Source organism: Mustela nigripes, chromosome 5 (genome assembly GCF_022355385.1).
Source record: "Mustela nigripes isolate SB6536 chromosome 5, MUSNIG.SB6536, whole genome shotgun sequence".
Taxonomy (NCBI): Eukaryota; Metazoa; Chordata; class Mammalia; order Carnivora; family Mustelidae; genus Mustela; species Mustela nigripes.
Window position 1 is genome coordinate 86550680 of NC_081561.1, and position 288358 is coordinate 86839037.

General features: G+C 40.6%; 3 protein-coding genes, 1 long non-coding RNA gene and 2 pseudogenes across 7 annotated transcripts; 5 read left to right on the forward strand and 1 right to left on the reverse strand.

Annotated features, from left to right (window-relative positions):
* The first annotated feature begins 19860 nt into the window (after nt 1-19860).
* LOC132017391 (uncharacterized) lies at nt 19861-33710 on the forward strand. Of its 2 annotated transcripts, XR_009404256.1 has the most exons (4): nt 19861-19968; nt 21244-21402; nt 28954-29036; nt 33640-33710. It is a non-coding gene; the product is annotated as an uncharacterized LOC132017391 (long non-coding RNA). The 2 variants fall into 2 exon arrangements; XR_009404255.1 differs by lacking the exons at nt 28954-29036; nt 33640-33710 and adding an exon at nt 21481-21563 and having other exon boundaries at nt 21244-21389.
* Nucleotides 33711-46281: 12571 nt separating this feature from the next.
* Nucleotides 46282-226640, forward strand: ARFGEF3 (ARFGEF family member 3). 3 transcript variants are annotated; one of them, XM_059400808.1, is made up of 34 exons: nt 46282-46502; nt 54198-54249; nt 90508-90589; nt 94036-94167; nt 111882-111950; nt 127206-127337; nt 133821-133863; nt 136119-136197; nt 145726-145830; nt 146701-147034; nt 156453-156565; nt 157318-158228; nt 171382-171548; nt 172558-172723; nt 176183-176290; nt 176652-176867; nt 177028-177138; nt 178535-178685; nt 179978-180298; nt 182433-182566; nt 184408-184553; nt 186348-186527; nt 193180-193324; nt 194861-194983; nt 199771-199874; nt 201570-201714; nt 204123-204251; nt 206753-206929; nt 208277-208391; nt 209211-209313; nt 209544-209675; nt 211965-212086; nt 216819-218040; nt 222421-226640. In XM_059400808.1, the coding sequence occupies exons 1-34, from the start codon at nt 46418-46420 to the stop codon at nt 222610-222612; spliced, it is 6546 nt and encodes a 2181-aa protein (XP_059256791.1). In that variant the 5' UTR covers nt 46282-46417; the 3' UTR covers nt 222613-226640. The 3 variants fall into 3 exon arrangements, with proteins under 3 accessions (XP_059256791.1, XP_059256793.1, XP_059256794.1); XM_059400810.1 differs by lacking the exon at nt 127206-127337 and adding an exon at nt 130301-130423; XM_059400811.1 differs by lacking the exon at nt 127206-127337.
* On the reverse strand, nt 153953-155956 carry LOC132018499 (ubiquitin-ribosomal protein eS31 fusion protein-like; annotated as a pseudogene).
* Nucleotides 226641-253154: 26514 nt separating the features above from the next.
* Nucleotides 253155-253268, forward strand: LOC132018910 (U2 spliceosomal RNA; annotated as a pseudogene).
* A 20782-nt stretch (nt 253269-274050) lies between these two features.
* SMIM28 (small integral membrane protein 28) lies at nt 274051-278462 on the forward strand. Its single transcript, XM_059401574.1, has 2 exons — nt 274051-274161; nt 278073-278462. Exons 1-2 carry the CDS (start codon nt 274051-274053, stop codon nt 278460-278462), a joined length of 501 nt encoding a protein of 166 aa, XP_059257557.1.
* A 3165-nt stretch (nt 278463-281627) lies between these two features.
* On the forward strand, nt 281628-282105 carry LOC132017393 (large ribosomal subunit protein eL31-like). Its single transcript, XM_059399188.1, has one exon. It carries the CDS (start codon nt 281678-281680, stop codon nt 282053-282055), a length of 378 nt encoding a protein of 125 aa, XP_059255171.1. The 5' UTR covers nt 281628-281677; the 3' UTR covers nt 282056-282105.
* Nucleotides 282106-288358: the final 6253 nt, after the last annotated feature.

Sequence of the window (288358 nt, forward strand, 5' to 3'; positions counted from 1 at the left end):
GGGTCTTAAGATCTCTAAAGGATTTTGGACGAAATATAACTTCTTTTTCTTGTTCCAGTAGATATGAGGAAAAGAGCTCATTCATGTTGAGGTGAAAACAAGGAAAGTAGCTCTTCAGAATTTCTGGAAGCGAGTAAACCCAGCCTGGTTGGGTTCTAACTGGAAAGTACCTAATATAGGTCCCAAAGACTGTGGAACCAGATGAGTGGAGTTCAGATCCTTTCTCATATCAGCTGTGTGACACTGGGACACTTAGCTTCTTTGTGCCTCAGTTCCCTTATCACCGGTAGTGTTGTAATGGGTATTAAAATGCTAATATATGTAAAGCATGAAGAATTGTGCCAGCACACAGTTAGCTACAATAAAAGGGGTGATAATGATGATTTTCACGTAAGTTTCCCACTTTACTAAGATTGGGCCTTTACATGTTTATAAGGAACAGATTCTTTACAAGAATATCAACTGTATAGATCTAAGTTTTCTCAGACAATCATTCCTCTTAGCCATACTAGCAAAATGACGGTGTATAGTGGAGAATAGGCAGCTCAGTAGTTCCGCCTTCTGGATAACCTAGGAATCGCAGAGCGTCTGATGATGTAAAGTATATCTAAAAAAGGTTTTTATTTTTATGATTTTGGATTTTCATGGTTATAAAAGCAATAAACATCACAAATGAGGTATATACTATTATCATCCTCATATAGATGATACAACTGGGGCACAAAGTTCAGTAACTTGCTCAAAGTCACAGTCCCTGAGTGGCAAACCCATACACTACCCTGGGCCATTTGTCACCAGAGCCGGTGCTATTTACCACAATAACCATTTGTAAGAATCTGGAAAATATTCCTCCATAAGTTTCCTTCTTTCTTCCCTTTTCTCTGCCTTTTTCATCCAACCCACTACCAAGTCTCTCCTGAGCTTAATGAAATGGTCCCATTTAAGCTGCCATCTTCTCACTCGTAAACCAAAGTAATCACATGCAGGTAGAATGAGCACAGCGGGACAGGAAATCAGGTAGTCGGAAGTCTTCTTCTCACTGCTGACCCTGTGCTTCACCTCTAATTCCTGTCCCATCACTCTTCTCCTCTGTTCCTGCAAACTTCTGTCTTGACTCTCTCCCCTCCTATCCCTTCCTGTCTAGTCTACCCAGTGGTGTGATGGTAAATGTTTACCAACTTTCTGACCCCCCAAATCCTTGATTTGTAGCATTTGTCAATTTCTATCATGTAAAACTCTCCCAAGGCTGATTTCCAGTTACCACCTGATGTCACTGAACACAGAATTGGAAAGAAATATACATAATTATCTCTCTCAAGCTAATAAAAGCACACCCTTGCGTCTACCCCTAGTATCCTACCAAAGATATTCTCATAGCGGTCACCAGTAAGGTCCTATTTGCCAAATTCAGTAGATATCATTGACCTTTTCATTCCACTAGATACTGTGATGTCTTCCTCCATAAAACTTTCTACTCTCTTGGCTTCTATAAAGGTGTTAAAGCCTGGTGCTCAAAGATCATCAGAAACACACCTATACTGGGATGCTTGGGTGGCTCAGTCAGTTAAGCATCTGCCTTCAGCTCAGGTCATGGTCCCAGGGTCCTGGGATTAAGCTGCCCATCAGGCTCCTTGCTCTGGGGTGTGGGTGGGGGGCTGCTTCTCCCTCTGCCTGTTACTCTCCCTGCTTGTGCTCTGTCTCTGTCAAATAAATTCATTAAGTGGTTCTTTTAAAAAAAAGAAAACACCTATAGTCAAATAAAGTTAGTTTTGTTCACTCTGCAGCAAAGCACACAGCACACCACGGGGTACTCCGGGGATGTCCCAATGGGAGGATGTTAGGAGATCTTAGCCACAAAGATTAGGCTTATGTCAGGTGATTTAGAAGGGGGTTCAGAGATGTGCGTGTTTTGTTCTGAGTTATGTCAGGAAGAGCGATATCTTATTTTGTAGTTGCATGGTGTTTTTTTTTTTCTTCCTGCGTTCAGATATGATTATGGAATGGTCTTGTTTTTATTTTGTTCTATCACAATGACACAGTGACCTCATCTGATGTTTATATTCTGTGAAGTTACTCATGCTCAGCATTGAGTTATCCTGGCCTAGCTATTGGCTGCCAGAACAATTACCACCTGCCAGGGACTGGTTTTTTCTTTCTCTTTCACTGGGTCTCCATGAGCCTCTCCACCCAACCCTTCCGGCCTTCCATAATGTGCTCGTCCTCTTCTGACCTCTGTCCTCACCCAGTGGTGGATTCTCTGGGATCCTTTCCCATATCACCCTTCTGTTCATTTTCTTTGTGTTGCATCATCCACTTTGATGATTTCAACCCCTACCTGTATATTCATGATGTGCAAATACACACTTTTTTTTTGGCGGTTCAGAATTTTGTATCCAACTGCCAGAAGGTGGCGCCACCTGGATCCCGCCCCCACCCTCTACACACCACCACCACTTCAGCATCAACTTGTACAGAGTTCCAATTGCTCTCTCCTCTACACCATTGTTGTCTTCCTGTAGCCTCCATACCGCCTCCATCACCTTGGTCACCAAAATTAAAACTTCAAGACCATCCTTGACTCCTTCTATATCCAATTTAAATCCAGCAATGTAAGGTTTTGCCAGCAGCCTTAGCTCCCGAGTACTTCTGCAGTGCACTCTGTGCTCTGCCCCTCCTCTGCCTGCCCCGGGGCCATTGACCTTCACCGCCACAGCTGCCCCTCACTGCTCTCCCGCTTCCAGTTCTGGACACTCCCCTCTCCCTAAAATCCGTCTTCCGTAAGACCACTAAAGCGGATCTGAACCTCACACTCTCTTTGACGCACCCCTCACTGATTCTTCATTGCCTCTGCCATCAAGAATGAGATTCCTAAAAGTGACACACAAATTCTCCTGTGGTCTAGCCCCTTTGCCTCTCCAGCCTCATCTGTCCCCTCTGCTTGCCTTCTCGTCTTTTAGGTTCTCCCCAGCCTATCACAATCTGATTCTGCTCATGCTACTATGTTAGAACAGCTCTTTGTAATATTATCAGAGTATTCAACAGTGCTGATGACTTCCTCCTGGAAACCCACACCTGCCCTCTGCCATGGCGCTCTCACTATTGACCTTTCTGACTGTCCTTCTCATTCTCTTCTACTTCTCCTAAATGACTTAGCCCAGTCTCTTTCTTCCTCACATTCATGATATCATATTTGCTTTTATTCTGATGTTATTTTTCGAATAACTTTCTTCCTAGCCCCCTCCCCAACCACCTATTAATTCCTACTGATCTTTAAAGATCTACTTCAGACACCATGGCCTCCAGAAAACTTCCCTGAATCTTAGCATATTCCTTCTATCCCTGCCTCCAATCTAAGGTAACTATGTGCTCTTTCTCTGTGCTCCCAGTACACGTGAACCATATGGAGTATTCACTTCATTTTATAGTAATATTTTTTTTCATTTTATAGTAATCTTTATGTGTGTTTCCATTAGACTGTGAGATCCTTGAAGAAAGTGACCATGTCTTATTTGTCTTTGTATTCCCAGCACCTTTTCTAATGCAGGTGTTAAGTAATTGACAAATAAATGAGTGGATGGATGGATGGTTTGGTCAGTAGCTAGGAGACTTGGTTTCTCTGAACTTTAGTATGTTCATTTATTTGTTGAAGTGGCTAAAAAATAAACTGCAAGGAAACCTGTAGCTCTAAAATGCTATGAAAGTACACATAAATGAAAAGACTCGAAATTGAAAATATATATATATTTGGAACAGTAGGTGGCAGTAGAATACTGTTTTTCAGCATCACATTTGCAAGACTTAAAATTGATTGACTATCCATAGAAAAACTAATAGCTATATTGCATAATATTTTAAATGTCTCTATACTTTAGTTAATAACAGTGTGTCCAGATTGGTTTCCTAACTACAGAAATGTATTATACTAGTGTAAAATATCAATAATAGGGAACAGTAAGTACAGGGGGCTAGGAGAATTTTGTACTATCTCAAGTTCTTTATAAATCTGAAACTATTCTAAAATATAATTTTTAAATGCCTCTACACTGCTTAGTATATCATTTTTCTCATACAAAAATATGAAACCCCAATATCAGTCATTTCCTCATATAAAATTAAATACAAAACCCTATAATCCATCATTCACCTTCAAGTTTTTTAAAAATAAGTTTTTGATATTCAGAAATAAAAGCTATTTATTTATTTAAAATTTTATTCTTCTGTTGTGATTATAAATGTATTATTTTAGAAAATCTGAAGACAGACAATATAAAGGATACATTATCCATAGGCAATTGCTTCTTTCTTTTCAACCAGAGTCCATTGCTGCTAATATTTTGACCTTTTGTTTTAGACTTTTCCCCTTTGTGCTCTAAGAGCTGAGATCCTCCCTTGGCTCCTACCAGCACACATTCTTGTTGTTTCTTCCCACCCTATCACAGGTTTCTTCCCTAGAACCTGTGGCCAGACCAGGGGGGTTCATCAGGATTTGGTCCCAGCAGCTTCTTCTTCCCCTGCATTCTCTCTTTAGATGACCCTAACTACTTCTGGCTTAGACAGTATGCTGGAAACTTCCAAGTTTATTTCTGGCCAGACTTCCCTTCTGAGCTTCAAGTTGAATGTCTCACAGATAATATCAAACATAAAACAGCCCAGACTGAGCTCTTTCATCTTCATACCTCCTTCTTTGTCTTACTCTTATTAGTAAATGGTATCAGCATCTTCTACCTTCTTAGAAGCCATCCTCTACCCATTTGCTCCACATCCAACCCATCAGAAAATCTCCAGCTGCCACCTGCAAAAGTGTATCTCAAATCCATGTAGTTTTTGCAAGTTCATTATCACTGCCCTACTCCAAGCCACCATCCTTTCTCACCTGGGCTAGTGTAATAGCTTCCCCGTTGATCTTCTAATTTCCATTCTTATCCTCTTAGAGCAGCCAGAGAGAGGGGAGGTGAACCTTGAGAAACTATGGACTCTGAAAAACAATCTGAGGGTTTTGAAGGGGTGGGGGGTGGGAGGTCGGGGTACCAGGTGGTGGGTATTATAGAGGGCACGGATTGCATGGAGCACTGGGTGTGGTGCAAAAATAATGAATACTGTTATGCTGAAAATAAATAAAAAATAAATTTTAAAAAAATAAATGGAAAAAAAAAAAGATACAGTTCACGTTCCTACATAAGGTTTTAACAAAACAGCAATGCCCATGGCACTTGGAATGAAACTTGCCCCACTTGCTGAGGTCTTCAGCAGCTGGCTGGTCCCTGCCCGCACCTGTTAAAAGAATTGGAGTGCCTTCATCTCCTGATAGAACTCTGATACAATTTTTAGTTATTGAGAACATAAAAAAGAAAATGTTAAATCCTCATAATGCTGTCACCAATACAGAAACACAGTTAATATTTTCATACATTTCTTTCTACTTCTACTCTTTTTTTCTACATGGACATACTCCTACATATACATGTGTATACAGTATATTATAAACACATTTGTCTTTAGGACTCCACTCTATAATCTTCTATCCTGGTTTTTTATTGTCACTTGATAGGTAAAATGTGATTATTTTGCTAACACATGTTGCCATTTACAATGGCCACTAACAAGCACTTAAGACCTGTTCTCCCTTTTCTATGTTTGATTATTTCCCCTGTTTGGTATTTGATACTTCTGTAAAATGCTGCTTATAACATTCATTTCTCTGGGAAGCATTTATTGAGTTCCTCTCATGCACATAGCACCGTGTCAGGAAATAGTGTAGAAATACAGAGGTCAGGCCCCATAGCCACCCACACAATGCTCAGGGGCGGGGGAAGATGTCACCAGCAAGTCATGCGGGTGCCCATGCAGGCGGCCCTGCTAATGGAGGGCTGTGCCCAGGGCTGTGGGAGCAGAGGAGGGGAGGCCGCACTCTTGGCCTTGGAGCAGTTGGCTCATTTATTAAGAGTGGGAGACAGGGCTGTTTTCAGGCCCAGGTGCTCTCCACGAACTAATTCCACCTAAATTCAATACCATACTCCTCCCTAGGACCATTAGGATAACTTTCCAAAAGGGACTCATTAATAGCCTTCCAGGGGTTAGGAGCAACTAACATTTGTTTAGAATTACTGTGGTCAAAGGACTCCCTAAAGTGACATGTGATATCTCTTAGAATTCTCCCGACTGTCTTCAAGTTAAATACTGTTATGCCCATTGCAGAGGTGAAAAAAAAACCTGAAACTGAGCTAGTGAGTAAATCACTAGCCACTCTTCTCATGTCTTTCAATATTATGCTGGAAACTTCCAAATTTGTTTCTGGTCCAGATATCTTTAGTAAATCAGGGGGCCTGAGGCCGAGTCTACTTGCACCACGTCTGTGCTCTGTCCCTTCCAGCAGCAGCGGTTTCTTACATAAGCACAGCATTTGGAACCAACAAGGAAACAGAGTTAATGAAGGGTTAGCCTAGATTTACATTCTGTTTAGAAAGTAGTTACATCTCAACATCATTTCCAAGCTTGGAACGTCACTGAATACAGAATGAGATACTGAGCTCAAACCATATCATCTGGAACCCAAGCTTTAATTAGAGATAATAAACGCTAATATTTATTGAGTGCTTCAAAGTGTGTGGCACTATTCTTTGTACATGAAAGGCATGAAATACTTTATTCTCAGCATAATCCTTTGAGGTAGATACAATGAAGACCTCTACCTTGCAAATACAGATATTGAAACAGGGTTTGAATTACTTGTTTAACATCACCCAACAAGTCTGGGTTAATCGGGGTTAAAGCCCAGGCCAACTCTCTTGACCTAAGGTCTTGGCACCTAACCACAGTGCAAATAATAATAATAGCAACCAACCCTTAGCATGTACGAGTGCCTGCTTCAAGCTCTCATGCATTTCTCTTCTCTTCCCAGTCCCGTGAGCAATGGACGACTATTGCTACAATATCACAGATGAAGAAACTGAGGCACAGAGAAGTTAACGACTTTTCCTGGATAACTCAGCTAGTAAGCGGCAGAGCTTGGTCTCAAATGACTTTTTTTTATCCATTATTGCATTGTTGCCACTGTTTCGGTGGCAGATTTAGATTTCAGTGGCAGTGATAGCTTTCTTCATTCTTTCTCTCATCCTGATGCCCTCTACACATGATTATGCATCACACACAATGTATGACATAGGAATGCTTTGTTTTAATAAACCAATGATAGATTTCTGGTTTGAGAAATTTAACAGAGTCTGCCCAATTAACACCTAAAACTCACTTTTAGTGTGCACAGTCTTTAATCTATTGGGGTACATTTTAAACTTATAACACATATCCCGTCGCCGGTCTATATCTGAAGACTAGTCATGTTTCCAAACCAAGGCCAACTGTGCTCTCTCTCCCTCTGCCGCTCCCCACCTGCCCACTAGTGGAAGGATGATTATTGTGCCCCTTGGACGATCACTAAAATGCATGTTGTATATTCTAGGGTTATTTCAGCCTGGAAAACTCCCAACAAATATTCAGCGAAGACCTCAATGTGTCAGCTGTGCTTTTAAAACACACTTTTTAAAAAATATACTCAAGATAGGGAAAGGGATGAAAACCTTGGGTCCAGGCTGCACACGGTGGTATCGAAAATCACGGACTTGTTTCTTTAACGATTTGAAGGAACCATCAGTGTTTGGAGATTTGTTGTTGTCGTAGTAGTAGTTAAAATTCACACATTGCAATCTGTGACTGATGCAGACATTTTATTTTATTTGGCACTCTCTGCGAGTTCTTTCCTGTTTACGACTGAGCCGCTGTGTGAGCCCACCTCAGCCCAGCCCCTGCCGGCCTTGTCTCCTGCCTCCACACAGGTCTCCGCGTTCTCTCTCCAGCGGACCTGCAAACCTCCAGGGGGTGGTTTGTACCTCTCTGTATTCCTACGGCATCTCCTTAACTAGCCAGGCTCCACAGCTCTTGATTTCTGAAAATATAACTGCCAGATAATAAATTGGATTGCCCTAAGGGTAGAGATTAGAAAGAAAAATATATTCTTAAGAATATAAATGTTAGGTAATATTTAGTACCTCTATTGAGGACAAAACTGCCATTCCTCAGCTCAGGGAATCAGCCTGCTCTGACTCAGCTGTCCCCGTGAAGCAGATGGAGAGATCGTGTGGAGCAGCAGTCCAAGGTCATTCATTTATTCATTGATTATTTAATTATTAATTATTATTTATCAATCATTTATTAGTGTTCAGTTAATGTTGAAAGAAGTGTGTTGGCTCTTGAGAACTCACATGGAATATTAAATAGAATACAGGAGTAACTTCAGGCGCCTGGGTGGCTCAGTGGGTTAAAGCCTCTGCCTTCGGCTCAGATCATGATCCCAGGTCCTGGGTCTGAGTCCCACATCGGGCTCTCTGCTCAGTGGGGAGCCTGCTTCCTCCTCTCTCCCTGCCTGCCTCTCTGCTAGTTGTGATCTCTGTCTGTCAAATGAATAAACAAAATCTCTAAAAAAAAAAAAAAAGGGTAACTTCAAGTCGTTCTGTCAAATTTACAGATTGATTTTTCAGGGGATGAACTCAGCAGAATGACTTTTTTTGTCCATTATTGCATTGTTGCCACTGTTTTGGTTCACTGAACTCACATGAGGAGGTCTCTTCATTCTTTCTCTCATCCTCATGCCCTCTACACATGCTTATGCATCACACACAATGTATGACATAGGAATGCTTTGTTTTAATAAACCAGTGATAGATTTCTGGTTTGAGAAATTTAATAAATTTGAGATTATGTCATTTGCAAAACTTAGAGAAATATTTACTTATCCCATATAATCTTGGCATATAGCTGGAGAATCCTAGAGGGCGTTAAAAAAGATCATTGAGATCTCTGGGATGCCTGGGTCACTCAGTTGGTTAAGCATCTATCTTCCTTCGGCTCAGGTTATGATCCCCAAGTCCTGGGATCGAGTCTCACATCAGGCTTCTTGCTCAACAGGGAGCCTGGTTCTCCCTCTGCCTGTCACTCCCCCTGCTTGTACGCTTGCTCTCTCGTAGTCTCTCTCTATCTCTGAGAAGTAAATAAATAAAATCTTTTTTAAAAAAATCATTGATATCCCAAATGGTAAAAATTAATTATGGGGTCTTCTGGATTTGTTTGGTGTTTCCAAACCACTTGATGAGTTATGAAATAGTTTACGAATGATATACAATTTGCAGTTTCATTATAGTTATTTTCTTTTAAGAGGGTCACTTTTTTACTTTTCCAAAGATGTAAAGTAGTGTTTCTTTTAAAATAGTTATGAGTTAATCAGGCACTTTGTCAGTTGGTTATGTGGCAGTTAGAAAGAAATATAGACCTCCACCCCTGTTTCCTTTGAGTTTGCAATTTAATTTGGAGGACAGCGCCTACTGGAATATACATGAGAACAAGTAGCATTAAAAAGTATTTATGACTAAGTGCTTAGTGGAGATCTATTGAGGGAGAATTCAGAGGAGAGCTGGAAAGAGAATTATGGGTAGGCAGGTATGTGAGTTTTCTGTTGCTGTATAAACAATTACCACAAACTTGGTCACTTAAATAACACCGAGTGGTTAGTTCCCAGACCCGAAGCTCTGAAGTCCCGGAGGGCTCACACTACTATTCAGAGTTTTCTCTACTTAGGGTCTCCCAAGGGGAAATCAGGGAGTCAGTTAGGTCTGACTAGGCTCAAGGGAAGAGCGGGCTGCCAACCTCATTCACCTTGTTGGGAGAATTCGATTCTTTGTGACTGTTCCTCCACAGTTCCCATTTTCTTGCTGGCTGTCGGTCAGGTCCTCGCTCTTCCTGGGGCTCCTCTATCTTCAAAGCCATCTTCAGAGCCACAGTGCATGGAGAACTTCTCACACCTGAAATCTCTGTCTTCTTCTTCTGCCACCAGCTATAGAAAACTCCACTTTTAACGGGCTTGTCTAATTAGATTGCACGCATCCAGATCATCTCTCCTTGGCCATATGAGGTGACACGATCACAGATCTCACGTTCCACCCAACTCAAAGGGGGGGATTACCCAAAGGGGAGGGTTCCTGGGAGCCACTCCTAGAATTTACGGAACAGTTCACACAGAAGGCAAAACCAGAATTCACCTTAAAAGAAAGCTAGGTTCTAGGTAAGTAAGTGTACTAAAAGGTTTATTCAAGAAGGAGGAACTGTTTAGTCATTTAATAGATATTTATGTAATACACTGATATCTGATGATTGGGATATAAATGATGAGCAAAGGAGACAAGCTTCCTGGCCTGACAAAGTGGACGAAAGAGAGTGACCACAGATAGATTTGCATGAGTCATGCTCAGGGACAGTGAACAGTCCACAGTTTGGGGGACAGGAATAATTCCTCTTAAGAGATAGAGTACGGGGGCACCTGGATGGCTCAGTGGGTTAAGCCTCTGCCTTTGACTCAGGTCATGATCTCAGGGTCCTGGGATTGAGCCCCACATCGGGCTCTGCTCAGCAGGGAGCCTGCTCCCCTCTCTTTCTCTGCCTGCCTCTGCCTACTTGTGATCTCTCTCTCTCTCTCTGTCAAATAAATAAGTAAAATCTTAAAAAAGAGAGAGAGAGAGAGTATGGAGTCACATGGGTATGTTTGTACTAGGTGTCGATGTGGACACTTGAAGGCTTTTAGGACAAGGCAGGGGTTTTGTATAAGCAGCTCAGTGGTTTTTGAAAGGAAGAAATAGAGACATCTAACCTTTCTTCTGGAGACCTAAGCTGTTAAAAGCTGCCCGGGTGAGCAGCTAGATGCCCCTAGCCCAGTCCACTGGCAGGGATGATCAACAAAACCCTGAGTCTGAAAACACCATGAGGACAAAACAGGAGGGCCCAGCAGACTGGTCGTCACCCTGAGTTGCATGGTCATAGGGAGAACCGTGGCTCTGGGCACAAGCCATGATGGCATCCCACTCACCTTGCACCGCAGCCTCCCGGTTGGCAAACAGACACCCAGGGGCGAGGTGATGCGAGCTGGGAGGGCGTGAGCCTGGCTCAGTATGGTGAGGAGCTTATGTGACTGAGCTGGGTACTGAGCGGGAAAGTGATCCTTGATGGACCTCCGAGGTGAGGATGAAGGTTGGAAGAGGATGGTGGAGAGGGTCTCAACAGGCGCTTCGGCCCAGCTGTGGCTGCTGGCTGCAGAGAAGGTCCATAGGCTGTTAAGGTCCAGCAACTTGTTCTAGCAGATAATGACACTTCTCTAGCCTCAGAGGAGTACAGGTTTAGGTAACTACACTTAGCATCTGTTTCAAAATTTCCCTGGGGCACCACAAAGTACAAGGAAGGAGGTGATGACCTTGTAAGAAGCATCACTTAAGGAGTGCCCACGGTGAGTCAGGACTTGCAACAAGCAATCCCCATGCGTGCTCTGCACTCCTTCCTTCTCCAAACCCTAACACAGAGATACCGGACCTCTCACACTGCAGATAAGGACACTGAGGCTCAGAGAGGTTAAGCAATGTGCCCAAGGTCTCACAGAGAAGAATCGGTACCTAGGACTCTGCTCAGTCTGTTTAGTAAAGCCTGTGGTCTCTTAACTTATACATCACTGCCTCTTGAGATCATGTTCTAAAAAGGATGAAATGTGCTTTTAATGATTCCTAATTTTTCAGCTATCTAAAAACTCATGAAACAGCATATGACTATATTCCTAGTTGTCATAGAGGCAATGTCAGAGATGCATTTACTGATCAGAGCATGATATAAGTAATCTGGGGTGAAAAGAACAATTCCAACTGTCAAGAATGTCATGGAGCCCTCACTAAAGAAATGCTGGGGCTTTGCCTGTATTGTATCTTGCAAACACAAGGACAAAAGCATTGGACTACTTAGGAAATCTAGGATATAGCCCAGTTGGGGTTCTAGAATGCTGGCCATTGGCTCTCCCGACCAGAATATTTGGGAAGTTCTGGGACCTGAAGGACAGCTACCCCATGGTGGGATGAGGATTAGAATGTGTCCAGGATAGCAGAGTTCTGAGAAACTTGCCCTGTACTTCCAAAGGAAAGAGAGATGAGAGAGTGAAGATAAGCTAAGAATAGAAAATGGGGAGATGCTTTCTCAGTGTGCCTAGTAAGTAATGGTGGAATGGATTTAAAGTCCCCTTCTCGGGCATGTGAATGGTGTAGTCAACTAAGCATCTACTCTTGGTTTTGGCTCAGGATCATGAGATTGAGCCCTGCATTGGGCTCTGCACTCAGCACAGGGTCTGCTTGGGCTTCTCTCTCCCTCTCCTTCTGCCCCTCCCCTTGACCCCTTCTCTCCCACCACCCCCCTACTCCCCACCACTTGCAAGCTTGTGTGCAGTCGCTCTCTCTCAAATAAATAAATAAATCTTTTTAAAAAAAAGTCTCCTTCCAAGAGACCAGATGGTGCCATCCCCTAAAATGCAGATTCTGCAACATATTTAGCTCTGTCCCAAAATCTCAGAGCACTAGCCCAGATTTCACTCTTCTCGATTGATCTCTGAGGCAACATTATGGAGAGAGAATTGGACCAGGAAGTAATTGAAGTTTCAGTTGAGTTTGCAACTAATTCTATGTCTTTGGAAAACACACGAAGTCTCTCTGCAATTCATTTTCATCATCCGTAAAAGACGCTGCTAACATAGTTATAAAAATGGAATGTAAGGTGAAATCAATTATCCAGATAATCTTACGCTGAAATAGTTTTCTCCTGAGATAGCAAGATAATTAGGGCAAAGATACTGGAGATGATTTCTGAGACTCTTCTAGACAATTCCATAAATTTACCTCCTTATCTTACACCTTTACATACAGTCAACATACAGTAAAATTGTTGATGGAAAAAATAAAAATGATACCCAACAGACCTCTACATAAATATTTGGGGAGCCTGGGATGAGACTAGGAATGGAGTCCAAAGAACACATTTTAAATATGTAAAAGTTATAAATCAAGGCAACAAACTGAATATTGCAACAAATATAACTTCCTAACAATCTGGAAGGACAGGTTTGAATTTAGAAACCATGGAATGTTGATTCCCAGCCCACCCCCATTTTTTTCCCATCTCTGGCTCCTTCCTGTATTGCCAACACATTGTGCAACCCCGTGTATGCACCCCATCCCACATGACAAGCTCTGGCCAGAGTCCCTGCAAACAGCTGCCCCTCACTACCACATAGGCCTAAGGGTACCCATTGGGACCTTGGCAAGTATGTACCCAAGCTCAGGCAATCAGGATAGGGAATTTATGGGACACAGATACCCAAAACCTGGTCCAGAGAGGACCAATGAAGGCAATGGGTGGCTGTGTCCCCTTGGCTTTGTGGATCTTTATCCCAGGTGGAAGGCACAGTCAGGGGGTGGCCAGTGTACGGCCCTTCAAAGCCAAGCCAGGGCAGGGACCTCAGGTGCCCTTTGTCTACAAGGATTTGCAACAGAACTGACACATCTGCCTTAAAGATTGACGTCTAAGTGGGGCGCCTGGGTGGCTCAGTGGATTAAAGCCTCTGCCTTCAGCTCAGGTCATGATCCCAGGGTCCTGGGATCGAGCCCTGCATCGGGCTCTCTGCTCGGTGGCGAGCCTGCTTCTCTCCTCTCACTCTGCCTGCCTCTCTGCCTACTTGTGATCTCTGTCTGTCAAATAAATAAATAAATAAATAATCTTAAAAAAAAAAAAATTTACATCTAAGCATGTCTTTCTCCTGTGGACTTGGAGGGAGCTTCCAGCCACACTCTCTAAAACCCCTTTGCAATCAAAAGGAGCATCGCCTGATCCAATGACCCGTGAAGCTTGCATGCATCTCTCCATCTTCTCTGCTCAAGCATGGGGTGGGGGGCAGTGTTACCCACCTGTCCCTTCCTTGTTTCAAGAAGTCTGTTCTGCCACCATTACCTAATTGTAGCTTTTTAAAAAATGATTTATTTATTTATTTGAGAGAGAGACAGAGTGCAAGCAATGGGGAGGGGGGCAGAAGAAGAGGGAGAGAGAATCTCAAGTAGACTCCTGCTGACCACAGAGCTCAACATGGGGCTCGATCTCATGACCCTGAGATCATGACCTGAGCCAAAATCAAGAGTCAAATGCTCAATCAACTAAGCCTCCTAGGCGCACCTTGCTTTAAAATTTAAAACAGTATCTTTGTATGCCTGAGGAAGGACTGGGGGTGGGGGGTACAGGATATATGTTAACCACTGCTAACATTTGGGTGATAAATTATAGGTATCAAGAAATTTCTTAATTTTTTAAATGGTTTTTATTTTTCACTTGTAAATTTATCTACATTTTCTGTAGTGAATGTATTAATTTTAAGAGAAAGAAGCACAAGTTATATGATTCCTTCTGTAGGTTATTTAGGCACATAGAAGTACGTGACACACAAATGTTATGATACGGTTCATAAGGCTCTGCTTTTGTGACTTAAGTCACAAAAAAAACTTAAGTTTTTTTTTTATACTTATAGACACAGTTCTTCTCATTCTCTTTTCATTGTGCAACAGAATCCCATTATATAAAATACCCATAATTAAGGCAACCCTTCTTCTATTGATGGATATTGAGGTTGTTAGCAGCTTCTTGTTTATTATAGGCAATGCCACAACAAACATCCTCTTGTGTATTCATCCCTCGGGATAAATCTGTAGCAGTGGAAATAATGGATTAAAGATGAAATGTCAACTGATTGATATTAACAAATTGCCCTTCAAAAAGGTGTCACCTGTTTCCATTTCCACTAAGAGCGTATGGAAGTTCTGACAAGGGCTTGCCAACATTGCATTTTATAAATGTTAATCATTTTTGCAAGTCTGATAAGTAAAAAAAAAAAAAAAATGGTGGCATCCCTTTGATTTGATTTTCAGCTCATTTTGAGTAGGGTGGGATGTAGGTATTGGGCATTTGTATTTCTTAATAACTTAAAATTGAAATTCTGCCCAGAACTGAGCTTAAGGTGACTGCTACTCAGAGCAAAAACATATGGGGAAAGAATAATGTCTTCCTTCTCTGAGCTGCATATTCGGTGCCCAAGGACTCACTTTATTCGGTGATTATTTCTTATAAGTTTTACATGCTTCTGCAATAGATCTGTGAGCCCCTTGGTAAAAATGACTTCAGGTGCCTGTGGTTTATGTGTAGCAAAATGTAACAGAAACAGAACTGGGTGTAACCTCACTAGGCAAGACTCATTTGCTTGTAATGAAACCTAAACTCTTTCCTGAGACCTAAGGGCCTCTCCTGACCTGGCCCTTACTAACCCTGCCAACCCTACCCAGCCCCACATTGCTTCCGCTCATCTGGCTCAGTCCTGGCCTCCTAATTTCCCTCCAACCCACCTACTACTTTGCTGTCCCCAAGCCTTCGCAGTTACTATTGCCTCTGCCTGGAACACGCCTCCCTATGCTCTTCACATGCCCAGCACACTCTCATCCTTCAGACTCCAATCCATTTCCTGTCTTAACCAGGCACCTTGACCCAGTGAGTCTAACACATCACCCTGTTTATTTCATTGAACGTGGTCATGGTCAGACTCAACAACTTGCTGGAAGGAATCATGAAGATCAAAGAGTTGTTTTATTTATGGTCATGGTTTACTACAGTGAAAGGATACTATTTTGTTTATCAAAATCAAGAAAGGGAGAAGGTGGATGGGCAAGTCAAGGGGAAATCAGGGCATACTTGCAGGTGCGCCTCCCAGTTGGGACACATGGAAATACCCTTAGTTGTCCCAACAAGAGTGTCCCAGTACCTGTGAGTATGGCCAACCAGAAAAGTGCACTGAGACTCAATGTCCAGGGTATTTACTACAGATCAGTGATTCAGGCTTGTAGTACCCATGTGACTGACCTTATTACTCCGTCTTCCAGCCCAACAAAGATCAAGCTGACATAGGATGGCCCAACTAAAAACACTGTTACCAGGCAGGATATTCCAAGGGCTCAGTGGTTATCTCCCAGGAGCCAGTCAAGGGTCAGTTTTCCTGAAGACAGGGCTTTTTTCTTTGAAAGGTGGAGGGTTTGAACAACTTGGGCCTTTACTGCCCACCCTGAAATGTCTTGTTTGTTCATTTATTGCTTGTGGATTGTGTATTTCCCTTCCTAAAAGACGGTTCCCTGAAAGCAGAAAGACCCTGTCTGTATATTCCAATGCGCACACCTGGAAATGAGCCCAGTGCCAGACACTCATAGCTATTTGGTGAATGAATCAATGAATGAGTAAATGAAATACTTGAGTAAGTATTTACAATAAGTTCCTCTCCCCTCCGCTTCCTAGAAGAATTTTGTTGTGCTTGTACACCTTGAGAGCTTAGAAGCTTATTTATAAAACATAACATTTTCACAGAAAAACAATCCTCTAAAGCAATGCCTTTATTAGCATAAGATTCCAAGCATTTCTTCAAGCAATTTTTAATTTCATAATTATTTGACTTGGCATGAGATTCTATCTAAATATGTCAGAGGCTTGAAAAATAATTTTGGCTTTGTAATGAATCTCACTTTATTATAGTCCCTGCCTTCTCTCAAATGATAGTAATAATTCTACTATAATGTTTTCTGAAACATTTATGAATTCCTTTAACTTATACTTCAGTGCCATCTTAATCTTTTGAACTTCCTGATGTGGAAATATCTCTATCTAATGTCATAACTTCTTGTAATGCATTCCAATGGAATAAAAGAAACTTCAATAAATGAAATGTTTTCAATATAGAACATTTCTGCTTTTTTTGAGGGGTGGGGAGAGTGTTTAATGATTACATTACCTGATGCTTAGCTCTTGCCATCTGCTCTGCCCACAAATTATAAATGACGGGAGAATAACTCACAAACATATAAGAGATGAAAATGATTTAAAACCTCTGTATCTGTTTCGTTCATTAAAAAATGCTGCTAAGAAGACATTATTATTCATGATTATTCATGATTCAGGCACAAATTACAAAGCAAACTGGTCATACATGACAGACCAATTTATTTTCTGGACTAAAGATTTCTCCATGCTCACAGGATGCTGGAGAATGACTTCACTGAACCTTCATGGCATCTTCTGTATTAAGGCACAACAGAAAGTGAATTATTTAAGGGCTGTTGCTTATGGCAGGGTTGATGACACAGAGATAAATAGTTTCAACTGCATTCACTTTGTGGGAATCTGTGTTTTGAGATGAAAAAGCATTTAGGGGGAAAAAAGGAGAATGGGAAGTGAAGATATATATAAGCAGATCTGCATAATCAGAATAATAATAAATCCTGCTGTAGTAAAATAAATCCTACGCTGGCGATGAATTTAAACCCTAACTAATAAAGCCAAGTCTCATAATATCCACACTGCTCTTGTTCAGGCAAGTGTAGGTCCGTTGCTTTTGGAAAAATCATTGATCTGCCCTGATAGGTCAAATACGGATAGAACAGGCTCTGTGCTGAAGCTATATTTTGGTAATTACAAGAATCACCAGGGTGCTTATTAAAATCATGACTTCCTAGACTCCATGCCTATAGAATATATTTCTGTAGTAAGGGAGGGGTGCATAAAATTTATCTTCCAAATGTGACTCTGGGCCAACAGGAAATGTCCTGGGCAAACAGAACCGTATGGTCGTTAACAGTACATCTGGGTGTATATTCACCAAGAACTCCACGTGATTCATGTGAAGACGGAATGGGACTCCTCCTGAGGGAATCAATCTCCCTCGATCCCTCAGGACCTATAGCACTTCTAGGAAGCATTTCTGCCTGGAGGGAACCATCTGCTATGTAACAAGGAAGGGCCTTTCAGACAGAGTCACCAAATGTCCCAGTCTGTTTGGGACTGAAAGGATCTCTGGGACACAGGATTTTTAGTGCTAAAACCACATCCTGGGCAAATGGGGATGCCTATCACGGGCAGCCAGGCAAAGTAGCTTTTCCAGAGCCTAGGAAGAAACATCAATAAGAGAAAAAGTCAGAAAGAGAACTGAGAACTCTCCCAGGAGTGGCATATCATGTCTATCCAAAGAGAGGGAGGTATGCAAGAATCCCTTACCTTCTGAGTGTTTACATGAATTTCCTGGGGCTATCATAACAAAATACCACAAAACTGAGTGGCTTAAAATAACAGAAATCCCCTCGCAGTTCTGGAAGCTGAAAATCTGAAATCAAGGTGTTGGCAGGGTTATCTAAAGGTTTCCAAAAAAATTTTTTTTTTCTTTGCCTCTTCCCAGCTTCTGATGGCCAAGAAAAGTCTAGGATTGCAAATAGCCATGAGAAGCTAGGAACCCTGCACCCATTGTCACATGACGATCTCCCGTGTGGAGTGTCTGCATGTGTGTCTCCAAATCTCCCTCTCTTTTCTCTTATAAAGCCACCAAACCTTAGATTTAGGACCCTCTGGAATCCAGCATGACTTCACCTTAAGTGCAAAAACCCTATTTTCAAATAAGGGCTCATTCTGGTTTCTAGTGAATGTGAATGGTGGGGTAGGGAGTGGGGAAACAATTTAACTCCGTCTAGCATATACGCTACACTAATGGAAAAAAAAAAACTGAAATGATTTTCTTTTTTTTTTTTTTTTTTAGAAATTTTTTTTTTTTTAAAGGCTTTATTTATTTATTTGACAGAGAGAGATCACAAGTAGGCAGAGAGGCAGGCAGAGAGAGAGAGAGGAGGAAACAGGCTCCCTGCTGAGCAGAGAGCCCGATGCGGGACTCGATCCCAGGACCCTGAGATCATGATCTGAGCCAAAGGCAGAGGCTTAACCCACTGAGCCACCCAGGCGCCCTGAAATGATTTTCAAAGATGGTTCCTGCAGGCCCTTTTGTTTGGAGACCTCACTATATAGTGTTCTTCCCTGAAAAGATTTCCATACCCAGAGGTCCATGCTTAACATCCCCATTGCACAAGCTCAAAACCCTGAAATGACAATCCTCACTCCCAACACACAAAGAATGGAGGCAACTTGGTAGCAGTGTCACCATAAGAAATGTTGAATTCTGTTTCTCAGCAACACTGTGCCCTTACAGAGGTTTGCCACGAGGTCCTCAAACATGAACAAAGAAGTGTATACTGGGAGTGCCTGGGTGGCTCAGTGGGTTAAGCCTCTGCGTTTGGCTCAGGTCATGATCTCAGGGTCCTGGGATTGAGCCCCACATCGGGCTCTCTGCTCAGCAGGGAGCCTGCTTCCCCCTCGCTCTGCCTGCCTCTCTGCCTACTTGTGATTTCTCTTTCTCTGTCCAGTAAATAAATAAAATCTTCAAAAAAAAAAAAAGTGTATACTGGACAAGAAGGCAACTGGGTTTTTTCACACATACTCTTGGAATTTGAGAGGAAAATATAGAATGGAACTAGCATTTTTAAGCATTCAACTCTACTAAGTACTTTTCATCTCTTATTTCATTTACATTCATAACTCTATGATTGGCATTATTAACTCTCTCTTCTTTCCTCGAAGTTGTTTAACAGTTCTTATGAACTCATGTATTCCCAAGACCTCTCAGAGGTCAGCAGGGATTGGTCACTCTCTGCTTGAAAGTTAGAGGAGCCAAGCTGAGCCAAACACAGAAGTTCCCGTATTTGTTAGACTTGTTTTCCCAAGTAGTAACAAAGCTGTCTTCCCTTCATTATTCAAAACACTATACTCTTGCTGCAAGCCCTCAGTGAGTCTGTTAGCTCTCCTCTCGCGTCCGGCCATCAATAGTCTCTGAACGAGTCTGTCCCCAGTGAGGTGTGAAAATGGGGAGTAGAGGCTAAGGAAGACAGAGGTCAGTGGAGAAAGAATTGGGAGGGAAGGCAAGAGTACGCCTGTGCAAGCTTGAAGAGTCCTGCTGGGCGGGCAGCAGGCCCGTGCTCATGCGCGTGAGCAAAGTGCTGTAGACTGTAGGACTCCAGAGCTAGGAACCGCCCCACTCTGGTTAGAGCCCCTTTGCCCCGGGCCCCAGGTGCGGTGGCCTCCCTCAGCCGCTGCAGAAGCCGGGATTCCCACTCCCGCCTGGCTCCGGAGTGGCAAAGGGAGTACCTGTCAGCATCTGCAAGAGATAGTTATGTGAGTAATCGCAGCCGCGCTGGGTCTTTACAGAATGAGGCGCTTTGCAAGGCCAAGTAGTGCATACTTTCTTTTAAACGTTCAGTTTTTCTGTTTTTTTATCCAAGATTTCAAAAGATATTTTCTTTAATGTATGGAATGAGAAGGTTCCCTAAATCACAGCCAATTTAACTTCTTACAAGGACATCGCAATAGCTCATTCTGATGTATCTTTATGTGTCTGACAGGAAACATAGATCAAGTGTGAGGAAATTATAACCTTTTTTTTTTTTTTTTTTAGATATATGAACCAAGTCCTGATTTTTTCAGGATTGAATTTAAGATAATTTAAGTTGAAGTTGAGAGAGTTTCAGATATACCTAAGAAATGTGTATAATGACATAAAGATTTTTGTTTTCTTATATGTGGCAATAATTTTGCTCCTAAAATATTTTTTTAGGAGTGCACACTGGTGAATTTTTATAAACATTGGGTCCTAGTGTACAGTGTATTAACTATTTGAAAAATGACTACGTAAAAGCACTGGTTCCAAAAGTCAAGATTTCTGTGTTCTCACTCAGTCTCGTGTAACGAACCATGTAAACTCAAACTTCTCCCATATCTTTGTGCCTTAAAAATCTTTTCTGTAAAATAAATATATTCAGTGAAGCTAGTTATTGTCCAAGTGTGCCTCCCTTGCCCCCCACACCTCAGCTAAGCTTTCATTCTGACTTCTTACTCATTCTCACTGGGAATTGCAAGAGGTTAATAAACAACCCTACCTTCTTCCCTTTCTGTGTTTGTAAATGATTGAATGATCAATGCAGGAACTAGACAGATGGAGAGCAAAATCAGGTTTTGATTACTGATAGGAGCTGGACCAGTAGGAGGGATAGAGGGCCACCTTGTGCACTTATCAACACTGGCCACTGAGCCACCTCAGGCCTTATCAGATGGAGGGACAGAGAATGTATGTGTTCTGCAGAAGGGCTGGTTCCAAAAGGAAAAGATGCCCAGAAGAGGCTCAGCCAAAATACTCAGTCCCTTTTTCTAAAAGTACCAAACAGTTAGGTCATCATCTTGCCATTGGATGGGGAAATAAGTAAACAGAAGCTAGTAGGGAGTTTGTAGTAATGATGACAGAGTAGTAGGGAGTTTGTAGTAATGATGACAGAACTCTAAAAAGCTGAAAATTCAGTAAATGTTATAGGTTAAGTGGGTAAATTGTGTGATATATGAGAGTTGAATCTCATAAAGCTATTATTTTTTTTTAAGACTTATTTATTTATTTTGCAGAGTGAGAGCACAAGCAGGAGGGTCAGATGGAGAGGAAAAGAGAATCAAGCTGACTCTGCATTGAGTGCAGGGCCTGACACGGGGCTCAGTCCCAGGACCCTGAGATCACGACCTGAGCTGAAAGCAAGAGTCTGATGCTTAATCCAGTGAGCCACCCAGGTGCCCCAGTTCTTACCATTTTTTGCTTTCAGTTTTGAACATGCAGCTTAAATACCTTTTCTTCTTCCTGCTGAGCAGAGAGCCTGATGCGGTAGATCCCAGGACACTGAGATCATGACCTGAGCCGAAGGCAGAGGCTGTAACCCACTGAGCCACCCAGGCGCCCCATTTGTATTTCTTCTTATGTGATTCCTTTTTCTCCTTTCCCATTCTTTTCTTTGATATTGCTCTTTTTCTTATCTACATAACACTATATTATTAGAGATATTAAACCTTTGTTGTATATACTATAAATGTTTTTTCTCATTTTGTCATACTTTTTTGGTCATTTTGTATTTATCTTTATTATTTTCTATAGGAGGAAACATTTTTATGAAGTCTATATGTTATAAATTCTTGCCTAAAACTGAAAATTTAGAAATGAATCCATCAAAATCACAGGATTTCATTGTAGTTACCAGTCAGTCAGAATCTTTATCCCAGGAATTCATGTTTTTAAAATCTTCTCTGTATAGGTAGAAAAAAAAGAACTCACCTACATGAAGGTGTGGATAACCTTGTATACAAGACAGTGAAGAAGTTGAATTTTCATGGGAAATGTCAACTTTGTCATTATTTCACATGGTATTTAATATATTAATATATTATATATTAAATAACATATAAATGTATATTAAATATATATTTCCAATAAACAAGTCAGAACTTTCCCATTCTTCCAGATCTTACCAAAGTCCTCAGAGTCAAATTACCTGCTCTCCAACACCTATCAAGTGCTGATATTCGAGAGAAGTGGTATATTTCCCTCAGTAGAGGAGGTGGGGTGGAGGGTGAAAAATTAAAGAAGATTAAGAGGTACAATGTCTAGGTATGAAGTCAGTAAGTCACAGAAATGAAAAGTACAGCTTGTGGACTATAGTGAATAATATTGTAGTAACGTTATGGTGACAGACATTTTAAAAAGAATGAAATGATATATGTTTATAAAAAATAAAAAAAAAAATAAAAACTACTATATATAGAAACATCTTCTGACTTGCAATAATACTTACAAAAATACTTACAAATGAATAACTACTTCCACATGCCCACAAGTCCTCTCCTGTCTCTGATTTCCTCCTGCAGGAATCTTCCCCCATCCCTGACACCTTCATCCAGGATTCCTTCCCCACCATTGCTGGGGAGACCGCCAGGAACGCCTATCTGGGTGGGGCCTCTCCAGCCCATGGCACCTCCACGCGTTCTTCCTTATGAACAAATTCATCAGGGCTCCGGAGTCTCAGGACTCTCAGGACTTAGGGCTTAGGATTCAGAGTATGAGATGCTAGGTGTCTCTTTCTGGGAATACTAAGAGCTACACTTAGAAATATTTCATCCTCATGACGGATTAAATAAGATTTTGTGAGTTTGATAATGTAGCCATACTTATAATGTTTGCAAGCATAGACCTAACAAAGTATTTTGGGGTTTATAAATCTTTCATAAGTTGGGAGTTACCTGTATAGTGAAGATGAATAGTTAAAATAAAATTTTTATTTTTATCTGATGAAGTATTAAATCAAATGTATGTTTTATCTTTAATGTTAAAGCCCAGTCCAATTGTAAAGATAAAAAGGAAAGTGTTCTTTTCTGGGCATGCCTGCAGCTAACTCAAGGGACCTTCCAGCCATAAAGGCAAACAGAATTTCTTTCCCCTTCAAACACATTGCTTGTTAATTCCCTTCTACATTTGTTTTTGTACTAAAACCATAAGCTTCTGAGGGACATGACCTGGGCTTATAAAACAATGTACATAATGTTTCCCCTAAATTAAAAAAAAAAACCTAAGTCACAGAGGAGAAATATTCATCCTTGCTCATCTCTGGATTTCTTTAAAAATCTCCTCAAGTTTTGTGAAAATCGAACATTTCTGTAGCAATAAATATCTAAGTGTCACAACGGCAGATCAGAGGATTGCTCTAGAGGACATTGCTGCATAGTTTCTGTGCCTAACAAACAACTTTCATTTCCTCCTAATCCTGGGACAAAAATGTGTCTTCTTTAAAAAAGCAGGCCGGTGGGGTGCCTCGGTGCCTAACTTGGCTGACCTTCGGACTTTCAATGTGCTTCAGGTGGTGATCTCAGGTCACGATCTCAGGGTCATGGGATAGAGCCCTGCATCAGGCTCTGCACTCAATGTGGAGTCTACTTGAGATTCTCTCTCTCCTCTCCCCCAGCTCCTCCCCTGCTGGTACTCAATCTCTCTCTCTAAAGCACATAAATTTAAAAAAAGGAGGGACTCAGAAAGAAAAAAGGCAGGCCCATGCTTAGAACTCTTCATTCTCCGAACCTATCCTCTCCCCTAGCCAGTCAGCTCAGCCAGCCGTTTTCACCATCAGTCAGGGACTCCCAGAGCCTCCACTGCACCAGTAGAGCCGTCATCAGGAGTAGCACATTGCTGCCCTAGTTCCTACAGGTCAGGTGTGCTTGGTTTATTATAGTTCTCTTTCTTAGCCCCTCTGAGTCCCTCCCCCAATAAGGTTAGAATCACTGGAGTTGAGAGAAATGAAGTCCATTTTGCTTGGTTCTTTCTTTCTTACTATTTTTAGTTTTAATTCCAGAGTAGTTAACATGTAGTAGTAAATTAGTTTCAAGTGTCCAACATAGCGATTCAGCAATTCTCTGCATTGCTCCGTGCTCATCACGATAAAGGTACTCTCAGTCCCCATCACCTATTTCACCACATCCCTCCCACCAACCTCCCCTCTGGAAACCATCAGTTTGTTCTCTATAATTAGGAGTCCATGTCTACTTCTTGGTTTGTTGCTCTCTCTTTTTTTCTTTGCTTATTTGCTTTGTGTCTTAAATTCCACATAGGAGTCAAATTTTATGGTGTTTGTCTTTCTCTGACTGATTTATTTCACCAACATTATATTCTCTAGCTTTATCCATGTTGCTGCAAATGGCAAGATTGTATTCTTGTTTATGGCTGAATAATATTTCATTGTATTTATGTACCACGCCTTCTTTATTCATTCATCTGTCCATGGACACTTGGGCTGCATCCATAGTTTGGCTATTGTAAATAATGTTGAAATAAACATAGAGGTTCTTGTATTCCTTTAAATTAGTGTTTTCATTTTCTTTGGGTAAATCCCAGTAGCTGTGAAGTTACTGGGTGCTATGGTAGTTCTGTTTTTAATTTTGTGAGGAACCCCCACCCTATTTTCCACAGTGGCTGCACCAGTTTGCCTTCCCACCAAGAGTGCACAAGCTCTCCTTCTTCTCCACATCCTCGCCAAAACTTGTTGTTTCTTCTGTTTTTGATTTTAGTCATCCTGATTGGTGTGAGGCAACATCTTATTGTAGTTATGATTTGCATTTCCCCGACATCAAACGATGCTGAGCATCTTTTCATATGTCTGTTGGCCATCTATATGTCTTCTTTCAAGAAATGATTGTTCATGTCTTCTGCCCATTTTTTTAATTGGATTATTTGGTTTTTAGGTGTTGAGTTGTATCAGTTCTTTATATATCTTAGATACTAACCCTTTATTAGATATGCCTTTGCAAATAATCTTCTCCCATTCAATAGGTTGCCCTTTAGTTTTATTGATTGATTCCTTCACTATGCAGAAGTTTTTGTTTTGTTGTAATCCTAGTAGTTCTTTTTTGCTTTTATTTCCCTTGCCTCAGGAGACTTAATTTAGAAATATGTTGCTACAGCTGATGTCAGGTGAACTACTGCTTGTGCTCTCTTCTAAGATTTTTATGGTCTCAGGTGTTACATTTATGTCTTTAATTCATTTAGAGTTTATTTTTGTGTATGATGTAAGAAAGTGGTCCAGTTTCATTCTTTTGTATATTGCAATCCAGTTAAATCCATTTGATCCAATGTGTCATTGGGAGCCACTCTTGCCTTATTCATTTTCTGTTTGGATGATCTGTCCATTGATGTAGTTGGGGTGTTAAAGCCCCCTACTACTATTATCCTACTATGAATTATTTCCTTTATGTTTGTTATTAACTGTTACATGTATTTGGGTGTGCCCATGTTGGGTACATAAATATTTACAATTTTTGTATTGTCTCCTATCTTATTATAGAGTGTCCTTCTTTGTCTCTTATTATAACCTTTGCTTTAAAGTCTATTTTGTCTGAAGTAAGTATTGCTACCCCATCTTTCTTTTGAGAACCACTTGCTTGATGTTTCTCTGTTCCCTCACTTTCAAGTTGTTGGTGACTTTAGGTCTAAAATGAGTCTCCTTTAGGCAGCATATAGGTGGGTCTTATTTTTTATCCACTCTGTCACCCTATGTCTTTTGATGGAGCATTATTCTATTTACATTCGAAGTAATTACTGATATGTATTTGTTGCCAATTTGTTACTCACTTTGTGGTTGTTTCTGTAGTATTTCTCTGATTCTTTCCCTTCTTCTTCTCTTTCATAGTTCATTTTCTTTACTGATATACTTGGATTCCTTTTTCTTTATTCTTTGCATATCTATTACTGGTTTTTAATCTGTGGCTACCTTAGGTTGTTATACAAACTCTTCTGCATATAGCAATCTATATGAAGTGATGGTTGCTCAAGTTTGAATTCGTTTTAGGTATATGGTGTCATATTTTACAACCTTTTATTCTGTGAATCCTTGGCTGGTTTTTCAGATAAGTTTTTTTTTCTTCTTACCACTTTTTTGTTTCCTACTTTTCATACTCTCATTTATGGCCATTCCTTTTCTTTCTACTGAAAGAGACCCCTTTAATATTTCTTGTAGGGCTGGTTTAGTGGTCAGGAACTTCTTTTGTTTTTGTTTGTCTGAGAAACTCTTTATCTCTCCTTCTATTCTGAATGATAGCCTTGCTGGATTGAGTATTCTTGACTGCAGATTTTTCCCTTTCAGCACTTTGAATATATGGCTGATAGCACTTTGGATATATGGCTCCTTTCTGGCCTGCAAAGTTTTTGTTGAAAAATCTGATAGCTTTTAGTATTTCCCTTGTATGTAACTGTCTTCTTTTTTCTGCTACTTCTAATTTTTTTTTCCTTGATTGAATGACTTTTTGCCATTTTAATTAATAGATATCTTGGTGTGGACATCCTTTTGTTGATTTTGTTGAGGAATCTCTGTGCCTCCTGAATCTGGATATCTGTTTCCTTACCCAGATTAGGGAAGTTCTCAGCTATTATTTCTTCAAATAAATTTTCTGTCTCCTTTTCTCTCTCTTCTTCTGGGATCCTTATAACATAAATGTTATTATACTTGACGAAGTCACTGAGTTCCCTGCTTCTATTCTCACTTTGCATAATTTTTTTCTCTCATTTGTTCAGCTTCATTACTTTCCATTAGTCTGATTCATGGTTGCTAATTCATTCCTGTGTCTTTTCTAGCCTATTTATTCCACCAAGTTTATTTTTAATTTTAATTATTGTGTACTTCATCTCTGATTGGTTCTTTTTTATCTATGAGTTAATGATCTCACTGAGATCCTCCACTCTTGTCCCAAGTCCAGTGAGTATCTTTATAATCATTACTTTCAATTTTTTTTATCAGGTGTATTATTTAAATCCATTTTGTATGGGTCTCTTACTATAATTTTGTCCTGTTCCTTCATTTGGGACATATTCTTCTGTCTCTTCATTTTGCAGAACTCTCTATGTCTATTTCTGTGTTCTGGTAAGTCAGCTATGTCTCTTGCTCTTGAAAGTAGTGGGCAGGGCATGCACTTAACAAGATATCACTGGTCCCCTTCTACAGGGGACTCACAGCCACTGTAGAGGCTGGGGCAGCCAGATCCACTCTGTTAAGTGCACACATATTGGTGGAGGTTGTGTGTGTGTGTGTGTGTGTGTGTTTAAGATTTACTTATTTATTTATTTACCTTAGAGAGAGTAAGCAGGATGAGGGCCAGAGGGAGTAGGAGAGAATCCTCAAGCAGACTCCCCACCGAGCATGGAGCCTAACACGGGGCTGATTCCAGGACCCTGAGATCATGACCTGAGCTGACATCAAGAGTCACCATTTAGCTAGCAGCCACCCAGGTGCCTCATCAGAGGGTGTAGTTTTAACAAGGTGCTCATGTCCTCTGTGGGAAGTTGAGAGACACAGTGTTGGCAAGGTTTGCACCAGTCTTCCTGGGCAGGGGACCAGAGGCATGAGGACTAAAGCAGGCCCAGCCGGAGAGGGCAGGGCATAGTCAGCATAAGCAAGTTAGGTAGTGAATACCTGTGCAGAGCTCGTTCCTGCAGAAGGCTCTAAGATTATGCTGGGGAAAGTGGGAGGGTCATGGTGCCTGCCCGTTCCTTTGTTCCCCGAGAGGTCCCTCAGTGAACTCCGAGATTAGTAACTAACTCTGCCTCCCATATGCCCCAGGAGTTTTGAAACTGTTGTTTCTAAGCTTTATCTTTGAGGGATGTTTGTTGCACTGAATCTTTAAGGGCAGAGACTCAGCTTTCTATCACCTTCTGGGCTCTTCCAGAGCCAAGCTTATTGATTTTTAAAGTTCTAAGCTTTAAGTTCCTTTGGTTATAAGACCTCATGAAATTTGGCCCCTCTGATATTCAAAGTCAAGTGTTACGGGGATTTGTATTCCCTGGGCAACCTCCTGATGTGATAGTCTGATTCTCATCACTCTCCATACCCACTGTTCCCTCCCTCTAGTGGCCAGAGGCATGGGGTTTAGCTCCCTACCACATCTCTGCCCTTCCTGCCCTCTTGAGTGTGGTCTCTTCTCTACATTCATTTGCAGAGTTTGTTCTGACTGTCTCTTCCATTCTTCATTTTTCTGGGTTATTTGAACAGATGTGAGTGTTATGGAGTTGTATCTGTGGGACGAGATGAGCTTAGGGTCCTCCTACCGTGCCATCTTCCCGGAAACTCATTTTGTTTGCTTCTTGTATTCACTCCTTAGTGCCAAGATAAAATCACTTTTCTTCCAACCACTAAATTATTGTTTCAGTGAGTCTCTCAGAGTTTGCTAACCAAATGCAATCCTTTATCTAAATGATGTCCTTGGACAGAATAATGGATGAAGAAGATATGGTATGTATATACAATGGACTATTACTCAGCCATCAGAAAGGATGAACTCTTACCATTTACATAGATGTGGATGGAACTGGAGGGAATTATGCTAAGTGAAATAAGTCAATCAGAGAAAGACAATTATCATATAGTTTCACTCATATGTGGAATATAAGAAATAGTGCAGAGGATCACAAGGGAAGGGAGAGAAAACTGAATGAGAAGTCATCATAGAGGAAGACAAACCATGAGAGACTCTTCACTATAGGAAACTGAGGGTTGCTTAAGCGCAGGTGGGTGGGGGGATGGGGTAATTGGGTGATGGGTATTAAGGAGGGTACATGATGTGATGAGCATTGGGTGTTATATGAAACTATGAATTATTGAACACTACATCAAAAACTAATGATGTAATATATGTTGGCTTATTGAATTTAAAGTTTAAAAAAAGAAAGAAGAAAGAAATACTGTTCAGCCATTCAAAAAAAAGAAAATGAAAGTATCCCTACCTCCAAAAAGATTTGATATTGTTTATTTTTTCCCATAGTAAATGGAGAGTTAAAGTTTCAATATAAGACAGAACATCTAATAGAAACATAAAGATAGATGTTTCCAGACACCTGGAGTAATGTAAGTATAATGATTCACTCAAACATTCATATATATTTGAATTGAATAACCGTCATGGGCCAGGCACCATATTAGGCATTGGACATTTAACAGTGAGCGAAACAAACATGGTTACCTCCTCCTTGACTCTTAAACTTCTTGCATCCAGAAGAGATACCTGAGCTGGAAAGTGATCAACACAGTGATAGGTTTAAAAGCTCTGAGAAGAGGCGCACCTGGGTGGCTCAGTTGGTTAAGCGAGCAACTTTTGATTTCAGATTGGGACATGATCTCAGGGTCCTGGGATTGAGCCCTGTGTTGGGCTCTGAGCCATCACGGGGACTGCTTGTCCCTCTCACTCTGCAGCTCCTCTCTCTCTCTCTCTCGAATAAATACTTTTTTTTTTTTTTTAAAGAGAAGAGATGTGATAGTCTATGGGAAAGGTGGGAAGGGGAGGTAGAAAAGAGAACGGGCAGAAAAAAAGTGAGAGAGAAGCAGAGAAAACCATGAGAAAAAGAAAGCTAGGATTGAGGTGTAAGGTTGTTCTCATGAGAGTCAGTAGAGAAGGTAATTAGAAGCACAGTTAGAAAATGTTAGAAAACTTAAAAGAAAACAAGGGAAATGTGGTTTCACAGAATCCAACAGAGGAGTGTATTTTAAGAAAAGAGGGGTCATGATATCAAATGCTACTGGGAGAAACCATAAAATTGAGGGCTTTTCTAAGGTATCTAAAGAAAAGGGACCTACCAGGAGGGGAGAGGGAGGGCAGGGCAGTCAAACAAGAGAGGCATATTGCAAGAGAGGAATCTGAAAAGGCTTAATGTGAGGAGCCTGGAACCCTTGTCTTCCCCTTTGGTCACCTGGTTCTCTTCCACCAGTCTTTCAGGTCAGAGTTTAGATGGCACCACACGTGGGAAGGCTTCCAACGCCATTTTGGTGAAGTGCCCCTCTTAGATGCTCAGAAAAGCACTGTTCATTTTCTTTCATTTTATTTCTTTACTGATTTTAAACAATAGCAACCAACTCTGATAAAGGAGTTTCTCTGGTTAAGGAGAAAGACAATTTTGGGGGGAAGGATATTTGGTAGTTCACAGAATTTAAATGGAAAAGCAGAAGAACTTGGGCTTAGAAAACAGGTGAAATCCAAAGGAGACCAAGTGAAGAGGTTTCCAGGTCAAGTCTTCAGGCAGGGGGTGGATTAACCAGCCACCCCACACCTGGCTCCACCTGGCTATTGCCACCAGATGCTGTAGGAATCATTGTGTATCGGTGCAGGGATGATTCCAAACTGTCCCTTGTCTCTTCATTTTGTTAAGTTGTAGGGGGAAATCATACCCAAAAAGGGGGGAGGGATGTAACATTCATGTACAGTTTAAAGAATAATAAATTGAATAATTTTATAGCTACTGCTAAATCATGATTTTGAAGTTTTTGAGTATGTTTCTAGTAACTTTCTTTATCTTGGAGGAAACTGAAATCCTGGATTTTTTATACATTTTTATTACATATTTGTGTCCCCAAACTCTATACAGCTACCACGTTTTTTTTTTTTAACCTTATATAAGTGAAATCACACTTATATGTTCCTCTGTGACATGTGAGATTGTAATTTATATATATACCTGGTCCTCCTCCCATATCTGGCATAGAGCTCTTAAAACTCTTAGAATTTAAATTTAAATCTTAAATGGTGAGAACCTGAAGGTGTTTTTTTGTTACATCAATGCATTAGTGCATGACTTCTGGTCCCCATGTAAGGATGAGGGCTGGCTGCCGGGAGACACAACCATGTGACTAGAGGCTGGGAATTTGCAGTCCTCCCACCCTTACCTAAGCAGAGGGGTCAGGAAATACTCCCTCTCCCCTCTGGTCCTCTGGGGAGAGGTGTGGTGAGGGGTTAGGGGCTGGAATTAGAGCCAATTGCCAATGATCAATGATTTAGTCAACTGTGCCTATATAATGAAACCTTCATAAAAACCCAAGAGGACAGGGTTCAGAGGACATGCAGGCTGGTGAACATGTGGAGATTTGGGAAAACAGGCTTGCCTAGAGAGGGCATGGGAGCTCAGCACTCCTTCCCACCTACCTTGTCCTATGTAGATCTATATCTGGATGCTCCACAGCTGTATCTTTTTCTAATAAGCTGGTGATCTATAGTAAGATGTTTCTCTGAGTTCTGTGAGCCACTTAATTGTGGCAAGTTAATTGAACCTGAGGAGGGACTCAAGAGAACCTCTAATTTGTAATCAGTCACTCAGAAGTACAAGTAACAACGTAGACTGTGATTGGCATCCTGAGTTGGAAGAGTCATTGGAACTTCAGGTCGGTAGCTGGTCGGAAACACAGATAAGGACGACCTGAGCTTGAAACTGGTGTCGGAAGTGGGATGGGTCAGGGAGGGCAGTCTTGCGGGACTGAACCTTTGATCTGTGGAATCTGATGTTGTCTCCAGGTAGATAGTGTCAGAATTGAGTTGCATTCTCAGACACCATCCAGGTAGTGTCTGAGAATTGCTTGTTGTCTGTGTAAAAATCATCAAAAATGTTGTGGGTTTTAAGACCTTTGTTTTTTATAGCTAATTAAATTTGAGAAAAGATTTTCCTCTAATTTAATTACACGATCTCACAAATTGTCTTTACTTCTAAATTTTTAAAAAATTTTTAAGATTTTTATCCATTTCTCCCACCTCCAGCCAATCAGCCATCTGTTCTCCATATCTCTGAGCTTGGGTTTGTTTGTTTGAGATTCACTTGTAAGAGAGATAATATGGTATTCATCTTTCTCTGATTTATGTCTCTTAACATAATGCATTCATGATCATACATGTTGTTTCAAGAAGCAAGATTTCATTCTTTTTTTTGACTGAATAATATTCCACTGCATGTATATACCACAATTCTTTATTTATTCAGCCACCGGTGGGCACTTGGGTTATTTTCATATCTTGACTATTGTCAAGTTGTAATGAACATGGGGTGTATATTATCTCTTTTTGAGTTAGTGTTTTCCTTTTCTTTGGATAAATGCCCAAAAGTAGAATTGCTAAATCATACGGTGGTTGTGGTTTTAATTTCTTATAGAAACTCCAAACTATTTTCTGTGGTGGCCACACCAATTTACATTACCACCAACAGTGTACAAGGGTTCCCTTTTTTCCACATCCTCATCAACATTTGTTATTTGTCTTTTTTATAGTAACCCTTAAAGCAGGTTTAAAGTGATTTCTCATTGGGGTTTTGACTTCCATTTCCCAGATGATGAATAATGCCCAGCATATTTTTATGAATTTGCCAGCCATCTCTTTGTCTTCTTTGGAAAAATGTCTATTCAGGTCTTCTGTCCGCTTTTTTTTTTTTTTTAAGTAGGCTCTATACCCGGCGTGGAGCCTTGAACTCATGACTTGAACTTGAAGAGCTTGAACTCAAGCCCCAGCATGGGGCTTGAACTCATGACCCTGAGATCAAGACCTGAGCTGAGATCAAGAGTCACATGCTCAACTGACTGAGCCACCCAAATGCCCCATCTTCTGCCAATTTTTAAATCAGATTCCTTGTTGTTGCTATTAAGTTGTAGGAGTTATGTATACATTTTGGATATTAGCCCTTTATCAAATATATTATTTGCAAATATTTTCTTCCATTTAGTAGGCTGCCTTTTCACTTTGTTGATGGCTTTCTTTGCTGTGCAGAAGCTTTTTAGTTTGATGTGGTTCCATATGTTTATTTTTGCTTTTGTTGCTGCACTGTCAGTGTTAGACTAAAAAAATTATTCTTTAAGACCTATGTCAAGGAGCTTACCACCTATGTTTTCTTCTAGGAGTTTATGGTTTCTGGCCTTACATTCAAGTCTTGAATGCATTTTGAGTTAATTTTTGTGTATGGTGTAATATAGTGGTCAAGTTGCATTCTTTTGCATGTGTCTTTCTCCCGTTGTATAGTCTTGGCTATCTTACATGGCTGCATAACAAAACTAAGGTAGTTAAAACAGTGTGATATCAGCATGAAAACAGACACATGGATCAATGGAACAAAATAGCCCAGAAACAAACCCATGTATATTTGGCCAATTAATTTACACAAAGGAGCAAATGAATTTTAAATTAAGCCTTTTGTGCTCCATGAAAAAACCCACTGGGAATTTCACTAGAATTGCTCGTTGTCAAATATTTTGTCTTTATAGAAGCAAGATATGTCTCTCTCTCTACTTGAATCTTCTTAAAATGCTTCAGTAGAGACATAATATTCTGTACAAAGGCTCTGTACATATTTTTTTATACTTATTCCTAGATGCTTTATATTACTTTATGCTACTAAATTTCTGTTTGTTTTTGCTAATAAGTAAAAATGCAACTGTCTTTTTATATTGATACAACATCTAGAAATCTTGCTAAACTCATTAATTCTGACCATTTTTCTATACATTCTTTTGAATATTCCATGTAGATAATTATAACATCCACAAATAATTACTGTTTTATTTGTTCTTTTCTTAACTCATGTACTTACTTTCTTGTTTCGTTGTATTGCCTATAATCTTTAGTCAGTCCACTGTTGAAGAGAAGCGGTGACAGGAACATTCTTGTCATGGACCTATGTCATTTCCTTCTTTTTGGTGCTTGCTTCAGAGTCAGAATCTCCAATGGATGCACTGACGAGGAAGAAACAGATGCCGTACATTGGCATCCACAGAATGACAGGGTTTTTCTCTAAACTGAGGAATCGCTCCCCAAATGGAAGAATATTCAGATGCCAAACAGTGCAAAGTAACCTGTAAGTGTCTGGATGCTTGCCTTTATTACAATGTTTCCACCTGTCAGTTTAGTCAGCACTCAGAATAATGTGTCTGTAGGCGAATGTATTCTTTATTTCAAACTGAGACTCTGAGAGCACAACTCCCTTTGTTGCAAACATAATATCAGAATTGGGGATCCTCCCCTTTCTAAATCATTAATAGGAGCTGCTATGGCCTATTGCAGGGTCTATTTAAGAAGCTAAGACTTGGAATGGATGTCGGTGAAGTATGGAGCATTCTAAAGAACTGGAATGTTCTATTAATATAAAACCTTAGAGGAGACATTACAAAGTTACATCTACAGTAATTCCCTTTCTCTTCTCCCAAGGGTTTATCTATTTCTGTCATCACCATATTGCCTATAGTAGCACTCCTGTTTTCTTCTGCCTAAGTTACTGATGAATACAACACAGTCTCCTTTGCTTTCACACCTGTGAAGAAGTTTATGTTCCTTCATGGTTTTCTAGAAGATTGCTGCTGGCAACAATGAGAAAGAGACTTAATAAAGAGGAATCTGCTACCAAAGTCTCTCTCTTTCACACACACATACACTTTAAAATGTCTATGTAGTGAATCATAAACAAAATGAAAAAACAAATTACAAATTTAAGAAATATATTTGCAATAAAAAATTACTATCCCTGATATAAAATCAGGTCTTACAAATTAATAAAAAGAGGTAATATCCCAACTTTTTAAATGGGTGAAATACATGAACGGGCAGAGATGAGGTGATAAAAATAAGATGTTCAACCTCATCTTTTAGGTTTAGTTATAAACTAAAACAAGAATTAGAGAACAACTTTTTCACCACTTCAGCTGGCGAAAGGGGAAAAGATTTTGAATATGTTGTAATGCTGAAGAGTAGAAATACAGGTTCTTCTGTGCACTGTTGGTGGAAGCAAACATCCGTGTTCCTTGAATCTCGTTTGCCAATATGTCATCAAACACTTTAACTGTGTGTGCCTTTTGACTCAGTATTTTTACTTCTAGAGATTTACTCTAGGAAGATATTGTAATAGGGAAGTTATGTAAAAACCACAGAAATGTTCACTGAAGACTTCTCTAAACGGTAAAAGTTGGAACCAACAATATGGATTGATTAAGTTTTGCTAGGGTCGTATAATAGAAAAATAAACAACCATTTAAAAGGAAACTTCCTATCACATACCATTGAGTGAAAAGAAGCAGAATGTATAATAAGAGCATATATAATATTACCTCACTTACATAAAAGCATATGAACATGTGCATATACATATACACATCCACACACATAGACATACCACAACTATGAGAAAGGCTATTTATTAAAATTTTATTAATGAGCAGGTGTCAAGTCTTTGAGTCATGCATTTTATTGTTTATAATGTTATCTATAACTTTATGTAGCCTTCACACTGTGTGCTTCCCTTTTCCCTGGCACCTTGGTTCCTCAAGTTCTAATTGTTTTAATAATTCAGAACTCCTAGTTTTATTTTCCCAGACTTTGGGAATTCTGACATCTCTAGGCCACCATTTTTTTTTTTTAAGATTTTATTTATTTATTTGTCATAGAGAGAGAAGCGAGAGCAAGCACAGGCAGATAGAGTGGCAGGCAGAGGCAGAGGGAGAAACAGGCTCCCTGCCAAGCAAGGAGCCCAATGTGGGACTCGATCCCAGGACGCTGGGATCATGACCTGAGCTGAAGGCAGCCGCCCAACCAACTGAGCCACCCAGGCGTCCCTAGGCCACCATTTTTGACTTGACTTCTATGTATGTACTGTGACACACTGGCAGTGCTCCAAGGGAAAAAAGAGAACATCTGACCCACTTCTATGCATTCCCCTTCTCTCCAGGATCTTGGCCCTTAAAGCCTGGATTCCCTGGTTGTTTCTGATGCCTTCAAAAAAGCAATCTTAATTTTTTAAATCCAGTTTTATAATGTCTTTCAACAGTAAGTTTGTTCTGATAAAGGGTCCTGAATCATAGCCAGAAGCAAAAGTTCAATTGTATCATATTTAAGTACCCAGATAACATCAATTTTTACTAAAGTAGAAACTTCTTTGCAAATAAAGGAATCATTTTAAATGTTAATAATTGTTAATGTTACCTGTTTGGGGGGGATATTTTAAATGTTTCCCTAAATAAAGATACACTATATTTTATACAAACTTAAAATGTATTGGAAGTAACCATTTGCTTTTTTAAATGTTCAAGATCACTAATGATTTTGTAAGCCGTCTTCAAATTAAATACTATTTTCCTAGACTGAATTTAATACAACACTGAATTTAATCTAAAATCATGCTTATTTTACTTCCAGATTATACTGGTGCTTGTTTAGGTTAAACAATATTGTGAACAAGTTTCTTCAGTATACTGTGAATTAGGTACCAGAATAAGTGAAAAGATCAATGATTTGCCTATTAGCCAAAATAAACTTGAAAGGGAAATTCGAGCTGGAAATTTGGATTTAGCATCATCAACATGGATGTTCAGTGTCTGAAGCAGTAATAGCACAGTCATGAGATATCACCAGACTTGGAAATTTTGCTGAGTTGGTACTGTTCCATAAACATTCATATACAGGGAATTTCCAGGGCCCTTGTCACTTGAAGGAAGCTTCCTATGCATCCTCAGACACCTCTCTTTCCCATTTTCTCTATTTACATCTCCTAGATTCACCAAATATCTTCCTGTTCCACAAGGGAAACAAGGTATCACAAATCCCTAAACACACCAAAACCCAGTCTTCCATCCTCCCCTCCTTACTCAGAGGTTGGTCTTCAGACCTTCCCTGGACTGATAACTTTCTGTACACTAAATGTGATCTTTCCCTCCTCTAACAATGCCTATTTCACCTGTTGGGTTGGCTGCCTCCTACCTATTCAACTTCTACCTTTAAGTCTCTTTTCTTTCACTGTATGAATATATTTCTCACCAATAGACTTTTTAAATCTCCCATTGGTCTAGTGTTTTCCAAATTGCAGGTCTACCCATTAATGGGTTGTGGAATCAGTTAGTCTCTTTCACCAGAATGTGTTCTTTTTAGAAAAGAAGTATTATGGAATCTTCAATATTGGAATGTGACACTTACATTCTAAGTCATGCTGTTCACACTGTAGCAAATACTGGGGTCAACCGAGTTGAGTGACAGCTGATGGAGGGGATGTAATGACTGTGTGCATTGGCTGGGAGCCAGCTGGCCATTGGCTATTCTGTGCACTGGTGTTTCATTTGGTTTTCTGGATTTGATCATAATTGTATCAGGAGAGTTAATGGTTTATAGTTTAATTTGTGTCAGTGTAATTTGCAGTTAATTATGAAGTGAGGTTTAGAAGAATTTATCCACTGTTGGCAAGGACAGCAAGAGTTCCTATTAACTTTTGGTTGTGAGTTAATAATTTTCAGTGTGAATTTTTGGATTAGGCATAAGCATTAGGCATTTTTTGACTTTGCAAATAATCATACATCTTAATCAAACATGCATAAATTCTTCTTAAGATAATTTATTTTTATTTCATTATTAGAAAAAATAAGAATGATGATGTTAAAAAACACAGAAGCATGTTTTGGTTGAACTGCCAAATTTGGACTTGTGAATAGTGACAACATTAGGACAAATGTCTCTTCTACTCAATACATTTTTTAAAAATTTGAGCTGAGTAAAAAAAAAAAAGTTTAAGTATAGCTTTCTAAATGCTCAAAACACTAAAATACTGAAAATGTATTACTTACAGTGACATTCTTTTTTTAAGAGATCATTAGTTTATCTAACATTTTCCAGATAGTTGAATATATTAAAAGTATTAATAAACAGATATTAGCTGATAAAAATATGTATTAATATATTAAGTAGTATTTTTAGAATTTATTTTTAATTGAAGTGTAGTTGACAAGACCGTATTAGTTTCAGATGCAACATAGTGATTTGATATTTGTGCACATTGCAACATGATCACCACAATAAGTCTAGTTAGCATCCATCACCACATAAAGTGGCAAAGTATTTTTTTCTTGTGATGGGAACATTCAAGATATATACTTTCTTAGCTTCTTAACATCTTTCACATTTGTAATACAATATAATTATTTTATTTTATTTATTTATTTGACAGAGAGAGAGATCACAAGTAGGCAGAGAGGCAGGCAGAGAGAGAGAGAGAGGAGGAAGCAGTCTCCCTGCTGAGCAGAGAGCCCAATGCGGTACTCGACCCCAGGCTCCTGAGATCATGACCTGAGCTGAAGGCAGAGACTTAACCCACTGAGCCACCCAGGCGCCCCTCATGACAATTATTTTGTAATTGGAAGTTTGTACTTCTTTTTTTTTTTTTTTTAAGTAAAGCCTTTTTTTTTTTAAGGTTTTTTTAAAAAATAATTTTATTTTATTTTCTTATAAACATATAATGTATTATTAGTCCCAGGGGTACAGGTCTGTGAATCACCAGGTTTACACACTTCACAGCACTCACCATAGCACATACCCTCCCCAATGTCCATAACCCCAGGAAGTTTGTACTTCTTGATCCCCTTCACCCATTTTGTCCACCTCTTACCTCCCCTCTCCTCTGTCAATCACTAAGCCGTTTCCTGTATCCATGAGTACTGTTTTGTCTTGTTTTTTAATTTGCTTTGTTTTTTTAGATTCCACTTTATAAGTGAAATCATATAGTACTTGTCTTTTTCTGTCAGACTTATTTCCCTTAGCATAATACTCTCAATGTCCTTCCATATTGTCATAAATGGCAAGATTTCATTCTGCTGTATGGCTGAGTAGTATTCCATTGTGTAAATGTAAATACCACATCTTCTTTATCCATTCATCAGCTGACGGACACTTATGTTGCTTCCATACCTTGGCTATTGTAAACAATGCTGCAATGAACGTGGGATGCCTATATCTTTTCCAATTAGTGTTTCCATATTCTTCAGGTAAATACCCAGAAGTGGAATTGTTGGATCATATGGTAGTTCTATTTTTAATTTTTTGAGGAAACTCCATACTATTTTCCACAGTGGTTGCACCAATTTATATTTTCACCAATAATTCATTTCCTTTTCTCCATATCTTCACCAACGCTATTATTTCTTGTTCTTTTGATAATAGTTATCCTGACAGGTATAAGGTGACATTTCATTATGGTTTTGATTTTCACTTCCTTGATGATTAATGTTAAGCATGTTTTTATGTGTCTGTGGGCCATCTCTATGTGTTTAGAAAAATGTTTATTCTTCTATCCAGAAGATCACAGATCTTCTGTCCATTTTTAATTGGATTGTTTAGGATTTTATTTATTATTGAGTTGTATGAATTCCTTATATATTTTGAATATTAACCCATAAGTGGATATATGATTTGCAAATATGTGTGTCTTTTCCCATTCAATAGTGGCCTTTTAAAAATTTTTTATTAACATATAATGTATTATTTGCCCCAGAGGTACAGATCTGTGAGTCATCAGGCTTACACACTTCACAGCACTCACCATAGTACATACCTTCCCCAATGTCCATAACCCAACCACCATCTTCCTGCCCCCCACCACCCAGCAACTCTGTTTGTTTTATGAGATAAAAAGTCTCTTATGGTTTGTCTCCCTCTCAATCCCTTCTTGTTCAATAGTGGCCTTTTTATTTTATTGATGGTTTCTTTTGCTGTGCCGAAGACTTTTAGTATTTTGTAGTCTCATTTGTTTTATTTTTGCTCTTGTTGCCATTGCCTTGGGAGTCAAGTCCAAAAAAAATATTCCCAAGACCAGTGTCAAGGAGCTTATTACTGCCTATGTTTTCTTCTAGGAGTTTTATAATTTCTGGCCTTACATTCAAATCTTTAATCTATTTTGAGTTTATTTTTGTGTATGGCAAAGCTAGTGATCCAGTTTCATTCTTCTGCTTGTGCCTGTCCAGTTTTCCCAGCACCATCGATTGAAGAAACCATCCTCTCCTTATTACATATTCTTGCCTCCTTTGCTGTAAATGAATTGACTGTATATACAGGGCTTTCTTTCTGGACTCTCTATTCTGTTCCATTGATCTATGTGTCTGTTTTCATGCCAATACCATCCTGCTTTAATTGCTATAGCTTTGTGATATAATTTGAAATCAGGGAGTGTGATGCATTCGGTTTTGTTTTTCTTTCCCAAGATGCAGTGATATTATTGCAAATGAAAATTTAAAGTCTTACAAAAAGGAAACTACAAACTTGGAAATAGAGCAGTCAAAAACTTGTTGTTAAGGCCCTCACATATTTTCAAAGAAAGAATAAAAGACAAATTTGTCAACACTATTTCACCCTTTACATTAGTTAATCAAGAAGTGCTACTATCGGGCGCCTGGGTGGCTCAGTGGGTTAAGCCGCTGCCTTCGGCTCAGGTCATGATCTTAGGGTCCTGGGATCGAGGCCCGCATCGGGCTCTCTGCTCAGCAGGGAGCCTGCTTCCCTCTCTCTCTCTCTCTGCCTGCCTCTCCATCTACTTGTGATTTCTCTCTGTCAAATAAATAAATAAAATCTTTAAAAAAAAAAAAAGTGCTACTATCATATTTAGCTGTATAGGTGTGGCCAAAGAGAAAGTTACTCACATAATTGCTGAAAAACAAATTATTCTTGGCATATGTGGTCATGGTGAGTATGATTCTTGATGATGAATTGGCTGAGAAATTTAAAACCATACTGCTAATACTTCAAGTTATTATACGTTCAGTTTATGTCAAATATATGTGACAAGTTTTATGAAGGATTTATTGTGTTGTTTCAATTTAAGCTAACACATAACTAGTTTGGGTAATTCAATAGAATTGGAAAAATACTGTTTGAAAAATATACACTAAACCAGTAAATTGTAATGGAATTGAAAGTGATTCAGAAGTAAATATAACCAGGAAACAGCAGAATAATTTAAAATATTATTAGGAATTTCGTTCTACTTTGCTACTTGAAATCACTGTTCACACATGTTCATACATTTGGCATCCTAAGAATTCTGCTGAATCTCTGCTGACTCTTTGGAAAACAATTGTAGCAATAATTGTTAAATTTCATTAAAAGAACTGTTACTTTTTGATATGTTTTGTTCAAAATGGAGCTGTGACTGATATTGGTGGCCATCCACCAAATCCTCCTCCCTCTGCCACAGAAAGAGATCTCTGGTGGGGGCCCTGAGGTCCCAGATAAACTATATGGTATCCAAGTGCGTCTCTGCAACTGTCCTCACCAGTGGAATACAGGGGAAGGAATTTGCATGGCTTCTACATCGGAAGCCTGGGCTCATATACTCTCTGTTCTTCTCCCTATCAGTTAGAATGCAACCTGCCTACGACCTATCTTGGGAAAAAAATGCCTTCCAGGATGGTGGAGCAGTGAGATGTGAGGTATATGGTCCTCGAATGATCTCCTGCAGCTGGTATTCTAACCCCCATCACTGACTCACGACTTAGTTTAAACTATAAATAAAAGTCTATGTTCTGCCAACCACTGTACCACTGTGTCATTGTTAAAGCAGCTTAGCCTTTCCATTAGCTAATATTTGCATGTGTTATGTTATACTGGAGTTATTGGCTGGTATGAGAAAAATATTACGCGATATGAACACAAGAATGGGATTCACTTTTTTCTGTTTAAAAGCAATCTCATTTGGCTATCATTTTTGGAGATGGGATTTTAGCAACAAAATTGGCACATATAAGTCATATTTTTAACATTTTTTAATAGCTGGATTTGGAACCATAGGGGAAAAGTTACACTCCATTTCAAGATGCTTAATATATACAACAGTTACAAAATACATTTTAGGTAGTCACCATGGTTACTATATGTCCTCAACCTTTTGCAACACAGAAAGAGAATATTATTAGTGAAGACACTCTGAATGGAATAAAATTAAAGACATTAGAGATATTGCAAGTCTCTGTTTCAAACCTTAAACATTTCCAATAAAGAAATTTGAAATACCAAGAAAAAACACTTGGGTAAAAGATTCATTTGCTTTTCAAAATCCTGAATCCATATTTACATTACAGTTGATGCTCAAAAAGGAAAACTACTTATTAATGCTTTGTTATTCAAATACATTGAAAAATGATTATAAATTTATCACCATTTTGGATTAAGATTAAAGAAGAATCTGCTGACATTTGTAACTTCAGTTGCTAAGTAATGTGTATTGTTATAAGTAGCATACACAGCAACGTGTTTCTGTGAACCAGAATTTTTAACCAAAATAACTGAGAAGAATGGGAAGGAATAGACATCAAAACACAAAACACCAGGGCGTCTGGGTAGCTCAGTGTGTTAAGCTTCTGCCTTCAGTTCAGGTCATGATCTCAGGGTCCTGGGATTGAGCCCCACATGGGCTCTCTGCTCAGCAGGGGGCCTGCTTCCCCCTTTCTCTCTGCCTGCCTCCCTGTCTGCTTGTGATCTCTCTCTCTCTCTCTCTCTCTGTGAAATAAATAAATAATTATACACACACACACACACACACACACACACACACACACACACACCACCTGGGTTGCGCATGCTGCATTATCCTCCTGTCTCCAGCCTGGAACAAATTTAAGAACAGACAAGCATGACTGCAACAATGAATCAAAGCCTATTTAATAGTAACTCTATTCTATTTAGCAGCAAGGATTGTTTTATAAATAAAAACTTTGTTTGAAGGACCCCTGCTGGCTCAATCAGCGAAGCATGGGACTCTTGATATCCGGGTTGTGAGTTCCAGCTCCGTGCTGGACATGGAGATTACTCCAAAAAACTCTTTTGTTTCAGTGTTTAAATCTACCTATATATTTATTTCTGGGTATACTGGGGGTGGTGATGCAAAGCGTATTTTCTACTGAGTTGATGTTTTTAAAAAAAGTGTTTTGACTTTTTACTCTTAATTTCCTTCATAGTCAACAGTTTGAGTGAGTTGTTTATACATGTATTTCTACCTGCTTTTTTTTAAAATTTTTTATTTTTTATAAACATATATTTTTATCCCCAGGGGTACAGGTCTGTGAATCGCCAGGTTTACACACTTCACAGCATTCACCAAAGCACATACCCTCCCCAATGTCCATAACCCCACCCCCCCTTCTCCCAAACCCCTCCTCCCAGCAACCCTCAGTGTGTTTTGTGAGATTAAGAGTCACTTATGGTTTGTCTCCCTCCCAATCCCATCTTGTTTCATTTATTCTTCTCCTACCCCCTTAAGCCCCCATGTTGCATCACCAATTCCTCATATCAGGGAGATCATATGATAGTTGTCTTTCTCTGTTTGACTTATTTCGCTAAGCATGATACGCTCTAGTTCCATCCATGTTGTCGCAAATGGCAAAACCACAATGAGATATCACCTCACACCAGTCAGAATCGCTAAAATCAAAAAGTCAGGAAATGACAGATGCTGGTGAGGATGCAGAAAAAGGGGAACCCTCCTACACTGTTGGTGGGAATGCAAGCTGGTGCAACCACTCTGGAAAACAGCATGGAGGTTCCTCAAAATGTTGAAAATAGAACTGCCCTATGACCCAGCAATTGCACTACTGGGTATTTACCCTAAAGATACAAACGTAGTGATCCAAAGGGGCACGTGCACCCGAATGTTTATAGCAGCAATGTCTACAATAGCCAAACTATGGAAAGAACCTAGATGTCCATCAACAGATGAATGGATAAAGAAGAAGTGGTATATATACACAATGGAATACTATGCAGCCATCAAAAGAAATGAAATCTTGCCCTCTACCTGCTCTTAATTAATCTACTGCAACCAGTCTCTGCCTTCATTATTCTTCTTGAGCAGACTTCCTATCTAAACTCTTATGCCCATTTGATCCATTTGTATTAATCTTTGTCCTTCCATTGCCTGTATACTACTTTTATTTTTTATCACTAAAAACAAAAACAAAAAACAGACAAACAAAAAAACCTTGCAATTATAAAAAGAAAAATGTTTATTTTCCTGTGTGTGCATGTGTATTTTTCTTTAAAACTCCTATGCACAAAACAAACTGAGGGTTGCTGGGTGGAGGGGGTTTGGGAGAAGGGGGTGGTATTATGGACATTGGGGAGGGTATGTGCTTTGGTGAGTGCTGTGAAGTGTGTAAACCTGGTGATTCACAGACCTGTACCCCTGGGGATAAAAATATATGTTTATAAAAAATAAAAAATTATATATAAAAAAAAACTCCTGTGTACTTCCACTTCAAATATTTAAATAATAAAATTGGGATCAGTCAGTGCATGGGTGTATGTAATAGCATATAACAACTTCCTTACTTCATTTAACTATGTAGTTCCAACCACTTTTCATGTCATTGAACATTCCTCTCCTACATTATTCTTAAAGGCTATAAAATATGCTGTTTTATGGATACATACATCATGGATTTTTTTTTGCCCATTTCTTTACTGTTGGACTTGTAGATAGTTTTCAATTTTTAAAAAATGATTGAACAGCATATTGAAATTCTTGTAGAAAAATCTTTATCCACTTCTATAATCACTTGCTTAGGATGAATTCCTAAAAGTAGGACTGCTGAATCGCAGCCATATCTGTGCTCTATACACATCTAGAATCCCTCCAGGATTACCCTCCCACTAGCATCTGTGACACAATAGGGTCCAACTTGATTGATTTTTTTTTTAAAAATCACACCTTACTTGAATGTTTGTGCTCTTTTGATAAGTAGGTGTTTGAATATTTCTCAAAGGTTATGTAAATTATTTGTATTTGTGGACTGACTTCACAATCATTGCCCATTTTTTTAAGAGTGTGCAAATGCATTTGTTTTTTAATATTCTGCAAGAGCTTTATTACAAAGCTATTAGAACTTTATATCTCTGAAATTACTACTTTTTCTAGTAAATTTCTAGTAAATTTGTTTTTAATCATAAAGTGATAATACTCTTAAAAAGAATAAGGAGACCCCAGCTTTCTTTCTGGCATCCTGCTCTATCCATTCCATCCACTGCCTCCTGCAACCTTTGTCAAACCCCAGGAATCAATAACTCAATACCTGAAGGCTTTCAAATCCTCATTTCTATCACGCAGCACTGTACTACATTTCTGCCCATAAGTGAAATACCCTGTGGGTTTCTCATTATCATTTTCCACCTGAGTATGTTCAAAACTGAACTCGTATACTCCCCAGATTCCAAACCCTTTCCTTCTCTTTTTTAACTTGGAAGATGGGGCTACAATCCTCCCCTCTTTCCAGAAAAGAAACCTGGAAGTCATCCCAGATGCTAACCACCCCAATCAGTCATTAAATCCTCTGCTTCCACTCCTTAAATATCCCTGGCGATATTTTCCTCTATTCCTTTCCACCTACTATTGGCCTAACTTATTTCTAGATTACTGTAGAATTTTCTTACTGTTCTCCCAGGTTCCAGTTACTCCTTTGCAAAAAAGAATTCTTCCCTACCACTACAGTGACATTTTTAAAGAAAAACAAATCCGCTTAAAATCCGTTCTTAGCTCCGAGTCACGGTTTTCACAAGAGGGAAACAATGAGATGCCAAATGAGATTCCTGTTTTCCTCTCTCTCTTTCCTTCAAAGCCATCCCGGCAGCAAGGCGCGCGCTCTCTCAGGACCTGAGGCCCTGGCTATTGCTCCCTTCCTCCAGTATCTGGACACCCACAGTCTGTTTCCCAACTTCAGCCAAAGTGTTCTTTACTGGGGAAGCTCCTCCTGCCCATCCTTTCCCACCCCCACCAAAGTTAGACACCTGCTTGGGCCCCTATGCGTCCCCCCCCCCCCTTTTTTTTTCCCTCTAGAGGATAACAATTTAGCGCAAGAGAATAAGGAAAAGGGGGTTTGGATTTAGGAATGTGTTTTGAGGCTAACTCTGGTAGGTGTGGGAAGTAACTTAGCCTCTCTGGCCTGGTTTCCTCCTGTGTATAATGGGGCTACGAACCCTCATCCCCCCACCTCCTCCGCGAGATCGTGTACTGGTACCCGGTAGGGGAGAGGCAGTCTATTCACAGGTAGCGCCCGAGCCGGGCACAGAGCCCAGAAGGGCTGTGCACTGAGCAGTGAGCACCGGACACCGGGATGCTAGCGCGCGCCGCCACACTGCGCCCGGGGCTGGGCAAACCCGGCGGGGCCGACCCCACCCCGCCTGGCGCCGCGCAGGGGGGTCGCGGGTAGGGATCCGGGTTGGCCGGGAGTGTGGGGGTGGGGGGGGCAGTGGCTAGGCCCCTCCCCGCCGGCTGCCCGGGCCGACCAGACGCTCCCTGGGGCCGCGCCGGGCCAACGCCCGGCAGGCGAGCCAGCTCCGGACATCCGCTTCCACCTTCCCGCGAAGCCTTGTGGCCCCGGGGCCTGCCTCGGCGTTGGGTCGGGGACCGCGGCCTCCGGCCTCCAGGCTCCAGCTTGCCGCCGCGCGCGCCGAGCGCACCTGACCCTGGCGGGCGGGGCGGCGGGCGGGGCGGGGCGGCGAGGCTGACGTGGCCCGCGGCATGGAGCGGGCGTGATTCATCAGTGGCCGCGCGGGACCGGCGGGGGGCGAGCGCCGCGGCAGCCTAGGCGCCGGGAGCCTAGCAGTGGCGGCGGCGGCGGAGGCGGAGGCGGCGGCGTCCCCGGCCGGGCCTCCCAAGAGCGCTCCTCTCCCTGTCGGTGGCCGAGACCCTGCGAAGGTCAAGATGGAAGAGATCCTGAGGAAGCTGCAGAAGGAAGCGTCCGGGAGCAAGTACAAAGCCATCAAGGAGAGCTGCACCTGGGCCCTGGGTAAGCGCGGGACACGGGGCGCCGGGCACCTGCCGGCGGGTCGGGCTCCCGCGACCCTGCTCGCGGCCGCCGGAGGGCCGCGCGGGCTGGGGCTGAGCGGGCCCTGATGCTTGGGGCTTCCGATGAGCTGCTGTTATGCATGCGTTTTGCGCGATTGAAAGAGTTGCCTCGGCGAATTGATGCGGGATATGAGAATTTTGGATCGGGCGTTGACATCCATCTGCCTCTTCTCTGGTCTCTGTCTTCTACCAGACTTTAGCGGGGAACCGTGGTCCTCCCCGCCAGGAGGCCCCCTTTTCCCTATCCCCAGCAAGGTAGAGACGATGGTCACCCATCTCCGAGTTAGACAGGACCACCAGCCGGTGCGAATCCAGGGGCCGGATTCCAAGCGCCTGTGGGAAAAAGGGAAGTTGAACCATCAACCTCGATCTCGAAACACTGGCGAATGTGACCAGGAAGGAATGGCTTCTTTGATTTTCCAGATAGAGGCCAGCTTGTTAAGTATTAGCTTCCATGGTTATTGTACATGAAACATTACATGCGTATGGGATTGCGTTACCTCTGTAATTCTGCTGTGGTGTGCCCTTCAGACAGGTGGGATTTTAAATTTGTGAGCCGTGCAAGTATTGAAGTAAGTTCCTGGTAGCACATCTGTGATTCCCATCAGACTCGGGTTTGCCCAACTCCACCTCAAAGAAGACTGCAAGACATTCATTCCAATTCGGCACGAATTTGGGCAATCAGAATTGTCTGGATGGGAATGCAGAGGGATCAGGAGCATACTTTGGGTGACACTGATCGAACCATGGTAAGGCGGAGGAGAAACCAAGGCAGACTTGGGGGCCCCTGGCCTGGCCCAAGCCTGTGTGCCTTTCCTCAGCTGCCATTCAATTACAAAATAAGATTGAATCTCTTTCTCTCTTAATCAGAAAGCAATCAGTGCGTGATATGACACCACTATCAGGTTGCATTCCCAACCTGAAAAGAGAGAAGTGCCATTAGCAGGTTTTCCACTAAATGTAGAATCTGGTGGTGTTTTAGGTGACTCTGTTAATATTCAGAGGATTGAAATTCACATATATTGGGTGTATGTGTACAGACAATTCTAGCAACGTCATTTTTCTTTGACATCTGCATATGTCATGGAAGTTTATCTTGTAGGCTGAACTTGACCATTGTTTACGTTTTGGGAATAGGGACCAGATATACTTGAGCAGCTAGGCTCTTAAAGCCACAGTACTAATTTTCCATTGCCATGGTCATTCAGCAGAGCCATTGAGCGCTAGATTCCCAAATGCCTCTAATGAAGGGTCACAGATGGCTGAGTAACATAATAAAGCCGGGCCTGACTGCGCTTTAAACATGCCATTCCTATGTTCATTATTATTTTGCTGTAAATTAAGCAGATTGAGATAACAGGGAGGAGAAGAGTGATTGAGTATTTTTAATGTTTAAATTTTGATTTTCAACATCTTGTTAAATTAAACTGCAGTGTTGCTGAGTCTAGATCCTTGAAGCCATCTGGGAAGCCCACACGTGAGGCAGGTATCCGAGCCAAGCCTGGAGTCCGTCCTGACCACAGGAGTGGCTCTGATTCCTTTCCCAGTGACTGTTCTTCTGTAGTTACCGAGAGAAGGCAGAGTGCATGAAATAGTTAAGTAACAGTGCCTGACATTCACTGTGAGGGTTGGGATGAGTAAATCAGGAAAACAGATCAAAGAAGAGGGCATAGAATATGGGGTCAGGGGTGGGGTGGGGAGGAAATGGCTGTGAGCTGGTAGGGCTTTTAAAGTAGATTTGCCTTGAAATCATAGGTAAGCTGTGGATTCCATCTTCTCTTCAGTTATTTATTTAGCAAACATTTATGAAGGCCTCCCCTGTGCTGAGCATGGGGCTAGAAGGATGAGTACAATGCTTCTTCCCTGTAAGGAGGGCATGTGAAGGGAGAAGGGAGCATGAACAAAGACTGTATGGCTTCCTGCTCTTTTCTGCTCCAGTCCATTTTCTACCATTCCATCAGTTGTTGGCTTTGTTTTCGTTTTTTACTATAAAACGCATCCCCTTCAACCCCATAATTTCTTTCTAGATTAAAGTGTAAATTCCTTAGAACACTCTTTAGAATCTAACCCCAGCTCTTGTTTCTTCTTGCTCTGTGACCCCCAAGGGTTTCATAAACTAGAGTGAGCTGCAGCTCTTCTGTGAACACACCAGGCACTGTCTGCTTCTCTGTCTTTACTCCTGCTGGGAATTCCCCTTCCAGACTCCTAAGGCCTAACTCACATAGGAAGCAATCCCTGGGCTCTTCAGGCAAATCCGTTCCTCCCCTGGGTTCAGAGCCCTGCCTTCATGACTGCCTTAGAGCACCTAATACTTTGGATTATTTGGCCATGACAGTTCTTCTAGGGGCAGGATAATTGAGAAATATTGTATTCAGGAGACCAAACCCTCCTGCCCCCAAAACAACAGCAACAATAACAACAACAATAACAATAACAACAACAACAAACCCCTAATTCAAGCTGACTTGAGCAAAATGGAATTTATTCACTCTCGTCACTAAATACTCCCTGTAAAGCTAGCTGTGGGTTGAATATGGCTCAGGAATTACAGTTCAAGGACCTTGCTCTGCTCTTTTTGGGGAGATTGAAACACTCTTCATGAGTCTCCTGGGCTTGTGAATCATCACATTGAGACCATCTCATGAGAAAGAAGCATCAGCCCACATAGACCATCTGAGGGGAGAGGGATCAACCCCCATTAAAACCACCATGGGAGGGAAGAGTCATTTTCACACTTAGTCCATCTGAAGAAAAAGGGGTTATCTCCCACTTGGACCATTATAGGGGAAAGGGGTTACCTTGATATCACAGGAAAGAGGCGTCATTTCCCACTAAAACCATCATAGGAGAGAGGAGTTGTCTCCCACCGAAAGGACATGGGGATGTCATTGCCATATGTTGGCCATCACAGGAGAAAGGGGTCCTCTCCCACTTGCCTGTCATCAGATCATCTCAAGAGAGTGGAGCTCTTCTAGTCACTCCTGCCCAGTCTTTGGTTTCACTTTTTCTCTCTTGGTCCTAATGGGTCATGTGTATACCAAAACCAGTCCTCCAGCTAAGGAATAGAATGGGCTATCTGGCTTTGATCTAGGCTACAAGGCTCACCCAAATCCCTGACTCAGAAAGGGATAGTTTCTTCAAAACAAATTTAGGATTCTGTTTCCGACAGCTGGTCAGCCCAAACAACAAATGTCAACAGTGTAGACGTGTGCTTCTTGAATGGAGGGACTGTCCCTTATGCTTCTGTGTGGCTTTCACACCTACAATAAGAGAAGCAGTTGTTTATAAACAGATCAGCCCATTAATGACTTGTTTGGGTCTTAAGTGAAATTTATCTTTTTTTTCTGTTTGCAAAAGTTACATATGCTCATTTTAGAATATTGAAAAATATTTGGACAGTATAAAGAAAAAAACTAACATCACCTGTAATCTCAAAACCTAGAAAGATCGCTAATCACATTTTGGAGTAGTTCCCTTCTGCAGAGGGTTATACTATCTATGGCAGACTGTCATTTGTTTTTTCTTAGCTTTAGCATCTTCTATGTTTTCATTGATACTTCTCTGAAAATCGGTTTTCTTAATGGCTGCATAATAACCAACAAGCAATATATATATATATATATATATATATATATATATATATATATGGCCGGGGACCATGTCTTCATTTTAGAAACCTGTGATGTTTACACATATCAGGAGACTTGTTTCAAAATGGATTTGGAAATGGAGGAGAGGAGAAAGAAAACTAGGGGCTGGAACACCAGGTAGGGAAAGAAGAATAGTCTATCCCTCCTGCTTTCCCTCTACCTTTCCACCTACTTTTCCTTCCGCCAGTTTCTGTTACGTTTACAGCTCGACTTCTCAAAAAGTCTGTAGTGCATGTGGCCACAGCCTGGCTTTCCACTCCCTCTTCCACTACCTCTGTCTATCTCCATCTCCCATCCTGCCACCACCTGGTGGTGAAGAATCCCCATCCAGCTAAGGGATTCTCAGCTGCATGGAACACACTGGCACCCGACTTCCCCTGGCCCCCAGGACCACGCCTTGCCCACTGTTACCATGCCTCCCAAGCGGCCCTGCTCCCTTTGCCAGCTCCCGCACTTCTCCCTCACCTGAATGTTTGAGTCTCTCAGAAGTCAGCCCAGAGGCCTCTTCCCTTCCTCCTAGCCCCACTGGAGTTCAGCCACCCATCTCCACAGCTTCAGGTCGGCAGCTGAGAATGTGATGCACCCATTTCCCTCACTTGTCCGCCCCAGGTTCCCCAGGTGACCCGGTACGGGTACCTACTCAGCGTCTCCAATTGGCGAGGATATGCTCAGTATGGCTGCTCTGCGATTTTCCTTTGTCTTTTTTCTTTCTTCAGGTTCTTGGTTAGCCTTTGTAGGGTTGGGTGCTATTGAACATCTTAAGTTGAATATAACCCCGCCCTGTCTAATGAGGAAAACTGCCAGGATTTGGTTGCTGAGTGTCAGCACCTCCCCTTGGAGAGCAGCAACGTATTGTCCGGGGCCCTGGCCTGCTAACCACTAGGCCACACTGACCTGACCGGCCTTTGATCTGCTCCCTGCACCTGCATCTCAGGGCTTTGCTTTAGGGTTATCCTGTCTCATCTTAATGACTAACCTCAGTTCTTCCACTTCCTCCTTTGGCCTTGTTGGCTACAGCATCCCTGACCCTACTGATCCCATCTTTCACTTTTGCGGATTGTCTTGCCTACACCCATTCTTTGCTCCATTGGCCACAACAGGCTGAGATCCTATCATGTTTTAGACTGCTCTCACTGCTGAGTCTTGGAGATACATCTGGTATCCATTTTTCCTTCTGATCTTTCAGCAGACCAGCAGAAATAGTTCTCCTTCTCCAATGAAATTGGTTCATACCGGTAGGGCTTGTGGACTCTAAGCCATGAAGAAAGGAATCCACACAGTTTGAGCTGACAAAACTGGGAGCAAATCAGAACTTGGAATATTGAGATTTCTAATAATAAATAAATATTTGGTCTTTGTTCTTATTTCTGGCACAGAGCCCCTAAAATTCTTGAATTTCTAGGTGAAGAGGACCATAAAGTGTTTTTGTCATGTTAACGAAGAAGCAACCTAAGGGTGGAGGCTGTTGCTAAGAGGACCAACCCTGTGTTTAGAGAGTTGGAATTTTCAGTCCCTCCCCAGACCTCCAGGGAAGGTAGAGGGGCTGGAGATTGCGTTCAGACTCCCATGGCTGATGATGTAATTAGTCATTCCTATGTAATGAAGCCTCCATAAAAAACCCAAAAGGATGGGGTTCGGAGAGCTTCTGGGTTGGTAAACCCATGGAAACATGGGGAGAATGGCACCCTCAGAGACATGAAGCTCGCCTTTTCTCCATACCTTGGCGCATGCTTCTCTTCCATTGGGCCCTTCCTGAGTTTTGTCCTTTTATAATAAACCAGTAATATAGTAAGTGAAATGTTTCTCTGAGTTCTGTGAGCTGTTCTAACAAATTAACTGAACCCAAAGAGGGGGCTCATTCATACCTTCAGCCTATAGCTGGCCAGTCAGAAGCCAAGATGACAACCTGGATTTGGGATTGGGGTCTGAAAAGGGGGTGCAGTCCTGTAGGACTGAGCCCTTAACTGTGGGATCTGATGCTGTCTCCTAGTCAACGGTGTCAGAATTGAATTAAATGGTAGGACCGCCAGCTGGTGTGAGGGAATTACTTGTTCGTGTGGGGAAGCCTCCCCCAACCACACATGTTGGAACTGGATACAGAATTGTTAGCCCTATTGAAATAGAACAGCTTTGGCTGGGGGGCCGTGGGGGAGGGGGAAGAGAATAGTGTTTCATTATCTCTGCTGTTGGAGGCAGGAGTAGTGTGAATAATCCACAGCAATGGTAAAGTAGTGAACATCCAGGCTGGGTTAATGAGATTTGAGGGTGAGCCTCCTTTCAATATCCCTAACTGTAGGATGATTAAAAAAAAAAAAAAAGTTTTATCTACCATGTCATAAATGTATGTGAGCATCATGAGATGTTGCATAAAATGCTTTGTGAACATCGAGGCTCTCACAATTATGAATTATTATTTGAGGGTGTTAAAGCAGTATTTCAAAGAAAGAGCTTTCCCTTCCATATTTATTATTTTTTTAATTGAAGTTTAATTGACATACAAAACTATATTAATTTCAGGTGTACAACTTAGTGTTTTGACCATTCTGTACGTTACAAAATGTTCACAGTAAAAGTGTAGTTACTGTCTGTCACGAGGCAAAGTTCTTAAAATGTTATTGACGATATCCCCTGTGCTGTACTCTTCATCCCTGTGACTTATTTATTTTGTTACTACAAGTTTGTACCTCTTAATCCCCTTCTCCAGTTTAACCCATCCTCCACACCTCTCCCCTCTGGTAATCTTCAGTTTGTTCTCTGTACATATTCATGAGTCTATTTTGGGTTTTTGTTTATCTGTTTGTTTTGTTTTTTAGATTCCATATATAAGTGAAAGCATATGGTATTTGTCTTTCTCTGACTTATTTCACTTCGAATAATGTACTCGAGGTCCATCTACCCTCTCACAAATGATGAAATGTCATTCTTTTTCTTATGACTGAGTAATATTCTATTATATATATTGCACCTCATTTTCTTTATCCACTCATTTATTGAGGGATGCTTAGGTTGCTTTCATTTCTTGGCTATTGTAAATAATGCTGCAATAAACATAAGGGTCCTATATCTTTTTGAATTACTGTTTTTTTTTTTCTTCAGGTAAATACCCAGTAGTAGGGGAATTATTGGATGCTATAGTAGTTCTATTTTTAATTTTTTGAGGGACACCCATACTGTTTTCCACAGTGGCTGTACCAATTTATATTTCCACCAATAGCGCATGAGAGTTCTTTTTTCTCACATCCTCACCAACACTTATTTCTTACCTTTTTGATTTTAGTCATTCTGACAGTTGTCAGGTAATATCTGCTAGTGGTTTGGATTTGCATTTTCCTGATGATGAGTGATGTCGAGCATCTTTTCATGTGTCTGTTGGCCATCAGCATGTCTTCTCTGGAAAAATACCTATTCAGGTCCTCTGTCCCTTTTTTAATTGGATTATTTGGAGTGGATTTTTATTTTATTTTATTTATCTATTTATTTATTTATTTTGGTGTTGCGTTGTATAAGCTCTTCATATATTTTAGATATTAACCCCTTGTTAGATTTGTAAATATTTTCTCCCATTCAGTAGGTTACCTTTTGTTTTTGCTGATTGTTTCCTTTGCTCTACAAGAGCTTTTTAGTTTGATGTAGTCCCAGTAGTTTATTTTTACTTTTGTTTCCCTTGTCCTTTGTCTATTTTTATTGCAAGAATATAACATTTTAGCCAATTGTAGATTAAATTGAAATTCTTGTTCAGGTTGAAATTTAGTTATTCATTCTGTGTTTCTGTAGGGAAATGTATCCTAATTTTTTAACTGCTCTGAGGAAGTCTTTTGAGCTATCAAGAGAGGGTTTTTAGGTATGAGTGACTTGCATGCAGATAATTGAGAACTGACTAATGTATAATTATAGGAATTTCCAGGGAAAAAAGAAACTAAGAAATTTATCTGCAAATTCTCAGTCTATATGTATTTATTTTTAACTTTGTAATTTTCCTTCTGCAGAAACCCTGGGTGGTGTGGATACCATTGTCAAGATCCCTCCACACTTGCTGAGGTAAGGAGACTGGAGTTGTAAAATATGGTGGAAGTAAAAATCGCCAACTGTGTCTTCCTGAAGCCCCAGATAACCTGACTGGCATATAGCATTTTACTTGTTGACTGAATGCTGTTTTTTTTTTTTTTAATATTTTATTTATTTATTTGAGACAGAGACAGTGAGAGAGAGTATGAGCAAGGAGAAGGTCAGAGAGAGAAGCAGACTCCCCGTGGAGCTGGGAGCCTGATGTGGGACTCTATCCCGGGACTCCAGGATCATGACCTGAGTTGAAAGCAGTCGCTCAACCGACTGAGCCATCCAGGCACCCCTGAACGCTCTTTTTTAAACCCATGAGCTGGGATAGTTCATGAGGTTAACATGATGGGAACCTGACTGCAGTGATTTCTAGGCATCTGTGGAGTGAGTGAAATCAGTAATCCAGAGAAAGCAGCTGAGGAATGAAGTGGAAGTGTAAAATTGGTCAGGGAGTAAAATGTCCAGAATCTAAGAGAGAATGTAGACATTGGGCAAGATCTTCCACTGCAGACTAGGAAATGCCCCCACCCCTTGCTAGGGAGAAGCAGTCCTACATCCTGTGGGATGGATTTAAACTCCCACTGGTCCCTTGGCTGGACACCATCTCTCATAAACTCTGTAGCCATATTCAACAAGCCAGAAGTAGTGAGCCTGTTTTCCCGCCTTCCTTACGGTTCCCCATTCCCCTTTATCATGGAAGAAATGCCCTGCGTTGGACATTTGAAAAGAACAAGTAAGAAAGTTGCCTATGATTACATCACCTAAAGATAACCACTGAAAATTGTTTAACAGATTTTCTTAACAGACTTTTCCTTACAGATACACATTTTTACAAATTAGTATGAATTTTATTTATGTTTGTTTCTTCCTTATTTTTTCAGGCCACATAATATGAAGAACATTTTCTAATGTCAATATATGTTCTTGAAATTAAAATATTGTATATTCTTCCATTATATGTCTGCTGTAACATTTATTCAGTAATTTTCTTGTTATTAAACATTTGGATGATTTCTAGATTTTTTTGACATTATTAAAAATATTGACTTAAACAGTCTTTTGTTGAGTAAAGTTCTATACTGTAGGACATTATGATTTATTAGGTGTTTTCCATCTCTACAATTAGAAAGAACAAGAATTATGATTCTGTGTTTTTAAAAAATTTATTGCTTCTCCTATAGTATCTGCTACAAGCTGATATATTGTAGGGGAATTCATGTATTAATGAAACCAAATGTACTTTTATGTGTACAAAGCTAAATGGATAGAATGCCTGGCAATAACACTCTTGCCTGGGGTTGGGGGGCTGTGTTCCAGGCGGGGTATACATGAAGACTTTCTAAGACATATGAAGGTATTGATGGTTTAGGGAGATGGTTTCCTGGTCTTCATCATCTATAGATACTCTTTCTGAAAACTGCTTTTGCTACATCTCCTTTTCTATCTTACCTATTAGAGTCCCTTTTCTCCTTGACCAAGGAAGGCACAGCTATTACCCAACCCATTCCAAACCTTACTGTGGTGTGTTGTCCTGGGGTGCAAAAGTCTCGTCCCACCAACAAAGCACTATGAAAATACTAGTGTTTGTGTTGGTAAAAAGGCCAGATTTAATGGCCAGACCATACATCTTTTTGTAAGTTAGTTTTTTCATCTTGGCTTTCAACAAAATTGAAGGAAGACCTAATCTAATTATAAGATAATAGACAAAAAGATGTTTCGATGGTAAGTATCCTTCATTCTCTTCTTTGTGTAAATAAGATTTCTTACTGCTTACATCCATAAAAATGAAAAGGTATGGAAATGATGTTAAATCCCCACCTTATTATAGCAATAAGGAATACTCCATCCATAGGTATATGAAGTAATTGGAGAAAAATAAACTTGGCTTATCTGTTTCTTTAGAAATGCATTCTAATGAAACAGAAAAAAAATAAAATAAAAAAGACAAAATAAAAGTATGCTTTCCATGTTAACTACATTAACATTCTTATAAATATTCATTAGTGTTGTTTGGATCAGTCGGGTCCATTAGTAATCACACCTTGAACCAGAAGAAAAGTAAACACTTTTAAATAGTATGGACATAGGAAATTTTTTAAAAATCACTTTATACACATTTTGTTATACAGAAATGTAACAGGGAGATTAATAAAAGCCTCTCAAGAGTTAAGACATATTATATTGAGAGAAAATTAAGTTGGGGAAATAGAATAGAAATATAAGTTCAAGGAGAAAATAGACCAATGTAGCATTCTTTTACTGTTAAAGAAGAGTTTGCTCATAAACTTTTTTGTTGGATGAAGGTGGTTTTCAAACTGTTGTGGTATTTAGATTTCACTAGATACATTTAAAGACCTGACATGTTTTAATTAAAAATTGTAGTACTTTTAATATGGCAGAATCGTAACCTTTTCCATTAATTAAAATTATAAAGAAATGTAAATGTGAATTTAAAATACATGAAAAACAGAACTTTAACTTTTTCTTAGTGGCTGTTTGAGCAAAAAAGTTTAGTTAACAATGCCTTAAAGGTGAGTTCCTCATCCAGAGGGTTGTTGAACCTGGCGGCTGGGCTTCTTGTGGTTCTGGGTCTGTGATGAAAGTTCTGCCTATAGTGTTAGGGGTGAGAAGGCGGCGATGACACTGGAGAAGCCTCCTAGCCTGCTGGTTAAGAACATTCATCAAAAGACAACTGGTATTTTCCAACTCTTGGTATGTGTGTTGGGGCGTGGAAAGATGAGCTACAGAATATGCCGTGTTAATGGGACCTAAACATGGTTGGTCAGCATTTAGCCATGCCATTTAGCTTTCCTGTCACCCATGGCCTTGAGATTTCCCCAGAGCTAGCTTGCCATCTTGTACAACCCCGAGAAGGGCGGGGGTGGGGGGGTGTCACCAAATTGTTGGGAAGGATGCCAGATCAGGAGCTGTGGACAAATATATATCGGTGTCTTTCCATATCTTCACCACTGTTAGCAGATCAATCGGAGTGTTTATCCTAACGAGAAAGAGCTGCCGAGGTCATCCTGTGTATGTGTATTGTGTTCTCGGTGTGCAGTGAGGTCTATCAAACATCTTTGTGTGAGAACTAAACCCTATATATGAGACAAAGCAGATGTGAGCATTGCTCTTAAAGGTTTTATATTCAGAAGGAGGAGGATAAAGACGCACAGAACTGGAAAACCATGTTTTGTGCTGGCCACTGTGTATTTATGGTAGAATTGTATACATATAAGGGGGTTTCAGTTTGACCATGAGTCATAATCGTTTTCAAGCCTCTTTTAGGGTATGGGAAGAAGCCATAATTAGAACAAAAAAAGAGCTCTTGAATCAATATTTGTCTGATTTACTATTTCCCTTTATCGTAAGAGAAGTGATATAATGAGTTATGCTGTAATGGGCTTTTGTTTCTTTGTTGTCAAGTCAGTTTTGCTTTAATCCTTTGATTCCGCTGCCAGGCACTTTGAAACCCAGAGAGTACTTAACTCTGTCCAGTCACTGCATTTAACAGAGCATCTTTCTATTGTTTGAGTACCTGCTCAAAAAAAAAAAAAAATTAAAAATAAAAATAAAAATAAAAAAGATCTAGTCACTGTAAATATGTATACCCAGGAAAGAATTTGGATATATTAATTATTTTTCTTCAATTATATTTTAATTATTTTTCTTCAGTTATACTTCTATTTAGCACATGAGAAAGAAACCAGATTAACTATGTCTTGTGTTCTCATGATTTTGTATTCAGTTTCCATTTCCATTTCTGATAATCGCTTAGAAGTGATTAGTTACAGATATTTTGTTGTTTCAGAAAGGGCAATAGGGACTAATTCAAATCTCAGATACTTTTGCTATGCTCTTTTTCTTCAGTTTTCTTTTGCCACCGACTAATTGCCTTTTACGTTAACTATATTAATGTTATGATAAATAATTACTCATACTGTTTTGCTCAGTTGTGTGCATTAGTAATGATAGCTCAGATCAGAAGAAAACTGAAACCTTGAGAGACTTGTGGTTGCATTATCTTCTGTTTTTCTTTTACCGTTGATTGCTCTGTGGACTTCATCTCCACACTAAAATTGTCCTGATGTCACATGAATAATTTTCGTCACTCCAGTGACTGGACTCAGTCATACGTAGAGCATTGCAGGGAAGAACCCCGTGGTAAAACAATTTTAGGTGAAGATAAGGAGTGGTTGGAGGCATTGCCTCTTCCGCCCCAGACTCTCAGTGAGCAGATGTCCACTCTCATGGCTGGTAAGTGAGCCTCTGTAGCAAAAGGGGTAGGGATTCATGCAGAGTGCCGGTGGGAGCCTGTGTCAGTGATGGAGGAAGGCCCAGGGATCCTTTCCTGTGGAATATTTCTGAATTTGTTAGTAGGTAGTAATGTGAAAGTCATTCTGTCTTTCGTACCCTAAGTCTTGCTTTTGAGCTTGGCAGTGAGTTTAAGGTCCTTACCTTCCTCCACGAAAAGCCTGTCCCCTCATGACCTTTGCTTCTCTTTTCCTTCTTCTTAAACTTCAGTCCTTCCATGTCTTCACAGGGTTGAAAACCCATGAACAAGTGAGCTGTTGAAGTGTCCTTAGACGCAAAAAGGAGGTCATCGATAGCTCAGGCTTTTCCTTTGATTGGGGTCACCATTTCTGTATTCTACTTGGTTTACAAGCAGAAGGCAACTAAGGGTGCTCCCTTAGACTTGGTGAACTATCTCTGACTGAGTCAAGTGAGCACAAAGCATTGTTGACTTCTTTGTTGTTAGCCACTGGGTTTTCAACCAAGTGATGATAAGACTGGGAAGCTACTGGTCGAGAAATTTCAGTAGTTAATGGGAAATGTTTTCTGTTTCAGACATTTTTTCTACTTTATCCTGTCACCCTCTCTACCTCCTTGCTTTTCCCGTGTGGTCTGGAGAATCAAATGATAGAACCAAAATAACCTGGTCATTTTTGGAATCTTCAGGGCTGTGGTGGTTTTTGTTATGAATATTCAGGGATGATGTCTGTGTTTTGTGAACTGTCGCCAGCCTTGCTTGGCAGGAAACACCTGGCTTAAGCCCACCTGGGCTTAACCACAACTTCTGGAATGTTTGGCTTCCTGCAAGTTGGTTCATCAGCCGTCCTCTTCCCTCCCCCCCTGTCCTTGTGATGGCTTGGTTAAGATGATACCTGGTTCTGTCTGATCATCTTTCCCTCAGAAATCTTGAAGAGTTTATATTATATCCAACCCTAATTGTGAAAAAGAAAAGGGCTCTTCTGTGGGCCTTTCAGTACTCTTGTTGTGTGTAGTCACCACCTTTTCTAGATCATTCTTGACTTGCTGGCACATTCCCCCAAAATGGTCTTCCCTGTCTAATGGAGTTTTGCAATGTTCTTCTGCTTCTGAGTCTTGGTGGGGTGTGGTCAGTCTCTCTGCTGGCGTCTGGGCAAGAATGGTTTGCCTGCTGCCTTCTCCAGTGGCTTTGAAACTCCAAATTCTGGTGACTGTGGATCTCGATATCCTCACATAGCTCTACTTAAATCTTCAAGAAGGATGCTTTTCACCCCATGTGAAGGCCCAGAGACCTTAAGCCACCACCAGTTTGCTGCCATAGTTGAGCTGCCTGGCTCTCTGAATTTTCTACTCTGTCTTTCCTGTCAGATTTCCAGGAGGTTCACTCCCCTTCAACTGGGACCAGGTGGGGTGAGTGAGGCGGGGTCATGTAAGTGCAGGGTTCGGTATTTTGTTCATCATGGAATTTGCCATTCATTTTGAGTTTTTAAAATGTGGCATTAAAACATCTCACACCGGTCAGAATGGCTGAAATCAAAAACACAGGAGGCAAGTGTTGGTGAGGATGTGGAGAAAAAGGAACCCTTGTGCACTATTGACAGGAATGCAAACGGGAGCGGCCACTGTAGAAAATAGAATGGAGGCTCCTCAAAAAATTAAGTAGAATTAACATATGATCCAGTAATTCCACTGCTGGGTATTTACACAAACAATATGAAAACACTAATTCAAGTTTATCACAGCAATTAAATTATTTAATTTATCACAGCATTATTGACAATAGTCAAATTATGGAAGCAACCCAAGTGTCCATCAGTAGACGAATGGATAAAGAAGATGAGAGATATATGTATACAATGGGATATTACTCAGCCATAAAAATAATGAACACTTGGCATTTGTAACAACATGGGTGGATCTAGATGGTATAATGCTAAGCAACATAAGTCAGAGAAAGACAAATACTATATGATTGTACACATGTGGAATTTAAGAAATTAAACAAATGAACAAAAAGAAAAGAGACAAACAAAAAAAACCAGACCCTTAACAACAGAGAACAAACTGATGGTTACCCGAGGGGAGGTGGGGGAATGGGTGAAATAGGTGAGGCGATTAAGAGCACACTTACCATGATGAGCACTGAGTCACGTACGGAATTGTTGAATCACTGTATTGTACACTTGAAATTAATATAACCCTGTTAATTATACTGAATTAAAAAAATGTGGCATTAAAATATTGTTTATCTAGCTGACTGAGTTTTTTAATGCTCCCTAAAATTTTGTACTCAAGGCCAGTGCCTCAGTCATCTCACCAGAGTTCTAGCCCTGCACTCCCGGTGCTCTCAGAAAGTTCTCATGACTGCTGGGGCCACCACGTTTAAGTCAAGCTTTATTCTGTCCCCTTCAGATTCCACAGACTATTTCTCATGAAGGATCTTGGTTTCTGCCCTGCTTTGAGTGGAACCTCAGTCACAGGCACCATCAGGGAAACAAGCTCTTAACCACGATGAAGGCCGTGATTAATAAGACCCTCACTTCTGGCATATGCTGTCCCACGTGTACTAGTGTTTTACTTAAGGCATTACCCAGGCCCCATTCCACCTTCCTCCTGGGCCCAACTCAGAAGTTGAAATAAAGCATGCTGTTACAAATCCTCTTCCTTCCTCATGCCAAAGCTTAGACCTAAATGGCTGGTCTGTGGTGTTTGGTTACCAATCCCAAATTCCCTTGAACAGGAAGTATTTTTCTGAGTTGCTCTTTTCATCAAGATTGCCCACCGGGTGTCTCATATACATGCAGCCTTTCCCACTTCGTTATCCCACTTATCCTTGAAGAATGAGCTGTGTTTGCTAGACGAGATCCTTCCCTCCCCTGTGCCCTCACTACACTCTGCACAAATTTCTCATGGTGCTTATCCATCAGGTTCGCATTTAAATCTAGGGGTTCTGTTCTGAAACCCTATCCTCAAGAAGTTCATATGTATAAATTAGTCATCTTTTTAAAGATTTTATTTATTCGAGAGAGGAGAGTGAGAGAGAGATCACAAGTGGGGAGAAGGGGAGAGGGAGAAGCAGACTGCCCACTGAGCAGGGAGCCCAATGCAGCACTTGATCCCAGGACCCTGGGATCATGACCTGAGCCAAAGGCGCCCAAATCATTCATCTTTTCATCCCCTACTTTGGTGCTCTGTATGAGTTTGCAGGATGAAACTCTTCTCGAAACTGCACTGCATATCCCAGGGAACCTGTGCCTCATCTCTTAGATTCTTAGGAAACATAGTATTTGGAAGAATCCATGCCAGAATGGAATCTCAGCTTTAGCAATAGGACTTGTCACATCTCGTTGACTGAAAGGGGAGGTCCCAGAGACTAGGACCAGAAGCCCAACACCCAATCCATTGATCTCATCTAGTATAGTCTTAAATTCCTCACTCTCTCCTCAACCAAAGCCCTGACTAACTTAATGTGTATTGGACCAGGGGTTAGGAGTTGGTGGTACTTATTGGGACCCTGATTAATGTTCTGTGCCAAAGGACATTGTGCAAGGATTCGAGCTCTCATTGGCCCACCTGGAAGAGGCAAGCTGACTTCCCTCCAACACTCCCAATATGAATTCCACTTGGGAGTATTTCTGTTTTAAAGAACGTTCACCCCCCAGATTTGCCCCTTTTCTTAGCCCAGGTTATTTACCACGAGAGTGGTATAGATGAGATGAAAATGTCAAGGGAATCCCCGAGCTGTCTTGTTAAAAGGCAGCCATTGGCAGTGAACCTCTTGTTGGCATTTCTCAGTGCCCCTCTGGGAACAATCCCAGACATGACTCCGGCCACAGCCCCGCCGCCTTTCACTCACCTTCTCTGTGATTATTCAGAGCCAACCTCAGCCTAATTGCCTTTCTCCTACCAGTTGCTCTTCCCAGAAAGTCTCTAACAGCACTTTTCCCCATTTGTCCTTGTCTGTGTCCCCCACACCACTCCCGTACCCACCCTGGATGAGCCTCTGCCCAGCCTTCTGCTTCATTTTGCCTGCCTGGTCCACATCCTTTTTCCAGCTCAGATGCTGGCACATACGTCCCTATCTTGATTGGGGGAAACTACTGATCTTTCCACATTCATTAGCATTTATGTTTTGAGAGAACCTTCCACAGTATCTTCTCACTCTTTGTAGGGTTTTATTTTTTTTTTTTAAGATTTTATTTATTTATTTGACAGAAAGAGACACAGCGAGAGAGGGAACACAGCAGGAGGAGTGGGAGAGGGAGAAGCAGACTCCCTGCTGAGCAGAGAGCCTGATGAGAGGGCTTGATCCCAGGCCTGACCTGAGCCGAAGGTAAATGCTTAACAACTGAGCCGCCTAGGCACCCCAGTATGGTTTTATTTTAATGGCTTTTTCTGCTGCTTTTATCTGTTTTAGTGTTTCCATTCTATGCAGAATCCTGGAGCCACTTCAACAGGATGTGCAAAATGTTTATTTTTTAATTGAAATAAACATGGTCACATCAACTGGGAAAGACTGATTTAAAATGGATGAGAACAGCAAATGCCTTCGTCGTGGTTTTTGGCAGACAGTTTCAATCTCGGCGTTGTTTTTGTCTTTCTTGTATCATGGAGGAGTTTTGGGTTCTCCTTGCTAGCTCCTGTCATCCAGAGGCGAAAGCAAGGGATGCTCGTGTAGATTTCCCAGGTCCTGTCTTCAGCTGTGCTAACTGAATGGCGGCTCTTAGCAGAAGTGCCAGACAGATGCTTCTAACGAGGCCTCCACTTTCTTCCAGGTGAATTTCAAGCATCTGTGCTTCTTGTGGATTTAAGCTCATCCTGAGGTCTTACCTCTTTCTGGCTTCTGCTTTTCTTCCCTAGTACAGCTGACCTCCCTTTGCAGAAATAGGCAAATATAAGTCAGTTTTGGCTCTGTTGATCTTTTGCTGGTTCAACATAGGAAGATGATGATGATGATAATAATAAAAATAATGGGTTTAAGACCCTTTGGTTAGTCTAAGACTGGATCATTTTCAGTTATAGAGAATTCTTTATCTCAGCGAGTCATGAAAGGAAGGAGGGAGACTCTGTCAACCTTGCTGGACATAGATGGGGACCATTTACGTGAACAAGGACTTGCCCTGGAGTTGAGATGATGTTCATCTTCCTGAGATCAGGCTTGCCCTAAACAGGTGAGCAGAATGATATTTCTGTGTTGGCCACAAAACCCCATTGGCTAGAAGAATGTGACATGTGGAGGAGCCTTTAGCAGTAGGGATGCTGAAATCCATGTTTGAAATCAAGGTGCCCCAAATATCTAATTTCTCTTTTTCCTTCTCCTGTTGCTAGGGAAGACAAAGAATATTTCTGTCACCTTGCAACATAGCATAGGTACAATACTATACGATGTCCCAACTTACAAACAGCTTCTTCTGTGTGTTATCTGCCAGCCTGTAGGCCAATCCTAATGGTTTTCTTGTTCTATTCCCTTTGATAAGGAACACCTACAATTAGCTCTCAATTATAAAGCTTCTCCTTGTTAATAGCCCCTGACCTAAAAGCACTTTTAAATGATCAGTCCATTAAATAAGTGTATAACCCACCCAACTAGGTTGTAGGGGACATTGGGCTTGATTGACATTTTGGGATGTGAGCGAGATATTAATGTTCAAGAATAGCCAGCCACACATCATTCCTTTATGATAAGTGGTTGATATCTTTATTTTATAGCCCTTGGTTCTAAAGGGAAGTATTGGAAGGAAACATAAAACCCCATTTTGAAAAAAATATAACAACCCTATCATGAATCTTCTTTCTTGAGCCTCTTTATTATTTTTGAATGGAAGGAAGGTAGGCTTTTTATTCTATGTTTGGTTTCTATAATTAAACTGTGCCTTACAGGCAATTTAGGTCCAAATTTCCTACTTTATTTCAGAGTATACCTCTGAGAAATTGTTTCTATTGATGGATTGTAACAGTGGATTCCAGAAGACGGGTAGGGACTGGAGCTTATTGATTTGTGATGTGAATGGTTCAGTGAATTGTTTGTATCTCTCTTGTTCACCCTGTAAGACTTTTTTGTTTCCCTACTGGGGAAGGCATGGTGCAAAGACTAAAATCATTTAGTTTTTTTGGACATCTTCATTTATTAAATATTTTATATTTTTTTCTGTTTTCATTCTACTGCATATTTCTGTGTCATTGAACTGTTTATAAAGCAGTACGATTGTGTAATTATAAAATAATACCCTGGTGTGTCTTTTCAAGTGAAGTTCAGTAAACTTGACACAGGAGATCTCCTTTACCTCCTCAACAGTCCGGTACTCTGTTAATGTGGTGCCTTGTAGCATGCTTAATAGCCTTCTGATTCATATTTTCTCAACTAATTTTGGGACAATTAAGAACACAAGTTGACATTTTGAAAACCTTTTTTATGTGACGGGGCCTCTCCTAGGCACCATGCACGCCGGTCTTCACCGTGACAGCCCTTCCTTGAGGGGTGGAACGACTCAGGTATGGAGAGACCTTGTAGGCAGCCACACTGCTCAAGCCAGCCTGGGGCAGTGTCAGAACTGCTCACCTCCAGAGTTTACTGTCTTACTATGGGGTATTCCCCCCACCAGTACTGATTCATCACAGAGGTCTATTATTTCTTCTTCGTAGCTTCTGTGAAAAGCTGAGATACAGAAAACTACATTTCATGCAGCAGATTATTTGATGAAGTACCAGCGTTGAGAAGAGCACTTGGAAAATCTGTATTTAGCCACTGCCCTTTCAGAGAGCAGCTAATGAACGCAGGAGTAGGGTTAAGATCACCTGTCACTGAAACAACTTTAAATGCGACTTCCCAGGAGCCAGAGCTCTTAAAAGAGGAGGTGTCGTATATTCAGACTGACGGAAGAGCTGTGAATTATCGAAGCTGTTGAGATCTGTGCATATACAGAACGTTGCCAGGAAAGGACCTAAACTGACTTTTCCACTTTGTGAGACAGAAGGAGACCTTAAGTCAAAGGACTCTGGTCTGAAACTGGTGTTGAGCACCCGCTAGGGAGACCGGAGTCATTATGGAATTAACTAACCCTTACCTCTCTGAGTTTCTGCTCACTTGAGTAAGGAAGAGGGTAAGCAGCAGCCGACGTGGGAGGGTCACGACGAGTGAGCCTGCAGGACTCCTGCGAGGCGGGTTAGCACAGGCCTGGTTTTTACCGGGTCAGACTACGCTGAAGAAACACATCCAGTCTAGGGGCACCTGAATGGCTCAGTGGGTTAAAGCCTCTGCCTTCGGCTCAGGTCATGATCCCAGGGTCCTGAGATTGAGCCCCACATCGGGCTCTCTACTCAGCAGGGAGCCTGCTTCCTCCTCTCTCTCTCTGCCTGCTTCTCTGCCTACTTGTGATCTCTGTCTGTCAAATAAATAAATAAAATCTTAAAAAAAAAAAAAAAGAAAGAAAGAAAGAAAAGAAAAAAAAACCACATCCAGTCTAGATCACATTCTGGGGGGGAGCTGACCTGAGCTAATTTTTAATTTAATGAGGTCCAGAGAGTACTGTTGTATTTTAAAGATTTTTTTTTTCTCTCTCTCTCTGAAATTGTAACTTCCCCATTGCTTGTTTTATTTTGTGAGCCTCATTTTGTTTTTCTGTATTTATCAGCTGGGAGAAAAGTCTTTCAAAGACAAAAGGGGTTTTGTATGTTTATTTCAGAGTCTGTTGGTAGAGAAGAAGTCCAGCTGTGGTTGGCAGAGATGGGCTGAACACAACGTGCGTTGTGCTCCCCTGGGTTGACCTGGGGGTGACGGTATTTGCCCCATGGGATTTTAACCCCCATTCTGAAATATAGCTGGACATGGAAGACAGGGCCAAGAACATGACATTGCTCATGTGTCTCAGGCATAGTAACAATATAACTGTCATTTTATAGTCAAGAGGATATTTGATTAAGAAAGAAAGTGATTGTTAGTTTAAGGTATGTACACCCAAGAACCCAGTACAGTGGACACCTTCATAAATATTTGCTTGTGATGGTGCCTTGCAGCTCTGTCTTGAATGCCTGGAGCGTCTAGAGCTGTGATCAGTAGTAGGAAGACAGTGTGAGGGGGTCTGGGCTGTGGTGGGAGAGGCAGTGGCAGATGGGGACTTGGCAGATGGCTCAGAGTCAGCCAAACAGGCCATGTCCTGTGTGCTGGGAGTAAAACACAGACCATCTCCCCTCTGAGAGCACGCCACGCTGTAATAAAGTAAGTCCTGCATCCAAGTCCTTGTTCTTCCGTGTATGACTGTTGGGACCCTGAGCTGGTCATTTTGTCTGTCAGCTTCTGTAACTGAAGATGGACAGTGAAAGGTAGTATGGTGCCTCTGTTACCCCTGTGCGATCATTGATCAACCAGTAGATGCAGAGAAGAACAGATCTAGAGAGACCTTGTTCCAGACCACAGAGACAGACTCTGTCTCCCCAAAGAAGGGCTCAGGGTGCTTGTATGCTTCCCCCCACCTGCAGGTGAAGAGACACAGACGTACCTCCTCCTTTCTTCTCTCTTCTCAGCATTTGAGCAGGGGAGCAGCCTCTAGCCTATAGGCCTTGTCTCGGGTCCCTCCACGTTACAGGCATATATCGTTTCCAGCTTTACTGAGATGGAAATGACATAACATTGTGGGAGTTCGGGGTGTACAATGGGATGGTTTGATATATGTTTATGTTTTCAAGTGATTACCACATAAGGGCACTTAATCCCCATCCCCTGCCATGTTGCGTGCATGTGTAATGAGAACTTTTAAGGAAGATCCTACAGTATTTGTCTTTCTCTGACTTATTTTACTTAGCACAGTGTTCTCAAGGCTCACCCATGTTGCTGTCAACGACAGGATCTCTTTCTTTTTCACAGCCGAGTAATATCCCATTATGTGCTCATGTACCACTTTTTGGGAAAGTTCATCTGTCACGTCAGTGCCTTCATCTGTCACATCTGCATTCATCTGTCCCATCAGCGCATTCATTTGTCCCATCAGTGCAGCTGTTCTTAGACTTTTTGGTCTTAAAACCCATTACGCTTTTGAAAGTTATTGAGGACCCCAGAGGGCTTTTTAGGAAAAATATTGGATTATATCTCTCAGTATTTACCACACTAGAAGTTAAAACAGAAAGTTTAAAAAATATTTATTAATTCTTAAAAGTAACAAGAAACCTATGACATGTTAATATAAATTAATTTTTTTTAAAGATTTTATTTATTTATTTATTTGACAGAGAGAAATCACAAGTAGATGGAGAGGTAGGCAGAGAGAGACAGAGGAAAGCAGGCTCCCCGCTGAGCAGAGAGCCTGATGCGGGACTCGATCCCAGCACCCTGAGATCATGACCTGAGCCGAAGGCAGCGGCTTAACCCACTGAGCCACCCAGGCATCCCTATAAATTAATTTTTTTATGAGAAGGAACTACTTGAAGAAAATTTTGCATGAAGAATTTTACATTTTTTGCAAATCCTTCCTGTGCAGCGGTGTAGAAGAAAACAGCTGGAATCTCAGCTTGGCTTCTGCATTCAGTCTCTTCCAATATCTTGCTCTGGTTGAAGGAGATAAAGAAAATCCTGCCTCATACAGATAAGCAGTTGAAAATGGGAAAGGAATCTTAATTGCCTGTTCAGATAATGGAGGATGTTCTTTCTTCATAGAGTCCACCATATACTCCTGAGAGACTGAGACCAAAAATACTTTTGAGTTCATGAACCCTCTAAAAGGGTCTTGGGCATCTCGGTTCCCCTTTGAGAACCATGTCTCCCCCATTTTATTTATTTATATTTTTTAAAGATTTATTTATTTATTGGAGAGAGTGAGGAAGTGGATGAGAGAGTGCATATGGTGGGGGGGAGGGTGCAGAGGAAGCCAGAATCTTCAAGCGGACCCCTGTTGAGCACACAGCCTGACAGGGGTCTTGGTCTCTGGATTCTGAGATCGTGGCCTGAGCCAAAACCAAGAGGCAGACGCTTAACAGACTGAGCTACTCAGGCATCCCTCTTCCCCATTTTAAATGTCAAAATCTTGAATCCTTGAGTCCTTCCTTCTTAAGATTCACCAACTGGGTGTACCTAGGTGGCTCAGTTGGTTGAGCATCAGAGTCTTGGTTTCGGCTCAGGTGTCATGGGGTCAAGCCCGGCATTAGACTCTATGCTGGGTAGGGAGTCTGCCTGAGACTCTCTGCCTCTGCCTTTCCCTTTCCTTCTGCCCCTCCCCCTGCTTGCATGCTCTCTCTCTCTCTCCTCTCAAATAATTAATTTTTTTTTTTTTTTAAAGCCACCAACACTTCCTCTTACCTGAGAATTAGAGCTTCTCCCAACCCTGTCCTTTCCAGGCCTGCCCTTTCCAGCCCCTGTCCTTGGGCTCCAAGCTTTAGGCCTGCACAGCAATCATGCTCTATAGGGAGGTGGGCCTGTCTTGTGCCGCCCAGGACTGTGGAACTGTCACCTGGGTCACGTTGTTACACTGGCATTATCCCCTGCAGCTATGGAAATTGGCCCTGGAACCACACTGCAAATAATACTTACTGGGTTCTAATGAAGATTGCTGAAGATTTTAATTAAGGTGGTGCTTTACAGAAGGTACATGAAATCATAAGTGAAACACCACCTGATAAAACAGGCTCATGGTGTTTTGGCAGTTTGCAGCAAGATTCAAGTTCTTTAGTTCGGTTTCTCCCCCTACCTTCTGTGCTGACTTTCAAAGTGTGATTTCAGATAGAAGAGATTTCAGGTACAAAGGAGCAGATAAGAGTCGGAATTAAAGCAGTGTTATTTCTGATCCCTCACTCAGAACCCAGAGAGGCCTAACTGGTGCTTGGGAACCAGAGACAAATGAGCCCGAGCAGGTGCCATCAGTGAAACTTTGCTGTGGCAGTTTCAAGTGTTGTTCTGTAAATTCTAGCATCTGAAATAAGGAAGGTGAAATCTAATGGCATTCTGTCTTCCTCTTCCACTTTTGCTTCTAGACTCAAGCAATGTCTTTGAGCTGGCCTCTGTGGCAGTCCATGATGAGGCTGGCTGTTGATGGAATTATGGGGACAGGGGGAGGACCCAAATTTCCAGTAGAACTGCACCCTGTACATACCTAAAGGCAATGGTTTGGTATGGTTTTGAACCAGAAGACATGCAGGGGTTTTCCTAGTTAGGAGGTGATTGTCAGCACGTGTAAATTCTCTGCACCTTTCATCCCTCTCCCCCAGAACAGAGACCTCTGATCGCTTACCTAGCATCCAATCACCCCCTATCCTAACCAGCAGGACATGACTGAGTGTCCACGATCTGCTTTTATTGTCCATCCTGTGCTTCAGAGGAGCCTGCGCCAACACAGGTGTGGGTGTACCATCTGGCCATGGCTGTGCCCTGTGTCAGGGGTATCAGAACGGAGTGCGAGAGGGATACTCTCTCCGACTCCTAAAGGGGAAGTTCTCTCTTCCCGGAGACGTCTCATCTTCCAGTGATGCTTGCGATGGCCACAGCTTGCTTTGCAGCTGTGAGGGGAACCCATGGAGGGTGGACAGGGGTAAGGGGGGTGTATGTGGGGCAGGGGGAATGGGTAAAGCTGACACTTAAAGGACGGATCACCCGCACGATGGAAAGAACCTAGGCTCTTGGCTGTGTCATCGGAGCACTGGATCACCTAGAATTGGGGCCAAACTGCCTCCGTGCTTAAGCTGCTTAGGGAGTTGATTTCCTGTCACTCGCAGTTGAAAGTGCTCTCCCTGATACACCCGTTTTAAAGGAATCCATGTGACCCTAGGGTCCAGGGGAGGGAATTCAAGTGAATGCGGCAAACCGGGAGATCTCTAGGTGGAGTCCCTTTCCTGTTGCCTGGCTGCATTTTGACCATTTTTCTGACCTTTTAATTTCTTCTACGGGATAAGGGCAAGGAGACTCTAAATTAAGTATTTGGTAACTCTGGGGCAATAGTACTGGATATTTAAATCTGTGGCATTTACAAGGTCTAGGGCCTGAAGCCGGAGCTTTGGCACCCTCTCCCACACCCTGGGCACACTGGGGCATATTGTAGCCTTCCTCTTCTGCCACGAATAACTGATTTGCTCATATGCTTCCCGCAGCTGGACTCTAAACTCTGTCATCCTTATTCCCAGCCCCGTAGTGTAACGTGCCTCCCCGCAGTATTGAAGGAGACCAAGTGTGAGGCATCAGACTACACCAGGAATTGTGCTAATGACTTTATACATTATCTTATTAAGTCTTGCAGTAAGTACGATAGGTACAAAAATAATTTATATTTGAATAAGAAAACTGAGGCTAGAGTGATAAAATCATTGCCATGAACTCTCACAGCTAATACAAGATAGACAGAGGTTCAAGTACAGGTTTGACTTGAAAGTTGTTCGTTTAGCTAATATAACCTATGTCTTCAATGGATATTTGCTGAATATCGTCACCTAGATATGTTAAAATAGGAATTATTGTTGTCTCTGTCTATCCCTTCATTTCCCCCTTCACCTTTGGGAAATGTATTGGGGCAGAAGGCTCACGTGTGATTCCTTGAATATTGGCTTTTCTCTAGAAATTGGCTTTAGGGTGTGTCCGGCTGGTCAGCGGGTTAAGTCTCTGCCGTCTACTCCGGTTGTGATCCGGGTTCCTGGGATCAAGCTCTGCTTTGGGCTCCCTGCTCAATGGGGAGCCTCCTTCTCTCTCCCCCCACCCTCCCTTGTTCTCTCTCTACCTTTCTCTCAAATAAATAAATAAAATCTTAAAAGAAAAAAGAAAGAAATTGGCTTTGGTAGTATGTAAGTGACAAATGCATTCAGCTATAAGTAACGGAAAGCCTAACTATAGTGTGAACAAGATGGGGCTTATCTTCCTCCTGTAATGGGCGGTCTGGGATGTCTAGGGTACTGCTGAACTTCCATTATATTTGCCACAAAATGGTTCTTGCAGCCATAGTCAGCATGCCCTCATCCCAGACAGAAGGCAGAAGGACAAAGGACAGAAGGGCAGAGACAACTAAACAGGTCTTGCCCTTTTCATCAGGAAATCCAAAGTACTTCAAGAGCCACGAGGGAGGCAGTGACAGTAGGAACCAGGATTGTCGGGAGCAACTTAGACCAGTCTTGATTTACCACTTGAGGCTGGGCATGCCGTCAGCCAAAAACAAAGTTGTAATCAAGTTACAGGGAGAAGGTTGACAACTGCAAACCACATAGCTCAAAGAAGCAGAGGCTATGAGACTTAGAAGAGGTGACGGAGCTCCCCCGTCTCGCTGCTAGGACAGCTGAGACGTAAAGACTAAGAGCCGGTTTCCTTAGACTCTCTTCTTCTTACAGCGCTTCCCAACTATTTCCCATAAAATATGTGTTTTCAAAGCTCTTTCATATCCCTACTGTTTATCCTTCCCAACCTTTCAAAGGAGTCTAGAAAGCTTCTGCACCTGCCTCGTGAACAGAAATTGCATACCAGAAGACCAAAGTAATATGCTTAGGATTATCCCTGACATTTCTTGGCCAAAACAAAATCACCGATTTCCAAGTTAGGCCAATGTTCTTTTAACAGACTCCATGGCCTTCCCTGACACTGTGATCTTCCCCAATAGCCTTATACTGAAGCCAGAGCCGGGGTTGGGGGGGGGGGGGGGGGGGGGGCTTGGACTTTCTGTTGGGAAGGCCCGGCTACTCCAGTTCCCCAGCATGGATGGTTTTGGCTTTTCAGGGACAACTGGGTGGAGCCCAGCCTGCAGAGAGATATCGGGTCCCTCGGAGTCCCCAGGAAGGAAGGACAGCCAGCTCGTGCCCATAAACTGGAGTACAAACATTTTTTCCAAGATATTTGACCCTGTCTTTTAGCAGCAGGGTACTTGGTCATTTTGAGCCTGGTTGGCGTGTTGTTGCCTCCCTCGGCTGGAACTGAGGTTGCCCCGGTGCCTCCTGACACATGGGGAAGAACACAGTGATGCGAACACCGTGTTGAGTCACACTAGTGACAAGGCATCTGAGCAGCTGGAAAAGTGTTTCAGTGATAGAGTTTGTTAATCTCAGCTTTCCATAGTGGGGACGTCTCCCATCAGTATTAGGATAGAAAATGAATGGGGTCCCTTTTTTTTTTAGCCTTATAAAAGAAGAGACCCCCTTTCCTTAGCCAGAGGTTTTTATCTAATTAGATTTTGCCACTACAGAGAATTATAGCAGAATTTTAGTTATAGTGTTTAAAACACTTGAATACACATTTGCCTACAAATTTCCCTTTCTTCCATACTAACATCCTTATGAGCCTGCAGGATCTCAGCTTGTTTTCCTGGATTTTGTAAGGACCCATATACATACTTTGGCAAACTCACCAAGTCCCTATTTGGATGTAGGCCATTGAGAGCCAAGCCTGTAGCAGCTGGCTGTGTGGCATTCACTCCCCGTGATCTCTGGAGGCTGTGGCTGGCGACAGTAACACCAGGCCGACTCATGGTAACACCATCAGGCAAAGGAGCACCACCATGGCCCTCCTGGTCTGGTGGTCTGAAGTCCCGTGTTCACGTGCCAGCCTGTGATGGTTGTCAGGCAGGGTTTGTTGTCCTGATCTATAATCATTTTACTAAGAGAGCCATCTGTTGCTGCTTTTTTTCTTCAGTACATTAAAAAGAAAAAAAAAAAAATACGGGGCATGTTTGTTTTTCTTCCAGTATGTGTTTCATTTAGGAAGGTCATGTGGGTGTGTAAGAGTCGATAACCACCTTGAGTGGAATAAAGCAGCCCCTTGGTGATGTGTTGCTGCAAACACAGCTGCTTTTAGGATGCCTGGGCTCCAAGGCAGGTTAGCAGGCTGAAGGGTAACTAGCGCCCAGACACAATCCCAACCTTTAAAATTAAATTTATCCCAAGAAGCAGTCTTGTCTTCTTATCAGATTTTGCCAGACCTGAGGCTGCTGAGTGGCAGATTAACATGGATCTTATTCATCAGTCTACAGGAGGGACGAGGGGAGGCATCAAATCTACATTATGTTTAAAGCAGACGGCTAATAAGGAAGCAGCCCGTTCTTTTTGGCTCTCACCCAAGGCTTATTTTTCGAGAGCGCTTACAGAGTGGGATCTTTTGGGATAGTCAGTGGTTGAAACACTACACACACATGACTGTTGGGAGAAGTTGCTATTTATGGGAATAAATTTTACATCATGGTTCTCTGATGCTCATTGCCAAAATGTATTGCTTTAAGGGACGTGATCTTTGTACATGAGTGGCCGAACGTGATTTTTGATGATGACGGGGAAAGAACTGTGGGGCGTTTAATGGGACAGAGGCTTTAATTTCAAAATATAAAAAGGTATTCAGTGGCTTTTCCCAGCTTTATTGACAAAGAAATTTGCATATACTTAAGACATACAGAGTGATGATTTGAGATACGTATACATTGTGAAATGATGACCACAATCACGTTAATAACATATCCATCACCTCACTTAGTTACAATTTTTTGTGTTAGGAAGACACTTAAGATCTACTGTCTTAGCAAATTTCAAGTATATAATAAAGTATTACTAACTGTCGTCACCATGTCGTACATTACATCCCCAGAATTTATTCATCTTCTAATGGAAACTTTGTACCCTTTGACCAACATCTCCTTATTCCTCCACCTTTCAGCCCCCGGTGACCACCATTCTACTCTCTTTGAGTTAGACTTCTTTAGATTCCACCTATAAGTGAGACCGTTTGTTGTCCTGATCTATAATCATTTTCTATAATCATTGTCTTTCTGACTCTGGCTTATTTCACTTACCATAACGTCCTCAGCTTCATCCATGTTGCACACTTGGCAGGATTTCTTTCTTTCCATGGCTGAGTAATATTCCATTGTGTGTTTGTGTATTTATGCTTGATATCTAAAGTATAGGTACCTAGGTATATCTGGTACATATGTAGATATCTGTATTTTTATATATTTATGTATAGATCTATATTTATATATCAATATCTAGGTAGATAGATACCACATTTGCTTTATCCATTCATCTGTTGATGGACACTGAGGTCATTTCCATACCTTGACTATTGTGACTAATGCTGCAACACACATAGGCATACAGATATTTCTTTGAGATACTGGTTTCATTTCCTTTGGGTATATGCCCAGGGATTGTTGGGCCATATGGTAATTCCATATTTAACTTTTTGTGGAAGCTCCATACTGTTTTTCATAATGGCTGTGCCAATTTACATTCTTACCAGTAGAGCACAGCGCTCCCTTTCTCTACATCCTCACCAGCACTTGTTATCTCTTTTTGAAAATAGCCATCCTAACAGGGGTGAGGTGATGTCTCATTGTTATTTTGAATTTGCATTTTCCTGATGATTAATGATTTTGAGCAACCTTTTAATGTACCTGCTGAAAATTCATACGTCTTCTTTGGAAAAATGTCTTTTCCATTTCTTTGCCCATTTTAATAGGATTGTTTATTATTATTATGATTGCTAGTGAGTTGTATACATTTCCTGCTTGTTTTAGATATTAACCTCAACCACATAAAAGGTTTGCAAATATTTTCTCCCATTCTGTAAGTTGCATTTTCATTTTGTTGATTGTTTCCTTCGCTGTGAAAACCTTTTTAGTTTGATCCCCCAGTTGTCTGTTTTTGCTTTTGTTGTCTGTGCCTTTGGTTGTTATCCAATAAATTGTTGATAAGGCCAATGTCAAGGACTTTTTTTCTATATTCTGAGAGGTTAGCAGATCAGGTCTTACATTTAAGTCTTTAATCCATTTTGAGTTAATTTTTGTGAGTGGCAGAAGAGATAGGTCTAAATGGAATCATTGTGTCCTACCGTATGAAATATACATGTTTTAAATTATCTAGAAAGTAAGAGAATACACAAATGACACACTCATGGCGGGGGGAAGGAAGGTTTTTACATTGTAAAGTATGCTCATACTGTAGAAAATTCAAAAGCCTACATTCAAAATGTAATTCTTGAGGTACAATGCAGTGTTATTTGAACTATTCATAGGTTTCATTACATCTATATGTTATAGATGAGGACACTGAGGTATGAAACAGCTAGGACCCAGTAATAAATGGTTAAGCCTGAACTCCCATCCTTGACAGCTGGATGCAAAATCTAGATCATCTAGAGATAATAAATCTTAACACTGGTTTATTTCCTTTTGAATGTACGTCATGAAAATTAAAAATTAGGTCACAAGGTGTGTAATGTTTTGTAACTTGCTAGTTTCATTTAGTATTGAAAACAATTTTCAAGTGCCACTAGGAGTTCTTTAAAAACATTTTGAAGGCTATTAAAATTCCATCCAATTGGTATACCATAGGAAAAGTCGTTTTTAGTATTTCCCTCATTGTTCTAGTAATTGATTAAAAATTGGCATAAACTGCTAGGGAGCTTCTCTTCTTTGAAGGTATAGTCTCAGTTTGGGGCACCTCAATGGCTCAGTCATTTAGCATCTGCCTTAGGCTCAGGTCATGATCCCAGTGTCCTGGGATCAAGTCCTGCATTAAGCTCCCTGCTCTGTGAGCCTGCTTCTCCCTTTCCCTCTGTCTCCAGCTCCCCCTGCTTGTACACACTCTCTCTCTCTCTCTCTCTCTCTCTCTGTCAAATAAATAAATAAAATCTTAAAAAAAAAAAAAGAAAGGTATAGTCTCAATTTTAAGGTGTAGTATGCCATTGTAATATTAGTAAGGCACTTCACTTGCTTAGTAGATTTCACAAGGACCTTCCTTACCAGTTGACTTTGAGCCAAGGAAGGTGAATATATTTCCCTCCGCAGTTATTTAACAATATCCCTGACCACCTGTGTAGCCAGCTACTTTATCCTGTAGGGTAGGGGAGGCCCTGACCCAGCCAGGAGGGATTCTAGAAATGCTTGTAGGGTCAGGCGGAAGTATGGAGGAGGGTAGAATTTGTAAAGATGGATAGATGTGTAAATAAAGAGGACATGACGTTTAAAAGCACTGAGCATGAGTGCTGTGAAGTGTGTAAACCTGGTGATTCACAGACCTGTATCCCTGGGGATAAAAATATATGTTTATAAAAAATAAAAAATTAGGGCGCCTGGGTGGCTCAGTGGGTTAAGCCGCTGCCTTCGGCTCAGGTCATGATCTCAGGGTCCTGGGATCGAGTCCCGCATCGGGCTCTCTGCTCGGCAGGGAGCCTGCTTCCTCCTCTCTCTCTCTCTCTGCCTGGCTCTCTGCCTACTTGTGATTTCTCTCTGTCAAATAAATAAATAAAATCTTTAAAAAAAAATAAATAAATAAAAAATTAATAAAGACTAAAAAAAAAAAATTAAAAGCACTGAGCATGCCTGTGATGAAGGATTGTTAGCTTTGAATGGTACAGTCTATCTTGACACTGGAGATTAAGCTTTAATGTATTGTTCTTGGCCTTTCCCTATATTCAAACTAGCCAGATGCTTAGGTTTTACATCATGGACTAAATTTGACAATTTAATGCTGAAAATTTTATTGCTGTAGATAAAAAGTCAGTAACAGTAAAGGATACAGATTTTTCTATTTTCTGTGGCCTAAAGACCTATACATTTTACATCTGAGTGTGCTAATCGGATGGAAAAAGTTTTCAGATGTACCTCTCCTGAGAAAAGTGGGGACTATTGCACTGGCTTTCATGTGCTGGGTTGTTTTGGGGGGAGAACATAGGTCACCTGGAAAATAAAAAAATTTTATTACTTTGGCTAATTTGCAGGGATGCCTGTGCTTGTCTCCATATTGTAGATGCCTTTCTCCTCTGGTTTTATCTTTTGCTTCTTCATGATGGAGAGGTAGTAACATGCTTCTAGGAAAGAGAGAAGGCTTTCGTGTTGCATAGTCCTTACATTTGAATCTGGACTCATCCATTTACCACTTTTGTTCATGTGTATGTGACTTTGGGAGCCTCCTTGACTTGCACTGTAAAATGAACTTGATAATGGGCACCGTCCAAGTTCTCATGAGGATTAAATGAGTTCTAACATTATGGGAAAGTTCCCAGCTCATAGCTTCCTCTGATGGATGGGCTTACTACTTCTTTCCACATCTCCTCTAGAGCAATGACCAAAGTGTTCCTTGTTTTTCTAATGGGACCTAATACTGTACAGCAGCTAAGTGACATGGGACAAAATACTTACCATCTCTGAGTCTGTTAGCTCATTGATCATGAGGAAGTAATCACAGTTTTGTAAGTACTCAATGAAATGAGATCATGGATGTATGGCCAGTCCTTATGCCTGGCAAGAGCAGGCACTCAGTGATTAGTAGGTACTAGTACTGAATGGCCATATCTTTGAAGGACAGCTTCCCTTCTGCCATCTTTCTATGCATCACAGCTTCCTCTGTCTTCTTTGCTAGCATCCTTAATTCTCTTCATTCACTGGACAGATTTTTCTGAGCTCTGTCCTTCTGCTGTCCTTCTTCCTGTACTTTGCCTTGGAAGCTTTAATCACTTCCAAGGCTTCAGTTACCTTAAGATGGAGATTTTCTAATTCCTGAGCTCGAAACCAATACATCCAGCTTTGTACTTACCAATACTTAGATGCCCAAAGGAATCTGAAATTCCATAATATATATACAGTTATCATCCATCCCATTTCCATCCTCAAAACTGTTCTTCCAGTAGGTCCTCTATACTCCAATTCTATACTATCTCTAGGTTCCATTTCTTCCTTTCCATTCCTGAATATGGCCTAACTGCATTGTACTTTCAGCACTGGGCCCTTATAACAGTGTAGTCCCTTTCTCCAGGCTTTGCTGCCTCCAGTAAATAGTGATGACAACAACAAAACTATAGTAACAAGAAAGTGGTGACAGTGAGAAAAAGTACCAAAGACAATAATAATTTGTTGAGTATGTGCAACATGCTAAGCACTGTCATATCACCATAAGTCTTGGGAGAAGTGTGACCCTTCTCTAGGCTCATGTTGTAGAGGCCCCGTTCTTGTCCTCATCAAGGTGGAGGGAACATTTCCACCTAGAAGCCACCCTGTTCCCTCAGTTCTTGCTCTGGGCACTTAAGACCTCAGAATTCCCTCTTAAACTCCCTGCCTCTTAGACTATGCCGAGCCTCCTTCCCAAAACTGCATGTGGACATGGCTTTATCTTTGAGAAGGCAGATGATGCCATAGAAGTCTGCATGTCTGGGCCCAAGGGCAGGCTAAACAGCAGCTGTTTGCATAGCTTGTAGTCTTGAGACCCATGCTATGAGACCCTTGTGGGGCAGGACAGAGCCAGAGGTGGCAAAAGAAGGGGTTTGGGCCAGGAAACTTCAGGAGTACTGTAAATGTTAGGGTAAGGAATCAGGAATTTTTCTAATGTAGTTTTTTTATCTAATCATTGTAATACTTCTCTAGTAGGTAATATTAGGTCCATATATAAAATGTTTCAGAGTTTCAGAGGTTACTAAGTATACAGATTATAATTGGCAGAGCCTGAATTTGATGCAGATTCACTGGACTCTAGAATTTTATTCCATGATAGTCTACTTTTTATCATTCCCTACATTGTAGCCAGAGTTCCATTTGGTAGAAAATGTCTGAGGTCGCAATCTTCCCTGGATTAAAAATCTTCCATTAGCTCCTCATTTTCAACTGGCTAAAGGCCAGTTTCTCTGGAATAGCATGCAAAGACCCTTCAAAAGCTGTTTAGAATCTACCCTACCAAAGGTAAGGCTCCTTTCTCATGAGTCTTCCCACTATGACTTATCCAGTCATAATGAACACATTCTGTGCCTTTGCACGTACAACCTCAGCATAGTATGTCTTTCCCTGGCTTACCAAGTCCCATACAACACCCCCAATTTCAAGGCCAAATAAATATCACCTTGTCCATGAAAACACTTGAATTTTTCTACACAGGATCTCTCCTACTCCTGTTATACATTCCTTGTTGACTGTTTATACCTTAATAAAGTGTGCATTGCTTTCTTATCTGTTTTTTTAATATTATCCCATGTTTGTTCCTTCTTTGAGGCTGTGGTTTCCATGTGCACACGAACAAGGTATCTTTTCATTATAAGCCTAAGTTTTCATACAGAGTCTGGACATACATGGTAGGCTAGATAATTTTTTTTTTGAAAGACCATTTTAATACTAAGAATCTTATGTACTTTTCACAAGGGAGTTACTGACAATTGAGGAATACAAATTTTAGTTCTGCCCATTGTGCTGACCTGCCAATGTACTGGTTTTTTAAAGGCATTTGACATCACAACCAGCAATTTCTATTTCACAGAAAAATGTCACTTTACTTTTAGTCCTGTAATTGCACTATCATGGCATTTAAGTGACGAGAAGTCGCTGTTAAAAAATGTGTAGATCTATATTATTTGTGAACTTTAACACGCCACTGAGTTCTGAATAAAACATAAATCACAGTTTTGTCTCAATGTGACTGGTTTGGTTTGCCTTTTCAAGTACTACTTACATAGACTTTTCTGAAAGATATTTATACCATTAATTGTTATTTTTCATGAGGTAGCTACCTATGTGCATAAAATTGTCAGCACATAAAAAAGATTATGTTGTATTGTCCAGCTACTTTTTCTTCTTCCCTAAGATTTGAATATTTGAGTTAGCGATCTTTTCTGTTTTGATGGTTTATTGCTTTTTGCCTCTTCATGGCAGAAATTCTGGGCAGAGTCCTACCTCTTGATTGCCAGTTGGAACACTTCCATCATAAAAAAAAAAAAAAAAAATCATTAAGTATCAAAACGCATGTGGTTCTGTGTTATGGTGTAGGGCAAAACCGGTCCTAGAGGCAGGCTTCATGCTGTTGGTGTATTTACATGATAAGCCCAAAAGTTTGATTTTGGGAAAATCTGTCCTAGAAAGAAGCAAAATGAAATTAAGCATACTTATTTTAGATTACATGACTAAGGTAATTATATTTTAGGGTGACAAGCAAGCCTATTTTCAGTCAAAAAGACTTGAGGGAGAAGAAAGAATTCAGGAAGTGTTCGAAAGATGGCAAAAGAATGTCTTAGAGGAAAGGAGAAGGGAAACTGTTCCAGGAATTGTGGCCCAGTTTTTGATAAAGAGGGAAGGGTGGTGACTTGACAGAGTATGAGAAGTTGGCACAGAAGCATCTCAGGAAGGATTAGATGAAAGCTGTTACGGGAAACACGGCCATTCAAGGACCCAGGCCAAAAGCTTTGAAGGAAAGTGAGACGGTGTTTTTGCTCGTGTAGTACAAAGCTAGCTTCACATTTTATTTCTAAAGGTAATATAGTCTTGAAAAATGTTTAAATGTAGAAACACATGATAATAAAACCAAGATCATCCATGTTCCCAAAAGGCAGAGAGAGATTTTGGATGTGTTCTGAGGAATTTCTTACTAGCTTCTCTCTCTCCTCCACCTATTCTATAATTATAGTAATGGTTTATTTCTGAGTGGGGCCATGTATATACACAGTATATATTCTCCATCGCATTTTTTTTTTAGATTTTATTTATTTATTTGACAGACAGAGGTCACAAGTAGGCAGAGAGGCAGGCAGAGAGAGAGAGAGAGAGAGAGAGAGAGAGAGAGAAGCAGGCTCCCCGCTGAATTAACATAGGGGGAAATTTCTAGGTGACACCACTGATGGTGATCCATTGCATTTTCATTTTTAAATTTTTGGCATAAGATTTCAAAGCGCTTTCCTGTGTCAATGAAAACTTTCCAGAATACCTTTAATTATTATCTATTTTTCCCTTCTATGAATGTGCCATGATTTCTTTAACCTTATTTACATTATAAATAAAATGACAATAAAAAGCCTTTGCATCTAAACCTTCGCTTCATGTATAATGATTTTTTTAGAATGGTTTCATGGAATAGAAAATCCTCGATGAAACCACACTCACGTTCGTAAGCTCTGGATAGCTACTGACAAATTATTTTTTTTGAAAGTGTTAAAGAATAAACCTTTCATGGGGCCCCAGGGAAAGGTTCTGTGAGGAATCGCTAAGTGTGTTGATGGAGGTGAGAAAGAGTTTACAGTGCTTCGCAGTGGAAAAATGTACAAGTCTGTGTGTAAATGGTTGACGTGGGGGATGATGTGAGGAAATATTGGATTGACCATGGACAGGAAGAAAGGAGCTGGGCTTTTCATTCGTCTTTCATGAAAGGTCCTCCACAGGCTTACTGGGTGTAAAAGCTTAACTCTGTCTTGGAACAGGGTTTGAGAGCGACAAATGGTAACCACTAAGGTCCTCTGTGGCCGAGGAGCTTGAGGTCACGGCTTATGTTGTGCCCCACCTCATTTCCAGGAGTGAGATTTTCTCTCTTATGCTCCTGTCCCTCATCAATAAATGCCAGTATTTTTTGTCCCTTCTCATTGGCTTGGCATGAAGCTTAAAGCAGATTATATTATAACTTAAGCTCTTAAATCGGTGCCCAGCATACTGAAGCCTTTATTAATAAATGGCGTTCTACACTAGTGGGGCTCCTCCCTCATGTATCAATTAGATCATCTGGCTGGCTGTGACAGAACACTCGAGCCAAAGAAAAACCAATTATGTTGTGTCTAATACAACGTTTGTGTCTGGTGGAAAGAGAAGGCCACTTGCTTTGATCCTTTTATTGGACTTGCTTGTCTTTATAGGCTCAGCTCACCTTAATAGCCTTGATGCTAACATTGTCAGTCGTTTTTCTTCTTTTTGAAGATCAGAAGATTGAACTGACACTTGCCCCTATCTTGGGCAGGAATGATGTCTGCTTTTCCCTCTGTTCTGTATTCTGTGCACAGTGCAATGCCCTGAACGTAATAAACACTCAATAGTTATAGAAAAAGATGAATTCTAGAGCAGCCTCCCTTGTGATGAGTGTGAGATTCATGTCTCTTTTCCTCTAGAAATTAAAAAAAAAAAAACTTAGTGTTTTTCTACTTAATTATACAGAATGTATATCTTATTATCTTATGGCAGAAGTATTACCAGATTGTGGGGGAAAATATCAAGCCATGATGTGTTTTTCATTTTTTTCCAAAGATAATTAAGTTCTGAGATGTCATGTACAGCATGGGGACTATAATTAACAACACTGTTGTGTATTTGAAAGTTTCTAAGAGAGGCCTCAAAGTTCTCATCTAAGAGGCTTCAAAGTTCTCATCACAAGAAAAAAATATAACTATGTGAGGTATTAGCTGTTAACTACTTACTGTGGCTATCATTTTGCAGTATACATATATCTCAAGTCATTATGCCATACACCTAAAATTAATGTTATAGGTCAGTAAGTCTAAATAAAACTGGAAAAGGGTATTTTCAAAATAAATAAAAATGCATTCTCCTTTATGAATTGTTTTCTTGACCCATCGTGTTCTGTATTTTTAAAAAGGTAAATGGGTTTACCATTGTCCCATCACAAAAATGTAACAAGATAATGTTTTGTGTTTGTTACTTTCTATTCTTTTGCAGCTTTTTTCTTCTGAATTGACTTCTTTTATTTTAAAAAATGTGAAGAAAATAAGTTTGGCTCTTATATGTTAGAAAAATATGATTTTCAAGGTAAATTCTAGAGTTTGAACAAATTTAACCTACCTCCATTCATCCATTCATATACCCATCTACTAGAGAGGAGGATCCATCAGATCTATCAGATGGCAAAGGTAAAATCTAGGTAATAACATAGCTTGAAGTCAGGGGTCATGATATCCCCAGCTTTGGTTTTCTTTTTCAGCGTTCCCCTGGCAATTCAGGGTCTTTTCTGGTTTCATACAAATTTTAGGATTCTTTGTTCCAGCTCCATGAAAAATGTCAGTGGCATTTGGTAGGGATGGCATTGAAAGTATAGATTGCTCTGGGCAGCTTAAACATTTTGACAATGTTTATTCTTCCAGTCCATGAGCATGGAATGTTTTCCATTTCTTTTAGTCTTCCTCAATTTCTTTCATAAGTGTTCTGTAGTTTCTAAAGGATAGATCCTTTAACTCTTTGGTTGAGTTTGTTCCTAGGTATCTTCTGGGTTTTGGTGCTACTGTAAGTGCAATATGATCCAGGAATTACACTACTAGGTATTTACCCCAAAGATACAGACGTAGTGAAAAGAAGAGACACATGCACCCCAATGTTCATAGCAGCAATGTCCACAATAGCCAAACTGTGGGAAGAGCCAAGATGTCCTTCAACAGATGAATGGGTAAAGAAGACATGGTTCATATATGTAATAGAATATTTCTCAGATATCAGGAAGGATGAATACGTATCATTTACATAGGCATGGTTGGAACTGGAGGGGATTATGCTCAGTGAAATAAGTCAAGCAGAGAAAGACAGTTATATATGGTTTCACTCATGTGGAGCACAAGGAATGGCATGGAGGACCACAGGGGAAGGAAGGAAAACTGAATGGGAAGAAATCAAAGAGGAAGGCAAACCATGAGAGACTCTGGATTCCAAAACGGATGGTTTCTGAGGGGAGGGGCTTGGGGAATAGGGTAGCTGGGTGATGGGTATCAAGGAGGGCATGCGTTATGATGAGCACTGGGTGTTATAGGGAACTAATGAATCATTGAACACTACATCAAAAACTAATGATATACTATATGTTTGCTAACTGAACATAATAAAAAAAAATTTTTAATTAAATTTTTAAAAAATCCAGATAGTATTTACAACTTTTCAGACAACTGTTGGACAACTACAAGCAATTAAGTATGCTTTTCATTACAAAAGCAAATCAATTTTCATAGTGTGGCCTATGGTATAAATGAAGGCTTTCTTTATGGGTGACAACAACAACAACAGCAGCAGGTATAATTGCTATAAAGAATATATGGACTGGGCGCCTGGGTGGCTCAGTGGGTTAAAGCCTCTGCCTTCGGCTCAGGTCATGATCCCAGGGTCCTGGGATCGAGCCCCACATTGGGCTCTCTGCTCGGCAGGGAGCCTGCTTCCTCCTCTCTCTCTCTCTGCCTGCCTCTCTGCCTACTTGTAATCTCTGTCAAATAAAATAAATAAAATCTTTAAAAAAAAAAAAGAATATATGGACTATAATGGGGCACGTGGGTGGCTTAGTCAGTTACAAGTCCAGCTGTTTAATTTGGCTTAGGTCATGATCTCAGGGTCATGAGATCGAGCCCCACATCATTGGGCTCCATGCTGGATGTGGAGTCTGCTTAAGATTCTCTCTCTCCCTCTCCTATCACACCCCTCCTCCCCAGCCAGTCATGTGTGTGCATGCATGCATGCTCTCTCTCTGTCTCTAAAAATAATAATAATAATAATCAAACAAGAATACATGGATTGTCAGTGTGAGTACCAGTAAGAAATGGGAGAAAATTTAGTTCCATATTTAATATTTTGCCTAAGTACAAGCAAAGGCACTCACCTTTTTGAGCTGAACAGAAGGAAATGCAATGATGATTATTTTTGTAAGGAGCCAATGGCTTTATGGCTTTAAAAAGTATTTTGTTCAAATTATGCAAGTATATTCTAGAGTTATATAAAAATTGATACAAATAGAAAGTATATATATAAAAAAAAAAAAAAAACGATTCCCCCATGCCACTCTCTAAAAACACCCACCGCCAACATTCAGCTCACTCTGTCTTGGAGGGTACCTTAACTGACTTTCATTCCTATCTGTCCCTCTGTACTGTTTGAATGTTTTTAGGTACATGTAAACCTTTTATCACAAAATGATAGTGAAAATATTTCTTTTGAGAGAAAATATGAGCATAACCATATTATATTATTTGGGATTTTTAGAATAGATTAAATCATATAAAATGTCTGATATTCAACCCTTTCCAACCTGCAAAAATGGTAATTTCATGTGCTCAACTTAATAATTGCAGGAGGCTTGCTAAGAAATCTTGAAGGGCTGCAGGAGAGAAGGAATTTTAAGTTGCTTATAGTCGCATTCATAGGGCCTAAAGAAGTTCCTAGAGGGTGAATCTAATCTTTGGTATGAAATATAAAAGATTGATACTGATAAAAATAATTTTATTAAAATAGAAATGAAAATCATGATACAATGGAAACCTATTTAACAGCACAGCAGAGGAAGTGAATTAAGGAACCAATTAAATTCCAATTGGTTCCATAAAATTGGCCCTGGCGAACCTTAGTCAATGAGAATTCATCGGTGTTGATACAAACTCTTTACAGCCTCGGTATTCATAAACACGAATAATAAAGTCCCAAGTGTCACACAAGGGTGGAGGGGAAGCAGTGAAAAAAACCTCCTGAACTCAAATTAGGAATGTCTGTGGCCACTAGGAAAAGTGGATGGCTATAGCTTGAACTCAGCAGTTGGTTTTAAAGCCACACTTTCCCATTCATCTAAACTGTCTATACCTTCTCATAAATACATACCAGCTGTCAAATATAATGCATTGCTTCATCAATGGTCACTCAAAATAAGGTAATTTACATTACTTGTTTGATGCCTGCCCCAGTCTTTTTACTTGGGAATCATTTGAACTGCTATTTTTAAAGCCATGTGTCTTAATGCTGCAGTTGGTGGGGAGCTGTGTACTGGTGAAGGCACTGGGGAGGCCTAGGCTGTGGGTCTTGAAGACACATATGGTCCAAGTTTAAATCACAGCTGTTTCATTTACTAACATGGGACCTTGAACAGGTTATCTCCTATCTCTGCACCTTGTTGGCAATTAAATCTCTACTTTCAAAAGTTGTAATTAAATAAAATAGGAAAGATGAACATGTGATCATGGGCATTTGCACATATAAGCCTCTGATTTTCCATCAGAGCCATGATTATTATATGAAGCATTTCAGGCAATTATTGAATAAATGGCTCGGATCCTAGAATCCTAGAATTGGAGAGTCAGCAGACCTTACAAGTCTAAAGTGTCCCTGTGTTCATCCAAGAAGAATCAGCCCAACATTGAGGAACTGATTTGGTTTTACTTCAAGTTCATATTGAAGTTGGTATTGAAAATTGATTTTTGGCAAATCCTAACCTTCCTGCTGTTGACCTATTTCAACTGCCCCATGTTCATTGCTCTCTTCCAGCCCAATAAGGATGGTCTTGACAACACAGTAAAAGAAATAGGTTTAGTCTCCTTGATACAACCAGACACAGTGTCGTGGGATGATGAGTTCTATATGCATATGCAACACTGCTAATTCTTCTTCTTTGAGGAATAATTGCATGTCAGGACATGGAACCTGAGGCCACGGCCCTTATTTAATTAGGCTAGAGGGAACTTGCACATGCCTGTGCATAAAAATAATCACTTAGTGTAACTGAATATTAATATTTGGTATGCCCGTTTCCCAATGAGGCAGCATCTAGAAAGATCAAAAGATGATTTATTCTAATACAGAACGGGCAAAGGGGACCAGGTGTGTGCCACCTTGCAACTTCATTATAAATTTCATCCTGAGACCCAATTAACAGGCCTGTTATTCTCTTTTGTTAAAAATCACTTAAAAAAACTAAGACAGTGGAGTTTTCATGGAACCATAGAGCAAACAATGAAATCAGCCGTGCCTGTGAGCTGCTTTCATTTCCCATGTGTTCATTTCCTGTTGAAGTCAGGAGCTGAGGCTTGTGATGCTAATCTAGGGCATTGCTGGGTCTGAGGGGAGAAGAAACCTGGGATCTTGAAGAGAGTGTCACACACAGACACACCCTCCTTCTCTGCCCCAGGGCTCAGCATAACATCACCTCTTAAGCCCAGTCAAGGAGCCTGTCCCTCTTCCCTGACCCGTCAAAATTTCTGCCATTTTGGGCAGGGTCCTTTCCCTTGAAGTTGGGGGCTTTTAACTTAGGATCCATGTGAAGTTGGCGTTTCGGGGGGTGGTCATGAGTCCTCAACATGATTTCTGTACTTTTCCTAGGAAGAGGGTCATGTGCCAGATACGTTCATGATCCAGAAAAGGTTAGGAAACAGATCGATTCTAATTGTGCTTTGATCTTTTGAGATTAAAAGGTGTTGGAAGGAACTTGGTCTTGGGGGATCAAATCCCATTTGGATTGTATCCAGTAGATTTTAGCTATACAGCCTTGGGCAGGCTAGAGAACCTCTCTGAACCTCCAGTTTCTCAAATGTAAAACCAGATAAGAATGCTTATTTAAGGTTGAAGTGACAGATACACTAAACAGAGAAATAAGGGCTAATTTTATTCATTTTTTTCTGTCTTTCCTTGAATGAAATGAAAGCAAGTATCTGATCAGTTGTGGTTTTGGCCAGATTTTTCTGAGCACCCTGATGGAGTCTTGCTGGTGATTAAATGTTGGTTGAATAGATGGGTGGATGGACGGAGTGCCTTGGCTTCACACCTAGATGAACTCCGTCTCCTTTCTCAAAACACAGTATTTACTAAGAGAGATCTTGGTCCTAAAAGATTTCTCTGTAGGAGAGAACTTGGTTTTGTCAAAGTCCTCCCAGGACAGTTAGCTCCATATCCTGGACAAAATCTTGCTACATACTCTGACAAGATTAGATCTTATTATCCTATGGAAAATCATGATCTGTGCTGCCTTTATATGTATCAGGACTGGTCAAACTAGAGTCTGTAGGCCAAATCTGGTCATTGCCTGTTTTTGTAAATTTTTATTAGGGCATAGCCATGTTTATTGATTTCTGTATTGTCTACAACTGCTCTTGAACTATGGGAGAGTTGAGTACTTAGGACAGAGACAACGTGAACAGAAAACCTAAAATATTTATTACCTGCCTCTCTATGGAAAAAGTTTGCCTACCCCTGATACATCATTTGTACTCCTTAGTGCTACGCTGTAGGATTGGTCATCAGATGCCCTTTTTCTGGATTGGGAAGTAAGAGCCAACAGAATTAAGTATCTTGAGATCATACAATTTAAAGTAATCCGGGTCTATGTGATTCTTTCCCCTAAACACTGATACCTTTCAATTCAGCCCAAATCTAGTGAACCACTACATCTTTCAGTCCTGTCTGGTGACCATGACTAGCAATGGTAGCAGGCCACACAGTGATGTCCCCTAGAATCATGGTACAACCCTGGGGGGCAGGGGCTGACATTTGTCCACAGCTTGGCTCAGGTCTGTGGTACAAATGGTGTGAATGTGGAAGTAGATGAGAAAGTGGAAGGAGGATTTCACAGACTAGTTCTGAAGACAGCAGAGCCATAGGAGTCTATAGCTGCTTATATGCCAACACAGGGCTGCTTACCAAAGGTTATGAGGTTCAGCATTTCCAGAGTGTCCTTGTGGCTGCCGAGTGTGGCCTCTGCTCTTGTTTGGTGCCCTTGGTGGGTGATGTGTGCGATTTGCGCATTTGCAGCACAGGGCCACTCAGCAGAGACTTTCCTTCCTCTGGGCTGTGAGACCATGGGGGTTTTAGACCTACATACTTGCTCATGGGTACTGAGCCTTCATTGGCAGATATGACTCCAAATATGAGTAGAAAGTTCTTTCCCAGTGAATGAATACTGAAGGAAATTTGTTTCAAGGGTTTGCAGATGAGACTCTGTGGTTCTTCTGTTAATACTCCATCTGCCTGTTATTTCTACTTAGCAGCATTCACCTTTCCAGTTAATTTGTCCAGCTTATAAACTGGTTATGATTAAACCAAAGGTTGGGGGGAAACTTCGGAACAATTCAGCCACTCCTGCTTTACTTGACTGCATAGCCAAGTTTGCCTTATAATGGTAGTTAAGCTGGTGGTAATGGGTACAGTGACAAAATTCCAGCCCCCCTGCCCCCCCCCCCCCCCCGCTGGAAGGAACATAGTTGAGTAATTTACCCATCTGTCGCAGGATGTGTCTAATGAAAAACGGCTGCAGTGTTAATTGACTGTCACATAAAAATGGCTATTGTAGCTCTGGGTTGGTGAGGGGAGAGGTGAGAAGGACTGGGAAGGCTCATGTTCTCTCTAATGGAGTCTGTCTTTGTTCTGTCTTTGTGGCCAGCATCAGGGATGATCTGGGACTCTTGCTTCATCTGTTGTGGAGCTGCTGTTGGAGGATCCACAGAAAAGCAGCAGGGCTGCAGGGCCTGACATCCTTCTGATAGGAAGGAATCAGAGCTATAATTAACTTTTTGTTTCATTGTGCTCTACAACAGTGACCCTTAGTTCTCCAAAGACGAAATCCCATAGCCTCACCCTGTAGCTTTCATACTCCATGAATCTTTCAGTTTATGCTGAAAATAGAAAACAGATAAAAATGAGGTTGCTGTGGTTTAAGTGGGGGCGGGGGATCCTGGTAAAATTAAGTAACATTCCATTTGTTGTGCCAGTGTAGCTCCATGGGGAAATAATAGGTTGATTAAAATTCTTGGATATTGTTTAATTATTTAGAGTGAATGTTCTAACAGAACGATGGGTTTTTTAAACAGCTCTTTTGGTTTGTTCTTAACATATTTTAGTGCCCACTTATTTTTTTAAGCTTTAAAACATCTGAGTACCTCTCCACCTACATCTTTTTCATCATTCCCATGATACCAGGGACCTCTCATTGGTCAAACATGCTGATATTTATATTTCTGTCCTGGAAACACGTTTATGGAGAAGCCATCACACAACTCAGCTCTACCTGATGGAGACTAAAAAGTGAATTTAAAAATGATAAATGGTTGCTGAACATTTTGAGTTGGAGAGAAACTGACACGTTAATAAAATTTCAATTTATATTGATGAAGCAAAGTAGTGGTGGTAATGCATTCACTTTGTAGACGAGAGAGAGGTATGAGCAAAACATTGTAATATATATCAATGGTGCTTTCTAGAGTTGTTCACCCCAGGTGTACTGGGTATAGCAATTACATTTACGAGAGTAAGGCACGAGCACAGACTGGTGAGACTGCTGCCACAAAATAATTTGTACACCAAAACAATTGCTCGAAGGTCCTTGTGATGGCTCTTCCTGTGGCCAAGGAAAGTGCCGATATGCTCTCATTTCTGCACAGGTGTTTTTTTGTTTTTCTTTTTCTTTCATTTTTTTTTTCTGTGTGTTTAAGTCCATGTGCATTTTTATTCTCAGTTATGGTTTTTATGTATGTGTGTCGCAGTATTTGGGAGTGGGTATGCATAAGGATTGTATCACTTGACTGCCAGCTTTGCTGAGCTCATATGTTGTCCTTATTTATGTGTTTGCCAGGGAGAAATGCTTGCTTCCTCTCCAGTTGGCTTTGGAATCCAAGAATGTGAAACTGGCCCAACATGCTCTGGCGGGAATACAGGTATGGCTCTCACTGGGTGCAACCAGGTGACAGAAATGAACAGGCTACTTTGGCATTGAAAGAGCAAATAAGTAACATTTTAAATAATAGCTGTTTAAAGACCTGGACTACAATTTGATTGAACTAGGTAATAACCACAGAGGATAACCGAATTTTCATATATTTACCAGCATTTCTTGGGACACAGCATTAGACTGTTGAGCGTTTGTTGTCTGCCACTGATTCCCAGCTAAGCTCACACAGAAATGAAATACTTCAGGGGACGTCCACCTTTAGGAGGACAAAGGATCCCAAGAGAGACACCTTAAGTTCTATACCAATCCAAATCTTATGTACATTCAGCATCTTTGGTTCCGTGGAAGGAGAATTAATAGTAAACTGGAAAGATTTTGTCTTGTTTTCTATTTTACAGTTAGGTTGGTGAACAAATTCATGCGTTTTGTTTCCAGAGCAAGAATGGGAGGGGGAAAAAATTTAGCCTAATCAGAAAAGTCAGATTGGTTGAGGACTTTCCTTCTCTGAGCGTTTGTTCATTCGTAGTTTACACCGTCTAGAATAGGTCTGATTCCAACAGTGTGAAGGTGATGACTATATAATATATTGGCTTTTAAGTGACTTAGTTCTTAAGTGACAGGCCTGTGGGGTTTGTTCAGGGTGGCCGTGGATTGGTGGTATTTGTCAGATGTCTTTTCACATTAGCGTGTGCTATTTCATCCTCTAAGTGTCTTTCTCATACATATGAAAGAATGAAAAGACTATGGCTCTTCTTTCTCTAGTGGATTGAAATTAGATAATGTGTTTTAATATGCATTAGTATTAGACCTTTTTAAACATTGTAAGTGATATTAAAAACTCTTTGCTTTCTCTGACATGATTGGGCCAACCATGGGTGTGAATGGGAGTTTATTTCGACCTGCTATGTATGTTCCCTTTTCTCTAGGAAAATGTACAGATTTCCCTTTTTTTTTTTTAAAGATTTATTTATTTATTTATTTATTTGAGAGAGAGAGAGAGCAGAGTTGGGGCAGGGGGCAGGGAGAAGGAGAAAGAGAATCTTGAGCAGACTCCCTGCTCAGCCTGGAGCCTGTTATCGGACTTGATCCTACGACCCTGTGATCATGACCTGCACCAAAATCAACAGTCAGCCACTTCACCAACAGAGGCACCCTGGTGCACACCCTCCCCCCCCCGTTTACTTTTTTAACTCCCAAACACTCCAACCTTACAGAACCATGTTTGCACGGGCTTGCTCTATCACTTTAACTCCAGGGACTTGCTGGGCGGTCCCAGCAAGAGGAAGAGCCTTCCTCTTGCCACCCTGTATGTACTTCCTCTGAACTTTCGCAATCTTGCAGGACTTTCCAGTCCTTATCACGTCAAGTAAAAACACGTGCGTATATAAATTTAACTCCGGGGTGCCTGGCATGCACTGTGTGACAGTGTGGTGGGGGGGGGGGGGATCTCTTTTGAGAGGATGTGAACAAGTGTCAGGGAGTCCTGAGAAGGTTTGAAGAACTTATTTTCTGGATCTACAGTGACATTCCACTGAAAGAGGGAGTCCTTACACAGGATGAGTCAGAATTTCAAAGGTTCTTGGCTGCAAGCATACGCGGAATGGGATGAGGACAGATTTAACAGGAATAAATATAAAATCCTACACTAGGGTCTCAAATAGAATAGCTTAATTGCAGCCCTTGCGAATGAGAATTAGGGATTTCAGGGTGAGTCAGCCTCGAATGCACTGTGACTTACAACTAAGCTCATTTGATCTGAGAATATAATTAAAGTTAGGCATTGCTGTTTTTCAGATTTTGGTTGTAAGCAATAAACACATTTAATTATCTCACTTAACTAGAATTCTAGAGGCAGGCATTTCTGGTTTGGGTGTGACCGCTCAATGGTGCCACCAAAGACCCCATTTATTTTTGTCTTTCCCTTCTGCCATCTTAAACATTTTTAAGATTTTTTTTTTAAAGAGCAGTTTTAGATTTACAATAAAATTGAGAAAAAGGTATGGAAATTTCCCATATGCTCCCTATGCCCACCCATGCCTAGCCTCCCCCATTATCACTCACCAGAATGGTGTATGTGTATGTGTGTGTGTGTTTTTTTTAAAGATTTTATTTTATTTATTTATTTATTTATTTATTTATTTATTTATTTGAGTAGTCGGAGAGGCAGGCAGAGAGAGAGAGGGAAGCAGGCTCCCTGCTGAGCAGAGAGCCCGATGCGGAACTCGAGCCCAGGACCCTGAGATCATGACCTGAGCCGAAGGCAGTGGCTTAACCCACTGAGCCACCCAGGCGCCCCGTGTGTGTATTTTTTTAACCAGGGATCAACCAACAGTGACAGATCTTAATCACCCGAAGTTCAGAGTGTACCTTAGGGACCAGTCTTGGTTGCATAATTCTTTAATGTCAGACCACCCCTTCAAGTGTGACAGTCACTCCAGAGGCCTCATTTTTAAGCAGGAGAGCATCTGTGAAGCTATCTTACACCAGGACCATTTGAAGATACCCCAGGAGGTTTAATATGGAGAAGAAAAGACTTAGGGGGACTTCACAGTTGACTTCTGAAATTTTAGCTTAGTCTTATGGCTCCAGGAAAAAGATGAAGGAGTAGGAGTTCTAGGGAGGGTTTTTGTACAATCTAAGAATTTTATGAAAAATGAGAGTTGTCCCCTCACCAAAAAGAGCTGTGACATATAGTATCTCCTGAGAGACCTCATGAAAGTGAACATCTCATTTTAGTTTTTGTGGGATTCACTTTCTGATGGAAACACATTAAGATTTGTGAGTTCATGAATGCTTCTTGGGTAAATGATTGTTCACATTAGGAAATATCTGAAAAATGAACTTGTTGTTTACAAGACCTTCTCCTTTCCTATGACAAATCTATTTTCAGAAAGGGTTATGTGTGAATGTGACTTTGATTAGGTGCTAGATGGCAATGGGCACATTCATCCTCTGTCCCCACCAACCACACAACTTGTATGGTCGCCATGTTATTTAGAATGAATTCTCTAACAGCAGCAAAAAGTCTTTGCTCAGGGCGCCTGGGTGGCTCCATGGGTCAAAGCCTCTGCCTTCAGCTCAGGTCATGATCTCAGGGTCCTAGGATCGAGCCCCATGTCCGGCTCCTTGCTCAGCGGGGAATCTGCTTTCCCCTCTCTCTCTCCCCACTGCTCTGCCTACTTGTGATCTCTCTCTCTGTCAAATGGATAAATAAAATCTTTAAAAAAAAAAAAAAAGTCTTTGCGCAGACTGTGCAAAAGGTTTGATGCATTTGTCCTTGTTTGTTGGCATGTAGCATGAGTTCTTTCCAAATGGCCTCCACCGACAGGGCTCCTGAGTACAAAAAATTATCCTCAGGACATACTAAGATACAACAGACTATGGCAGCAGGGGAAAGCCTGTCTGTGATCATTGCCTTGTGCCTCTTTACAGAAGCTTCTGTCAGAAGAGAGGTTTGTATCCATGGAAACAGACTCTGATGAGAAGCAGCTGCTCAATCAGATCCTGAACGCTGTGAAAGTGACACCTTCCCTCAATGAAGACCTGCAGGTGGAAGTGATGAAGGTTGGTTTGACGTGGCTGCTGGTTTGCGTCACTGGGATGGGAACAGACTGACCCCCCCCCCCAACCTCTCACTGTTAGCCTAGAAATGCCTCCATATTGTGGTGATGCCAGCTCCCTTTTCATTTGGAATATATGGTTATTCTTGCTTATGGTCCCCCAGAATTACCTGGATTGTTGAACAGAAATGATAACTAGGTAAAAAAATAGAATTTCAGTAAATCTATATGATTTTTGGCTTGATCCTGCACATCCAATGTTATTAGGTAACGTCTTTGTCACTTTTTAAGAGAATGCACGGGAGTAGGTCCAGTTTTTAGATCTGGTCATTCTGGGTATTCTGCTGCCTATTTATGTTAAAACAAAGCAGTGATCAAATGATGTTTTCACATATTCTAAGGCTTTAGAAATAGGCAGTTTAAGGTCAGGAAGACCAACTTGGGGAACTACATTAGAATCCCATCTTTCTTGTCTATTATCAAATTATGGGAACATTATCTCCCCCATTTCAGTTACCACTTTGGGGGATGGCACCTCTCCCTCCCCTTTCCCTTTGCCCTCCCTTTTGGGAGTCCCTTATGCCGACTCTGGAATGTGTCTTATCCTGTGAATGAACAATGAATTGAGCTGCAGAGGATGGAAATCTCTGCCCCAGAACAGCACCTCAGTCAGAGCAACACAGCTGGAACCAGTGCGCTGGCTTTTAATAACGCCATCTATTCATTTTCTCCTGGAGGAATAAGTGTAGAGGAATATTTAAGAATAGTTGGTGTCCTAGAATGGTTGATTTCTTCCTGGAAATGCATTGAAGGATTTTTGTCTCGGGTAAGAGAATTCACTCCTCTGGGTTTCAGTTTCTCCATTCAGAGAAGATGATTTCAGTCATGATATTTTCTCAGTGCCCTGGGCCTCAGCATAGCCCATAGCTGACAGGTAATTTCAGTGCAGTGATGACGAGCTGAGACTCTGAAGCAGCTGATTCACTTTTCAGATGGATGTCCTCAGGTAGATTCCTTAACCTCTCTGTGCCTTGGTCTCCTCATCTATAAAATGGGGGAAATAATAGCACGTACCCAACAGGATTGTTGCAAGGATTAAATGAGTGATATTTGTAAAGAACTTAGCACAATATCTGGCATAAAACCAGTGCTTTACAAGTGTTGGCATATGCCTACTACTTCCCACCTGCGGGTGCTGAGTCATAGTCTCAGTGGGTGCGTCTAGGAACATTATTTTTTTTAAACACTCTTTATTTGAGAGAAAGGGAAAGAGAGCACAAATGAAGTGGGGAAGAGGGAGAAGCAGACTCCCCACTGAGCAGGGAGCCTGATTCAGGGCTCGATCCCAGGACCCCGGGATCATGACGTAAGCCAAAACCACATGCTTAACCTTCTGAGCCACCCAGGTGCCCCTAGGACTATTCTTAAAGTAAACATTGAGAATCCCCCGAAGATCTCATTCGTCTTTAACTCTCTCTGATTCACTTTTGCCTTGTCCTCTGACATCCATTTGGCAGCTGAGCATTCATAGGAACTGAAGAGCAACCTTTTCTAGAACTTATTTGACTTCTCTACTTCCTCCATGCCGCTGTTGATAGACAGACAAGGCTCGCTGCCATGTTAACTTTTGTGGCTTCCAAGATCAGTCTGTTGAGTTGTTCTTGTAGTATTAGGTCTCCGTGTACTGGAGGGTGAGCTGTGGTGTCACAAGGAGACACACACTCCACAGACTCGCATTCTTCTGGAAATAGAAGGAGAAAGTGCCCGTTCTTCTACAAGTCTTAGAGAAGCAGGATGCTTAATGGTTATGTCAAGAGTAACACCTGTTTTGAAAATTTAGGCCTGCTTCCTCATTCCAGCCCAGCAGTGCCTTCTGCTAGCCTTGCTGAGGACAGAAGTTGACACATGTTAACTCTACTGGAAATCCTGGAAAGCATATCTTAATGGACTTTCTAATGACACCATGATAGAATTTGACATTAATGTTCAGGAAGAAATCAGGCATTGTCAGACAAGAAGAAAACAGTAATTTGGCCTGCCATTCTTTAAAATTAGATTTCCAAAATGCTTAAAAAGAGAAGGGCCTTTGCCTTATGCTATTAATCATTTTAACCATTTAAACATTGGGAGTGGGGAAAAAAATACTTCAGTTTACAACAAACTTGGCCTTCAGTTACTTTCTTTTGAGACAAACCTTTTTAGACAAGATAACTAACGATACGCTCAAGTGCTATTATTAGCCTCAAGTGCATCTCCAGAGCTGGGGGTCCAAGCGTGAGAGTCCACGAGGGAAGGTTCCATGATCATTACTTATTTCTGACATTTAAATTATTTGGGTATAAAGACATACCCAAATTATAGCATTTCTGGCTTAGAAATAATAATAGTGTTTATACCCTTTCTCTATGCAGGATAAATTTCTGCAGTAACTTCAGTCACCTTTAGAAGTGTGTGCCCTTTTCTCTTGGGTGCTATCCTACTTGTAATGGCCCAACTAAAAACTCACCAATACATCCTGGTTTTGCTAATATCATTACCATATTAAAATGGTTTTGCCACTTGTTCTCGCCAAAAGAAAGAATTGGATGAGCCCTCAAGGAAAAGCTCGATCCCCATTACACAGGAAGGGTATATTTATTCTTGATGCTTTATATAACTCATCCTCATGATAAATGATCTAAACTAGGAATCTCCTATAAAAATCCATTTTATATAAATATTTTGCAGGTACTATAAAATCTTTTAAAGTGAGATATGGTAGGCATTTTCAGATACCGGGATGTTATTCAGGAGCGATAAAGCCACACCATTCATTTTTTATTTATGTCTGTCTCACCACAGCAGAGCCCATTTTTATGACAAACCCCAGGTGCCATTTTTTTAAGAAGCTATGCCATGCATTTTACTCACACGTTGCTCTCTGGTAGTGTTTGTAAACATGAGAAATTGAACCCTGTCACACTCTTAAGAGTGTGGAGCGCTTGTATTAAATTCCTGGAGAGAAAATAATATGGCTTCCTCTTTGAAGTCTCCCAGAGATTAAACAAACTGTCTAATAATGAGACTCAAGATTCCAAAGGTAGTGTTCTCGTTTGGAAAGAAGGCCCTAGACTTTCAACCGGAGGGTTAAAGAAAAGAAATCAGTGATGCTTGCTCCTGACAAATTAAATCAGAGTGAGGTTAGATCACTTAGTCTAAGATCTGTTCTGCATGGTTTGACTGTCTAACAAAAGGGGGAGAAAAGGCAATTTGGATTTATGGAAACAGCCATGTTTCCAAATAAAAATTTTATTTTTATTATGATTTATGGAAACAGCCATGGAATCCAAATAAAAATTTTACAGCTTGAGCAAATCAAGGATCAGGACTGTAGAATCAGAAAGAAGGTTTCTCTGAAGATAGATTATCTTAGTAAGGGATTAACAGAAAGCAGGGAACTACTTAATATTTAGGTTAAACACTTGCCTGCTTTGGTAACATTTTCCCATGGTGGGTGCCATTTGGGTAAATGCCACGCAGACTCCCCAGGAGCCGGGTACATAACTAATGACATCTCTGACTAGAACAATTAGGACTTTTTTTTCCCCTTCTTCCTGATAGATAACCTTTAGAGAGGTTATTAGCTGATACAGCTGGCTGAGTCTTTAAAACTGAAGGGAACTGTGGCTGGCCTTCTGCCTCTAGAAATGTGTCAGAGATGTGTGCAGCCTATCTGAGGGAGGCAGCCGGCTTTGTGGATAAGGAAGGATGTGATAATGGATACTGAGAAAGCATCTGATGGATGTGTTGTTATTAGATGTTTTTCTTTGGGTGTGTCTTTTGGTGATAGAAATGATACTGGTGGGATCCTTCACAATTTTTCAAGGAGAAATGACAGGGGTTGATAATTTGATATTTACTGTGCATCAGATGCACTGGTCAATACCGTACGTTCACACTCAGGTCATACATCTAGTCAAATGGCGGGGCCAGTGTTTGCCCTGTAATGCCGCTGGAGGTCAAACTTACGCTCTTAAACAGTGGGTCAGGTCACTTGCCTTCTGAGTCTATTCTAAAAGGCGCATGGGTGTTAGCACTATCCCTATTCGAAAGAGAATCGAATAGAAAAGTTCAGTCACAGGCTGGTAAGGGGCAAAGCTAATAGTGGCTCAGAACCCTGTGGGTTTCGGCATCCTCCGTGACCATACATTCTCTTACTAGTTTCAAGACCTAGATTCAAGTTTGAAGAAGAATCAATGTCTTTCCACCAAATTAGCTAATGGCTGTGTGTGTGTGTGTGTGTGTGTGTGTGTGTGTGTGTGATAGAGAAGGATCGAGATTGAGATCAGGTTGGGGGGAGGGAAAGAGCATGTCATTTAATGTTGAGGTATTTTTCTATTTTACAAAAAAGCCAACCAAACACCTACAGAAAATACAGATGGAGAAAGAGCTGATGGCCGTAGAGATAGACCTAAGGTGTCCATTTAGAACTCTGGTCTTACAGTGAGAAGGAGAGCGTGCTTTTAAATTATGTACCAACAAGGCAGTCAGTGCCTTGGTCTGGGAGAAAGAAGCAGACCAAATAAAGGGACTGTTTCTAAATTCCTTTCCGTCATGTCCTAATGGAGGAGTCTCATACTGGCTCTTTATCCAATGGTTAGCTTTGATGCCCATGACTCTGGGCAGTGGGTCTTCCGGAGTGCCTCATGTGAGAAACGATCATTAGTGCAGCTTCAGGATGAAATGGTTAAATTGTCTTCCCCTCTCGTAACAAGGAGAAATCCCTTCTTAGTCTAAAGCTACTGAGACAATTTAGAAGATCTGCAGCAATCTCTGGTATTAAGGAAAAATCCAGGATTTGATAAAAACCATTTAATTTTAATGTACCATTGCTAGAGATTGTTCTGACTTATTTACAAACATATTATTTCTGTAATTAATGCAGAGGAGTTTGTAAAATATGTGGATCTGCTAAGTAAATGGTTCTTAAACCACCCATTTTCCTGCTGCTAAGACTGAATGATGATCCTCTTTTCCCACTTTGTAGACACACTGATAAAATTCTTACTAAGTTTTTCTCCCAGGTTTCTTTACTCTCCACTATGACTGCCTCAGAGAGACAATAAAAATATATGAAGAAGTAAGAAGCAAACACTGAAACCTTAGAAATACAATTTTCCTTTCAATAGTATGCATTATTTTTGAGATGAAGATATTTTCACATTATCTATTTTTTTAAGTGCCACAATTTCCAATGCCATGCCATTTGAATACATCTGAGAACAGTTCTGCTAAGTGTTTTTACAGATTTTCCTCATAATTTTTATTAAGCAAGTACAGATAGAGAGGCCTTCACTGTTCACTGTGGATGGTCCACAGTTTCTAGTAAAGTAGGGAGATCCTTCGATTGTTTCAGTCATTTATTCCTCAAATATTTTATTGTTTCTTGTGCGCCAAGCACTATGCAAGCCACAAAAGATCTTTGGTGAAGAAAATGAAACCAAAACCAAACAGAAACAGGGTCTGTTTGGAGGTTAGCAATGGAGATAGAAATCAATTAACACGTAAGTACACATATATTGTGATGAACACGAGGATAGAAAAATCTAGGGACCTAAAAGTATATTTCTAATAGTGCCTGATGGAGGACAGATGAAGAGGATGACAGAGAAGGCTATTCTTAAGTGACATTTAAAATAAATAACATTTAACATGAGGAGATGAGCCTGGGTGTTATACCCAACTGATGAATTATTGAACACTACATCTGAAACTAATGCTGGTGGCTAATTGAATTTAAATAAGCAAATAAAATGACATCTAAAGCATAAAGAATCAGACAAGAGGATAAGCCTGGAGAAAGGGAAGAAAAGATTGTTGTATTAATTAGAGTTCAGTTCACAGGGCAGAGGCTTATTTTCATTTTTTCACAGACTTAGGTCATTATTGGCTGGACCTCATGCTCTAAAATCCTTGTTTCTGGAATTTTGTGGTCCATGATGGTGTCCCATCCTCAGTCAGTGGTTCACACTCCAGCCACCTGGCAAGAGGATACTTCTGCTTACAACCTATTGGCCATGGATGTATGGCAACTTTCCATCATAAGGATGCCTGGGAAGTGTAGTCTTTATTGGGGCAGCGATGTGTCCAGAGTTCTGTTCTTGAAAACAAAGGGGACACATGCACCCGAATGTTTATAGCAGCAATGTCCACAATAGCCAAACTATGAAAAGAACCTAGATGTCCATCAACAGATGAATGGATCAAGAAGATGTGGTATATATACACAATGGAATACTATGCAGCCATCAAAAGAAATGAAATACTGCCATTTGCAACAACGTGGATGGAACTAGAGCGTATCATGCTTAGCGAAATAAGTCAAGCAGAGAAAGACAACTATCATATGATCTCCCTGATATGAAGAAGTGGTGATACAACATGGAGGCTTAAGTGGATAGAAGAAGAATAAATGAAACAAGATGGGATTGGGAGGGAGACAAACCATAAGTGACTCTTAATCTCACAAAACAAACTGAGGGTTGCCGGGGGCAGGGGGTTTGGGAGAAGGGGGTGGGATTATGGACATTGGGGAGGGTATGTGATTTGGTGAGTGCTGTGAAGTGTGTAAACCTGGTGATTCACAGACCTGTACCCCTGGGGATAAAAATATATGTTTATCAAAAATAAAAAATTTAAAAAAAAAAAAAAAAAAAAGAAAACAAAGGGGACAATGTTGAACAATAACTGGCAGTCTTCCACAATCACATGTCACATGGGGATTACAGTCTGGCATATTTTCCCAAGAGGCAGCTGGCCCATCATCCCCTCTGTTACCTTTCTTCTGTCAGGGGCAGAAGAGGGTGGCCTTGTGTTCAGGGAGGTAGGAGTTTAGCCAAGGCCCAGGGGACTACCTACAGTGGGCCCTTTGGGGAAAATGCACATTATAATCTCTCCAAATGGTTACTCCTTAACTATTGGTCCAGGCATAACTGGAAAAGTTCACTAGTTAGTGAAAACTAATTACATGTTTTAGTATTGTTTTTATCCTTTTAGTGCCAACCAGAGCATCTGGCATATGGCTAACTAATTGCTTGTTAACTTAGTTATTGACAGATGGAGAGGTGAAAGTTTGACCATGAGGGTAAGCAACAAGCAAAAGGAATGAAATTTATGGTGATAGATAATTAACCTGTGTGAGTTCACAAATGAGAAGGATTAACACAGATTCACACTTTAGAATGGAAGTAAGTTCACATATCATCATATCCTTCTTTTTGTAGGTAAATTGAAGCTGTAATCGTCCAGTTACTTATCTGGGCTTACACAGTGGTCAGTAGCAGGGTTACTTTTTCAGCTATTTATATTTTTCTGCAAAGACTTTGTAGCAAGGCTGGGACTTGATCTGGTCTCCAGATGTGTGCTATTGGATGGGTACAGAAGAAAACTTCTCAGACTTGTATTTGAGTAAACTGCAAGGTCAGTGTGAGTCCTACAGCTTCTGAAAAATAATGGAACCTAATGAAAGAAGAACACTCTCTTGCAGTGGATAGAATCCCCTGAGGAACACTTAAGTGGCCAAGTGTGTCTGTGGGAGTAAGAGATGGCAGAGGGTAACTGTCCTATGAAACCATCATTAGGCTCTATTGTTTTTAAACTTCTTGTTACTTTTTCTTTGTTTCAAAATACCTGGTAGGAGAGTGGTAAGGGCACAGTTCTGGAGCTAGAACACCTGATGACCTTGGGAAAGGTGCTTCTCTGTTCCTCAATTTTCTGATCTGTAAAATGTGAAAAATGATGATGCATACCTCCTGGAGTTGTGCCTTCCGTGAGTTAATATGAAATAAGTACTTGTAACAATGCAGTATTGGGGTTGGTGTTAGCTTTCATTGTTGTTACAATTATTAGAAAAGAAGATGTGTAGCATAATAATAAAATGAATCCCTCTAAACTCATTAGAATTATGAACCAGAACATTAGAAATATCTTTGCTTTAGGAGTTTCTTCTTCCTATCTCTTTTCTTCCTCTATAGTCCTGCCCTCTATACAGCCTATAATGTAATTTTCTTTTGTCATAATGGAAGAATGTGTATTTCATCATATATTTCTGATTTCTAAATAAGGACTTCATCATATTTACTATTGTTGAATTGTAGCTTCAAAGAAGAATTCTGTAAATTCTGATTTATCAGTTGTACACCTACATATTATTTCGGGTCCTAACCATTTGCCATGATTCCACAGTCTACAGAAAACACCCCACCATTTACACCAATAAATTTCAGTTCCATCCTACTAGGCACAATTCATATGATTTGGATATTCTAGAAGAGCTTTATAATTATTAATTGTTAAATGTTTCACATATAGAGAATCAAGTTGGCTTTAGCCCTTTAAATACTATCTTGTGGAACTTCGTTGGTCATGTCTACAAGCATTGTTTATGATATTATCAAAAGCCTTGAGTATATATGAGCAGAAACTATCTGAGATGAGGTGCCCATCTAGGGAGAGTCTGAGAAGAAAAGAGAAGGAAGGAGTAAAGGTGTTATCTGGGATGTGCTCATGAAATTTACTTCTTAAACCATCAGCTGTGAGATTAGGTCAAAATAAGTTTGTTACAGACTAACCTAGAAAAAGATAATTCATTGAGCCTTTTGATTTGTTTTCTTTTAGATTTATTTGCATTGGTTTGTTCCGTGAATGTATTTTCATTACCAGCAATATATAAAACTTTGTAGGGTCAAAAGCCATGCATTCAAAGGCAAGTGCTCATAAACTAATTGGAAAGAGATCATGATATTTACCATAATTCAAAGTATTTGTGTATGTTGTCATAGAAGTGGAGTTGGAAAAATTCAGGAGAAACTACATTGAGCTGGGTAGATCAGCATTTCAAGGCGGGGATACTATTTGAGTGGAAGTTTGAAAGGTGGGTGTACAGAATTAAGACAATTTTTGGGGGAAGGCGGGCATTCTTGGTGGAGGAGAAAAGCCCCGTGGATTAGAAAGTGTAGGCTTACACTGGGATTCCTGAAGGTGGGTAAGCCATGAGGCTGGAATGTTAGGTTGAGGGAGATTCTCTAGGACCTGGTCAGAGGAAGCGGGAAAGGGACACTTCCAGAGCTGAGTGTTAGATGTTGAAGGTGCACAGGAAGAAGGAAGGGCTTTGCAGGATGGTCTGAAGTCAAAAGGCCTGAGTCAGAGGCACTGGTAAACTAGCTTAATTGTAAGAGCCTAAGCGAGAAGTCCTGAGGATGTGAATCAGATTGCAGCAATAGGGAAGGGTCCTTAGCAACGCTGTGCAGACAGGTGCACCCACGTGCCCCGAGCCGATAGGGAGAGAAGCAGGAGCCGCAGTGACTGGCACTGGAGTAGGTGGTAAGTAGGCGGGAAAGGAAAAATCCAAGGTGATGATGGGACGAAGAACCAGAATTTCTGACTGAATGATGGATTTTAAGGATCCAATTTAAGAGAGACATAGTGAGTTCACATTGTCAGATATGAAAGAATCGTAATATTTTTAAAGGGTCATGTAAAGAAATACAAGGAGTTTAGCACTAGAGGCTTTCCAAAATGGAGAAAAGTTCACTGTAAATCCCACAAGGACGACTGGCTTTTGAATATTTGTTTCTAATCATATGTATATGTTCACAGTTATATTCATTGTGTATATAGACTTTTATTTCTTTTCACTTTAGATTATAAACATTTCCCAGATGGCTATATTTATTCTTTCAAGTGTAATTTTTTCTTCTTCAAGTGTAATTTTTTTTTAATTTTTATTTTTTATAAACATATAATGTATTATTAGCCCCAGGGGTACAGGTCTGTGAATTGCCAGGTTTACACACTTCACAGTGCTCACCATAGCACATACCCTCCCCAATGTCCATAACCCCACCCCCCCTCCCAACCCCCCTTCCCCCAGCAACCCTCAGTTTGTTTTGTGAGATTACGAGTCACTTACGGTTTGTCTCCCTCCCAATCCCATCTTGTTTCATTGATTCTTCTCCTACCCCCTTAACCCCCCCATGTTGCATCTCCACTTCCTCATATCAGGGAGATCATATGATAGTTGTCTTTCTCTGCTTGACTTATTTCGCTAAGCATGATGCCCTCTAGTTCCATCCATGTCATCGCAAATGGCAAGATTTCATTTCTTTTGATGGCTGCATAGTATTCCATTGTGTATATATACCACATCTTCTTTATCCATTCATCTGTTGATGGACATCTAGATTTTTTCCATAGTTTGGCTATTGTGGACATTGCTGCTATAAACATTTGGGTGCATGTTCTTCAAGTGTAATTTTAATGGTTATATAATTAGGAATTTGAGAGGTGGGGAAAGTATTATCTGTTTACCATATTGGATATTTAATGACTTCCATGGAATTGCATATGCTCATTGATGATGTTGAGAAGTTGAAATTAGGGATGGAAACTTGGAGTAAATGTTGGCTCCAATGATAGATTTTTGAGTCTCCAGTTAGAGCAAGAAATTATAGGAACTTGCCAAGGGAGAGAATTTGGAGGAAAGAATAAGAATGGTTTATTTATTTGTTCAAGTGAATCAGCCAAATTCATTATGATTTAATATGTACAAAGAAATTTTTTACAGTTATCACTTTTATAGTATTTCCTAGAATTAGGTGGTAAGGGCATATTAAAAAATATGAATGAATATCAGAATTAACTACTAGAGGCACCAAATCAAGGCCAGAAAAGACACAACCATATGCCATAATAATTAGAAATATTTTCCAAACTGGGTACTCAGGAACACTAGCAAAATATTTTCTAGGACTAAAAAAAATCTCAGAATAGCCATTTGCCAGAATGTGGGCAAGTTGAACCAGAAAGTGATTTCTCAAATTATCTGTCACTCAGCCTAAGAGAAGTCAGTTCAAGTCCTAAGGGGTAGAGGGTTCATGCAATACAATAATTTCATTTATTTTCTTTGAACCAAAATAAAGACTGGGGTCATAGCTCAACTACTTCTGTTACTTTCAGTCCAAAGTCTCTGAAACCTAATGAAGGGTCAGTGGATCTTTCCCAGATGCCATCTGAAAGTTCTGCATTCTAGCTTGGAGTCTTCTGGAAGAAGAGTAATAATATTGTAGGATTTCTCCCCTATATTCACAGGGTGTGTGGGGTATAAGTGATCTAAAACAGTGGTTCTCCACTGGGAAGTATTTTGTACCCCAGAGAACATTTGGCAATGTCTGGAGATATTTTAGTTGTCACAGTTGGGATTGCCACTGTCATTGGAGGGGAGAGGCGGGGTACTGCTAACACCCTACAACGCACAGGACAGTCCCCCAGAAAAAGAAGTAGTTGACCCAAAATGTCCATAGTATTGAGGTTGAAAAACTTCAATCAAAAAATAAGGGGGAAAATGCTTATTTTAGGCAGCCACATTTTACATTTAGATAATAAAGTGTACCGTGGTATTTGGTATGTACTTTGTGACTACCCACAACCCCACTCTGATGGCACACGTTCTGCCATCTCTGGAAAAGAGTCTGCTTTGTTGCTTGTATTTCAAGTCCATTTTTACTTCATGGCCAAGGCATACTGTCAGTGGTACACACCCATAAGGCTGCAGGGGCAGAATTGGGACATGCCCTGCACTGAATGGAAAGGCATTTGGTGGCTCAGAATCCCCATGCTCAACACTGAAGTTCCCATCCTTGTTTTTGCCATATTTGACAGAGTAAAAAAAGAACTGGAAGGTTTCTAAAGAGAAGGAATTATGCAATCATTTTTAATTTTCTGAAGTTTCATGCCAAGACATAGCAAAGGCCAGAAGGAAATGTGCATTAAGGAACAAAGTTAGATTTTTAGCCAGAACCTGAGCTGGGGTTTGAAATGCACTTGGCATTAAGAATTTGAAGAGAGTCTCCTCCTCTCCATGCACCAGGAAAGACAAGGCCTTCTGTGGGCTGTACTCAAGGTTTTAGCTACTTTTTTGAGCTCTGGTGGATTTTGTTTGGTTTGATTTATAAATAACATGTGGTATTTGGAAAAATGAAACTACAGTCACCTCAAGATGCACTCATATGTAAAGTAAGATAATTTTAATAGTTTAAGAAAGAGGAAAAGAAGAATTCCTTAGTATACCCCTGTGCCCTCAGTGGGCCTTGACTCCCCGAAATCAGCACATTTCTTGATGGAACCCATGTCTTCTTTCCTAGGATTAATTTATTAATAGTGTGTGTTGTAGTGTATTAAATTTAAAGGTCCATGAAAAGGTGAAAGTGGAATTACAGCTAGTATGCTCTGAGTTAGACCTTGAGAGGCTTGTCCAGAGGACAGTGATTTTCCCAGTCATAGTACCCATCACAATTTACTGTAACCCCTTATTTTATGATGGTCTTCAACACCAGGTGTTAGCTCTGCAAGATCAGGGGTCAGGGTGTCTTTTTGGTTCAGTACTATATGCCCAACACCAGCATTAGATCAGACCCCTAATAACATACCCATAAATAATTGTTGGATTCATGAATGGAAGCCTAAATAATGCAGCACATGGTTAGATGTAAAGTAAACACACAGTTGCTACCCATTAAGGTCAAGAACCACTTTCCACTCCAGTATTTGCAGGAATGGTCCTGGAGAGGACTCATTTGGAACCTTGGCAGAAATGAGATCTTCAAATCCTAAATCTTAGGGAAGTTACCATTTACTATGTTGACTGCAAAAGGTAGGTTCTCAGCAGAGCATAGCAGGAGGTCTCAGAAAGGAAAAAATGTTCCATGAGTCTCATGGGAAGTGGCCTCTGGTTAGGAGAGATGATTTTTTCCCTGTCCAGAGTGAGGTCCTGCTAGGTGGCTGGACATCCCTAAAGGAGGCTTACAAAATTCTGATCATCCTAACCAAGTCATCAGAAACTCTAGGATTCTTACCTTATGTGGTCATAAAACTGGCCATTTTGTGATGGCGCACAATACCAACCTGATTCTGCCATTCAGATTCCCAGGATAATTGCCTTCTATATGACTGGGCTATCATAATACGTTGTCTACACATTTTACAATAATGACCAGGCACAAAGGTGCAGAGTCTCACTGAAATTCTGAGGGTCATCATTCATGTGGACTGTGCATCAGAAGGGGCGAGCTTGGGCCAGGACACCACACCTCCTGGGGCCTGGCAAGTTGCCAGAAACATGGTGGGCATCAAAAAGTCACACTTTACTCCTCTAAGAAGCTTATAAATCTAATGAGGCATAGAAAGGGTGCACAGGTTTAACTGATATGTCTAAGCTGCTCCAAAGAAATGTATAGAATATATGGACCATATCTTCTTTATCTTTTTGTCTGTTGAAGGGCATCTCAGCTCTTTCCACATTTTGGCTATTGTGGACATTGGGGTACAGATGGCCCTTCTTTTCACTACATTTGTATCTTTGGAGTAGATACCTTTTAGTGCAATGGCTGGGTCATAAGATAACTCTATTTTTTAATTTTTTTGAGGAATCTATGCACTGTTTTGCCAAAGTGTTTACACCAAATTACATTCCCACCAACAATGTAAGAAGGTTCCCCTTTCTCCACATCCTCTCCAACATTTGTTGTTTCCTGCCTTGTTGATCTTTGCAATTCTAACTAGTGTAAGGTGGTATCTCACCATTGATTTGAATTTGAATTTCACTGATAGCTAGTGATGAACATTTTTTCGTGTGTCATTTGTCTGTCTTCATTGAAGAAGTGTCTGTTTGTGTCTTCTGCCCATTTTTTGACATGATTATCTGGTTTTTCGGTGTTGAGTTTGAAAAGTTCTTTATAGATCTTGGATATCAGCCCTTGGTCTATAGTGTCATTTGCAAATATCTTCTCCCATTCCCGCCTTTTTGTTTTGTTGACTGTTTCCTTTGTTGTGCAGAAGGTTTTTATTTTGATGAAGTCCCAAAAGTTCATTTTTGCTTTGGTTTCCTTTGCCTTTGGAGACATGTTTAAATTTATGATCATAAACCTCTTTTTTTTTTTTTTTAAAGAGAGATTTTATTTATTCATTTGAGAGAGAGCAGAGGGAGAAGCAGACTCCTGGCTGAGCAGGGAGCCTGATAAGGGTCTCAATCTCAGGACCCTGAGACTGTGACTTGAGCTGAAGGCATATGCTTAACTGACTGAGCTACCCAGGTGCCCTAAAGTTTCGATACATCTTTTAAATTGAAGGGTTGCTTCTTGTACACCATAGCTATTTGATTATTGTTTTTTTTTTTAATGATTGGGATTTCTCTCAGTCTTTGCAATGATTTTTCCCATTTCCTGGAAAACCTTGTGCCTGTTTTCCTTATCCTCATAGCTCCTCTATGGAGGCCATGCCAGCAAGATGAATTGTGAGACACTGCCAGTCACCCAAGTTCCCGCTGTTCAGCAACGACAACAACTTAGTCAGTAAGCTTTACTGACCCTGTGAGGGATGTATTTTTAATGCACTTGCCCTCAGGGTTTTGTCATTCCTGTTTTCCTTAAGGCCAGTGTGTGGAGAATGTGAATCTGAACTTTCTGCCTACTCATGATGCAACAGAAATCAGATTCTTTGAATTCATTAGCTGTCCCCCAAATGTCCTAACCAGTCTTTGTTTTAATCCAGTGAATGAATGCTTACTAGGCATTGGGCACATCAGCCATTTCTCCACTGATTGTTTTTGATAAGTCATTTCTGTCTACTGAGTCATCCTTGCCAGACACTGTGCTCTTTATATAGACCATGTGAGTCATAGGGAGCATTGTCCTCCCTGTATTTAAAACCTTCTATGCTTCTGACACCAGAAACTCTACCTGAGCTTAAGGAGCTTTCATTCTCTTGGTTGTTCTTAGTTTTTGCAAATAACTCCACGGATCTTTGGATATTGGTGGCTAGACATGAAGTGTGGAAAGCCTTTTTTCAAAGATCTTTTGAACTCTTATCAGCATTAGCTTGGTCCAGGGATCCTCAGCTTCCTTCATACTGTTGCTAGGAGGCCTCATTCTATATTGACTGGCTTCCCTGTGGCAAAGGAAGTTGACCCTTCTCTGTTCCCCAGAGAACCTTGATTACCAAATACCACCGACTCAGTGTCCTTCATGAAGACGTCCCCATTGGTATTGCTCCCACTTCCCCCAACCCCTTCTGCCTGAAAGCATCTCTTGTCACAGAAAACTGCTTTGTTTTTTGAAAACTTCTTTCCAAATCCACTCCTGTGCACCTTGTATGGATGTACAGAGTAATGGATGGCAGAAAGCTGATCACCAGTCTTCTAAGTAACAGTAACCAGTTTAGACAAATATTTGCCATTATTTTCACCTTGTAAAGTATTGCCAGTTGCCTGTCTTTATTGTAAATACTTAAAAAGCCAAGAGCCCAGATGGAAAAGCCATCTCCCAACTCCATGGACCACCATCTCTATCAGTCCCTCATAACCTCCCACTCACCTGCCAGGAATCACAGCAGGGGTAGCAATTCAAGAAAAGGAAGCTGTGTGACATAGCAAAAACTCCAAGTAAGACAGCACCATATAAGAAAGCCTTAAGGGTCTTTCAGGTGCCCAGTGGATGTTATAGTCTAATGGAAAGATTATCAATAAGTAAACCAGTTGTTTATGAGACTGGCACATGCTCTTAAGTCATGAAGCAAAGGGATGTGACAAACCAGTTAGAGGGTTTCGTTGTCAGAGGAGGACACCTCTCTGAGGGGGTTACATTTATGCTGAGACCTAGAAGAAGCCAACCAAATGAGTCACATGAGAAACAAATGCAGGAAGAGCCAAGGACAGGAGGGTTTCGGGCAAAGGTACCACCAAATACAGAGGCATTAGATGACATGGCCTCCTTCCAAGCCAAGTTAGGTCCTGGTGACACTGCTGTCTCTCCTCAGTTTTCATCACTTCTTATCTACCAAGCCCCAACCCGCCAAAATATTCATTAAACAGAAGAAAGCCTTTTCCCAGAAGGACTTAGGACAGCTGTTCCCACAATCTCTGTCAGCCTGCTTGACATGGGACGATTTTTATCTGGACTTGACTCTTGGGTGTCTGGCACCTTAAGGATCAAAAGACTGAGGGACAGACCTACAATGAACTTATCTAAGCTCATGACTATAAAGTTGGCAAAAATCCCCTTTTCCTTATTTAATCATGTACATATTTGTTTTCCCTGGAGGAGCAGCTGTTCCTAGGGTGGCCTGGCCAGTAACTAAGACTGAGGGATTAGGAGAGATTCCTTGTCCCATCTGGCAATTGCACTTTTTGCTATGCTGATTAGGTGTATATCCTGAATTAGGTAGATTTGCAAAGCTTCAGCATTCTTTCATGAATTGGACAGAACCAGATAAGAAGCCTCCTCAGGCAACCCCCACTGACAGCCCAAGCTGCTGGCAGGACCCAGGTGTTGGGTTTGAGATCAAGGAGCAGACACCAGCAGTTTTATCTCAGACTAGCAGGGAGAAAATTCACAGTGCCGCAAGTCAAAGGACAGAAAGCAAGAGTCTTGCCTCTTATCTACAAAGTTAGAAGCAATTTTTAAAATGCTGCAGGCTTTTGTCCATCTGTTCTGTGATAGCTCTACAGATACAAAGTGAAAATTTTTAATGGTCGTTAAAGATCTTGCAAATGTCTCTAACTCGTTGTCTATCTTGTAGAGTAAGGGTCACCTGAGATGAACGATAAACGCTGGGCAGCATCTTGGGGGACGTTATAGGAAGGAAGAGGAAGTGTCTGCTAAAGGATTTCTAATCCCTTGGGGATTTGGGAGGGGAACAGGAACAGAAAGTACGATGATGTCTGGGTCTAGGAAGAGGACAGGACAGATTGCATGGTGGTTCAGGGCATGGAGTTCAATTCCCTGGGTTCAAATCTCAGCTGTAGTGCTTGTTACTTGTATGGTCTTAGGTGACTTAATCTTTCTAAGCATCAATTTCCCTGTCAGGGAAATAAGGACAATAAAATCATCACATTTACTGAAAGTATCAACCTAGGTAATTCACACACTGTGCATAGCACTGAGCCTGTTATTATCAGACGGACCTCCTAAAGTTACTGAGGAATGCTTTTTCTGGCCATTCTTGCAGTGGCCATTCCCTGCGGGGAGAGGGTAGCTCCCTTTACTTATAGTATTAGTCTCTGTTTTACTGAGCAATGTGCAGCCACTCATTAGAGAGCAGTGAGTAGCATGGGAAGAAACGTTAGATAAAGCAAAGAGCAGGGGTGCCCGGGTGGCTCAATAGGTTAAGCATCTGCCTTGACTCAGTTCATGATCCCAGAGTCCTGGGATCAGATCCTGCATCGGGCTCCCTGCTCAGCAAGGAGCCTGCTTCTTCCTCTCCTTCTGCCTGCCACTTCTCCTGCTTGTGCTCACTCTCTGTCAAATAAAAAAAACTTTAAATAAATAACTGAGTAAATTAAAATAAAGCAAAAAGCAAAGGAGGCATGAAAACAGGGCTACACAAATGATATGTGAAATCATATTTCTGTTTATTTTTTAAATTTTTTTAAGATTTTATTTATTTATGTGACAGAGAGACACAGCGAGAGACAGAACACAAGCAGAGAGAGTGGGAGAGGGAGAAACAGGCTTCCTGCCGAGCAGGGAGCCAGGAGCCAGATGCGGGGTTCATCCCAGAACCCTGGGATCATGACCTGAGCTGAAGGCAGACACTTAACAACTGAGCCACCCACGTGCCCCACGTTTCTCTTTATTTCTTAAATTTTAACCCCTTCTCTCTTCCTTGCTCATCTCCCCGTTGCTAAAGGTGTTACTCTGCATCACCTACACCCCGACATTCGACCTGAACGGGAGCGCGGTGCTGAAGATTGCAGAGGTGAGTAGTGCCCCCTCCTCCCAGTGAGCATGTGCTGTGTTCCCTGGCTGCCTGCTCACAGCTGCCTCCCCCAGGCTGGGAGAAGTCCAGGGAGGAGGGGAACTGAGGCCCAGCAGTAGGGTGAGACCTTCTCTGATCATTACCTTGGGGAGTTTCCACTAAAGAATTGATCTGTAGGAAACAGGCTGTGGGCTCTGTCACCCTTGGTCATAATGCTCTTCTGCATGCTTTGGTTTGCTTCATTTGAGGTTTTAAAATGGAAATAACAGTACTGGTTGTCCCAAAGCTTCTGTACCTAGGCGCTGCGCCTCCTTTTGCTTTCTGAGTCTATTTTTCTTAAGAATAATTGAAAAGCATTTGATTTTTAAAAAAATGGTTTTCAAGAAACCAGGTACGAGAGTGAAAGAGACGTTTATTGATGAAATTCCAGGCCCGTCTCCTAAAGCCCAATGAACACATTTTGTAACTATCATTGGAAAGCCTTCTCTTTCCCATCTGTGTTGCAGGCTAGGGAACTGTGCGCCTTCCAGCACTCCCAAAAGTATGTCCAACAGAATTCTTGGCTTCTCCAGTGCCTGGCAGATGCCTCTGGCTTTTGGAAATGTCAACATTCCAAAGCTATACTTTAATACACTTAGAATAATTTTCCTTCCATTTCTTGAAAAGAGTATCTTCAGGATTCATGTGTTTTGACAGGAATACATGTGCAGACCTCAAAGAGGCAATGATAATCTGAATTCTGAAATTAGGAAGAAAAAGCTCAACTGTCAGCACTCAGGGGTATACATGTTTTTTTTATAGAAATGATCATCATTTCTTGAGTATACCAGGTAGAAATGTAGCATTTTGGACATGTTTTCTTTTTTTCTTTCTCTCATTGTTGATATATAATAGACAAAAATTCTATGTATTTTAAGTCTACAATTTAGTGTTTTGATATACATACATATTGTGAAATAATTACCACAGTGAAGCTAATTAAAATATCCATCATCTCACATAGTTAACCCTATCACGAGTAGTATTTCTATTGTCCTCTACTTGTGCCTTTTATGGTATCGTGTGCCTTAAAAGAGTGAAGAGTAAGAGAAAGTTATTTTTGAGCACATTGAACATTTTTATGTATCTATCAAAAGAACAAGAAATGATTAGCTGACTTCTAACTACAATGTAAATTCCCAAATGTGTATTTGTATAGGTAGAAAGAACACCTTTCTTTAACCTATTTATGTTTTACTCCGTATAGGTAAAGAAACAGAACTATCTATCAGTAATATTTTTCAGGCGATTTTTAAGGGACTCCTGTGAGTATTCCTATTATTTGCAGGTTCCCTTTTTTGTTGTGTGTGTGGTAAGAACACTTAACACAAAATCTACCTTAACACATTTCTAAGTGTACAGTGCAGTAATGTTAACTACAGGCACCATGTCGCTCGGCAGATGTTTAGAACTTACTCATCTTGTGTAACTAAAACTTTAGACCCATTGAAGAGTAACTCTCTACCCTCCCCTCCCGTCAGCCCCTGGCAATTACCAGCCTCCGCTCTGGATAATTTGGACTATTTTCAGTACGTGTCAGTTCGCTTTTTAAATGACAAATGTAGTTTCTAATTAGAGCAAGAAAACAAATTGGCATCTAAGTAGCCTGTTAGCCCTTTGCCATATGAAGGGTGAGAAGGGAAAGCAGCTGTTCCTGCCTAGCCAGTCCCCACCCCCCACACCCCAGCTGATGGAAGTTTGGGAGGAGGGGGATGGGGCACAGGTTGTTTCAGGACCTTCAAGAGGGGAGAGAGAGCTACCAGGGTTTCCCAAGCTGCCTTCCAGAGAAGGAGAAGGTTGCCTTTACCATCCTCCCAGGAACCAGTGTTTGAATGCAATTATCCATCTTTGACAGACGTCATTCCTGAGCAGTGGACACACACTGCCATGTGGTGCCCAAGCTCAGGCTGTTTACGGCAGGTAGTTAGAACGCAGAATAGAGACTCCGCAGGCCTTTCTAGATAGAATAAAGCATCAAAACACAGTGGTCTCTACCAAAATCTACAAAGGAAAAACAAAGCTTTTTTTGTTTTGTTTTTTGGAAAAGAAAAAAAAAACTCTCCGCCCCAAAGCAATATAGAGACAGAGGTCTTCCAGGTTAGCGGTGGCCATGGCAGGAAGGGAGAAGTGGTGCTCTGGGCTCTGGAGGAGCACTGTTTGGATGTAAACCCCAGCGCTCCCACCTCCTGCCCACCTGCTGTGTTGCCTTGGCTACCTCCCCAGCCCTGTGTTTGTTTTCTGTGAAGTCAGTGTTAGCTGTGTGCTTGTGCCATTTGGACAAGGGGGAGAGAATCCACGTGCGAAGCTGTTGGGGCAGACCCAGCCTCGCAGTAAGTTCACGCCACTGCTGTCAGGAGCTGCACTTGATGATGACGTCCACGGTCCACTGGACAGTGCTGATCTGGCCAGGACCCTGAAAGGATGGGGCATCGATCAGGCGGCTTCCTGTGGGAGCGGTAACTAGCTAACTAGCTCTCCATGTCCCGTTCCGGCCCTCTGTGATCCTTTAGTTGGGGAAGAGTCCCTAGCAGGACAACTGTATGAAGGTTGTGAAGCCGGGGTCACACTATCACAGAAAAACGTGTTGTTCCCCATGCTCATGTGAACTTCAGGGTTTATGACAAAGGCTCGAGACCATATTCTCTGGAATTCGGAAGGACTCGGTGAAGATCTTGAAAATGAACAGTCCGTCATGTATTGGGTGGTGGGGGTCTCCCATTAGGGTGCAGGCCCCCACATGATGTTTTAAGCTCTGCCTCTCCTGCAGGCCCACAGGCAGGCCCTTCCACCTCCCTGTTCACAGTGGGACCCAGTTTAGTCAGCCAGGTCTCCCATGCCTCCCTCCATCTGCCACCTTGCTCTGGTCCGTGGACAGAGCAGGGCTGTGGAGACTGCACTGTCATGGCCGGGGGAGTCACCATTTCTTTTTAAAGATTTTATTTACTTATTTGACTTTGGCTCTGGGAGAGAGAGAAGTAGACTCCCCACTGAGTAAGCAGCCTGATGCGGGGCCTGATCCCATGACCCCAGGATCATGACCTGAATGGATGGCAGATGCTTAATGACTGAGCCACCCAGGCACCTCAGGAGTCACCATTTCGAAGTGCCTTAATAAATGGCAACATGCAGAATTGCTACTCTGTGCTAGTACAGACCTGGCATAGATCTCGTGTTTAGGAGAGTAAGAATCCTGCTCCTCTGTCAGGCCAGTCCACGGGAAGGACATTTCCAAACCAGTCTGCTGAGAGAGGAAGAGTGACCCCAAGCATGACGAGCCCCACAGATGCTAGACCTGGGGCTTCCGTCCCAGAGCAGACAAGAGACACACCCTGGAGCATTTGCCTCCCTTGGAGAAGAATAGTGACCATTTATCCATCAGGCCTGCCCACCGCCCCACCTATTTCTACGAGGCATCAGTTCTAGTTCTGAGCCCTCAGTGGCCACTCTCTCTCAGAGCTGGTAATTCTGGGGAGGCACGAGAACATATCATGTCCCTGGTTATGGCGAGAGACAAGTACATCAGCTCAAAGACAATGTTCTATAGCTGTCCTTCATGTTCATTTAGCACTTACTCTGGGCCAGTCGCTGTTTTAAAAGCTCTGCCTACAGGAAATCATATAATCCACACAGCAGTTCTGTGAAGCAGGAAATCCTCTTATCCATCTTTGACAGACTGAGAGGGGGCCACCAACATCCCAAAAGTCAGATAGCTCAGCAGTGGTGGAACTACGAGGCGAGACCAGCAGGTCTGACTGGGCTTCTGCCCTTCACACCGTGCAGCACACAGCACACAGCTTGGCTGTGGAAGCCCCCTCATCCTGGGGGGCCCTGATGACCTCCTCTGTAAATGGTGGAACGCTTCTAGAGGCTACCCACCTCCCTTTATCCCAAACCGTGCTCAGGGATGAATACTGTGCAGACACAGTGTTGGAGTTAAACTAGCCTTACCTTTTATCTTGAAAATATGTCTTTTGATGAAGTGAATAGTACACAGCATTGACTAACAATGATCAAAGATCAGAACAAGGGATAGGCTTCTAAAAGGTTACTTATGATCCTCTATAAGGTTGGCTGTTTGCAGTAGTTCCTTGACTAAGTTTTGGCTTTTGCTCTTTGCACTCCTGAAACCCCCTGTTCTGTGTGGGACACTTACAGCCACCAACCTTTGGAGCCTTCCTCCCGCATTGGTGGTTCTCATCAAATGGCTTCATGTTAGAATCACCTGGGAAGTGTTAGTAAAAATAAGATGTGTAGGGTTGCCCCAGAAAATCTGAGTTGTTCCCTCCTGGGGGGACCTGTGCTTACACATTTTGCAAGAGGTCCCCGGTAATTGTGCTGGGGACGTCAGGTTGAGAATAGCCATCCTGATGGTGACTCTTCTCTCCCACCAGCCTTCGCCATAAAACCTCCGAGTATGGTCCACTGACCAGAGGCATCAGCAGCTGCTGGGACCTTGTTAGAAACACAGAAACGCAGGCCCCATCCCAGACTCATGAGTAAGAATCTGCTTTCTAGTTAGAGCCCTCTTGTGATTCATGGGCCTACTCAAGTTTGGGAAACAGTACCACGTTTGAATATCAGTATAACCTCCTTTTAAATGATCTAAAACCCAGGTGAGCACCGTCTTCCCCAACCAGGTATGGAATCCTACCAGCAGCAGCATCCCCTCGACCATGATCCCTTGATAAGTACAAGGTTTTAATTTTCCTATCCCTCCCACCCTTCATCTCCTGCCAGACCACCTCCACACTTTCCCCTTCCCATTTGTCAGTGCTTGATATATATCAAGTGTATTTCTTATGCTTTAAGGGTCTAATCTGCTGCAGGGTGTCCCACTGTTCCTCAGTGGGACATATCTTATTTTTAGTAACACTTCCCAGGTGATTCTGAAGGCATGGATTTTCACCATAAGGCCCACTGTCAGCCTTTAAAAAGGGGAGAGGGGAATGCCCCCACCTTACTCTGTAATTCTGTAATCTGGCACAGGCTGAGCAGATCTATTTATATGAAAAGCACAGCAACAATTTATAAGCATATGGATCCGTAGTTACAAATACTAAATTATTAGATGACTCATATATAGATAATTTAAGAAAGAAAAATAGTAGGACCATCTGAAATCATGGTTTACATTAGCTCCAAAAGAGAGGAAAAAACACTTTTCTCACTGGCCTGTATCATTCCTCAAATTTGCAAAATAGCTCAGAACCTTTCAATTCCCACCGTAGTAGTCACTTAAGAAATGATTTTGCAGAGGAGGAGTCAAGATGCCTGAGAAGTGGCAGACTGAGACTACTTCAGCTAGCACAAGATCAGCTAGATCGCTTATCTAAAGATTGCAAACACCTAAAAATCCATCGGCAGATCAAAGAGAAGAAGAACAGCAATTCTGTAAACAGAAAAACAACCACTTTCTGAAAGGTAGGACCGGCGGAGAAGTGAATCCAAAGCGACGGGAAGATGGAGGGGGGGGGGGGGGAGCGGCCGGCTCCCAGCAAGCGGCGGAGCAACGACGCACAAAATCGGGACTTTTAAAAGTCTGTTCCGCTGAGGGACATCGCTCCAGAGGCTAAACCGGGGTGAAGCCCACGCGGGGTCAGCGTGGCCTCAGGTCCCGCAGGGTGACAGAAGGACCAGAGGTGTCTGAGTGTCACAGAGCTTACATGTATTAGAAAGGGGAAGCCAGCTACAGAGACAGAGCCGACAGTAAGCTCACAGCTCGGTGTTACCTTGAACCGGTCACAGGCTCGGTGAGCTCGGAGCGCGGCCGGAGGTCAGGCAGACGGGAGTAACTGGGCGCTGTTCTCTGAGGGCGCACTGAAGACTGGGGCCCCGGGCTCTCGGCTCCTCCAGGCGGGAGACCAGGAGGCCGCCATTTGTGTTCCCGTCCTCTGTAACTCTACGGAAAGCACTCAGGGAACAAAAGCTCCTGAAAGCAAACCCAAGCGGATTACTCAGCCCGGCCCCTGCTAAGGGTGGTGCAATTCCTCCTGGGGCAAAGACACTTGAGAATCACTACAACAGGCCCCTCCCCCAGAAGATCAACAAGAAATCCTGCCAAGACCAAGTTCACTTACCAAGGAGTACGGTTTCAATACCAAGGAGAGCAGCAGAATTCCAGAGGAGGAGAAAGCAAAGCATGGAACTCATGGCTTTCTCCCTATGATTCTTTAGTCTTGCAGTTAATTTAATTTTTTTTCTTTTTCATTTTTTTTCTCTTCTTCGGCTACAATTATTTTTAACTTTTACCCTTTTCTTTTTTAACGTCTTTTTAACTAGATCATCAAATATATTTTTTCTCTTTTTTATACTTTTCTTTATTTGTTTTCTTTTTTTAATTCATTTTTTTTCTTTTTTTTTGCCTTTCTTTTTTTCTGAACCTCTTTTTATCCCTTTTCGCCCCCGGATCTCTTCTGATTTGGTTAAAGCTTATTTTCCTGGGGTTGTTGCCACCCTTTTAGTATTTTACTTGCTCCTTCATAACTCTTATCTAGACAAAATGACCAGGCAGAAAAACTAACCACAAAAAAAAAGAACAAGAGGCAGTACCAAAGGCTAGGGACCTAATCAATACAGACATTGGTAATATGTCAGATCTAGAGTTCAGAATGACAATTCTCAAGGTTCTAGCCGGGCTCGAAAAAGGCATGGAAGACATTAGAGAAACCCTCTCGGGAGATATAAAAGCCCTTTCTGGAGAAATAAAAGAATTAAAATCTAACCAAGTTGAAATCAAAAAAGCAATTAATGAGGTGCAATCAAAAATGGAGGCTCTCACTGCTAGGATAAATGAGGCAGAAGAAAGAATTAGCGATATAGAAGACCAACTGACAGAGAATAGAGAAGCTGAGCAAAAGAGGGAAAAACAGCTATTGGACCACGAGGGGAGAATTCGAGAGATAAGTGACACCATAAGATGAAACAACATTAGAATAATTGGGATTCCAGAAGAAGAACAAAGAGAGAGGGGAGCAGAAGGTATACTGGAGAGAATTATTGGGGAGAATTTCCTCAATATGGCAAAGGGAACAAGCATAAAATTCAGGAGGTTCAGAGAACGCCCCTCAAAATCAATAAGAATAGGCCACACCACATCACCTAATAGTAAAATTTACAAGTCTTAGTGACAAAGAGAAAATCCTGAAAGCAGCCCAGGACAAGAAGTCTGTAACATACAATGGTAAAAATATTAGATTGGCAGCAGACTTATCCACAGAGACCTGGCAGGCCAGAAAGAGCTGGCATGATGTATTCAGAGCACTAAACGAGAAAAACATGCAGCCAAGAATACTATATCCAGCTAGGCTATCATTGAAAATAGAAGGAGAGATTAAAAGCTTCCTGGACAAACAAAAACTGAAAGAATTTGCAAACACCAAACCAGCTCTACAGGAAATATTGAAAGGGGTCCTCTAAGCAAAGAGAGAGCCTACAAGTGGTAGATCAGAAAGGAACAGAGACAATATGCAGTAACAGTCACCTTACAGGCAATACAATGGCACTAAATTCATATCTCTCAATAGTTACCCTGAATGTTAATGGGCTAAATGCCCCAATCAAAAGACACAGGGTATCAGAATGGATAAAAAAAAACAAAACCCATCTATATGTTGCCTCCAAGAAACTCATTTTAAGCCTGAAGACACCTCCAGATTTAAAGTGAGGGGGTGGAAAAGAATTTACCATGCTAATGGACATCAGAAGAAAGCAGGAGTGGCAATCCTTATATCAGATCAATTAGATTTTAAGCCAAAGACTATAATAAGAGATGAGGAAGGACACTATATCATACTCAAAGAGTCTGTCCAACAAGAAGATCTAACAATTTTAAATATCTATGCCCCCAACGTGGGAGCAGCCAACTATATGAACCGATTAATAACAAAATCAAAGAAACACATCGACAATAATAAAATAATAGTATGGGACTTTAACACTCCCCTCACTGAAATGGACAGATCATCCAAGCAAAAGATCAACAAGGAAATAAAGGCCTTAAATGACAAACTGGACCAGATGGACATCACAGATATATTCAGAACATTTCATCCCAAAGCAACAGAATACACATTCTTCTCTAGTGCACATGGAACATTCTCCAGAATAGATCACATCCTTGGTCCTAAATCAGGACTCAACTGGTATCAAAAGATTGGGATCATACCCTGCATATTTTCAGACCACAATGCCCTGAAGCTAGAACTCAACCACAAGAGGAAGTTTGGAAAGAACCCAAATACATGGAGACTAAACAGCATCCTTCTAAAGAATGAATGGGTCAACCAGGAAATTAAAGAAGAATTGAAAAAAATCATGGAAACAAATGATAATGAAAACACAACGGTTCAAAATCTGTGGGATACAGCAAAGGCAGTCCTGAGAGGAAAATATATAGGGGTACAAGCCTTTCTCAGTAAACAAGAAAGGTCTCAGGTACACAACCTAACCCTACACCTAAAGGAGCTGGAGAAAGAACAAGAAAGAAACCCTAAACCCAGCAGGAGAAGAGAAATCATAAAGATGAGAGCAGAAATCAATGAAATAGAAACCAAAAAAAACAATAGAACAAATCAACGAAACTAGGAGCTGGTTCTTTGAAAGAATTAGTAAAATTGATAAACCCCTGGCCAGACTTAACAAAAAGAAAAGAGAAAGGACCCAAATAAATAAAATCATGAATGAAAGAGGAGAGATCAGAACTAACACCAAAGAAATACAAACAATTAAAAGAACATACTATGAGCAACTCTACGCCAACAAATTTGACAATCTGGAAGAAATGGATGCATTCCTAGAGACATATAAACTACCACAACTGAACCAGGAAGAAATAGAAAGCCTGAACAGACCCATAACCAGTAAGGAGATTGAAACAGTCATTAAAAATCTCCAAACAAACAAAAGCCCAGGGCCAGATGGCTTCCTGGGGGAATTCTACCAAACATTTAAAGAAGAACTAATTCCTATTCTCCTGAAACTGTTCCAAAAAATAGAAATGGAAGGAAAACTTCCAAGCTCATTTTATGAGGCCAGCATCACCTTGATCCCAAAACCAGACAAGGATCCCATCAAAAAAGAGAGCTATAGACCAATATCCTTGATGAACACAGATGCAAAAATTCTCACCAAAATACTAGCCAATAGGATTCAACAGTACATTAAAAGGATTATTCACCACGACCAAGTGGGATTTATTCCAGGGCTGCAAGATTGGTTCAACATCCACAAATCAATCAATGTGATACAACACATCAATAAAAGAAAGAACAAGAACCATATGATACTCTCAATAGATGCTGAAAAAGCATTTGACAAAGTACAGCATCCCTTCCTGATCAAAACTCTTCAAAGTGTAGGGATCAAGGGCACATACTTCAATATTATCAAAGCCATTTATGAAAAACCCACCGCAAATATCATTCTCAATGGAGAAAAACTGAAAGCTTTTCCGCTAAGGTCAGGAACACGGCAGGGATGTCCATTATCACCACTGTTATTCAACATAGTACTAGAAGTCTTAGCCTCAGCAATCAGTCAACAAAAGGAAATTAAAGGCATCCAAATCGGCAAAGAAGAAGTCAAACTATCACTCTTCGCAGATGATATGATACTATAGGTGGAAAACCCAAAAGACTCCACTCCAAAACTGCTAGAACTTGTACAGGAATTCAGTAAAGTGTCAGGATATAAAATCAATGCACAGAAATCAGTTGCATTTCTCTACACCAACAACAAGACAGAAGAAAGAGAAATTAAGGAGTCAGTCCCATTTACAGTTGCACCCCAAACCATAAGATACCTAGGAATAAACCTAACCAAAGAGGCACAGAATCTATACTCAGAAAACTATAAACTATTCCTGAAAGAAATTGAGGAAGACACAAAGAAATGGAAAAATGTTCCATGCTCCTGGATTGGAAGAATAAATATTGTGAAAACGTCTATGCTACCTAAAGCAATCTACACATTTAATGCAATTCCTATCAAAGTACCATCCATCTTTTCAAAGAAATGGAACAAATAATCCTGAAATTTATTTGGAACCAGAAAAGACCTCAAATAGCCAAAGGAATGTTGAAAAAGAAAGCCAATGTTGGTGGCATCACAATTCCGGACTTCAAGCTCTATTACAAAGCTGTCATCATCAAGACAGCATGGTACTGGCACAAAAACAGACACATAGATCAATGGAACAGAATAGAGATCCCAGAAATAGACCCTTAACTCTATGGTAAACTAATCTTCGACAAAGCAGGAAAGAATGTCCAATGGAAAAAAGACAGCCTCTTCAATAAATGGTGTTGGCAAAATTGGACAGCCGCATGCAGAAAAATGAAATTGGACCATTTCCTTACACCACACACGAAAATAGACTCAAAATGGATGAAGGACCTCAATGTGCGAAAGGAATCCATCAAAATCCTTGAGAAGAACACAGGCAGCAACCTCTTTGACCTCAGCCTCAGCAACATCTTCCTAGGAACATCGCCAAAGGCAAGGGAAGCAAGGGCAAAAATGAACTATTGGGATTTTATCAAGAGCAAAAGCTTCTGCACAGCAAAGGAAACAGTTAAAACCAAAAGACAACTGACAGAATGGGAGAAGATATTTGCAAATGACATATCAGATAAAGGACTAGTGTCCAAAATCTATAAAGAACTTAGCTAACTCAACACCCAAAGAACAAATAATCCAATCAAGAAATGGGCAGAGGACATGAACAGACATTTCTGCAAAGAAGACATCCAGATGGCCAACAGACACATGAAAAAGTGCTCCCTATCACTCGGCATCAGGGAAATACAAATCAAAACCACAATGAGATATCATGTCACACCAGTAAGAATGGCTAAAATTAACAAGTCAGGAAATGACAGATGCTGGCGAGGATGAGGAGAAAGGGGAACCCTCCTACACTGTTGGTGGGAATGCAAGCTGGTGCAACCACTCTGGAAAACAGCATGGAGGTTCCTCAAAATGTTGAAAATAGAACTGCCCTATGACCCAGCAATTGCACTACTGGGTATTTACCCTAAAGATACAAACGTAGTGATCCAAAGGGGCACGTGCACCCGAATGTTTATAGCAGCAATGTCCACAATAGCCAAACTATGGAAAGAACCTAGATGTCCATCAACAGAAGTGGTATATATACACAATGGAATACTATGCAGCCATCAAAAGAAATGAAATCTTTCCATTTGCGACAACGTGGATGGAACTAGAGCGTATCATGCTTAGCGAAATAAGTCAAGCAGAGAAAGACAACTATCATATGATCTCCCTGATATGGGGAATTGGTGATGCAACATGGGGGCTTAAGGGGGTAGGAGAAGAATAAATGGAACAAGATGGGACTGGGAGGGAGACAAACCATAAGTGACTCTTAATCTCACAAAACAAACTGAGGGTTGCTGGGGGGAGGGGGGTTAGGAGAAGGGGGGTGGGGTTATGGACATTGGGGAGGGTATGTGCTTTGGTGAGTGCTGTGAAGTGTGTAAATCTGGCGATTCACAGACCTGTACCCCTGGGGATAAAAATATATTATAAGTTTATAAAAAAATTTAAAAATTTAAAAAAAAAAAAACATGAAAATGCTGCTGAGTTCACAAAGCCCTCTTTAAAAAAGAACAAAAAAGGGAATAAAAAATCTGTATCCATCCCTCCCCCCAAAAAAAGAAATGATTTTGCATCAACAGAAAGAATTAACTATGTAAGAAAATTATACAGGAATTCAGTAAAGTGTCAGGATATAAAAAAAAAAAAAAGAAATGATTTTGCATCAACAGAAAGAATTAACTATGTAAGAAAATTATACTGCCACAAAAAAAAAAAAATTGCATTCTTTAGAGTTCGGTGCAGTGATTTTGTAGATTCTCACCTGCTCATTTAGCCTTTGAAAATCTGCATCTTGGTTTCGAAAGCAGGACATCTCAGCCTAAAACCACCAGTTAGCTCCTGGAAGCTTTCTTAGTTGTATCTGAACTTTTCATAAAAATAAGCCTTTAACTTAATGAAAAATAAGTCTTTAACTTAATGAAAAAAGAATGTTGTATTGTCACTTTTGCTATTAGCTTGGGAAACAATTTTATAAAAAAAAGCATTTAAACCATTTAAAACTCCTGTGGAAATGTTGAGAAAAAATCCAGACATCCTCTTCTTTCTTACCCTGCTGGAAGGGTGACTTTTACTCAAGAACAGTGTTTACCCTGAAACCTGTTGATCAGGAAATAGGCATGTGTACTTAACTATGAAGAATTAGGCCATTTCCCCCAAGGCACTGTTGAAACAGTAAAAGGATCATTAAGCACTCGAAATGTAAATAAACTTTCATTTGTATGTCTCACGTTAACTTGTTTAATTAAACTGTTAATAATGAACGTTTTTCAGATCACAGTTTTTCATGATACAGGAAGAATAAGACATATTGTCAAATTTAGAAATGGGTAATTATGAAATATGTGTTTTCTGTTCAATTTCATGAATAATCAGAAATAAAAACTCCCTATGGATACATAATCCTTCTTGCCATTGGTTGAAATCTAGACCAAGATTTCTCCTAGCATGATGCCCAAATGAGCAGATTTGCTGTTGAGTTTTCCAGAGGTAGTAACTTAATATTGGAAGAAGCTGTGGGAGTAAAAATTGACAAAGTCTTTGGGTAAAGGAAGAAGAGAAGTCATAGCCAGAAGTTCTGTGGAATGAATTTGAAAACGGTTAATGTTGTTTCTTTGGAAAGTTTCAGGGTGTATTCTCAAGCCTGCTCAAGGTTTCTCTGAGGAATTTTTCAAAGTGAGAAAGCCTTGTTTATAAATGTGTATTTGCTGGTTCAATCTTACTGACTTGTGGGAAACTTCCAGTCTTTTATCCTATCAAGCCCAAGCAAAGTGTCTCAAAGAACATTCTTGTTTAAGGTTCTTAGTTTCAGGGTCCTCCCTCTTTCACTCCATCTGTCCATCCATCCCTCAACTGCCAAACACTGGTTAATAATAATAACCAGCTAATAATGGTAGCTACTAGCTACGGAGTCGCTAGTGTGTGTCAATAAGTTGTTTTCTGTACATTCTCCTCTCATTTTTACCCCAACCAAGGCAGATGAAGAATCCCATGAAAAGTGAGAATAATTTGCTATCCAAGTTTCTACAGCTAGACATTCAAATTCAGACTTTTTATATTTCAAATATGGGCTGTTAACCACTGTATTATGTTGCTTCTTCGCTACTATTAGTCTTAGAAAATGTTGGTAGAATCTTGCCGTAATAATATTGGCAACCACCTGACATTCGTAGGCCGTCTCATCCACCTTGGATCTTCACCACAGTGCTTAGTTAGAAAGCAGCGGTGTGGTGTTCTCACGTGTGAAGCATAGTACTGAAGAATTTTACTCTTTTTGTGACCACAGATCCAAGAGACTGGCAGGCATGCGCCACCTTCTTGGGTATCTTTATGCATCGATATTCAGCTTATCTTCTCTGAGCTTTATGCTAGCATCACATGACCTGATGTTTATATGTTTATAGTTTCATTTAGTGTTCCTTGTTACTCCATGGGAGTTCAAAACCATTAAGGCTGAAGACCTGCTACCAGAGATACCGATTTAATGATTTTAGTTGTCACTAAAGTATTTTTTTTTTAATTGGGCTGACTTCTAACTCCTGAATGTTCAGTGATACGTTTTGGTTCTTTTAGTTTGATGTAGTAGCATTATTCTTGAGACATACAGCAAATTAAATATTCTACAGTTAAGGAGCAGATTAGTCTGCAGATAAAATCCAGAGGAAAAGTACACAGGAACCCAGTCAGTTTTTCTTGGAAGCATCTTTTTTGTTATGTTCCACCTAAAACTGGGAGGAGTAACCCCACCTCCTCGCAAGAAAACTGGACAAGGGAGCCCAGACTGTTGTATCAAACTGGCTGAGGCCACTGAAGTAAGGAAATCCTGTTCTAAGGAGGAGCATCTCCACTCTCCCTTCTGGAAACCTTTCTTTTCTTCCTTCCGGGCCTGTCTTTACTGACTCTGATTTGACTCCTTGGAAGTGTCTGTTCTCTGCTTATTTGCTGCTGGATGGGCTTTGAGCAAACGAGTCCTTTTGCAAAGATTTTCCCCACTTCCCTGTAACGTCTGACTTACACAGTTCTTAAAGAACTTGCATGGAGTTAGAAGACACATAGAGTGGTTCAGAGATCCTCTCTACTTCATTTGGGCTAGTTCATAGGGCAGGGCTAGAGTTCAGTAGAACTTCTGGGGACCCCGGTGCAGGAATTAAAGGTTGAGGTGCCTTAAGCCATTTTAATATGCCAGCTTAAGCCAAGAGGAATATGGAGGAGGAAAAGGGAAATCATAGTCAGAGGTGTCCACGTATGCTTGGACACTTGAAAAATTTCCAAAAGGAAAATGAACACAGATCCCAACCCTGCATGGGGGTTCGGCTTACTTATACACATATTCCTTAGGAATAATAACTTCAGTTATTGTGTGTGTTGGGGTGTGTGTCTGTGTGTGCGTGTGTGCGTCTCAGCAGGAACCATTTCCTGAGGTGCCTTCTGTCACATTCCCGCCTGTTACAGCTGTTCACCTGGAAGCGCCTTGGCCATCAGGTTGTCATCATGATTCAGTGTAGAGTTGAGACTTGTAGTAATGGTCAAAATCGTCTATGGTTCCAATGTGATCAACAAGCTTTCATAACTTCCCTATATAAAAAGACATTTCTTTTGCTTTCTTGTAGCTCAGCCTTTGATCTTTCTATTTTTTATCACCATACATTATTTTTCATCTCCATAAAATTTTCCCATTGAAAACACACTATCCGATCTGTTTATGGAACTTGTTACTCAGTATCATACACAGATTTAACAAAGCTGTGCCAGGAACCCCATTCAGATAGGAAAGAGAAGGCAAATGCTCAGTTCAACAAAGTGAAGGTCATATGTATTTTGCCAAGCTAAACTGATTTCTCTTGCGGCGGCTACTTTAAAATTTGTCATCACTTTGGCCAACGCTGAGTATCAATTACATTCTATTATTTTGCTTTGTATTAAGTGATAATAATTCTGCCCTGGGTTTAACCGTGTACTGTTATTTATCCATCTTCTTACTTGAGGATACTTCTTACTCTGGTTGCTTATGTATGGCTTGCAGACTTATGTTTTCTTGTTCTTTTTCCTTCTGCTTTCGGCATTTGTTTTGCTTTATTAACTCTGTGGTTTTGCCCTCAGTTGTGTTTCGCATGCCATAAAGCTGGACGTCCGCAAATGCATGAAATGGCTAAAAAGTCCGTTACGAAACTCCTCACTGCCCTGTGTCTTCGTGCATTCCCTGGCCATCAGGGGCCTGTGGCTTTTCACAAGGTATTTAACTTGGCCCTTTAAGCGTCTGGTAGAGATACAGGATTAGGGTCCTTAAGGGTCAAACTCTGCACTACGAAAGCAAAGGGCATGGGGAGGTAGAAGTGCCACTGGAAATACTATAAGAGGAAATTGATGAGCGGTAGAAGTGCCACTGGAAATACTATAAGAGGAAATTGATGAGCCTTTTCCCAGAAACTCAGCCTGCCTTTGGACTCGCTATTCTCTCGACTTCTCCGATTCAGTGCGCTCATTTTAGCGCTACCCTAAGGTAGAGGCAGAAAAACATTTACAAAGGGAAAAAGCATTGGCTTGGAATATAGTGGTCAGGTGTGTCATGAAAACCTTCCTTCTAGGACCCTTCCTGGTTTACCCATTTATTATGATTGTAAAAAGTATGAGAACCTTTTTTTTTCTTTTTCTTTTTCTTTTCTTTTTTTTTTTTTTAAAGAAAATGTCAAGATAGCTGATAGAGCATTTCTTTGTGTGGAATTAAAGATAGTAATATTATTAGGTACATGGTCATTTTTATATTTAAAAGGATACCCTTTTATCATAGTAAGTACTTACACATCCATTGTAAGCAGAGTGAGCTTCTTAGGTTAACCCTTTTTAAAATTTATTTAAGTAGGCTACACACCCAGAATAGAGCTCAATGTGGGGTTTGAACTCACAACCCCGAGATCAAGACCTGAGCAGAGATCAACAGCCAGATGCTTAACAGACTGAGCCACCCAGGTGCCCCAGATTAATACTTTTTTTTTTTTTTTTAAGCCATATAAGCATGCAAGGAGTCCTTCCTAGTGTTGTACCCCTGGGATTAGCAACTAGAAGTGGTGGTGATGTTAAAACTCAAAGAAATGCATTTGGCATTTAGGAAGTTCTTGCCCAGATACAGTACCATGTGCGTTACATAAACTCTGGTTCCTCCATGCTTTCATTCATGGCTCTAAAGTGACTAATGAAATTTTTGAAGGGAGGTTGTAGAGCCGCTATGGCTATCCGAATTTAAAAGAAGCATGCTTAGACTGAGTATGAGTTTAGCTCTCAAAATAGCTACTTTCTCATCTTTAATGCTTCTGCAGCTTCAAAATCCCCCTTCAATTAATGTCAGAGCTCAGAGATCTTAAAGATCAATAGCTATGAAGATTTCTGGGGAGAACATGGGATTTAAAGAAAACTGTTAAATTTTGAGTCATGAGTAGTCCTTCTCTGCTGAAGGACACTCCAGAGCATTTGTTGCCTCAAAGTGATGCCCCGCACTCATTTAGATGTATTTCCCACATTTGCACATCATTTCATGACATGCCAAGTATACGCATTCCACATACTATACCGATGTATAGTTTGTGCCTTTGCATACATTCTAATCCATGATCATTGGAGAAAATGAATTTAAAACTGACATGCCCTTCGATGGCAATTTGAAAAATAAATTATTTTGGAATTTGCTTTTCTTTTTTAGCTAAAAACAAATTAATCTAAGCCAATTTCCAATTAAATTTATGAGTTGTAAATCCTCAATCGGACTACTAAGGATTCAATAGATAAATTTAGCTGTTGGAGACTATTTACTTTTACATTATTAATTTTCCTGAAAAGTTATGACTGTGAGGCCCAAAAGAATGTTCCGGCATAAGCGATAGCGGCCATGAAGGTTAACACTTAATATCTCTTCCATCTCCCTTCTTATCCATCAAATTAAGTTTGTCATGGAGGTGAGAACTCTTTATTTTGATTATAGATAATCTCAGAGTTATCCCTCAAAAAATAATTAAGGTACATTAAATCTCTTTCTTTTTGTGGGTCTAAATATACTTAGTAAACAGGAAAGGATGACCCACCTGATAGACAGAAAGCAGCAGGTAAATTTAAAGCATGCTTTTGTTGTTATGACCATCCCTATAGCTTCCAGAAGAATTAGAGGAAATAAAATCTGCAAAGTCATGACATTAAACATCATCATCATCAAATCCCCAAATTGAGATTTCTCCATGCTTGCAGCCATCAGGGAGTCTATTCAGGTCCCAGTAGACATTCAGACTCACAAGACCCACATAGGCCACAACTCGTATGACATCTGCTTAATAGATCCACGACAGGGAAGAGAAATAGGGCCCTGGCAGGCATTTCTCTCTCCCAGGAAGGAGGAGCCTTTGCAGTCGTCCAGCAGCTACTCTGCAGGTCTCAAATGTCAGCCTTGAAACAAGAGATGAGAGCCCCCTCGGTGGGTGCAGTCACCTTAGCTTAGGAGCCCCCATGTTTCCACCACGGAGGAACCAGAATTTCCATAACAACTCCATGAGCAGAGCTGGCGGAAGTCTCTCAGAGGACATGAGCAATGACAAGATTCACTCAGGAAACCCAAACCTGTGACTTCTCGCCAGGTTTCTAAAGTCCATCCATAGTTTTTCCAATTCAGATGCAACGTAGTCATGGAGAGACACTTTTACCCTAAGCCACGCTGTTCAGTTTCCCAGCCGATTGTCCATTTGTATCAGGTTTCCAGAACACAGCTAGAGCGTAAATCCAAGATCACTGTTTACAGTACAAAAGAAAGGGATTAACAGCCCTTTCCCCATACTTCATAACATAGGAGTGAGTAAATTCTGTTCCTGTTTGACCATGGAAGGAGTTTTTCCAGATTAATTTCCAGACACCTGAGTTTGCTCTCAGTAGAATTACTTGGCATATCTAAAAATCACTCCTTTGCATTCTCCTATGCTGCTCAGAACAGTAAGTTTTGAGAGTGATAATCTTTAGGAAAATGTTACTTGCCTATTGGCTTCAAAACAAATTTTCAGGGATTTTTAAAGATTTATAGTACTCATCAATAATTAGTCCTAAATCAGGCTGACTTTCTGTACAAGAGGGATTTACTGTCCTCTCTGGTTAATTCCAAAGCATGTTGGTAATGAACTGGTTATCTACAGAGCGTGTATGTTGCTATCTTATCTCTTTACCAGGTATGCATTGAGACATACATATGTAGCTGTCACCAACGTAGTATAAACACGGCTGTGCGGGCAACTCTCAGTCAAATGCTGAGTGACTTGACTTTACAGTTACGACAAAGGCAGGAGAACACGGTGAGCGGGCTTGCCGGCGTCTCTGTGTAACTGCATGCTGTGTGTCCCACACCCTCGATGCTCCCTCCTCTCCCACCTGCTGCCAGGGTGGCCTCCTGAAGCAGTGGGGGAGGCTTACTTGGTTTAGAAGAATATTCATTTATATAAATTCAGCTCTTTATATTTTTGTCTGTTTAAAGTTTTGAGAGTTGTTTTTCCTTATGGTTCCTATCATTTTTTAGTCATTATTGAAAATTTTATATAAAAATATTATGTTAATATCCTAACAAATACCAGAAGTTCAAAATTAGGCAAAATTAATAGCAATTAATTACATGCTTTGAGGCTAGGTGTGTGTTGCTCTTTGTTAACTAAAAGATTGTTCCAGATCTTTCTTCATCTTCTGGGACCATCAAGGTAAAGCTTGATTTGCCTTCTCTCTGTCACCAAAGTCCATTGGCACTTATTGATCTAAACTTGAACAGACTGTCTAAAATGAGTGTTCCCAAGAAAAATGTAAATGTTGTTGGCTTCTCATATATTTTATCTTTGGGGAATGTTAATGAAGGAGATGATAATTCTTTAAAATAGGGATGTGGGTTTTTTTTATCTGCTTCTGAATAATTCAGATTAAAATTCTTTAAAAATCTACAAGGAGTATTCTTAAATGAACACTTTATTATTCTCTAAAATAGAAAATCTCAGGGGTGGTCTGAAATATCTCAGAAGTTAACTTTATAGAAGTGAAGTTCTCATGAAAGTGAAGTTCTCATTTTAACTTAAATTATCTAATTTTTAACCTCAATTATTTTCTAATTTTTACAGTTGAGTGGAACCTTAGGATTTTTCTAGTCAAATTCTTTTAGCCCTCATTTTACAAATGAGGAAGATGAAGCCCAGAAAGGTGAAATTGAAATCTAAAATGAATGAGCTTATCAGTAAAAGAGCCAGAACTAAGTCGCTGGTCTCTTGCCTCTGCAGCAGATAGGGTTTGAAAAAGCCACACTAATCTGAAAATGCAAACACTTTTTTTTAAATGGTTGTTGGTTTTTGTTTGTTTGTTTGTTTGTTTAGATTTTTACATTTGCTATGTCCATAGCCCAAGTTTATATTAAAAAATTGTTTTATCTTGAGAGTATTACCTTAGGTTACCCTTTGTTAAAAACTACTTCACTTAAATTAGGATTTTGAGTATTATAGCGTGGAAATAGTAGTTAAAAGGAAATTCAAATTATAAATAGCAAACATGCTAAGAAAAGAAACCCAAAAAACATTAAAAACACATTTTAAAATAAGTAAACCTAAGACGTTGAAAATCTTGTATTAATCATACATTCGTAATTCATCCTTGCTAAATGGCAATGTGATGAAATAATGTAATACTAATGGTGTCTCCATGTTTTGAGATGAAACATTTAAACGAAACTTTGTAGTTTCAAAGTGATTTCCATTGTATCCCTTTACTTAATCTTATTTTTAAAATGTTAAGAAGGAGAATATGAGGCTTTAAGTGAAATGACTCAGCCTTTTAGCTCACCTTGCTCTTCTGTAGGAAGGATAACAGGCACATTATAAAGTTCACGGTAAAACCCAGAGTGTGTGACTCTTGATCATGGGGTTATGAGTTTGAGCCCCACATTGGGTGTAGAGATTGCTTAAAAATAAAATCTTAAAAAAAAAAAAAGAAAAACCTCAAAAACTCAGAGGGTTATCTTCCTTTGCTTGTGGTATTATGTGTCTAACAAGCCTTCTGGTCCTGCTCATCACGGACCATCTGGACTTACCCAACCTGAGGCAAGATCCCAAATTAGGTGGAAAATTAGTGTTTCCTGTCATTTCTTTTCCATTACTCATGCAGTCCCCGGAGATGTTTCCATGTCCCAGAAAAATAATTCTCAGGATGCTAATATTTGAAGCATATGCAATGTCTACTAGCAGGAGACCTAAGTTTTGTCAGCTAAGAACAGTGATTTTTTAAAAAGCTAGTAAAGGCAAGTGGTCTACAGGAGTGGAGAGGTTCATTCAAAAGAGACTGTGTGTTCGCCCACAGCCCACCTAGCCTTACCTGGGGAAGATATGTAGTGTGTACCATGACCCCTCACAGGAACGCATCATGGGCCACCTCAGAATTAGGAAGGCTTAAATACAACAGAAAGAAAATGAATCTAGAATGCCAAAAACCTTAGAAGGAAATGTACAATTGATCCTTGAACAACATGGGTTTGGACCACGTGAGTCCACTAATAGATTTTCTTTGTAAATATAGTACTATATTTTTTCTTATGATTTTCTTAATACTTTCTTTTTTCTATCTTGCGTTATTAAAAAACAGAATATTTTACACATGGCATACAAAATATGTGTTTCTGGACTTGTTTATGTTTATTGGTAAGGTTTCTAGTGAACACTATGCTCTTAGTAGTCATGTTTTAGGGGAGTCAGAAGGGACACACAGATTTTTTTTTTTACTCTAGGGCTAATTGATTCCCCCAACCCCCACATTGTTCATGAGTCACTTGTAATTTCAATTTAATGGCTATCCTTACTCCCAGAACAGATCACACAATTTGATTTTGTGCTGTCAGGATCTTGGAGTTACTATCAAGCTTTATTGTCGAATTATTTAGGTGATGAAAGGCATTATTAAATTTTAAGTTATTGATTTCAAAAAGCAAAAATGTCACATATGTAAATACTAGGATGTAGGTGGTAGTGCTTCTCCTGTCCTTTAAAGATGATTCAGATGTATTTTCTCCAGAAAATGTTATTCTACACTCTCTATCTATTTAGCCACTGCTGAGCTGTAGATATTGACATAGCCTTTCACCATGAATGCTATGGAAGCCACTGAGCTTGCAAATTGATGAACAAGGAAAAGTAAAAATATGTGCTTATAACAAGTTTAAAAGACAAAACAGTGCCCTGGGAGGATTTCTATGTCTGGCAGTTGATCAGCCAGAAAATACCCTTTTCTCTCCCAGTGCTCAGAGGTAGGAAGACTGAAGAACCTTTCTACAGACCACTATTTTAATCCTTCTCATTACTAAGAGTCCGTATTCAGTAGGTGCCAACCAAAGTATAGGCTGTGACCTTGGAACAAGCCATCTGTGCAAAGGTAACTCACCTGTTTCCATAGGGATAGCTCCAGGCCCTAGCTCAGCGCCCTGGAATCATACAATGAGCAAAGGGCTTAAACCTTTATGAAGATTGTGGAGTCTGGAATGAATTATTTTAGGAACTGATGAGCTCAGTTCCAGACATCAGAGGCTTCTCCCAAATACCATGGGTAATGAAATGCTATCAAGACCTGGAGGGGCCACTCAGAATGACATTTGTTCCCTAGAATTTTCATGGTGTAGGAGTCAGGAATTTTGGTGCCTGAATCTCCTAATTGTCCTGTGTGTGTTTCCCTTGCTAGATAATTGAAAACCCGGATGTCCCACAGGAATTCAGGAATCAAGGTATTGCATTTGATTTTTGCTAGTTCAGTTTAAAAAGCGAGTCTAAGAATGCCTACTATGTGCTTGGTGCTGGGGATATAGAGGTGAGTGGGGCTCTCAGGAAGCTCTCCGGAGGTTCTGCTTAGCTTTGCTTTACCAGCTAGTACTTCATCAGCTGTTCCCTAACCTTCCTTCTGGCCCTGTACCCTGCCCCTACACCTATTTCTGTTCCAACTCTGTGAAGGAGAGTAACTTTTCATATACCTCCCTGTTGGAGGCTAGGGTTTTTTTTATGTGGCTTTGTTTTTGTTGTTGTTGTTGTCATTGTTTTGTTTTTACTTTGTTTTGTTCTCCATGAAGTAAGGTTTATTAATTGTTAAAATGAGAATTGGATAGAGGGTTGTAGAAACCTGATTGGCATAGAGCTGTTGTACCACAGTAAGTTGGTGAAATGCCATTTTTTTAATATGAAAAAAAATTAATCTCACAGGGAATCTGACAGTAGGACAAACAGCTCAATATAAGTGGCAGATGAAATCTAGGTAAGGAATTTCATTCTGACCCAGAGGAAAAGGAAAAACAGAGGTCTACCGATAACTGACAAGTAGTTTGTGTTTTGTTTTTTGGGGTCTTTTATTTTGTTTCTTAGTTTGGTAGTATTTTCTGAAAAGATATGAAAAATTCAAACCATTGAATTTAGAAAATGGAAACATGTTTTATCTCATATTTTATTCAGTAATTTAAAAAATACTAGAAAATCTGCTTTTCTTTGATATCTTTGCATGTTAACAATAAGACAAGGTGGAGGTGAGAGGAAAGTTGGTTACAGAGAGGATGAAAAGGGGAATAAAAGGTGGAAAGAAATGCAGCCAAGCAGCCACAATTAGGAGACACAGAATGAAGGAAAGAAATGAGAAAGGCATTAAGTCGTCTCTGAAAGATTGCTTGAGCTTGTGTTTTTCATTCCCCCTCGCTCCCTTCTTGGGCTGCCTACCAGAACATGCTTCAGCATCTCACCACCTGTGGAAGCTCCCAGTGACGAGCTCCACCTGTCTTTCCCTCTCTTGGGTCATTGTGGTTCTGTAAAACCTTCACTTTGGGTTTATAAACCAAAGAGGAGGTCCAAGTCCTCTTGGCCACAGGTTTATCTTTTAAAAATATATATTAGTAAAAAGTGGATGGACCCACTGACTTTTATCTAAAACTTTGTTTAAGGACTTATGGGTTTTAGTTATTTTTAGTGGTGTCTTATTGTTGTCTTATCATTTCTCAGGTTTGTTTCTTCGTGGAAGAGCATAAATTCTCAGGATTAGCTATTTCTCTTTCCCATCCTCCTCTGACTTCGCTGTCATTTTCTGTCTGATGCTCTTGCCATTTTTTTCTCCATCATTCTTAACCTCATGGTCATTTTTTTTTATCTCTACATTCATCAAATACTCAGCCACAATTGTATAGATCTTTAAAGTTTTTTGTTATTAGAAAAACAAACGCTTTCACTTGTTATTTCACTGGGCCCAACAATTCTGTGAGATTGGGATTATTTGTACCCATTCCCCTAAAGGGAGAACTGAAGCTTACCCAAACTCTCATGGTCAGTAAGTTGTGAACCAGTACCTGACCAGATTCTAAATTTCACCCTCTCTCCAATACACTCAGTGCTTCTGTGGGTGTTTTGTTGCTAGCTTCTGAACATGAACATGTCTGGAGGAAAAATTATTTCTTCTGGCCTTGATCATTGCTCTGTTAGCAACTGTGTGCCCTGAGGATGCTGGGAAAATAGGTAAAGTAGTGCAAATGGGGAGTAAGTTATTTTGCCATCTTTTCCTGGTTCCTTAGTTTGAGAAGCCCATCTTTCTTCCATGCTGCCACATTTTATCTCTTTGATGCAACTCAAATCTGCTCAAGAGATCCAGAAATTTCAAAGGTCAGAATAGGGATACATTTGTAGTCTACCGACCTAAATATTGTGGAAATTGTTGTCAGTTGTATTGTTTCTTAAATTAATGAACTCTCCTTTTGCTAAGTGTGAATGAGTTTAATTTATAATAGTAAACAATGTATCATTTTATTTTTGAACCTAATTTTTGAAGTCTTTTACTTCAGAAATGAATAATTATATTTTCTATGATCATTTTAGTGGCCTGAGGAAGGCTCAGCATCTGAAAACTTTCTTTTCAGTCCTGAAAACATCAAAAGCAGAGGATGAGAAGGACTGTTGAGGAAGCTTCTAGTGCCCTCTGCTAATGTCTAATGCTTGTAATCTCTTCTGTTTGAAGGGTCGACAGTTGAGTCCCTCTGTGATGACCTTGTCTCTGTGCTTACTGTTCTGTGTGAGAAGCTGCAAGCCGCCATTAAGTAAGTGCCTTCAACATTGGTATTCTTATCCACCACTAGTCTATTTCTGAGATAGCTTTTGTCTACAGCATCACTTACAATTACAGATTATAGGGGCAATGGTTACCCCCATTGGTATTCACCTGCCAATCCTGAGAAATCTATTCAGTGACTTTGGGCAAGTCCACACTACCAATACCTTGACTGAAGGATATAACTTTCTCATGAGAAATGGGAAAACAATAGTTTTCAAAGAAGACTTAATCCTTCAAGCATGGAGCTGAGTGAGAAGAATGTTGGTTAAGAGGTAGTTAACAAAGTTAGTTGATGTAACCCGGGCACATCCCAGCTATATGACTCTAAATGAGTCTTCTCACTGACCTCTGCTAATGGCAAGGACAGACTCTGTGGTCTTTCTATATTTCTTCTAACATTTCCACATTTCCATGTGAGTTCACATGCGTATTTTTGAAAAGAACACATTGTTCTTTTATATACTTATTTTTTATATGCCAGTTTAATCCTCAATATTAGATCATATAGATGATATCCACTGCTCCAACTCTCCAGGTAGTAAGTTAACTTATTAATTCATGGATATTTAGTAAAGCCAAATCATAAAAGGACTAGACTTTCCAAGATGAGATGAAAAGCCTCTACCAGCTACATATATAATTAATTACAAAATCTATAACACAATACAATTCTGAAATGCTTTTTGAGTTGTGAAAGACACTATAATTTGCTAGTAACTAGAATATTTGGTAATTCAGAAAACTTTTACTCGTAGAATTTCCTATATACTAAAAAGTTGGGAGACATAGTCTAGTTGAGACATTAGTGAGGCTTCTCACTTTGCTGGAAAAGTTGCAGAAACTTGTTGGGTTTTTGTTTTTGTTCTTGTTTCTTTTTTAAATAAACTTAGGATTTTTGAAACCTAAACTTAGAATGGCTCTTTAGAGTTTTTGCCCAATGGTTTCTTTATGGTGTATCCATCATTCCTTTAGGTCACTTGCACATTTTGTCCAAATGAAGCTCCCTTCATATTAGGCACTTAAACAATGAAGAGATCTAGTGAATCCATAGGTACTACAAGCGAAAAAGAAAAGCACTTCTTCCACAAGCCCCACCTGCAAGTTTCTCTCACCCCTGGACCCTGGGCAGAACATTATTTTTCCTCAGAGGGGATATGTCTAGCTACAGTGACCCCATCTGTAGAGTCTTCATGTGACCTGATTACCTTGGGACGGTTCCAGGTTGTACCTATTCTGTATGATTGTAATCATCTTCCTTCACTCTTGGCAGGGTCCTGGCTGGGATAGGTTATATATTCACTCTACGTATCCATGACCCAGGTTTCAATTTCTTCTAGTGCTCACTCCTTTCCACCCCTACCTAGTTCTACTACCTCATAGCAAGGCCAGTGGTTATGTCAGAGCTGGGGGATGCTTCTCATTGTCTTGTTTTCTCCTAAGATATAAACATATCTGGTGTTTAATCACTATTGGCTCAACTACCTTATCTTTGTTGCATTAGATGGGTAAAACCTGTTTAGCCCCTTAATACCTCTTGACTTTGTGAAGAGCTCTCAACCACTGAAAGCTTATATATCCTGTAAAATAATTATTATTTATTATTATTTGTGTGTGATACACTATTAGTGATATAAAATATATTAAGGTTTTTGTAAGAATGAAACGAGAAAATTTACTTAAAAGATAGTTGAGTCCCAATAACCAAAGATTACCTGAGGCTAAGAGAATTTGGTTTATCAACTTGTATTAACGAAGGAGCCTGTACACTCTGGGGAGCCAAGGGTAATCAGGCAAAGGATGTTAGGAGGGATTGTTATGGATTCAAACCAGAGTTAGGCATTCTGGAGTGGGTGAAAGGAACCGAGGCTCTGTTCAAGGATTGGGTGCTATCAGAAAGTAGGGGCATTCCCAGGATGGGACATCTTCATTTTTATTGAGCTGATGGGAGGAACAGTTAAGGAGCTGTCATTGTAGAAGAAACAGGAGTCATTTACAGGGGAGGGTGATATTTGGTCATTTTTGTAGTCATACAGGATTCCTTTTTTTAAATCTCTGATCAGACCAATTCATAGATTGGCTTTCATTTTGTTCTGCTGCCATTGTGAAGAGTCTTCATCCAATATTAACATTCTGTGAAACTGTTTGTATTCCCCAGGGGGACATCCCAGCTGGCTGGTAGTAACTAGGCAGTCGCCAGCTGTCAAAGATGCTTCTTCTCCCTCCTCCACCCCCTCAGGTCTCAGCATTATGAGGGAAAAAAACAAAGACCATCAAAACTTTGAAAAATATAAAGGCTATGTTCATTACCTTGCAATCAAGGGGGGGGGGAATTGCACATTTTTTTTTCCTGCACAGTGTACTAAGAGAAAACTAAGATTTTAAGTATTAAAAAACCTCAAGGCAGTTATGCCATTAATATTTGAAAATCAGCCACCAAGGTAAGTCTGAACAAATCTATAGGTCTATGAATGATAGATTTAAAACATACCATTGTTCACTGGTCAAGACTATCTTCAGCTAGGTCCAATAAGTGCTTCAAGTTCATGGCTCTTTAAAACCTAGATGTCTCTAACATCAGCCGAAGGGACTGCCATTTGTAGAGTGACCACATGATCTAGTACACCTGGGACAGTCTGAGGTTACACCTGTTGTACTTAGTATAGATTGTCAGTATTGGTATCTTCTAGGAAGTTTGGGATAAATAGAACTTTTTTAACTGCATAGTGCCTAACATGTGATAAATACTTGATATTCTAAAATTGTTTGTTTACTTTTAGAATTGTCAGTGCTACTTCTGGTTTATGATGCAGCTTGGGACATTGAACTTCTTACATCAGACATTTGTAGATTATTAGGAAAATACATTGCACAAACACACACTGCAAATGCATGTATACACATATTACCAACTAAAGGGCATAGATTTCTGTCAGTCACTAAAACAAGGATGAAAACATTTTCTGAACCATATGACTGGGGAATTGATTTTAAACAGGAAAAGTAATTCATGCAGCACATACATGGTTTTCTAGGATTTCTCATTTCTCAATGGACTTTAGCTCAAAGATGGCTTTAGGCATGTTGTTATAGAAATTAATGGTTTTTATAGGATTCCCATGGTCTTGCTTGGTTTTTCAATGCAATGCCCCAGCCATCATTTTGCCTCTGGAGACTGTTCAGTGTGTTTTGAGTATGGCCTTTCCCATCATGATTCCATTTCCCTAAGATGAGGGTTCTGTTGCTAAGGACACTGGGGTACAGCCTGCTTAAGCATTAGCTTCAGCAGGAGACCTGTAAGGCCACCTGGTCAGATGGTACCATGCTCTCGGCTACTTTCAATCTGGTGGTTCTCTTTATTCTTCTTGTTAAGTTTCCACATCTTTTACAATTTTTTCTGAATTTGCTACCCAAACTCCTTTTATTTCTACTAGCTAAACTTGATACTTCTCCTACCTTCTAAATATCTTCTTCCTCTGAAATCACACTATGGTCAGTACTTTCCCTCAACAGCCATTTCCAAAAATTAGTGCCCACATACCTCATTTTACTCTGTAAGGGTATGTATTCATGATACGCTCAGTCTCCCAGAAGGATTTTTCAAAATTTATCCAGGTACACAGAATAACTCACATGCCTTGGAGATGTGTTATTAATAGAACTCTATATTAGGCATGTTGAGTTACATGATGCTTTTTAAATCCAAGGGTTTTAGGAAGGACAATTGGGCTTAGAAAGATATTTATTCATCCTCTGCCCATTGGTCTCCTATCAGCCTCTCCCCACTTCCCTCCCCTCCCAGTGCCGAATATCAGACAAGTGTACACCGAAGCAGTCTCGGGACCAATGAGAGGTCAGGTGTTCCTATCACGTGTTTAATTCCATTCCACTTCTTACACAATTACATAAGTCCCTCTCTCCTTTTGCTACCTAAATTTGAATTGTCTCAAGGAGGAAGGGGTAAGATCCAAATGATTCATCATCAAACAAAACTCTAAGAACTCCAGAGATCCAGACTGTGCTGCCAGATTACCTTCGCAGGGACCTTGTCGGGATGGGGCTCCTTAGCTTTCAGGGCCCATTGGTCCACTCACAAGAGTCGTTCTCCATAGCTCTTGAGCCTGGAAAGAAGTTCAGAGATGGGCAGAGAACGAGACCAGCAGCTCCTCAACCTGCCAGCCATGAAATGCTCCAATGGAAGACCCGGCCGAGGGACTCGCAACCCTCCATGTTGGCAGATTTTTCCTCATGTGTTTTGAAAGGGTTGGCTGGCTTCTTGGCTTCTTGCCACGCCTTCCACATATTTGTCTGTCTACGGTCAGACAAATAAGAACTGCACACACACAGGGCACATGCCGTGTGTATCTCGCAAAGCGCACATGTGGAGTTCGCTTACATTTCAGACAGCTCATTTAGTGACGTGACTCATGCAAGGCCGTGAGCACCCATTTTTTCAGACTGCAGCAGCCCACAGAAAAGCTGCTGTGTTTGGTCTCCAAGGAGACTCCCAGACCAGTTACCTTGGTGATGCCTCCTCTCTATCATCGGGTGTGATGGCGCGGGCTTGCAGTATTGCTGCCGCGTGCGTTCTCTGCAGATACTCAGAGGAAACATGACTGCTCATGGCTTTCCTGCAGGTCTATTTCCAGTTTCAGAAACTGGGAATCTTTATCGTCTACAGTTCTTTTCGTTCTGCAATGTGAGACTGCCAGTTTGAAAGATAGATGTTTTTGAATGGGGACACTTAATGATTTTTTTATTATATCTTATTTAAATTCAGTTAGTAACATGGAGTGTATAATTAGTTTCAGAGGTAGAGTTCAGGAATTCATCAGTTGCATGTAACACCCAGTGCTCATTACATCGGGTGCCCTCCTCAATGCCCATCACCCAGTTACCGCATCCCCCCACCCCACCTCCCCTCCTATAACCCTCAGTTTTTTTCCTGTAGTTAAGAGTCTCTTATAGTTCGTCTCCCTCTCTGCTTCTGTCTTATTTTACTTTTCCCTCCTTTCTCCTATGAGCCTCTGTTTTGTTTCTTAAAATCCACACGTGCTGAAGTCATAGGATAATCATCTTTCTCTGACTGACCTATTTTACTTAGCATAATACCCTCCAGTTCCATCCATATCATTGCAAATGGTAAGATTTCTTTTTTTTTTTTTTTTTTTTTGATGGCTGAGTAATGAGTCCGGTGATTGGTCAGAAAGAGGAACCTGAGACTATAGCAGAGATGGTCCTTTCAGAACTTTTTCAAAATGTGGCTTATTGGTTTATGACTCTTCTGTTTTACCTTCTCCAGTCTGTTCATTTCTACAGCTTCCAGAATGGTTGTTCTAAAATGTACATTTGGTCCTGTCCCTTTTCTACCTGCAGAATAAAGTCCAGAACAAGTCCTCCCAATCCCTTCCTGGTCTGGCCCCTGCTGCCTCCCTAGGCCCACCTCTCGCTGAGTATCCTCACAGTCCCCTCCAACCACAGACCCCCACCCTCTCCCCAGCCCTGACATGGAAGACTCCTACTTGAACTTCAGGTTTCTCCGAAAATGCCTTTTCTTTTAGATATTCTTTCTGGATCTTTCTAAGGATTAGATGCCACTCCCATATACACTCATAGAACCTTGTGTTAAATTATTCATGTGCAGCCGTTCCTACACAATGCTTTACCTACTTGCTTCCTTGTTTCTCTAGTCCCTTGAGAATGAAGAACGTGTTCTTTCTGGTCAAGAATGATGTCTTGCACAAAAGCATAGGGAAGCTTGTGGGTGTAGGGGTATAGAAATATGAAGTCCTTCCCTGGCCCCAGAAGGGCTAAGTAGGTATTACCTTTTGTATTCTTCCTCCAACTACCACCTTTCTCTTGGTAAATGGTAATAATTTTTGTGGAAACTCAGCCTTTACCCACCTCTTCTTCCCCCGTCAGCAGGTATGGGAGAGTATATCCAAATATAAGCAGAATTCCCTTTAAAAAATATATGTGTGTGTGCGTGTATTTGACAAAGAAAGAGAGCACAAGTAGGGGAACAGCAGGCAGAGGGAGAGGGAGAAGCAGGCTCCTCACTGAGCAGAGAGCCCAACGCCAGACTCAATCCCAGGACCCTGGGATCATGACCTGAGCTGAAGGCAGATGTTGAACTGCTCGAGCCACCCAAGCACTCCATGGAATTCCCTTCTTCAGAGTCATGGCATTATTCGAATCATTGTGCAGTTCTCTTTGGGCAAGGGAGATCATCATAGAGTATGAGTCAGCAAGCTTTTTCTGTGGACGGTCACATACTACCTCTGTTTCTATTCATTTTTCTTGTTTTTCTACAACCCCTTAAAAACGTAAGAATTATTTTTAGATCATGAGGCCATGGGCAGGATTTTGCTCTTGGATATAGCTTGCCAACCAGTTTTAGAACTTGATGTCGATTTTACAGAGACCTGTTGCCAAAAATCTAACATAGCCCTTAAACGAGGGGGCCACAGAACCCCCTTCTTGAGACCCTTCGTCTTGCGTCTGTGCAAACTTTCTCAGTTTGGCAATGGTGTGTGTGTAATCTCTGGGGCTTTGGGATGGGCTGGTGTCAACTTCTCTTCCTTTCTGTCTTAAGTTTCTAGTCTGCCTGTCACTGTCTTGCCTCTCGTGTCCACCCCCTTCTCCTGGGAGTTATTTGAACTATTGAGGGTATTAAACTTCCTTTTGGCATTTATTTAAGTTAGGAGAAAAGATCCACAACCAAAAATGATTTTCAAAGCAAGTTCCTCCTTTTTGGGAACATACGGGACTCCTGAATGAATTCTCTTAGTATTTATTATATTTATTTATCATAAATGTGCACTCAAACAGCAAATTCTTCCTTATTCCTGTCGGTCACTTACCACCCACCTGGAGTTTAATACTTGCTGGTGGATTAGACAGAAAACTTAGTCTGGGTATAAGAACATGCATCCCCTGAAGTTGTCTTTTTTTTTTTTTAATATGGCTGTATGGATTAATCTTATAATAATAACTCTGAGAAAAATAATTTGTCCATTGAAAAACTATGTTACCTTCAAAACAAATTCAAATTCAAATTAGTAAAGTGTTGACCATTTTTTTAAAAAGATTTTATTTATTTACTTAACAGAGATCACAGGTAGGCAGAGAGGTAGGCAGAGGAGGGGGAAGCAGGCTCCCCGCTGAGCAGAGAGCCCCATACAGGGCTCGAACCCAGGGCCCTGAGATCATGACCTGAGCCTGAGCCGAAGGCAGAGGCTTAATCCACTGAGCCACCCAGGTGCCTCAAAATGTTGACCATTTAAAAGATAATGTGATTACATAGATCAATGGAACAGAATAGAGAGCCCAGAAATAGACCCTCAAATCTATGGTCAACTAATCTTCGACAAAGCAGGAAAGAATGTCCAATGGAAAAAAGACAGCCTCTTCAATAAATGGTGCTGGGAAAATTGGACAGCCACATGTAGAAAAATGAAATTGGACCATTTCCTTACACCACACACAAAAATAGACTCAAAATGGATGAAGGACCTCAATGTGCGAAAGGAATCCATCAAAATCCTTGAGGAGAACACGGGCAGCAACCTCTTCGACCTCTGCCGCAGCAACATCTTCCTAGGAACAACGCAAAAGGCAAGGGAAGCAAAGGAAAAAATGAACTATTGGGATTTCATCAAGATCAAAAGCTTTTGCACAGCAAAGGAAACAGTTAACAAAATCAAAAGACAACTGACAGAATGGGAGAAGATATTTGCAAATGACATATCAGATAAAGGACTAGTGTCCAGAATCTATAAAGAACTTAGCAAACTCAACACCCAAAGAATAAATAATCCAATCAAGAAATGGGCAGAGGACATGAACAGACATCTCTGCAAAGAAGACATCCAGATGGCCAACAGACACATGAAAAAGTGCTCCATATCACTCGGCATCAGGGAAATACAAATCAAAACCACAATGAGATATCACCTCACACCAGTCAGAATGGCTAAAATCAACAAGTCAGGAAATGACAGATGCTGGCGAGGATGCGGAGAAAGGGGAACCCTCCTACACTGTTGGTGGGAATGCAAGCTGGTGCAACCACTCTGGAAAACAGCATGGAGGTTCCTCAAAATGTTGAAAATAGAACTGCCCTATGACCCAGCAATTGCACTATTGGGTATTTACCCTAAAGATACAAATGTAGTGATCCAAAGGGGCACATGCACCCGAATGTTTATAGCAGCAATGTCTACAATAGCCAAACTATGGAAAGAACCTAGATGTCCATCAACAGATGAATGGATCAAGAAGATGTGGTATATATACACAATGGAATACTATGCAGCCATCAAAAGAAATGAAATCTTGCCATTTGCGACAACATGGATGGAATTAGAGCGTATCATGCTTAGCGAAGTGAGTCAAGCAGAGAAAGACAACTATCATATGATCTCCCTGATATGAGGAAGTGGTGATGCAACATGGGGGCTTAAGTGGGTAGGAGAGGAATAAATGAAACAAGATGGGATTGGGAGGGAGACAAACCATAAGTGACTCTTAATCTCACAAAAGAAACTGAGGGTTGCTGGGGGGAGGGGGTTAGGGAGAAGGGGGTGGGATTATGGACATTGGGGAGGGTATGTGCTTTGGTGAGTGCTGTGAAGTGTGTAAACCTGGTGATTCACAGACCTGTACCCCTGGGGATAAAAATATATGTTTATAAAAAATAAAAAATTTAAAAAAATAAAATAAAATAAAAATAAAAGATAATGTGATTAGTAGCGTTTGAAAAATTTAGACAATTGAACACATTAAAAGTTTGAATGTTTCTGGAATAAACTGTGGAATTTAATTGATAATGATATATCCATATTGGTTCTTTAATGGTAGCCATTCCCGGTGATGTAGAACACGGTAACTGTTCCATGCTCAGTTTTTCTATATATCTAAACTCCTCTGAAAAACGAAGTCTGTTAATTTAAAAAAAAAACTCCCCCAAACTGTATTAGTTTGCTTGGGCTGCCGTAACAAAGTTCCTTAGACTGGGTGGCTTACAGAACAGACATCTACTGTCTCCCAGTTTTGGAGGTGGGATATCCAAGATCAGGATATGAGCAGAGCTGGCTCCTTCTCAGGGCTTCAGGGAAGGATCTGTCCCACACCACTCTCCTTGGTTTGCAGATGGCCATCTTCTCCTTAGGTCTTTTCCATTGTCCTCCATCTGTGTGTGTCTCTGTGCCCAGTGTTCTCCACTTTATATGGACCTCAGTCATATTGGGTTAGGACCCACCCAAAGGACCTCCCTTGAACTTGATGGCCTGTGTCAAAGACCCTGTCTCCTATCAGGGCACATTCTGAGGTACCAGAGGAGTTCAGTCCTCAACATAGAAACATGCAGGGATGCAATTCAACCCCTCATGATAAGTGCCCCCCACCAAAATGAGCACTTCTCTCATGCCTGGCATTCTTCCAAGTGCTCCCCACACACACCCTCTTTAATTCTGCCTTCCTGTGCATGTGTCTGTGTGTTGGTTTTGTTCCGCAGTGACCAGCAGCAGCTGCAGCTCCTGTACTTGGAGTGCATCCTGTCCGTGCTCAGCAGCTCCTCGTCCTCCATGCACCTGCACAGAGCATTCACCGACTTGATCTGGTGAGCCTTCTACGCCCCCCACACCGACCGGACTCGTCCCCCTTCCAGCTCTGCCCCCTGGTCCCTGCCCATGGCATCCATGCCCCACTGCTCACCTGATCTGTGTGTGAATAGTAGTTAGAGGGAAAGTAGGAAAATTGCTTTGCTCACATGCACTGGATCAAAATACAGAAGCTTGATCTGAGGGCCTCTTGTGTTTTGTTGACGCCACGGGCTCATGCGACTCAAGAATGAGGAGAGTATTTTCTAGGTTATTAGATCATCCTAAAAGTATACAAAGGCACCAGAAAGTTGCTTGGGGGGTGTGTGCAAGGCTATTGAATGTTATTCTTCGCCCTTGCCTGGTACATTCTCCGTCTCAACCTGAAGACTAGTCACTCTATTACAATCAGAGTGCCCCACAGGTGACAGGGTCCCAAGTAGCCAGCTAGTTGCTCAGGGTTCCTGGGCTTTTCCACGGGGAGGAAGTCGAAGGATATGTGACAGTGTATGTGTCAGAAATTTAAATTAACTTCTCACATTAGAAGTAGAAATAATTTTGTTATTTATGGTAAAATGAAACTTTCTAACTAAGCCATTTAGCATTTTGAGTCAGTTTCTTTATATAAGATAGTTTCTTAACACTTCTCTTGGTATTTTTATTTAGTTCATTCTGCCTTGAGTTATGAAAAAGCTATTCTGTTCGTATACTGAGAAGTGATGGAGAGACATGGAAGATGGGGGCAAGATGTCGCCCAAAAGAGGAGCAGCAAAGAACCCCGTCCTTACTAGTCATTTTTGTGGCATCTGGTATTTACCCTCAGGACTGTATTCACATCTTATCCTTTTGCCTTGTTAGCAAAACCTTTTTTTCCTCCTGTGTCTTCCCAGGAAAAACCTTTGCCCTGCTCTCGTCGTGATCCTGGGGAATCCGATCCATGATAAAAGCATCACCTCTGCTCACAGCAGCAGCGCTGGCCCGGGCATCGAGTCAGACTCTGCGTCTCCGGGAGTGTCTGACCACGGCCGGGGGTCCGGCTGCTCATCCACCGCGCCAGCCCTGAGTGGGCCCGTGGCTCGGACCATCTATTACATCGCAGCCGAGCTGGTCCGGCTGGTGGGGTCGGTGGACTCCATGAAGCCCGTGCTCCAGTCCCTCTATCACCGTGTGCTGCTTTATCCCCCACCTCAGCACCGGGTGGAAGCCATCAAAATAATGAAAGAGGTAGGGAGGCATGAAGAAGGCCACCATGCTTGCCACGAGGCGAGGGGCAGTATCTGAACACAGTGGCTTGCCTACAGGAAGCACTCAGAACATGTGTGCCGATCACCTGCTAACACTTACTTGCTACCGCGTGGTATCCAGTAATCTCTAGGCTGTATCTTTAGGGCTGGGGTGTGGGTGCATGTGTTGGGAGCCTGGGTGAGGAGGGGTTGATCGGTGCTCGTTGATGCAAAGTCATTGATAATTAAAGCTGCAGGCATCTGACTAGGCCGCAGGCTGATTGCATTCTTGTCCTTATGTACTGTTTGTACAGATATTGGTGTTTATTCCCTTTGGCTAACATTGGATTTCAAACTGATTTTATGCTCAGGTTGTACATTATCCAAAAAAAAAAAAAAATTGCTAATCTCTGGTAAAAGGAATCCCTTTGCCACATTCCTTCTTAGGGCTCATATCCCAAACCTCATGACCCCTGTGAGAAGGTAAACTTGTCCAGCATGTAATAGAGATCCCATCTTTCACCGTTTTAAGGAGGTACTTCAGAGAAGAATTTCTCTGTTTTCTTGTAAATAACCAAAAAGAAAAGTGATCAGCATTTTTGTACTTGTGAACTTGTTCATTGGCTTTGGTTTTCGTACCTATTCCCAAACAACAAACCGAGAGTAACAAAATTCCTTTGTGGATGTTTCATTGATTTTAAGTAATATTTGCTACTCCTCGGTTTCTCAAAAGCTTAATTTAAAATGCCTCTTGGTGTTGTTTTAATAAGATTTGACTGTGATGAACCATGGAAAGTTCTAACTCAACATTTCTAGAACAGGAGGAGTGGTCCAGATTCCACTGTTCTTTAAAGAAATCTGTGAGCACACCATCATATTTTTTTTCTTACCTTCTATATGCCCAGCACTTCACATGTATTATCTTTAGTATTCTTAATAGCTTTTGATGTTATATATGAGCTTTTACCTGTGAAGGATGGTATTTCTTTCCCCCATCACAGCCTCAGGCAATGAGAACAAAAGGGGTCAGCTTTAATACCTGGCTACTCCTAGGTTGGTGAACCCAATACGGCTTTGGAGGCAAGTGAGACTAGACTAGTTTGTTACCACCCAGACAGCAGTGGCCCTCCCTTGGGGACCTGGCCCTACCCTTGTTGAGTGTGTAACTGGGGACACAAGATGGGCTTTGTCTAAATAAGCAGATCTTCAAGGGGAAGAAAGAGGGAGGGACTGGCTACACATGCTCAATTCCTTCTAAATCCATCAGTCAGATGAGATTCCCTGCTCCATCAGAAGGAAGGAAGAGAAAGGAAAGAGGTCCAGAATTTTATTCCATTGGATATCCCTTCTTGTAGAGATATAATGCCAGGAAAAGGAATTTTCCCTCCCGCAAAGAAACTAAGATCCCAAGGGATCAGATGATTTGCCCAAGGTCACAGAGAAAGAGGAAGGGTGTATACCCTGGTCCATCTGACCTGAAACCCATCATCTTTTGCTGCAACACACTTATTACCATACTTTGATATTGCAATGCAGATGATTCTGGGACTCCCTTTCCATGCTGTGTCACCTACCCCTTCGTGAGACTGAGTTGAAGAGTCAGGGTTTAGATCCTGTCTCTGCCACTCCCCAGCAAGGTGGTAGCAGCTAAATCACTTAACCCTGAACTCACAATTTTTTATCTTTACATAGTAGCAATATTCCAAAGTCTCGAAATACAATAACGTTGGTATAAATACTCTGTAAGTATAAAGTGCTAGGTAATTATTTGGCATGCTTATTGCTATGCTAAGGAAAAGAAGAAATGTGTGGAGGCTGAAAATAGCTGGTCCTCATGACCTCCTGCCAAGAGTAGTATACCAATTCTCACTTAGCTCCTTGTCTGCCACCTGCCTGTTTTCTTCCTTTTGTCTTTCTGAATTTAGGCTCATAAGTCACCACCGTTAAGTATTTTTCGGGCTCTAATGGCTCCTGTTGACTCTCTCAGCAAGACTGAATGACTCTGCCCAGTTTCCAGATCCTTCTCTCATCATTCTTATTTCCCATCCTTTCCCAGGTTCACCCCCCTTCCATCTGACTGACCCTGCTCTGTCCCGCTCCCACTTTCCTGCCTCTATTCAGACTCCCCTCCCTCCTCCCCAGGGCCCATGCCCCGTAGCAGGGTCCAGAAGTGATTCCACTGTGCTAGGTGTAGCTGGCACTTCATGTTCATTTATCTACAAACCCTCTTAGGAAGAGAATACCATGCCCGATTTCCAGATGGGAAGCTGAGGCCCCATGTGAAGTTACTTGCCCAAAGTCCTTACGAGTAGCCAGGCTACCAGGTGAACCCAGACATTCTAAGGACGGCTGCCTCTGCTGTCAAAATCATTGACCTTTACCGTTCTGCTTCCTTAAACCATGACATTCTTTAAATTCCATCATTTAGCAATTAATTTTATGTCCCATCGCACTGATCCGTTTCCCAGTATGACTTGGTACAAACTTCCTGTCTCTTCAAGTATGTGTGTGTGTATGTTACTCTTATATATGCCCTGCCTACCCCCTTATCTAACACTGCAGAGTGCTTGCCTCAGCGTAAGTGCTCAGGGAATTGCGGCTGAATGACGGATGGACCTGAGGACAGAATATCCGCAAGGAGGGTGTTTTGAGAACAGCAGAAACCTTTCTTTCCCACCCAGACGTGACTGGTCCTGGACTTGTGGCTGCCCACGGCAGATGCCCTTGCTGCCTGAATGCTAAGTAAATACATTGCATTACGGGGCACATAGGTGTCTAAATGTATTTTCAATAAGCATTTATTGACCACCGCGTAGGAAGTTTGGAGTGTATTCCCCTTTCTCATCGGTTTGTCTAGCTCCCCCCCCCAGATGATTTTACATGAGTAGCAGGGCCAGGCCATGCTGCCCCATGGAGCACAGCTGACCGATGGGGGCCGGGTTATTCCACTCACTATGACAACCATTCAGCTGGGAAGCTTGGTAACTTGGAAACCAAAATGTGCCATCTGTGCACACAAGGAAAACCACTGGGCACCCAGGATGTTTGTTCAACCTTTCGGAGTTTGAGAACTTGGTGTGTTATTTCCCTGTTGTCTTTGTGACTTGTCACCCCGCCATACACGCCGTGTGCCTATTAATCAAAGACGGGACATTTTGTTCTTCAAGTGACAATTTTCTTTTCGGTTTCTGCTTTCCCAAAAAAGGAACAGTAATCAAAAGTTCACCTTGTTTCCTTTCCTCTTTCCCTGGTTTGGCTTCAGAAGGAATTCCTTAATTTTTTTTTTTTAAGATTTTATTTATTTATCTGAGAGGGGGAGAGAGTGAGAGAGCACACACATGAGCGGTGGAGGGGGGGGGAGGTGGAGAAACAGACTCCCCGCTGAGAAGGGAGCCCAATGCAGGGCTCCATCCCAGGACCCTGGGATCATGACCTGAGCCAAAGGTGGACGTTTAACGAACTGAGCCATACAGCTGCCCAGGGGTTCCCTAATCTTTATCAGACTGTGACACCCCAGCCTCTGAGAGCACATCTCTCCCTCCCACTGGAGGAAGCTCAGATTCTGCGTGCCCTGCCTTTCTTCAAGTGGTTGTTGAGGATTCTTTAGAAGCATAATTGCTTTCCTTCCAGATTTGGAAACAACTGAGAAATAAAGCCCAAATCAATGTGGGGATTCAAATATGTCATCTAACTTATTACTGGTAAGGTTAGATTCGAGAATGTAATGAGATTCCAAGAGAAAGTGAGATTCCCCTCAGCTATCCCCCTGCACCTTCCTTTCTAGCCTAAGAGGGGGCAGCTGGAGGCTTTTAGGCCTGACCCCTTCCCTTGGATGCAGGGCAGGCTGGTGGTTAGGGAGAGGGTGGGAGAGGAGGAGAGGGATGAGGAGAGCAAGGGCAGGAGAGAGAGGAAAAGAGGCAGAGGGAGGGGAAAGCAAAGAGAGGAGCAAGGGAAACTTGACTCTTTCAATGTCAAAAATAATAATAATAAAATGTGGCGAGAAAAGCTTCATTACTATACCCCTAAGAGAGACATTTGCAATTTCCGGGTACAAAGGAAATGTGGAAGGACGGAGGGAAAGAAGAGTGCCCCTGAAGATATAACATTTTCTAGCTAATCTACCTTTTCCTGTGACTATAAATTACTTTGAAAATAATGGGCTTAGTGATAGAAAGTCTGTTCCAATACACTTAACCCAATCTTTTCCTGAATTAATTAGCTTCAAATGGAAATTCTCTGCAAAGATTTCTACCTCATGGAAATAAAAACTAATAAGAACTGAACAGTTATGAAAATGCTATACATGAAAACTTGTAGGATGTAGCCAAAGCTGTACATAGGAGGGTGTTCATAGCTTAAAATGATTGTATTTTAAAAATTGGAAACCTAAAATTAATATTCTAATATTCCAAGTTAGGTAGCTGGGAAAAGAGCAGATTAAGTTCAAAGAAAGTAAAAGGAAAAATAAGGATGAAAGCAGAAAGGAATGTGATAAAAAGAAAGTAGAGGGGATCAATAAAGTGAAAAGTACCTGGACTCTGAAAAGACTGAGGAAGTTGAAAAACTCTTGATAAACACAATTTTAAAATTCCAGAATAAGTAAAAACAAGTGGAAATAAGAATGAAAACAAGCATGTAACTACAGATATTATAAACATTAAAACATTAAAGAAGGTATTAAGGCCACGGAGACCAGTAAATTTGAAAACTTAGATAAAATAGATAAATCCCTGGGAAATAATACAGCCTTTAACAGTTTGGCTCAAGAAAAAATTGAGAACCTACATAGTTCTAGAATCTTTAAAGAAATTGAATCAGTATATAAAGAATATTTCCATTTAAAAAAAAAAAACTGACCTCCCCATATAACTTTAAAAACTATTTATACTGTGGTGTCTGAGTGGCTCAGTCGTTGAGCATCTGCCTTCGGCTAGGGTCATGGTCCCAGGGTCCTGGGTTCAAGCTGCCTGCTCGGTGGCAGGCCTGCTTCTCCTTCTCCCATTCCCTCTCTCGTCGTGTTTTTCTCTGCCAAATAAATGAAATCTTTAAAAAAAAAATATCTATTTATACCAACATTTAAGGAATAAGTAATTCTCATAATACATGAACTTTTCCAGAAAGTAGAAAGAGGAAATGCTTCTCAATGTGTGTGTGTGTGTGTGTGTGTGTGTGTGTGTGTGTGTGTTTAATTTTTAGAAGTTGTTTTACCTTTTGACCCCCTTCATCCATTTTTTTCCCATCCTCCCACCCCTCACCTCTGGCAACTACCAGTCCATTTTCTGTAACTACGAGCTTGGTTTTTTGTCTGTGTCTTTAAGATACCACCTATAGGAGAAATCATACAGCATTTGTCTTTCTCTGTCTGGCTTATTTCACTTGGCATAATACCCTCTAGGTTCATCCATGTTGTCACAAATGGCAAGATTTCATACTTTTTTATAGATGAGTAATATTCCAGTGTGTGTGTGTGTTTCTTTATCCATTTATCCACTGAGAGACACTTAGGTTGTTTCCATATTTTAGCTATTGTAAATAATGCTGCAGTGAACATGGGGGTGCATGTATCTTTTTGATTTAGTGTTCTCATTTTCTTCAGATAAATATCCAGAAGTGGAATTGATGGATCATATGGCAATCTATTTTTAATTTTTGAGGAACCTCCATACTCTTTTTCATAGTGGCTGAACCAATTTCCATTCCCATCAGCTGTGCAAGGTGGTTCTTTTTTCTCCACATCCTTGTCAATACTTATTTTTTCTAGTCTTTTGATAATAGCTATTCTAGTAGATGTGAAGTGGTATCTTATTATGGTTTTGACTTGCATTTCCCGTGATTATTAATATTGAACACCTTTCACGTGCCTGTTGGCCATCTATACGTCTTCTGTGGAAAAATGTCTATTCAGGTGTGTGTGTGTTTTAAACCATTTTTTAAGCCAGATTATTTGGTTTTTTGCTTTTTTATTGAGTTACTTGAGTTCTTTATGTATTTTGGATCTTAATCCCTTATCAGATATATGACTCACAAATACTTTCAGTAGATGACCTTTTCATTTTGTCAGCTGTTCCTTTGCTGTTTGATGTAGTCCCACATGATTATTTTTGCTTTTGGTGTCAGATTAAAGAAATCCTCTCCAAGACTCATGTCTGGGAGCTATTGCCTGTGTTTTCTTCTAGGTGTTTTATGGTCTCAGGACTTACATTAAAGTCAATCCATTCTGAGTTAATTTTTGTGTATCGTATAAGACAGAGGTCCGTTTTCATCCTTTGGCTGTGACTGTCCAGTTTTTCAAGCACCACTTGTTGAAGGGACTGTCCTTTCCCTAGTGTCTATTCTTACCTCCTTTGTTGTAAATTAATTTGACATATATGAATATTCTATTCTCTAAGAATAGAGAGCCTAGAAATAAACCTATACTTTCTGATCTACATGTCTGTTTTTTAGGTTAGTACCTAAAAACTGCTTTAATTATTATATATGCTGTTTTAATTATTATATAAATTATTATATAAATGTTGTTTTAATGATTATAGCTTTATAATATAATTTTAAACCAAGGAGTGTGATGCCTCCTGCTTTGTTCTTCTTTCTCAATTACTTTGGCTATTCCAGGTCTTTCAAGGTTCCATGCAAACCTCAGTTTTATTTGTGCTATTTCTGTGAAAAATACATTAAAAATTTGGTAGATACTGCATTAAGTGTGTAGATTGCTTTGGGTAGTATGGACATTTTAATGACACTAATCTCCCAATCCATGAGCACAGAGTATCTTTCCATTTATTTGTGTCATCTTCAATTTCTTTTATTAATGTCTTATAATTTTCAGTATTCCAATCTTTCACCTCCTTGATTAAATTTATTCCTAGGCATTTTATTGTTTTTTCTTAAATGTTCATGTCTTTTATTAACCCATATATAATTACTTGTCTTCCGGTTTGTTGAAGCAATTGGTCAGACCACATTTGCCACAATAGTGTCCATCAAAGTGGCCTAGCCATAAAAACTCCAGCACTACATGCATCCAAAGGGCACTCCCAAAGAAGGCGACTCACGTTGCCATTCTCATCCACCTTAAAGTATTTCAGAACAGCTGTTTCTCTTAGTTTATTCTTCTTGGGAGCAATGTAGGACTTATTCTTCCTTCCTTCTTCTTAGTACCACCACGAAGTCTCAACACAAGATGAAGAGTGGGCTCCATTTGCATGCTGTAGTCAGACAAAGTACATCCATCGTCCAGTTGCTTGCCAGCAAAAAGCAGTCGCTGCTCATCATGAGGAATTCCTTCCTTATCCTGAATCTTGGCTTTTACACTGTCTACTGTAGCTGAGGGTTCAACCTTAAGGGTTTTCACGAAGCTTTACATCTTGGTGGTAGTTCCATGGCAGATGGTGGGTTGGAAGGGCATTTTATTATTTTTGATGCTTTGTAAATATGATTGTGGTTTTTTTTTTCATTTCTCTTTCTGATAGTTTATTTGTGGGTAGAAATACAACAGATTTTTGTATGTTGATTTTGTGTCCTGCAACTTCACCGAATTCAGTTGTTAGTTCTAACAGCTTTTTATAGAGTCTGTAGGGTTTTCTATATATAATATCATGCCATCTGTGAATAGTGACAGTTTTACGTCTTCCTTTCCAATTTGGATCCCTTTTATTTCTTTTCTTGCCTGATTGCTGTAGCTAGGACTGACAATACTATTTTGAATAAAAGTGGCGAGACTGACATCCTTGTCTTGTGCCTGATCTTAGAGGAAAAGCTTTCAGCTTTTTACTGTTGAATATCATGCTAGCTGTGAGCTTATAATATGTGGGCTTTATTATGTTGAGGTATGTTCCCTCTGTGTTCACCTTTTTGAGAATTCTTGTCATAAGTGGTTGTGGAATTTTGTCAAAATATTTTTTCTGCATCTATTAAAATTATCTATTTTTTTCCCTTCGTTTTGTTAATGTTGTGTATCATTCCACTAATTTGTGCACATTGAGCCATCTTTGCATCCCTGGAATAAATCCCAGTTGTTTATGGTGTATGATCCTTTTAATATGTTGTGAAATTTAGTTTGATCACATTTCATTGAAGATATTTGCATCTATGTTCCTCAGGGATATTGGCCTATAATTTTGTTTTTTTGTGGTATCCTTGCCAGGTTTTGGTGTCAAGGTAATGCTAGCCTTACAAAATGAGTTTGGGACAGCTTCCTCCTTTTCTATTTTTTGAGAAGGATTGATACTAATTCTTCTTCAATCATTTGGTAGAATTCACTGGTGAAACCATCTGGTTATGGACTTTTGTTAGTTGGGAGGTTTTTTCTATGTTAAAAAATAATTTTAATATATGAATTATTTTTTTATTATGTTCAGTTAGCCAGCAAATAGTACATCGTAAGTGTCTTTGTAACGTTCAATGATTCATCAGTTGCGTATAACACCCAGTGCACATCCAGTTGGAAGGCTTTTGATTACCAATTCGATCTCCATACTGGTTATTGGTCAGTTCAGATATTCTTTTTCATCATGATTTAGTCTTCATAGGTCAAATTCATCTAGAACTGTATTAATTTCTTCTGGATTGTCCAACTTTGGCATATGTCCTTTATAGGAGTGTCTTATGATCTTTTGTATTTCTGTGGTTATCAGTTTTAACATCTCTTTCATTTCTGCTTTTACTTACTTAAATCTAGTGAGTTTTTTGTTTGTTTGGTTTTTGGATTTTTTTGTGAGTCTAGTAAGTGGTGTGTCCATTTTATCTTTCCCAAGAGCCAACTCTTAGTTTCATTGATCTTTTCCATTATTTCTTAGTATCTGTTTCATTTATTTCTGCTGTAATCTTTCTTATTTACTTCTACCAAATTTGGGCTTCACTTTTTCTTTTCCAGTTCCTTAAAGTGTAACGTTATTGTCTTCATGTAATTAATTTCTATTTTCATGCCACTGTGGTTAGAAAAGGTGCTTGCTATGATTTCAGTTATCTTAAATTTAAGACTTGTTTTGTACCCTAACTTAAGATGTACCCCAGAGAATGTTCCATGTATACTTGATCAGTCCTGTTTTTGAAGCTAACCAGCTTCAAATGAGACAAAGAGAGTACAGAGAAGTTAAATTATAGGCCATTCTTAGTAAAGAGCGTAGATGCAAGTGCCTTATGATTCTGTGCTATAAAATTTTTTGAAACAATCCCTTAGAGAATTTGCTTTGTCTAAGCCAGTCCTGAATTAGGGAGCAGGGAACCCATGTATTCCATGACAAGAGGAATTCTAGATCAGTTTTATTAAGATTTGTAGTTCCAAATAGTTGTGTTTTTCCTTAGAGTATATCACTCACTTTCTCTAAAATACATGCTTACTTGAGCTCACAGTTTAAAACCTTGTGCTTTTTTAAAACCAGTTTATTCACTACACTTATTTTTCCCCCTTTTTCTTAAAGCTACTTGGGAGCCCACAGCGTCTCTGTGACTTGGCAGGACCCAGCTCCACTGAACCAGAATCTAGAAAAAGATCAATTTCTAAAAGAAAGTCTCATCTGGATCTTCTCAAACTGTATGCTACATTCTGCTTTTCCATCTATTATTGCTTGGCAAGGACTGTTTCTCTGAATACATTTGACCGTGTTTTAAAATCGCTGAAATTTTTATGAATCTGCATTATGTGGAATTTTATTGTTTAATAATGTTCCCACAAGCCATATGAGAAATCTTGTTTCAATGTATTATGATCATGTGCTTTCCATATTTTCATATTGTCTTAAAGTAAACCCTGTATGCAAAGTGAAATGTACAATTATTCATTGGGGTTATTTTAGGCAAAAACTTTTTGAATCACAGTACTATAAGGTTCCTTTAGCCCTCCCCTAGAAAACTGAATATTATCTAATTTGTAATAGTTGTACTCACATGCATCTGTTCAGAAACATGTTTGTTTTATAGAGGATGTCCTCATTATCGGATAGGCACTGTGAAAAACTGAACATAAATCTCACAAAAGTGAGATTATTCAATGCCTGTCCTCTGTCCTTGTGGAGATTATAAAGTCCATCTGGAATTTTTGTGCGTATCCAAATAAACCAGCCAACTGAGAGAGAATGTGATTCAAGGTGGGCCACTCTACCTGAAGGTTTTCCTCTGTGCACCCAGGAATGTTAGTTTCATTTCCTCCTTGGCCCAGACCATTCAATTCCATGCAGATCAGAGGATCTCTCTTGAATACTGTACTGTTCACCAGGCTGACACTTCTTGTTCCTTTTGGAGCATTCTCCCATGTTTCTCACGCTGTTTTCTTCTTTGGACCCTCAGCATCATGGATGGCATGACGGAAGCGTGCATCAAGGGCGGCATCGAAGCGTGCTATGCTGCGGTGTCCTGCGTCTGCACCTTGCTCGGGGCCTTGGACGAGCTCAGCCAGGGCAAGGGCTTGAGCGAAAGCCAGGTCCAGCTGTTGCTGCTGCGCCTGGAGGAGCTGAAGGACGGCGCCGAGTGGAGCCGAGACTCCATGGAGATCAACGAGGCTGACTTCCGCTGGCAGCGGCGCATCCTGTCCTCAGAGCACACGTCGTGGGAGCTGGGGAACGAAAGGAGCCCTGACATCAGCATCAGCGTGACCACCGACACGGGCCAGACCACGCTGGAGGGCGAGTTGGGCCAGACGACACCGGAGGAGCACGCAGACCACCACAAGAGCAGTCTCAAGTCGCCCGCCGTGCCAGAGAGCAAGGAGATGCTGAGCAAAGTGCCCGAGGCTGAAGCCGTGGACCAGCCAGATGTGGTGCAGAGAAGCCACACGGTTGCTTTCCCCGACATAACTAACTTCCTGTCGGTGGACTGCAGGATGAGGTCCTACGGCTCCAGGTACAGCGAAAGCAATTTCAGCGTGGATGACCAAGACCTTTCGCGGACCGAATTCGATTCCTGTGATCAGTACTCGATGGCGGCGGAGAAGGACTCGGGGAGGTCGGATGTGTCAGACATCGGGTCGGACAACGGCTCGCTGGCGGATGAAGAGCAGACCCCTCGGGACTGCCTGGGCCACCGGTCCCTGCGGACCGCCGCTCTGTCCCTGAAACTGTTGAAGAACCAGGAGGCAGACCAGCACAGCGCCAGGCTGTTCCTGCAGTCCCTGGAAAGCCTCCTTCCTCGCTTGCTGGCTCTGCCCAGCGTGGAAGAGGTGGACTCGGCCCTCCAGAACTTCGCCTCTACCTTCTGCTCAGGTTTGTAAATGGGGTTTGGCTATCAAGTCAGGAAGGGTGTTCAGGGCATTTTGCTGAAATGGGAAATTACCGTCTGGCCTGTAGTTTGAAATGCTCAGAACATCTTAATCACGCCTCTGGTTTCTTATATTTGAAGAGAACAAAGGGATGTAAGACCTGTTGGCACCGGCTGGAATTGTAGGCAGCTGATGGCTGGGATTCTTTGATGTTGATAGAGCTTGCTACCTTCTAGAAAGTTGCTGCTGACTGAAACAAAATGACAATCTCTGACTCTCAAAACCTTGAGTTCTTAGTGTGCTTCTACACCTCTGTGTCTAAAAATCACAAAGCCATGCACTTGGGTATACCAGTATGTCGACTGTTTTAAATGAGGGTTTGAATCAGCTATAGGCGGACTCCCCCGAACTTGCAGTGTGGGATATCCTAGCATCTGATCATTGTGGGGGGCTTTCTGGTGGCCAGTCCCCAACCAGCAGCCCACCCAGAGTCACCTCCTTAGAACAAAAGGTGTTCCTGGTGCTCTTATCGCTTAGGCATTTACAAGGGTTTTAGGACTCAGGATGAGGTCAAAGATAAATACTAGAACAAGAGATCCTTCTAGAGATCATATCACTCAGGAAATTGTAAGGATTTTAGGAGCTCTGTGCCAGGACATGGGTGGAGACTAATTATCTCACAGGACTACAGAAAGAAAGATGGATGCAAACATTTATGGCAACCTAGGAGTGCCTTATTCCTAAGTAATCACCTGTGCCTTCCCCTGACACTCAAGGGTTTCTTGACCGCAACCCACCGAGCTGTTTGGAACTTGCTGGGCTTGTGCTCACAGAGAAAGGACTAATCCTAAAAATGAACACTGCATTGTTAAAAGTCAGGATCACCATTTGCTCTTCCACTTCTAAGGCTTGGGCATGTGTCTGTCATTGCACTTACCACATCTATCAAGTTATTTGTGATGCATCTACCTTCCCCCTCTGTCCTTTGAACTCCTTGCATGCTCCAACCGTGTCTAACACATATGCAGTCTTCCAACAAAAGAGCACATCACACACACATCCAAAAAAAAAAAAACAAAACCCTAGCCCATTTACTGGATCTTGGCAGAGCTCACTGCTGTACTGTTAAGAGGTAGCTTAATAAGTATCTTTAAGAAACTGACCAGATTGTCCTTTGTCAAAAGGACACAAAAAAAGACACTTTAACCCAGGTATATTTAAGGAAGGATATTTTTTAATATGAGAATGATCTAAAGTTGTAAGTGCCAGCAGAGGTAAGGAACTTTCAGTCCCGGACGAATACTCCTGGACTTCTCAACCTATCCAGAGATTGGAAAGAGACATGTAATTTCTCAGCTTTCCTAACTGTACTATGATTCTTTTCAAGACATAAAAATTCCTATTTTTAAGGCTACCCAATATTTTTTTTCTTGATACTTGTCCTTTTGGAATTAAATACAAAAATAAAGTTAGGATATTCAATTCATGTGAAGGAACACACACCCATCTGCAAAATTCATCTTTCATTGAGATACTAAGGTAATATGTAAATACTCTTCCTAAAAATTTATTTCTCCTATTATCTTTTATGCTACCGTCATTAAATTTGTTGTTTTATTGAACATTGCTAGTATGTTTTGTGTGTCTGTCTCCTCCTCTCTCTCTCTCTCTCTGTCTCACACACACACACACACACACATACCCAGTGACACTTCATCAGTCAGCATTTATAGAGAAGCTTCAGTATGCTCTGAACTAGGGACCTCAAGATATACATGATATACATGACTTAATCTCAACAAATATGTATTGACTGTAGATTTATAAGCTTGTTCTTTGGCCCCTTAACCTGTGGAATATGGCATGGGTTGAAGAAGTGAGTCATGGGTAAAGTCTGAGCTGGAAGGAATGTTCATTTCCCTTTTGAGGGGGTTTGGTAGAACCTCTGAGCCTGTGCTCCTTCTCAGCTGGTAGTATTCATGGGGGAGGAGCTCAGCAGGTGCTCTGACCAGCCTTCCTAGTGCCAAGGCAGGCAGGCTGGGGAACATCAGTGATCCCAAGGAACAGCCGTATATCAGACTGTAGCACTGCCACTGGTTATGATACTGGTGGCCTTGAATCATTAACAAATGGAAAAAATATATTTAGGATCTTGTATTTAAAATTAAAATAATCTTGGGGCACATGGGTGGCTCAGTCAGTTTAGTGTCCAACTCTTGATTCGACTCAGGTCATGATCTCAGGGTTGTGAGATCGAGTCCCACATCAGGCTCCACACCAGGCGTCGAGTCTCCTTAAGATTCTCTTTCTCCCTCACCCTCTCCCCTGCCCCCAGATACATAGATATATAAAATGAAGCTAATCCATATAAAACAACTCAGCTGCAGAAATTTCAGCCTTTACCTAGGTAAGATCTGACATTCAGATTACTTCATATTTATCAACAACATCCCTAAGTAATTCCAGATAAGTAAGTTGTTCTGGTGTAGAGACTGACCCTCAAAGGCCCTGCTTCATTTCCTACAAGAATTAGGAAACAGAATCCTAGCAAAGTCTTTTGTAAAATTTGAAGCTAAAGCAAATCTTACCAGCTGTGTTTTTGTACCTTTCAAATCGATACTTATTTACAGTACATGCTGAATAGAGCTTGGGTAAATTTTTTCACTCAGTTTTTCCAGAATGTGGCTCCATGGATGTTGCAAACTGCTCAAATTTTGGAGGTCAGTAAAATGTCCCATCAGACCCAATATGTTGTGACATTGATTTTTATATGTAGGAATCAATACACTGAAAAGAGACTTCAAAGTCTTTTGATTGTTTCCAAATATAATTTTTAGTAATTGTCTATAACCGAGTTAGTCATTTGTCTTTTTAGTTCTAATGAACGCCACAGTATTTTTACCAGTTAGGAGTTGGTCTGCCTTTACAAATTACAGACCCATCACACTGTGGTCCACTACCAATAAGGTCAGTCTCCTCAGTCACAGCTGTGGTTTGATGGATCAGACTGACCATTGCTAGGGGTCGGCCAAAGCTGATAGATGTTGGCCTGGGTCCACTTCGGCCCTGCCAATCCCCACTTCCCAGTGCCAGCATCACCTCCAAGATGAAAGACTAGTAAAAGAGAAACACCTGTACCCTGTAGGGATGAGAGAGAAGGCAGATGGCCTTTGTTTATCCAAGACAACACTTAAAAGGTAACAACAGGAAATGAGAAGAGTCTCCCTGAGTGACAACCCAGGTATTTTGCTCATTATTTACTTCAATGTCAAAAGCTTTAAACCTTATTTTGTCAAAAGCTCCCATTGAACATTTGCCCCTGACTTGTTATCAGGGTCTGCTCTGTGGCTGAGACCAGACTAGCTCAGTGTTTCTCAGGGACCCTGTCCTCAGACGACGAACACCCAGTTGAAATAAGCCCCTTAATTCCACATGATTCAAGGGAGCCTCTCCTTTGAAAGCAATGAAAGGTTTTTACGGTGGGGGAGTTTGAACACATCCAAACGCAATAGGTTTTATAGAGACAGAAGTGGACGTGAGCTGTGACAGCTGCAGAAATTCCTCCCTCATCCTGCGTAGAACAAAGTGACATCTGTGTGAAGTGGCCCCTCCCGGATGAAGAAGCAAGACCAGCCTCACACAGCAACAAGTCGAGGGGCACAGGCACCTACGTGCCTTGGGATCACTGTTCCTTAGATTCGGGGTGTTCCGTTATCATCTCAAGATTCTCTGTGACCACATATAAGGCTTATTTATAAGCCATTTGATGTTTATAAAGTACCAAATTTCATAAAGGATACTACAGCAAGTATGAATCTCAGTTATGCAGGAAATATCTCTTTCTTTGAATTAAAGCAAACCTGACTGCAGACCCTCCAGCCAGCCTGGATGGCCAAACATTTGATGTTAGCCCTCAGGTTCCCATCCCTGGGTAAAACCAGAAGCTGGAGCTTATGTGGAATCTATCTGGACAGGGAGGCCTCTCACCTCACTTGGCCAAGGAGCCCCCACTGTCCACTTCACAGGCTCCCTGACATCCTGTGATTTTGCTACCCCTCTGCCAACATGGTGCCAGGACTGCTCTGGCAAGACTGGGAGCCCCTGGGCTCCATTGTATGTTCTCCTCTGAGGCCCCACCAATGCCCCCCATACTGCCAGGAGCAGGAAGCCACAGACCTCCAACCCTGGCCCATTTGGGGGTCTCCCTTTCTGCCTTGCTGCTTCCTCTCTCCTCTCATTGCCTTCTGGGAATAGACCAGGCCGTCCCTGGAAGGAGCTCTGGCTTTGTGGTTACGAAACCAGGAAGGCAAGTATGCTCTTGCCAGCTTCAGTTTTTGGTCCTGGGATTTGAACAGTCCAGAGTATGTCTGTGGAATACAAAAGGTAAAATGCAGAAAGAAAGTCTCAAATAAATAATGTATTACCCTGCCTCTATCAGTTAGGATTAGATTTGTTTGCTTTTGGTAAAAAACTCAAGTGTTTAAGATTCAGCTTCTTTCTCCTAAATTACATCTGAGGTAGTCTGGGGTAATCTGTCCAGCACTCTGTGATGACTTTCCTGTCTCACTGCCCTACCTTTGTTAACACAGGATTCTCATCCTGAGGTTTCCTCATTTGCCAAGATGACTGCTGCTGGTGGAGTTGTTCGTTTGCTTTAAGAAAGGGAGGAAGAGGAGTATTCTGGAAGCAGGGCTAGGGAATAAGTAGTCTAACAAAACCCTCCTCCAATACCCTGGCATTTGTGCAATATGAAATTTGGAGAATATAATAATATAAAGATTAAAAAAAATTATACACCACCCAGAGATTGCCTCTGAAATGTCTTGGTGTCTTTCCTTGGAGTCATTTCTCAGCATTGATATGTATCTGCAAGGATAATAATAACCAACAGGAACATAGCTCTGCGTTGATTAAGGCTTTTATCTGTATTAATTCATTTAATATTCATAAGAACCACATAGAGTAGATAGTATTCTTATTCTCATTTTATAGGTAAGAAAACTGAGGCACAGAGATGTCAACTAAGTCAAACAAGGTGCACAGCTACCAAGGTGTGTATACAGTCTGGCTTCAGAGACCTGTTCCTAGTACCACGCTGTGCCTGCTGCTTTGGGGGATGGGGGGAGGCATGGATGGATGAGGGATGAATGGATGGGTAAATCAGAGACTCTGTTCAAGAACAGAAACCCTTCTGGAGTTGATTGGCCATGATAAGAAAAGCAGTTGCAGACTGTAGCCAGGAAATGTGGGACAGTTTTCCAAGTCCTGACAGAGGCCATGGAAGCCCATCATCTCACTGGCTCCTGAGAGAACCACAGGAGTTCATACTAAGGGACCAGAAACTCAAGAAGATTTCTATATCAAAATGTATGTGATACATATTTCATAGCACAAATACTAGAAATAACCTAAATGCCCCCAAATAAGGGGGAAGTTAAATGATTTCTACTATGTCCAGTTAGGACACTATGTAGCTGTTTAAAATGACGTTTTCAAAGTGACATTTAATGGTATGGTTAATGGTCATAATGTAATTTTTTTAAAAGGATTCAAAATTAACTTCAAATGTTAATACTTCATGATGATATAATTACAGATTGTTTTCACTGTCTTTTTGGTACTTTTCCAAACCCCTTAAATTTTTTTTCTTATGACTTCTATCAGCAGAAAATAAAACAGCTATGTTATTTGAAAATTGGAAACATGAACTTAAGGAGATATATTACCAAGTAAAATAGTGTAATCTTTTTGTTTTAACTGAAGTAGAGTTGACACACAATGTCGCAGCCATGTCAGGTATACAACCTAGTGATTGAACAGGTCTAGACATTTTCCTGTGCTCACCACAAGCATGGCTACCCTCTGTCAAGACACAACATGATTACACGGTAATACCATTGACCCTATTCCCTGTGCTGTTTCTTGTATTCCTGTGACTTATTCATTCCATAAGTGGAAGCCTATATCTCTCTCTTCCTTGCACCCATTTTGCTTATCCTCCAACCCTCCCCTTGGGCAACCATCAGTTTATTCTCTATTTACAAGTCTGTTTCTGCTTTTTGTTTGTTGTGTGTTTTAGATTCCACTTGTAAGTGAAATCATACGGTGTTTGTCTTTCTCTATATGACTTATTTCACTTAGCATGATCCCCTCGAGGTCCATCCATGTTGTCGCCAATGGCAGGATCTCATTCTTCTAACACGCATATTCCATGATGCGTGTGTTTGTAAATATATATATGCCACATCTTCTTTATCCATTCCTCTATGGGTGGACACTTGGGTTGCTTCCATACTTGGTTGGCTATTATAAATAAAGCTGCAGTAAACATAGAGGTACCTATTTTTCACCCCTGTCATTCTCTTTGGGTAAATACTCAATAGTGGAATTACTAGATCATAGGATAATTCTATTTTTAATTTTTTAAGGGATTTCCATACCATTTTCCACAGGAGCTGTACCAGCAGGGGCATGAGGATTCCTTCTTCTCCACATCCTCACCAACACTTGTTATTTCTTGTCTTTTTGATTCTAGCCATTCTGACAGGTATAAGATCATCTTTCATGTGGTTTGGGTTGGGTTTGCATTCTCCTGATGATTAACAATATGTGGCATCTTCTTGTGTATCTATTTGCCGTCTGTACATGTTCTGTGGAAAAACATATATTCAGATCCTCTGCCCACTTTTTAATCAGATGATTTGGTTTTTCGGTATTGAGTTGTGCAAGTTCTTCATCTGTTTTGGATTTCCACCCCTTGTTGGATATGTCATTCACAAATATCTTCTCCTGTTCAGTAGGTTGCCTTTTTGTTTTATTGAAGGTTTCCTTTGCTGTGTAAAAGCTTTTTATTTTGTTGTAGTCCCAACAGTTTGTGCTTTTGTTTCTCTTGCCTGAGGAGGCATATCTAGAAAAATGTTGCTAAGACCAATGTCAAAGAAATTACTGCCTATTTTTCTTCTGGGAGTTTTATGGTTTCATGTCTCACATTTTTTAGGTCCTTAATCCATTTGGAGTTAGTGTAAGAATGTGATCCCGTTTTATTTGGAATCTACCTGTCTAGTTTTTCCAGCACCATTTACTGAAGAGATTGTCTTTTCCTCATTGTATATACTTAGAGGTTCCTTTGTTGTCTATTAGTTAATTATATAAGTATGGTTTTATTTCTGGGATCTCTGTTCTGTACTATTGATCTATATGTCTATTTATGTGTCAATACCACACGGTTTTGGTGAATATAACATTGTAGTATATATTGAAATCTGGGATTGTGATACTTTTCTAAAGATTGCTTTGGCTATTTGGGTTTCTTTTGAGGTTCTGTGCAAATTATGGGATTCTTCTAGCTCTGTGAAAAATGCTATTGGTATTTTGATGGAGATTACATTGAATCTGTAGATTGCTTTGGTAGTGTGGACATTTTATCAATATGAAAGCTTCTAACCCATGAGCAGAGGGTATCTTTCCATTTATTTGAGTCATCTTCAGTTGCTTTTATCAATGTTTTATAGTTTCAGAGTACAGGTCTTTCACCTCCTTTATTAAATTTATTACAGGGCATTTCTTCTCTTGAGAGCAATTACAAATGGAATTGTGTTCTTAATTTCTCTTCCTGTGACTTTGTTATTAGTATATAGAAATGCAACCAAAAATCATATACCTCGTTATAAAGGTTTAGAAAGTCAATAATCCCCAGTTGCTGAGTAGGTACAACAATGTTCTTATGTACCATTGGTAGGAAGAAAAATTGCTATCAACTGTTGGGAAGATATTTGGGCTGTCTCTGTCAAGCTTTATATATGTTCTTTAGTCTACTTTAAGGAATTTATCCCACAGATACCTTGCATAAGTGTTAAAAGGCATTTCAGCTTTGCATCATTTCATTATTTCAGCTTTTTGTCATAATTGAGACTACATACATGTCTACCAAGGGAGCTTTAGTTAAATAAATCGTACTCCATCCATGCAGTGGTATATGCATAGTTATTTGAAAAGAATGAGATAGATCCGTAAGTGCTAGTATCAAGAGATAGCTAAGGGTACCTGCAACTGGGTGGGTCAGTCAGTTACGCATTTGACTCTTGATTTCAACTCAGGTCATGATCTCAGGGTCATGAGATTGAGCCCTGCATCAGGTTCCACACAGAGCAGGGAGCCTGCTCAAGACTCCTTCTCCCTCCCTGTTCCTCCCATCACTCACACACCTCTCTCTCTAAAAAATAAAATAAAAAGAGGTATCTAACATGTATTGCTAAGAAAACACCAAGTCATGGTACAGTGTATGTAGTATGATCTCATTTGTGATTCTATTTCCACACAATACATACAAGGAACAAAGTCTGCTGGGATGGCTATCATTGGGGCTTGGGAGAAGCAGGGACCAGTTACTCTTATTTATATTTTTTAGTACTCTTTTTTTTAATTAAATTTATTTTTTTTCAGCATAACAGTATTCATTATTTTTTCACCATACCCAGTGCTCCATGCAATCCGTGCCCTCTATAATACCCACCACCTGGTACCCCAACCTCCCACCCCCCCGCCACTTCAAACCCCTCAGATTGTTTTTTAGAGTCCATAATCTCTCATGATTCACCTCCCCTTCCAATTTCCCCCAACTCCCTTCTCCTCTCCATCTCCCCTTGTCCTCCATGCTATTTGTTATGCTCCACAAATAAGTGAAACCATATGATAATTGACTCTCTCTGCTTGACTTATTTCACTCATCATAATCTCTTCCAGTCCCATCCATGTTGCCACAAAAGTTGGGTATTCATCCTTTCTGATGGAGGTATAATACTCCATAGTGTATATGGACCACATCTTCCTTATCCATTCGTCCTCTTAAGTGACGTAAGTAATGTTTATTTGAAAAACAAAACAAAACACATTATCTAAGGCATGGAGAAGATGTTTCAAGGTCACTTATGCTAATTTTGTATCCAGTCTTACTGGTAGGCAATCAAGCAAGTGACCCAGCCTTCTGTTCCTGACAGTAAAGAACATCTTAATTATAGAGGGAGAGAATGAACTTTAGTTACAGAAAACTGGAAAAAAACAAGTAGCCAGAAAGCATTAAAGGTCAGATCTCCTATAGTTTGTCACTCCAAATTTATAACACTTCAATGAACCCAATCAGAGGATGAATTTAAAATAGAGTATCTGTTTGAGAGGGACATGATAGAGTACAATCTTTTAACAACATTAGAAGTAAGTACAGCATGGCATTGTGCAAAAAGCCTGGAGTTTGGGCCCAAAATACCTTTGCAATTTCTAGCTATATAACTTTAGGCAAATTACCTTAATATTTCTGAGGCACTCTCCTTACCGGGAAAATAAAGGAAGGCAATCAATATAGGCTTTATATGTAAAATGAAATAAAGTATAAGAAGAGATTGGTTCTAAAAATTAGAAAGCACTTAATACATTCTAGCTATTTGTTATTTCCATTATTACATCACCAGTGAACTCTATCTGGTATGGCAAGAAAAATGAGTGTCTTCCTTAAGTTGATAGACTATACATCCTTTTGTTTTATTCTCAAGTTTGCCAGATCCTTGTACTGTAAGAAATTAGCCTGCTTACAGAGAGAGAAGTCGGTACCAACAGATTGCTCCTAACAGGCCTGACCAATCATTTCAGAACTCCACATATGCACTAGCCCTTCTGGAACATTGTCACACCTCTGCTAGTGATTTGGGTCTCTGTGTCAGAAGACACATCAGCTGCCTTCTTCCTTTTCAGCATCTGAGAATGTGCTTGGTTTTCCAAACCATATCTAAGGTAAATAGTGGTTGGTTTTAAAACTTTAAAAGAAATTATTTCTGAAGCCTGAGATCAAAGCCATTTGCAAATGTCATTTTCCTAATTCACAGATTCAAATATTCCTTTCATCTATGATCCCAAATAGTTAAATACCAACAATGCTGAGATCTGCTTTCTATTTACCCTAGAAGGAGACCCATCATGTGTCCTTTATCTCCTCCGGAGACTAGAACCATCCCCACCAGGACCTTAAGAGTATGGAGTATTCCTCTAGGCCATCATGGAAGAAACACATTGCCCATGTCCAGATCAAGGATATCATTTTTTAAAAAATATTTATTCATTTACTTTAGAGAAACCACTTGTGTGCAGGCGATAGAGGCAAAGGGAGAGGGAGAAAGAGAATCCTCAAGCACACTCCCCACTAAGTGTGAAGCCAACACAGGCCCAATCCCAGGATGCCATGACCTGAGCAGAAACCAAGAGTCAACTGCCTAACTGGCTGAGTCACCCAGGTACCCTAAGGATGACATTTTTAAATCTTGCTCTCAACCTTCCTTTTATATATGCACCTCCACCTATGATCACAAAGTGCCCTCAACAAAATATTTCTTATAACAGCTGCAAAGTTCTTAAAGGAAAGCCGGGGAGATGCCTAACATTTGACTGAATAAAGTGGTTTTATGGGAATAAGCTACATACTTAATGCCCACTAAGGGATATTTATGCCGTTTTCAAATTTAACAAAAGTCTTGAAGATTTTTCAGCTTCAAAGCTTCTTCTGGCCCATGTCCTCTTGTTAGCATATTCATTAAGAAATCCACAGGGAGGAGCACCTGGGTGGCTCAGTGAGTTAAAGCCTCTGCCTTCGGCTCAGGTCATGATCCCAGGGTCCTAGAATCAAGCCCCGCATCGGGCTCTCTGCTCAGCGGGGAGCCTGCTTCCCTCTCTCTCTCTGCCTGCCTCTCTGACTACTTGTGACCTCTGTCTGTTAAATAAATAAATAAATCTTTAAAAAAAAAAAAAAAAGAAAGAAATCCACAGGGATATAAGTAACAATTCCAGTTACAAATTTATATTTCCAATATATTTGACTGTTAGTGTTGAAAACTCTTGCATTTTATAGAAGAGGTATCTTTGTTTTAAAGATTTTATTTATTTATTTGAGAGAGAGAGAGAGAGATCACAAGTAGGCAGAGGCAGGCCAAGAGAGAGGGGGAAGCAGGTGTCCCAAAGAGGTACCTTTTTGATCACAGGATAATTTTAAGCATATGAAGATCATATAGACATGTGTCATTTTCATGCATATTATTTCAGATGGTCTGTTTCAGCCACATTTCTAAACCAAGCATCAGAGTGTATATAGGACCAAAAGGAGTACTGAGGCTGATGAGGGACCAGATGAAGAGAACCCAGCCTGAGAAATGTTTGTCCCCCACATTCTCTGAAGTTTGAACAAGGCACTAATCCTCTCTGGCCAAACAAGCCCATCTTTAAAGCCCATCTATGACATATAGTTGTTTCATTGTTTCTTTCAGTTAATTTGTATAAAACACATGGAGCCCTTCAAAATGAAAAACTTTTAAGCATAAAATGATGTTTAGAAAAAATAATGAGGGAAGAACCAGCAGCTATTCCTTTACATATATTTTTAAAACTCTATTTCCTCATTTAAGAGCATTATTGAGATAAAATTTGCTGAGATACAATTCACATACCATATAATTCACCCATTTAGAGTGCGCAGTTCAGTGGTTTTGATATATTACATTATTTATTTTAATTGGGATAAAAAATATATAAAACTTAAAAATTTCTACTTTTCCCATTTTTACATGAGCAATTCAGTGGTACTCCCTACATCGACCATGTTGTATTACTGTCATCCTGACTTTCAGAAATTTTATTTATCATCCCAAAGAGAAAAGATTCTCCGCCAGCCCCTGGTGACTTCTCATCTACTCCTAATGTCTCTGTACATTTGGCTCTTCTTGCCTGAGCCTCCTCTGCGTGGATCATACAATAGTCATCATTTTGTGCCTGGTTCCTTTTACTCAGCCTGTCTGCAGGGTTCATCCCTGGTGAAGCATGGATCCAAACTCTGTGGTACGTGTGTACCGTACTCTGTCAATCCACTCCTCTCTGATGGACAGTCCAATCGTCTCCATAGTTTAGCAGTTGTGACTAACGCTGCAGTGAAATTGGCATACAAGGATCTGTTCAAATCCCTGCTTTTAATTCTTTGGGGCATACTGTACACCCAAAGAGCATAATTATTGGGTCATATGGGAATTCTGTTTTGTTTATTGAGGAACACTATTACCTTTTTAAAAGTATGTACTAATGGGTTACTGCACTAAGCATCTTACCTGTGTTATTACGTCTAGTTTCATAACAAACATGTTCGTTCATTCTTAGCACATTTTTTAAACTTTTTAATTTTTTTATTAAAATATAATCTATTATTAGCCCCAGGGGTAAAGGTCTGTGAAGTGACAGGTTTACACACTTCACAGCAATCACCATAGCACATACCCTCCCCAATGTCCATAACCCAACCACTGTCTCCCTACCGCCCTCCCCCTAGTAATTATTTCTTAAGGGTCTTCTATATGCCAGGCACTTTTCTAGGCACTGGGGCCTCTGTAGTGAACAAAACTAATAAAGTCCTGCCCTCTCATAGATCTTACATAATAGTAGATAATAGTAGTGACAGCAGGCAATAAATAGATGTTAATACAATGCTGGGTGGCATAAATGACATCAAGGCAATGAAAATAATGCAAGGTGAGAAGAAAGAACAGCACAGCAGTGGTGGGAGCCATGGGATGCTGTCTGAGATGGAACTGGAAGGGAAGGCCTCCGTAAAGCTGATGCTGGAGCAGAAACCTGAAAGAAGGGAGTACCTCCTCCAGAGATCTTGAGAGATCATTCTGGGGAATGGCAAGAACAAATGCAAAGGTCCTGAGGCAGGCCCAGTCTTGGTGTGGTCTAAGGAGCAGCACAGGTCCTGGTGGCCCTGGGGCGTGAGAAACAGAGAGGAGGGGAAGTCCAGGTTTTATTTTATTGTGATGGGAAGCCATTGGAGACTTTCAGCAGGAGATGGATACAGTTGAGGCTGAGACTTGGCGGGTCTGAGTGATTTTACCAAAGTAGCTGGTGAGTAGCTCATCCAAACTTGCCCAAGTTGCTTTACTCCAGAGTGCATCCCCGTCCCCAGCAGGCTAGGGCATATATGGGACCTTCACAATGCTCCTTGCTGGCTGTAGCTGTTGTAAGTGTCCTACAGGATGCATGTTCCCATCACAAGGATTAGGTCAGGGCTCTCCATAAGCCAGCCTTGCCGGGTGCCTTGTCTGCAGCCCCAGCGGTGTCTGCACTCTGTCCCACAGGCATGATGCACTCCCCCGGGTTTGATGGGACCGGCAGCCTCAGCCTGCAGATGCTGATGAATGCAGACAGCCTGTACACGGCCGCGCACTGTGCTCTGCTGCTCAACCTGAAACTCTCCCATGGCGACTACTACCGGAAGCGGCCCACCCTGGCGCCAAGCATGATGGTGAGCCTGATGCCTCTGTGCTGACCCTCCAAGGACAGGTGGCTGGAGAGCTGAGCACCAGTGTCCTGGGAGGAGTGGCATGGTGTGCACTCTTCCCCACTAGCGTGGCATGGGCAATGCGGGTGGGGGGCTGTGGCGGGTTGAGGGGGATGCAGGGCGGTTTGCAGAGTGCGATGGGCCACACGGCTACCCACCTTGCTCCAGAGAGGCAAGGACCTAAGTGCCTAGAAGTGGCTGCCTGCCAGCAGCCCGGGAATGTCCCCCCAGTGGCACTGTTACACACACATGTGTGAGCTGCAGTCTGAAACAGGTGATCAGAACGGACCGTTCAAACACCAGAAGATGGGCAGGGAATGGTCCCCTTCTCTGAAAATCAAGGCCTGCTTTACCAACACTCTTCATGGTCTTCCAGAATGTACTCAGATCTACTTGTAACCCACAACCACACTTCCCACTGGTCAGAAATAGAGCACCTCGCGCAAACTGCTGAATGAGAATGATGGCGATCATCCAGTGGTCGTCCCCGCCCTCATGTCAGCTCGTGAGCCTCCGTCCATCGAGCTGCGATTGTTTGCTGCATAAACTGTAAATCCTCAGGGGTAACGGGTATAAATCCAGTAGTTCTTGAGCCGCATAGGCTTTTTCAGGGAACACTTTGCATCTCTGCTGCTCTTGGGGAAGTGAGATGGAGCTGCTCTGTTCATATTTCTGCACCGTCTCTATTTCCCCCACAAAGAGGGGAGAGATGAGAGGCAGCGTTCCTAATCCTTTTATGGGGTTTCTTAAAAAGATCTGTAAGTGAAAGGAACTTAATGAAGTTTATAACTTCCCCATCTTGGTTTCCCCTTCCCCTAACCACACCCCCACTGTGCCCCCAATCAATAAGGTTTTATTTTTTCTAGAAGCCTTGACTCAGGTAGAGGACGCCTGCAGGGAAGCGGCAGCAGGGAAACGTGTTCATTTGTGAGGGATCCTATCTGGTCACCTTCTCATGTGATCCTCTCCATAGAAAGAGTTCATGAAGCAGGTCCAGACCAGTGGGGTGCTGATGGTTTTCTCCCAGGCCTGGATTGAGGAGCTCTACCATCAGGTGCTCGACAGAAACATGCTTGGAGAAGCCGGCTACTGGGGCAGCCCGGAGGACAACAGCCTGCCCCTCATCACCATGCTGACCGGTCAGTGGCTCCTCTCACAGCTCCGAGACTCTTGGTGTGGAGGGGGGACAGACACTCCAAAGCCCCTTTCAGAGAAGCCAGCCTCGAAACAGCACCCACAGAGTCTCCCCAGCAACTGGTAACAGTTCCAGGAAAGTGTCATGAATTCATCTCATAGGAATGTTCTGTCTGTTTCTCACACGGGACACTGGGGAACTCACTGTGCCCCATCAGATAAGGACTATTTAGCACCTGGGTCTGTCAGAGTAAAACGATGGGCCTCTCTAGGGATATGAAGTACTTTCTGGGCTTAGAGCCCAGAATTATTCCTGGAAACTCCCATGTGCTAATAGATAACCCCATATCATTTAATGCTCCTGAATTTGCCAGAAATGTAAAATGCTTGATCTTAAACTTGGCTTCTGATCCCTTCCTGACTATACAAGAATTTGAAATAATACCAAGAGGTTACCCAGCATCTTTGTTTTCAGTGTCCAGAGTTTGTAAAATCCTGTTTATTAGAAATTTTACATGAGAGCATAGAGAGCTCTATGGAGTGTGGTCACGAAGCAGGGGTTTTGTTTTTTGAGTGTGTGTGTGTGTGTGTGTGTGTGTGTGTGTGTGTGTGTGAAAGCAGTCATTCATGGCTTCTCATGGCTTAGCTACAGTGTCACGTAGACCAGGGAGTGCTCAAGACCTTGGTCATCAGTAGGCTTCATATATTATATCCAGGCTCGTCTTCTTTTTGATCTGAGTTCCCAGACTGGTTTCTGATCCAAGTTCTCATCTCATGGACCCAGGCGACCGGGTATGTAGAGCACAGCCCTATGCCAGACACCTCCCCTGCCTCTATCATGTCATGTGTCCACACCCAGCTCAGCATGGCTCTGCACCAGGCAGGACACATGGGCAGGATCCCAACCAGGCTGGGGCAGGACAGTCCAGGGGAGGAGGCAGAATCCGTTGTCCAAAGGCAATGTTATGTAACCTGCGGCCAGTTTGTGGGGGGCTCTTACAAGGGTAGCAGAGTAAACCACTGACAGATAAAACCCAACAAAGAGGGATTTAGGCTGAGGTGCTCTTTAGGAATCAGGCAGGGAGTCAAGACACATAGTGAGGTCTGTCCACAGCAGACAGAGCCTTTATCATTGGCTGGCGTTTGGAGTCTTGGTTCTAGAACTAGGATGCAACTGGGAGAAGCAAGGGCAAGGTCTCTAACTGTAGGGATCAGGATCACTGGACAGGTGACCAGTTTGTGTTTGACTAATCATGATAACTTTCATATCCATTTGAAATCTAGGACTTCATAAATGTGTGAGACATTTATTCAGGCATCCATTAAGTAGTGCGCAGTTTCCATCTTTCCTTGTAAAATCCCTCCAATAGGGATTGAAGGTACTTCCCAGAGCTTAAGGTGCCTTGGGATTTGGGTAAGAATCCTAAACATGCCAGCTTTAATTTTCAAAGACCACAGTTTCTGCCAAAATGAATCTCTGTGACTCTCTTACCTGAACCTTAGCAAAGGGAGCCATTCAGTAGTTATAAAAATGAAGAAATAACAGGCCATTTACAGTAGCCACATGCGTCACACATTCTTGTGTATCAGCCACCTCTTTGTCACGGAACTATAAGCTCAGTCGCTACCTCCACGGGAGCGTTCTAGACACAAGATGATATAAAAACATGGGTTTTTCCATACAATTCTGCAAAATAAAATTCTGTGATTCTTTGTGGCAAATTCCAGGTGTGAAATGGCAAATGAATTTGAGCAGCAATTAACCTGGAGCTTGGAAGCGTCCATCTGATCTTTTTGTCACATGCAGGGAAAAGCAACAGCAGCTGTCTTATTATCAACGTTATACAAACAGGCTATTCCTGATGTCATGGAAAGGTGTTCTGTAGTACTGGAATATTAGTGCTTAGATAGGCTTTGTATTACTTGAATTCAGCAGTACTTTACCTAGCATACAGGAAACCTCATAACTTCCAGAAACAGCAATTTCCAGTGAATGCCATAAGACCATTTGACTATAAGTCAAATTAATGTCATTGAAACGGGCCTGTTCCCACTTCAGTAGCCATTGAGGTTTCTCCCTGCTTCTGTACCCCAGTTTTGTTGAGACGTAATTGACATAAAACATTATGTTAGTTTGGGGTATACAACATGATTTAATGATATATATCATGTGTGTGTGTGTGTGTGTGTGTGTGTGTGTGTGTGTGTGGTGTGTTATTGCAAAATGATCATCATGATAAGTTTCGTTAATGTCAATCCCCTTATGTAGTTACAATTTTCTTTTCTTGTGGTCAGAACTTTTAAGATATAGATAGATGTCTTTGCAACTTTCAAAGAGATGTGTTGCCAAAAGTCTCTAGTCTTCTTGGACTTACTATAAGAATCAAAGGTATAATAAAATAATTTCCAAACAGCATGCAGAGAAGGCTCATCCTGTTGGTGAGGGTCAAGTCCTGAAGGAATAAACTTCAGCTACCCTCTTTTCCCATGCCCTCCCCGGCTGGTATTCAGCTATGTTAGCTGCATTCAAGTACGTATGCCCCAATTCCATCACTTCTCCAGTGGTTCCCTCCTTTCCACTGAGACATTTGGGGCCCAGAGGATGCAGGTTAGCCCATGGCTACAAGGCTACTTAATTCAGAGCTAAGGCTTCTCAGTCCCAAGCCAGCTTCTTCTTGCCAATATATTAAGAAGTGTTTCATTGAAATAATTCCAGAAATGAGTGTTTTAACAAAAATTCAAATGAAGGAGAGTTAAGATTCCTGTATTGAGCTGGATGGAGTATGTGATATCATGGAAAGTGGCCCAGATGGGAATCCGAATACTAAGTCTGATTCCTTCATTTACTGGCCCCATGGCCTTGGGTATCTTACCTACTTTGAATATTTATTTCTTTTTTGGTGAAATGGGAAAAATACTACCTATCCTGCTTACTTGCTTAGAGTTGACAGAAAAATCTAAATGTGAAAACACTTCAGAAACTGTAAGGTATTATTTTCAAGTGATTGCTCTATTTTGGAATCAGATTATGTGATTATCTGACCAAAGAGATACTATTCTTCTTTTCTTTATTCTTATGAGGAAACTCTGAAAGAGAAATCCAGGTTGGGGCAACCTGCATGTATAAAATTTGGGAATAATGTCACTGTTCTGGATAAAAGGAGTATTCAGACATCTAAGTATTCTAAATCAATAGATTTTCCAACAACAGACATAGCAGAGTTTATCTTCCTTTTTTAAAGTAAAAAATATACAACAGCCTAACAAGAATGTTCTAGCAATGAAAGAAAACTGGACTATGAGGTTAAACAAAAATTTTAATATTCTGATAAAAGATTATTATTTTATTGCTACATAATAGAGCCAATGGATGTTTGTTTGGGAAGAAATTAATATTGTGGTGGCCATTTGTTTTTGACTGGAGTGTTCTTAATCAGGGAAAATCTTGTCTTTTTCCTTGACAGACATCGATGGCTTAGAGAGCAGTGCGATTGGGGGCCAGCTGATGGCCTCAGCTTCTACCGAGTCCCCTTTCACCCAGGGCAGGAGAATTGGTGACTCCACAGTGGCAGGTAATGACTTGGGTCTTGAGTTTATGAATATGCATGCGTCACGTATGTTGCCAGCAGTTAAAGCATTAAATGGCAGCTTTGTGTGCTGACGTAGATGAATTAACATCTTGTCCTGTCAGAAAAAAGCATGCCTGATGGAAGTTACTTTGCAATGTCTTGCTGATGATGCAACATTCATTATTTATAAACACACAAATGTTTAATGTGAAATGCAATCCAATAGCCATTAAATTATATTTCCGGTAGGAGAATGCCTCACAACTCAGGCTTGCTATTTGGATGGTCAGGAGATCCCATGCGGCTCCCTGCTGGGTTGTTTTCTGCCTCTGGAAAGTGATGCCTCTGCCCTTTCACGTTCCAGGTGTGGCATTTGCTCGCTATATTCTGGTGGGCTGCTGGAAGAACCTCATCGATACTTTATCAACCCCGCTGACTGGCCGGATGGCAGGAAGCTCCAAAGGGTTGGCCTTCATTCTGGGAGCTGAAGGCGTCAAGGAACAGAACCAAAAGGAGCGTGATGCCATCTGCATGAGCCTCGATGGGCTGCGGAAAGCAGCGCGGCTGAGCTGTGCTCTAGGTACCAGAGGGAGTGACGTCCCATGACACGTGACCTGAGGGGCAGCCCTAAGGAGCGCTCGGGGCATGGCCTGTTGGCAAACAAGTCTTCTGGAGGGGCGCTTTTGGGAAGTGGTTGGAGAAGAGACTCAGTGAGCTGCAATCATTTGTTGTCTTTGTAGGAGTTGCGGCTAACTGCGCCTCAGCCCTTGCCCAAATGGCAGCTGCCTCCTGTGTCCAGGAAGAAAAAGAGGAAAAGGAAGTCCAAGAACCCAGTGACGCCATAGCCCAAGGTAACCACTGAAGCGCCAGAATCCACCTGGTGCCTTCTGTGCCATCTGCACACACCCGCACACATAAGCAGATCCCTGTCCCCAATCCCTGTGGCATGTGCAGCCTATGTTTGCCGCCGATCGCGAAGTCCCAGGTGTGGCTCCCTTCAACACAGCTGACCCTGAAGAGAGCCTCCGTAGATCCCTCTGTAGATAAGAGACATCCTGGCCCTTGCTGACTAGGAAAGTGCTCATGGATGCTCACAGGAATCCTGCAGGACACCAGAGGCCTGCCTGGCGGAGCTGTTTGTTCTTCTGTCCTCATCTGGCCACATGCTTTGGCACTGCACAGAGTACCCATCTGAAGACTCCTCAGGTCCTAGCAGGGAAAGGCAGAACAGCCAGTTTTCTGAAGAGGGAAATCAAATGGAGGAAATCCCTAAGAGAGGCTTCAGGAAAGCTTTGATCTTGTAAGAGAAAAACCTGAGCTTAGTGAATTCCCGAAAGAGTTGATTTTTAACTTGTGAAAATCGGTTAGCCAATGAAGTGGACGATTAGTAGATATACTTGATATGCACAACCATAAATTACATAAAAATCCTTACATTTAAAGTTCTTAAAAAATTATAAAACCAGAATTGATGTCCTAGTTATATACAAATAAATAAAATCAGTATCACAGACATACGACAAAGACACTTGGCTAAAACTCAGTTTGCCTCTCACAGCAGGAATATGGTTTGACTCCTCTGAAGTGAGTGTGCTGTGTTTCTAGACTCCAGACCATCCTTCACATATCCCATTGGGCCCATCTTCCAATGAGTTGATACCTTTATTCATGGAGGATGTTGACATTGGGCCTTGCCTTGGCATTTTGCATAATTGACATATTAAGTTACCCTCTGCATCCTTTCTCATTAGTTATCTACAATTAAAAAGTGTTATTTGAAGATCACAAGTATAAATGTAAACTCAGGAAATGAAATGATCTGATGATCATGGGCTCAGAGCATATATATGTATACGTATATTTTAGATGATCATCACCATGAACCTGTGATGTTAAATAAACCTCAGAGAACTCACAGATTACCAGGAATTCTGTCTTATCAGTGTAGCATATGGGTGGGGAAGGGCTCGGGTGCAAACAGCTTTAGCTGGGTAAAGAACCCCATCCACCTTGTGAGCCTGCCAAACTGGGCTCACCAGCGTCCGAGGGGCTGAGGGCTGGGTAGCTTGCACATTGAACCACAGGGATGTGCTATTGAGGAGCTGGCTGCCAGTGCCATCGAGTAACATCTGCTATTTCCCTTTTGCTCTTGCATGGCAGCCCATTCTCTCCTTTTTATCCCTTCTCTCTTATCCTTCTCTGGCCTTATCTTGGACCATTACGTTAATGAATGTCTTTCCGGCACAGTGAAACTGAAGGTAGAGCAGAAACTGGAGCAGATCGGGAAGCTGCAGGGGGTCTGGCTGCACACCGCCCACGTCCTGTGCATGGACGCCATCCTCAGTGTAGGCCTGGAGATGGGAAGCCACAACCCGGACTGCTGGCCCCATGTGTTCAGGTGCATGATGATCCCCCAACCCCGATCAGTTATGGAGTTCACAGTACCTGTAAGGCAGAAGCAGCAATGATCTCTCCACAGTCCTCACGAGACTAAGACAAAAAAGCATGTCTTGCAGGCATTGTCTTTGGGTTTGACCTGGGACAGAGAAGCAGTGTCCATGGTGCAGGCATGGGGCAGGGGGCAGGGGCCAGGTTGTCTCCTCACTGCCTCCTCAGTGCACGCCTGATGCCTTACACCGAGCTCCATTCTGGAAGAGCAGCAGTGGGGCAGACAAGGGCAGGGCACAGGCACCTAGACCTCACCCAGAGCCCCAGCCAAATCTGGGTTCAGTGTGATGCCCTCAAAGCAAATACAGTCGTAAGTGTCTGTTGGGTTTCAAAGAGAGAAGCATGCAGGTCATTCAAGGGTTGCAAACCCCTTCTTGGGGGGAACATGTGAAAGAGCCAGTATGACTCAGCCTGGAGCAAATGGGTTTCAGCATGGGAGCTGACGTCCTGCTGCTCTTCGTTGTGCTCACAGGCAAAACAGGAGAAAGGAAATGACTTAAATTGCACCAGAGCATTTTACAGGGAATAAAAAAATTGCCTGAGCATAGAACACAAGAGTGGGTTATCTGGGATGGTCTTTATCAGTCACTGGACTTCTCTGGGTCACCGGGCCTCTTATGAACCATCTTAGCCCCGGGGTCTGTTGAGCACGAAGTTTGGAAGTTGGCAGCTATCCCCTACATTGTGATGCTTCTCTGGGTTTGCCACGATCAGGGCGCGACCCCAGCACCAGCACTAGATGCTGTTGAGGCCAGTCAGGACATGGCTGGGCAGAGCCCTTGAGAGTGGGCCCGGTGTGGCCGGTGGGCCTGCCAGGCACATGCACACTCCGACTGGGATCCTATAGAAGGACTTCCCAAGTCCTCATCAGAGCACTAGAGAGAAGCGGAGAGGGCCTCCTGGGAAAACTCCCTCAGGCAGCCCAAGTCCAAATAAGCCAGTAAGCCGGACGGGATGGAATTGGACGAACAGGGCTTCTGTTACGCACCTTTCCTCCCAGCATGGAAGGCAGTCTGAGGAACCCTTACCCCACTTCCAAGTCATCTAGTCCAACTCAAAAAAGAAAAATAATATGGATAGTGAGGGGGGAGAGGGAGAGGTTGCTCTGACAAGAAAAGAAAGGAAATTGGGGACAGGGGGTCTGCAAAGCTGGGTGGGGTTTCTTTCTTTCACTGTGGGATTTACAGAGCTGGCCTGCTGAGCTACACGGCCTAACATCTGTCTGTCTGCGCCTCTGTCTAGGGTCTGTGAGTACGTGGGCACGCTGGAGCACACCCATTTCAGCGACGGCACCTCTCAGCCCCCTCTGACCATCAGCCAGCCCCAGAAGGCGTCAGGGGGCTCCGGACTTCTCGGGGACCCAGAGTGTGAGGGCTCAGCCCCGGAGCAGAGCCTAGAGCCAGAGAGCTCCCTGAGCGCGGCCCCCGTCATCCAGCCGCTCTCCATCCAAGAGCTGGTCAGGGAAGGCAGCCGAGGCCGGGCCTCTGACTTCCGCGGGGGCAGCCTCATGACCGGGAGCAGTGCCGCCAAGGCCGTGCTCACGCTGTCCACCCAGGCAGACAGGTAAAAGCACCCCGGGGTCTTCGTACCTCAGAGAGTGCTCCCTGCAGAGCACCAGTGGGCAACGCCACACCCATGTCTCTCCTCTCAAATCACGCCCAGGACAACTAGATGTGTTGGCCAGTCATTTAAGCCTCTTTTTTCATTTTTTTCAAACATACCTCTGTCTCCCACCAGGCCCCACAATTAAAATGAACCACTGTCTGTGGACTAAGAGTGGAGACCCAGAGGCGGGTTCCCTGGGGCTAGTGCCCTGCATTTACTCTGTGATCTTGGGCCGGTTCGCCCCCCCAGGGCCCCGATTGCCTCACGTCAAATAAGGCCATAAAGTCAGCCTCTCTCAGGGAGGTCATAAGGTTAAATTAATTACTACACTTGAAGCACTTAAGACAGAACTTGATAAATCATAAAAATCCATTTTTTTAAAGATTTTATTTATTTATTTATTTGACAGAGAGAGAAAACAGAAGCGGGGGGTAGAGGGAGGCAGGCAGGCAGAGGGAGAGGGAGAAGCAGGCTCCGTGCCGAGCAAGGCAGCTGACTCAGGGCTGGATCCCAGGATGCTGGGCTCATGACCCGAGCTGAAAGCAGATGCTTCAGATGCTTAACTGACTGAGCCACCCAGGTGCCACCAAAAACCCATTATTCTTATGATAGTTATTATCTATAGTCCCACACCTAAGGGGGTGATATATTCTTTAACCATATTGAAGTTGAGAGGAAAAACCCAATAACTCCAGCCCCAAGTGGCAACACCTCCTGATGTTGAACCTGCTGCTGGTCGTCATGTTACATGTCATCCCACCACATTGCACTGTCCACACTGGGTCATTGTGCCCCCAGCCCCAGGGCAGTGAAGTTTATACAGGGAGCCCAAGGCTGGGGAGTGGGAAAGCAAAACAGCACTTACAGGGGCTCAGAACACCTGAGTTCTTTCCTCGCTTTGACACTAATCAACTACAAGGTCATGTCTGCATAAAGAGTTATGCTGAGACTCCATGCAGTGTTCTCTTCTCCTGGCTTATCCAACAAGGTGGCTGGGAAAGTGTGCTGGCATCTGGACAGTAGTATGCAAGCATCCAGCGGGGCATAAAATTCATTGCTGTTCTTTTACTAGCAACGAGAGAGAAGAAATGGTTAATAGGACGCAGACACTAAATGACATTAAAATTGGATTTACAAAAATAGCAAGGAAAAAGTCTTTGTTTCCATCATTTGTGAATGCTTAACCTACTAATTCCCATCTTAAAATCTGTACATCTCATATAACCTCTTCAAACGGGACTCTATTCAATTCCTGTTGGAGACCCTCTCCCTTGCTTAGCATGTGACAGCCCACGGGGCTGCTTGCCCTTCTGATGTAAGCACAGATTTGGTGGGCAAGCAGCAGATGACTGAAGAGCAGTGAAAGGCCGGCCATAGAAACCCACATCGGATGCCAGCCTTCTGAATTCCAGCGAGCCTCAGCTCCTTCTCCAAGCCCTGCTACCTGTGTTCCCCTCCTCCTTCCGCTAGAAGTGTCTGCGCCCAGCAGAGTAGAAAGCAGAGGTTCATTATGTTAGGGAATATTTGTTCTTTTAGTAGCTACTTGGGCTCCCACTGCGTGCAGGGCACTGGGTGTATGAGTCAGAGGCAATAATTAAACTAGGCCCACCCCCAGGGGGCTTACAGGTTTGGGTGTACTTTGGTTGTGTATCCTTCTGAAGACCAAACCCAGCATTAGACTCATCAGTCATAGCCCAGCAAAAGACTTGATTGACTTAATGGGTTTTTCTATCACATAGTTTATGAAGCTAAAGCTAATTTTAGGGATTCCATTCCCAGTTACTCAGTTTCAGGGGGTGATGCTTTTGCCAAGTTTCAGCTTCTTGCCAAATGTTTCATGAGTGCCCAGCATGGCTGAGCTGCGCCATGCGAAAACAAAGATTTTTTTTTAATGGTCTGTGCCCTTTATATGAAAGTCTCCTAGTTCGAGCAGACTTATACACAGTAATAATAGGTAGAGAAACATAACGCACATTTCTTTACAGTTTTACACATTTTCATTACTCACAGTTAACAAAATTACCATCATCATTCTACCGCAAAGACTTGGTGGAATTGTTCCCAAGTAAAAAAATCTGTTTTTTTCCTCCAGGCTCTTCGAAGATGCTACGGACAAATTGAACCTGATGGCTTTGGGGGGGTTCCTCTACCAGCTGAAGAAAGCATCCCAGTCCCAGCTCTTCCATTCTGTTACAGATACGGTGGATTACTCTCTAGCCATGCCAGGTAATTCCTTCCCAGAAGAACCATGCCATGAGATCAGCAGGAAGCAGCCCGGATCTCTGAAAGCAGCGGCCCACCTGAAGACTTGAATTCCCATTCTCATCACACATGGTCACCCTGGCTAAGGTCTAGGGCAGATTTGTCATCAGTTTTCAGGCATGCTGGGGGAAATGCTGCTGCGGCCACTGCTGCCCCTCTTCCCACTGGAGCTGTGCCGGGTGGTTCTGCAAAGTTTTGTGCTTGAGATAGAGAAAATTATGTGGCTACTCAGGGTGCAGGTAGTTCCCATGAGGGTGGGACCCCCTTCCCCGTATCACAAGCCATGTCTCTTGTTTCATTCAGTTCAGCTGCTTGCAGAAGCAGCTCCTGATTCCACAAGAGGCTGGTGGGAGAGAAGAGTGGAAGGAGGGGAGAAGCTGCCTGCTACGCTTAGAAAAACTGCTGTTGAGGCACATCCCTAACGACAGGTCAATGTCACTGTCTTCACTGATGAGGACCCTGAAGGGAGCACAGTTGTAATGAGCTGCCCCAGGGTCCCAAACTGGTGGTAGGCTGCTCACAGATGCAATGGTCCATCAGTAGCCAAGGTTGTCATGCCGAAACAGTGAGCCTCTGTCCCGATGGGTCTGGGCAGGGGCACAGAACTACATGCTGGGGACACACTGTACCGGCAAGTTGGATCATACAGCCTCTTGAGGTCCCATCTTTAGGGATCTGAAGTTCTAAGTGCATGCATTTGACCTTTTGACCCTTACTGCAGATTCTGATTTGAGAAGCACAGTCGTTCCCCTGCTAGTTTTTAATAGACTTTAAAACCTTAGCTCTGTAACGCCAACTTCCCAGACCCCTCGAACTTCCAGAGCAGCCCTGGACTTGGGAGCCACCTTCAAAGTGTTTGGGGTTGAAAAATCGGCAAGCTCTCAGCTTACCAAAAAACAAGGAGCAGGGCTAAAAAGAGGCAGCTGTGAGGAGGGGGCATTTGCTTTGGGATGAATCAGATAGGAGTTAAAATGCTGCGCCCATCTTTTACCAGCCACACTCTCTTAGGTGAGTTGGTAATAATATTACTGTCATTATGAAGTTTATCTGCTATGGCAAGATTAATTAGAAAGAAGCAATCTGGTTGCAAGAGCAAGATAATGATCAGCATTTTGTAGGCAATATAGGAGCAGCAGTAGGACATGAAGAAGAAGAAAATGATGAAAAGGGAGAAGACCAAGGTGACAGGGCAGAGCAGTAGCAAAAGATCAGAGGAGGTAAGGATTACACTGAAGCAAGACAGAGCAGGTTCAACAAGCATGTCCTTGAGTAGAAAGGGGCCTGACCTGCTTGGTAAGCACTTCAGAGGTGCCATAAAGGGTTGGCAAAGTGGATGACACAGTGACGGCAGTAATGCTAATGCCTAACAGCAGGGTGTGTTTAGTATGTGCCCAGCCCTGTGATAGGCACTTTGTGAGGATCTCCATATTTAATCCTTCAAGTAACTTGAAGAGGTAAGTGCTGTTAGCCCCACTTTTACACGAAATGTAGCTTAGAGAGAGAAAGTCCTGGTCCCCACCCGTCCTACTTAACCACCAGGCCATTCCCTCTTCTCCACAAACAGTGCTCACACTTGTCCCGGCAGGCCCTGGGAATATGGCGGCCCGTAGGAGAGGTGCTGAGTGAAGCCCCTCATCCCTCTTGAACCCTGGGTCTTCTCCTCCCTCAGTTGGCCCGCAATGACTAATCCTACCACCCTGAGTATTTTTCATCCCCTTTGATTTTCATCCTCTCTGTGCTTGAGAACAGACCGAACTACCCCTTTGTTTGGGCTTTATGGCTTTTATGGTCTTGCTGCCTTCTAGGAGAAGTTAAATCAACCCAAGACCGGAAGAGCGCCCTCCACCTCTTCCGGCTCGGAGACGCCATGCTGAGGATCGTGCGGAGCAAGTCGCGGCCGCTGCTTCATGTGATGCGCTGTTGGAGCCTCGTGGCCCCACACCTGGTGGAGGTGAGCCCCTGCAGCCGAGCCCGCACAGGGCTTTCCATGCAGGGAGGGCTGAAGAGCATCGTGGCCTCAGAGCAAGGCTAAGGTTCCCAACCCACCCCTCCCCCAACCCGGCGAAAACGTCACAGTTCTCTATAGGACATCTGGGCATCTAGAGAATCACCCCAAAGGGCAGTCCCATCCTGGTTTTGCCCCTATCTTTCTTTATAGTCACATGACTTGGGGAAGTACCTCCCACAGCTGGCTTTCCGATCCTTATGACTTACTTTCAGCCTGAGGCTGGAATTTCACTTTTATCTTTTAATTTCTTTTTTTTTTTAAGATTTTATTTATTTATTTGACAGACAGAGATCACAAGTAGGCAGAGAGACAGGCAGAGAGAGAGGAGGAAGCAGGCTCCCTGCTGAGCAGGAAGCCTGATGCGGGCCTGATCCCAGGATCCTGAGATCATGATCTGAGCCCAAGGCAGAGGCTTGGCACCCCAGGAGTTTCACTTTTATACATGATAATAACAATGTCTCTTGTTCTGCCAGTCTCTCTTTTCTGAGAGCTAAATGTACTCTGGGAAGTACCCTGTAAGTAGGTGAACCATATGCCCTAGTTTTCCCAACAAAATTAATGTTAGGACCCCTTTCACTCTCACTCTCATACAAAGTAGTGCATGCATTAAATTATATCCTATGAACTAAGCATTTCAGTACATAACGACTGGCTCCTTCTCAATTGGTGGGAAAATTATTGCCTCCTTTTTCAGTAATAACAATTCTTATTAGTTCTTCAGTGTTAATCTGGCAGAGTTACATCATCAAATAAAATGTTTTGTGGAACTTAATTCACTAAACTGAGAACATTCTAGTAAAGAAAATGGGTAGAAAATCACAACTTAGTCATGGAAAAACAGGGTTTATGATTTATCTGTTAAACTACAACCAACCATCTGCAAAATCTGGCCACATAAAACAACAACCATTTATTTAGCTCCTGATACTGTGGGTCAGGTATCTGAGCTGGCTTGAGCTAGGCTTGGCTGAGCTCTTCTTGCCTCACTTGTGCACCTGTCATCAGCTGGTTCATGACAGCCTTGACTAGGAGGGCTGGACATTGGGGCCTCTCCTCATGATGTCTCTCCCTTCAGCAGACTAGCCCTGGCTCATTCACATGGTATTCTTAGGATTCCCAAGAAAAGTGAGAAGGCAAACCCCCAATCAGAGCTACTTTCCAGTTCTCTACTGATACAATGTTTGGTATTTTCCTTTGTGCAAAGCAGATCACACATCCAAGCCCAAGCTCAGTGACAGAGAGGGCTCCACAAGGGCATGCATACAAAGACGTGAGCAAGTCTGACCATCCTGGGGGCAACTGGCCCTCTTCCTTGAGGGACAGGTGACACCTCTGATCATATTCAGAACATGGCTAGAATGAGACCATAGGCAGTTCCCAGACTAGGTTCCAGTGTATTTATAGTCCATGTGTTCTTTACCACCCAAGAAAACTGTCATGTTACAAGAAGGCAAATGAAAAGGAAATTACTAGAAAGTCTCATTTTTCCAAAAATATTAAAGTGAAACTAGAGTTGCGTGTGATCTTTAGTTAAATTATTAAAGATTTAACTTTAGTGTGCTGTTCATCTATACTTAGTCCCTGGAGTTATTTTTATTTTCATTTATTTATTTATTTTTACGTCAACAGAATTGCTGCTTCTACCTCCCCACAACGAAGTGGGTTAGGAGTTTAAGAGACCAATTCCTTACTTCCGTGAAGTCCTGATGGTGTTCTACTCTCCTTTGGATTTTGCAGGCCGCCTGCCATAAGGAAAGGCATGTGTCTCAGAAGGCTGTTTCCTTCATCCATGATATATTGACGGAGGTTCTCACTGACTGGAATGAGCCACCTCATTTTCACTTTAATGAAGCACTTTTCCGACCTTTTGAGCGTATCATGCAGCTGGAGTTGTGTGATGAGGATGTCCAAGACCAGGTCAGTGGCGTGTGGAAGTCAGCATCACCAGCAACAGAGCCGGCCCCTCCTGAGTGCCCTGGCCAGCCCTCCTCTATGGTCTTTGCATGTTTCATCTTTCCAGTAATCCTTTGTGGAATCCGTAACAGGGGGGCTAAGCAATTTAGCTGATGATACATGGTTCATGATTAGTGGAACTGGGGTTTGAACCTAGGCAATCTAGCTGTACCAGTGCATACTTCAATATACCTAACCTATACTCTTCATCACTACAATACCCTCTGCCAGGAGATAGACAGTAAGGAAACTAACTGTTTACTTCATGTCATAATGGTAGGCTAGGAACACAGACAGATCCTCTGCCTCTGAAACCTACCAAAAAGGTCGAATAAAGGTTTAAAAATTCCTTGTAAATGCACTGACTCTTGCTCGCAAGAAAGGCAAGAATACTAATATGTCCAAAACTAAGTAACCATGGGAAGCCAGAGCACTAAGTAGAGTCCTAAGCCTGCTTTTGCCATGAGGGAATTTGCCATTGGGTGAAGCAGAAGTCTACTTAGCACATCCTTGAGGCCACAGGAATGGGAGATCAGTCTCAGGGCAAACTGTGTAAGACTGGTGTTCATTCAGGGCAAAGTTGAGTTCAAAATGAACCCAATACCACCCTCCTGTGGATAGTAGCAGCCTTTCTCTAACATTGGCTCTTCATAGAGACTAAAAAACAAACAAGGAAAAAAAAAACTCTATAGGATTTAAATTTATAAGCTATCCGTTCTAGCAGGTCAGTGTACGAAATTACACCACCTTTGTAGTGTAAATTACACTGAAAAACTTCATACAGGCATGATACAAAAGCAACAGAAATTCCCACAGAGGAACTCATTTCAACCTGGGCCATAAAAGAATCCCACAAATAAAGTTCCCAGATATGTGAGTTCACAGTATTTCCAAAATATTACAAAACGCACAGGGAAATAAGGCAATACTTAGAGCAAGCTGCTGGAATAACAGATGGTACAGTCAGGACTGAAAAGAATTCAAATGTGGTATCCTTCCTGCGAAATATTAAATAGGAATATCAAGTAAGTTTAATGAAACAAAAGAAAGCAAAAGTGAGTTAATGAAAAGTGAGTAAGAAAAGTGAGTTCATGCCTAAAGACTAAGTTGGAGGATTTCCATCATAATGAATTAAGTAGGTCAGATCAACTTTCCACAGGGAACAACCAGGAAAAGTTGGATTAAAAAAATTTTTTTTAATCATTGTTAGATATTGGAACATAAGGCAGTGAATAACTGAGGCCAATGTCTGGAAGAAGAAGAATACCCAGAGTCTGTGCCTGGTGTTAGAGGTGATATTTCCTGAAAAGGGAACCCACTAATTTCAGAAAAGGAGGTTGCAGGATTGAGAAACTAACCAAAACTGGAATCTGGGGCCCTCCAAGTCTGGTAACTTATGGACATCCTGGGACAGAACCATGAAGAGAAAGGGACATATTAGGAAGAAGAGTGAAACTTAAATAGACTAATCATACCAGGAAATAATCCCCAACTTTAAATAATCCCAGTCCCTAACATAAGATTAGATGATTTGCAAGTTCTGGGGCCTCTTCCCTAGCACAGAACAACTCTTTGACAGAAGATGATGTCATCCCAAGGATTCAAATTATTTCTTGATTTGCATATGTAGTGTCTACATTCAGTCAAAAATAATCAGGCTCATTAGGAAATAACACGTCACTGACAACAAAAAGAAAAACAATAAAAATAGACACACACACACACACACACACACACACACATAATCACATGCTTAGCCAGGGATCCAGAGTCCTCAGAGACAGATTTTAAAATAACTATGCTTCACTGTGTTCAGAAAGATTTAGAACTGGGTGCGCCTGGGTGGCTCAGTCAGTTAAGCAACTGCCTTCGGCTCAGGTCATGATCCTGGAGTCCCGGGATCGAGTCCCATATCAGGCTCCCTGCTCAACAGAGAGTCTTCTTCTCCCACTGACCTCTCTCCTCTCATGCTCTCTCTCTCATTCTCTGTCTCTCTCCCTTTCAAATAAATAAATAAAATCTTAAAGAAAAGAAAAGAAAGATTTAGAACTAGAAGGATTTAGGCTATGGCAGCATGAAAAAGCTAATGAAGCCACCTCACAAAATTCAAGTATAAAACAAGACAAAATTGTAAAAATCAATGGTTTCAGGTTTCTGGAAATTGACCAATGGCAGACAACAAATTGAGTAGCATTTATACTTAGAAATCCTTCTTGCCAGAACTTTGCTTAAGAACAATGGAAGTTCGTGACCTCTTGCCAAACACTGTCCCCATCATCCTCACTCTCAAGCTATTGGCTAGTATAGTAGTTTGACTAGTGTGAAGCTAACTTAGAAAATCAGCAGCTTTTCCACTATAAGGGACAGACTTAGTTTAAAGAAGACTTAGAGGGATGCCTGGGTGGCTCAGTCACTCAAGCCTTTGGCTCAGGTCATGATCCCAGGGTCCTGGGATCCAGCCCCGAATCAGGCTCTCTCAGCAGGGAACCTGCTTCTCCTTCTCTTTCTGTCACTCCCCCTGCTTGTGCTCGCTCTCTATCTCTCCCTTGCTCTCTCAAATAAATAAATAAAATCTTTAAAAAAGAAGAAGTAGTAGTAGTAGTGAACAGGGGAAATTGCAATTTGGCTAGCCTAAGGTTACAGTGAGCAGTGATTGAATAAGAAATTTAACATGAATCCCTGGAAACCAGAGACTTAAAGAAAGACTAGATCGATTCCTCATGCATCTCTGGCTGAATGAAACTTAGGCATATGCAGTATAGACCATACAAATCCCATCAGAAAGTAAAAAACAAGACCTGGCTAAACTTAGAATATTTCCCCCAACCTACACATGTGGATTGGTTGAGGAGGACGGAAGCCTTAAAGGCTCAAGTTGTCTGAGCACAATTTCTGCCCAAATCATCAGCTGACCCCTAACCTATTCAGACATGGGGAGGATTGTTAAATAGTAAATCTAAGACCTAAAAACAAAGAAACTGACCCAGACACACTGGCTCTCACACATGGGAAGAGACAGATTTCACAGTATAAATCCAACCCCTTATTTAGGAAAAACAACAACAACAACAACTCAAAAATTAATCAGAATTCAGCATTACCACAATATGTTATACAAAATGTTGACTTTTCAGCAAAGAAACAGGAAAGGAAGAGGGGAGGAAGGAAAGGAAAGGGGAAAGGAGAGGAAGGAAGGAAGGGAGGGAGAGAGGAAGGAGAGAGAGAGAGAAAGGAAGGACGAAAGGAAAAGGGAAGGGAAGGGAAAGAAGAGACAAGAGAGAAGGATACCTATTGGGAGGGAGGCAAAAAATAGAAAGTGACTTTGAACGAGCCTCGGTGTTGGAGTTGAGAGCCAGGCTTTAGAGCAGCTACGATAAATACTATCAAAGAATTAAAGGAAAATATGATGGCAATGACCAAAAACAGTCTAATTAGAGAAATGGAACTATGAAAAAAATGCAAATTCTAGAGTTGAAAAGGCAATGACTGAAACGAAAAATCTATTAGATGGTCTTACCAGCAAGATTTGAGATGGCAGAAGAATCTGGGAACTTGAAGGTAGATTAATAGAAATTATCCATTCCAAAGATTGGAGAGGATAGTTTGACCAGAAATAAAGTCTTAGAGACCTGTGATAAAATGTCAAGCTTATGTGTAATGGGGGTTCAGACAAAGATGAAAAACGGAAAGGGTCAGAAAATAAATTTAGAAAATTAATGGAACCCCAATTAGCATCGCACAAAGATAAGCACAGTAGATACTTTATAATAAACTGCTCTAAGACAAAAAGAAAACCTCAAGAGCAGCAAGAGAGAAACAGTTTGTTACTATAGTAGAATTAAACACTACTTTTCCAAAGAGAATGAAGGCCAGAAGACAAAGCAATAATACATTGAAAGTGAATAATTTAGAGTACTTGTGCTTCAAAAATGAAGATGAAATAAAAGAATTCTCAGATTTAAAAAAAATATAATAGAATTTCTTGCCAATAGACCTATCCTGTAAGAAGTACTAAAGGAATTCCTTCAGACTAAAAGGAGATAAAACAACAGAGTAAGTCAGTTTCACAAGAAGAAATGGATGTGTGGGTAAATATATTTTTTAATTTTAAAAACAGTGTTTACATAAGCACTGACACTAACATTGTATTTTTTAATTTATTAACTATAAAGATGTATATAGCCGTAGCAAAAAAAAGGGGAGAAAATGAAACTACTAGAAACAAAGTTGCCATATTTTGCTAGAATTAAGTCATTATTAACTTGAATATTGTGATAAGTCGAAGATGTATATTCTAATCCCTAGGACAACAGCCTTGAGATTAATACAAAAAATAAATTAGAAAGAGAGGAATCAAATGATACACTAAAAATATATTTAACACAAAAGAAGACAGTAAAGGAGGAACAGAGGAACAAAAAACACATTATATGTGGAAAAGAAGTAGTAAAATGACAGATGTAAATAAGACCATTTTAATAATATTAAATATGTATTTGTAAAAAGAGGCTCCACATCTTTAGTCATTAAGGAAATGCAAATCAAAACCACAATGAGATATCACTTCAGACCACCTAGGATGACTTCAGTAAAAAAGATAGTAAGGTTTGATGAAATGTGGAGAAATTAGAATCTCCATATGCTACTAAATGCGCTGCCATGGAAAACAGTCTGGGAGTTCCTCAAAAGGTACATACCGAAGAAAAATGAAAACATATATCCATATAAATCTAGACACAAACATTCAGAGAAGCATTATTCATAACAGCCAGAATGTTGGAAACAACCTAAATTCCATTTGCTGATAAATGGATGAATGTGGTATTTCCACACAATAAAATACTATTCTGTAATAAAAAAAAAAAAATCAGTACTGATTTGTGCTACAGCATGAATGAAGCTTGGAAACATTATGCTAAATGAAAAAAGCCAATCACCAAAACAAACAAACAAACCAAAAAACCCCACATTTTATTTCATTTGTGTAAAATGTCCATAATAAGCAAATCTAAGGAGATAAAAAGTAAGTTAGTGATTGCCTAGGGCAGAGAGTAGGGTTCTGTGGAGGGAATGACTACTGGCACATGCTGGCCTGGAGGCATAGGCAGGTCAAGAAAATGTTCTAAAATTAGATTAGTCATGGCTGCATAACTCTCTAAATATGCTAAAAAACACCAAATTGTACAGTATAAGTGGGTAATCTTTATCATATGGGATTTATATCTCAATAAAAATGTTAAAAAATGGGGCACCTGGGTGGTGGGTGGCCTGGGTTAAAGCCTCTGCCTTCAGCTCAGGCCATGATCTCAGGGTCCTGGGATGGAGCCCCGCATCGGGCTCTCTGCTCAGTGGGGAGCCTGCTTCCTTCTCTCTCTCTGCCTGCCTCTCTGCCTACTTGTGATCTCTGTCTGTCAAATAAATAAATAAAATCTTTTCTAAAAATGTTAAAAAACATGAAATGACCAAGCTTCAGAAGGCAGAATTGTAAGGGTGGATATAACAATAAGATATTATAATACACAGTCTACAAGAGACAGATTTTACATTCAAAGGCACAAAGATTGAGAGTAGAAGAGGTGAAAATGATATACCATGCAAACAGTAACCATCAAACGGCCAGGGTAGCCATATTAGCCTCCAGCCAAATGAACACCAGTATGGCAAATATTACTAGAAACAATCTTTGGGCCCTTGGGTTAGGCAAAGATTTCTTAGGAATGACACCAACAAGATCCAAAAAAAGAGTTGATGAATTAGGCTTTGTCAAAATTAAAAACTTGTTCTTTAAAAGACACCATTAAAAAAATAAAAAGACAAAGTCAAAGCTGTAAAAAAAAAAAAGAAAAAGTAAATCACGTATCAGAGGAAAGATTTGAATCTAGAATATGTAAACAGCTCTAAAAACTCACTAAAAAAAGACAGTGATGAGGGGAATCTGGGTGGCACAGGCAGTTAAGTGCCCAACTCTTGGTTTCGGCTCAGGTCATGATCTTGGGGTCATGAGACTGAACCCATGTTGGACTCTACACTCAGCGTGGAGTCTGAGATTCTCCCCCTCTCCTTCTGTCCCTCCCCATCTACGTGCACATTCACTCTCTAAAAATAGATCAATCTTTCTTTGAGAAAAGACAATAATGAGAAGACAAAAAGTTTTTTTAAAAAAAACAGCAAAGGGTGCCTGGGTGGCTCAGTGGGTTAAGCCGCTGCCTTCGGCTCAGGTCATGATCTCAGCGTCCTGGGATCTAGTCCCGCATTGGGCTCGCTGCTCAGCAGGGAGCCTGCTTCCTCCTCTCTCTCTGCCTGCCTCTCTGCCTACTTGTGATCTCTCTCTATCAAATAAATAAATAAAATTAAAAAAAAAACAGCAAAACATTTGCAGATGGCAAATAAGCATGTGAAAAGTTGCTCAACACTAGTCTTTAGCAAATGCAAATTAATGCAATATGGCGGCTCATTTAAGGAGATTTTTGAGTGGGTTTGGATGAATTCTGGTTTTTCTTTTTTCACTGAAATTAACCCAGAAATAGGAAGCGGAGAAGTATATCCCCCTTCCCAGAAATTTTCGTCCTGCTTTTAAGGGAAAGATTTTTAGTGCCACCCCCTTTGCCTCTGCCAGGTTGTGACATCCATTGGCGAGCTAGTTGAGGTGTGTTCCACACAAATCCAGTCGGGATGGAGGCCCCTGTTCAGTGCCCTGGAAACTGTGCACAGTGGAAACAAGTCTGAGGTGAAGGAGTATCTGGTCGGTGATTACTCCATGGGTAAGAACGTGTGTTTGATTTTGTATCCTAAATCTTTAATGAATGCAGTTATCAGTTATAAAGTTTTGGGTGGCATCTTTAGGATTTTCTAAACAAAATAGATCATGTGATCTACAGTCAATTTTACTCTTTCCTCTCTGACTTGGATGTGTTTTATTTTTTTTTTTCCTGCCTACTTGCTCTGGGGAGTATTAAATAAGGGTGTATTAAGTATTTAATAAGTATTAAATAAGTATTAAATAAGGGTGGTGAGAGGAAAGAATGGGTAGATGATTTTTATCATAAAGTATGAATTCTTGATGCCAATTTTCATGCTGTCAAAAGAAACTAAACAACAGGGCAGGCTACCATTCGGCCATGTTTTCTTGGTAGGAAATGACCTGTTATAGCAGGGGCACCCATTCTGAGTTCTGCTGGCAGACCAAGAACCCTGAGCATTATCAGGCCCTGCTCTCACTGACAGATTAGACCAAATGCTGACACTTCTGTCTTTTCAATTACACATATCTGTGTTGAGTTCATTCCTGAAGCCAAAAAAGCAAACATTATTTGCTTCCTAGTAAGAAGCAAAAAAGCATCATAACACAGTTGAATCCCAGTTAGGGAAATTGAGCTTAGCTGGAAATGAACAGGGACCCATAAAGCAAGCCAAGAGACCCAACAGGGGATGCACAGGACTCAGCATAGAGGTAAGCTAAGTCTTATTGCATGGCTCAGATTATCATGGTAACATGGTGAGGACAAACCAGATTGTAAGGGCAGAAGACACAGAATTAAGGCAAATTCCTGTGCAGGCTACCATGTGCTCTCAGCCTCCCCCAAGGGTCCCACAGAGCACACTCTGCTCTGGGAGTGAAAATGCAGCAACATGAGTCTGATGTTTCTCCCCAGCGAAGCCCATTGGAGACCCAGCTAAGATTTGGCCATCTAAATACTCCCTGCCTAGCACCTATCAAAATCTCAGACTCCTCAGAGGAAAGCCAGTGTTCAGAACAAACCATGTTGTTTTCATAGCCTAGGCACAGTGAACCACCCTCATCAATTCACTGTTGCCTAGGAATATTCTGAGAACCAAGTTCCCAGATGTGAGCCAATGGCCAATCTTGTAAGCCCTCTTTTCTAAGGATAGCAATCTCGAGCCTGTTAACTCTCTCCTGCACAGTTGTGAATCAATTAGTATATGCCATCAGGGTGTATCTAAACCTTCCCTTCCCTGTAATTACGTGTGTGGAATCCCAGAGGCCTGCATGTTTCCCAACGATGTAGACCCACCCATTGCCACAGGGCTGCACTTAGTGGGCTTTGCCCTCCTGTCCCTGCGGAGGAGCTCTCTGGTATTTGTAGCCTTCCTGCAGCTCCCCCTGCAGGCAAAGATGAGAAGGACAGCATTGGAGCCAAGCTCCCTGTCCCCTCAAAAGGCCAGGAATTTCCTCCAGGGGTAGGTCTTTTCCAAGACTTCATGGAAGGTGCTGGGAGTATGGGCGACCTGAAGGGTAATGTTGATGTTCTTAATATTCTACAACCTTCCTCCCTTAGGAAAGAGCCAGGCTCCAGTGTTTGATGTATTTGAAGCATTTCTCAATACTGACAACATCCAGGTCTTTGCTAATGCGGCCACAAGTTACATCATGTGCCTTATGAAGTTTGTCAAAGGACTGGGTGAGTGGAGTCTTCTTGTCGTCCCTCACGACAGCTGGGGGCCCTTTCCTGGGTGACCGTGTGTGAAAAACCCTGGAGACGGGCCCACTGCCCACCTAGAGCCACTAAGCCCACCACCTGGGCTTTAAGCAGATGGCAGTGTGCGTTGTGTATTCAGAAGCAGAAAGCTTACTGTAAAAGCAGCTGGGATTCTGTCCAGGGTTGCTATTTTTCATCATGTTCCTGGAATGCTCTTGTAGTGTAGCATGTTTTCAATCTATATGTTACTTGACTCCAACTTCCTTTTGTATCTTAAAATATTCAGTATCATATGCTATAATCTTCCTGACATGAGAGCTGCTGTCCTCAATGTCACATAATTAGCAGCCTGAGCTTGAGTTTCCAGCTCCTGCTAAGTAAAAATTTAGGATGCCTACCCCTAGGCCATATTAATCATAACATTTCTTTGGAGGGTAAAATTCCCCCTTCTCTGAAACACACAAGACCTGATTTTCCACTTAACTGAGCAATGCTTGAACAAAGGAGAGCCTTGCTATACAATTTGACCTGCTGAAGCAGATTTTTTATGGAGCCCAAGTTGATCTGGGGTGAAATGGAAGAGAGGGCAGTTAGTGAAACCAAAAATTTGAGAAGGAACTGAAGTCTTAAAGTTTTGAGAACTTCACCAGGGAATACTCTTAGACCCTGAGGCTAAGAACAATTTGAAGAAGGACAATATAAGTTTCATATTTTTTTTTTAATGTTTGCTAAAAGACTGGACACAAAGAACCTAAGGGACTTCATTCATGTTCCCCTTCTTGGGGAGCAGGAACAAAAATGCAAGTTTAAGGATTGAGGCAACAAGTCTGATGTGTTGACCATTGTTGTTATAGTCTATCATGTATTACATGTGCTTCATTCTGTTGTTACATATACCCCCAAAGAATGGAGGACTGAGCAGGATAACCACGGCCACTTTCTCATCGATTTTACAAACTAGCCTTCAGCGGAAGATTTCTTGTGATCTACAGCATCAGATTTTATTTTTTTTTAAACTCTGCTCTATGTTAAATAAAAACCAAATAATTTAGTATCTCCATCACAAGAAGACCTTTAAGTATGAATCTTTGTCTCAGGTAGTAGAAAATTCAGTTCTTCTATAGGAAAAGCTCACCCTGGGTGGCTTCTTTGTTCCCTTCCCCCTCCGACTGGCACCCTTACAGTGCCCTGACACTGGACATAGGGGTGGAGTGCGGGGGTCTCACGCCATGCAATGTTCTGCGACACCAGCTGGGTATCCTATAACTCAATTCAGTTCTGGCACTCCCCAGAGTTAGCTCAGACTTTACAGGTTAGGGACTCAGTCCCACAAGACTCCCCCCTCTGCTTCACATGCCAAAACAAAGGTAGATCCCTGGGTTACCCACAAGTCTGACATGACTACACTTTGGGGGTTTCAGGAGCCCACCCCTTGGATTTGGTTAATTGTTGGAACAACTCATAGAACTCAGGAGAACATGTTCACCCTTTCTTATATAATGAAGGATATAATTAGGGATACAGATGAATACCCAAAGAGATACATTGGATGAGATCCATAAGGGTCCCAAACACAGGAGCTTTTGTCCCCATGGAGTGAGGGTGTGGCACCCTCCCACAATGGAGATGTGTTCACCAACCTAGAAGCTCTCTGCATCCCATACTTTTGGAATTTTATTTAGGTTTCATCACGTAGGCAGGACAGAACTTTAACTGTTTCCAGGCTTTCTGCCCTAGGAGGTGGAAAGTGGCTAAACATTTCAACTTCTAGGGGTGCCTGGGTGGCTCAGTGGGTTAAAGCCTCTGCCTTCAGCTCAGATCATGATCGCAGGGTCCTGGGATCGAACCCCACATGGGGCTCTCTGCTCAGCAGGGAGCCTGCTTCCTCCTCTCTCTCTCTCTCTCTGCCTGCCTCTGCCTAATTGTGATCTCTCTCTGTCAAATAAATAAATAAAATCTTGAAAAAAAAATTTCAACTTCTAGTCGCAGTTTGGTCTTTCTGGTGACCAGTCCACATCTAAGAGCACACCACATGTTGCCTTGATTAGAAGACCCTCCTGTCATCCAGAAAACCCCAAGGAGTTAGGAGTTCTGTGTCAGGAATTGGAGTGAAAGACCAAACATTAGACCACAAGATGCTTCCAGTACTCTTATCGCTTGGGAAATTACCAGAGTTTTAGGGGCTCTGTGTGGGGAACTGGGAACAGAGACCAATATATGCATTTGCTACTACGTCACAGTCTTATGTTTCATTTAAGAATAATTACTGGTATTCTCTTATTCAGTGAGCAGTTAGGTGCCTGTCGTGGGGCACAACAGCCCGTATGTACCGTGAAGGTGTAAAGATGAACAAAACATGCTTCCTGCCTATGACAGGCTCACAGCCTCTTCTCAGAAACACACATAAATCAATAACTACAATTCAGTAAGATGAATACTTTTGTGAAGGATAATAAAAAGAAAAAAAGGAAAAGGCATTTAAGCAGAAACAAACAAGCCCCTGAAAGAGACGTTTGGTAGTGGGGGCCCATGCAGGCTTCAAAGAGGAAGTGAATTTGAAATTTGTGGAGTAAGCTATAGGTTTGCTTTTCTAAAAAAAAAAAAAAAAAAAAAAAAAACAGGGTATATTGGAGGTACCCACAAAAGAGGAATAATAGGTGATGAGTTGGAAAGAAAGGAAGGGGGCAGTTGGGGAAGGTTCAAGGAATCCAGAATTTGTGGGGAAGTTTTCTTTTTTAAGAAAAAACTTAGAATTTTTTTTTAAGATTTTATTTATTTATTTGACAGAGATCACAAGTAGGCAAAGAGCCAGGCAGAGAGAGAGGGAGAAGCAGGCTCCCCACTGAGCAGAGAGCCTGATGCGGGCCTCAATCCCAGGACCCTGAGAACATGACCTGAGCCAAAGGCATAGGCATAACCCACTGAGCCACCCAGGTGCCCACATGAACTCTGGCAGGCTGATGCCCCCATACATGGGGATGGGCAGCTGCAGGTAGAGAGAAAGGAGACAGGATGTGATTGGCTCCCGCTCATGGTAGAGGTGGGATCTGTGGAGGCTTGGACTGGAGGAACTGAGCACTGCTCTCTGCTCCCCTTCCAAGAACTGGTGTTACCCAGAAATAAGGTGTCCGAAAGCTGAGCATATTGGGTGTGGAGGAGAAAAACAAGTTATGAATTCTGTCTTTGGACATTTTGGACAATTCTATCTTTGGACATTTAGATGGACATTAGATAGGTTGAGCTTCTGTGAAACTCCATTCGAGTGGAAATGCCTAGCAGCAAGTTACAAATTTGAGATTTTTTCTTAGGGAGGGAGATAGAGGCAGCAAATAGAGATGCAGAATAATTGGTGTGCATGTGGAGGATTTTTTTTTTTTTTCTGTGAATTATAAGGGGAGTTACTTGTGTGGGGCATATAGTCTGCAGGAACCAAAGAGCCTCTGTTGCCAAGCTGGCTATGTCCTGCCCTGGACTCCAGGGGGCGCCATTTGCACAGACTTTGATGTGAAACACAATGGCCTTGGTTAAAAAGACAAAACAAAAAAGGATGTTCACTTTGAACAACAGGCTAAGAAATTGATTTATTTTTAATTTAATTTAAAAATGAATTTAATTTATTTTAACTCCTGCTAGGTTATTTCAACATGAGTTTGACCTAGTCTGTGTTTTTATGTTGTAAAATATGTTAACGCAAACTAGGGGCTGGCCAAATAGTGGTCTGTAAGCCATAACCAGCCTATCGATAGTTTTTACAAATAAAGTTTATTGGAACACAGCCATGGCCATTTGTCTGTAACTATTTTTGGGTTACAATGGTAGATTCAAGGAGTTATAACAAAAACATGATGACCCAAAAGGCTAAAGTATTTATTGTCTTGCCCTCTACACAGATAGCTTGCCAATCGCTGATCTAAAATACAACTGCTTATCTTTTCTAAGGAGAAACATGCCTCTTTGTCTGAATTTTAACTAATGCCTCGTAATTAGGTGTGCTTACCCACAGGGGAGGGTACCTAGTGGCTACGACTGTAGACAATTAGAAACAATTACAGTACAATGGAATGATTTTATTAAGAGTATGGAATAGATTCATTACATGAGAATAAAACTGGTATTCCTCAACTATTTACTTATAGGAAATCTAGATGCTCTCCAGATCTGTGAAATCTCTAGATACGTACCACAAAAAATAAATAAATAAATAATAGAAACCATTTCAATTCCATTCAATAGTCTCCATCCCCAAGCCCCAGATGTTCAGACTCTACCCAGGGACTTAATTTATCATCACTGTTTAGCACTGAACACTGGCAGCAAATGGGTCCTTTTCCAAACAGACAGTGACCTAGCACTTCCCTCCAGCCCAGCTCTTGGCTTGTCACCAGGATTGTTCTTTATCATCAAGCTTCAAAGTCACACCAACCACAGCAGGGGCACAATGAAGGGAATTCCAGTGGGGCCAGGTACAAAAGAACGCCCGCCAGCCACAGAAGGAACTGTGGTGGAATACAGGGAAAGTATGGGTTAGCGAAGAGGGGAATTACAAAATGGGTTAATCCCAACAAAATAAGAACAGTATCATTCCCAACTGCATGTACACCAGGCAGAGGGGGAAAAAAATGACTAAAATGATTCATCTCAGGGTCACAGAGTTCAGGATCATTTTTTCTTCTATTTTAGCCAACGTTTAATGAATGAATGTTGTGTGAATAAATAGGTCTTCCGTTGAAGGGGGAACGCAAAAGTAATTTTGTCTGTCTGTCTTCCAGGAGAGGTGGACTGTAAGGAAATAGGAGACTGCGTCCCCGGACCCGGAGCCACATCCCCAGACCTGTGCCTCCCTGCCCTGGATTACCTCAGGCGCTGCTCTCAGGTACACTGAGCTCCAGGCCCTGAAACCTACCTCAGATGATACTCAAAAACCTGCCTGAATGTCTTTTGCTGAAGCCCAAGAGAAATACTTTCTGTTGACTCTGAGGAGATTGGGGGCTTAGATCTGGAGTAGGAATTTTTGTTCCCAGCTCTTCCATGAAGGAGAGAAAAAGGAATAAGCGTGTGCTGGTACACACAATTGAATTGAAATCTCTGAAATTTCTCACATATACTCAGACACAGAAACTGTCACAATCTCTATATTTTCGTCAGGATATAGAGAGAGGTCACGAGGTCCTGGGAAGTCTTCATGATAGGACGTGGATGGTGGGGATGCCACCAATGAAAAGAGTCATAAACCAAAGAGGGGCACATTCTGTCAAGATCTAGTGAAGAAATCCCATGAAACTACACTTATCAAAGGGAGCAGCGCCCTTCATTGTGCTAAACCCAGTAATTGCCATTATCCCAAGAGGATGCTCCCTCCTGAAGCCCTTTCTCCCCCAGGCTTCAGTAATGCTCAGTAGTTGCCCCTTCCTATCTTTGCGGGTCATGTCACCAGGCCTCTTCGAGTCTGTGGAACCACTCCCGCGGGGATAGCAGCAATAGTGTGAAATCCCAGGGCTTTGGAAAGGATCCCCAGGCCCAGCTTCTTCCCCCAGCTGCCTCCACAAGGCCCCACGTCACGGGACCCCAGCTACCTTTTCACCCTCAGATCCTTCCCTCTCGCTCTGGGCTCCAACCACACTGACTCTCTTCCTCTCAGATACATGGTGCCTTAATGTTCAGGGCCATGGCTGTTCCCTCTGCCTGGAATGGCCTCTCCCTGCATCTCCTTGCGACACTCCTTATCTTCCTGGCTCTCATCTGAAACACGACCTCCTCAGAGAGGCCAGAGCTTGAGTATCAACCAGCTCACCGCCAGTGCTCCCACATACCCTGGTTACTCTAGTATCACCCAATATTTTCTATAGCTTTTATGTCCAAAATTGTATTTTTTCTTTGTGAAAGGATCACCGTAAGACCCCAGAACAGGAATTTTGTCTCACCCACAACTCTTTCCCTAGAACAGCAGGCACAGTTCTAATCCATGAAGATCCTTGGGCATTTGGCCCAGTAATGAGGATTCCTGGGGGGCTGGGCTCTAGCAGTGAGGGGAATAAAGAACCCAGGGCAGTCTTTCAGCTCTGCTTCCATACCTTCATCTGTCCCCCCTGGCCCAGAGATGCCTCCCTTTCCCCACTTACTGTTGGCCTCCTGGCCCTGGTGTTGAAGCAAGGGAAGGGGAAGTCAGTCTGGTATCCCATTTACCTAGAGACCCTCTTCTCAGTGATCCCCACAGAACACTTTCCCATAGGCAAAAACTCTTGACATGTTTTGTAGTTCCCTGGGTCAGTTTACAAAAGTCTATAAAACTCATAGGTAATTGAGATGCTGAAAAAGTATCCCTAGAGCCTTTTCCCTCTACCTTTTTGTTTCCACTAAATGCTATTTCGTTGGCTCCACGAGATAAGAAACCTCTCATGAGCTACTATTTGAGTCCAAATCACGAACAGCCTCAAACCTTCCATACGTTGGGAGCTTCTCTGGTTTTCCCTAACCCCAGTATTGCTGATATACAATTTTATTCTTCTTTAACACCCAGAGTGCAGCTTTTTCCCCACATATAATTGCCATTTGGTATTCCATTAATTAGTTACTGGCCAAAATCTACAAAATGCCCTTGAAGCCAATATTCCTTAGTGGGCGACTTGCTAGCTTGCCTCGAAGACTTCAGGAGCAGTCGGCGAGCAGCGAGGATGGAATGGAGTCGGTCCTGTCGGATTTTGATGACGACACTGGTGAGTTGATTGACTGAACTGAACGAGGTTATTTGTGTTAGTATTCCCAGAAACTTGAGCCCTGAGTTCAGTAGCTTATAAATCATAAGAATGATCACCCATTTATGTTGCTACTGTTTTTAACTTTAACAGCACAAGCCTACCTAAAGTTTCCATGGACTGTTTAAAAACATCATTTGATGTCGTCTCCAAACCCATCCTTTTTAGATGGATGCCTCCCTCCAAGCTCTGTGTGGATCTGCAGACTCCACTAAATATAGTTCTAACTCTGAATTCTCTATAATTTAGCAAATTGGAATGTGGTTGCATTGGTACTTAAATTGGCTGGTAATTGTCTTTAATACCTTCTAGGAAACACAATCATTATATAATTACTTCCTGCAGGACTATTTGGTTAGAGACTGGGGAAATTAAGCCACTACTGAAGAGAGAATCTATTTGTGACTGGTGGAACTGAAGGCTCATTAAAAGAATAATTTTAAAGAATGTGTTTCAAATTAGTTCCCATGTAATTTCCTGTGGATTAGAGCTTAGTCTAGTAACTTTGGGAAATTTTCAGATGGGTTAACTCACGCTCATGCTTGTCTTCTGATTCAGTCGACCCTGCCCTGTTCTAGATCTAAAAATGGAAATTACATCCTTAAAGGGAACTAATAACTGGCATAGGTTGATTCAAACTCTTGTAAAAGGAGTTTTGGGGAGAGGTGGTTTTTAATTTGCTTCTTTATTTGTTTTTAATTTTTTATTTATTTTTCTGTTATAAATTCACTTAGAGTAGAAGAGGATTTACAGTTTTCCATAGGGATTACAAACAGTAAAGCCTCACTAGTTGAGACTAATTTTAAGGAAAAACCATAGGAAAGAATAGCTAACGTAAAGAACTATTAAAATGGAAATTGTCTAGATATTGCTCAATAGAGTTTTCATTTAATGCTTAGTTAAGAATTTTTACTTAGCCTCTCAAACCTCCAACCCAATTATAAACAGAAGCTAGTGTTGTTTATCTATAATACAGTCTTAAACTGTTGTAAATGGTTTGTGTACGTGGCAGTCAGCAATCCTCTTTCCATTCATGCAAATCATTAATCCCTTGTTTTTTTTTCTAAGCACCCCATTTTTTAAGGATTAAGTTCAGCCAAGACCTATCTAAACTTTTCCACATTATCAATTCATTGAGATCTTTCAATTTATAATTATATATGAAGCATAGCTAGCTCAGACAAAAGAATTGAAAACAAAGGCTTCAACTTAGTATTAAAAATTGATATGCTCTTAGATGTTATTCCTCTGGTTTCCAAAAGCAAATAACTTTTTTTTTTCTTATTAAAATTTCAAACATGTGTAAAACTAGACTGGTATAATGAACCTTCATGTACCCATCACCCAGCTTCAGCTATTAACTTATGGCCAATCTATTACGTATATTTACACATACACCCTCACTCTATCTCCTCCCTCCATTCACAGTCGCTATTTTATATCAGATCCCAAACATTATAGCATTTCATCTGTAAATGTTTCAGTATGTGATCTTTGAATATAACAAACATAATCATAATTCCGTGATCACACCAAAAAATTAACAGTAATTATTAAATATCAAATTCAGTGTTAGCATTTCCCTTTTCTTATGTCAGTGAATTTCCATGACTGGTGTAAGATCTGCACTCTGTGTTTGGCTGATAGGTCTCTGAAGTCCTTTACAATCTCTAGATTTTCCTCTCCAACTCTTTTGTGTTCGCTCTTCCTTTTTGGAAGAAGTGAGGTCCCATGTCCTGTGGAGTTTTCCATGTGGACTTTATTGGTTATATCCCCTAGAGTGGTGCATAATATGTGATTCTGGCTTCTGCATTTCCTATAAATTAGCTTGTTCACACTGCTTATATTCTGAGGTTCATGAGCCTTTATCCCCTAGTTTCTATCTGAGATGATAAAAAAAAAAAGCTTTGGACCTAGGGAGTGGTGATGGTTGCACAAAACTCTGCATGAATACCACTGAATTGTATATGTAACAAGACTTAAAGTGGCAATTTTTTAATATATTTATATTTAAAAGAAAATCATATACATATATATGTATATTACATACAGTAAAATAATTTTTAAAAAATATACTAAGATGATGCAAAATGATATTTTATTATTTTGTTATTGTCATCTCCCAAGAAATCTGACCTTTATTTCATTATAGTAGAATTTACCACATAATCTTCTTCCTGTAGGGGGATGAGAAGAAATTTTGGGTTTTTTTTTTCCTTTGACTTTGTTAGAGCCTGTTAGTCTTTTAGACACTGAGGGCTACCACACCATGTGGCACTCTGCCATGGTAACGACGCTTAGTTGGCTCTTACGATGACTCTGTGTTGTGTCTAACTGGATCTCACCAAGATCTGCTGCTTGGTTTCCAGGGTTGATAGAAGTGTGGATCATCCTCCTAGAGCAGCTGACAGCGGCTGTGTCCAACTGTCCACGTCAGCACCAACCGCCAACCTTGGATTTACTCTTTGAGCTGTTGAGAGACGTGACGAAAACACCTGGTAAGAATTTCTATGTCTGTCTTTTGTGGGGAGTTGTGCTACATAAAACTTTTTTCAGGAAGGTATTTCCGTGTGCCTGCCCATTTCACAGCTCTACCCCTAGACTCGGTACAGAGCCTCCTGCATAATAGCTGCTCAGTAAACACTTGTTGAATGACAGTGAGGCAGTGATGGGTTAAGATATATCCTGTTATTGTTGACATATATTCCCACCAGTCTGTTTACAAATAATGTGTGCTATTCAGTTAGCTGGATGTGTTGGATCCCTCCAATAACCAGGCAAGGTTATTGGCTTTGCTCTGTTTCATGATTATAGCCGTCCTCTTTAGCTAGATCTTACATGCTCTCCAGGGCTATCAGTAGGGCCTGCTGAGTTTCCAAGGACATAAACCACTCAGAAGTATATACAATATTAAGACAGCAAGATCCTTAATGTATAAGGGTCACAGATCATTAGATTGACAAAAAGACATGTAGGGGGACCTGGATGGCTTAGTCAATTGAGCATCTGACTCTTGATCTCAGCTCAGATCATGATCTCAGGGTCATGAGATGATCCCCACATTGGGCTCCACGCTCAGCATGGAGCCTGCTTAAGATTGTCTCTCTCTTCCCCTCTCCTTTGGCCCCTCCACCTGCTCATGCGTGCTCTCTTTCTCTCTCTCAAAAAAGAAAAAAAAAGACTTGTAGTGATCATCTATACCTTGATAGTATAAGAAAAAAATGGCCCTGAGGAATTTATTTTCTCTTTTGAATTAATTAAATTTAGCATGTACACTTAACACATGCAGATTTGTAGTGATCATCTATATACCTTGATAGTATAAGAAAAAAATGGCCCTGAGGAATTTATTTTCTCTTTTGAATTAATTAAATTTAGCATGTACACTTAACACATGCAGATTTTCCCAAGATCCAAGCAACTTACAGAAATTCTGGTTTTCACAATCAGAACCACAAATGAACCCACTAGTTAATTCCAGAGCAATAAGAGTTTTGTTATTTATCACAAACTGATGAAGACTTGATATTGTTTTAAGAGCCATTGCAAGGGGCGCCTGGGTGGCTCAGTGGGTTAAGCCTCTGCCTTCGGCTCAGGTCGTGATCTCAGGGTCATGGGATCGAGTCCCACATTGGGCTCTCTGCTCGGCGGGGAGCCTGCTTCTCTCACTCTCTCTGCCAGTCTACCTACCTGTGATCTCTCTCTGTCAAACAAATAAAATAAAATCTTTAAAAAAAAAAAAAAAAGAGCCATTGCAAGTGTATAGGAGAATTTTTATCAGAAAATCCAGCATAGCTACTCCCATGTCAGAATGTTATGTCTTTTATCCAAAAATAAACAGGTACTTTATAGGATTAATTATATACCTCTCTTTCACTAGTCAGTATCATTTTCTCATTTCACATTGCCATTAAATGTATATGGGAGCCCTTAATTCTAGAAATCTATCATCAAAGGAAATTAATGAAGACAAAATGGGCTTATGATTGCTGAAATATACTGAATATCAAAAAATTATGAACACCTTAACTGTGTTAAGTAAATTATGATAAGGGCAGATGAATTTTCCACATGCATTCAAATGAGTACTTGTGAATAACATTTGAAGTATATATACTATGGAATATAATCACAACATGAAAGTTTATGCATCTATAAATACATACATACATTCAAAAAGAAGTCAAACAAAAATGTGATTATCTCTGTGGGCAAGGTTTCTTTCTTCTTTGTATTCCGGTGTTTTCTGTTTATTAGGAAAAGGATGCTTGCTTTTGTGATCAGAACTTTAAAAACTGATCACGTTCACAAGGATTTTCACTATAGCATTATCCAAAAAGCAAAAAATTAGAACACCTTAAGTGTCCATCAGTAAGGGAACAGAGACGTAACTATTATCTAAATCCACTGACACAGAATGATCTCTAACTCATGTTAATGGGTTTCTTGATGTTTCCTATAGATAATTGTATGTACACTTTAGAAGTTATTTTCTTATAAACATACAGATGCATATACACATATATCTGGGGACTGGAGTTAATCAGATGATACTTTAGCTTTATTGGTATTATTTGAATTTCTATGAATTTATTTGTGTGTCATTTGCGTAACTAAATTCATACAGAAACAAAAAAGAGGAGCACCTGGTGACCCAGTCAGTTAAGCTTGACTCGATTTTGGCTCAGGTCATGATTTCAGGCTCTTGGGATCGATCCCCCATGTCCAGCTCTGCACTCAGCAGGAAGTCTGCTTGAGATGCTCTCTTTCCCTTCTGCCCCTTCAACTCAAATGCTAAAATAAATCTTAAAGAAAAATGCCACCGAAGACCATATATTCCCTAATTAGTAGTCAATTCTCTTTCCTTGCAGCTTCTCAGAGAGGGGGAAGGAGGGCTCCTGTGAAAGAGAAGGGCCATGCCAAGCCATGGCAGTGACTTCCGTTTCCCTATAGGAAAGCTGTTGCAATCACAGTTCTGATGCTAATTTTTCTTTTTCAGGACCAGGATTTGGTATCTATGCAGTTGTTCACCTTCTCCTCCCTGTGATGTCCGTGTGGCTCCGTCGTAGCCATAAAGACCATTCATACTGGGATGCAGCTTCTGCTAATTTTAAGCATGCCATTGGCCTGTCTTGTGAGCTGGTGGTGGAGCACATTCAAAGCTTTATACACTCAGGTATCTATGCTCCCATAGAAGTCCATGCTAAGCATATTTTTCATGGGAAGCATCACTGTCTAAAAGTGCTTATAAATACCAGTGTATGATTTTGTCTGGAAATTTCTCAAAGAGAAGTATATGGTCGGTACCAACCTTCTAGATTATCAAAATGAAACTTGACACTTAAAATACATACGTGACTAGAAATATAATACCATCTAGTAGATTTGTGCATGAGAAGAGGGGAGGCAAGTTCAAGTATATAATCAAGTATATAATCAATTAAAAAAAGAACTGGCCCTGTGGTCTGGGAGTGAGAAGGGGGTATAGCCTCCTGCCTCCTCTGGGAGGCTAAATGGAGGAGAGAAGATTTTAACAAAGGCTTCAGTTATAGGCAAGAAGCTGCTTAGGAGGTTGGGGGTGAAGCATCTTAATATCTGTGGCACTTTGAAAAAGCATGTGGTGGATAGTATATTGAAGTCAGAAAAAAAAAATCACTGTTGGCCCTAGATGTTATAATTCTATATGCCTTTGGCTTTTCTTTAAAAATAAGAGGTGAGGGGCTCCCTTGTTGGAGAGGTTAGAGAAACTCATAAGATGTTCACCCCAAGGGAGAGTCAAAAAGCAAAGATAAGAAATGGGTAGCTCTATTAGATTTAATGACAACTTGCCTCCACAAAAAAGGAACATTAATTGAGAAAGAAAACAAGTGGGTGTTTCCACATGTAACGGTAACTATCCCTCGGGGTAGATGTTCTCAACTAGATCGTTGCTTTGCCCAGCACAAAAATCACTGAGGAGGCTACTGAAAATTGGATCTGTGTCATCACAAGGACTTTGAGGAAAAGAATGCAGATGTATTCCTTGAATTGGGAACATAGAATGTGATTTGTGAAGGTCTCATTTTCTTTAATCTGGGGATAGTGTGCAAACTGAAGCCAGACTGAGAAGTTGAAGACAGTAAGCTGAGAGAGGGTTTGTCAGGAGCATTTGATTCGTCTATCAGGCATAAGGAAAGTATACGTTTCACTTTTCTCTTTTTAAGAATTTAAATTTTTTTTACTAGCTACTATTCAGGCTGTTCTGTGTTCCAGTCTGTATAAGTAGATTTGTGCATATATGCATTATATTATATGCATAACTTCGAAAAATGTACATCAACACACCAAAGCCACATACTTCATCATGAAATGATTAATACAAACTAAAATCAAGTTTTAAAAAATCCAAGAAAATTACTCCCCCCCCTCCAGATATTTATATTCTTTTTATTGCTCAGACTTTCTCCTTTAGCTATAGATGCCTTTTCAACCCCCTCCTTTACAACAGAGTTTAGTGAAATCTTGGTTTTACTTTTCCATGTAGACATCCGGTATGAGAGTATGATCAACACGATGCTGAAGGACCTGTTTGAGTTACTGGTAGCCTGTGTGGCCAAGCCCACAGAAACCATCTCCAGAGTGGGCTGCTCCTGTATTAGGTGAGGAACAACCTTCCCTAGCTCTCCACAGTTTTTATTATGAAATCCAACAGGATTAAATTATTTTATTGTAGCAATTCATTTTTGGATTGCTTTCTAAAGGTAAAAATGTCTGTATGTATATGCTAGTAATTCCTCATTTCAGTGTTTAATCAGCAAATATTTATCATGTAGGCATTATATGAGAGGTACTCAGCTGCATGAGAAGTCAGCCAAGGCTCCTGCCCTTGAGAGGTTTATAGCCTTTTCTAACGGACATAACAGAAAGAGATGCATAGAAAATGATAATAGAAAATGATAATGATAATAGGAAAGAGATGCATAGAAAATGATAATAGGAAGATGCATAGAAAATGATAATGATAATAGGAAGAAAATGATAATGCCCAAGGAGGGCAGGGGAGTAGATGGTCAGCAAGAGCTTTTTCTATTGATGACACTTTGTCAGGTCCCCCGAGGGGGGCAAGCTCTTGCTAGTTGGGGACTTGTAAGAAGAACATCACAGACCTAAGCATGGAGATCAGAGTCACCAGTAACAGTTACTTTGGTTGGTATTTGTCCAGGAGTAGTAGAAAATGGGGCTAGAATGGAAAAAATAGCAAGCCTAAATTGAAACATTTCCCTGTTAGTCATGGGGCCCCCATGATATTTTATAGTGAAATGCCTTAGGAAATCGTGTTGGGACAGTGGAACACCAGCTGGGTTGAAGACAAGAGGCAGCAGGGCATGCACGGAAGCTGTGGGATGAATCTGGGTATGCTTCTGTAAGGGCAACAACACGTACAGATTCAAGACCCCTTTCCTTGTCTCCTCGAACAGGTATGTCCTCGTCACTGCGGGCCCCGTGTTCACTGAAGAAATGTGGAGGCTGGCCTGCTGTGCCCTGCAGGATGCCTTCTCCGCCACGCTCAAGCCCGTGAAGGTAAACTGCTGGCAGAGAGAGCCAGAGCGGGTTCCCGTCTCCCAGTGTCCCCTCATGCCTGTCAGTGGGGGCATCCGGATGCCGCCCTCCTCCTCCTGGAAGGCAGCCTCTCTTGAACTCCTACAGGGGCAGAAAAAGAAGCTGTCAGAGCAGTGCTTTTGTCCCAGACTGAGGGACACTCAGGATGGGGCAGGGGGCACCCAGGGAACCTCTGCTGTGTTTCTCCCCAGGATCTGCTGGGCTGCTTCCACAGCGGCACCGAGAGCTTCAGTGGGGAAGGCTGCCAGGTGAGGGTGGCGGCCCCTTCCTCCTCCCCCAGTGCCGAGGCCGAGTACTGGCGCATCCGAGCCATGGCTCAGCAGGTAAGGACTGGGGACTTCTAGAAGCTTCTTCCTGGTGGTCCTGCATCACCAGACTGCCTTTCATTCCGTTAGGGAGCTACTCCTTCTGGCTCTGACATCTTGTCAGTACTGTTCTTATGAGGAATGACTAATGCAGTCAATAGCCTTAGAATCCTCTCCACCATCTCTTTCTTAGGGCATCCTGCAGTGCCCAGATCAGCTAAAGTCCTTTCTCTCCCTGGCCGCTACACTTCATACACCACTTGATTTACTTGGACTCCTTATATTATCCATATTTGCTTAAATATTGATGTTACTTGCAGTCTACAAGGGCCTAAGGATGGCAAACCTATTTGGTTTTTTCCTTATATCTCCCCTACAGAGCCTTTTCCAAGCTGCTTAATTTCAGTGGAATGTAAGTCATAAGTAAAATTAAAATATACTTACACATGCAGGGATCACAATGTACCAATGACTTTTTTCTTCTGGCAAATGTCAGAAGGCAAAAAAGTTGGTTGTAATCTTCTGAGCAGAGAACATATTCCATATACTTTCCCCTGGTGTTCCTAGAGCAAGGCATGTAGAAGACACTTACTTAATGTCTGTTGAGTCTGAGAGTTACTAAATCACAAAAGGCCTTCCAACATTAGCACTAGCTACAGACATGCCCCCAAATACTTAAGTGACATGTCAGTCTATCTCTGAGATAGACTGCATGGGGCTTCCAGCAACAGGATTAAGCACTGTCCCTAAATATACATATATTCAGAATAGTGAGTGGTTGTTGAGAATTCAGTCTGTCATTTAGTGGCAACAGACATATTTGAAGTATGTCTTCACATGCAGAAGATATTTTGCAAATGTGTGTGGTATGTTTAAAACATTAAGCAATTTTTATAAATATATATGCAGTGTTGGATTAAATTTTTGGTTAAGTATTCTAATTCTTTAGAAAAGTAAAGTGAATTGGGGGTTATATTCAAAGGCACCCTTTTTCTAGAAGATCTGTTTAAATCCTTAATAAAATCTCCCCTTAGGACATAAATAATCCAGGATACCCTGATTATCAGTTGAGACGTTTCCTGGCTAGATCTGGTTTCTAAAGGGCTTTCCCTAGCACGCCTCACAGGGTGGGTTAAGAACCTTCCACTCTGCTTCTCCCATCCTCTGCTGTCCACATTCATGACAGCCCAGGACATGATGGTTCTGTTGGGAAGGGAGAGAGCACATCCCACTGAAGCATCCATGGCCAGTCTGCAGAGGTCGGAAGAGAAGGAACAAGGCTGCAGTGAGGATCCACTTTGGCCCCCACAGCTGTGATGGACAGCTACCACAGAAAGGCACCGTAACAAAGAGCCAGGAGGTGGTCTTCTGACAGGATAGCTTCCCTAAGGGGAATCCATTACACTGCTAACAATCGTCCCCATGTGCTTACGGTGGGCTTCCAAACTACATCCCACCACACAGCAAGAACATGGAACCTTCTTCTGAAACAGTAGATTGTTAATGGAGAAAAAAGGCAGAGGCCATTTAGTGAAGCTTTTATTTTTTAATATTTTCTCTTCCTTAGTCCCTAACCAAAAACTTTGGAAAGAAAACATTTAAAAGTACTTCTATTGGGGCATCTGGGTGGCTCAGTGGGTTAAAACCTCTTCCTTCGGCTCAGGTCATGATCCCAGGGTCCTGGGATCGAGCCCCACATTGGGCTCTCTGCTCAGCTTCCTCTCTCTCTCTGCCTGCCTCTCTGCCTGCTTGTGATCTCTGTCAAGTAAATAAATTAAATCTTAAAAAAAAATAAGTATTTCTATTTTCAAAGGGAAGAATCAAGAAGCGCTTATATTTTTTTTAGTCACTTCTCCCACCGTCCCATAAAGTAGTATGGCCACATCCAGAGTCCTGAGAGGGGGCCCTAATTAATCTCTTCCTCCCATGTTGGATAGAATATAATACCACACAGATGTCAAAATCAGAGTGTTTTTTTTTTTTAAAAAACAGCCCCTTTTTGTTTACTCTCAATTAATTTTAAATATCAGCGCTTGCTAGTTGGAGTGTAATGAGTTGTCATGTAATAAAATATGTTATTAGTATTAGTGTCAGCTTCTGAATGTTTCTTCTTCTAACACTATATGTACATAATACATATTAACCCTCTCAACAAACACACCAGGTAGAAGACCATTATCAACCTCATTTTATAGGTGAGATGAGTAGGAAGAGTTAGCAACTTACCCAGAGCTATCCAGCCAGTTCCTGGCAGAGCCAGATTGAGGATGATGGAGCTCCGAACTGAACCTTTGCATACCTTTGCAGGTGTTTATGTTGGACACCCAGTGCTCGCCAAAGACTCCAAACAACTTCGATCATGCGCAGTCCTGTCAGCTCATTATTGAACTGCCTCCTGATGAGAAGCCAAATGGACACACCAAGAAAAGGTAAGCAGCGAAGAAGCTTAACCATGTGGACAACTTAGAATGAGGGAAGTCCGTTATCTTCACTTCTGGCTGCTTATAATCCAAGCTTTGGCTAAGAATACTGAAAATATTCATAGAGTCATTTAGCAAGGGTTTTTACAGAAAATTGTTCACTTTTTAACCAGAGCTTCCACGCTTCACGTGAGTACCCTCCACGGGGGTGGCTCAAACAATAGAAATGCATTTGCTCACAGTTCTGGAGCCTAGAAGTCCAAGATCCAGGCGGCGGCAGGGCTGGTTCCTTCTGAGAGCCTCTCTCCTTGGCTTCTGGTTGGATGTTCTCTCCCTGTGTCTTCACTTGGATCACTCTTCTGTACATGCCTGCGTCCTAATCTCTTCTTATAAGGACACCGGTCATATGGTGGATTAGGGCCTGCCCTAATTATTCTTCAAGACCTTTTCTCCACATCCAGTCACTCTGTGGTACTATAGGTTTGGACTTTGACATGTGAATTGGGGGGAGAGGGGACACAACTCAGTGTGTCTATAGTATTGTCCATATTATGCCTTTTAAAAACAAATTTGTAGCGTAAGGCATGATTCATAATGTTTTGGGAGAAATACATCAACTTCTCATGAGCAATACAACTGTCAGGAGACAAAAAGATCTCTGCCCTGCCACATGAATCTTGCCCTTTTTAGATTTATTCATTTATTATTTTAGAGAGAGCTGGTGGGGGAGAGGAGGAGAGAGAACCTCAAGGAGACTCCCCACGGAATGCGGAGCCCAACGCAGCCCAGTACCAGGCCCTGAGATCATGACCTGAGTTGAAATCAAGAGTCGATGCTTAACCTACTGAGCCATAGAGGTGCCCCTAATCTTGCCCTTTTTAAATACTATCATTTTGCCTAAAAACTCTTGTTCCGAGACTTGAAGATAATAGCCGCCACTGAAATCTCCCATTTTTAAACTGCAGTACACAAATAATGACGGCGACTATTTGAGCACTATATGTGAGCCACAGCGGCTAACTATTTCCACTCCCATTTTACCACAGGGAAACATTCAGAGAGGCTAGGCCAGCTGTCCCAGGGCACACAAGCACAAAGGCAGGGAGCCACCTGGCATACATGGATTTGACTCTTACTACAGAGCAGTTCTTAGCTTAGCAAAAGATGTTGCACGAGATGAGTTAGACCTACGGAAGGCTCCTGTACATACCATCCAGTGTATCCTCCAAGGTCCATGTTGAAGTCACCCATGGATAAAAGACCTATTAATAAAGAGAAATCTGGGTGTGGTTTTAAATCACCTTGGCAGGGATAGCCCTGAGCTTTACCCAAACTACCTAATATGCGAGCTTTAAGATGTGGTACTTGAAATTCTGGGTCTTTTTCTCTCTGAAGCTAGTATTAGCATGTCTTATGTCAGCCACCTGTTGGACAGTTAACTCTCCAGGAGGACAACTTTCCTTTGCACTTGGCCTCAGAAGCACTTCACAGTCCCCTTAGTAACGGGCATGTGGAGAAAAAGGTTGAAACACTTGGGTATAACAAATTGAAAAATTATCTGTTGATTTTGTTTAGCTCCTGTCAGCATGGGTGATTAAAAGCTGCACTCTGGGGATGCCTAGGTGGCTCAGTCATTAAGCGCCTGCCTTCGGCTCAGATCATGATCCCAGGGTGCTGTGATCAAGCCCCGCATCAAGCTCCCTGTTTGGTGGGAAGCCTGCTTCTCCCTCTCCCACTCTCCCTGCTTGTGTTCTCTCTCTCACTGTGTCTTGCTCTCAGTAAAATAAATAAATAAAATCTTTAAAAGTTGCACTGGAAGAGATTATGCTGAGTGAAATAAGTCAAGCAGAGAGAGTCAATTATCACATGGTTTCACTTACTTGTGGAGCATAAGGAATAACACGGAGGACATAGGGAGATAGGAGAAGTGAGTTGGGGGAAATGGGAGGGGGAGATGAAGCATGAGAGACTGTGGACTCTGAGAAACAAACTGAGGGTTTGGGAGGGTTGGGGGGTAGGAGGTTGGGTGAGGCTGGTGGTGATTATTATGGAGGGCACGTATTGCATGGAGCACTGGGTGTGGTGCATGAATAATGAATTCTGGAACACTGAAAAAATTTTAAAAGAAAAGTTGCACTCTGTAACCAGTTATTTTACTCTTTCCGTGCCTTTCTGTAATGCTTATCTCACTATTGTTCTGGCTGCTTTTCTTTTTTTATTGTGCATGGTGAGGCTTGAACCTAAAGCAAAAGGAATTTTCTGTCCTTTTCACATGCACCCTTAGCAATTTTGTCTCCTAAAGCATCAGAGGGGATGATCTTGGCTGATAAAGATGCTCCAAAATTCAAACATGGCCTCGCAGCCACCGTCCTTTTAAATATTTGCTAGGAAAGGGCTTTCCAGCTCTCAGGGAAGGTAACACATCATGTCCTGTGGGCTGTGGTGTCATACCTTCCGAAGGTTGGTCAGACTCCCACCTCTCGCTGTGGTTCCTGCTGCAGGAGTCCAGGCTGCTAGGGGATGGGGTTGAGGTATCTGAGCCATTTCTCCAGGAGAACTCTTCCTCCAGGCAGCAATCTGTGCAGGCACCTGTGCATAGAACCAATCTGTCTGTTACTCCATTGGTCCTGGACACTTACTGAGTACTATTCTCACCAGTTTCCCAGGCCCTGGGACATAGAGGAATAACAGGCTGCCCTGCATAGTGTACTGGGGCCGACAGACAAGGGAACAGACCTGAGTGCTTGGTGACAGGAGTTCCCTTTAGTTAGAGTCCTATAGCTGTAGACATGAAGCGTTAGACCAACTTGGTGGCTTTTTGAGCCCTCTTCTCCAGAAAAATGCATATTCACAGTTCCTAATACCTTAAATAATTTACCAAAAGGAGGGGGGAGGGAATGGGGAGTTATTATTCAAGGGGTATTGAGTTTGGGATGAAAAGATTCTAGAAACGGTGGTGATAGTTACCCAAAATTGTGCAGGTGCTTAATGCCACTGAATTGTACTTTTAAAAATGGCTCAAATACCTACTTTATATCATGTATATTTTACCACCAAAAAGAAAAAATTACTTCAGTGATTTGTTAGAAAGGGTTGGAGTCTGTAAATGACAGATCTGGGCTGAGCCTACTGTGTTCACTCAGTGTACCACCCCACCAAGGGCAAGTTCAGCCCTTAAATGTATGAAGCATTTGTGTTCTTTTCTGCTAAAAGAGTCCTTTTTTTATTTTTATTTTTTTTAGATTTTTTATTTATTTATTTGAGAGAGAGACAGTGAGAGAGAGCATGAGCAAGGTGAAGGTCAGAGTGAGAAGCAGACTCCCCATGGAGCTGGGAGCCCGATGCGGGACTCGATCCCGGGACTCCAGGATCATGACCTGAGCCGAAAGCAGTCGTCCAACCAACTGAGCCACCCAGGCGCCCCGAGAGTCCTTTTTTTAAATGCAAGGTCATGGCTAGACATATTGATATAATAGTTGGATCTCTGAAATAAGCAATTAATCTGAGGATCATAATTTTATAATTACCCTGTGAGGAAAATTAGTTTGCAACATAATAGCATAAGCTACTTTCATGCAATTCCAAGAGCACTGAAAACAAAGTGAAACCATAAACCACAAACCACAAGGGTGAATTAAAATATTTAGTAAAGGTAGTGCCTAGAATTGAAATTCTTTTCTTAGTCTAAGAATCCAACCAAACAAAAGAGGCCGAATCACCAAAGAGCACTTTGAAGGCTTCCTTATGTGGGCTGTGCCCGCTTCTCAACCAGGAGTCCTGGCCAGGTGTCCATGGAGGGTTCGCCCCACCCCCATGCCACATAGCTGACCTGAGGGGCATCTCAGTGCATCCAAAAGAGCATTCAGGGTCCACAGAGGTGTCCTGTGGGCCATGATAGCAGGAACGGACACGAAAGAGAATTGTACGTGTTGAGCGAACATGGCTTTCTCTCTCCTAGGTTTGGCTTAAAAAGCTTTGACTTCTATTATTTATTAATATTGCGAATGTTTGGACCTCATCCATCTCACGTGTTGGAAGCACTGAAGTTTTTACGTTTACTCACCAAAGACATTAAAAGTTAATCCTGGTAAACTGGTTTGGTCCCTAGAAAGCTAGACTTCAGTGAGATTGCTCACAGCTTTGGGGTTGAGAAAAAAGCCTACACAGTAGAGAAGAAAGCCACTTAAAATTCAGAGAATTGACCAGACGTTGTTACTTTCTGATTTTATCTCCTTCATGTTATGAGTAATAAAATGTCAAATCTTGTATCCCATTGCTGTGCCTATATTGAAAAGTTTTTATAAAACAGTAATATCATACAGTGTCTAGATTTTAGGAAGTATCGGCAATTCCATTAATCATGACTAAAATGGTGATCATGTAATGGCTCCAGAAGTTGGCCTTTAATTTTTTTTTAAGATTTTATTCCTCTACTTGAGAAAGAAAGCGAGCACGTCGGAGTTGGGGAGGCTGCAGAGAGAGAAGGAGAAGCAGACGCCCCGCTGAGCAGGGAGACTGATGCGGGGTCCGATCCCAGGACCCCGGGATCACGAGCTGAGTCGAAGGAAGCCTCCTAACCAGGCGCCCCCAAGTTTGCCCTTTTTAAAAGAAGGCATTGAAATAAAGCAGTTTTGCCTATAGTTTTGCCTATGTCATTCTAAAATGTGTAACACTGGAATCCCTTTCAAGTAACCCACATTGGGCAGAAAGCTACTAATCAATCCCTTCTTTTCATTTGAAGCGTTTCTTTCAGGGAAATTGTGGTGAGCCTGCTATCCCATCAGGTGTTACTCCAGAACTTATATGACATCTTGTTAGAAGAGTTCGTCAAGGGCCCCTCCCCTGGGGAGGAAAAGACAGTGCAAGTCCCAGAGGCCAAGCTGGCCGGCTTCCTCAGGTACATCTCCATGCAGAACCTGGCGGTCATCTTTGACCTGCTGCTGGACTCGTACAGGACGGCACGGGAGTTCGACACCAGCCCGGGGCTGAAGTGCCTGCTCAAGAAGGTATCGGGCATTGGAGGCGCGGCCAACCTCTACCGCCAGTCCGCCATGAGTTTTAATATTTATTTCCACGCGCTGGTCTGTGCTGTCCTCACCAACCAGGAAACCATCACCGCCGAGCAAGTGAAGAAGGTGCTTTTTGAGGATGAGGAGAGAAGCACAGATTCGTCCCAGCAGTGTTCATCCGAAGATGAGGACATTTTCGAGGAGACGGCCCAGGTGAGCCCCCCGAGGGGCAAGGAGAAGAGGCAGTGGCGGGCCCGGCTGCCCTCCCTGAGTGTGCAGCCCATCAGCAACGCTGACTGGGTGTGGCTGGTCAAGCGGCTGCACAAGCTGTGCATGGAGCTGTGCAACAACTACATCCAGATGCACCTGGACCTGGAGAGCAGCCTGGAGGAGGCCCCCGTCTTCAAGACTGACCCGTTCTTCATCCTTCCGTCCTTCCAGTCGGAGTCGTCCACCCCCTCAACCGGGGGCTTCTCGGGGAAAGACACCCCTTCCGAGGACGACCGGAGCCAGACCCGGGATCACGCCAGTGAGGCCAGCAGCCTGAGGGCAGGCGGCGGGGACTTGCTGCTGCTGCCGCCGAGCCCCAAGGTGGAGAAGAAGGACCCCAGCCGGAGGAAGGAATGGTGGGAGAACGCGGGCAACAAGATCTACACCATGGCCGCCGACAAAACCATCTCCAAACTGATGACCGAATACAAAAGGAGGAAGCAGCAGCATAACCTGCCCACATTCCCCAAAGAGGTCAAAGGGGAGAAGAAGGGAGAGCCACTGGGTCCGCGGGGCCAGGACTCCCCGCTGCTTCAGCGTCCCCAGCACTTGATAGACCAGGGCCAGATGCGCCATTCATTCAGCGCGGGCCCCGAGCTGCTGCGACAGGAGAAGAGGCCCCGCTCCGGCTCCACCGGGAGCTCCCTGAGTGTCTCTGTGAGGGACGCGGAAGCACAGATCCAGGTGGGTTCCCATCAGCCTGGGGATGCCAGGAGGCACACCTAGCAGTCTGTGTGTTGGGGGTGTGGGGGGCCTAGCCTTCCAGGGACAGACGTGTCCCCCTCATGGAACACTCACACATTGTGTAAGTCGATAGACACCAGTAGGAGACCAACCCATTTCCCCACCAAAGTCAGAGGGTGGGCCGAGACTAACCCGGAGCATCCATCTGGGTCAATATATCAGTGTGAAATTTTACTCTTACATAACTTCAGGAATTATTTTTAAGGGTTATACGAGATACTGAGAACTCAGAACTCACCTGGATAAACAAGATGAAGCTGAAACTTCTAAAGGAGATATGCTTTCACTGGCATAGGGTCCTGAGTTGATGATTGGAAGAGGCATGGAAGAAACGTGTAAAGGAAAAAAAGCAAAGTGCCTGTTATTGTGTGGTTATACCAGTGAACACCAATGTTTTCATCTCGAGGCTTTCTAATCCATTAGGAGCACATAACACATCTCCTTTTTTAGAGGGCTTTGACTATTCCTGTTCATTCATATATTTAATACTTGTAATTCCATGGTACATCAAAAACTCAGCTTGAGAAGAAAACAGTGTTAGTGCTGTTTGTTCAATTTAAGAATAAATGAGACTGTAAAAGAGAAACAGAGGAATCTAGAGTCATGGGAACCCTTTAAAAATAATCCAGGTGTTTAAATTTGGGCTCCTGTCACAGGCATAAGTTGGAAGATCTGAGATCCAAGGATTCTGTGAACTGACACAAAAACGTGTTCTCAGAATAAACATAAATTTGGACTTAGCATGACTCTTGTTGGATGCCTTATTTTCCTGTAAGGTACTTGAATGTAGAACCAAACTTCAGAATCCAGAAAAAGCAGACTAGATTTGTAAAAGTCCAATCAAATGAAAATATATGGTTGTTCTATAATAGATGACTTTCTTGACAAATAACATGTCTTAATTTTCTTCATGTCTTGGAGATTTGCTTATGATTTTAAAAAGTTACTGAGGGAAGGTAGTCCTATTCCAGTTTGCTAGGCATTATAGAGACTGATAATTAAGAATGTCCTATGTCCTATGGAAATTTCATTATGAGAAGGCAAGAGTGCCTTTAAAAATCTGAGGAATAAATAAGATTTGTGGACAGGCATACCTTGGAGATACTGTTGGTTTGACTCCAGACAACTGCAGTAAAGCAAATATCAAAGTGAGTCAGATGAATTTTTTGGTTTCCCAGTACGTGTGAAATTTATGTTTACACTATACTGTAGTCTATAAAGTGTGTAATAACATATCTAGAAATATATATATCTATACACATACCTTAATTTAAAAAATACTTTATTGCTAAAAAATGCTAACCATTGTCTGAAGTTTTCTGCCAGTCTTTTGGCCAATGGAAGTTCTTGCCTCGACATTGATGGCTGCTGACTGAGCAGGGTAGTGGTTGCTGAAGGTTGAGATGGCTGTGACAGTTTCTTAAAGTAAGGCAGCAATAAAGTTTACTGCATTGACTCTTTCACGAACAATTTCTCTGTAGCATGCAATGCTGTTTGGTAACATTTACCCACAGTAGAACTTCTTTCAAAATGGGAGTCAGTCTTCTCAAACCCTGAAGCTGCTTTATCAACTAAATTTATATGATATTCTAAATCCTTAGTTGTCACTTCAACAATCCTCATGGCATCTTCACCAGGAGTAGTTTCCATCTCAAGAAGCCACTTTTTTGCTCATCCATAAGCAGCAGCTCCTCATCTGTTCAAGTTTTATCAAGAGATTGTGGCAGTCCAGTCCCATCTGCAGGCTAATTCTAGTTCCCGTGCTATTCCCACCACAGTTACTTCTGCCACTGAAGTCCTGAACCCTCACCGTCATCCATGAGGTTGGAATCAGCTTGTTGATGTTCATGTTGATGTCTTGACCTCTTCCCATGAATCACGAATGTTCTTAATGGCATCTAGAATAGTGAATATTTGTCCAGGTTCTCAATATACTTTGCCCAGATCTATCAGAGGAATCACTATCCATGGCAGCCATAGCTTTACAAAATGGATTTCTTATATAATGACTCCTTGGTCCATGGACTGCAGAAGAGATGTTGTGTTAGTGGGCATGAAAATAGCAGTAATCTCACTGTGTATCTCCATCAGAGCTCTTAAGTAACCAGAGCATTATCAATGAGCAGTACTGTTTTTTATTTTTTTTAAATTTCAATTAACCAGCAAATAGGACAATCATTAGTTTTTGATGTAGTGTTCAGTGATCCATTAGTTGCATATCACACCCAGTGCTCATCAGATCATGGGCCCTTCTTAATGCCCATCACCCAGTTACTCTATCCCCCAACCCCCTCTCTTCTGCAACCCTCAGGTTGTTTCCTGGGGTCAAGAGTCTCTCTTGGTTTGTCTCCCTCTCTGATTTCTTCCCATTTAGTTTTCCCTCCCTTCCCCTATGGTCTTCTGCACTATTCCTCATGTTCCACATAGGAGTGAAACCAAATGACAGTTGTCTTTTTCTAATTAACTTATTTCACTTAGCATAATCCCCTCCAGTTTCATCCATGTCAATGCAAATGGTAGGTATTCAACCTTTCTGATGGTTGAGTAATATTCCATTGTCTATATGAACCACATCTTCTTTATCCATTCATCTGCTGAAGGGCATCTTGGCTCCTTCACAGTTTGGCTATCATGGACATTGCTGCTATGAACAATGGGGTACAGGTGCCCCTTCATTTCACTACATTTGTATCTTTGGGATAAATACCCAGTGGTGCAATTGCTGGGTTGTAGGGTAACTCTGTTTTTTTCTTGAGCAACCTCTGTACTATTTTCAAAAAGTAGTAGTATCTTAAAAAGAATCTTTTTTTCTGGGTAGTAGTTCTCAACAGTGGGCTTAAAATATTCAGTAAACCGTGTTGTAAACAGATGTGCTGTCATCCAGGTTTTGTTCTTCCATTTATGGAGCACAGGCAGAGTAGATTTAGTATAATTCTTAAGGGTTCTAGAATTTTCAGAATGGTAAAGGAGCACTGGCTTCTGCTGAAAGCCCCAGCTGCATTAGCCCCTAACTAGAGAGTCAGCCTGTTCTTTCAAGCCAGCCATTGACTTCTCCTCTATTGCTATGATGCCCTAGATGGCATCTTCCCATAGACAGCTATTTTATCTACTCTGAAAATCTGTTGTCTAATGTAGCCAGCTTCATGAATGATCTGAGCCAGACCTTTTGGAGAACTTCCTACAGCTTTTACATCAGCACTTGCTACTTCACCTTGCAACTTTCTGTTATGGAAATAGCTTTTTCCCTTAAACCTTATGAACCCACTTCTGAAAGCTTCAGACTTTTCTTCTGTAGCTTCTGCACCTCCCTAGCCCTCACAGAATTGAAGAGAGTTAGCACCTTGCTCTGGATTAGGCTTTGGCTGAAGGGAATGTTGTGGCTGCTTTGATCTTCTATCCAGACCACTCGACTTTCTCTGTATCAGCACTAAGGTTGTTTCTCTTTCTTGTCATCTGTGTCTTCACTGGAGTAGAACTTTTCATTTCCTTCGGGAGCTTTCCCTTTGCATTCACAACTTGGCTTACCTAGGCTAGAAGCTAGGCTCTTCTGCCAGTCTTGGCTTTCAGCATGCCTTCCTCACTAAGCGTAATCATTTCTAGGTTTTGATTTAAGGGGAGAGACCTGTGACTCTTCCTTTTCTTTGAAAACTTTAGAGGCCAGTGTGGGGTTATTAATTGGCCTAGCTTCAGTAACAGTTGTCTCTCAGGGAGTAGGGAGACCTGAGCAGCAGGAGAGAGATGAAGGACCTGGTCAGTGGAGCAGTCAGAACACACACATTTACGAGTATTTTTACCATTCTATATAGGCACCCCAAAACAAGCAATTGCATCATCAAAGATCACTGAGCACAGATCACCATAACAAATATAATAATAATGCAAAAGTTTGAAATATTATGAGAATTACCAAAATGTGACACAGAGATACCAAGTGAGCAAATAGTGTGGGGAAAATGGTGCCACCAATGAACATGCTCCACACAGGGCTGCACAGATGTTCAATCTGAAAAGAAAAAGAAAGAAAAAAACTATCTGGGAAACACAGTATAGTAAAGCAAAGCACAATAAAACAAGGTATGCCGGTAGTCCATGAAACCTGAAAATAAGGTATTCCTAATGTTAAAGGAGACTCTGCTCTGCCTTGTATAGATGAACTTAAAGTGACAACGTTTAGCCATATTAAATTACTAAAGACTGATTTATTGCAACCTAAAGCCTGAGAAAACTCACCTGCCAATTGGCAGGGCTTTGCCACACACCCGAGAGTTCAAATGAACCAAGAAAAAGCTGCTAATAATTCTCCTTAATCCTTTCTCGTAGGCCTGGACCAACATGGTGCTAACCGTTCTCAATCAGATTCAGATCCTTCCAGACCAGACCTTCACAGCCCTCCAGCCGGCGGTGTTCCCATGCATCAGCCAGCTGACCTGCCACGTAACAGACATCAGAGTGCGTCAGGCTGTGAGGGAATGGCTGGGCAGAGTGGGCCGGGTCTATGACATCATCGTGTAGAAGATTCACATTGAGGAAACACAATCTCGAAGGTTAGAGAATGCCCACCATTTGCCCCACCACCAGCCCCACTGAAACCAGTGTCTTGGAGAAGAGTCTACCCGTCCCTCGCTAATCAGCACTGGGGCCATTCTGGACACTCACCTTGTATCTGGAGGACACCAATGATACTCTGATTTTGCACATCATTTCAGAAAAGTCTCCATTCTTTGACACGTTTCTAAATCTTGATGTTTATTTCCCAGTGCTTTTGCCTGCCATGCTACTCCCAAAAGGAGTAGTCCTTTGAAGGACTACTCCTTTGAAAACACCACACTGATCCATTTGATTTTTTTCCTTTTAAATGCAATTGTTAAGGAAACATCCACTGGTAAGTCATGCTGGTGTGTAGGCACTCTGGCATCTAGTAGCGGACATTCTTCATCGGAGGAAGATTTCCATTATGATTATGGGCTTAGCAGGGAAGAAGACAGCTGGAAAAACAATTCTGGGTGTCATAAGCAAGAAAGGGAGGACTTTCTCTGTAACATGTTCCAGAACATTTCAAAGTTGTCCTAAATTGTCAAGATTTTCTGGTTGGCATAACCAACTTTTTTAAAGGTGCTGTTGTGCCTTTATTTCCCTATTTCTCAAGGAAGAAAATGCTTTCCTGGCAAGGTTTTAAGTCTGTGTCCTGGCAGCTGTTGACACACAGCTCCCAGTACAGTGGCTGATACAGTTCTCGCCAGGAGACGTGAGATTGCCCTGCCACCCTGGCTTCCCATTAGTCTTTGCTTTTTGCTCCCAAGGCCAAACAGGAAAGGAAAGGAAAAAAATGGTGCCTTAGTTTCTTGTTGCACAGACATTTCTATGCTCCAGTTATCTGAACATAAGGCAGAACATCAGGTTTTTAAGAAAACAAAATGTTAAAATGCAACTCATTTTGTATCAGCACCCTTGGAGGAAAGGACTCCGTTCTCCAGGCAGCGAGCAGACTTCTCAGGGAACGGGGCAGGAAGTGGGGTGGTCGGGAGACAGCTGGGAGGGGTGAGAAAGGAGAGTGGGAGGAAGTCATTTGAAACCTTAAAATATTATACAAGCGTCCCATCAAATTGCAGTGTCCGACATCCAAGCTCTAGTCTCAGAAGAAAAGAAAACTGAAGGAGGAGGGGACCCGGTGAAATTTAGGACATTAAGTTTTTCAATTTAAAATATTTGTCCTCTCAGGAAAGTAAATTTACCCTATGTCTGAGGTCTTTCTAAATGGCTATTTTTACATGGATTTTTTTTTTTTAGATAGAACTAGAAAATTAATTTGGAAACTTTATCTTATTTACAACATACTCTGTCGTTCTTAAATTATAATGATTGAAACGCCTCAGTCAGGCCCACTCGTGTACATTCTAGAAAGTAGAGTTGGTTGCTAAGACATATGTTATCATTTTCCCAGGCCCTAAAAATGTGTTCATAATTGAGTATCATTCTTTTAAAATAAAACATCAACTCTTCGGTATAGAAGTAAGGATTTAAAACTTAGAACTTTACTCAGTGCTGGATTTGTAAACTTTGTCTTCCTTGAGAAATATGTAACTATCTACAAGGTTAAGATGAAGACAGGGTTCCCTGATTTATTTAGGCAAACTAAAAGAACCCCATCATTCCATATACCATCTAGAAATCACCACAGAGTTCAGAAGACATATTTCAGTTCCACAACATACTCTCTTTGCCTTCGGTTTTACCCCATAGACAAATAAGTTTAGAAACAGATCAACTATTTGATCTTAAGCAATGACCTTTGGGGATAGCAATGAGCTATAGTCTATATAATTTTTACATTTTGGAAGTAGAATTGAAAGGTACGTTCTCTTTTTTTGTTTTAACAAAAGCTACAAAAAGAAACAGAATCACCATGATTTACTGCTTATCTGAGGTTTAGCTCCCATTTTTCCCATGAGGACCCCAAAATTTACTTTGGGGGTGAGGAAGAAACTTCAGTAGAGTGTCAAATCAGAATGATTATAAAATGCTTATATGTAGCAACTTTTTAAGAAGTATAAAAATTCAAGCAAAGCCAGTTTCAATGTAGAATGTCATGTGCCAGAGTATGTTAATTGTTTAGAAATCAGAATCCATTCTCCCATAGATTTTCTATTATGAGATCCAAGGCTAGTTTATGAAAATAAACTTTTCACAGGTTCCAAGAATTAAAAAGTGAGGAATTGTACATAGTTCTTTACCTACAGTTTTTAAGATGGTTTTGGCCCCTTCCCATCATGTATTCTGCAGTCTACCCCAAGGTCTACATTCGTCTCTGCCCATTTCCATTCCCAGCATACCCCGTGCTACAGATCTACATCAGATTTGAAGCAGAAAGCTAACTAAACCACCTTAATGCTTCCCAGAGATATTTGCAGTTGTATTTGCCTGATGCAAACAATCTCTAATGAATAGGACGTCAGGGCACAGTGAAGTCTGTCTTCTCCAGGGGTGGAGAGGAACCCTAAGTAGATAAGCGATCCCTTTCCAGACTGCCCTGGTCAACCACTCACACTCTCTTGGTGTCTTGGCTTCTGCCTTTCCCCATCTCTTCCTTCACTCCCTCTCGCCCAGGGTCTCTGAAAGACCAAGGTCAAGACAGCCTTGGTGGTTAAAAACAGTCACTACCATATATTTACTGATCTAAGCAGAATAAGATTTTCATGTTGCTTTCAGTTGCCTGTATTTACTCTAAGGTTGGGAATTACTCTTTAATATTTTGGTAAAGTATGTATCATGAAAGCACTTAGAAAATTGAAAGTGTGTAGGAATTCCTGGCCACCAAGCAGACCACACTTATCATCAGATTTTTCCTTGCCATAAGGGCAGAGTTTGATGGAAGGCTAAGATCTCTCCCAGCACTTGCCTCTCCTGATTAGCTTCTAAAAATGGTTGGGCTGCCTCTTTACACCACCTTATTATCTCTCCCCTGATGATTATTTTCTAGCCTTCACCATCAATATAAAACTAGGACATTTTCTACCATCTTTATGCTATTTAGTGACTGATCAAGGCAGATTCTAACATACATAACAGCTCAGATTAAAATATTTGCAATCAAATGTGACAAAGACTTAATATAATTCAAAAGTACCTTTAAATGGAAACTTCTTGGCACAGTATCACCAGGCTTTAGTTTTTGCTGTTTTAAGAAGAAGGCTTATACAGAGTCAGTAGAGAAAGTCAAATGATCTATAACCATAAGAAGGTAATGCAATTGTATAATGAATAACCCCTGACTTCCTCCAAATACATCACAAGGCTGCTTAGGTAGGAAAGTTTTTTTCAGAAAAGAAAATCCTTTTGTGCTCCACCCATCAAACTAAGCAGAATAAAGACCTTTGTTGGGAGCTGGTAACCACAGCAAGAATTTACAAACCATAGGGCGTGGTGACATTTGACAAGAGCCACTGTGAATGTAGACCTGACCTGCATTAGCATTCCATTCTCACAATAACCTGGCCGAACGGGCATAGAGGTCCTCATATTTTTTCAGATGAGGATACAGACCCAGGGAGGTTAAGAAACTGGCCTGAGATAGCCAATAAATGGCAAAACTCGTTGCCAAAGAGGTGTTCCTGAATTTGAAGGCCATGCTCTCTACGACACTGTGCTCAAAGTACACAGAGTAAGCACTTTAGTGTTTCAAGGAATTAAAAAGTTAAAATGAGTTGAAAATATCTGATTGGTGTCCCAGATCTGCTATGATATAGGGATTTTTCAAATAGGGTTTTAAAAAAAGAAAAAGCTAGTGATTCTACAGAGAAAGATCACATGTAACATAATATTTTAAGTGAACATAAAACAAGGTCTGAACTTGAATCTTAAAACAAGCCTTCCGTGGTAATTTAGAAAACTTGCCTAATTAGTTGGAAATGATGGAATAGTATTGCTTATGGCCAGCTGCTACGCAGAAAAGCGTGGCAGTCTGTGTCCAGAATGACATACACGGTTGGTAAACTTTTTTCAATTGTCATTGAACCACTCAAAATAAAGTGCCCTGTAGCCAACAGTGCCTCTCTACTTGCTTCCCTAGGAAGTATACAGTAGGAAATACAGAAGTCATCATCAAAGTTTGGGAATATGCAAAATAAATTATAACCAGTTTTCAAATGCACTCTCTGAAGAGGAAGCTACGGGTAAGACAGGATTGTTTAAAGATCCAGGTACTGGGGGCATCAGGTCAATATCCATAATAACCATGTGCCATATGCCTAAATATTTCTACATACTCTGCAGACAAGGAAACAGGCAGAAGGAAAATCCAACATATTGCATTAAGCAGATGACAGAACTTGGATACACATGGGTACCTCTTAGGTGATCCTAGGGACATTTAGTGTGGCCTTAAAAAAGCAAGAGACTCTTTTTAAGCACTTTTTATTGGAAATATGAACTTGCTATGGGGCAAGACTTGTGAAACTAGTAAAGAACTCATAATTATGCTTCATCAAAAAAATTGTGTTCTCTTCCCTCGTAGTGGAGCTATCTAGAAAACTGTTTGTCTCTCTGTGAGCTCCTCTTCCTCTGCTTGTAATTGTTTGTATTTGATGTGGAAGTAAGAAATAGTTTAATATGAAGTTTTGGACTAGAACACCACTTAGATTTCCAAAACACAATTATTGCTTCAGGGAAACAGACCAAAAAAAAAAAAAAATTATCCCCGGGAATAATTTATGAGAAGAAACTCAGTTGAGAACAATGCTCGATTTCCTCATAAACTATGATACCACTTATTAAAGAAAACTCGATACCACACCACTAGTACCATACAAAACCTTTCCCTTCTATCTGTGTGTCATAATGCATGAGAGCTCCAAGGAGAGACTGGCTGACCATCTCAGCAAGAAAACTTGATCAGCTGCTGGTAAATCCCATCCAGTTATGGTCCTTCCAGCCTTTCAACCACCAAGAATCATTTGTTCTATTAGTTCCTATCCTGAAGGTTAAGTAGTGGTTGTGTAGTATCTTTTGACTTTGTTCTAAAGTGGTTCTCAAACATTAGCACACATCAGGATCACCTGGAGGGCTTGTTAAAACACAGGTTGTTGGGCCCACGCCCAGAGTTTCAGATTTAGTAGGCCTGGATATTTGCATTTCTGACAAGGACCCAGGTGAGGCCAGTGCTGCTTATCTGGGAACTACACTCTGACAACCGCCTTGAAAAAATTTCCAGCACTACCTTTAAGATCAGCCTGACTTAACAAGCTCAAGAGAAACCCCAAACTGAACCTTGGGCAGACAACTTGGGATTGGATTCTCTCCAGCATTCCTATTCCATCTTCCCAGTTTCTAGGTTTATTATACCAACAATTCGGTTTTTTACAAGCTAAAAGACAATGAATGTATCTGTTCAATGGAACAGTGAGATCTGTGTAAACTTCTTGTCTTTGTATTTAGAAACACTGGTTCTACGGATAATCGTTTGTATCATGTTGACCCTTTGACTTGTACTGATGTGATTTTAAATTTCAATATGTAGGGTTTAAGTTTCTTCTGGCATTACAGTTTTACTGTTCCCGTCTCAACTCTGTCACAGCCTTGGCTCCTGGCTTCCAGAGGTTTTTGAGTAGTTGCTTGCTTGCCAGTAGGTTTCTCTCTCTCATTAGTTACCCAAATATTGACACTTCAAAATGATGTTACACTACTTGATGTACCTTCATCTTTCACTTAACAGGTGTAGATTAATATTTTAATTTACTGTGTACCTGTCAAGAGTCTACCAAGTGATTTCAAAGAAATTTGCAAACTGAACAACTCCCTTTTGAGCAGTACATGTGCCTGTTATAAGGACTTTTCAGTAAACATGGTTGTGTTCGTATCCACACAGCGAAGACTGTATTCTCTCATCTTCCAATGGTGGGAGAAATGTACACATGCATCAGTATGCTTTGGGAATACAGTGAAATCATAATTCAAATATAGGTGGGGCCTTAGTTTACTTCTTAACATTTTGATTAATTAGCTTTGGAAATTCTTTTTGCATTAAAAAAAAATAAGGATTGTCGAATAATTCAAGAGAAAAAACTTAAGTACTTTAAAATTATCATCCACATATAAACTATAGTAATTACATGTAATTCTTATTGATTTAATTTTCTCTAAATCCTTCTGCTTGAATATTCTGACATCATTTAAATTACTTTAGATTATTGTATGAACAGAAGGTAATGACAAGATTTGCTAGAATTAGTGAGATCAGAAAGCATGTCAAAGTGCTAATGATACTAAAGAATCAAGTTCTTGCTTCTGTGGATGGAAATAATCGAAGTGGTTTATTTCACTTTTGTTTTCCATAACCTGTTTTGGAAATTAGGTTTGCTTTTAGTTCTTCTAATAGTAATTGATTTTCAAATTAAATTTAAAATAGTAATCTCTAGGAATAATTTATTTCCAACTTATGTTACCAACTGGTGCCAAAAATGGGAGGGGGGAATCTAAAAGCCAGTCTTTCGAGCTACCATACAATATGTTTTCAAGTTAGGGAATCTTGGGCCCTGACACTACCAGCCACCAGTGGTCACCCATGACTACCTCATGATTACATGTGGGCCACCTTGTATTCCTCCCTTGGCAATTCTTCCATCTAAATTTTGTTGGAAGTGGCTCTCTTTAATAAAAATTCATTTCCTGCTAAATAGGCAAAACTGGACAAAGATTAATGGTGTTGATATTTTGGGTTTCACTTCAATGGAAACCATACGGTAGGATATCCAGGTATGGCATGATAGGGGCAGGAACAGGTGCCTAGAGGGAAAAAGAAATTTCACTTATTTTTCTTTGTTGATTTGTTTTCAGTGGATGGGTGGGGGTTGGGAGGAAGGGAGCTAAGAATAAGATGTCTATTGCCCTAATCATGCCAAAAGACTATTATTTCAGATTATTTTCCTGCTTTTCTAAGAGAAATAAATTACATTATAAACAGTTCCCCAACTACCATTTCCCACTCTAAATAAAGCCAGTGGGTGGTAAGGGTTCTTTTATCCCTTCTTATACTATGCCAAAGAATTGACTTGTTTCCACTAAAAATTATAAATAAGTGAAGCTTGGTATAGCCATAATGATTTGAGTCAGTATACCATTTTATCTATAAAATGCAGCATTCATCCTTGCAATCCCATTCACCAGGAGCCTTGAAACATTTTGTTTACTCCAAAGGACTTGTCAAGGAAGTACAGTTTTTATTTTTCCTTCTATTTTAGTTTGCTCACATTAATAAAAAAAAATTAATTAAAAAAAAAAACCCTGAAACTACTCTCCTTTGTATGTTGATAAACTGTTTGATTTGATAGAATCTGTCTGTTCATTGTTTAACAGGTCCCTGTAAGCAAGCTTGCAAGTGTATTTTGTGTACATTTTATCTGAAGTGAAAATGAAAATTCTAAAGAGAAAATATTTTAAAAGATATTGTATTTATGTTGCCTGTGTTGTAGAATAAAAATTCAAATGCATTAAAAAAAATCTATGTGAAACAGTTTTCTTTACCTAGTAAGTATATCAAAATAATTTATATAAATACCTTATGTTTATCGAATTTGGCCAAAAGAATGAGGTTCCTTTCTCCATGGAATTTCACAACTGAATGAAGAGGCACCTTCCAGTTCCATAACACAGAGATGGTCACTGTTAACAACTGGGTACATGCCTAGAAAGTACATTTAAAGAAATATATATATATATATATATATATATATATATATATATATATAACCTATATATAATTTTTTAAATATTTTATTTATTTATTTAAAGCAGGCCTCACACCTAACTGAGGTCTGAATTCACAATCCAGAGATCAAGAGTCCCATGCTCTACTGACTGAGCCAGGAGGGCACCCCTATAATTATCTTTCTTCTTTAAAATAAATTCATAGTATCAGTAGATAATAATGGAATTTATTCATTACAAAAATTGTTACCTTTTGTTCATAAATAATTAAATCCCTCAATTAATAGAAATAATATTATTAGAAGGTAGTTATTGAAAAGAAAATACAGCCACTTTTAACGTCATGGTCTTATTAAATTGCAGCTTTAAAACTATTTCAAAAGCCTATAATAGTATAAGCCTAGGCATCATCATGCCTAAATTGTGCAAATCTGGCCATCAGAAGGATAAAAGAAGTACATGATGCCTAGGGATGGAATCTGTGTACATGACTTTAAACCATGATTCTCATTCTATCATACACTGGCAATCTCACAGTTGTATCACAAAGACACTGTCCCTTTCCTCTTATGGATAAAATAAAACTATAATAGATACTACTATACTTTGCATGTGGACATCACAAATATAAGTGACTTGGTGCACCTGGGTGGCTCAGTGGTTTAAAGCCTCTGCCTTCAGCTCAGGTCATGATCCCAGGGTCCTGGGATTGAACCCTGCATCGGGCTCTCTGCTCAGCACAGAGCCTGCTTCCCTCTCTCTCTCTGCCTGCCTCTCTGCCTACTTGTGATCTGTATTTGTCAAATAAATAAATAAAATCTTTAAAAAAAAAAAACAAATATAAGTGACCAACCAAGTTCATGGATGGAGAGGAGCAGAGCCAAGGTGGCCCTGGACTTGAGCCTGAAAAGCAGAGTCCACATCCCAAGCTTCACCCCTTCCCGGGAGTGGGAAAACCATACAACATTTGAGTACAGAGCTCAAGGTTCCCACACTGTAAAATGAATAAAAACTCTAACCTCAGAGCTGCTTCAAGATAACACGAAAGCCCCAAAGTTGCAGTGCTTTGTAAATGCTAATGACTACTAAATGTAGTACTACTATGTGCTGGAGAATAAGCCATCTCAGAAATAGTGCCACTATTTTGCAAGATGATTTATACTTGAGACCTCATGTGTACATGCCCTTGACATTCATACCCATGAATACACTCCAACACAGAAAGCCTAACTTCTGTGCCAATCATATACAAGGAGGTTGGCAGCCCAGATGCAGATCTCTTTAATCAAACATTTTGGAAATAAATTCCAGGTCAATATCCAGTTCTGCCATTATTAATATCCAGCAATGAATATAATATGTGCATTAATCTATATGTATTTCTTTAAAGTAGAGACTTGATAGGCTTCAGCTATTTGGCTTATGATCAAAACTTGCATAATCTAGCTTTGATAAATATTTCATCTCACTCATTAGAAAATTCACTTTCCCATCTGGCTTAAAGGTAGGTTCAATAAGAAAGTGAAAATAGAATTGAAGCATAATGTAATATTGTGGCTTTCACATATTGACAAACATTCTTGTTATCTCCAGCCTTTGAAAGAATACTCTAAAAGCTTGCCTTTTCTCTCTTCCTTGTTTATGTTTATTTATAGGTTCCTAGTTACAACATCAAGCCATAGGCACCCCTAATCTGCCCCACTAACTTAATCAGATAGCTCAAAATGTTTTGTTGTCAGAGAAACAAACTCTCCAGCTTAATGATCTCATGCAAACTAAGAGAGGGCAACAGCATAATTAAATCCCAGAAAAGTTTATAAGCAGTTTCTAAATCAGGAAAAAAAAAAAAAAAAAGTTGATCTCAACCTGAAAGGATCAAATTTACAACAGTCTAGACCTGGGAACCCAAACACTGAACTTCAGTAGACTTTGACCTGGTTTCCCAGTCTCTTGCAGAGAATAACCTTCAAGAAGATAAATTAGATGATAAATGTTGTGATGCAGAAGGCTCCATCATACCTCAACTTGAAAAAATAAGAATCAAAGTTACCAGTTGTAAAGAAGATACTGTTGGCTATATTATAGTTAAAAATTCAATATTCCATCGAATCAGTAAATACTCAATGGGTTTTCTAAGATGACAATAGGTTATAAAAGTAACATTATTCTAAAAGCCTAGAATAGATTTTTCTTTCAAGTGGGAGGAATAGATACTACCACGGACTGTGAGGTCAAACCATTTGGAAATGGGCTTGTTGGAAAACTGAGCCTTATCAACTGAAGACACTGGCAGTGTTTACATTAGTACAAATTTAGGGAATTAAATTGCACATTATTAAATTGGTAAATTTATTTTAAGTAGCTCTTAGTCCAATGAGGTGGAAAAGCCTATAAAACCCTTGGGGATTAGAGCATGCACTAAGGATAAAAATTATATCTCCTCTCACCAGGTCTCCTTCAGCCCCCTGCCAGGTTTGGCTGCCGGAGGGTTTAGTTGGGGCGTGGGGGGTGGGGGTGATGCTCTGCCCCATCCCACACACACACAGCTGGCCTGTGTCCTGCTTCCTTCCCTCTCATGCCACTCCAAGGAATCAAACGGTAAGAAGTTAACATAATCATAGGTGCACGGGATTCATTACTTATCAGAATAACCGGGACTGTGTCTTTCGTGAAACTGTTGACTGGCCAATATTCAGGAATGGGCATAGATACAGAATTACAGGACCAGATCCCTGATTCAAAGATTACAGATGAATCTACCAGGGCTTCTTCCTTGAATATAAGTCTTTCTTCAAAAGCATTAAGTAGAATCCTGTGACTAACAAGTAATCGAGATATTAATTCATGTTCTTTTTTCTCCCCATATTCAAGTAGGTAACTGGCTCAGGGGTTCACTGTTTCAGGGGAGGGTTATGATGGGGCAGAAGGACAATGAGTTGCCTGGGACATTTTTTGGCTCTTATACTCCAAAAGCCTAAGCCATACACATACATGTGCATATATATGTATGTACACACACATAGTTTGGGCTTTTTAAATATGGGTTTTGAGGGAAGAATGCCATTGAAAGGGAGATTATAGACAAACTCTCCAGGGTAGAAACATAAGGAGAAAGAATTCCCTTGTCCTTGACTAGAAGTGAATCCCCAGGGATGTAAGGAAGCAGGGAAAAAAGGTTCAGTAGCAGAAAGACCGTAGGTCAGGGAGGACCATTGCAATGACAAGACTGTAAGAGCCCAGAGAAGGCCGGTCCGCATGGTGTTCCTTGGCTGCAGGTTGACCAGCTAGCCTGGGAAAAATCCCCAGTCTCTGGCCGTGGCACAGGGTAGCAAAAAGATCTCCACACCTCATGCTGTAGAAGCAGCAGAGCGAGCAGGCACCTGTAGAGAACAGAAGCTTGGAATACTTTTTTTCATTGAGTCAGAAAAAAATAAAGATCAAAATGTGATACATGAAGCTGTGGGCTGAGATTTATACCTGATTTTGTAACGAATAATCTAAAAATCGCAATATGTCTGATTTTGTAAGGTGACTGGAATGGAGGGTAGATAGGGGAGACAGTTGCCCCCACAAATGCAAAGTTATTTCCAAGGAAGGGCCAACTGAGTTGACAATTGACAAGACCCCCCCCCCCCAGGTTCAATGTCCATGGCCCTCAGGGTCAAAAAGTTGTCTGCCCCCTTTGGGAGCAAGTCTGTCTCATCAGATCATGAAGAATTGGGCTCCCAAACTGTCTCCGCTTAGATGTCTGAGCTGTTTTGACCAAGGGCAGTTTCATTCCTCCAAATGGGCAGGGCTCCATTGCTGCAGATAAATATAGTCAGTTTATCCTCTACCTGATTCCAGATCCTTCCTCCTATTTGCTTCTGGGTGAACCTAAGCAGCTCACCTCCTCTTCTACAAGCAGCTACAATAGTCCCACTTCAGGTTTTACCTAACCAGTAAAAGACATCACCCATCCATGTGTATTATAGATGAATGCAGACTTAGAACTAGTTTCTTTATGTAATCATCATAAGAAATATAACAGGACAACAGTTTGCAGAGTGACTTCAACCTCTGTCAAAATCACGCCTCCCCCGCCTATAAGCCGTTTTCCCATCTAGCTCATGTATGTCCATTACTAGCTCAGCTACCCTAGACAGTCCCAAGCTGGGATGTGTATAATAGCCACTTGACTGATTGTTGAACTTGCAGGTGTCCAGGCCTTGCCTCAGAAATTCGGACCCAGGAAAAATGAGGCAGGGCTCAGAAATCTGCAAGGCAACAAGCTTTCAAAAGTATTCTGATACAGAAAACCTGTGGATCACTCTTCAAAAATTATTCTAAGATGCTTCGCCTTATTCTAAGATTCTTACTCAAATAATCTAAGTATCTGATGTATAATCTGACCTAAAATTAAAACCTGAAAGTTTGGTCCTTAAATACAAATGTTTAAGTTGGAGGCCCAGAAATACTGTAGCTGCTCAAACCTTTACTTGCCCAGATAGCTTCACTTTAGAGCAGAGGTTTGTAACTTAGGATTCCCGAGAAATTAAGGGGTTGATGAACAAGAAAAGGAAAAATTATAGCTTTGTTTTCCCTATCTTCTTTTTTTATGTAATCTCTCCACCCAACATGTGGCTCAAACTTAAAACCCCAAGATCAAGAGTCACATACTCTACCGACTGAGCCAGCCAGGCACCTCCTATTTTCACAGACTTCTAACTGAAATTTAACATGGCCTTCATTTTTTATTATAGGCAACAAACCCCCATGACATTGGCAGGCCTATGACTGGTTTCCCACAAAGGCTACAGATCTTTCCCTATTACAGATCCCTCAAAATTCCCATACTTGGGACTAGTTTTGTTTCCTTTTCTAATAAAATGTATTTTACCATATGCACTTAAAGGTATTTAAAATACTTTAAATTATTCTGAAAAAGGATTCATAGCCTTCTCCAAACCGCAAGAAATCTATGGCACAATAATCAGCTAAAGAAATTCTGTCCAAAGCGGGGCCTGGGTAGCTCACTGGGTTAAGCCTCTGCCTATGGCTCAGGTCATGGTCCCAGACTCCTGGGATCCAGCCGGGCATCAGGCTGTCTGCTCAGCAGGGAGCCTGCTTACCCCCCCCCTTTCTCTCTGCCTGCCTCTCTGCCTATTTGTGATCTCTTTCTCCCTGTCAAATAAATAAAATCTTTAAAAAAGAAAAGAAAATTCTGTCCAAAATTCTCATAAGGAAGAATGGCTGTAAATCTGGGGTAAATGCATCAAATCACGTTTGGGGTAAGAGCATTTTCTCTCTCATGTCACCTTATATTTTAGTGTGATCACCTGGGAATCAGAAGCCCTAATTCCAGTTTCAGATTAGCACTGTTTGTCAGCAAAATTACCTCCTGAGTCTCATTCCCTCACTTGCCATGTGACAGGGCTGGTAAAGTGATTGCCAATGGCACTTGAAACATAAACCATTCCACTTTCCTGACCAAAATTCTGATAGCAAGACAGTTCCTGTAAATTCTCACAAAAGCTCTTGCTTTGGAGGCATTCAAATGGGGACAGTGCACAGATTTTTTTCCGACTAAGAAGAAATGTCTTTTTCCTATAGAGTAAAGCTTACTAAAAATATAATTCTGTACGTATTCATGAATTTTATACAAAATTCCAGTTGGTTTGAATTTTTAAAGCTCTGTAGGAAAAAAAAATAGAATGCCCTAAAATCTCCCTCTGCTCATATTGTGAAAAATGAAAAAATTCAATGTTTTTGTCAGATTGGCCCTTTAAATTAAAAAAAAAAAAAAGACTAATTTCATATAAATTTTAAAAATTGTTTTGAATTAGAGATATTTCAAAAATAAAAAATAGAGCTAGCAATGTTAAAAGATGAAATGGGCAAAATATCAAACCAAAGAATTAACTTTAAATTCTTATTTAGATTCAGCTTCCCACTAATGAATATACCAGGGATTCCTGGGTGGCTCAGTTGGTTAAGTGTCTGCCTTTGGCTCAGGTCTATGATTCCAGAGTCCTGAAATCAAGTTCCACATGGGGCTCCTTGCTCAGCAGGGAGTCTGCTCCTCCTTGTGCCACTGCCCCCTGCCCCCGCCCCGCTCATGCACGCATTCTCTCGAATAATAAAATCTTTTTTAAAAAAATGAATATATTAACTCTTTAGAAGTCTGGAATCAATTTGACTACTAAATTCTAAGCTAATATTTATTCTAAAATATTCAATAACTAATACTGGCAATGATTTTACTGAGGAAATCTGATGAATAAATGGTGAAACCCACTTATTATCACAATCTTACATTATCGGTCTGTAGACTATGAAATAAATTGAGGGGAATTTTACTTACAGCACTAACCCTGGAGCAACAAGACTATTTAATCATATCTTCATTATTTTCATTTTTAAAATGAATTCATAGATGATTGAAGTAATCCTTTTCTAAAGATTATTTATTTTAGAGATAGAGGGTGCATATGACCAGAGGTAGAGAGAGGGAAAGAGAAAGAATCCTAAACAGACTTCACACTGCATATGGAGCACAACATGGGGCTTGATCTCGTGACTCTGAGGACCTGAGCCAAAAATCAAGAGTCGGACATTTACTCAACTGAGCAACCCATATGCCCCAGAAGTAGCCACTTTTTTAGAGAAAGGCAAGACTGAGAGGATGGACTTTTTAAAGGAACAGGAGTGTCTGATAATCCACACTTAATCCATCATAAGAAAACTATTTCCTGTCTGAATAGAGCATTAGATTGTGGAGAACCTAAATAAACCCCACATCCAACATTCACTATCTCTATTAGACCTGTGTAGGGCACTTTATGTACAACTGTTCTCAGGAACACTCTACAAGGTGAGTTTCTCAGATACATTTTACAATTGAGGAAAGCAAAGTCTCCAAGCAATGAAAGGGGAAGTAAATTTCTGAAGGTCACAGTAATTGGCAGAGCCAGGATTCAAACTTCAGTCTGACCAGAAAGCCATGCCCTCTCCGTTAGAACATGATACACCTCAAGGTTAAAATTTAAATGAAATTAACAGCCTGGAGGAAGACTTGCCCTGTGCAGTACCTTCAACCTCAATCAGATAAAATCACCTACAAACTTAAATTCAAACATTTTTTTCAGTCAGTACTCTCAAAATAATTGTGTTACATTAGTCCTCACAATGAGAGACAGTCTGGAGTTTTGACCATAGAAAATACAGAATAAATTCATCTGCTACAGGAATAAGCAACATGAAACTCAATTGATGGTTGTATTCAACCAAGCAATCTAGCATTTTGCCAAAGGATAACTTGAGAGAGCTAATACTCATGAAAAATTTAAAAGTCATCTTATAAACACACAATTTTTAGAATTTCTAATTTTATTCTTGCATTAGGTTATGCTGTTGAGAAGCTATGTATTCAAACCAAATTATCTCAGCTTCCTTTAGAAATGCCTTCACAAATTAAGATTTAATGTTATGTCCTTGGCTTTTAAAGAAGGTCGATACAAAAATTACCAAATTTGTCTTTTTATAAATCTATATTTATAGTAGTAGGTACCCATTACACTACTCATTTGCTTTCTTATATAAGAAACTCCAAGGAGTTCTTCCCAAATTCAAAGCCAAGGTCTTTGATAACAGTTATTTGATCTTATACTAGATATGAACTTCTCCGTTTTTGCTTTAGTTTCCAGGAAACTCAGAACTAAATTCAGGCTGAATAAGAATGCTGAGGAATAAGGGATGAGCAAACCACAAGCACCATTCTACCTACTGCATCTCTTAACTCTCCTTATTCACTCATTGCAACACTTAAACAAGGTAGAGTCAATCATATTATCTTATGGAAGGAAAGTGCATGAAGATCACTTTCCCAAGGAGGCAGCTAGAAAACAGCATTCAAGTCCAGGTCTGAGTCAAATTTCAAGTCTTCCACAGGTGAAAAGAATTGTTTCACTTTTATTCCCTAGTAGCACCTATCCCCTTGCTTTTTCATTTTGTATTGTTTTTCTTTATTAACAGCTTAAAACCTTTTTTTGAGTTAGAAATAAGTTACATGTAAATAAAATATTCCTTCGGGGAATACGTAACCTAGCTAACACTATGAAATAATTAGCATAAATACTTACAAGTTCTCTTAGCCACACCAGATACCCAAATTTCAGGTCCTTACTAGCCAGAGATGGATCAGTGGCAAAACTCCATGGCATAACCCACAGAATCTGAAGCAGGTGACCCTCAATCCAACTTGGGTCCCTCAGCATCCATGGGGACAGGGAGGGAATGTAGTTTACCAGTCTTTATTTAGATCACATTCTTGTCCAAAGAGTTGAGATCAAGAAGGGAGACAGAGAGATGGCAGAGTAGTAGGATCCTGAGCTCACCTCATCCCATGAACACACTGAGATGTCAGCTATATATATGCAACTAACTCTGAAAGTGACCTGAAGACCAGCAAAACAGACCTTCCACAGTGAATGACAAAAGAGAAGGCCACATTGAAAAGGGTAGGAAGGGTGAAGACATGGCCAGGAACCAAACCCACAGTGAACCTAATCACAAATAGAATACCACAAGCACCACACCCTGTAAGCAGCTCTGGCCAGAAGGGAAGATAACTCCACACACTGGTAATATCCACAGTTCCAACAGCCCAGGTTCTTAGCTGGCTGCTCAGGGAGCAAGTCCTGACATTCAGTGTGCCCACATCTGTGGCAGGGAAGCTAATTGCCAACATGTAGGCTGACTGCTGCTCCCAGTCACCAATGAACCCCTGGTTGCCTCAGGCCTCTCCACAGCAGGCAAAACAAACCCTACCCATGTGCTCATAGTAGGCAAAGTGGGCCATTGCACCCAGCTGGGCAGAAAGCAGTTGGAGCTCAGCCACAGCAGTAGGGCCAAACAGCCCATACAGAGGACACCCCTGAAGCACATGGTTTGATGACCAGGGGGTATTGCACTGTGGGGCACCACAGGATCTCTTCTGTACAAAGCCACTACTTTCAGGACCTGGAGATATGGCTGACCTGCCCAACACCTAGACACAAACACACAGAGTTAGACAAAATGAGAAGACAGAAGAATGTGTCCCGAATGAAAGAGTAAGACAAAAACCACAAAGAGCTAAATGAAACAATTAAGCAATATGCCTGATAAAAAATTCAAACTTATGGTCATAAAGATACTAACTGGACTTAACAAAAAAGGGGAGGAACTCAGTGAGAATGCCAAGAAAAAAAAATAGAAAACCTGAAAAAGAACCAATCAGAGCTGAAAAAATTCAATACCTAAAATTTAAAAATAGACTGAAGGGAATCAACAGCACATTAGAGGTTGTAGAAGAACAAGTCAGTGATCTGGAAAACAGAGTAATGGAAAACAACCAAACTAAAGGAAAAAATAAAATAAAAATGAGAATTTTAAAAAATGAAACCATAAAACCCCTTTAAGCAAACATAAGCAGTAATCTCTTGGACATTACCTTTAGCAACATATTTATGGATATGTATCCTCAGGCAATGGAGACAAGAGCAAAAATAAACTATTAAAATTACACTGATGTAAAAACTCTTTGCACAACAAAGGAAACCATCAACAAAACTAAAAGGTGACCTAGTGAATGAGAGAAGACATCTGCAACTGGCATTTCCCAAAAGAAAGTTAATATTAAAAATATATAGACATATACAACTCAACACCAAAAAAAAAAAAAATCCAATTAAAAAACAGGTGGAGGACTTGAATTTTTCCAAAGAAGATGCGCAGATAGAAAACAGACACACCAAAAGATGCTTAACATCACTAATAAATAGGGAAATGTAAATCAAAACCATAATGAGACATCTCACTCCAGGCAGAATGATAAGTATAAAAAGACTAAAAATAAGTTTGGCAAGGATGTGGAGAAAAGGGAACACTCATGCACTGTTGATGGGAATGTAAATTGGTACATCCACTGTGGAAAATAGTATGAGCTTCCTTAAATAATTAAAAGTAGAAATATCATATCATCCAATAATTTTCACCACTGGGTATTTACCCAGATAAAACAAAAACACTAATTTGAAAAGATACATGCACTCCTAGATTTACTGCAACGTTTTTTACAGTATCCAAGATGGAAGCAACCTGTGTCCATAAACAGATGAATGGATAAAGAAGGTTTGATATAAATACACCATGGGATATTACACAGACATAAAAAAGAATGAGATCTTGTGATCTTCAACAACATGGATGGACCTAAAGGGCATTACGCTAAGTGAAATAAGTCAGACTGAGAAAGACAAATACCATATCATTTCATTTATACATGGAATCTAAAAGACAAAAATGAACAACAACAACAAAAAACCCAGAAAGTAGATGGGTGAAATAGACAAAGGGGATTAAGAGGTACAAACTTCTAGTTACAAAATAAATGTCAGAGAGATGGAAAATACAGTATATGAAATATAAGCCATAACATTGCAATAATGTTGTATAGTGAAAGATGGTGACTACACGTATTGTGGTGAACCCTGAATAATGTATGTATGGAATTGTTATATCAATATGTTGCATACCTGAAACATAACATTGTATGAAAATTATATATCAATTTAAAAAAGACTTGAGAAAGGAGATTTTGACCAAAGAGCTTTCAGAGTTAAATTTGTTAAGTTTATAATTCTCTTTTAATAATAGAAATAGCATTTCCTATCCTCACTGTGGTGAACACTGAGAACATCTTAAGTACAAAGCATTTGATATGGATTATTTCATAAAATCCTCAGGACAGTTTTGAGCAAGGCATTATCCATGTTTTACAGAAGAACTTGCAGCTTAAAGAAATTACCTATCACTCAAAGTCATTTCTGTTTAAACAGAAGTAGAACACTAACCAATCTCGCCCCAGAACTTATGCCTTTTACTACTGACCTATAGGCCCATTCAAAAACTCATTAAGCAAAATAACCTAAAGAGCTATAAAGCTTATCAAAAAAATACACCCAATTAGCATTTATTTGTACACTTTTAAAATTTGTATTAATCTAGAATAGGTAAAATTCAATGGGATATATAGTAATTGAATATTTAATTCTCAGAATAGCACAAGATAGTCTAAATATTTTTCAAAATAGCAAGAAACCAAAGTTTTCTATTAGTCTGATTTATGCTTAGACCCCAAATCTACTTAAAAAAAAAAAAGTGAGTTACTACTGTATACTGTTTCCCCCCAAAATTCATATGTTGAAACCTAATCCCCTATGTAATGGTATTAGAAGGTGGGAGGTCTTTCAGAGGTGATTCAGATAAAGGGTGGAGCCCTGATGAATAGGATTAGTGTTCTTATGAGAGAGACCCCAAGAGCTCTCTTGCCCCTTCCCACAAATGAGGACACAAGAAGACATTTATCTGGAACCAGGAAGTAGCTTCTCACCAGACACTGAATCTGCCAGTTCCTGATCTTGGATTTCCTAGCCTCCAGAACTGTAAGAAATAAATTTCTGTTGTTTATAAGCTACCCGGTTGATGGTGTCTTGTGATAGCAGCCCAAAAAGATGGAGTAGTCATTCTCTAGAATTACACTTTTATTGCTTTTGATCCAGTTACAGTGGTGATCTTATAACTGCTCTATTATTAATAAACTTCCCTTCCTCAGCAATATTTTTCTAGACAGCTCCCTCTACTTCCTTACCTTAAAAAAAACTTGTTTTTTCTTGATAATTCCACAGTCCTTAAAACTTTCTAGGAATAAGGTTGGGAGAAATATAGGACACCTTCAGGCTCCCAACCTGTTTCACACCATTGTTGTGACGCTTTTGTCAACTGTCTCCTTTGAAACGTTGACCCACTTTGCCCTCTAGGCTATAGCAAGGAGAAAATAAATTTTCTCCTCTAACTTAATATTTATTCCATTTTCTGTCCTGGGATGATTGGACAGGTGAACGACAACTAGACTCTGATCTAATCCTCATGATCCAGTCCTTCCCAGTATAAGAAATCCAAAGAACATTCCCCAAGACCTCATTCAGTCCAGGTCACACTGTCTGATACGCAGTCCAGTCATTGTCTACCAGTCCCTCCACCTGAAAGCAATTACTTGGACAAATGTCATTGCCTTTGCCCAAATATGGACCCCCTTTCACAGTCGGGCATAAGGAGCTGAAGTTTCCAATTGTATGTAGAAAATATCTTCAAGTGTAAGGGGTAAATCATGCTACCACCAGTTATCAACTTCTACTAAACAGAACACAACTCAGGCTGAAATTTCTACACTGGGGTCAATTCCTCAGCAATTTGGGACTTCTGCTAGAAAGAAGGATATCTCCAAACACAAAGGAAGGGTCTACCCTAGAAAGCAGAAACTACCTAAAACTTCTTAAACTGCAGTTTTCCAACTTAACATTTTTTCATCCAACCTTCATATTTTTTAAAAAAAGTACATACAATCACAAGTACACAAATCAGAAGTATATATACTAAAATTTTTAAGTTGATAAAATTAATAGACATGTTAATTTTCTTCTATGTTTAATTTTCTAATCCTTGTACCATGGATTACTCTAAATAATCAGAAAAATTGTTTTTAAAAGGAAAATATTTTCTAGGCCCAAATCAAAAGTCCACAAAAAGGAAAGGATAAAGATCTCCAAAACCTTCTTTATGTTCATTTCTACCACATTTGAACTTTCCTTTGACCCACATGTCTCAACAGCCTCCCAAACACTCTCCTCACTAACTCTAAACTTTCTCCTCTCCATTAGCTTCCATCCACACTGTTACCAGAGGAATTCGTGTATCATTTTTCCTCCTTAAAAATTTAAGATCATGTATTTATTTTATTGGTTTTGACAGAACATAGCTTTAATATTACTATCATTAGACTATAGTTAATATGTACAATCCTGGCACTGAAGGCTCCACATAATTAGCTTATTCTATTTTCCTGTCCTCTTCTTGCCAATCTCTGGAAATTCACACTGCTCCCTCTTGGTCCCAATCTTCATTATTGGACAGTCAGAAAGACTATCATTCTTCTTTCAATCAGTTGGTTTCTACTGAGCACATACCATGTGCTGAGCACAAGGACAGAGACTGGATACACAGTAGTGCACAAGAAAGACACCCTCCTGCATTCATGGAGCTCCCAGTTAGCTTCTGCTTTTCCAAAAATTCCTTCAAGCCTGCCAGCCTACCCAAACAATTCCAGGTGTGCCTCATGTACTGTGCATTCTTATCGCATCCTAAGAAAAATAATTTTTATAGATGTCCAAGTTACACATAGTGAAATCTACCAGTTTTAAGTGTACAATTCGGTAAGTGTGACAAATAAACTCTGGCTAACATCTCAATCACAATAGGTAATGCTTTCATCCCCAAACCATATCCCCTTACCAGCCAGTCATCCCCCTCCAACCTGGCCTTTGGAAACCACTATTTTGTTTTCTTCTTTATAGATTTTTTTTCTACAGTTTCATATAAATAGCATTGTATAGTGTATACTCTTTTGTGTTTGACTTTTTTTTTTAAGATTTTATTTATTTATTTCACAGAGATCACAAGTAGGCAGAGAGGCAGGCAGGGACAGAGAGAGGGGGAAGCAGGCTCCCCGCTGAGCAGAGAGCCCAATGCGGGACTCAATCCCAGGACTCTGGGATCATGACATGAGCCAAGGACAGAGGCTTTAACCCATTGAGCCATCCAGGTGCCCTGTGTTTGACTTTTTATACAAGGGTAAGTTTTCAGAGATTCCTCCATGTTGATTCATGTGTCAATAATTCATTTCTTTAAATTGCCAAGTGTTCCAATGTAAGGATTCTTACAATGTTTTGGCATTCTTCAGTTGATGCGCACTGTCTTGTTTCCAATTAGAGATTTTTATGGATAAAACACCATAAACAATCATAGATGTCTGTGTAAAGATATATTTTCAAATCTCCTGGGTACACACCAAGTGATGGCATTGCAGATTTTAATTTTTTTTTTGACTGAAACATTTTTCCAAAGTGACACTATTTTCATATCCACAGACAGTATACTAGTTCTAGTTACTCCATATCCCTGCTAAAAACTGTTCTTATTATCAGGGAGATTAAAATCTCTTTAATCTCATCCATTCTAGAAAGATATGTAGTGACATCTCATTATGGCTTTAATTTGCAGTTCCTTAATTACTAATGATATTGAGAATCTTTCTGTGTTCTTGTTTCCCTTTTTTTGATGGGGGGGATGAAATACTGTTCAAATATTTTATGCATTTTTAAGTCATATTGTCTTCTTGTTATGATAAGAGTTCTTTCTGAAAAAGGAATGTTAAAAGTGAGGATACCTTAAAGGATTTCTTGGACTACATCAAGCAAAGAAACTTTTGTATTATAGGGATCCTAGAAAAAGAGAGAAAGTCACAGAAAACATTCTTGAAGACATAATAGCTGAAAAATTTCCAAACTTGGAAAGGGGAAAATCATCCAGCTTCAACAATCACAGAAGTTCCAAATGAAATGAACACGAGGAGGCCCACATCATGACACATAATAATTAAAACAGTAAATATTAAAGATAGAGAATTTTAAAATCATCAAGAGAGAGGCAACTAGTAACATACAAGGGAAACCCCATAAGGCTATCAGCTGATTTTTCAGCTAAAACCAAGAATTCTCTGCTGGCAAGGTTATCATTCAAAATTGAAGGAGAGATAGTCTCCCAGAAAACAAAAGTTAAAGAAATTCATTAGCACTAATTTAGCCTTATAAAAAAAATGTTTAAGGTACATTTAAATGGAAAGGAAAAGATCATAATCAGAAGTAAGAAAATTATGAAAGGAAAAAAATTCACAAGTAAAAGGAAACATACCAAAAAAAGTAGAGCAATCACTTATCAAAATAGCAGCAATATTTTAAGCAAACAAACTTTAAATCAAAGACTAGTGAGAGACAAAGAAGGGCATTACCTAATGTCAAAGGAAAGGTTGATCCAACAAGAGTCTATAACAATTGTAATTATCTATGCACCAAACATTGGAGCATCTAAGTAAATAAAGCAAATATTAAGGGAGAAATTGACAACGATTCATTAATGGTAGAGGCTTTAACACCTCACTTACATCAATAGATATACCATTCAGGCAAATAATCAATAGGAAAATAGGCAATCAATAGGGAAATATTGTCTTTAAATAAAGCATTAGACCAAATAGACTTAACAGATATATACAGAACAATGCATCCCAAAACAGCAGAATACAGATTATTTTCAAGTGTACTTGGAATACTCTCCAAGATAGATCATAAGTTAGGCCATGAAACAAGTCAAGAAATTTAAGAGAACTAAAATCGTATTAAGTATCCTTTCTAGCCACAATGGCATGAAAATAGAAATCAATTACAAGGATGCCTGGATGGCTCAGTCAGTTAAGCATCTGTCTTTGGCTCAGGTCATGATCATGGGATCTTGGGATTGAGCCCTGCATTGGGCTTCCTGTTCAACGGGGAGCCTGCCACTCACTCTCCCTGCCACTCTCACTGCTTGTGCTCTCTCTCTCTCTGTCAAATAAATAAATAAAATCTTAAAATATATACAAATAAATAAAAACACATGTAGACAAATGGAAAAAAAAATCTATAGTCCAAAATTTCTGCAACACAGCAAAAGCAAGTCTAGGGAAATTTATAACAATACAGGCCTACCTCAAGAAATAAGAAAAATCTCAAATACACAAACTACAAAAAAGCTAGAAAAAGAAAAACAAACCCCAAAGTTCATAGGAGGGAGGGTATAATAAAGATCAGAGAAGAAATAAATGAAATCGAGACTAAAAAATACAACAGCTCAATAAAACCAAAAGCTATTTCTTTGTAAAGATAAATATTGATAAACCTTTACCCAGACTCATCAAGAAAAAAAGAGGAAGGACTCAAATATAATCAGAAATGGAAAGGAGAAATAACAACCAACACCACAGAAATTCAGAGGGTTGTGTCACCCAGCTGGCTCAGTCAGTTAAGGATCTGACTTTGGCTCAGGTCATGATCTCAGGGTCCTGGGATTAAACCCCTTGTTGGGCTCCATGTTCATCAGGGAGTCTGCCTGTCCCTCTTCCTCTTCCCCTTCCCCACTCATTTTCTCTCTCTCTCTCTCTCTAAGTAAAATCTTTAAAGGGGCATTGGGTGGCTCAGTCAGTTCAGTGTCTGACCCTTGATTTCAGCTCAGGTCACAATCTCAGCATCGTGAAATCAAGCACTTGTCAAGCTCTACACTCAGCATGGAGTCTGCTTGTCTGTCTCTTTCTCTGATTCTCTCTCTACTCTCTCTTTCAAATAAATAAATAATTTTTAAAAAGAAATACAGAGGGTTATAAGGCTATGAAAAATTATAGGCCAACAAATTGGATAAATTAGAAAACCAAGAGAAAATGTTTCTAGGAAGAAACATACAATATTCCAAAAGTGAAACAAGAAAAAAAGAATATCTGAACATACCAATTATTAGTAATGTAATTGAGTCAGTTATCAAAAAATTCCCAACAAACAAAAGTCCAGGACCAGATGGATTCACAGGTGAATTCTACCAAACACTAAAATATTTATAAGCATTTAATATATCAATAGTCCTCAAACTATTCCAGAAATATAAGAAGAATAAAAACTTCTAAATACATTCTATGAGACCAGCATTTAGATACAAAATCCAGACAAAGTCACTACAAAAAAAAGAGAACTATAGGCCAATATCCCCGGTGAACATAGATGAAAAATCCTCAACAGCACATTATCAAACTGCATTTAACAGCAAGAATAAAAAGATCATTCACCATAATCAAGTGGGATTAATTCTGGGGATATAAGGATGGTTCAATATTTGCAAACCAATGTAATATACAATATTACCAAAATGAAGAATAAAAAACCATATGATCATCTCAATAGATGCAGAGAAAATATTTGACAATATTTGGCATCCATTTATGGCGAAATTCTCAAAAAAGTGGGTTTAGAGGGAATATACCTCAACAACATAAAGCCCATATATGAAATACCCACAGCTAACATTATACTCAGTGATGAAATAATTAGAAATTTCCTCTAAGGTCATGACAAAACAAAGGTATCCACTCTCACCACTTTTAGTCCATATAGTACTGGAATTCTGAGCCATAGCAATTAGACAAGAAATAAAAGGTATCCATATTGGTAAGGAATAAGTAACACTGTCACTGTTAGTACATGGCATCATACCATATATAGAACATCCTTAAAGGCTCCACCAAAAAGCTACTAGAAATGAAGAATGAATTCAGTAAATTTGCAGGATACAAAATTAACATATAGAAATCCCTGCTTTTCTATACACTAACAACAAAGTAACACAAAGAGAAATTAAGAAAATAGTCCCATTTACAATTACATCAAAAAGAATAAAATGTCTAGGAGTAAATTTAACAAGGAGATGAAAGACCTATGCTCTGAAAAGTGTAAGACATTGATGAAAGAAATTGGAGACAACTCAAACAAATAGAAAGACATATCATGCTCATAGATTGCAAGAAATGGGTTGGAAAAATATTGCTAAAATATCCATACTAGCCAAAGCAACCTACAAATTCTATGAAACTGTTATCAAAACACCAACAGGACTCTTCATAGAACTAGAAGAATTTGAATATTTATATGGAACTACAAGAGACCTGAATCAGGAAAAGCAATCTTGGGAAAGAAGAACACAACTGGCAGTATCACAATTCCAGGTTCCAAGATACACTACAAAGCTCTAGTAAAACAGTATAATACTGTCATAAAAATAGACACACAGATCAATGGAACAGGACAGGGAGCATAGGAATAAACCCACACTTATATGACCAATTAATCTACAACAAAGGAAGGAAGAATATACAATGAAGGAAAAGACAGTCTTTCCAATAATTGATGTTGGGAAAATTATACAGCTACATGCAAAAAAAATGAACTTAGACCACTTTCTTACACCATACACAAAAATAAACTTGAAAGGGATTAAGGACCTAAAAGTGAGAGCTAAAATCATAAAATTCCTAAAAGGAAACATAGGGAGTAATATCTTGGACATTGTCATTAGCAACATATTTCCTTCCTCAGGCAAGGGAAACAAAAGCAAAAATTAACTCTTGGGCCAAAGGCAAGGGAAGCAAGGGCAAAAATGAACTATTGGGATTTCATCAAGATCAAAAGCTTTTGCACAGCAAAGGAAACAGTTAACAAAATCAAAAGACAACTGACAGAATGGGAGAAGATATTTGCAAACGACATATCAGATAAAGGACTAGTGTCCAAAATCTATAAAGAACTTAGCAAACTCAACACCCAAAGAACAAATAATTCAATCAAGAAATGGGCAGAGGACATGAACAGACATTTCTGCAAAGAAGACATCCAGATGGCCAACAGACACATGACAAAGTGCTCCATATCACTCGGCATCAGAGAAATACAAATCAAAACCACAATGAGATATCACCTCACACCAGTCAGAATGGCTAAAATCAACAAGTCAGGAAATGACAGATGCTGGCGAGGATGAGGAGAAAGGGGAACCCTCCTACACTGTTGGTGGGAATGCAAGCTGGTGCAACCACTCTGGAAAAGAGTATGGAGGTTCCTCAAAATGTTGAAAATAGAACTGCCCTATGACCCAGCAATTGCACTACTGGGTATTTACCCTAAAGATACAAACGTAGTGATCCAAAGGGGCACATGCACCCGAATGTTTATAGCAGCAATGTCCACAATAGCCAAACTATGGAAAGAACCTAGATGTCCATCAACAGATGAATGGATCAAGAAGATGTGGTATATATACACAATGAAATACTATGCAGCCATCAAAAGAAATGAAATCTTGCCATTTGCGACAACATGGATGGAACTAGAGCATATCATGCTTAGCGAAATAAGTCAAGCAGAGAAAGACAACTATCACATGATCTCCCTGATATGAGGAAGTGGTGATGCAACATGGGGGCTTAAGTGGGTAGAGGAAGAATCAACTAAACAAGATGGGATTGGGAGGGAGACAAACCATAAGTGACTCTTAATCTCACAAAACAAACCTTGGGTTGCTGGGGGTAGGGGGGTTGGGAGAAGGGGGTGGGATTATGGACATTGGGGAGGGTATGTGCTTTGGTGAGTGCTGTGAAGTGTGTAAACCTGGTGATTCACAGACCTGTACCCCTGGGGATAAAAATATATGCTTATAAAAAATTTAAAAAAATATATAAAGTTATTTTTATATTATGGATACAGTCCTTTATCAGATACAGGTTTTGCAAATCACAGTTTGTGCCTTGTTTTTTCATTTTCTTAATAGTAAATTTGGAAAAGCAGAAGTTTTAATTTTGATGAAATCAAATGTATTCATTTTTTATTTTCCCGATTTCCATAACTTACCCAAGAAATCTTTGTTTAGATTCACAAAAAATGTGTTTGGTGTTGCCTTCTAGTAGTGTTTTTGCTATCACTCTTGGTCTAAGTCAATGATCCACTTTTACTTATTTCGTACAGTATAAAGGAAGCTTTATGGTTTGTTTCATTGCATGTAGATTTCAAAATGTTCCAGCACCTTGTGTCGAAAAGATTAGCCTTTCCCTATGGATTCACCTTATTACCTTTCAGAACAATTAATAGATTTGGATTTATTTCTGAACTCCATTATCCTGAAGTGGTCTAGATGCTTGTACCACACCACGTTAGTATATCATATCAACATAGGTACTGTACATCTTTAAATTCTTGATTTACATAGTAAATCATCCAGTTTCTTTTTTTTTTTTTTTCAAAAAAGGGTTTTTTGGAAATTATCCCTTTTTTCATGTCTTTATTTATTTTAGAAAATCTTATTAATTTCCTCAAAAAATATGCTGGAATTTTAGTTGAGATTGCATTAGATTTGTATATCAATTCAGGGATTATTGACATATTTTTTTAAGTGACAGAAAGTGAGAGAGACAGCCACAGAGAGAGCACAAGCAAGGGGAGCAGAAGAAGGAAAGGAAGAAGTAGGGTCTCCGCTGAGCAGGAAGCCCTATGTGGGGCTGGATCCCAGGACTCTGAGATCATGACCAAAGCTGAAGGCAGATGCCTAATGACTGAGCCACCCAGAAACCCCCTTTTTTAAGATTTTATTTATTTGTCAGAAAGAGAGAGAGAGCACAGGTAGACAGAGTGGCAGGCAGAGCGAGAAGCAGGGTCTCTGCTGAGCAGAGAGCCCAGTGTGAGGCTCGATCCCATAACCCTGGGATCATGACCTGAGCTGAAGGCAGACACTTAGCTGACTGAGCCATCCAGGAGTCCCCAAGGATCCCTGTCATTTTAATATTAACTCTTCTGAGCCAGAAATATAACATACCTCTCCATTTAAGTCTTCTTTAATTTTTTCAGTAATGTTTTGAAGTTTGTGTGTAATTCTTACATGTATTTTGTTTAATGTGTCCCTAAGTATTCTATGGTTTTTACTATTACAATTTATATTATTTTTTAACTTCTAACAGTTTTTGTTAATATGCAGAAATACAATTGATTTTTCTATATTGACTTTATATCCTGAGACCTTAATAAAAGTCAATTATTTCTAGGAGTATTTCTTTTTTGTAAATTCCATGGAATATCTAGACAATCTCATCAACTGATAATTAAAATAATTTCACTTCTCTTTTCCAATACACGTCTTTTATTTCTTTTGCCAATCTTATTATAGGATTCAGTTGCAATAAGATATTGAATAAGAGTAGTGACAGAGAACATCTTTGCCTCATTCCTAACCCTTGCAGACAAGCATTGGTCTTTCACCATTAAATATATTAGGTGTTCTTCATCAGGTTGAGAAAGGTTTCTTTCACACCTAGTTTCCTGAAACATTTCTTTTTCCATGAGTGATTGTTGAAGATTGTCAGATGTTCTTTCTATGTCTGTTGAGGCTATCAAATTCTCTTTCTTTTTTTTTTTTTAAGTCAGTTAATATGGTGAAAGATTAGCTTAATATTTTTTAATGTTAATCTAAACTTACATTCCTGGGCTATACTCCGTTTGGTCATTATGTTAGTCTCCTGGAGCTTCCCTAACAGAATACCACAGACTGAGGGACTTAAACAATAGAAACTTCCTATCTCACCTTTTGGAGCCTGAAAGTCCAAGACTGAGGCACTAGCAGGATTGGTTTCTAGTGAGACCTTTCTTCCTGCCTTGCAGACATTCAGGTTTTTGCTGAGTTTTCACATGGCCTTTCATCTGTGCATATGCAAAGAGAAAGATCTCTGGCATCTCTCCCTCTTCTTTTTTATAAAAGATTTTATTTATTTATTTGACAGAGAGAGATCACAAGTAGACAGAGAGGCAAGCAGAGAGAGAGAGGGGGGAGGAAGCAGCAGGGAGCCCAATGTGGGACTTGATCCCACGATCCTGAGATCACGACCTGAGCTGAAGGCAGAAGCTCAACCCATTGAGCCACCCAGGCGCCCCTCTCCCTCTTCTTATAAGGACATCAGTCCTATGGGATAAGGGCCACAGCTTTATGACTTCACTGACACTTGGTTATCTCTTTAAAGGCCCTATCTCCAACTGCAGTTACATTGGGGGTTAAGTCTTCAAAATATGAATTTTGGAGGGGACACAATTCTGTCCATAATACTCATGATGTATTATTATTATTATTATCATATATTGCTGGATTTAATTTGCTAAAATTGTGTTAAGAATTTTTACATCTAAAAAAAGAATTTTTACATCTATATTCACTAGTAATATTGGTATGTAGCTTTCTTTTCTGGCCATGCCTTTGACTTTGGTATCAAGGTGATGGTAGGCTTCCTATGACCCAGAAATTACACTATTAGGTATTTACCCCAAAGATACAGATGTAGTGAAAAGAAAGGGCATGTGAACCCCAATGTCCATGGCAGCAATGTCCACAATAGCCAAACTGTGGAAGGAGCTGAGATGACCTTCAACAGATGAATGGACAAAGAAAATGTGGTACATATACATAAAGGAATATTATTCAGTCATTGGAAAGGATGAATACCCACCATTTGCGTCGACATGGGTGGAACTGGAGGGAATTATGCTAAGAGAAATAAGTTAAAAAGAAAAAGACAATTATCATATGGTTTCACTCCTTTGTGGAAAATATACAATAGCAAGGAGTACCATAGGGGAAAAGAGGGTAATCTGAAAGAGGAGAAATCAGAGAGGGAGATGAACCATGAGAGACTATGGACCCCAGAAACAATCTGGGGGCATCAGAGGGGAGGAGGTGGGGAAAGGGGTAATAGGGTGATGGGTATTGAGGAGGGCACTTGCTATGAGGAGCACTGGCTATTATACTTAACTAATGAATCATTGAACACTACATCAAAAACTAATTATGTACTATACAGTAGCTAACTGAATAGTTAAAAAAAAAAGTGATGGTAGCCTCATAGAATTAATTGTTAAGTGTTGTCTTTCTCTTCTAGTTTTTAGAAGGGTTTTTGTAAAACTGATGCTGTTTTTCCTAAAATGTTAAGTAGAATCACCAATGAATACATCTGGGACTGGAGTTTTCTTTTGGGGAAGGTTTTAAATTATGAATTTAATTTCTTTTAGTAGATAGTGGCTATTCAGATTATCTACTTTTTTCTTCATTTAACAGCTTTATTGAGCTGTAATTCACATACCATATTATTCACCCATTTAAAGTGTACAATTCAATGCAATTTTTAGATTTAAAAAGTTTCAGGACTATCATCACAGTAAATCTTAGGACATTTCCATCACCTCAAACCCCACACACTTTATCTATCACCACCCCCTCCACCTGACCTAAAGCAATCACTAATCTACATTCTCTCTCTCTAAAATTGCCTATTTTGGATCGCTTCTCGGCCTTTTGGCTAAGATCAAGTGTAGTATCTGTTCTTATCAGTTTAAAATTGCCTATTTTGGAGATTTCCTATAAATGGAATCATACAATATGCGGTATTTTATAACTGGTTTCTTTCACTTAGCTTAACGTCTTCAACTTTCACCTTTATTATAACATGTACCATGTATCAGTACTTCATTTCTTTTTTATAGCTAAGTAATATTCATTGTATGGGCAATTGTTTATTATTCATCAGTTGATGGACATTTGGGTTGTTCCTACATTTCAGTTATTATGAACAATGCTGCTATACATGCATGTATACAAATTTTCATTTCTCTCCCATAGACTCCTACGGATGTAATTGCTAAATCACATGGTCTATGTATTGAGTGAGCTTTGGTAGGAGTTTATTAATTCATTTGTCAAGTTTATTGGTCTGAAGTTGCTCATAATATTTCCTTATTGTTTTTTAAATATCTCAAGTAGTAATACTCCCTTGTCATTCCCAAAGTTAGCAATTTTTGCCCTGTCTTTCTTGACCAGTCTGGATAAATGGTACTTTTGTTGATTTATTTCAAATAACCAGCTTTTAATTTCATTAATTCTCCTTATTTTTGTCTATTTTTATTTCTTTGATTTCTACTACTATATTATTAGTCTCCTTCTAATTCTCACTTTGTGTTTAATTCACTCCTTTTTCAAGTTCTTAGGGTAACAGTTCAATATTTCATTTTGTGATTTCTTCTTTAATCCTTGTTATTAAAAGACATGTTAATTTTCAAGTATTTGTTTTCCTTATATCTTCTTATTGATTTCCAATTTAAATTCCAAAGGACATGATTTCAAATCTTTTCTATTTAGGAATTTTTATGGCCCATAATATGGTGTGTCTTGCTGAGTATGCCATATATCCTTAAAAGAATTCCTGTTCTACTGTTGTTGGATGGAATGTTCTATAAATACTAACTAGGTCAATTATACTGAGAGGAAATGTTAAAATCTCTAACTATAATTGTGAATTTGTCCATTTCTTCTTTTAATTTCTTCTGCTTTTGTCTCATATATCGAAGTGTGGTTGTGAGGTATATATATTCAGGATTGTTATACCATCTTAGTATATATGATGCCAAAGCAAGCACAAGATTGTTACCTTAACAAATTGACCCTTTTATTATTAAATGTCCTTAAATCTCAGTTAATATTTCTTGGATTGATATCAATTTATGTTGCTATTAATGATATTAATCATTGGGTTAATTATTGCATAGGAATTTTTTTCTAGTATTTTCTATTTAGCCCATTTAGCTATTTTATTTAAATTTGATTTTTTGGAAAGTTCACCATTGGGTAATATTAGCTGAGCAAAACCAGTAGCCCAGGGAAGCATTGCTCCCAGAGAAATATGAGAAACAACCACCAGCTAGACGAAGAGCAGCAGAGTCAGGATATCCCAAAGTCAAGTAAATGAGCCCTTCAAGAAGAGAGCATTCAGTTTGAACACCATGTAGTATAAACACTGGAAGTGGTCTACCACCCATTTGAAAGTTGTAATGACTTTCATCAGACTAATTTCAGGACAAGGGTGAGGGCAGAAGACAAACTGTACAAAGAACAATTGGGAGAAGGGAAGGCAGGAATGATGACTATTTTTGAACAACATGGAATACACTGAAGGAACAATGACCTAGGAAAAAAATTAAAGTTCTTATTCTATTTGTTTCAGGATGGGAGATAATCTAGTGCTTATGGACCAAGGCGAAATTATTTGAAAGAAAGTGTCTCAAGATTGACTGCTAGGGATGGGGGGTAGAAGTGGCCTCCCATGCTATTAGAGAAGGGGACAGGAGTGTGTGTGTGTGTGTGTGTGTGTGTGTGTGTGTGGTGAGAGAGAGAGAGAGAGAGGATATATATATTGGAAAAGGAGAACAGGATCTCAAGAGGGAGGAGACTGGGTTGGATCATAGGTTGGAGGTGGACCTAGGGCAGCAGAACTTGCTTTGGACAAAAAGGACAGCACTTCCTTAGCACAATCCCCACCATGGTGGATAAGAAAAGATGAGGAAAGTTGACTAAAGTGAAAATAGGACAGAGTTCTTGCTTAATAGTTGTTTCAGAGAGAAAAACTGAGCCCAAGAGGAAAGAAAGGCAGTTGGCAAAGGATTTAAAGGTAGTGGTAAATGATTGGAAAGGAGTGAGAAAGGAGCTGGTGGTATATTTATTTTAAAAGACCATTCCTCAAATCCATGTTTAGTATAGATGGCTTCATTTATGGTTCTAGGAGCTCTTTTAGCATACATTTGCCCAAAATGCTTCACGTCACATTCTAACTATTCATTTGCTTGTCCCACACACAACTATAAGCTTTCCTGGGCAGAGACTGTTTTATACTGCCTAGAACATAACAAATATCCAACAGAACTTTTACTTAGCACTAAAAAAGGATGAAATCCTCCCTTTTACAACCACATGGATAGACCTAGAGAAATAAGTCAGTCAGAGAAAGACAAATACCATAGGATTTCAATCATATTGGAATTTAAGAAACAGAACAAATGAGCAAGGGGGAATACAGACAGTGAGAAAAAGAAATAAAAAAACAGACTTAACTATAGGAAACTGGGAACTGATGGTTTCCAGAAGGGGATGGGTGAAACAGGTGATGGACTTAAAGAGTGCACTTCTCATGGTGAGAACTGGGTCATGTATAGAATTGTTGAATCACTATATTGTATCTACACTGTAGATTAACTAAAACTAAAATTAAAACTCAAAAAAATAATAAAATACTAATGCTACTAATAAAAGGTACTCAACAGAGGGAGAGAGGAGCACGATGGAAGAAGAGTAGAAGACCTAAATATTATCAGGTCCCAGGAGTTCAGCTAGTTAGTTATCAAACCATTCTGAACACCTACAAATTCCACAGGAGATAGAAGTGAAGAAGAGCAGAAATTCTAGGAACAGAAAATTGACCACTTTCTGGAAGGTAGGATGTGTGGAGAAATGAATCCAAAGCCATGGGACGATAAACTGTGGGGGGAAGGGCCAGCCCCCAGCAAGTGAGAGAACCATGGAACACAAAATCAGAATTTTTAGAAATCTGTTCCACTGAGGGACATTGCTCCAGAGGCTAAGCAAGAGTAGAGTCCTCACGGGAACAGTGTAGTCTCAGGACTTATTGAGTCGCAAAAAGACCAGGGGTGTCTGAGTACAGCAGAGCACCCAGGTATCAGAGCAGGGATACAGATACAGATACAGAGATCTGCAGATACAGAGCCAAGGAGTGGGCTCCCAGCTCGGGGTTACCTTAAACCATGATCTGAGGCAGTCAGGCCACTGCTGTTTGAGTGGGACCCCACAAGTGGCAGATCTTGGGAGACACCCTCCTTCATCCTCTAGGAGGAGAAGCAGGGGAGCATGCAGCAGGGATCTGTTGGGTTTGGAGACTCCCAATGGGGCCACAAGCCAGAGATAAAAATGCTCGGTTACAGACCAGGTGAGCACAGAGCGCAGCCGGATACCAGGGAGATGGGAAGGATTGATGGCTTTTCTCTGACAGCCACTAAGGCATGGGGTCCTAAGCTCTCAGCTCCTACAGGTCAAAGACTGGGAGGTGGCCATCTTCATTCCAGTCCTCCAAAGCTATACAGAAAACATTGAGGGAACAATAGCTTCTGAGAGTGAAATGGAGCAGATTGCTTAGCCTGGCCCCTGGCAAGGGCCAGCAAAGACATTTGCTAATCACTATAACAGGACTCACCCCCAGAAGATCGGCAAGAATATCCATCCAAGACCAAGTTCTCTGATCAATGAGAACTGTGGAACTCCAGAGCTAGAAGAAAGCAACACATAGGAATTCATAGTTTTTTCCCCATGATTCTTTACATCTTTTCATCTTTACAGTCATATTCCATCCCTTCATCGTATTTACCCTTATTTTTTGTATATATATGTTTTTCTTTCTTTAAAATTTTGAGAGGTAATTTCCTCTAACAGACCAAAATATACCCCAAATCAAGTGTGTGGCTCTGTTCTATTCACAGTCTAGCATGCATAATATATATATATATGTTAGAGATATATATAAATATATATATATATTTATATATATCTAATTATATATTTTATATGTGTGTCTGTGTGTGTGTCTGTGTGTGTGTGTATTTCATCCTCCTTTCTTCTTTCCCCAGTTTCAGGTCTCTTCTGATTTGGTTTGTGTATATCTTTCTGGGGTCATGGCTACCCTTTTAGTGTTTTGTTCTGTCATTCTTATCTGGATAAAATGACAAGGCAGAAAAACTCACCACACACACACACAAAAATGAACATGGACATTAGTAATATGTCAGAACTAGAGTTCAGAATAATGATTTTCAAGGTGCTAACTGGGCTTGAAAAAAAGCATGGAAGATCCTAGAGAATCCCTTTCTGGAGAATTAAATTCTCTTTCTGGAGAAATAAAAGAACTAAAACCAAACAAGTTGAAATAAAAAAAGCTATTAATGAGATATAATAAAAAATGGAGGCTCTTGCTGCTAGGATAAATGAGGCAGAAGAGAGAATTAGTGATATAGAAGACCAAATGATGGACAATAAAGAAGCTGAGAAAAAGAGAGACAAACAACTACTGGACCATGAGGGGAGAATTTGAGAGATAAGTGATACCATAAGATGAAACAATCTTAGAATAATTGGGATCCCAGAAGAAGAAGAAAGAGAGAGAGGTGCAGAAGGTATATTGGAACAAATTATAGCAGAGAATTTCCCTAATCTGGCAAAGGGAATAAGCCTTTATTCCTCCTCCTCCACGAGGTACAGAGAAATCCCCTCAAAATCAGTAAAAATAGATCCACACCCATCATCTAATAGTAAAATGTACAAGTCTCAGTGACAAAGAGAAAATCCTGAAAGCAGCTAGGGATAAGAAGTCTGTAACATAAAATGGTAGAAATATCAGATTGGCAGCAGACCTATCCACAGAGACCTCTCAGGCCAGAAAGGACTGGCTTGATATATTCAGAGCACTAAATGAGAAAAATATGCAGCCAAGAATGCTATATCCAGCTAGACTACCTCTGAAAATAGTAGGAGAGAAAAAAGCTTCCAGGACAAACAAAAACTGAAAGAATTTGTAAACACCAAACCAGCCCCACAGGAAATATTGAAAGAGGTCCTCTAAACAAAGAGGGAGCCTAAAAGTAACAGAGCAGAAAGGAACAGAGACAATATACAGTAACAGTCAACTTACAGGCAATAAAATGGCACAAAATTCATAACTTTCAATAATTACCCTGAATGTAAATGGGCTTAATGCCACAATCAACCGACATAGGTTATCAGAATGGATAAAAAAAAAAAAAACAAGACTCATCAATATGCTGTCTGGAAGAAACCCGTTTGAGACCCAGACACACCTCCAGATTTAAAGTGAGGGGATGGCAAACAACTTACCATGCTAATGGACATCAAAAGAAATGGGTGACAATCCTCATATCAGATAAATTAGATTTTAAGCCAAAGACTATAATAAGAGATGAGGAAAGACACTATATCATACTTAAAGGGTCTGTCCAACAAGATCTAACAATTTTAAGTATCTATGCTCCTGACATGGGAGCAGCCAACTATATAAACCAATTAATAACAAAATCAAAGAAACACATCAACAATAATACAATAATAGTAGGGGACCTTAACACCCCCCCTTCACTGAAATGGACAGATCATCTAAACAAAAGATCAGCAAGGAAATAAAGGCTTTAAATGACACACAGGACCAGATGGACATCACATATATATTTAAAACATTCTATCCCAAAGCAACAGAATACACGTTCTTCTCTAGTGCACATGGAATATTCTCCAGAATAGATCACATCCTGGGTCACAAATCAGGTCTCAACCAGTACCAAAAGATTGGGATCATTCCCTGTATATTTTTGGACCACAATTCTTTGAAACTAGAACTCAACCACAAGAGGAAAGTTGGAAAGAACTCAAATACATGGAGGCCAAGGAGCATCCTACTAAAGAATGAATGGGTCAACCAGGACATTAAGGATTTAAAAAATTCATGGAAAAAATGAAAATGAAAACACAACTGTTCAAAATCTTTGGGGCACAACAAAGGCAGTCCTGAGAAGAAAATATATAGCAACATAAGCCTTTCTCAAGAAATAAGAGAGGTCTTAAATACACAACCTAATCCTACACCTAAAAGGACCTGGAGAAAGAACAGCAAAGAAAGCCCAAACCCAGCAGGAGAAATAATAAAGATCAGAGCAGAAATCAATGAACTAGAAACCAAAAGAACAGTAGAACAAATCAACAAAGCTGGGAGCTGGTTCTTTGAAAGAATTAATAAGATTTATAAACCCCAGGCCAGACTTATCAAAGAGAAAAGAAAAAGGACCCAAATTAACAAAACCATGAATGAAAGAGGAGAGATCACAACCAACACCAAATAAATACAAACAATTATAAGAACATCTTACAAGCAACTATATACCAGCAAAATTGACAATCTGGAAGAAATGGATGCATTTCTTGAGACACATATACTACCAGAACTGAACCAGGAAGAAATAGAAAACCTGAACAGACCCATAACTGGTAAGGAGATTGAAACAGTCATCAAATATCTCCCAAAAAACAAAAGCCCAAGGCCAGACAGCTTCCCAGGGGAATTCTACCAAACATTTAAAGAAAAATTAATACCTATTCTCCTGAAACTGTTCCAAAAAATAGAAAGGGAAGGAAAACTTCCAAACTCATTTTATGAGGCCAGCGTTACCTTAAACCCAAAACCAGACAAAGACCCCATCAAAAAAAGAAATGCAGACCAATATCCTTAATTAACATGGCTGCAAAAATTCTCACCAAAATACTAGCCAATAGGATTCAACAGTACATTCTAAAGACCACTCACCACGTCTAACAGGGATTTATTCCTGGGCTTCAAGATTGGTTCAACATCCACAAATTAATCATGTGATACAATACATTAATCAAAGAAAGAACAAGAACCAGATGATATTCTCAATAGGTGCTGAAAAAGCATTTGACAAAGTTCATCTTTTCTTTATCAAAACTCTTCACAGGGTAGGGATAGAAGGTACATACCTCAATATCATCAAAGCCATCTATGAAAAACCCATAGCAAATAACCTCCACAGGGAAAAACTGAGAGCTTTTCCCCTAAGGTCAGGAAAATGGCAGAGCTGTCCACTATCACCACTGCTATTCAACATAGTCCTAGAACTCCTAGCCTCAGCAATCAGACAACAAAAAGAAATTAAAGGAATGCAAATCAGCAAAGAAGAAGTCAAATTCTCACTCTTTGCAGATGACATGATACTTTACGGGGAAAATCCAAAAGACTCCACTCCAAAAATGTTAGAACTCATACATGAATTCAGTCAAGTGTCAGGATATTAAATCAGTCACATTTCTATTCACCAACAGCAAGACAGAAGAAAGAGAAATTAAGGAGTCAATCCCATTTACAATTGCACCCAAAATTATAAAATACCTAGGAATAAACCTAACCAAAGAGGCAAAGAATCTGTATTCAGAAAACTATAAAGTACTCATGAAAGAAATTGAGGAAGACACAAAGAAATGGAAAAACATTCCATGCTCAAGGGTTGGAAGAACAAATACTATGGAAATATCTATGCTACCTAAAGCAATCTGCACATTTAAAGAAATCTCTATCAAAATAACCATCAATTTTTTCAAAGAAATGGAACAAATGATGCTAAATTTATATGGAACCAGAGAAGACCCTGAAGACCCAGAGCAATTTTGAAAGAGAAAACCAAATTTGGCAGTATCACAATTCCAGACTTCAACCTCTATTATAAAGCCATAGTCATCAAGACAGTATGGTACTGACACAAAAACAAACACATAGATCAATGGAAAAGAATAGAGTTCAGAAATGGACCTTCAACTCTATGGTCAACTAATCTTCGACAAAGCAGGAAAGAATGTGCAATGGAGAAAAGAGTCTCTTTTAGTGTTGGGAAAATTGGACAGTCACATGCAGAAAAATGAAATAGGACCATTTCCTTACACCACACACATGGATGAGAGACCTCAGTGTGAGATAAGAATCCATCAAACTCCTTGAGAAGAGGGGTAGCAACCTCTTTGACCTCATTTGCAAGAACTTTTTCCTAGAAACATCACCAAAGGCAGTGGAAGCAAGGGCAAAATGCAGTATTGAGACTTCATCAAGATCAAAAGCTTTTGCACAGCGAAGGATAAACAGTCAACAAAACCAAAAGACAACTGACAGAATCGGAGAAGAATTTGCCAATGACCTATCAGATAAAGAGCTAATATCCAAAATCTATAAAGAATTTATCAAACTCAACACTCAACGAACAAATAATTCAATCAAGAAATGGGCAGAAGACATGAACAGACATTTCTGCAAAGAAGACATCCAAATGGCCAACAGACACATGAAAAAGTGTTCAACATCACTCAGCATGAGGGAAATAACAACCCAAAACCTCACACCAGTCAGAATGGCTAAAATTATGAAGTCAGGAAATGACAGGTGTTGGTGAGAATGCAGAGAAAGGAGGACCCTCCTACACTGTTGGTGGGAATGCAAGCTGGTGCAGCCACTCTGGAAAACAGTATGGAGGTTCCTTAAAAAGTTGAAAATAAAGCTACCCTATGACCCAGCAATCGCACTACTGGGTATTTACCTTAAAGATACAAATGTAGTAATCCGACGGGGCATGAGCAGCTGAATGTTTATAGCAGCAATGTCCACAATAGCCAAACTATGGAAAGAACCTAGATCTCCATTAACAGATGAATGGATAAAGAAGACATGGTGTATATATACAATGGAATACAATGCACTCATCAAAAAAGAAATCTTGCCATTTGCGATGACATAGATGGAACTAGAGGGTGTTATACTAAGCGAAATAAGTCAATTAGAGAAAGACAATTATCATATGGTCTCTTTGATATGAAGAATTTGAGAGGCAGGGTGGAGGATTATGGGGGATAGGGAGGGGAAAAATGAAACAAGATAGGGTTGGGATTGAGACAAACTGTAAGAGACTCTTAATCTCAGGAAACAAACAAGGTTGCTTGGGGTTGGTGGGGAAGGGATAGGGTGGCTAGGTTATGGACATTGGGGAGGGTATTGCTATGGTGAATGCTGTCAATTGTGTAAGACTGATGATTTACAGACCTGTACCCCTGAAACAAATAATACATTAAATGTTAATGAAATTTTAAAAACTCAATAGAAATGCTCGCTCAACAAATGACAAAAGTACTGCTGAGTAATAAAGGATCTATACCACTTATTTGGTGGTTAATTTAGAATTTGAAACCCTGAACTTAGACTCCGCTACCTAAGACTCCTCCAAACAATAGTATAACTCAGTGACTAAGGGATAAAGGGTTCCAAATTTCAATTCAATATAAACTGTGTATTATGTTATAACAACCATAATAAATATCTATTTACAGGAAGAACTACCAGCAGGAGTTTTAAAAATATGTGTAAAGTACAATATATAAAAGCAAGAAATTAAAATATGATTCAGCAAAATTTTGAGTTATAAATACTGCCTTAAGGAATGAGACTTAAGGTGAAAATGCAGATTAAACTTGGCATTTCAAACCCAATGTCCCCAAATTAAATCACCAGTATCCCAATTGTATGTCAAAGAATGGGAGCTGTTAAATAATGCATATTTCAATTCAAAGGCTTTCATCTGGATAAATTGAGCCATGAAATTATTAATTGCTTGCCCCTTCATATTTCAACAGCAATATCCTAGAGTATACAAATATATTTCTAAATCACCTAGCCTAATGCTTAAGAAGCTACACAGCACATACCCCAACCCAGAACAATATCTAAGCCTCTTACTGTTATTGTAAACCTGTTATTGCTGAGAACATCAATCTCACAGTTCCCCTTACCAAAACAATGTAAGATTTTTCTCATATATTTTAACAATATCTGCCCCAAATATCAATCTGCCCCAAGATAGTCAGCTCTTAGAAACATGCCCAATGGTGAGACATGTCCCATACAAGAATACTTTCACCAGAGAAGAAATGGATGTTCTATTTATGGACTTTCCAGGGTTTGAAATCATGTTGGTTACATGATGTAAAGGATTTTTCCCTCACTCTAGCACAGACTCATTGTGAAACACTGGCCCAGTCACACAGCTTCAGTTTCTTCTCTATTAAATGAAGGGGTTGGACTAGAACAATGTTCACCAGAAAACTATCTGAAAATGAGTACCTCCCCCAAAAAAAGCTCCATGATCAAATAAGATTAAGAAATGTTCCATTCTATAGCAATGCACAGAAGGGCACTTGGGAATCTGACAGGCAAGGTGATATGTATATGAAACTAGAGCAGAGGTCACCATGGAAATGGAAGGCTGAGCCTGAGGTTTCCACGAAGGCAAGCAAGCTGAATCTGCAGCTCCTACATTTAATTCAGAATTCCCGAGTTCAAGTGATCCCATCTTGGTGTTGGACCCATTAGTACTGAATACGAATCACCTCTAGAGAAAACACCTTCAATTTAGTATCAGGATTCTCACAGATCAGGTTCAACAAATTATGAGCTCCCAACTTTAAAAACTACACAGGAGAAATACATTCTCACTCTAAGAGAAATGAAGCAAAAACAGACTTTGATTCTAAAGGATTCAGATATTTAAATGACCAGATGAAGAAATGAAGTTATAAGAAATAGCAGGTTCCAGAGATAAAATCTAGGAATAACAGACTATAAAAAGTTGCCAACCACTTTCAAGGGGAAAAACCCCAAAGCATCTAGAAATGAAAAATGTCATTGTTCAAATTTAAAACTTAGGATGGAAATGTTTTACAGCTAATCAGACTCTGAGGAGAAGAGAACTTACTAGCCAGTCAATAAATGCAGAATGAAAGATACAGAACCTGGGAAGGGAAGTTAAAAGATATGGACAACAGAATGAAAAATCTAAAATATATTTAGTAACAGTTTCGAAAGGAATGAAAAAAAAAAAAAAAAAACAATAGAAGAGTAAGTCCAAATTTTCCAAAAGTGAATGGAAGCCATGAACCATAGATGTATAAAACACAACTTATAATAAGATTTAAATAAAATATCTTCAACTTTAATTGCATAATGATATTAAAAACCAAAGAAAAAACTTTAAAGACAGCCAGACCGAAGAGACAGACCAGATAAAGGACCTAGAAATTATAATTAGCTTCTTAACAACAGCTACTGAGGCCATCAGTACAACATCTTCAAAATACTGATAAAAATATGTCAGGGACACCTGAGTGGCTCAGTGTGGTAAGCCTCTGCCTTTGGCTCAGGTCATAATCTCAGGGTCCTGGAATCGAGGCCCACATCCAGCTCTCTGCTCAGTGGAGAGCCTGCTTCCCCCTCTCTTTCTGCCTGCCTCTCTGCCTACTTGTGATTTCTCTTTCTGTGTATCAAATAAATAAATAAAATCTTTTTTTAAAAAGTGTAAAAAGAAAATCCTCTGACTGATAGAAATTAAATACATGTCTAAGTCTTGGGTAAAATAAAAATAACTGAATTTTTTAAATATTCAGAAATAATAAGAGTTCTATATAATAAATTTTGGAGGATGCACCTAAAGCAGTAGTCTGAGGGTAACTTATAGCCCTAACTGCTCATAAAGAAAATACGACTAAAAATGTCCAGAGTTAAGCATTTATCTCAAAAAACTTAGGGCCATCAGGGCACGAAAATAAATTCAAAGAAAAAAAGAGAATAAATAGAGTGAAAATTAATAAAATAGAAAAAAAAGAATCAGGAAATCCAACATAGTCTTTAGAAAAGATTAATAGAACTGACAAATCTGTAATCTTGTTCAAAGATGAAAAAATAGGAAGCACAAATGAAACTGGGGATGGAAAAAAAGGACACAATCATAGATACAGGTGTGATTTAAAGAGAATATCAATGATATCAGTAAGTTTGAAGACATAAAAGTGATTAATTTATAGAAAAATAAGTTTTTGGATATATGAAACCTTATGAAGCTTCTAAGAGTCAGAATTATACAAAAAAGTATACCCAGAGGTATTGTCCCTATCATCCCTAACACTACATCCCCAATCCTCCATCCATGGAGATGCTTATTCTCTTACACAGCTGCATAGTATGCCTTTGTCTGGATACACCACAGTTTAGCCATTCTCCTGCATATGGGCATTGATGTCATTTCAAATCTGACTACTTCTCATAAAAGTCTGACAAGAAAGAATTCAATGGTTATTCAAAAGCTGATTACCCACATTTTGAATCATTTATATCCTTTGTTATTTCTTTCATCTTTTATTTTTCCTTCTTGGTTAAAACCTCAAAATAGAGCAGGATCAGTAGGAGAAATGTAATGCAGGGCCATGAACAAGCTCTCCTGGGAAGCTGTTGCCTTATTTGCTTCTTAGGGATATAACAGGTCAGCTGTGAACAGATAACAGATGAGGTGTAATTTATGTATATTTCTGACAAAGAGATTCCATTGAAAGATCGCTACTTTGACTATTTCCCCATACTTTATTTTGAGAAGCCCCTATATATTTTGATTATAAAAGACAGATTAAAATTAATTGTGCCCCTACTGGGTATTTACCCAAGTGTAGTGATCCAAAGAAGCATATGCATCCCAATGTTTATAGCAGCAGTGTCCACAATAGCAAAACTGTGGAAAGAACCTAGATGTCCATCAACAGATGAATGGATAAAGAAGATGTGAGACATATATACAAATGGAATATTATGCAGCCATCAAAAAACTAAAGTCTTGCCATTTGCAACAACGTGGATGGAACGGAGACTATTATGCTAAGTGAAATAAGGCAATCAGAGAAAGACAATTATTTGATCTCATTCACATCATATGATATGAGGAATTTGAGAAATAAGACAGAGGATGATAGGGGAAGGGAGGAAAAAATGAAACAGAGGCAGAAAACCAGAAGAGACTCTTAATCTCAGGAAACAAACTGAGGGTTGCGGGAGGGAAGAGGGGTGAGAGGAGTGGGTGATAGACATTGGGGAGGGTATGTGCTATGGTGAATGCTGTGAGTTGCGTAAGACTGATGAATCATGGACCTGTACCCCTGAAACATATAATACGTTATATGTTAATTAAAAAAAAAAAACACTAACTATGCCAGAATACAATAAGAGAAAAAGAGGTAATTGCCTTGAGGTCAGACATTTTCTCTTGTTTTCATCCTCCAATCTCTTAAAAACATCTAATAACATGTATAACTGTGCTGTGTTCTTTGGACCTTAAACTAGAATGCAGTGTTTGTGGCCTACATAAACAGAAGCTTCTCATTTCTGATTAGCTTGACTTGGGACCAACTTCGTGTTAAAAGAAAATACATCTTATACAAATCAAAACCATGAGAAGATACCACCTTGCACCTGTCAGAATGGCTAAAATTAACACAAGAAACAACAGGTGTTGGCTAGGATGCAAAGAAAGGGGAACCCTCTTCAGTGTTGATGGGAATGCAAATTAGTATAACCACTCTGGAAAACAATATGAAAGTTCCTCAAAAAGTTAAAAATAGAACTACCCTACAACCCAGCAGTTGCATTACTTTGTATTTACGCAAAGAATAAAAAAATATACGAGTTGAAGGGGCATATGCACCCTGATGTTTATAGCAGCATTATCAATAATAGCAAAACTGTGGAAAGAACCTACATGTCCACTGATTGATGAATGGATAAAGAAGATGTGGTACATACACATGCACACACAGGAATATTACTCAGCCATCAAAAAGAATGAAATCTTGCCATTTGTAATGAAGTGGATGGATCTAGAACATATTATGCTAAGCAAAATAAGTCAGAGAAAGACAAATACCATATGACTTCACTCAAAAGTGGAAATTAAGAAACAAAACAGTGAACATATGGGAAGGGAGGGAAAAGAGAGGGAAACAAACCATAAGAAACTCTTACAGATAGAGAACACACTGAGTGTTGATGGAGAGCTGTGGGTGGGAGTTGGGCTCACGGGGTGATGGGTATTAAGGAGGGCGTGTATTACAATGAGCACTGGGTGTTGTATGTAAGTGACGAATCACTGAGTTCTCCTCCTACAACAAACATTGCACTGTGTGTTGACTAACTAGAATTTAAATAAAAATTTGAAGGAAAAAAAAAGAAAATATATTCTTAAATTGCTCAAGTCTGTCCATAAAATACTATCTGGAATAAACAGGACAATATTTTAGATCTATGTGTGTGGAAATGTTGCTAAAAGGCCCATTTTTTATACATATGGAAGTTCTTGAAATGAGACAGTAAACAGAAATACTGCTATGGGTTAATTAACCACAAAAAGTGAACGAAGGTATAAATAAAATTCTCACACAATCCAAATGGTCCTGCCAACTGGTTGCCCCTGAAAAGAATTTCCATAATTTTATCTGGAATCACAAACCCACTGAAGATTTCATTCTGCTCGCCTAAGTGTATGTTTGTAGGAGGGATAGGGGATATTCAGGTTTCATTGTTGTTATCATTTGGGCACACTTGCACAAGTACTGACTGATGTCTATAGGGGAAGAAATTCTGGGCACCTGGACACTGACTTTAATTACATCATCATTTCAAAAATACTAAAATGCTTGCTGAAGGAAAAGACATTGTCTCCATGATCAGGCCTCACATGAAAACAACCAAGATGTATTTGGAATTCATTTCTCTTATTTTAAACCATGAGGTCAAATTTATCAAGCATTTATCATAGGATAGTATTCCAAACCAGAGGGAGAAGATCTTGATACAAACGAGGACTTCAAAACATGTATTTAAATCAGAGTTAATGGATGTTCTAGAGGTTCTTCTGTATGGCCAACAGTTGCTGCTGTTTATTCGGGAGCTGTCCTATCCCAAATATATGCCACTTCTGTTATTTGTTCCACTCTAAACTACTTGCTAAATGTGGGGTTCAGATTAAAATTTTCCCAAGAGTATTTTGGATATTTTAAGTGACCTTGCTTAAATGCGCGTTCTTGAGAGCATCTTTCAGGGGATTTGAATGAGCTCACGTGAATGGCGCAGCACAGTGTATAGACCCACAGATTCCAAGGGCCAGCCCTGTGGAGTTTGAGCAGTTCCCTACTACAGAGCAGGGAACAGGTCCAGTACCTAGATGTAGTTCCAGCAGCTCCCAGGTCAACCCAAAAGGCCTCCTCACCCCAGTACATACAACCCAGTAACCCTCTAGTGAGGTCGTCTAATAGTGTTGAATAGAGCAATAGAGATTACATGTAAAAGGAGACTCCACAACTTCATTCTTCCCAAAGCCTTTGAGTGCCCACTGCGCGTCACACCTGGACTGGGAGTTCTAAGAAGAGACTTAAAAGACAATTGTTTGTATTCTATTGGGGAGGTCAAGAAAGACTTTCAGACAATTTCAACACAGACTACAACCTGTGAACTAATGAAAGCATGTGTATGGCATGGGAGCCAGCCACATGTGTCTGGGCTGATGGTGACAGAGGCAAACCATTTCAAAAAAAAAAATGATGGTAGAGAAAGGAGTTTGAAGGCAACTGATTTTTTGTAAGAGGCCTCGTATTTATAGTCATACAACATTTGCCAGTTCTAGGTTGCACATCAAGGTGTTTATAGTCATACAACATTTGCCAGTTCTACATGTTGGAGAAGAGGAACAGCCCTCATCATCTTAAACTTGCTTTGCTTTGCAGACAATGAGACATGGGGACATCCAGATCTGGCTCCAGGAATTATAGAATCTAGGAAAACCTTGGCAAATTTTCCCCCAATATTACTTAATCCTTAATTTCCTAATCTGCAAAATTAGGAAGAATTCTTATAATTCACAGTTGTGAAAAAAAATAGATAACATAATAATATATGAAAATTCAGGGATTAAATACTGGAACTCCTCCACCCCAGCTAACCCATTCCCTGTCATATGTATGAATAAAGAAATCATGCATAGACAAATTACATAAGGATTTTTAATCTAAATGTATCTACCTACTTAGTTCCAGTTTTAAGTTCAAGAATATCAATCTGATTTCCAAACATTTGTGATCATTATACTATTTTAAATATACTAGATTTGCCTTGATTCCAGGTATAGAAAAAGTAAAGGCCAAATGCTTGAAGATACCCAAGTTCATAACCAGAAAATACAGTAAGCTTATACATTTCATATCCTGCTTTTGATCTGGGGGAGGAATTGAGATTTTTAAAGTTATTTTTCCATTGTAGACAGGAATTTAAAAATAGTTGACTTAAGGAAAAAGGAAATTTCTGGGGTGATGGAAAGGTTTTATATCTTGTTTTACATGGTGATTATAAGGGTGAATAAAACTGTCAAAATTCATCAAACAGAACACAGAAGATCTTTAGGCTAAGATTCACCAGAATTTGCATATAAGAACACTAAGATTCTAATTTATGTTAATTATAGCTTCGTAAAATATTTTGTAATCTTTTGTTCAAAATGGAAATTTTCCATTTCCATGTGTTCATATTTTTCCAAAGTAAACTTCAAAGCAATAATTTTTCCTTTTCTATTGTCATACTTGTTCAGTTTTTTTAAAAAAATCATTTCTGGCATATCTTCCTCGCTCAGTCCATTATTGCTAGCGGATTTAGTTACATTGTTTAGGACTCTTTCCTTCCAGATTATCAGGGACAAAGTCAAACAAAACCCAAGGCCAGATCTGCTGACCGTTAAGTGAACCCTTGGTCTCCATGGAACTCTGGTTCAGGCAGAGTGATTCATCACAGTACTGCCTGCCATCTACTGATTAGTTTTCAGTTCTCCTAATCAAATACAAGCTTATTTAATTTCTATAATAGCATCCTGAGAGAGGGCACTGACCAGTTTGCTAAAATTCAAATGTATTTACTAGCTTAGAATTAAATATGGGGAAAAAAGACCTACTACTGTTCTATAGGCATCTTTAGTTCATTTCAATCTTCCCTAACCAGGAGTTCTCTCGGATTTTTCTCCATTATTGACCCAGAAGATGAACTATGTCTCACAACTAAAGCAGACTGCACTGGGTCCAACTGCTCCACAGACCAGCAGAATAAAAAAAAAAAAAAAAAAAAAAAAACAAGAAGTCTTGGTAATTCTTGAAAGTAGAATATCTCTATTCATAGAAAAATGGCCAATGTTGATCAGCAAAAAGATCCATAGTTTTATCAAAAAAAAAAACCTCATAATTCCACCACATAGAAGAAATACCATTGTTAATATAGACTTTTTTCTATATGTAGAAACATGAGAATTTATAATAAACGTAATTTTCTGGCAAGTTCATCTTAATATGAGGTAAACATGTTTACATTTTTCTGGTATTTCTTTTCAGGTGATAATCTGTCTTTATATGTGGATAGCTTATTAGATAAGTATTTTGTGGAATTTTTAAAAATCTGTTTGTTGTTATAGACATTTAAGGTGTGCTAAATCATCTTTCAACAACATATTATCTTTGAGTGTTCATAAGATTATCTTTTTAGGATGAGTTCCTAGAAGTAGAACTGTTGAGGGTTGACATATATTGATGATTTCTCTATAATCTATTAACTTGTTCTGTTTGAATATATAACTCTTAATTCTGCTTCTCTATCCAGCTATGACATCATTCCTTTGCTCCCCTTTCAAGCAAAAATTACCCAAGATTGTTGATACTCACTACCTCCAATTCTGCTTCCCCCTTTCTCTCTTATAACCATTCCAATCAAGCTTTGCTCCAACCACTCCACCAAAACTCCTCCTCCTGGCCAAATAACCAAGGACACCCCTTCCCCAAGCTCATTTTGTTAAATCCAGTAATAAATCTCAACCATCTTGTTTACACAGTACCTACCTTTTGAGACAGACGATCATCCCCTCCTTCTAGAAACATTTCCTGTTTTGGATTCCAGGAGACCTCACTTTCTTGGGTTCTCTTTCACCTCACTGGCCACTCCCTGCCTCCCCACTCTATTGACCCTCATCTTCTTGGTGATCTCAGTAAGTCTTGTAGTTTCAAATACCATCTCTTTGCCAATGAGTTTCAACTATTGACTGTGGCCTCATCCTCACTCCTGAACTCCAAATTTGAATACCCAAACTCGCACACATTGCAAACTTACATGTCCCAACTCAACTCTCTTTATTCCTCTTGTGTAAAAACAAAACAAGACAACAACACAACTTGCCCCATCTGGTCTTTCTCCCTCTCTGTAAAGGAGAATGGTCATCCTTCCTACTGCTCAAGCCTAAAACAGAGTCCTCCTTGATTTTTTTTCCCCCATTTTTAGCACTTTCAGTTCTTCCAGAAATCTTGTTGGCTCTATTCCTAAAATATGCCTAGATTTTACCACTTCCTTGATACTACTCTGGTCTATTATTTCCCTCCTGAATTATTAAAAGAAGCCTTAGCTGGTCTCCCTCCATTTGCCCTAATCCCTATACTTTTTCCAACACAGATGAACCTGAGTGATCCTTTTAAAATGAAAGTCAGATTTTATCACTCCTCTGCTTAAAACTCCGCATTTTACTTAAGAGTAAAAGCCACAATTCTTACAATGCCTTATAAACCCTCTGTCCTACCGTCTCCGACATATCCTCACTCTCTTTTCTATCCTACTTTTTTCCTGGCTTACTGCGCCTGCCACCCTGACCCTATAGTCATTCTGAGAACTCACCAGGCATGTGACTGCCTCAGGGCCTTTGCACTGACTATTCCCTTAGTCTGCAATATTTTTTCATCTGATAACTTCATGGCTGATTCACTTGCATCCTTCAGCTTTTTATGCAAATATTACTTTTCCTGAGGTCATAGTTGACTTCCGCCATACTCTGCTTTTCCTTTTTCTCCATAGCATGTATCACCTTCTGATACTATGTTTGATTTCTCTTGGTCCCCAAAAATATTTCTAGAAGAGCGGGAATTTGTATCTGATTCATTCATTACTAGAGGAGGGTCCAACATTTACACTGTGCCTATTTAATGCTTTTGATCCAGATTTCACTTGCTTCTTAAGAAGTGAAGATATTGAAGTCAATAGAGTGAAGGAGAAGCTGAAGAGACAATATTGGCAAAGCCACAGATATGCAAAAAAAGCAAAATAGTGCACTGATGGCCAGATGCTTTGGATACACAAGTGTGGGGATACAGGTCTGGCTTAAAATAGGAACACATGAGTGGGACAAAGCAATATTTTAACTGAGAGCACCAAATCAACTTACTCCATGGTAAGAACTAAAAGGAGAAAGTGATAAAGGGTTCCGCACTAGGATACTGATCCAGGTGCTGGGAAACTTGGTGAAAACTTACCACAAATGAGAAATTTGGCAAAGAGCCAAACTCTATCAAGATGGGATGCTGCCTTTGAAAGGGTAACGAGCCATGAGAGACCATGGAGTCTGAGAAACAAACTGAGGGTTTGGGAGGGCAACAGGGGGATGGGTGAGCTTGGTGGTGGGTATTAAGGAGGGCATGTACTGCATGGAGCCCTGAGAGTGGTGCATAAACAATAAATCTTGGAACACTGAAAAAATAAAATAAAATAAAACAAAATGCTTCTGGCTAAACTCATTCCATATGAACTTCAAATCATTGTGAAGTTCTATAAGAAACTTTTTTCAGAAGTATATTACATTTGAAGTAAATTTTGGAATAACTGACATCCAGAAATATGTTAATGTACCCAAGACTTGCTTGATGTGCTGTAGTAAAAAATAAATAAGTAAATAAATAAATAAATAAATAAATAAATGTGTATCTTTCCTCAAAAAAAGGGGGAGGGGAAGAAAAGGTATTGAAAACAATGGCATTTCCTCAGAAATTGGGTATCAAGTGAAGTGAGTTCACTACCCCATCCCCGAAACCTATCCATGGGATACCATGGCCAATGAGGAAGAATTCTAATTTAGGAAAAAAATCCTAGTTACTCTTTCAGCATCAAGACAGCTGCTTGGATGGAAATGATGCTTAGATCAGGATGTGGGTAGTTGCAATATTGAGTTGTCATGAATTGAATAAATATTTGAAACTGAAGTTTCTTCCACTAAAAGAAAGAGAATCCAACCACCATGTCTTAAATGTTCAAGTCTTCACAAATATGTTGAATTAGACATCCCAAAGTTACCTCAGTGAATATTCAAATTGAAAGATCCTTATTTTCAGATTATAAATAATTTTATAAAGTTCCCAAGATTACCAATAAGTATTGGTGATTTGATTTTTTTTTTTTTTAACAAAACCAGCAAATATTTCTTCCAAACAATCTGAGCTATTGTCTGTCTGGCTGCTGTACAACTTTATCATTAGCAATTTTCATCTAAATAATTCACTAAAATATTACAAAGGACTCTTGCTTCTCTACCAAATATCCCTTCCCTCTCTATCATAGAACCCAGAAATAATTAAAGGAAATTCAGCTTGGATAGTTTTTCTTGCTGAGCTGTTATCTCTGGAGAGGGATGTGGTGAGGGAAGGGAGAGGGTCTTATTTATATCTCAATATAAACAGCTTTTACTCACTGAGACCGTCCACTGCACTGTAATAACACTAATGCAGAGAATGTCTCTGTCTGAAATCTATTCTGTGTCTGATATCTGATGCCAATCCTCACAGTGATAAAGGCCACAAAAACAAATGCAGAGGCACTGAATTTAAATACAGCCAGCCCCAAGAGGTCTTTCTGGTTGGTTTCTTTTCCCGGTTGCCACTCATCAGAGAACGAGTTTACCAACAGCCATCAGCCGAGCACATCCAAGCTGGATCCAGGCCAAGAGCAAGCAGTATTGCTGGAATCTGGGCAGTGAGGTGGAAGGGTGGTCGGTGCATCAGTCGGATGGAAACATGCGGGGACTGATGGCCAGCAGCTGGAGGAAGTTTGGCCACGCTGGTAGGGGGACGTATGAGTGGTTAACAAGTGAACCAAGCCCACCTCTTCTGGAAACTCAGCTGCAGGTCTGTATCTATGACTTCAGCCTTTTCTTCTCCAAAGTGTCTTTGTCAGTTTTAAAACCAACTATGCCTAGATTTTTAGGATCTTAAAACTTAGTAGCAACATTTTACTTTATGAACAGAAATATTCATTCACTGACTGGCATGGTCTAAGAAAGTAATTGGAAAGTTGTATTCTTTGACCAAGGATGGATTCAAGTCAAACTTGCAACAAATATGTTCCAAGAACTCCAGATAGATCAAGTTTATCAAAGTACACCTGAAGGGAGGAGTCAACAAATCTTTATGCCTTGGTTTTAGGACTTTGTTCTTTGCACAGTGAAGCAATGTCTACATACACAATAACAAAGAGACTCCCTGTGGCTTTAGAATGATGGTGTTTCCAGGAGTTAGGAGAAGCCAAGGATCTTACCTCGGGCAGGATAGCAGAGGGTTAAGGAGGTTTTTGTCTCTAAGAAACGCAGCAGCTGCTCTGCTTTGTCTGGGAAATCACCAAAGAAGCCTCAATTTGAGGCAGCAGAAAGGAAAAATATTTGTAGAAACCTAAGAACTCAGTTTCATGATCAGGAGGGAAAGGAGAGATACTGCTGTTACACAAAGAGAGGAAAATTAACCTAATTTCTTGTTGTCTGGAAAATCAGCTGATGAGGTTGGTATTTACATTCTCCCAAACTACCTTTTACAGAAAGATATTTTTATATATTTATATATTATTTATATTTAACATTTATAATTGCCTATATTTAACTATGATTTTATATCCTTCAACAGTCATGCTCTTCACTGAGTATTTTGAAAAATATTCCCTGAACAAGAATGCTGTCAATATATGCATCAAAAATATTAAAAGTTAAGAAATAAATAACATTTGACTAGAAAAGTAAACATGTTTTCCGCATTAAAAAAAAAATCCAAAACAACTTAAACCAATATAACAAGAATTAGTAAAAGAGAAGATTAAGGAGACCATCATCATAAATTTGTCCTGTTGCTCTGTGCTTCTCTTAACTAGAAGAGGATACAAGAGATAACACAAGAGGAGTTATCTCAAAAAATTGTCTGAATTTGCCATCTTAGATAAGTCTTTTAGTTCCACTTGATATTTGGATAAACTTAACTCAACCAATGGAAATACTGATTAAAGGAGGGGACTGTGGCAACTAATTTCAAAAAAAAAAAAAATGCAACTAATACTGATAATACCATAAGTGGCATAGCCATAAATGACAGGGTCTATTATACAAAATCTTTTAAAAAAGAACATTAAGTCTCTTTAAGTCTCTTTATACTCTATGCATCTTCAACATACAGAGTATTTAAAATCTGATACCCACAACTGTTTAGAAACTATTATCGTCCACATAATTGATGGAGAATGAAGAAAACTAAGTCATGCATAATGATCCATGTTTATCAAGGTTGAATAGTGTTTAATAGCTTTAATATTTTTAGCAATTCACCTGGAGAAAAAGCCTTAACATAGTTAAATTGCTTTGGAGTCCATCTTGACTTTTTATTAATGGTAGTAAATTATTTATGAGTTCATCTATGCTTATAGCTTTTGTAATCCAAGTCCTATTATATCACAACAGGTTTCAACTTAATAGTTTTGATAGATTATGTATAAGAAAACAGAAAGAACCCATAACTTAGAAACAAAACAACAATCACACACATAAAATCTATTGTTACTAAAATATTTTTTCTGAAAAAATATATTAAAATGTAAACATAGTAATGCTAGTTTTATTTTCACTGCATTTTCTAACCTTAGCAATAAATTTCTAGACTTCTTCTGGTTATTTTTAGTATTTTATTTTCTAGTAAATTTAACCATGTGAGTTCCTGAGGTAAAAATACATATCTGTTATTCACCAAGTGTTTTACACACATTGATTCATTAAATCATCATCCCAACCATTCAAAAAAGATATTATTTCCATTTCATAGAGAAGGAAATCCAGGCCCATAGGGGATTAATAAATGGTTCGTCATCATGCAAATATTAGAAAGTCCTACCAGAATTCAAAGCCAGCAAACCCCAAAAATGATACTTGGTTTCCAAAAACAAAAACAAAACAAAACACACTTTAAATTTTTACGCACTTTAAGCTAAAATATTTGAACTCATACCTTACCAAGGACAAAATATCTGGCAATATAAATACTAAATTAACTATCTGATTTTGAATCAACATAACATATAATTCTTCAGTAAGAAAAGGAGACAATGCAAACACCACTAGATAAGCCAGTCTCTTAAGAGGTCATGGCCACTGTCAAATAAATAAATAAATAAAATCTTTTAAAAAAGAGTTCAGCAAAAGAGTACAGCAAAAGTTATCCTTACCCCCCAAAAATCAAGGAGAGATCCCTGACCCTCATAGTTTTATTATTATATTTTATATTAAATAAGTAGATAAAAAGCTTAGTATTTTGGTTGTTTGTTTGAAACACAATGTAAGGCTTCAAGGGTTTTTTTCTTCTGTTGTAGTGCATCCAAACACGTTTGTTGCTGTATGCTTCACATAAGAGAGAAGTTTTGGCAGCTTTATTTAAAGTAACATCTCTGTAGTTGGGGACAGTATTTTTGGTGCTTCTCTGCCTTGCTGCTGAAGCATCATTTCATGGCGATTACATTCTTTACTCTGTCAGGAACCATCATTACCTTGTGAGCTAATATTGTAAAATCAATACCTCCTAGGTTGCTAAAGAATTTATCTGCAATTTCTTTTTAACTATTGAACTTTCACGAATTTTTTTTTTAATTTTTTAAGATTGTATTCATTTATTTGACAGAGAGAGACACAGTGAGAGAGGGAACACAAGCAGGGAGAATGGGAGAGGGAGAAGCAGGGAGCCGGATAGGGGACTTGGTTCCAGGACCCTGGGATCATGACCTGAGCGAAAGGCAGACACTTAATGACTTAGCCACCTAGGTGTCTCTGGACTTTCGGGGATATTTAATTTCATGTTTGCATTGAAGTCTGACTGAGATGCGAAGTCAGATGATGAATATCATAAAAAGCACCAAATATGCTTACACTGTTGAGATTATACTCTAACAATTATACTCTAATTGCAGGAATTTGGCTGCAATTCATCACTACACAGCCACTTAGAGAAATTTTAGGCTGCAATAGAATACAATTCTTTTTTTTTTTTTAAGATTTTTATTTCGTTTATTTGACTGACAGATCACAAGAAGGCAGAAAGGCAGGCAGAGAGGAAGGGAAGCAGGCTCCCCGCTGAGCAGAGAGCCCGATATGAGGCTCGATCCCAGGACCCTGGGATCATGAACTGAGCAGAAGGCAGAGGCTTTAACCCACTGAGCCACCCAGGTGCCCCTACAATTCTTTTTCTATAAAGGGTTCACAAGTTTCCATATTGATTCTACCAATATTGCAAAAACAAATGGAAGGAATATTAAAATTTCATTCATCATAAACATCAGCGATCAATTCATATTTCAAATATTAATATGGCATATGAACACCTAATGTCAGAATTCATTCCAGAATAATTAAATAATTTAATTTAATAATTTAAGTTCCATAGGATACTTTTTGTGGCAATACCACATTATTGGTCTAATTCTAAATAAAATAAGTCCATAGAGTAAGAGCTCCTGTTCAAAGAATGCATAGTGAGCTGACAACTAAAACCCACTCTCCTGGTTCACTTTCAGGGAGCTATGGTAGGATGTCGTCAATATGTATTTTGACATCTCGATGCATCCTTTATCTCATCCATTTACTTTACTTCCCATGGGCTCAAGCCCACTGGCACAAAGAAAGAGCATGGTGGTTTTCATAGCGGGTAAGGAAGATAGGAATAAAAGATCAAAGAGAGGAGCTTCAGGAACGCCGAAGTCTTTCCTCCTCTCCTAACCCAGCCTCGTTCCCGAATTCCAGGGCACCCAGAAGATAAGCTCCACCAAAGACGACGTGGAACCCTTCCTGTGCATCCTTCTTCCAGCGACCATCCTGCTCTTCTTGGCCTTTCTGCTGCTTTTCCTGTACCGTCACTGCAAGACCCCCCGACCCCAAGGGCAGGTTTTCAGCACCGACCCCCCAGCGCACCCCACAGCAGAGGAGGCCACCGACTTCCTGCCGGGCTTCCCCGGGAGAGGCGAGCAGGACTTCCCGTACTCCCCGGTGCCCCGGGAGGCGGCCCTCCTCTCCACGGGCCTGCCTCCCTCCTACGAGGAGGCCACCAGGAATCGCCCGGGGACGGAGGTCCGGGAGGAGGCCGAGGCGGGCCCCCCCTGTAAAGAGCCCTCCCCCAGCGGGAGAAGCGGATAGAAAGGGCAGCTGGGAACAGTCTAGAGCACAGCTCGCAGTCCCTCCGGGAGCCAGCCGGGCCAGGCGAGTGGCGGGGAGGCCTCTGGACCGAAGAGACTCCTGGACGAATGGGCGCTTCGAGCTGGTATCATTCTGGTTAACCATTCTCAAGTTCCTTAGGTTGTCGTGAGGAGGGCTAGGCTTCTCTAAAATACTTAACACCCTTGAGGAAAAAAATAGGAAAATTCTATGTGAGTTGAGAAACCCTTAGAATTACTGGTAAGCCTGTGGACGAGCTCTGAAGGAAAACAGAAATGCTGCTAAGCCAAAGGAAACGGGTTTTGCCACCAAATACAGTGGTTCTTCCTACGCATGTTCTTCAGGGTTTTATGGCTTCACTTTTATGTGAGGGCTTCAAGATGGCTGGAGAATTCTAGAAGGAAAATCTCTCTAGAGCTGCAGTGGTCAGCTGTGTGGTTAAAAAATGGTAAAGTGGGGCTCAATATTAAGAATGAAGGTACAGAGACATGTGCAGACTAAAAAACAAATAAAGCTCTCCAAAATTATCTCCTTCTTGATGTAGCCCTTGTTGATTTGTGTTCTAATTTGCCTCCTAAAATGGGAAAGGGACCCAGCTTTTAGATGGGACAGTCTCCCACTAGAGCATCACAGCTTGTCCCTCAGTGCTATGGCAGGATATTATCTTAGGGGACACCATGAGCAACTGTGTGGCCTACACCAAGCAGCAGTAACAGAGTAGATACTGGCTTAACACTGGAAAGCAAAGGTCAGATTTTCGGATCACACAGTAAGGAGAAACCTAGACTAGCTCTAACAGGGACCTCATGAATCATATGGCCCAAACTTCTGTTTTACAGGTATCAACACTAGAATGAGGAGAAGTTAAGTAACTTGTCTGAGACTAAATACCTCATCAAGAGCTGGGATCAGAAGCCTCTCCCCTCTGGGCTAGAGCACCTTCCACTGCACCAGACGTTCTTCTAACAAAACTGCAAATGTGGAATTTCAGACCAAGCTCCTGGTTGGGCATCAAGTTGCTCAGGAGGAGGAGCCCAGCTTAGTTTGGAAGGGATACAAATCTCCGTCCATGATTTTCAAATGGAAAGATAGAGGTGGGACTTTTACCACATGGAATGCAGATCAGAAATCCCTTGGAGGTATTAGAGGAAGCAGGAGAATGATGTGGATGATTCTAGAACTTGTATTTGATACTCTAATCTTGTTGGTAAAACTCTTCGTTTGTTGTTCTTTTCGTAAGACAAAAACCAGGCGACACTTCGATGGCTAAAAATGAACAAATTTTTTTTTACTTTTTACATAAGCAGTTTTATGCTAGATATATAATGTGATATGGTTTTAGGAAGATAACAAAGTAAGCCCAAATAGGATACATTTATTTCTAAATAGAATCTGAGAGAAATAATAGTATCTTTAAGAACTAATGTAAAATATAAGCTATTAGAATGAAGATCAATAAAATTTCTCTCAGAAAAATTATACTGAAAAATTCCCTGGTGGCCATTAAAGGAAGTAAGTAAAACAAATGGAAATGAAAAGCTCAGCAAAGAGCCTTCTTCAAATTTTTATTTTTTTAAATCCTAAGGATCTTGTTCTGGGTGAAACTATGTTTATTCTTTCCAACTCCTTTGCTAACCTCCATTCCTCCTCCTTTGCTAACAGAACCCTGATTTGGTTTGGGATCCTGAGGCCACTTGTGTAAGACAGACCAGATCCCTCCCAACGCCAGGGGAGGCATCATGAGAGTTAATCACAGTGATCTCAATTCCTCTACCAGGAACTGATCAGATCTTTGGGACCTAAGGGGAGATAAATGCAGGAGAGAGTTTTTCTAGAAAAGGTTGCCTCATTAAAAAAACAAAGAATACACACACACACGAGGAAATACTGTGCATCTTTGCTGGATGTTAATATGTCTCATGTAACACCTGGGGCTACTACAACCATCTTGCAACCATGAGGCAATTAGTTCCAGATTTAGTCTGGGATGCCTGGGTGGTTCAATAAGTTAACCACCTGACTTCAGCTCAGGTCATGATCCCAGGGTCCTGGGATGGAGCCCCACGTGGGGTTCTCTGCTCAGCAGGGAGCCTGCTTCTCCCTCTGCCACTTCCCACCCCCACTTGCATGCTAACATACATACATACATGAATAAATTTTTAAAAATAAATAAAATAATTAGTCAATGATAGGACTCCTTTAAAATATATCAGTGATCTGAGGAAGAAAGATTTTTCTCCTCTGGAACCAAACTGAAGCAGCAGATAAACTCCTAACCAGAGGTTGCCAAAGTACAGCCCACGAGCCAAATCCTGCTTGTAACCTGTTACTACACGTCTTGGAGACAAGAATGGTTTTTACATTTGTAAATAGTTGGAAAAAAAAAATCAAAGGGAGAAGGATTTTTTTGATGCATGAAGTTGTATGAATTCAAATTCTGGTGTCCAGAAATGAAGTTATTGGAACATAAGTTAGTGCTCACTTGCCTATGGTTGCTACTTCAGACTTAAGTGGTTGCAACAGAGGTTGTAAGGACCTTCAAAGCCTGAAATACTTACTATCTGTATAGCCTGAAATATCTTACTATCCTTTAAAGAAAAGGTTTGCTGACCCTGGCTATAGCGCAGTGGATTTTACCCCCAGTTGCATGATAGAATTACTTGAACTTACCAATACCAGGACCCACCTAGGCCAATTTAACTGAAATAAAGCAAGTGATTCTAATAGAAGATCGAGGCTGAAAGCAATTCATTGACTAGGCCACAAAACACAGCTGAATTCACTATGGATAGATGGAAGGTTCCAGACTGAGAGGAAACTAGAGCTGTAAATCAAGCTTTGAACCATCATTTATAACCCAACATTTTCTGTACATGCCCGAAGCCACCAGGCTAATATCCAGCTGTAGGCAATTCAATCCCCAAAGCAGATTTGCAAGCAGAATATTAACAACAACAGAGTAAACTACATCCTTGCTTACATGTTAACACAACTGGCAAACACAGTGGGATTTGTTGCTAGTGCTCCCAGACAGAGTAGGACTGAAGAAAATCCACAAATCAAAGAACTAGATTTTTAGCAACTGAGAAGTATTTTGGGAAGAAATTGTATAGCCAGAAAAGGTTAAGAATGGGAGGCAGTGCTTTCCCTCTCCCACAATACCTCGCGCTCTTCCTTTCCATCCCGGGCCCGGCAGAATGGCTCCCGCGAAGAAGGGTGGCGAGAAGAAGAAGGGCCGTTCTGCCATCAACGAGGTAGTGACCAGAGAATACACCATCAACATTCACAAGCGCATCCATGGAGTGGGTTTCAAGAAGCGTGCCCCTCGGGCACTCAAAGAGATCCGGAAATTTGCCATGAAGGAGATGGGAACTCCAGAAGTGCGCATTGACACAAGGCTCAACAAAGCTGTCTGGGCCAAAGGAATAAGGAACGTTCCGTACTGCATCCGTGTGCGGTTGTCCAGAAAACGTAACGAGGATGAAGATTCTCCAAACAAGCTCTACACACTGGTCACCTATGTACCTGTCACCACTTTCAAAAATCTACAGACAGTTAATGTGGATGAAAACTAATCGCTGATTGTCAAATAAAGGTATAAAACAGCAAAAAAAAAAAAAAAAAAAAAAAAAAAAAAAAAGAATGGGAGGCAGTATAATAGAAACAGTGACATTTTCACTAGATCCTACACTAGACCAGAAAATATCAGCATGACATCATTTTATAAAAAGGAAAAGAATCTAATGTCTGGTCAGCCATGAAAGGAGCTTGGAACCATCACTCCTTCCCAACAAGAAGAAGCTGAACTGAAAATCAACACTTCTTGACTCCATCAGAGAACGGAGGTCACAGGACAAACCACTGTCCCAAAGTGAGAGAAACAGAAGCACAACTTACCAGAGTAGAAATCCAGGAGCAAAAGCCTCCTCAGGAACCAGTGCCGGCATAGGGAGGCCAAAATTGGAATCAACAAACTTCTGGAGGCTCAGAGGGGAGCAAATCAGAGAGTTACAAAGTCCAGAGGGGCCCCACATTCTGTGAGTTTGCCTCAGGAGGCTTACTGGGTTCTCACAATAAAGATCCGAGGAAAAGCCTCTCATGCTTTCTGGTAGAGCAAGAAAGGAAAGGAACCATTTTGAAATGGCCAGAGCACTCTCTCTGTTCTAAACAAGTCGTGCCCTCAGATGAAACTGTTTTACAGGCCCTAATCAGCTGGGTTTTATCAAAGCCTAATTAACCTGGGGATTAATTAACCCTACGTGGCTCTAGCCTTACAGTGGAGAAGGAAAATACCCAATTCCAGCTTCTCTGGCCATCTTCTTCTACTTAAGGGAGTGAAAGAAAAAACAGAGAAGCCCTTGTGAGGTTCACAGCCCAGAGGAGCAGCCGCCCTCAAAGGCTGAGACCTAATCATAGGACTATGGACCCTGCCCCCCCTCCACCAAACCACTACTACATTAGGAAAGACCACTTTACTGCAGTTCCTCTTACCCAGTACATTAAGTCCACTGTTCAACAAAAACTATAAGGCATACTAAAAGGCAAAAAACAAGAACAAAAGCAAACCCCCCCACAAAAAAAATTTTTTTTTTTTGAAGAGACAGAGCAAGCTTTGGGACCAGACTCAGATATGCAAGATTTATCAGAACAGAAATGTAAGATAACTATCATTAATACGCAAAGGGCTCTAAGGGGTAAGGTAGACAACATGCAGGAACAGATAGGTAATATCAATGGAGAGATGGAAATTCTAGGAAAGAACCAAAAGGAAATGCTAGAGAACAAGAACACTGAAACAGAAAAGAAGAATGCCTTTTGTGGGCTTCTTTGTAGACTGGACACAGTTGAGGAAATAATCTTGGAGCTTAAGGATATGTTAATAGAAACTTCTAAAATAGAAAGGCAAAGAGGAAAAAAAAATACAGAGCAGAATATCCAAGAACTGCGAGACAAATACAAGAGGTGTTACATGCACATAGTGGGAATACCAAAAAGAGAAGAATAGCAGAAAGGCCCAGAAGAAATATTTTAAGCAATAATAACTGCACATGTCCACAAATTAATGTCAAACAATAGATACAGGAAGCTCAGAGAGCACCAAGCAGGAATAATGCCAAAGAAGGAAAAAAAAAAAAAAACCAAAAATACTACAGCTGGGTGTCCTGTATTCAAACTGCAGAAAATCAAAGACTTAAAAAAAAAATCTTGGGATGCCTGAGTGGGTTAGTTGGTTAAATATCCAACTCTTGATCTCAGCTCAAGTCTTGATCTCAGGGTCATGAGTTCAAGCCCCACATTTGGCTCCACGCTGGGCATGGAGCCTACTTAAAAAGTAGATAAAATAAATTTTAAAAATAAATTTTAAAAAATCTTGAAAGAGGCTAGAGGAAGAAAACACCTTGCCTGTAGAAGAGCAAAGATTAAGAATTACCCTGGCTTCTCTTCAGAAACCACATAATCTAGTGGAATGGAGTGCAATTTCCAATGGTTGAGAGAGAGAAAAAAAAACCAGTCTGAATTCTGTATTGTATTCTGCAAAGTTATTCTTTGAAGTGAAGGATAAATAAAGACTTTCTCAGACAAACAGAACTGGGAAATTTTCTTATTCTTCATTGATCAAACAGGTAAAAATTTGTTCAAAATAATAATAGCAATAATGTATTTGATGATTATAGCTTACATATAAATGAAATAAATAACAGAAATAATACAAGAAACAGGAGGGAGGAATTAAGACTATTTTGTTATTATAAGGTACCCATGCCACTGGTGAAGCAGTAGAGTATTATTTGAAAGTTGACTTAGATTAGTTGTAAATGTATATTGCAAACTCTAGGGCAACTAAGAGAAGTTTAAAAAAAAAAAGTATAATCAATATACTAAGAAATGAGAGAAAATGGGAATCCTCTAAAATGTTCAGTTAGAAGGACAAAAGGCAAAAGAAAACCAAAAAAGAAGCAAAGAACAAGGGGAAGGAATAGAAAACAGTAATAAATATGGTAGATATAATCAATATTATATATCGATAATACTTTAAAGTTCAACGGTCTACATACACCAATTGAAAGACAGATACCGGGGTACCTAGATGGCTCAGTTGGCTAAGTGTCTGCTTTCAGCTCAGGTCATGGTCCAGGGTCCTGGAATGGAGTCCCACATCAGGCTCCCTGCCCAGAGGAGGGTCTGCTTCTCCCTCTCCCTCTGCCTGCTGCTCCCTCTGCTTATGCCTTCTCTATCTCTCTCTCTCTCTCTCTCTCAAATGAATAAATAAATCTTTAAAAAAAAGAAATAAAGATATTGTCATAGTAGATTAAAAACAAGACTCAACTATCTTGTCTACAAGAAACCCACAATAAATACAAAGACACATGTACAAGAAAAATAAAGGGATGGAGAAAGAAATGCCATGCAAATACTAATCCAAAAAATAGCTGCACTGTGTTAATTTCAGACAGAGCAGATTTCAGAGCAGGGAAAGTTACCAGAGATAAAGAGTAGCATGATGTAATGATAAAGGGGTCAGTTCTCCAAAAAGACATCATCATTTTTTAAAAGATTTATTTTTTATTTATTTGACAGACAGAGATCACAAGTAGGCAGAGAGGCCAGAAGGGAAGCAGGCTCCCTGCTGAGCAGAGAGCCTGATGTGGGGCTCGATCCCAGGACCCTGGGATCACGACCTGAGCTGAAGGCAGAGGCTTTAACCCACTGAGCCACCCACGCGCCCACATCATCAGTTTTTAAAGCATATACCCCTAACTACAGAGTGTAAAATACTTGAAGCAAAAACTGATAGAATTGCAAGGAAAACTGATAGATAGAAATCAAGGATGAATCCATGACTACAGTTAGAGATACCCCTCCATCAGAAACAGATCTAACAGGCGGAAAATCAGTAAGAACATAGTTGTGTTGAAAAATTACCACGAATCAACTGGATATAATGGACTTCTATACATGACTTCATCCAACAACAGCAGAATACACATTCTTCTCAAGCTCACATGGAACATTCACCAAGATTGACCACCTACATTCTTGGTCACAAGACACGGTGTAACAAATTTTTAAAAATTGATATCATACAATGTATGCTGTCAGACCACACTGGGATTAAACTAAAAAATCAGTAGCAGGAAAATTCTGAATTACTTAGAGCTTACACAGCCCACTTGTAAATAATACATGGGGCAGAAAAGAAAACTCAAGAGAAAATAAAAATATTTTAAACTAAATTTAAAGGAAAATACAACTCACCAAAATTTTCAGATGCAGCAAAATCAGTGCTTAGAGGGAAATCTACATTATTTAATGTATATATTAGAAAAGAAGAAAGATCACAAATCATTATTTAAGCTTCCACCTTACAAAACTAGAAGGAAAAGCAAATTAAATCCAAAGTAAGCAAGAAGACAGCAAGTAATAAAAATTAAAGAAGAAATCAATGAATATTAAAATGAAGACAAGAAATCAGCAGAGAAAATCAAGGAAACCAAAAGCTGGCTTTTTTTTTTTTTAAGGTTTTATTTATTTGACAGAGATCACAAGTAGGCAGAGAGGCAGGCAGAGAGGAAAGGAAGCTCCCTGCTGAGCAGAGAGCCTGACACAGGAGACTATGACCCGAGCCGAAGGCAGAGGCTTTAACCCACTGAGCCACCCAGGCACCCCCAAAAGCTGGCTTTTTTAAGATAAATGAAAAAATTTAAAAAAAAAAGAGAGAGGATACAAATTATTGATATCAGAAATAAAAAAGGAAACATCAGATTCCATGGATGTTAAAAGGGCAAAAAAAGAAATACTATAAACAACTCCATGCCCATTTGATAACCTAGAAGAAATGAACCAATTCCTTAAAGTATATAATCTGCAAAAACTCATGCAAGAAGAAACAATTTGCATAAGGCTCTATATATTAAAGAAATTGAAGCAATAACAACCTTCCAAAATATCACCAGGGGACTGGGAAGGTCACCTAAATCAATATTCTTCAAGGAATGAGCCACAAAATGGTGCTAGCTCACAAACTATTTGTCACCAATCTGAGATAAAATAACTAGAGAAATTTATAGTAAGTGTTTAAAAATGTCATAGGAATTCAACATTTTTACAAAATCCATGTACATCTTCAGTAGACTCATCTCACTGAGCATGGTATCGACCAACTAAATTCTTGTTAAACTCATGGGTTAAGGTCCACATAGTGAGCTGCCTATAGTCTTGTGCAGTAGAATCACATATCGGTTCCTGATGAACTAGAAAGTATTTCTTAAAGGGAGAAGGCTCTTCATCACAGACAGCTTGAGAAGCACTGGTCTAGAAGATGAGATGTCCCGGGCATTAATGCTAAACTTCTCCTCCATCTATCTGGAGCCAAGTCAATCTGCCACTGACCTCTCCCATGCTTGGAACTCATTCTGAACATGCAGACCTGAACAAAGTCAAGTGTGGAACTGCCTGGAGAGACCATTCTGCAGGACCCATGAGCAGGCTAAGAGCTGTTTGGTTCACAGGTGTATGTTAGGTTGGGGCTGTGTGGCTCCTCCTCTCAGAATTGGGAGCACTGAAACACTGAACACCTCTGTTCTAAAAAAGTCATTAGGGAATCGAGTCCCATTCCTACCAATTCTTCCATTTCTTCTAAATCAAGAAATAAGGTAATAATATATGGCAACACCAAAAGCCCCATAGATAAGAGCTTTTTGAGAGTGAGAGCTATCTAGCTGCAGCAGAGCTCATGGTCTCTTTTTATTTCAAAGCATGAACCTTTTAAAATCAGTATGAAGATCCCTCTCCTTTGTTTTTATAACTACTCCCCACAGTCTCAGAAGTGATATCAGGCCTCATATTGATTAGGATCAATATTTTAACTTTTCAAGACATTCTCAGTTTTAGACTTTAGCCTTCTATTCCTCAACCCTACATTTAATAAAGGTCTCTTCATTTTCTGTGGGCCATTAGAAAGGAGCTTCACAGATGCTCCTGAAAACACTGAGTTACTATCAATGTGTCTGAGAAATTCTGACTGGCATTCATTCAACTTCTTCAAGCAAGTATGTGTCAGGCCCTGAGTAAAGTGCTTCGTGTAAGAGGGGCTTCAACGGGTTGTCTTGATATCTCAATAATGGATGAGTATTATAATTCTCACCAAAACTAAAGGAGAAGCCAGGCAAACTCAAAGGTTACACTTCCTGTTAGACTACCAAGTTTCTACCCATTTTACATTTGCCATATTTGAGATAGTGGCAACTCTAAAAAGACCAAATATTTAATTATATTATGGATGTAAGAGTGGCCCCAGAGTAAACAATGCCTGACTAATAGGATAGACCAGATAGACCAAGATAGACCGGAACCTCAGGTTGTGCATTACTAAAACCCACCAACATCTACTATAGCACTTTACATAGAAGGTAATTGTTCAGTTATTATCCTGAAAACCATGCCACCCCAAATTTAGTGGCACAAAAAAATAACCATTTAATTATGCTCCCAGATTCTGTGGGTACTGTAAGGACAGCTTATGTCCACCCTGCGACCTCTGGGGCCTCAGTTTGGAAGAATCAAGGATGTCTGGTAGTGACTCAGTGGTGGTGGGCTGGCGCTGTCTGAATACAAGGTCACTCACATGGGTAGGGTCGATGCGTACTGTCAGCCCAGACACAGGGCTCTCCACGAGCTAGAGCTGCTTGGGCTTCCCTTCAGCATAGTTGTTGGATTTTAAGATTAATTGTCCCAAAGAAAATCAAGTGGAAGTCCTTAATGGTCTAGCCTCAGAAGTCACACAGGGCGACTTATCCTGGAGTCACAAAACTTCCCTGTTTCAAGGAGAGGAAGCATAGACCTCCATCTCTCGTTTGGGGGGTGGTGCGGTGGGGTGG

What these genes read in the sequence shown, in the direction of transcription:
- ARFGEF3 (XM_059400808.1), top strand. Translation starts at nt 46,418, where the DNA reads ATGGAAGAGATCCTGAGGAAGCTGCAGAAGGAAGCGTCCGGGAGCAAG. An exon ending in GAAGTTTGTCAAAGGACTGG is followed by an intron (nt 194,984 to 199,770) that starts GTGAGTGGAGTC and finishes TCTGTCTTCCAG; the next exon opens with GAGAGGTGGACTGTAAGGAA. An exon ending in GGATTTTGATGACGACACTG is followed by an intron (nt 201,715 to 204,122) that starts GTGAGTTGATTG and finishes CTTGGTTTCCAG; the next exon opens with GGTTGATAGAAGTGTGGATC.
- SMIM28 (XM_059401574.1), top strand. Translation starts at nt 274,051, where the DNA reads ATGCGGGGACTGATGGCCAGCAGCTGGAGGAAGTTTGGCCACGCTGGT. An exon ending in TTCTGGAAACTCAGCTGCAG is followed by an intron (nt 274,162 to 278,072) that starts GTCTGTATCTAT and finishes CCCGAATTCCAG; the next exon opens with GGCACCCAGAAGATAAGCTC.
- LOC132017393 (XM_059399188.1), top strand. Translation starts at nt 281,678, where the DNA reads ATGGCTCCCGCGAAGAAGGGTGGCGAGAAGAAGAAGGGCCGTTCTGCC.